Source organism: Phaenicophaeus curvirostris, chromosome 8, assembly GCF_032191515.1.
Source record: "Phaenicophaeus curvirostris isolate KB17595 chromosome 8, BPBGC_Pcur_1.0, whole genome shotgun sequence".
Lineage (NCBI taxonomy): Eukaryota > Metazoa > Chordata > Aves > Cuculiformes > Cuculidae > Phaenicophaeus > Phaenicophaeus curvirostris.
In genome coordinates, this window is record NC_091399.1 from 230031 (window position 1) to 511463 (window position 281433).

Consider the following 281433-nt stretch of genomic DNA (forward strand, 5'->3'; position numbering starts at 1 on the left):
TCCCCCACTCAGGCGATGCTTCAGCTGCTTTTCATGAGAAATTAATTTCCAGGTGCTCTTGGAAGGCAGCTGGGAAGAAATTTCTCCTGCATCATCCTTTCGGGGCTAATTGCTGGCGATGTGACGTCAGCCCGATGGATTTCTCTCTTGAATGGCTGCGGGAGAGGTGCAGAGGGCCCGAGCTCGCTGTCCTTCTGCTTGCCAAGCTTGCCGAAGCTGGCAGCCGGTGCTATCAGAGCGAGCTCCGCTGTCTTATCCACACTGGATTTATTTCCCTCCCCCCTTTCCCAGCCGGTCTTCCCGCATGCTCCTAATCTGACAGCGCCTGGTAATTAATCTGGCTCCCCCAGCCGCTGCAATAGGATTAGAGGGAGGGGAAGTGCGTCACGACGTATGAAGAGGGGTGATGCTTTTGGTGAAAGTGGAGGGGGGAAAAATGGGAAATAGGTTGGTGTGTTCCCGGGGGGGTTGTGTCGGGAGCGATCGCGCATGTGAGGAGGTGTGGGGCGGGAGGGACGCTCCGTGCTGCTGGCAGAGCCGAGACGAGCCCGTCTCGTCTTCCCTTTCTCTCAGCATCCTCCGGTGGTCCTGGAGGTGATACAGGCACAGCAGCATCCATGGCCTGCTCTTAGCCTCAGCATTGGTTTTGTTTGGTTTTTTTTATCTCCTTTTTCTTCTGGCAGCTAAGCGAGCTGGGGATTGGAGGCGTTTGATTTGAGGGCTTACGTTAAGCATCTGGTAACTGGGATTGTATTCTCCTGTATTTTTTCAGGCTCCTTGGAAATTGAGGAATGCAATTCTGCCACCATGATGGAAGGTAGGTGATGATCTGAGCATGTCTTTTGGGATCACTAGAGTTTTAAGTGTGATGCTGGAGGAAGGAGGATGCACTGAACCTCTGTGTGTGAATCCTTTTTCTTTTTGAAAAAGTATAATGATAATAATAATAATATTCTCCTCTTCCCCTAATCCCAGTTAAACTGAAGCAGCCTGCCTGCTGCTGGCAAGCTGGTGGATGGTGATAGAATACCAAGCCCATCAGATTATTTGCAGTTCCATCCCCAGCCCTATGTAGGCAGGTCTGGGTACGCAAACGCCTGGTTCTCTGGCAGAGCTGCTGGTTCCTCCGGCTGCGAGGCAGCGATCTGGGCAGGGAGAGGGAGCCTGGGCCTGGATGGGCTGGTTGGCATTCAGGTCCTTTAAGCATTATTTTATCCTCTGCTTGGAAACCTGCTTTCTCAGCCTGATGTGATGCACAGAGGATGAATTTAAACGTTATCTGCATGCACAGAACGGGGCTGTGAAGCCGGTCAGTGATAGATGGAATTCTGAGGTTTTACAGTGCAGCTGTGTGGATGAGCATCTTTTCAGTGGGAAACAAGGATATTTGAAGTTAATTTTTTCCATGTCGTGTAACTGGTTTGAAGATGCAGGCTCTGAGGAGGAGGAGGGGAGAAGATGTCGGTTTGAGGTTTATTGGAATAAAAAAGGAAACGAGAAGGAAATATGGGCTCCAGGCACAAGATACTTCAGTCAGTGTTGTGAGACTGTGCATCTGAGCATGTGTGGGAAAAGCCCCATGGCATTTCTTAAAGAAATTTTAACCAATGTCGTTTGTCTCAGCTATATGTACAGCTTTTTTTTTTTTCCAATGCCTTCTGGAGTCATATGCAGGGAGAGGAAGACTTCTTAATTTTTATTTTTAACAGAATAGATACTTGGGGGCAAACAAGATCAAAATATTCTTAATTTTTTAGTGACCCTTTGGCTGAGGCAGAAGGGCCTGCCTGGGAGAGGGCTGTGCAGAGCTGCATCCAGCACTAGGCTTGTGGCGCTGCCGGCATGCTAACCAGCCGGCTGCCCGGCCTTCCATGAGATGACAGGCAGAAATTGGGCTGCCGCTTGGTGTGTTTCTTTAAATTGTGGTCTGTTACCCTGGCCAAATTAACCTAAAAACGCATTGGGCTCCATACAACTGAGATGTCTTGTATTGACTTAAAATACTTGCCTAACCTTGGAAATTCAGGTGCTGTAATGGCTATGCAAGAACACATAGGAATTCCTTTTCACCATTCTTTTGATTCCTTGGTGTTGAGCGAATGAGTCCTGTTGTCTTTTGAGATGAGAAAATGCTCTCATCATGTTCTTTAATATTGAAGATGAAGTCACAAGCCAAAGAGATTTAATTTTAGACCATGACATCAAATTCATCCCACTGTACTCACATACGTGACACACTGGGAGCCAGGCACACAGCCTGTGCGAGAACAGGTAATTTTAGAGAAGATGTCATTAGCAACATGGTTTCTCTCCAAAATGCATACATTTGTGGAGCAATCAATGTAGATAAATCAGTTGGCCTGCTGTAATTTGTGATTTGGGTTATTTGACTATTTTTAAGGCTGGTTGAGTGGAAAGTAGTGATTTTATTTATTTTAAGGATTTTTTTTTTTGTTTGCTTGTTTTCATTGAGGATTTTTCCCTTGCTTGTGAAATGCCCATGGTGTACGGTGATGTGGGAGCCTCGGCTGCCTTGGCCAAGGCAGGTGGGTGGCTGGCAGGGAAGGTCAATCAGGGCTGTGGCTGCTGGCTCCTCAGGCTCTGGTGGAGGCGGAATCAACTTTCATGAACCAGTCTTTCATTCAAAAAATAATAATTAAAGAAAATACTAGCCGTAAAAAGTTTGCTCGTTATCTGTGACTTATTAAACTGCTTACCATGTTGTTCCCCAATGAGCTAACATGTAGGGGAACCTAGGATGGAAGCGAGAAAATGAAAAGAAATAATTGCTGCTTTTGGTGAAATTTTCAAACAATTAGAAACTGGCTTTATTTGTGGAAGAGTGCAAATTTTGCGACCAATATCTTACTGAAACACTGGCACCTTTATAGATACTTTATTTTAATATAAGTGCTTTCAAATGTGCTTAGCTTAATTTGCTCTGAAACTTTTAAACCTTCCCCCAATACCTAGAATTCCTTGCAGCAAATGTATGAAAGGATTTTTATTGCTGTAATAATGATTTAAGTCGCTTGGAGTACGTCTCACCAAAATGTTGGACACAGAGTGGAGCTCGGGGAGGAGTTGGGCTGTGCCTGCATGGTGCACGGCAGCGCCCAGGGGCAGCCCTAGCAGTCTCGGGGTGCAGAGCACGGGGCCAACTGACACCACACACAAACAGTGAGATGGACCTGGCTCAGTTGATGGTTTTGGACCCTCTTCTTTGGAAAAAAAGAGAATTTGGCTCCTTGGGAATGATGAAGGATGTGCAATTGAACTAGTGTGTTCTGATATGAAATATTTTCTCTTTCTTCTGGTAGATGGGAAGGAAAGGTGCATTTTTTTCCACTACATGATTAAAAATTCACAATGATATCTAAAAATATTTCAAGAAAACAGCCCTTCTGGGGAGAAATGAATGCTTGCCATGCAGTGTTCCAACCAGCAGAAGTGGAAAGTCCTCCACCTCCATAGCAAGTGTGTGCAAGGGTTGGCACTGCTCAGCGTGTCGGGGTTGGGTTTGCTGTGCTTGGCCTTGCTCACACAGGTGGGAAGTAGGTGTTGGGAGTGGGGACCAAAATCCCCCAGCTTTGAATCTACAAACATAACCTGCAGCAAACCTGCTTTGCGTGTCAGCACTAGATCTGGGATCGAAACTGCTGCAGGAAAGGTCCCACTAGGTGTTGGAAAGGTCTCTGTGTGTGTGGCTGTAGATGTGAGAGATTTTTTGGATCTTCTCTTTGATTGCTGAATTACTCGCCAGTACTCAGAAATATACTGGGCAGGTTTTTAAGTCAAGCATCCATACACAAGTTTAGCTCCTTTTTTTTTAATCCATCTGTTGCATCTCCAGTGTACTGAAGGTATTTTGGGCAGCTTAATTAGATTTTTGAAATCGCTGCTGCAACACATCACTCAAGCCAGAAACCCTGTGATGTTCAGAAAGATTAGATGACCACGTGGCTGATGAGAGCAGCCATGGTTACATTGGAGAAGGCCATTTCTTCCTCTGGAGGAGATGGTACTTGCATTGTTTTCAGAGGCCAAACAAGCATTTGCTGAGGAGCAGGTTTCCCTGAGTGGAGATTTCTCTGTAACTCACTTCTCCAGGCCTTTTTTTGCACCTGTTTCTGTAGAGATTGGTCACTGGGAACTTCTATGGATGACTGTTTACATCCAAAATGGCAAAAACTTTCTTGCATTGTCTTTTAGCAATGGTTGTCTCCAGGCCTTATGTTTTCATCACATTGAATAGATTGCACTGGAACCAGAGACATCTACTGGCACATAAAAAAAAGCTTTTTTCTTCATTAGGCAAGAAAATCAGCTTTATGATATTTTTTAAGTGGCCTTGTTTCAGGAAATGGTGTATTTAAATGTGCTTAGTGTTGGCTGTGTGACTCGGCAAGGAAATGAGCTGGTAAGAAACATTTGGTTTTTATTTGAGAAAACCAATAGCAGGTTTGAGGCAATAAAAATAAATACAGGAAAGGATGGCAAAACCATCCCAGAAAATATGTGAGAACCGAATTAAATTAGGACCTGTATTTTCTGATATGTTGTTTGAGCAGTAGCACGTGACCGAGCTTGGGCTTGCAAAGAGGCTCAAGGCTTCGGCTTGCAGGAGCATCTCCAGCCATGTCCTCTGAGATGCAAGGGGGATTTTTTCAGACCTGCTGGAACCTGCTCCCTAACTGACAGGTCTGACATTGGTGGGGAAACTATTTTTTTCATGAATGTAAGAGAAAATTATTTGACCCTTCTGTCAAGCTCTGCACAGCACAGGGCAATGCCGTGGCTGAACCAGCAGCTCGACTCCCATTGCAGCCCAGGATGGGCGCAGGGATGGGGATGTTTCACCACTTCTCTATTCAAAGACATGCATATAGCCTTTTTGAGGAGTGTTTTGAGGGCTGATCCTGTCTATAGATGTTGCCTACACAGGATGACTGAGGTTTTGACCAGCTAAGGATGAGGCATGTGAAAATGGGGGCTTGGGAAGCGAAGAGTTTGCAACAGAAATGCCAAAGAACATTTTAGCTCTTGGCTTTGTGGGTTCAAAAACAGGGATGTGGTTAGTGTGCCTAGCCTGTAGCTGCTCAGGGGACAGTGACATGCTCCCACATTGCATCATAGTGCTTCCAGTGATATCTCGTGCACTCCAGATGAGAGCTGGGCTGAAAAAAACTGGATCTGAAGAGAATCCCTATCAATTTTGAATGAATTTGTTCAGCTGAACAAGGTGCAGTAGCAACCTCTGTTCTCTGGGGGTGAAAAAAACCCCAACTTTTTTTCAGGCATTCAGATGCTGAACTGGTGGGGTTTTTCCAGCTTTTATCCACTGGCAGCATGTTGGTCCATGCCAAAGGAGGGGAGGGACAAATGGCTCTAGCTCAAAACCAACAACCACCAAGCAAAAGGCCCCACCCAAACTCTGGGAATGTGGGAAGTTCTTTGGATTGGGGCTGGCGGTCCCTGCCAGTTAAAACCCATGCGGTGCCAGTGTGGTGGCTGAAGCGATGGTGTTGAGGATTTAAACCAAAATAAGAGTAAGGCACCAAAACCTGCTGTTTGCCACAAACCTAGGCTGATTGATGGGATGTAGTGGCTGAAGCAAATCCCAGGCAGGGTTTTTTAGGGTAGAAAGGATTCAAAATATGATAAAACTCAACAACTACATGATGCAAGTCTACAAAATGCCTCCTTGGAGTGAGCCCCAGTGTAAAGCATGCCCTTGGGCATCTTGAACTGGTGCCCAAATACAACAACTTGGGTTTCTCTGCCAAGGCAGAAACTTTCTGCATGATTCATTGGCCTTATGCAAAATTTAAAGACCCTTTAGAAAAAAAATAACAGATTAAATCAGGTGTCTATTCTTCTTGAACCTCCCTCACAGGGTCTTAAGTAGTTAAAGGTGGAAAAACATGTTTGTGTGTGGAAATACCCTTCCCTAAATGCCAGTGTTGAGGCTTCTGTAGGTCACATGAAACGTGATTTACCCAGCACTGGTGCATGGGATCTGACATACTGCTGGGATCTGAGAGGGGGCAATGTGGAGGGAGAAGTGGAAAGGAAGGGGAAGGCAGAGAGCCTCCCCAAACAGTAACTTTAAACTATTTGGATGACCCAAACTTTCTCTAGTTAGTTAGAAAGACTTTCAAAGCCACTAGAGATCCATCTGCCTTTGTAAAGATGATGGGAGTGCAATGCTGGCTGCTTCCCTCCTTGGGCTGTGAGCTAAGCTTATGTGTGGGAGTTTTCCCACTTTCTGTGCTGGTCCAGTGTGGCCATTTTTCATTTGTTTTGTTTCAAGAAGGCTGTAGGTTTGAGTTTCTACAGGATCAGTAGGAAAAAGGCAAACGCTTGCCTGACGTGGAGTAGGTTGTTCACGTGCAATGCAGTAGCACAAAATGTAGCCCGCCTTGCCTTGCCAGCTATTGAATAGCCTCAGCTCTTTGTTTTTAGTAGAAGTTCAGTCCCAAGTTGATGTTTCTGGAGGCTTTTGGGCAGTTTTTCTTTATATGTGTGAATGAAAGGTGATTAAGGCTTGCAGTGGTTACAGCTACCGGGTTTTCTGCAGTCACAGTCTCACTGAAAGGTTTATTTTAATCTTCAGTTTAGTTTGAAATGTGTTTTAATTTCATAGATGCTCAGCAGGTCACCAGGCAGCTGCTGATGCCAGCAGGGCCACCTGGGGTGTACGAGCTTTTCTAGGAGCTGGAGGCATGGGAGTTCAGGACTGTCTTTCAGAAACAGGCACAGAGCTCCTACCCTGTCCTACAAACCCCCCATCTCCTCCCCTGCACCACGCTGCAGAGGTAGGAAGGAGAAATTCTGTACCATGTCCTTATTTATACTGGATTAGTGCTGACAGCGATAATATTGTTCAAAACCAATGAGGTACCAGGACTGGGAAATCATACTTGTCAGCTTGTATTATGTGGGAGCTCTTCCTTATGCATCTCTGCCTTGGAAAAGCCCCCCTGACTTTGGCACGTCTTTCTTTGCATTTAAATTACAACCGGGTTTTTTTTTTTTGTGATGATGTTTGTTTGATTTTTGGTTTTTGTTTGGATTTTTTTTTCTTTACGGAGAGTTACTGAGAAAAAGAAACCTCTCTTGAAATCCGCCACCTACATGTTGCAGGGAATTTGAAACATCAACTGGAGATTAATGTCATCATGCGTGGGATGTGTGGAATAATCTTGTGGGTAGGTTTGGGATAGGTTAAACCAAGGAAGGAGGGAGGAGCTGGGGTGCTGTGGGTGGGTTTTCCAGCCTGACCTCCATCACCTAGCTGGAGCTGCTGGTTCAGGTTCCTGGGGGATTTCATACAGCCCCACAAATACTTTGGTTTTCTCAAGTCAAATCTATAGAAAGTCCTCAACGTAGGAAAGACAGATGTGTTGGAGTGAGTTCAGAGGAGGCCACGAAGTTGATCAGAGGGCTGGAACACCTCCCATGTAAGGATAGGCTGAAAGAGTTGGGCTTGATTAGCCTGAAGAAGAGAAGCTCTGGGGAGATCTTAAAGAAACTTCCAGTACTTTAAGGGAACCTACAGGAAAGCTGGAGAGGGGCTCCTTATCAAGGAGTGCAGTGATAGGATGAGGGGTAGCAGTTTTAAGCTGAAAGATGGGAAATTTAGATTAGATATAAGGAAGATATATTTTCCTGTGAGGGGAGTGAGGCACTGGAGCAGGTTGTCCAAAGAAGTTGTGGATGCCCCATCCCTGGAGGTGTTCGAAGCCAGGTTGGAAGAGGCTTTGAGCAACAGGATCAAGTGGAAAGTGTCACTGCCCATGAGACGGCTTTAAGATCCCTTCCAACCCAAACCATTCTATAATCCTATGATTAAAGATACACCTTGTTATCAGAGCCAGTTAATAATAAATACGTATCAGGCTTTTAAGTGCTTGCGTGCATGCATGTCAGTGGGCATTTTGTTGTTTTGTGCTTCCCTTAAAATACCACCCAGCATCGCTGCTATCACCCAGTGGGTGCAGGTGAGGTGAGCTCCCATGCTCCTCTCCTGATACAGCATCAGCTTCAACAACCTCCTGTTAGCCTGGATGAATTTTTTGATGGCTTAACCAGAAGGTTTTGTATCAACTGGAAATAAACTTGAGTATTATGAGACAGTGCTACAAATACATAGCAAAATCTTCCCTAAAGATCTGAACTCCCTCCCCATGACCACGGCCCATGGAAGTTGCCAGTGAATGGATGCAGACCCAGCCCTGCATGCCTCTTGAGGGGCTACTTTTTGATTCACTGCTGCCAGCAGCAGCCTGATTAAAAATAATCTTCTCCCACTATTTTGCTGACAGCAAGTAAATTAGTAAGTGCAATGTTGCTGAAAATGGTCCTGTAGCAACGTTGCTACTGGTGGGGTTTGCTTGGAGGTGGTGGCGTTATACGTACCTGATAATGGGATCATCTTTTTGGTCCCTCTTTGGGTACTCTTCCAAATCTCGAAGGAGGACTTAACTTTTAATAAGGTTTGTTGGAGTTTTGCAGGGGTTTGGCCTGGTTTTGGTGTTAGTGCAGAAGATGCAGGAGCTGCCTGTATAAGTTGTTAATAATAGGGTCATTTATGCTGTATAAATTATTAATAGTAAGGTCAAATGTGCTTCATGTTTACCTGTATCCTTTCACCTAGAGACCTCGAGCTCCTTCATGCCATGTGGCTCCTCTGCAGGGAGACAGATGGTAGAAGAAGCTCCATCGATTTTGTTAAATGCTGCCTGGAAATGAAGCCTGTTTTTGTGTCAGGTCTCCTGTTCATATTTTTAGTTACAGTATTGCCATGGTTAATCACTGCTTTCCAATCAAGGTATCTGTTTGACAGCAGACTGTGGGAGGAACAGGACGGTTAGAGGAAAGAAGTGTCTCATCACACTTTATTTTGGGTGTAAACCTTCATCATATGCAAATGTGAATATTGCAGGGGGTTTTTTTAGGATGACCAAATTGAGAGCAAGTGATGGTTTTCCCTGGCAGCTTGCCTGGAGCTGTACCTTGTCCCCAAGGAAGCAGTTCCTGCGTCACACAGGTGACAAACCCAACACCCCAGCCCAGGTGTCCTCTTCTCCACCTGGGAAATTGGGAATGAGAGTTCGTGGAGGGTTACACAGGTGTTGGCTTCAGCAGGGTGGCCTTGACTGATGAGTAAATGGTGGATGGAAGGCTGTAATAGGGAAGAAGTTTGGGTTTTAATAAGTCCTTTTGTTCTGCATGAACACTATCACAGCAAAATTAGTTTGTTTTTCATAGAAAAATGTCAAAATAGTTGCTGGGAGTCTGCAGTGTGTGTGGAGGCAATGAGTTTTAAGGAGATGCCTTTTAAATCAGAGCTGTGAGATGGGACCTGCTGCTGGCTATGACTCCAGCCAAGGAGCAGATGAAACAGCAAAGCCTTGCAAAGCAAAGGAGAGGTTTGCAGTGGGATTATTATTATTTTTGTTTTGGTGGTGATGCGGCAATACCAGCATGGGGGATACAATGTGCATGGGTTTTCCCTGGATGCACTGTGTGCAGGGAGCTGCCCCACCAATGGGCCCGAAGCTGTCCTGCAGATGCTTGGTGCTAGGGAAGGGACGGGGGAATCGCAATCATCTCCCATTCCTAACAAACCAAAAACCTCAAACCCCTCTAAAAATAGAAGTCTGAGTGTCATTTGGGAGGGAGAGCCTGTTCTGGACAGCTTCTTAAACAGCACAGCAACCTTTAGAAACGCATCTGGCAATTTTTGTGTGTGTGCCAGCCATGGATGAAAGCCACAACTGTATCCACATTTAATTTACTGACAGTATCGGTGGAGACATTTGTGTCCCACATCCCTCGATGCACACCCAGTCTCTGAGAGTTAATATGAAAAATCTGATCTCTGTGGAAAGTAGACAGTGAGCAATTCTTGCAGCTGCTTTACTGAGTTTGGTGAATAACTTGTGAGCAACAATTTGCATCCTTCTGATGTTAAATAGTCCTTAAAATGCTCAGCTCCATTCCAGAAGAGAAATGAATTTGATGTCCTGTGTGTTGTGGTGCATCCTGCTGATGCTGCCCTTTATTTTAAGGACAGTCTCTGGCTGCTGGCCTGCTCACCAAGCTTTGTTTTAGGGCTGGAGCATGCTCTGAGCTGGGCAGCCCCACTGCATGAGAGGAGGGCTGGGCACCGGTCGGCTGGGCACCGGTCTGCTGAGCATCTCTGCGATGAAATAGAGACTTTTGGGCTCCTGTATGCACCCAGCAGCGGTGTTGAATTTTGCACTGTGTCTTGCCATGTGGAGAGCCTGGACCAGTATAAAAATACATTTCATATAAATATTTGTATTTATATTCCATGTAATTTATGTTTCTGTGGCTGGAGGTATATTCCCACATACTGTAGTTTAAGGCTGGAGTCTTGTCCCTGTGCTGTAGACACAGGTTATTTGAACTGAATAGTGTTTGCAAAAGGGCCAGTCTAATGCCCAGACGCAGGTTTTATCTCCAGGTGTATTTAAAAAAGCCAGTGTGCGCTCCCTCACTGTAATTAGTGCATGCCAAGCAAGGATTTCAGCTTTAGGACTGTGTCATTTCCCAGCCCTTTGAACTCCCAATTCTGGCTGCCACAATGAAAACTTGGGTGTTTTGCAAAGGGAAGAAGATCCAGAGCAAAGAGAAAGGGAATAATGTGAAGGTTGTGGGAATCCAAACCCTTCTGGATACACAGGGGTGGATGTTGCTGCTAAGGGGCAGGAGCAGAGCCCAGTGCTGAGGCTGCTGCTCCAGGGCAGGCAGGACGTGTGCGTGTGTGCCAGCAGCCACAAACCCAGAGGTGGCCACTTGGCCACAGGACTTTCTCTAATTTCTTCTTCACGTCTAGTAGCTGGAATAAGATGTGTATATTTATAAAAGTATTGAATGTTAATCTTAAAACTCCTTAGGCAGAGTTCACCACAACCTGTCCAGAGACTTAATTAGCCTCATGATTGAAAACATGACTATTTCTGAATCAGCCACAGGATCTTGTATTACTTCTGTCCATTAGAATGGAGATTCCTTCGTCATCACATTTCTATTTGCAGGGCAGGTTCTTGAACTCCAATGCAGCCACTCCCCATGTGGTTTTGTTGCAGTGCTGAATAGACAAAGCTCCTGCAGGTGCCCGTCTACTGTTCCTCCAGCCTTCTGGCTGCCCTGATTACTCCCCTGTTAGCAGAGTTCCAATAAAGGGGTTACTCCAGAAGTGTTTGGGCACAAAAACTGAGCAGGACCAGTTCCAGGTGTGACGCTACCTCTCTGCTCATCTCTGGCATGTCCCTGCTTGATGTAGGGCTTGGTTTTGATACAAAATTTTTGATCTCCTTAGTGGTGACCAAGAACATCATCACTGGACCCTCCAGTGAAAGGTAATGTGTACCACCTCTCAAAATAGCATTATTTACAAGGCTCAACAGCCTTGAGCCAGGAGCAACCACTCTTGCTGCAGGAGAGAGTGATCCCAAAGCAGTAACTTGGGATGTTTTATTTCATTCAGACTTATTTGTGATCTTGTTTTAGACTCTCAAACACTGGTAGACCTTCATGTCTTCCAACTGAAATTTCCAATGAGTGAACTTCTCAGCATTTATTTTTATTAAAAACAAAAACAACAGAACCCAACCCCTTTTCTTTTCAAGTACCTGCTTTCCTGAAAGCCACAGGCAAGATGCCAACAATGTTCTGCTCTGGCAGAGAGTGATAAAAGTGGCAGTGAGGGCACCATCCCATTTTCCTCACTTTTTTATTTTCTAAGGAAAAACTGTTGTAAGCATGTAGGGGAATGTAATACATGTCTGCAGGACTCTATTAACCAGATAATTTTTATCAGTATCTTGGAAGCCAAACAGTGTAAAGTAAGGAGCTTTAACGCCTGTCAAGCTCATTATCAAAGATGCATTTTTAGCCCCCTGTGGCAAAGCTGGATGCAGTAGTTTTGTGACCGTTTGCCCCGGAAACTATTGGTTTACTGGGATAAAAGATGTAGTACATCATGTTCATGTGACAGCTGGGCAGAACTGCCTGTGCTTACAATACTGTGTGTCTTCAGAAAAGCCATACGTATTTTGTTTTAAAAATGACTTTTTATGTACTCTGAGGTAGCAAAGCAAGTAAACTCATGTATGCGACTCCTCCAGCACTTCTGAAGGTTTTTTTCAGCAAGTATTTAGAAAAATAAATTTTCTGACTGGTTAAAACGTAGACTTTGCTTGTACTGGGAAACTACTAAGTCTGGTCCTTACTCTGGGCAGCAGCTGGTTTCTGAACCCCCAATAAGTCAAATATCAATCATAATTATCATCATAAAAAATCTTCAATTCAAGGAGAACTTTCTCATTTCAAACCAAAGCTTGTGCACAGATCAAACATCCATCACACTGGGGACTTGTGCTCCTGCTGGGAAACGCTGCTGTCCCTTGGCCCTATCTCCAGTGGCCCTGTGGTGGTTCCTCCTGGGGTGGAAGGCTGTGATTTTGACTGGTGGGACTTGAGACAAAAAGTACCATACCTGGTACAGCCATGGCATCTTCCTCCCTCTTTGGGACTTTGTCTGAGTGTGGATGTGTACTGGTTGTAGTAGATTTGAAGCAAAATACTATGATCTGCTTCAGGACAGATATCTTTCCGTAAAGAAGTTCTGGGTTATTTCTTCTTGATACAAGAGGAGCTGAGCTGTGAGAAATGCTGCTTTTATTTTGTTGTTTTGTTCTGTTGAATTGGTAGAAGTATTTTCATTGTGTCTTTTTCCTGGAAGCTGTGGTCCTAAAGGACGTCTGTGTGCCGTGGAAGATGGGGCATCTTGGATGGTGGAGCCAAGTGCTTGAGCGGGATGGACCCAGCAGACACATAGGAGAGGCTTGGGGAGAGCAGTGAATCACAGTGCTTGCTCGGGACAGGGAGCTGGAGACTCTGTGTTTCAGAAAGTGTAAAATAGGGCAATTTAGCCCTGCTACGGAAAGGAAACTTTGAGAATTGAGGCGGGGGGGGGGGGTGGTGGAACCTAAAAGCCAGTCAACCTGAAATAGAGAAGAGTTTAAAACTGATTTCCTCAAGGGGATAAGAAGGGTAATTTATTGACTGAGATGACAGACATTTGGTAAAGAGACCCAGCATGCATTATTTATGTCACTTTGCAGTGAGGATGGAAGGCTAATGCCAGAAATACCCTCGACAAGGGGAGGGGAAAGTAGGGGGAGACCACAGCAGGGCAAACACAAAGGTATTTGCAATACCAGGCGCCTGGTGAGTCTCACAGCCTTTCCTGGGCCAGAGACCAGCATGAGATTGGAAAATACAAGTGCTACTGGTTAAAAAGTGAATCTTTACTAAAACTTAGTCTACTACAATAGCTGAAGTGCACTGCTTTAAATTGGGAGAGGAATCAGGTAACCGTCGAGGCAATGGTATGTTATTAATTGCTTGTTGTGGTCTTCAATGGTGATGGGTTTGTGGCTGGAGCCTGGAGTGCCGCCACGGCAGGCAGCAGGGTGCAGCAGCAGACCCTGTAGAATCGTAACATGGTTTTGGTTGGGAGAGACCTTAAAAATCATCTAATTCCAACCCCTCTGCCATGGGCAGGGACACCTTCCACTGGATTGGGCTGCTCAAAGCCTCATCCAAACAGGTCTTGAACATCACCAGGGATGGGGCATCCACCATTTCTCTGGGCAACCTGTGCCAGTGTCTCATCACCCTCACAGAAAAAAATTCTTCATAATATTTATTCTAAATCTCCCCTCTTTCAGCTTTAAACCATTACCCCTCATCCTATACCTACGCTCCCTGATGAAGAGCCCCTCCCCATCTTTCCTGTAGGTCCCCTTTAAGTACTGGAAGGCTGCTATAAGGTCTCTCCAGAGCTTCACTTCTTCAGGCTAAACAAGCTGAATTCTCTCAGCCTGTCCTCATATGGGAGGTGCTCCAGCCCTCTGATCATCTCTGTGGCCTCCTCTGGACTCACTGCGACAGATCCATGTGCCTCCTGTGCTGAGGACTCTAGAGCTGGATGCAGGGCTCCAGGTGGGGTCTCATGAGAGCAGAGTAGAGGCCCAGAATCCCCTCCCTCGACCTGCTGGTCACACTGCTTTTGATGCAGCCTGGGATATGGTTGGCTTTCTGGTCTGTGAGCACACATTGCCGGCTCATCTTCAGCTTTTGGGGATGCTGGTGGATGAAATCCTTCTCCTCAGCAATACTCTCTACCTCGTCTCATGAAGGACTCGTGTTGTAGCCCCTGCCCATGCAGGACAAGGATGCTGCAGGAGCCCCCTCGGGCTGCCGACACCATTGCTGGCTGTCTCTTGCTTGCTGATAGTCCATCTTCTCTTCTCTATAGAGTAAGGTCTGCAATTAGACTTGTAAATGAAGGTGGTTAAAATATTAATGACTGTGTCGAGGCAGTATTCAGAGGGCTCAGTTCCTCACCCTGTTATTAAGCCTGCTGAAAGGCTGGTGATGAGCTTTAATACAAAGGTTGGTTTAGGTAAGGCATTTTGAATATTATGTAGATGTATACTAATTTAATTACATATAGGGTGGGCACAACCAGAAATAACATATACTGAAGCAGTGCAGTTATTGAGACTTGAGTGTTCTGCCACTGAGGTTGTGGCAGCTGGGAATCTCTGGTTTTGCCATGGACAAAATATACCCATTTTCATGTAAAATTACATGGACACAGCAGCTGGATCTGAGTTGTAGGTGCAGGTGACTGCTGTGACAAACCAGAGGAAATTTCTGAGCTGACTTGCAGAAAGCATTTGAGATGCTGCTGTTTGGGTTATTTATATGGGGCTTGATGTGGTTGTGCCCGTAGTTCTTAAAGTTAAATTTACCATTTGACTTTTTCATCTGGATATGACTTGGAGAATTCAGTAGATTTTTATTGCTTTTGGTTTTGTTTTGCTGAGCAAAGGAGGGAAAGATTATTATTTTCTAGTAAAGCAAGCCAAACCAAACACAAAGTCCTTTGGCTATAAAACAACAGCAGGTTTCCACATCTTTGGATCCAGCAAAGTTATTCAGTAAGAGCACATGTAGGTTTGTGTGCAGTGGGGAAAGAGGATTGCTCCAATCTGCTCCAAGCTATGTGCAAAAAAAAAAAAAAAGAAATTAACACGACCAAAATAAAAAAACCATGAACCTAATAGTGATTCTTTCTTATTTCCCCTTATTTCTCCCCCCTCTTCTGTCCCCTCCCCACAGGTCCTTTGCTCTTGAGTCTCTGGCACAGCAATAGATAATGCTTATCTTCCTGCACAGACTAAGTTGAACTAATTTCAGTAATTTTTTTTTTCTTTAGTCAACATAAAAGAGCGTTTAAGACAAAGATGTTCTGACTGATGTCTGCTGTTTGAGGGGTGTGTTACTTTTATGAGGCACGTCATCCCAAGTAGCTCTTCTGCTAGGACCTTCCTCAATATCTGGGGGTCCGAAAGCAGTTGCTCTCACTGCCTGGGGACAGAGTGCAAACAAGTGGGTTTGGGACAACACAATTATTTTTCTTTCTAGAGGTGTTAGGTCTTCAGTATAGAAGATAAGATATTGGTAGCTTTTGAGAATAAAGTTCAGAAAGCTTTATGGGGCTTAAATATTAATTGTTATTTATCAGATCCCAATCATTAAGTATACTGGGGAAAAAAAAACGATAAAAGTGTTTGAAATGAGATCCCCAGCACACAGCGGTTAGTATAGCCTTGGCTTGTGGCTGCTCTGTGCTTTTGAGTATGAGCATTCAAAGCTGGGGACTTGATGAGGACTAATGACAGCATGTGAAGCTGTCGTACCTTGGAGAGGCTGGTAGCTTTCTCCACGTTTGGCCTTTGTGGGCAAGGCTGGTTTTGTGGCCGTTGATATGGTTATGGGTATTCCCACTGCTGTGTGGGTATCAGCGCACAAACAACTCTGGGCTGTTGCGCATGAGGCTCTTTGAGGAAAACCTGCTGAAGGAGGCAGTAGGGATGTCAAACGTTCATCCACAAACATTTTAATCTCATGTCCCCTTCAGAAGAAGGATATCCCACCGATCCTTGAGCAGAACGTGCGGGGGAAGTATTTGGTGTTGCCTTTGCTCATGCAGGTATTGGCCTAGCAGGACAGGGCTCTTATTGGTGCTGTTGTGCCTCTTCAAGGAGCATCAACTAAATCACGGCTGAGTGTAATGGATGGCCTTTTGCACTTAGAGACCAGGGACAGCCTGCCTCTGTTTTAGCCATGTAATAACTATGCAGAATGAAATCAGCTGTTGAACTTTAAAACAGCAGCGAGGAGCGCAGTGGCTACCAGTGCGAAGGCAGACTTTGTGCCTGCCCTTCCTCTCTGGTGCTACCAAACTTGCAATAAAGCTTCAGCTTTGTTCAACTCGATGAACAGTTTTAGGGTGCGATTAAAACAGACATGTGCTGCCTCCTCCATGGTGCTGGGCAGTCTGAAAAGATGGGTCTTTTCTTGTATTTTGGATGTGACACCAGGAAGAAGGTTCCGGGGATGCAGGTAGGGACTTCTGTAATTCTTAATGAAACATACTTGAGTGCATTAATGTTCCTCCTGTGAGTAAGGTAGGAAGTCCCAGGGGTGAATGGATGGAGAGGGCTTGAATGGCTATAGCTACAGGGATTTAAATTCTTCCCTTCTGGTGCTGCTGTTAGCTGCATACTGCATCACACCCGTCTTTATCACTCTGGCACTTTCAGTGGCCTGGGACCTCATCCTCAGTTTTCTGACACATCTGGTAGCACTGTAGCAGAGAGATATCTGTGGCTCAAGGCTACGGCACTGCTGGGCAGAGTTAATATGGGTCAAAGGAGATGTGTTTCTGCATACCATGTATGATCCATGCGTGCCACTGGGCTTTAGGAAATCCTTTCTTCTGGAGATGTGCAATGGGACTGGTCTGGAGGAGCAAGGAACAGCTGAGTGTCTTTCCTGCATGTTCCGTGAGGTGCTGGGTATGGAGTGGGGACAGCTGAAGGAATGGGCTGTGTCTTCAGGTGATGCAAAGAGTTTTGCACTGGTCTTACCCAGCTCTGCCATTGCTGGGCCATGCAGATCACCAGGTGTTCCTGCTGTAAAACAGTCTGGATCCAGCGTTTGTTGACTGGGAAAAGTGGGATTAGACCTGCATTAGGTGCTCCTTTAAAGAGCAGTGATTTCAGCTCTTCCATGCTCTGCAACCCACTCCTTGATGTCCCACATGTGCTTCATTTTCTTCTTTCATGCCTATCTTTCTTCCGCCTCACTGCCTCTTCTCCTCATTCTCTCCTGAATTACAATCACCTTTTCTCTTCCAGCAGTAAATTTGTCTTGTCCTGTGAAGTTCCCCATAGCCCATAGTATTTCCATGTATCATTCCCTCTGTGGACAAGGTCTATTTTTTTTATAAGAATGATTCATATCAGGACTGGTTTTATGGTGCTTCAGCTGCTAAAACTGAATGAAATGAGGCTTGAGGACCAGACCAGTGCCCTTTTGTTCATCACCCCCAGCTCTGTCCCTGCACCATCAGACAGGGTATTTTTAACAGCTCTCTGGGGTGGGGGTGACCAGATAAAGGGAGGCATGAGCTCCTCTGAGCTGCAGTCACCTGAAAGCTGAGCTCTCCTGGATAATCACCACATTTTCCTCCACTGAACGGTGGACCTCCCTGGTGTCACTGTCAGGGGTCAGGCAGGCAATGCCTGGCCCTTGTGAGGGCAGTGGGGTTCAGCAAGGGACCTGCTCCCACTGGCTCTTGACAACAGCCTTCAAAGGAGACTTTCATTTTTGTTCTGCCTTTCCTAAATATCCCTTTTTCCCTTCAATCATTGCCACTTCCAGCAGATGGTGGGTCTATTATATAACTGAGCAGAAGGCTTCATTAATACAAAATTTAGCCAAATTGGGCACTTCTTCAGATTAAGACTAAACAACGTCTCATTTCTGGGGTTTTTCAGCCCTCATGCTTTGAGTTTGGAGGATGAAGTTATTCTAGAGGGTGTGATCAATGGAAATCTTCCTCAGATATTAATAACTTGCTTGAGCCCTGAAAAAAATTACAGGAAAGCTGCGAGGCAAGATGTAGTAAAACCAAGCTGTCCGTGCAGAGTTGCAGGAGGAGCCTCTGGGGTTCAGCATCACTCTCAGCTGCTTGTGTTGCCCTTATCGGGAGGGTCACGTAGACCCTGTACACTGGGAGTCTGCGGGGTCCCTTAGAGATTCCTTCACCCCTGACGATGTAATTATTGCTTTGGGCAGAGGAGGGAAGTGCACTGCGTGTGATTTTTCAGGAACCTTTGTTTCCTCTTTCATGGGGGGTAATTTCCAACCTAAAAGCTCCATAAGCAATAACAAGTAAAACTTCTGGAGCCTCTCCTAGCCCTACCATGGCTGTCTTGGTGCTACACCAAGCTATAGGCTACCAAAAGCCTGAAAGCATCTCACGTATATTTTGATAATATAATTTAAATCCATTGATTTTGGAGTGCTGCGGAAAGCTACAATTTGCTTGTTGCATGCTTCAGTCAATGCCTAGGAAAACAGAAAATAATTCCAATTCAAGGGCATATTCAAAACAGGAGGCAGACCTGAGAAACCTAGTTTTCCCAAAAAGCATCAATAAAATGAACTGTGCTGGGGCACGCAGCTCCTGGGGCTAATGCTCCCACGTTCCTCAGGTGTCCAGAGCCAATCTCAGTGGAGCTACAGGAGATTTGTCTCTTTCAGCATATCACTCGATGTAGAAGCCTGAGGTTTCTTCACTGAATCCTAGATGGTATTTTTGTAAGAAAGCAGGTTTCAGCATATGTATAGCTGTGTGTTTCTGGCACAGCGCACCTTGTATGAGCTGTGTCCCCGCTCATTGCATCAGCGTGAGCCAGTGCATTTTCCTCTCTGCAGGACTGCTGCACCCTTGCAGCTATGTCCGATCCATGGCACATCATGTTTGGGTAACTTCCAGACCAAGGCAAAACTCCAAGCAGCTTCAAAAGGAAGAGGGCAGAAATAGCTGTTCTAGCCTCAAGATCCATGGTTTATACTGTCTCCTTTAGCCAACAGAACCTCTAAATTATGCTGTGACCTTAAGTAATTGCTGTCATGCCACTGGCAGTGATGTGTTCAGCAGCATCTGATGAGAGAGAAGCTTCCAGCCCTGGTTGGGTCTCAGCAGTGGGGCTGAGTGCCCATCGCTGGCAGAAAGTCATCTGCAGGAAAAACAAGTGAAGCCAAGCAAAACATGGTGCTTTAAAATGCTCCAAAATCCCTTCCTTGGTGTCCTTGCTGCAAGTGGTTATTAAAAAGCCCTTTTCTGAATATCTCTTATGCTGGAAAAGAGGGAGAAAATTGGATAAACTTGCTTTCCTCCATCTGTTTTTAAAAGCAGTGTGGTGGCCACTGACCCAGTGGGCTCTGTGTCTGCTGGTGCTTCACGTCCAGCTCTGACATTGTTGGTACCAGGTATGGTTTTCAGCCCTGTGCAGATCAAGAATCAATGCAGAAGATGACCAGCTTCATGGCTCAAAATTATTTTTTTTAAACACTGAAGAGGGGTTTCCCTACTGTGCGTGGATATCCACATACAGCACGGAAAAGGAGCATGTAATTAAGATGGTAAACTTAGAAATATTAACTGTAAAATATGCAGTCACACATGCTGAGACCAAGTTAATAAGTGTTAAGTGAGCAAATAAAAGACATCAGCAAATGTACTCACTACCTGCAAAGTCCTGCTGGCAGTTTCTTGTGTTTGGTTTTTTCTTTTTTAACCTTATTTATGAATTACAGCTGACAAGGTAATAAGGGACCTTTTGGAGGTTTCATTTGAAGTGTATTAATATTGTATTCATATTTATATTCCTTCTACCTACAGGACTGAAAAAACGTACAAGGAAGGCCTTTGGTATACGCAAGAAAGAAAAGGATACTGATTCCACGTAAGTCAATGAGACATAAACCACTTTAATGACACTGTGGAGAAAATGATGCCACTGTGCCAGGACAGGAAGGAAGTTGGTACATCACAGGCATTTGTCATCTTGGATCAGGTTTTGTACTAACAAGTACAATTAAGCTGTTTCCCCTCATACATTCAGTGGCCAGCACATAAGATATTTCCTCAGTGGAGCTCCAGAGATAATAAAGCCAGTTCTCCACGTATTTGCAATTTACAGTGGCAGTTAGCGGTGATCAGAAGAAAATTACTCCTCTGAGAGTTTCAGCAGATTAATCTCTGCCCAAACTACTTATTTGCCCATCTGCTGAGATCTTTTTAGATGCAAATTCAGTTTAAACAGATGCTCATTCAGGTAGCAAGGCCAGCTGTAGAGTGAAGGGCTATGTTGTTGGGGCATCTCTAGTGAAGGTGCACAAGGCTTGCGGAGAGGATGCTCATTTGGCTTGGCTGTGGGAGATGGTTTTTCTTCTTGGGAAAATATCCGGCAGGGTTGTTCTCCCCACATTTGGTGCAGGATGCTGTGCGTGGGTGCAGAGCTGCTGGTAGGGTGCTGAGCCCACCCTGGGGAGGGCTCTTGGCCACCGCTGAGGTAGATTTGGGGGTAGATGTCCCAAAGCGAAGTGGCAAATGAGCCTGTGGAGCCCATGTGCTGGTAGCATGAAGTAGGGGAAAGGCAGCAGGTATCCCTGCTCCCACATCTGCAGCATTGCCCTGGCCTTTCCAGAACTGCTTCATGTCTGGAACAGCCAAAGCTGTTTTTATTTTCTTAATTTATTTTTCTGAACTATTTTATACCTAAGCAGTGGTTGGTGAGGTTTCCTGTGTGAAGGGACACTCATTGCAGCTCTGGCCGTGTTCCCATGGCCACAGTGAGCCTGGTTGCACGTGCACCTGTGAGGCTTTGCCTGTTGCAAATGGGGATGCAAAAATATGCAAGGACCTGAAGCACGTCCTAAAAGAGGGCTGTGCAGCACTGAGCACTGAGTTCTGCTGGCAGAAGGGGGGCCACCACAGGGACTGTCCATCCACCTGCCATCCACCAGCCAGGCAGGCTGTAGGACAGCCAGGAGCTCCAGCCTTTATGGCTTCGTTTATAGTTTATCGGAAGGTTGGACTCGATGATCCAATGGGTCTTTTCCAACCTGGTGATTCTATGATTCTGTGATTCTAAATGGGCTGCTTTGCATCTTCCTCTTCTGCTCACAGAAAATAAATGGAGCCAGGTCTAGGTCCTGCCTTCAGACAGTGCCACGATTTCCACGCTCACAGCCTCCTCTTCGTAGAGGCTGGGGAAGCTGGTGGCACACAGAGATAATGAGTTCTGGGGTGTTCATGATGGTAATGAGCTCAGAGAAAGGTCACTGTGGGGGAGGTGCTGCAATTAGCAAGCAGCAGCGATTAGTACGTTGCGGGGTCGCATCACGGTCATCACCCTGAAGAGCTTTGAGCGCTCTCCAAATCCCCCGTTGGCAGCCAACGCATGGTGGAAGCAGCAAGAGGTGGTGAGTTCAAACAGCCCCTCTGGTCACCCCTTGCCATGGCTGGGCCACTGCAGCCCCAGGGCACAGTGGCGGCCACCACATTGCTGCTGCCTGGCTCCTGGGACAATGCGGGATGCGCTGGAGCTGCAGCGCGGTGGTGAAGGACCTGCCAGCTCTTCCCTCCACTGACTGGGCTTGGGGAGATGAGCACGAGGTGGCATTTCATGCGCATAGGGGAAATGCAGAAGAAGGGATCTTTGCTACTTCCAAAAATATTCAGAAACGCTTGTGCAAAGAGATTAAATACAAGATGAGAGAGAAGGGAGGCAGACGCAAACAAATTGGAGAAGTTCAATGGAAGGCATTATTCTCTGTTAACCCAGAGCCGGGTGGTGGGATGTGGCTCCCTGCAGGGTTTTGATGATGCCCTGAGTCAGACATTAATTTGTGACAAATCTCTGGCAACACATAAAACTTGGGAGCATGTGGGAGGTGGAAGAGCAGCCCGTCTGGTTTTCATAAACATATTTGTCTTTTCATCGTTAGACAGCTTTTAAATATGACTGCTGAGCCTGCCACGCCATTTGCTGTCACCGAGGTCCAAATCCCATAAGCAGTTGGGGATTAGGGTCCCTAAGGAATCTCATCAATTCTCAAAACCACTCAAAAGAGAAGTGACTGTGCTTCTGGTAGAAGAAAAATAGCTGTATATGTGATATTTATTGTTTTCTGGAAGAGGATGCACATCCAGGGTAGGGCTGTGGCCATGGCATGGGTGCAAGGAAGGGCCAGCCCAGCTCCTCAGCCAGGGATGTGTGATCATTGGCAGAAACGTTTTGCATACTAATAAATCTATACTATAAAATGTCATCTGATAATGCAAGAGCAAAGGCACGAGACCCTCATGTGGGTTTCCCAAGGAACTTGTGACGGGTAATTTGGATTTGCTGACAATTTCATAATTAAACCTGTTGCTGCTGTGGATTCATTAAGAAAACCATTTCCACAGTTAATTAGGCAGTGGTGCAGTCAGATATTTGGGACCTAACACTTCTGTTTTTCTCTTTGCAGAGGCTCACCAGACAGGGATGGCATCGTAAGTATTGCACAGACCCTGGTCCTGCTTCCCTCTCCTGCCACAGCCACTTAAATGCCAATTCCTCCATCAGCCACCATCAGCATTTTGTGAACAGTCTCTTCCTTTCTGTTTAATATAGAAAATGAATTTCAGTAAGAAGTTATCTCTTTAAAATAATGACATATTCCAGGTTCTCTATGAAATTTGCAATACAGAAGCACCCGACGAGTGCTATGGGCAGATGGACCAAGTGTCCTGCTAAACCCCAGCTCTGCATCCTCATTTCTTTTCCCACTAATTGGCTTGAGTCAGATTTGCTGTACAATGAGTTAAGGGAAAATAGCTGGAACAGCTGTTTCCGATACCTATTTTTATTTTCTATATTAAACTGAAAATAAGGAGTTATTTGTTTTTGAATTATTGCTGCTTTTGTTTATGACATTAGATAGAAATGTCCTGGCTAGATCTGGGTAGTAGATTGACCACATCTCCTTTAGCCATTTGATATCAATTTTGCAAATAAGTATGTTGGGTTTAGACTGGGACTGTGCTGATTGTTATTTCTTGAGGAAATTCAGATGTTAGAAGCTCCCCTTAAAATAAAAATGAGACATACTCAGGAAGGAGAGCGATGCTGGATTGCCTTTTACAAAGCCATAGAAAAATTGGGGTGCCAAATTGCTCATTTAGCGAGATCAATTTTTTTCGTACCTGATCCAAGATCCTTGGCTTTGGGCTCACCCTGCATTTGTAAGCCACTTGTTAAGAAATTGTGATTTAAAAAAAGTCTGCAGCTCAGGTAGTGCTTTAGCCACGGCTCTATTCAGCAGTGATAAATAAACGAAATGCAAGGAACAGCCCAGAGCCGTTCCCTCCACTGGCAGAACTGCTATGGGCAGCCTTTTCTAGCCAGTCATGTGTGCAGGGACCTGGGGCTGAGCTTCATGCCCTCTCATTCAGGCTCATATTCTTGATTTTCTGGGTGGCTTGCTCTTTAAGCTTGGTTGCAGGGCAAGACAGGGTCTTGAGTGCTCCAGCAAGCTGAAGGATGCAGCAATACAATTTTTGGGTGGTAAAATGAAGCCATTGAATGTAGTGGAGGGGAATTGGAGGATGGAGACATTTAGTATAATTCTTCCTTCTACTCTTCTTTCTATTCTTACTGTAACATTTGCAGCAGGAGGTGAAACAGCAAACCACTGGCTGCTGAATAGAGCCCTATTACCTGCCCCAGTAAAAGCCATGCTTACTCCTGATGGAGCTACAGCTAAGCCCCTTCTTTTCTTATAAAACCATGTAGTGCGTTCACTAATTCCTTGTAACTTATTTTTATGTGTTTAAGAAAAAATAATTAAAAAACACCCGATACTTTAACCCTTTTTCTGCCAAACCCCAATCCGTTCCAGCCTCCCAGCCCTCATCCCAATGAGCCACCTTGCAATAGCAAACCTGAGAGTGTGCGTGCAGGAGGAAAACAAAATTCGGTAAGAAAAACAGAGCTCGATATACAGCTACGAAAGGGTTGTTAAAAACAGTGAGTAATTTTTGTTTTGAAATCTAGAATATAGGAAAAAAACATGTAGGCTCAGTCAGGTGAACAAATGGAACAAGTAAGTCCCATGTAACTGCATCCAGAGTCTGGTTTTTCACACTTGTACTTCTAATGAGGTTTCTCTGTTCTTGGGCAGCATCGTGAGGACCATTGGGTGAAACACAGGGGAGAGGGTGCTGGTGGCCTGATCCAGCGCCCATGCTACTGCCACCCTTAAGTAGTGCATTAGGCCCTCAACTGGGGTCTAAGGTGCTACCTCCAGCAGCTAAAGAGACCTGGGTTATCTAATTTAGGTGCCCAAAATCGAGACCATCACCTAACTTCAGTACCCAATTGGCCTTGCAGTGGTCGATTGGAGCTTTGGGTATTTTTCAGATGCCTGGAGCAGACCAGCAAAGGGTTCTACAGGGAATATAGGGCTAAAGGTTCCTTCCAAACCAGAATGCCCTTGGCCCTAAGCAGCAATAACCTGTGTGTATGTTGTCAGTGTGTTGTGATGTGCACTAACACCACATCCCGGCTGGGTTAGCCCGGACACCTCTCACTGCTGCAACCTGGCTTCACCGCATTGTGAAGCGGTGACACCTATCTTGCTCTGCAGGTGATTCAGCTGCTGAATAACACAAACCGAATCCTTCTTTTAGCGTGCTCTGGGGAAGATGTTTATCTCCTGATAAGCAGCGGTGCTACCTGTGCTCAGTGGGCATCAGGAACACCTGCTGCTGCCAGCTGTGTGGGCTGGAACAGCCCAGTGTGTGGAGAAACAGCCGTTTCACTTCTCTTCCTTAACAAATGTTATACGTTCAGCTAATGAACGTGCAATGGAAGATCTTCCAGAAATAGGAAATGCTGTTGTGTATCACTGATGTGCAGCTGCAGAGCAGCTCTCTGTAGCGCCTGCACGGGCAGCTGCAGCAATACCCAGTGGCATCCCAGCTGTGACAAAAAACATGTATAAGGTAGGCTGTATTCTTGTTTCCGTAATTAAAAAGTTGTAAATTTTGTTTTCCAATGTGTTGCAGAAGAAAGCGAATGGGGCCCCGAATGGATTTTATGCGGAGATCGACTGGGATAGATATGTAAGTGTCCCAAAGAATCCACCCTCCACCCAGCATCCCTGCAGCTCCCATCAGGTTGATCTGGGCTGTGCTGCCGTGTTGCCATTTTGGCATTCTAGGTGGCTAGTTTGGGAAATATCTAGGTCTTAGTTGTGTTCAGATACGTATTTAGCATCTATATATTGATTTAAATAGCATAAAACTGCCCAGAAGCTGGGTGCCTTTAGTGCCTGACACCCTGCAGGTGATTGGAGCACTGCCTGGAGAAAACCCAGGGCTTCAACAAAGCATTGCAAAAAATTTTCAGAAAGAAGGGCCATTGCAGAATTCTGCCTGAGAAATTTGATCTGCAAGGCTGGGTGCTCAGCCCCTGCTGTTTGCTCTGTGCAGCCCCTGGGGCTGCCAGTGGGCTTAGGCTGCGCAGAACTTTGCAGGACATCACTTTCTGCAGGTGAAACGAGCTGCTCCATCTTTCCAGAAATAGAATTAACATTCCTAATTGTTTGGGGTTTTGTTTGTTTGTTTTTTGTGCCCTGTCCAGAATTCACCTGAGCTTGATGAGGAAGGATACAGCATCCGACCCGAGGAACCAGGCTATATCCTTTATTGCTGGCTTCGTCTCTCAGCTTACAAACTGTAAGATGAGCTGGGGTTCATGGGCAGGCCACTGACTCTTTTTATTTATTAATTATTATTATTTATTTTCTGCCTTTTTATTTTCCTTTTGAGCTGTCACTCCACAGCTAAAATTGGCTCTCAGAGAGCATTGCCTCAGGCAATAGATCAGAAGGTAATTTTAATTACCTTTGCTTCACTGCTATGAAGTGAGGAGGTGGCGCAAGCAGCATGGGGCGCACTGCAGTGGGGTGCCCCATGGAGATCCCCATGTCCCACCCCATGTGCAATGGGTGCAGCTGTGGTGCTGTGTGCTCGTGTTTTGTCACAGTGGATGCCGCCTTAAGGCAGAAATGATCTGCACAGCAAAAAAAGCAAAATGAGCAGAAATCAATTTGCAGCTCCTGTAGGATGTCCTGCTAAGGGGCAAGGAGGTGTTGATAACCAGAGCCCATGTTCCTGCCAAATTTGGTAAGCTGGCAGCAGGTTTTAAGCTTCCTTCCCACAGCTGGAGAAGGGTCATTGGAAAAGCAGACTTTCTTCCTCAGCCACTGCTGAAAAATGCTGGTTCTCTGCAGATGATGAGCCAGTGCAGTCACGGTGGGGAGAAAAACCAGACACTGATGGAAATCATTGCTGAGCTAAGCCAGGACTGGCTTTATTGATGTGAGCACCACTTCCCACATGCTCTGCTGGCCCCGGGCTAACACAATAGTGACAGGCATGGCGAAAGGTTTTGCCCCTGCACACTACTCCTTCTCTTGAGCATTTAGGATAAGCATTTTGGAAACACGGAATTCGCATTCTTTAGAGAGTCTTGAGTCTTTGAATGGCAGGGCTTTGACCTTGCAGCAAAAGGAAACTTTCTTTAACTGTGCTCTACCTACCAAAGGAAAGCATTTCTACTCCTCTAGTGAATCTGAAGAGGAAGAGGAGGCGCGCAAGAAGTTCAACATTAAGATCAAGCCTTTGCAGGCTAAAGATATCCTGAAGAGCGCAGCAACGGTTGATGAGCTGAAGGCATCGATAGGCAACATTGCACTTTCTCCATCCCCTGTGGTGAGTTCTCGATGTTTCTATCTCTTTCCCAGGCTGTGAAAGCAGGCGGTGCTCTGTGGGTCTCTTCCTTAGGTGCCAATGGTTAAGTTTACATTTGTGCCCCTATTTATAGGATCTTGTCTATCTGGAGCAAATAAAACTCTGCAGGCAGAGTTCAGATGTGTTGCAGTGATGTTTCCAGTTCAAAATCTCTTTAAAATTCCCTCTCCTGCTCATAAAACATCTCAACTGAGAGCAGAATATATCGTTACCTTATTTTTCCCCTTTCCCTTTATTTTCAATGTGCTAATCACTCAGGATGTATATCAGATGGGTCTCATCATGATTCCCAGGACAGGGAAAGCATTTGTGTGATCCTCCACATTGCTGCTATGGGATGATAGGGAGACAATTCTTACCCTGAGGTGAACACAGGATTCCTAGAACGGAAGGTCTTGTCTCTTTAGCCTCTCCTGGTATAAATATCATCACCCTCTGGTTTTCCTTGTCAAGATTTCTGTTATCTTATCCCAATCTGTTCAGCTGTGAAAAGTCTTTCAGTGTGGGCAATAGTGTCTTTTCAGATGAATCTTTCTATGGTTTATAAGTACCTTGTATCTGAAGTGTGAAAGAATCTCAGACGTTAGGGTAAGAGGAAATAAAATTAGTGCATTTTATTTCTTCTTTCCAAACCAACGTAATGTTGTCATTTTTAATAAAAAGTTCTGGGGCAAGTCACTGTCCTTGGAAATGCCGAGTTCTTCTGTCGTGGCCTTGCTTCCCCCCAGTGCTTGGTCCCATTTAGCAATGTGCAGTTCTGGATGCTTTTTGTGTTGTGATCAAGGAGTTTCTGCCTGTTCGCATTCAGGACTTAGAAATTGCTGTCGGCTGCTTTGGGAAGCACAAAATAAAAGATTAAAAAAAAAAAAAGAGGGGAAAAAGCCCCCTCAAAATGAAAACCAACAGCATAAACCCCCCTCACCTATGTTTAGTAAAAAAAAGAGAAGGGTGAATTTTGGAGACTGGCAATTATTTGCCAAATTAGGTGGATAATTTTGATCGAGAGATACAAAACCCCAGAATTTCTTACTGCAAAACCAAGCTGATTCTGGGTTTGCAAAGTGATCGTCCCAGTAGTTTGGTGCACACAGTTTTATATGCACTTGTGTGTGTTTGTCTGTAGAGATATATATGTATGAGACAACATTATTTTGGAGAAGAGAGGAAATAGTGCAACATTTTAAAATGGGATAAGGAAAACACTAAGAATTTATTTAAGGGGCTAAGTCTATCTGGTGCATTCTACTTCTCTCATGGCTTTTGTTTCTACCTCCCTTGCTTGGGGGGTAGCTGGTGGCTCTGGCACAGTCGCGGCAGAGGTGGGGAGTAGCTGCTCATTAATTCTGTACCGCAACCTGCGGTGTAGGGATTACAGAGAATCTAGCCAAAAAATATAAAGCAACGTTGTCACTGGCAATAAATAAAGATCTATTAAGAAATTATTGAACGGTTACTCTCTGCTTCTAGCAGTCTGAGGTTCCTTGGTTATTTTCATTCTTACTAATGAAATACTTGAGTGGTTTGACGCTGGTATATGAGGGCTAGGCTGATACAGTCAGCAGTTCTTGCAAACCTCGCCTTTTCCAGGAAAAGAAAACTCCACCAAATGCGCATTTTGCTAGATGTGATCCTGTGTCTCCTCTTCGCCATGGTGTTTTTCTTGCTGAGGTGACGGGGAGTTCTGTCATCTGTTAGGAAGGGTTTAGCCCCTGGTGAGCACGCCTGCGTGTGTTAGCATGGTGCAGGGTGGAGCCTACCCTTTGGGCTCTGGGCTGAGACGCTCTATGCTTTGCTTCAGGGGAATCCTCGTCCCCCACCGGCAGAGCACAGTCTGGGCTGGAGCAGGTGCCTCCCTGTAAAACAGCGCGGACATGCCCAACTCAGCCCCAAGGGCTCAGGGAAAAGCCCTGTGCCAGGCTGCACAGAAGGAATCATGCTGCTCCTCTATGTCAGAATCCAAAATCTGGTGTACGGAGCCAAAGGGCGCAGATGGGGAGGTGAGCGGTGCCGCCACAGAGCGGCTGGGCACTCCCCAGCACAACGGATCCTGGCAAGCAGCACGGGCCCGGCGGCCTTGGAAAGCACCAGGGCCCTGGGCAGGAGCTGGCTGAAGAAGTTTTGCATCCACAGAAGTTCTGTGCTTTGCTGTCTGGGTCCCTGCCTTTGTCCTGTGCTCATCTCCTGTCTGAAACTAGCTGAAAACCCCTGCTCCAGGCCCCCATCCCTCCTGTGCACTGGCCTCTCCTGGAAGAGAGCAGTGGGACGGGAGGTGCTGTGTCCAAAGGCACTGACTGACCCATCCCTTTGGATGATAGTGCCTTAACTTGAAGACAAGAAGATAACTAACTTCTTGGGGAGCAGTGAGCAGGTTGCACCATGCCACATACTGTACCAGCAATAGCTCAGTGTCTTCAGACCTCCCTGCTCCTTCCTACCAGCAGCACCTGCCCTCTTTGCACCATGGCAAACTCGGCCCCAGGAGTGGGGGCTTTGTACCACTCTGAATAGTCACTGGGCAAAGCTGATAAGACATAGCCTTAAATTTAAATGCTTAAGGGTAAAATAGTGGGTTTAACTGTCCTCTTATACAGACCCTTCCAAGAAATGAAACAGGTTGGGAAATGGCTTCATCTGTAGCTAGTGGGGTTCACTAACAATGAAGCATATGAGTCCCTTCCATAAGGTGGCTTAGATGCAAGTTTTTGTTTCTCTGGGCTTTACCAGTCTAATCTGCTGTCTGAATGAATGACAGCCTGGCTGGATGTGCATACTCTGCTTTGCTCTATGTTTAACAGTTATACACCTGATGCTTCTGTTCCTAAAAGAAATCTTCTATTTCTCTGTTTTCCCTTGATAGAAAATATCTTATATTCTCTTTTTTTTTTTTTTTTATTTTTCTGCATCCTTTTAGAGGAAAAGTCCGGTAAGAAATACAGTTTCTTATCTCTCATTTTTTTTTAACACAGTCTTGTGTTCTCCTGTTTGCACAGTCCCTGTTTTGCATGTCTCTACAGCTGAAATGTAAAATGCACATAACAAATCCTATCATTTTGGAAGGAATGATGTTTACTTTTCTTCTCCCTTGATTTAATTTAGAGTATTTAAAATAGAGCTAGGTCATTTGTTTGCTTTGAATAATACTGGTAAATTACTCGTGTAATAGTGGTAAAAGGGCTGGGTTTTTTTGACAAGCTGTACAAGGGCAGTCTTATCTGGGCATGTGTTGTGACACATCGAAAGGTATGTGAATGGAAAAAAAAAACCCAACCCGATCAGGGGTCTGTGACCTCTGCTGCTACGGTACCACTGTATGTGATAGTGACTGCTTCCCCCAGGGGTCTGGGCTTCCAACTGATCGGAAATCCAAATGGGAAAAAAAATCACCCATCCCATGGGGTGTGGGTTCCCTCTGGGGTCTCTCCAGGCACTGCTGTCCCCCTGCCTTGTGCACTGCGTTTGGGGTGACCACCAGCCCATGGGAGCAAGGACTCCCTCTACACTGGGTGGCCTGCGAAGCCACAACTGCAGGGTGTGATGGGCACTGGGGGACTCGGGGTGCTGACCTGTTGCTCTCTGACCAGGTGTCTCTTCTCTCTTCCTCCTTGCTGACCACAGCGGCGCAGCCCGGTAAGCGAGCTCCCATGCCTGCTGCTTCTGCCCTGCCGCTCTGGGAATGAGGGTGCTGGCGGGGTCAGAGTCTGTCCTGGGATTATGTGGCAAGCACAGAGTGGGGGGAGTGGGGTGCTGGTACCATTAGCCACACCATTGCAAGACCCCAGGTGGTGGTGGAACCTTGTCCCCTCTGCCAATGCAAAGGGGTCCCCAATGATGGGCATCCTTCACAGCTTGACCTTGATCCTTGCAAAGCACCTGCAGTCCCTGCTCATGGTGTTGGGGTGCCCCTGCTGCTTGTTCCCCACCAGTGGGACTCCTGCTCCCCTCTCCATTGCGCAGCCCCAGCTTCTGCTATCTGAGGGGGTTTTGGCTTTTGCTGTGCATGGGCGTGTGTGTTGCGTGGCAAAAGCGAGAATTTAGATTGCATTTTTTGGCTTAGATCAGTTTGGAGTCATCACATGTGAGGATTTTGGATTTATGCCATTTCTCATGGGGTGAGGATGTTGGTGACCCCTATAAGCCACTGGCAGTCCGGATGGCTGTGAAGGCATCACTGCCAGGTGGTGGCTTTATTTGGCTCAAAATCCACTCGGTAGGGTTTTCTGCTCCCTGGAAGCAAATGGGATTTCAGAATACACACATGTATCTGGGTATATTTCAGCTGCATACAGTAAATGTTACCTTAGGCAATTCCCGATATCATCTGGGCTGTTTTCCTCTTGTTGTATCCCTCCACGGGTAACAATTGCAATGCAGCCCCGTGTTCCTGTGCATTCAACTTACCTCCTGTGTTTCTAATTCCAGGGGACAATTAAAAGGAATTTATCCAGTAAGTATGTTCTGCAGCCCTCAAGAACAGTAGTTATGGCAGTGTGGTGGTGGTATTTTGGAGAGAGAGGTGGGGAAAGGGAAGAGGTTAGGTTTGCTTTAAAAGTGTTCCTGGCAGAAATGATGGCACCCAAATATCTTCCTTAAAGAAGGCCATATGGGACATCTCTGGGTTACCCTATAGAAACAGTGCAGCTCCCTAGTCTACAGAAATAAAATCTGAATTAGTAAAACAAGGCTTTTACTGCCAGCATGCTCATAGCAGGTGTGGGGCAGGCCATGTGCTGTGCTGGTGGCACACTTGGGATGAGCCCTCCTGCAAACCTGGGGTCTGGGTGGGCTGGGGTGATGCTTTGGGGAATGGCTCTAACCCCGCACTCTGTCCTGTGCCACAGGTGAGGAGATTGCGCGACCCCGGCGTTCCACGCCGACACCAGACCCTGCCAGGTCAGTACAGGCTCTATCAGCACAATTATCCAACACAGCTACGTTCAGACACATAAGTTTAAACATTTTGATGGGCAATTACACATCTACATCATTGCTCAGTGGCAAGTATCTGTTCTCACCTGCAGATTTTGATTTTTTTTCATGTATACCTGGATAGATCAAACCCAGAATAACACAGCAAATTCAATGTGTATTTACTGCCATACCAGTGTTGCCTACCCATCTCCTAGCTGAGCTGCCCCAATTTGGCTCATCAAAAACACCACTGCAGAAACATCACTTGTATAAGTTTTTAGGCTTGCGAGAGAGCCAAATGTTTGTGTTTGATGTTTCAATAAGCTGAGCAAATGCTCCGTGCTGCAGGATGCAGGAGGCACAGGGAGCTTTGGGTCCACAGGCTCATTGCTCGGATGTTGTGTGTGTAAATGAGGAATGAGGGAGGGTGAAGCTGCCTCAAGCCTCATGGATAGGAAGAGCTGGCAAGCGTGTGCTATGGGCATATGTATTGATTTAGGAAAGCAAACAGACTAGCTGATATGGACTGAAGCCAAATCTCACTAGGAGCAAGCTCTGTGCACCTGCAGAGCTGGACTCAAGGTGCCGTGGACCTGAGCATGGTCCGTACCTTGATGAATTTTTTCCTTTTCCATGCGGTCTGGAGTAGCTCTAACTAATCCTGAAGCAATCCCCAGTGCCTCAGTGACTGCTTGGATATCTAAGGGTTTGCATCGTGGTGCTATGGCTGGTGCCACTATTCTCCTTTTTACCTTCCTGAGCCCTGTGTTTTGCAAGGTGCCTGTTAGGTCAGAATATAAACACTCCCAGAAAATACACATCTTTGCACTTAGACACCAGGTTTGAATACAAATCTGAACCTCATGGTTCCCTTGTTTTTTCTCATCCCACAGCAAGAAAGTGGGAGAGGACCCTGCCGCACTGGCACCGCTCTTCGGGCCCCCGCTGGAGTCGGCGTTTGAGGAGCAGAAGTTGGACGGTGGGTTTTGGGACATGGGTGGCATCTCCTGGCAGTGGCCACTGGCTGTGCCGTGCCACAGGGATGGTTTGTGGCCCCTGGCTCTGACAGCAAGCAGGGTAGCCCTGGCGATCAGCCCCACAGCCTGCCTCGTAAAACAGAATTAAAGCAGAACCAGAAAGGCGGGTAGTGGCATTGCATGCAGTGTGGGGCTTAGGCTTATACAGATTATAAGGAAACAGAGCAAGTATTTAAGTCAATTAGTTAATTATGTGGTCTTGAGACAGAGCCTGAAAGAGAGCAGCTACAAATATTAAAAATACTAACTTTCAAATGAAAGCCTGGTTTTGCCCGTTTGGCAGGCTCTGATGTGTCTCAGTGTGGCGTGTGTTTAACAGCGGTGGCCGATCTCTTCTGACACTGCGGTAGCATTCCAGCATCACACTAATTCAATTGCAGGAAGATCTGACTGGAGCTGTCTGTCAGTGCTTTCCAGCTCCCTGCGCCTGTGAAGATGTCATCTTAGTAATGGCATTTTTTCCCAGAAGCAGCGTTCCGCTGGACGGGAGTACAGGGACAGTTTACTTTCCCCCAAGCCTTTTTGTTTAAAAGCTTTCCCAGCACACAGCCCTCTTGCAAGGCTTGTTCTCCCCAAAGAAAAACCCCATTCACCCGCCGGAGCATTTTGTTCCCAGAGAGGTCTCCTCCCAGAGGCAGCCAGCTCTGCTCAGCTGTCACGAAATGGCTGCTGCCACTTGTAGCTTCGTTATGCCTTGGAATTAATGACTCTGGTTAATTCTTTTAATCAAAAATACGTTTGCATGTGGTTCTTGACACATGAGCTAACAAAAACAGTGCAAAGAGTTTAAATGGGGTATAGAAAATGTTTTTCCCCCCCTACATTTTGTGTGTATATAATTGGATCTTTTCATTTTAATACCTGTTTTTTTCTTAGTATCCTAGAATTCCAGACTATTTCTGCAATTCATGCAATGTTTCAGTTAATGTAATAGGCTTCCAAATATGTAAACGGCATTGTTTTGTTTGTCAAACAGTATGAGTGTCAAACTAATTGCATGACCTGTTTAGAAATCAGGCAAGCTTGTAATTATCTAACATTACAGAAAAATTCCTGTCTTTTAATTAATGGGAGGTTTCTGTCACTGTTTAGTATCCTCTCTTTACAAGCCTCAGATGAAAGCATCTCATCTGTGTGTTTTGGTGTTTGTAAGGAAATAGTTTTATCAATGCCCTTGCATGTGCATTTATTTATTTTTATTTTTCAGCTACTCTGGATCAGCCTGAGATATGGGGATCAGTCCAACCTGTCAACGCAAGCGTAGAGTCCCCAAAGCTACCAAGACCTTTTCCAACTGGAAGTAAGTGACCTTGCAGGTTATCAACTGAAAATAAATGAATATATGCAAAAATCAAATCAAATCTTTCACTTTTCCTCTTCCAGACTCCTGTACTGTGCAAATCTGTGACACTTTAATCCCATAGCAAGTTGGGAGGGGTTCTTACCCTGGCTTGACTCAAGCTGCAGCGCATCAGGGTGGAGGAAAGACAAGGGGTTGATAAGAGATGGGTTGAATAGTACCCAGGGTGGGAGAGATGATGCCCGTCCTCCATGGGGAAACGTGCTTCTGCCAGCGTGTGCTCAATTTGCAAGGTGAAACATCTCTGGTCAGGGCAAATGACCTGCATGGAGCCAGCATTTAAACCTGCCCTGCCCTCAGAAGGAGGAGGACCTGATTGTTCATGTTAATGTTGCAATAATTTGGCTCGCAAGGTCGTAAGCACTGGTTTCTCCAGGCTAACACAGAAAGGGCAACTAGACCCAAATCCCCAGTTTTCCTTGCAGCTTTCCCCGTGGTGCCTAGGGCAGCCAGGGAACCGCTGCTTTTCCTCCTCCTTAGCTGCAGAGTTATTCTTTCCTTATTCCCTCCCTTCTTTTCCCCCTCACTAGCCATTAGCACAACTTATTTCATGCCAAACCCGGCCCTGGTGGTATCAGGTGGCCAGTGCTGAGGTCAAGGCAATCTCCAGCCATGTCACTGGCTTGGAAGGGGATTGTGACACTTATGATAGTAGTGGCTGCTGAATGAATGGTACTAAGGCACATCCAGATCAGCCACAGGGCCTCCTGGGCTGGTCGTCCGGGAGGTTTGGACTCCAACGCTATTTATACCTGCTTTGCAAAAATGCCCCTGTAAAGCAGCTTGGGCTTAATTAGCCACGGCATTCCTCTTCCCGGATCCATGTGGCATGGGCATGTGCAAAATGTGGAGGCAGATATATACCTCAGAAGCTACAGGTTTTAATTAAAATGTTAATTCAGGTTTTAAGAAAAGAGTACAATCTTAGACTTAAAAATTAAAAACAACCCAAAACATTAAAACCCAACAAAAAAGGCCACTGATGGCTGCTTGTCGCTCATCAAAACACTGCAAAACCCAAGGCTGCAGGGGTGCTCTTGCTCACCCAGCAATCATCCCAGTGGTGCTGCAGCTTTCTGCTTTGCACCTCACGCTGCTGGGTCCCCCTTTCCCAGCAAACACTGTGTATTTCCTAATGCACTATAACTGAGGTTTTTTCCCCCTCTGTTCTGTTTTGCAGCACCTCCACCACTCCCACCGAAGAACATCCCGGCCACGCCGCCACGCACTGGCTCTCCTCTGACAGTGGGAATAGGTAAAAGCTGCCCCACCACACCTCGTTCCGCGTGTCATTGTACAGACTGACCAAGAGCCCGGGGAGCTGTGCTGGGGGGTCGGGTCCCTGTGACTGTGTTTCAGACACGGATTTGTCCCCCGTGTACCCTCTTTCCCTTGTATTTATGGTGCTTCAGTGGATGCTGCAGTCAAGGTGATGCTTTAGAAGTGGTGTAAAGATGTTTCTGACTCCTGAACCAATGTTGCCCTGGTGAAATTAATGCTCTCTCCTCCCCCTGCCTTGGGTATTGGTCACTTTTAGAAATGAAATGCAACTCTAGCCTTAAAGTCCTCCTTAAAATCAGGAATAACTAGAGAGCCGTTCCTGCCTGGAGTGGCACTGCACAGTCTGTGTTTATGAATGAACTGTGGCACCTGCCTGTGCCAGGGGGGCTGCTCCTGCCTTTTCTGCCCTCTGGAATTCCTGGGAAGGTGGGAAAATCCTCTGTGGTTAGGTAGCTGGGGATGGTGAGGGGACAATATAATGCAGATGGCGAGGGGGGAGGAGAAGCGAATAGTACCTAAAGTAAAGGATTGAAAGACATTAAGGACATAAGGTGCTTATAAGCATATAATTCATGGTGCTGACTAAGTGCTCTCTGCTGGAGCTGCAGGTTTTGAGGGAGCGTGGGCAGTCCCTGGCTGCATGGGCACATGCATACAGAGCACTGTGGCGTGCTATCAGAATTGCCATAAAAGAATCCCCTGCGCGGAGCTTACTGTTCTACTCATCAATACTTCATTCATGCTCTCATATCTTGATCTTTCTATGTATTGAAGCAGCCAGGTGGATGGAGTGTCCACCTGCATGTGTAGATTCACCCACATGAGCAACTGCCATGCCCAGCCAGCTGTGATGGTTTCTTTGCTGGGGTCTGGCTTGCTGCACGCTGCAGCCTGTGCATCAAGTAAAGCAACAGGCAGTGGTCTATTTTATTCTGGTTTAGCAAACTATATTTTATTCCCTAAATGTAGACCACAGATGCCTCCCCCCGAAACAGGAATAATGGTGAAACCAGGACCTCTGAGGGCACGTTAGTTTTAGCAGTATGTGTGTGGCAGTAGCAAGAGCCATGGGCTCCTGTGCTACGCTGGTGCTGTGGCCACACGCTGCCCTCATCTTTGCTTTGTCCTTGCTCTGTGCAAAAACGAGTTACCAAGTCCTGGGTAGCCTGCCCAGCAGTAGAGAGCTGCCCGCTCCCCAAGCTCCAGCCCTTGGGGAAGAGAAATGCAAGAAAACGGAGTAGGAGAGGAAGGATTGAGGATCTCCTTTCTCTGGATGTGTAACGCTTTGTTGATGAATCCCCCCTCTGTGTTGGTTATGAAGTCAGATTTGAACGCTGATTTACAGTAGCTTAATTAGTGAGTAGAGCCCTAAAGTATGTTTTGCTGCTGCTGCTTAAAACTGAAGTACATACACCCCATCCACTTTCCTGTACTGCATGCCTAGTGCTGATGGCTGACAGTGTCAAGCCAGCATGTTTATATACATATATATACATATATGTATATGTTACTATAAGTGTATATACAGTGGTGCGTGCAAGAGAGCTTTAGGTTACTGGGTTGAGTGTGTAAGTTTAATATCTGCTGATAATTCAGAATGATGATAAAGACATAATGATGACATTTAAAGAATACATAATGAAGGCTGGGACCTCGCTGTAAATACGGACCATTGTGTAGGAAGCAACGGAGAAAGAGTGCTTGTCTTGTGATGCATGCTACCTGTTATGTAGTGTGTGTCTTCCACTCCAGTGTGGTTCGTTATACATTGCACATGAATTATATCCCCTGGCAGCTTATAAGAAAAAATCCTTTTAAAGCATCTCCTCTAGAAAGTAGCTGACGTAGAGCCCTGTAGAGAATAGCGTGACTATGGCTCTCTCAGTTAATGCTAAGTGTAAAATAAACTGCTTTGACCACAGGAGGGGACCAGACAGCAGCAGAGCTCAAAAGGGACAAACTTCCGTCCATCAATGACTTGGACAGCATTTTTGGCCCTGTGCTATCCCCCAAGTCTGCTGCTGTTAACACAGAAGACAAGTGGGTCAATTTTTCTGATCAATCCCCGGAAAACACGACTCCGGAGTTGACACCCCAGGAAAAAGCGGGGTCCCCGCCAGTGGCAGTGGGCAGCCCAGCCAACGCTCCAGTGGCTGAGCCCTCCCGCCCGCTCCCTTCACCGCTTCGCCTGGAAGATGTTCCCAAGAAGGTTTCTGAGCAGCCCTACCTTAAGGATGATAACTTGGAACCCGCCTCTCCCAAAGATTTTGGGCTGGGCCAAAGAGCGACTCCGCCACCCCCTCCACCGCCCACCTACCGGACGGTGGTCTCCTCACCTGGACCAGGTGCCAGCAGCGGCACGGGAAGCACCAGTGGTATGTCCTATGGTGTTGGGTGTGCTTCGGTGTGGCCATGACCGCATCTGCCATCCCTTCCCACCTGGTTGTGCCTATGCCCAGCACCTGTGCTTCCACCTGGCCGTCTCGTGTTTCCACATTTGGCGTCTGCCGTCAGCCTCCTGTGTTTTCTCCCCTGCTCCTTGCTGCATGTCTGATGGTTGGATGGGTCTGACAGCCTTTCCCCAAAGCTCCTGCGAGCTACCCTTCCCACCTCTGCTGCATAAATAAACCCCTGATGCAAAATTTGGCATAGGATTGCCATTGCTGCACCTCTGTCCTCAGGAGGCTTCAAAGTGAATGTAGATGGAAACATTTCAGGCTAGTAATCTGAGCAAGCTTCAGAACTAGGGGGGTTTAAATCTGTGGCAGATGGGTCGCCATACACCATCACTCCAGGGTTGCTGAGATCAGATAATTGGCAGCTCAGAGGTTGCATGGGTCTGAAAGGCACTTGGTCCCTCTCTGCTGTCCCTCTGGAGAAATCAATTTCCAGGGTAAACCTCTCAGGAGGGCAGAACCCGATAGGTTTGTCTGGCGTGTGCTGTCTACCTGACTTTATCTGCTTAATTATAAATGTCTGAGTGTCCGTTAAGGCAAATGAGCTCATTGGAGATCAGCTGACACAGGATCTCCCATAGTGCTTGAGAAGGTGCAACCTAATATGTTATTTGAAGATGACTCCAGGGCACTTATTGTATCAGCACAGCCAGGTTGCACAAATCCCTGTCCCCACCAGCCCCTGTGCTGCTGTCCTGTGTACATGAAAAAATATTTTTGAGAGCATTACCCCCACAGAGCCTCACAGGCACCTTTGCCCTTGCAGGTAGTGGTGGGAGTTGATGGATGTGCCCAGTCATGTGAGCTTGAAAGCTGTGCCATCTGCTTTGGTGGGGGGTGCTACTTCTGGGTGTGGGGGGGGGGTTGCTGGGGTGTCCCCTTGAGTGTGGCTGTTGCCGCAAGTGTGGCTTTGCTTTGGTGGTGGTGGCTTTTTCTGTGCCAGTTTGGTAAGGCAGAGCTGCACGGGGGGTGGTGGGGATCTGCACAGGGGCTGCAATGTCCTTATCCTGCTAGTACTGGTTGGAGCCATGAGTTTCTGAGGGAGATTGGCAGCAGGAAACAGCGAACTTCTTCCTATACTGCTCTCCACCCTGATGCCAACAGAGCAACTGCCTTGCCTGAGCAGAGAGATGCAGGATGGGGACGCGCTGGTGGCTCTGTGTGTGAGGATGGCTGAAGAAACCCCACTCCCATGAACCAGGCGTGGATGGACTTCTGTGGCAGTGCTGCTTGCTTGGGAAGATCTGTATCTCTTCCCCAGAAGTTATCTTCTGTCTCCCTTCTGCTGAACTACTTGCTGACACCTCAGCCTTACCCAGCCCAGTGCAGGACAGTGACCTGGAAAAATGCAGAACCTTGAAATACACCCACTAAAATCATGCAGATCTTCAGAATGCTGCATTCCACAGCAGCCGATCTGGGTGCATGGTGTGCATCCTCCACCCTTCCCACTCCTGCCCTGCTCTTTCTGCTGTTCTGAGGCCCCTTTCGCTGCATCCTGCCCTGGGGATGTCTGGCTTTGGGATGCTGTAGGGCAGAGCCATCCCAGGACACCCTCCTGCCATCAGATCCTGCAGGACTCTGGCTTTGGGGTGTCACTGAGGCAGGGATGGGGGTTTGGTGTCCCACCCTGTCGGTTTCCCAGGGACCTTAATTACTGGAAGAATAAACCTCACTGGATGAAGTCTGATGTCTGATGGGGCTTTGGCTAGGTGGTGGCTCCTGACCCTGGGAGAAATGTGCCCTCAAAGTCTCCATCTTGTGATGCTCATTCAGTGCTGCTGGGTTACTTTCCCTGAATAATTCCTGTTTTGACAGGCTTTTATTGCGATAAGGAAGGAAAAAAAGGAATTCTGGTTCCCAAATTAGGCTTCTAAAAAAAATTGTTTGAATTTAGCAGTTGCACAAATAAATGGCCAGGATTTACTTTCTTCAAACTAGCCCATCTCTCATCTCAGCTTTCTGTCTCATTTTTATAGATGTAGCTTTGATATTTCCTTCATCTGAGCTATCACCCAAAAAAATTAGTAAACTGGTTCTCTTGTAAGCAGGAAAAAATAAAGTTAAACTTATCTAATTGCCACTGTGAGCAAAATGCACTACTCTGCGGGTTGTAATGTGCTGCTGTGCTCCAGGGAGGCTGGTGGCAATTGCCAACTTGATCAGCTGTCCTGCAATGGGGTCTGCTTCCCCCTCCTGGCTTCTGCCACCCCTCTCGTCTTGGTGCAGTCTCCGTCCACTCTGTACAGCACCAGTTATTGCTGAACCTACCTGGAAGGAATTTCTGTATACAGGGAAAACCAGTCCTATTGGGTATCCTCTTAAGCACCTGTTAAAACTAATTTGCATCTTTGATTGCAAAAAGTCTCCCTTCGTGGCAAGGCAGCAGCCACTGGGGATCACATAAACCCCAAGGACAGCACCCTTTTGTTCTCTGAAACTCTCCCAGAGGGCTGGGAAATGCTTTGTGATCCCAGCAAATCAAATAACCTCCTTCTTCCTCCTCTTTGCTTGGACAAAGCTTTGCCCCACTCACCAAGACCCCTCATTCCCATGGTGGAGGATCAACCATGCTCAGCCCAGGAGCTTGTGGAGCCCTGGGAGATGTGGCATCAGCGTCAACTGCTGCAGGGGTTAAGCATCATTTTTCTGGAAAGCTGTAAGACTCCTCCAATGGTCATTTTGCCTGGTGCTCCTGGCTGATGGGGCCACATAGCCGGCACAGGTGGGAAGCCCCTGCAAGAAATGCATTGGCATCAGCAATCCAAAAAAACGCTTGTCTCCTGTGCAAAGCTGCTGCTGAGGAGCAATGGCCAAGGGGAGCTTGTGCAGGGTGTGTGCGTGCCCATGCTGCTGGAGCCTTTGCTTCATGTATGGAGGAGATGGGCACTGGTAGCAGTAGTAGCCAGCCTGTGGCGCGCTCACGTCTCCTATTTGTTACAGGTTCCTCGTCCCCGGCTCGTCCTGGCACGCCGCTGGCCGCTTGCAGCACTCCCCCACCACCGCCACCCCGGCCTCCCTCCCGGCCCAAGCTGCCCCCTGGCAAACCTGCCGTCGCTGATGTGGTACGTTCCCAGCCGCGAGTGGGACGTGGCAAGCACCGGGGGTTGATGGGTCTGTGTTTTCAGTCTGGTGAGACAGATTAACAGAGCGGAGTAAGTCATTAGGAGTGAGCGTACCGCTGGCTGCTGCCTGGACTGGTTAGGGTTTTCTACGCTTTATTTGTTGAGATGAATTATACCTGGGAAATAGCTGCGCGTACCTCCTGTTCTGCCTGCTGGTAATGTCAGCCATGGGAGAGCAGTGGTCTGCAGTCATGGTAAAGGCAGAAAACAGGTACAAAAAGGGAGGGTGCCCATAGGAAGAGTCTGACCATCCCAGGAAGGCTGGGGGAGAGGTGGCCAGCAATCCTCAGTGGGGCTCCCTACCGCTGTACCACACCAGCTGGGCTGCTGGCCTCACCCCACCACCCCAGGCTGCTTCAGGTAAATCACAGAGAATTTTTTGATTGATATTATTCCTGAAGGATCCCTAAGGACCCAATGAACTGCTCTTAAGTGAGCTGGCACATAGTGGTCACTGGTCCCTTCCTAATGCCTTGTGCATTAAATCTATCCTGCAGCCACTGGAGCTCCCATCCTCAGTGTGTATCGAGGCTTCAAATGCCCAGATCCACAAGATGGTGGGAATCATCTGCAATTTTTCTAGGTCCAGACTAAGATGCTAATGGCACTAAAAGAACTCGAGTTGTTCAGTTTTGTGATAATGCAGCGGGGCGGCCCTGGGACAACAGCAGAGCTGCTGGCCTGAAAGTACAGAGGGTTACAACTTCAGGCAAAAGCTTCTGTTTGTTTGATGCAAATGTCACTGTGGATATTTTCTTTAACCTTCTGCTGTTTTATGTTTTTCTACAGTCCAGGCCTTTTAGCCCTCCTATTCACTCATCCAGTCCTCCTCCGATAGCACCTTTAGCCCGTGCTGAAAGTACTTCTTCCATATCTTCTACCAATTCCCTGAGTGCAGCCACCACTCCCACTGTTGGTAAACACATACAGCACTGCTGTTCTTTCACCTTTCTTATCTCTGAATATCCTTAAAAGATTCCTGAAACCTTTTCATCTGCTAGATCATTCTTTGGGCTTACATTCATTAATTTTCATCAGGTTTTTAAATGCAGAAAGGGATTTGAGGTTTGTGTGGTGGATCATGATTGTGATGCTGCTAGGGAAGTTTTCTTTTTGTGTGAAAAATGAATGTTCGGTGAAGTTAGAGGTTATCACCAAGTGAAATATAACATAAAACATGCTTGTGGTCTCTAAATTGGGGCAAAATAAACTTTTTTTGCAGGGGATGCCTGTAACCTGGAGATGAGGGGGGCTGGAAGTCAGACCTTGAGATCCAGGAGACAACCAGTATTAAATCTCCTTGAATGTCTTAAATTCTCATTTCCCCTTAAAGAGTCAGGGGGAAATGGGATCTTGGAAAAAGGCTCTTCAAACCCTTAGCTTGACATGTCCTAGACCAGTACAACGTGCTGCAGTTTTCTTTTGGATGAACATCCTGAAAAACATGTTTTTTGCTAAACCTCCCAGGTGTTCACAGGGCAAGACAAAGTCTGGCAGGCAGCTCCCAGGCTCTGGGCACTGGGCATCCCTCCTCCCTGTCCTCCATCCCCTCCGTCCTGGCTGCCAGCACTCCCTCCTCAGCCATCCCTGCCATTCTACCTGGCTGCCAGTCCCCCTGCCCCTTGTTTCCTGCAGCTCCATCTTCTACTAGGAACATTTTCCTCCTTCCTTTTTTTTCCATGGTTTTTTTTTTGTGATGAGCACGCCTGGTTTGCCTAAGTAGGGAAGGAGCTTTACAGGCTGACATAGGCTGGCAGATGGGCTCTGTGGAGGGAGTGAAACCACGATGCTCTGGAAAATCAAACCTGGCTGGTGTTTGTGTGTGCTCAGCCACGGTCCTGGCTGCAGTGTCTCCCACTGCCTGCCACCTCATGAGGCTGTGGGGATCTGCAGCATCACCACCTCGACACTGTCTCTGGTGGCTGGAAGATGGTGTGGTGGTCTTAGCCACACAGCAGGTGATGTCCCCAGGGTGCTGGTGGCCACGTGTCCACCCAAGCCCTCCCTGTAGGTTTGCAGGAGTCTCTGACCTGCGTCTCCATCCTGTTGTTTGCTTCACTCTCAAGGTGTTGTAGATGCTTGTGCCTGTTTCGCTCGCTGTTGGTCACCGTCGCAACATGCTGCTGGAAAAAAAAGTCTCTCAAGGAAGGGGCCAGCCAACCCTGACCATCCCCAGTGTGTTGGCTGGTGGTGTTGTCTGTGCCCACTGTCCTGCATCTGTGGCAGTGAGCTGATATCAGTGTGTCCCTGGGGCACCTGGGGTAATGGGGGGAAACACAATTTTGGCAGAGGGAAGCTTCCAGACTGAAAACAGGGACGGTTGTGGGGGCTTCTGGAGGCCAGCAGGAGCTGGTGGGAGGCTGTGTGCTGGTCCTGTCGGCTGAGCAGGGGATGGCTTCCTTAGGCTCTTGTTTTAAAATTTACTTTTTTTCTTTCAAACACATATTTTTTGTGAACAAATATTGCTGTTGATGTTTTAAATGACCTACTCACCCCCAGCAGTCAGGGCTCCATGCGGCTGCGTGGGGGATGAGAAGCTGTGCTCACGCGCCCCAGTGCCTCCCACCCCCTCCACAAGTGCTTTCCCTGAAAGAGAGGCAAAATCAGGGCTCTTTTGTCACCCCTTGGCAAGGGGGAACACTGAGTGCAGCAGCCAGGAGCAACACCCCCAGACTGCAGGCTTTGCACTTCCACTACTACAAAAACCAAACAGTGGACGCTGCATTGCCAGGATTTGGCTGGGGAAAAGGCATGGCAGTGCAGAGCCGGCATGCCTCAGGCAGGGACACACAGGCATCGGGACCTGCTCTGGAAAAGCCCAAGCATCTCCCTGTTGTCCTCACAACGTGGCTGAAGTGACGATGGACACTGGCACTGGGGGATCGCTGGCAGTCGCCTTGCTGCGCCGGGCTGCAAACTGATAGGTAGGATGGAGGACTTCCAGCTTCTGGGTTTGTCATGCAGAAAGAGGAAAAGATAAGGAACGGTGTGTAGCACAGAGAGGGGTCAGAGCAGGGACTGGCAGGTCTGTGGATCCCATGGGAGCAACATGTGGCTGGGATACCCCAGCCTGGCCAGGGCTGCCCACAAGCCTCAACTTGATTCTGGGTCCGTCTCCACTGCACTCTCTGTCTCTTGTTTCCTGCGGCAAAGTCCAGTGGAGTTTGTCCAAGAGCATGTGGCAGAGTTATTTCATTTATTTGTCCCCCGTGCTGTTCTGGTTTGCTTTCATTGTGGTTGCATGTGCAGTCTGAATAATTAATTGTAAAGAAAGAAGCTGTTATTTCTGTGTCAGTGCTCCCTCCATTATTTCTCTCGTTAAAATCCTCCTCTGTCTTTTTGCGTTGATGCAGCGCGTTGCTTGATTTCATTTGGGATTTGTATTTTCTTTTTTGTTTTTTTCTTATTTTTTGGCTTTGCATTTCTTCTGTTTATGTTATCAGAAGATAATGCTTATATTGAAAAATTGCTTACATTTGGAAGGTGCTATGAAATGCCTGTGAAATGCCTGCAGGTACTGTACTAGCAGGGCATTTTTGAGACATCTGGCTTTTGAGCCGGCAGCTGTGGGTGCCCCTGTGCCCCAGCACCCATCGCTCACAGCACCTTGCATGACAGTTTCTCAGTGATATAAAGGACCGTGAGCTGAAAGGCTGTTACCTCCTGAGTTAAAAAGGGTTAATATAATTTTTTCCCCCAATCCTTGTCTATTTCAGCAGTACCTGGTGCCTAATGTGGCTTTTGAGGTGGTGTGAGTGCAGGGACCTGGTGGTTCTAATGGAAAAGTAAAAATTCCAGCTAGGGGTTTTCTGCTTTGTGGGTGTGTGTCTGTTCGCTTGAAACTCTCGTGTCCTAAAATACAATGGAAGATACCTGTGTTTCAATGTCACTTATTTTGCACACCGGCGTGGCATGCGGTTGCAGCATCCCACCGGAGAAATGCTCACTGCTGCTGTTGTACGTGGCAGAGACATCGTGGGAGGCAAAGAAGATAAGGTGTTTGCCAAAATCAGGGTAGTTAGAATATGCTAACAGGGTGCATGAGCGAGAAGCCTCTTTACTCTAGGCAAAAAAGAAAATGCTTCAAAATCCTTACCAAACGAGCAAAATTACTCTTCCATCTGGGCTTCCATAGCTTTGCTTTCTGCTTTCTGTTTCCTAAGCCAAAACCAGAGTCTAAAAGCTCCCTGCTTTCCTTGCACGTGAACAGCTTGCAGCACTTCGTCCCCTACCCGTAGCGAGGTAAATGACCTGCTCTGTGACTCACACTGTGTCCTTCTCTCTCCCTCTCCTTAACCTTTCCCATCCCGCTTCAACTCCTGGCCATACAGAGAATGAACAGCCTTCCCTCGTTTGGTTTGACAGAGGAAAGTTTTATTTGACTTTCGAAGGTAAGTAGTGCATAGCATACCCGGTAACCACTTGCTCCCCTTGCTCTTGCTCTCTGACTCCCAGGGTTTCCTTCAAAGGCTCCAGTCCGGCTTTCCATGCGAAATGCTATGGCTACTTAGATGACATCGCAAGTTTGACCAGAATAATTTTGATTTGATTTGTGCTATTTATCCCAATGATCTGTTTTCTTGTTTGTTTATCAAAAAAACCCAACAAAACAAACCAAAACTCAAAACAATATTCTTGTACCGGGACTGCGGTGAAAACCAGAGAGCGAAACCACTTGCACTGCCGAGGAACTTGACTCTGTCAACCAGGGCTTCTTTCTACTCTCCTTCGCGAGCTGCTAGTTACCCTGAGCAGGCTGTGGCACAATGTGGTTAATTAAAACCCAAAAGGTGACAGATTCACTGCCAAGCCGGGCCTCCTCCCTGCCTCCCATCAGATTTTTCCATGGTGAGGGGTAGGGAGCATGACAGTACTGCTAGCAAGCGTAGCCAAAATGCCACCAGGTTGTGCTGCCGGGCAGCTGGTCAGAGATGGTGTGGATTTTGGGGTCCCTTGTTGATGAGAGGCGCATTGGGAGGATGTAGGGGCTAGACAGATTGTTGTGGGGCAGCTGGCAGCTTCTCTGAGCAGCATCACATCTCAGAGGGGGAAGAGGCAGGAGTGCCTGGGCAGCCAGCTCTGCTCCAAGAGCTCCAAGGCTTTGATGGAAGACTCATCTCACAGATAACATTCCTACACTTCTCTGTGGAAAAAAAAAAACCCAGTAAATTCATGAATAGGTGATATAAAACCCAAAGGAAGCACTTTGAAGCTGTTGTGGTGCTTGCAGGCAGTGCTGAGCTGTGGCTGGATGGGGACGCTGCCAGCATGAGGCTGCCATGGGTCCCATGGGTCTCACTTTCTGTGAAGCAGGCAACCCATGAAGTGTGCCCGCACCAGCAGACTGCCAAGTGGTCTGGGTGTGATGCCACAGCAACAGCAGAAGGCAGGGATGGTGGTGGTGGTGACCAGGGGAGCTGGTTTCTTCTTTCCTTCCTTCTTGCCTTTTAATCGCTCACAGCCGCAAGGCCCTAAAGTCCCTGCTCTGATGGCAACTCCCAGATAACACCTAGGAAGGGGCCAGGGAGGAAGTTCTTCCTCCCAGTTCTCATTGCAGTTTTGCTGTTTTCTGCAAAACAACCTTCCTGGGTTTCTCTTCCTAGCTGCCACCTGCCCATCTAGAGCTTCAGAAAGAGCTGAGTACAGTAGGGACAGGGGCTGATGAGGGCTGTGCTGGCTGATCGCTGCATCAAAGCTGCTGTCTTTGAGCATTATCCCTCAGTACATGTATCCTGGTACTGCAGATCCCTACTGACCCCCCTACTCTGTGATTCCTCCTCCTCCTCACTCAGTCTAGCACCAGCACTGTGAGCACCTCTAGCATTTGGGGGCTTTCCTGTGGTTCTGTATATTATGGTTTTGAATGGTACATTAGAATTCTCCTAGTTCGTTATGGCAGTGTGAATGGTCCAAAGTATGAGGTGGATTTGTCCCCTGCTCCCTGGCTGAGCCCTTCAACAGTGTGGGTCACACTGGCTGGCACAGCAGCAGAGTTCCGGGCGTGGGGCACTGGCTCCAGGCTCAGCTCACATCTGGGAAAGAGCTATCTCACTTCCACACACTGCATTGCCTGATCTACCCCTAAATCTCTGGGTCCAATTTTAAAAAAAGCTAAACTTCAGTGCTCATCTCTAGGGACGGGACAGGAGATCTGTTGAGTTTGGCATCTGTAACTTGGGGCATGAAATGCCAGGAAAGAAATCATCTTTGTCACCAGATTCAGAGTATTCTTTGCTAAGATCTGTGTATTCCCAGAAGATGGGGTAGTTTGTTTGTGCATGAACAGATGTGGGGCAGCCTCGGTGATGCTCTCCTGGATACATGGGCAGAGCTGTGTACAGGGATCACTGATACTTAGTGGTTGTTACTCCACAGTCTGTTTTCCATCTTTGTGTAGGGAAGAATAAGGCAAATGAACCTGGTGCACTGCCTATGGCTGGATCCAAAGCTCCATAAAGTGGATTTCTTCTTTCTCCAGTATTATCAGTTCATTTTACCAAAATGAAGTTTCTAAAAATGACTTCTGAGACAGTCACTGAAAAGCCAGATTTTTGGAGGAGGCATGCCACATTATGGGCTATAACTAGACTTGTCTCTCAAGTTTCTAGAAAATAATTTCTGTGCTTAAAATAGAGAGAGTACACTCCTCTTTTTACATTAAAGTTTTTATTTAAAAAGCTATTCAGTCTCTGAAGCAATTAAGAGAAGAACATATAGGTTGATGGAGGAAGAGTGGAGGGAACTGAGAGCCCTGAATGTCAGTTACAGCCCACATGATTTTATTCAGTCAGGTTAGAAATGTGGAGGATGTTTTGCCACTGTTGCTGTTCAGATTAAGCCTGATTTTCAAGGCCAGTTGAGCATGGTAATAGAGATGCATGAGATGAGCCAGTGTATCCTTTTACATACTACTTTTCATTTTGGAGAATGAAGAAGTTTCATATATGTACAGAGAAACAGTGGAAAAAATGAGAGATTGAAAATCAGGGAAAAGGCATGTTGGTATGAGAGGATGTTCTGATGTTCTGTTGTGAGGTCTGGACTAAATCTGGCTGCAGCTGGAGCGTATATGTTTGGGAATACTTTTCCCTCTCCTGAAGAATAATGATTATATTGCTAAGGATCATAGGCTTTGCTGCTGCTGGACCACTGCTACGGACTTTCCTCTTGCCTTGCTTGCCAAAATAAGCTTGATGTTCCTCTACTGGGGGAAACCCTCAGTTTTCACTCCTTAATGGCCAGTCTGCATTCATATTTTTGCATCTCATCTATGCTTCTGCAGAGGTGTGATGAGAACATCCCACTCGTCTGCGTTTGGCTGGATTTGACATGCTGGGAGGTTATTGCTCTGGGTTTGTGGGGGTGAGGATACACTCTCTGCCCTCTCTGATAACCCAGCAATGGCCACTATGCAAGGGATTTAATAAGAATACATCCCCTGTTCTGCAGTGCTGCCCTGTGATTCTGCATGGCTGCGATACTCTGTGTGATCGATGGCTTTGGGGAGCTGCCCGTGCCTTCATAGGTGGTTGGCACTCACATGAAGTGTCTGCTCTCTAAAGGGAGGCCTGCCAAGCCCCTGTTTGCATAGCTGGGGGCGGTGTCCTCAGAAAAGGAAGACTTGGGGAGTTGCACTGGGGTCGTTAGGATAATAAATGTGTGTGTGGCAGTGGGTCTGTCGTGTGTGGGCAAGATGCTCAGTCTGCCCATCCTGTGTGCTGGGGCAGCTGGTCGCGCTGCACTTACTGAGCATTGTTATTTCGGGCTGCGGCTGAAATCACTTATTCCCCCGAGCCTTTTAAGATGTGTGACCAAGAGGGAGACGTGTGGTTCATTAAATTTTTACACCCTTTTAGGCTACATTAGACATTTGAAGGGAAAATCCCAGCACCAGAGAGGCTCATCTGTGCCTTAAGGAGAGAGCGACTTTGGTTTTATAGATTAATGTGCTGCCTGCACAGACGCATTTGTAAGGCGTGAGGAATCCTTCTTATCTGCAAATGCCACAATTTTTTTTCACAATTATTACAACAGAACTCAAAGTGTAATTTAAGTGACAGAAGTGCTTTCCCTAGGAGATGCTATGAATCCTGGTTTCTTGCACCCAAACCCTATCACTTACTTGCACAAAATTTGCAACAGCGAGTTAGGACCTTACTTTAGATCCACAAAAATCTGTGGCAGATTGTTTAAATGCAAGGCAAAAAGCAACAGGCAACAGGATAGTGGTGGAAAGTGGCAGATAAAAAAGGGAGTGAATTATTTTTTATGGTAGTCCAAGCAGAAAAGCAGGAGTTCACCAGGAACACGCTGTATTTTGCTCAGTTACTTTGCTTTGCCTTCCTGCAGAGGTGCTGTCCTTCCCCAGGCCAGCATTTAATCATGTATGGCTTTGGCTGAAGCTGGCACACAAAAATGCTTGCAAAACCCTGGGCTGAATTAACAGCCCATTTCACTTGCCTGATTTAGACCCTGTAAATAAAGGTAACAGAGTAAGGGAATGTTGGGGTGCCTGTGTCAGCTGCCCCGCTGGAGACCTTTGATATTACTTTTTAGCTGGTTTGGGGTAAAATAATCTTCGTGCTTAACCTGGTGTACAGTCTATGGTATTAAAAAAAAAGGTTCTAAAACAGTGCAATGCACAAGAAGATATAAGGCTGAGCTGGTGGTGCCAGGGTAGGATTGGTGATGTCTTGAGGACTTTTTTTGGGTTCCTGGGAGATCAGTGCCTTGTATGTCAGGTGGGTGACCAAACAGTAACCCCAGGCTGATCTTTTGACACTTTCCCCAGGGGTGAGGCAAAAGCTTTGCCATGCCAACAGCCCCCACTTGCTCTCCTCTCAGTGGTGGGCACAGGGAGTGGGACTTCACCTCCCTCACAGGATTTCCAGCACACCCAAGGCTTCTGGCGTTCACTTGCAATGATGCTTTCACCCTCAAATGTTTTTCAGAGACAGACATCCTTGGCCAGCAAAGGGAAACCTTTGTCTGATTATGCCGGGCTGAATTACTTTAGAGCCTCGCTACCGTCTATGGACACACAGCATGACGAAAGCAAACTTTTCCCCTTTATTTTATCATCCAACTAAGCTGCAGATGGATTGATCTAGCTTTTGCACCCACAGTCCCACGTTCTCGTCTGTAGTTCCAGATTGCTGATGATTTGCAGATTTGTGGCGTTATATTGCACGCTGTGTGGGGTGAGCAGCCAGGCAGGGGGCTTGCCAGGCATTCCAAGGGGGTGTGCCAGGGATTGCAGGGGTCCCCGCAGGTTGGGCTCTTCACAGACAGGAGTTCTGGCAGCGTTTGGGGGAGGCTTCCAATATCCCGCTTCCCTGCAGGCAGGCTGAGCACTCCAGCCAAGAGAGAGTGAATGTCTGCAGCCCCTCTTTCCTCGGGGACAGAAACCTACAGCAAAACTGTCATGCAAAGCCTGCCGTGTGGCAGCCCCTCTGGAACGTGCTGGGGGAATGCTGCTGCCCTGCATGCTGCTCATGGCTGGGGCTTCTTCATTATTTTCTTTGCTTGCTTTTTGGTGGGGGGATAGATATTTTAAAGATGTTTTGAAAGCCTCATCCAAAGCCTGGGGGAATTTTTCTTAATGCTTGTCCATAAAGCTAGGCTGGGTCTCTCAGTGAGCCTCCCCTTGCCCCCGGGTGGGGAGCAGTGCATTTCTTTCTGCACGTAAGAAGCAGAGGATTTCACTCTGTTGCAGGCTCGTCACGAGGACCGAGTCCCCTCACCATGGGGGCACAGGACACCCTGCCAGTTGCTGCTGCCTTCACGGAAACTGTCAATGCATACTTCAAAGGCGCAGACCCAAACAAGTAGGTGCTGACTGATGGGGTCTGGGTGTTGATACTGGGGTCCTGGAGTCGGGACGTGGGGTGCTATGGAGGCTGTGGTGAGCATCTCAAGGGATGGAAGGGAGGTGTTCTGGGCTCAGCATGAAGGTGCTAGGATGTCAGTGCACTGCACCAGGCAGGGTCCAGGATGCTCCTGGAGTGTCCTTATATGCATCGGTCCCCATCTCTAGCAGGCTGCCAGTCTTTGCTGCTGTTTCAGCTGGCTCTGGTTTAGGACCACAAGGGGCTCTTTACCCTGGTGTGGTGGGTGGGAAGTAGGGTGTTGTCACCACACCATCCCTGGCATGAATTCTCCCCTCCTGCTGCATTTTGAGCCCCCTGTTTCCTCCCCTTCGGTCTGTGTCTGGTGCTGCAGGTGTATCGTGAAGATCACAGGGGAGATGGTACTGTCGTTTCCAGCGGGCATCACCCGACACTTTGCCAACAACCCTGCTCCAGCAGTGCTCACCTTCCGTGTGCTGAACTACAACAGGCTGGAGCACGTCCTGCCAAACCCCCAGCTCCTCTGCTGGTAAGTCCCCGCCTCACCAGCATCCCAAAGGAAGGCAGGTTTCTGGAAAAGTAAGGTTCTTTGCAAAAATGCATACCTTGAAGTGTCTTTCTTAGAAGCCCGCCCTGATTTTAGGAAAGAAACTGGCAAGACCCTGAATATTTGTGGGAGTACTTCCTCTGAGAGCAGCCCCTTGGCCAGGCAGAATAGCATTGGCAGAGACGAGCAAGTGCTTCGATGGGGTTTGCTCATTTTCTGCCTCACTCTGCTCATTAGACCTCCTGCTTGCAAAATGAAATAACCTACAGGTTGCATCCTCTGTGCCTGCCCAGAGGTATCTGAGGACAAGCCAGAGATGTGTGGGAGGGAGGCAGTATTTCTCTAAACATGGGACTAAATTCAGTCCCAGCTGGCGGCTGGCACTGCTGTCCTGCATGCTTTCTTCTGCCAAGGCAGCTTAAGCAAAGAGTTAATTCTCCCCCTGTGCAGTGACAACACACAGAGTGACACCAACACGAAGGAGTTCTGGGTCAACATGCCAAATCTGATGACTCACCTAAAGAAGGTATCGGAACAGAAACCGCAAGCCACCTATTACAATGTGGATATGCTCAAATACCAGGTAGGGTTTTTTTGTAAGATAAAACTGTGCCAAAAATGTGTGCCTAATTTATAAATGTAAAGGACAGTATTTCCCTAGTGCAGAGTGGAGACAACGTGAGGTGGGGCCATGCTATCCCACTAGTCCTTTCTGTATGTCACTAGATTGTCTGATTTTGAGCCCAGCACAAACTTGCTATGAGAATACAAGGTATTGTCTCATCTGAAACCAAATGCGTGTCTGTAAAATGGGATTTCTCCCTCCACCCCTATGGAAACTAAATGTTTTTTCTGTCATTTTGGAAGGTATCTGCCCAGGGTATTCAGTCTACTCCATTAAACCTTGCAGTGAGCTGGCGGTGTGACCCTGCAAGCACTGACCTCCGCATTGACTACAAATACAATACAGAGGCAATGACCACACCAGTAGCTCTAAACAACGTCCAGTTCCTTGTCCCTGTTGATGGAGGAGTAACCAAACTTCAAGCTGTGCTTCCTCCTGCTGTCTGGTAGGAACTGCTCACTCAACGAAGAGCTCATTTGCTGTCTTGGCTGTGTCCCTGCCTAAAACAGCCAACCTGCCTACTGGCTGCAGGAGCAGGATCACCCTGGGGAAGTGGCTGCAAGTGGGAGCTGGGAGCGCAATGGGGACCCAAACCTGTCCTCCTCTTCTAGGAGGAAGTGTGCAACCCCACTCTGATTTTTTTCCTTGCCATTCCTGCAAGAGAGCAGTCAGAGCTGAATGCATGTGTGCAGGCAGTGGAATAACAACCCCTATTTTGTGTTTTGGATACATTTATCCCATGCTCAGAGGGATGCACAACTGTTGCTGCCACAGGCACAGTCACGCACATTTGCAGCAGGGAAGCAGAGCCTGGCCTGGCCCTGCTCTCTCTTGCCTGTTGTTCACCTGCAATGCAAGAGTGGCTTATTCCTGCCACTTATTTGGGTCAAAACAAAAGCCAAGGTTCCAGAATTGCAGCTCTGGAGAGCAGCACCAGAGCTGCTTCCTCAGCCCACACTGCCTTCAGCAAAATTCAGATGTCTCCTTTATAGCTTCTTGTTTCCTACAGAAATGCTCTTCTTCATCTGTTTTTAGGAATGCTGAACAGCAAAGGATATTGTGGAAGATACCCGATATCTCCCAGAAGTCAGAAAATGGAGGTAATCCTGCAAATATGCATGTTGTTAACTCCGAATACTTAAATCAGACACTGACCCGATTTTCATGTCTGCACACGAGTCAGGACACGCAGGTTCCTGCTGGCACTTGCTGGGGGAGGATGCTATTTAAAGCTAGAAGCAAAGAGCTTTGAAAAGCAGGACTATGTACCACTGGTACTGTTTTGCCAACCACTTTGGTGTCATGGGAGGTCATTAACACACTAGGTTTGGATGCAATTGTTTGCCAAGTCCTTTGCTCCATTGACCCTCTCTGCATTTGAAGGCTTTCACTCTCATGCCCGATGTTGCATCCCTGTTGGGGAGAGCACAGCCTGCTGTGGGTTGTTTTCCATGTGTCGCCCATGCAGCTCAGCTGCTTCATATTCCTGGAGTGTCTTAAAAGCAAAAATCTTCTAGGAGGATGAGAGGGTTTGCCTCTGCCCCCCTACCCCGGGGATGCTGCTGGCTTGGATACAACAGTGGGAGTGAGATTCACTTGCAATGCTTGGAGCTTCTCATTGCTTTTACCTGGAGATCTGACCCTAGGATGTGTGGCGTGTTTCTCCTGGCTTGTAAGGGTCTTGTATGGGACTTTTAAATCGCAGGTGTGGGGTCACTGCTGGCCCGATTTCAGCTCTCAGAGGGGCCGAGCACCCCAGCACCCCTGGCCGTGCAATTCACCAGCGAGGGGAGCACGCTGTCCAGCTGCGACATCGAGCTTGTTGGCGCTGGCTACCGCTTCTCGCTCATCAAGAAGAGGTTTGCAGCAGGTAGGTAGCTCATCGGTAGCTCCTCTTTGGGATGGCAGTGTTCCTGGCAGTCCCCTCCAGCTGGGCTGGCATGCAGAGGACTTCCCTTGCTGTATATTTGTTGACTGTTCAAGCCCAGAGGTCTCACCACCACACGGTGTGATGGGGCTGACTGGCAGCAGACAGACAAAAGCTCCCTTGCATGAAATAAGTCCTAATTTTTTGAGAGCCTTGATTTTCATGGGCTCTGTTCTGCTCGCGGGTCCTGCATGAAAAGCAACATCTGGAGATCTCCAGGAAGAGCTTTTTGCTGCAGACCAATACAAGTCTTTGTCCTAATGCCTCATTGCTGCAGAGAAAAGCAAGTATTTTTCCTGTGCTACTCGTGCGTGGCAGCAGAGCAGCCGAGGGTGAGGGGGCTGGTTTAGGTGGGCGGCCATCCCCTGAGAACCAGGGCTGCTTCCTCCCTGCAGCTGACTTCTGATCCCATTTCTAGGTAAATACTTGGCTGATAACTGATGGAAGCTTATGCAAGTTTAAGAAAAATAACACAGGAAATACCCAAGGACTGCTGTGCGTGGAATGAGTTTTAATTACAGTTTAAGGAAAATGAACTAAATCCTGCACTCGGGACATTTCTGTTGGAAGTGTCAACAACTTTCAGCATTTTTTTCCTTGGAAAACACCATCTTGACCAGTCCTACAGTATTTACTTCTAGATGTAACATTGTTAATGGTTTTAAAATGTAATTATTGTATTTGTAAATTGTACTCATTCCAGTAAGGCTGTATTTTGGCAGTTAGACACTTGAGTTTTAGCATTTTACCATTCATGAAATGGATGTAATTTAAACTGTGGTATATAAATTTAATAGTAGTACTGTTGAATGGCACAATGCTTACAGAGGTAGATTACATTTTGTGAATATATACGATTTAAATACAGTACTGATAGCTGAAATGAAGGGGGTGCCTCACAGAGACGGAAGTAGAACTGACATGATGATTTACTTTTTATTCAGTCCTTAGTCTCATGGTGATGAATAAAAAGCTCTATCTTCAGGTTTAACTGGTTTAACTCCAGAAAAATGTTTCTGTTAATGTAGAGGTTCCTAATACAGTCTCTCAGAGAAAGAAAAAAAAAAAAAAGCAGAAAAAAAATGCCACTTCTACAAAGACAATTTACATCATTTTCCATTGCAAGAAACCTCCATGAACATGCCCTTGCTCTCTTACAGCTGTGGATTAACCATCAGGACTACCAGCAGCACATGCACAGGCGATGAGCACTTCTCTTCGCCCCATGCCCTTATATTTTGCAGAATTGCAGATAAGGAAATAAGCAGGCAAAGAGGCTGGGTAGCAACTCTCAGCTTACAGCACTGTTCAGCAAAGTTATTGATATTTTTAGGGACACATTTTCCAAGCAGTCTCTGGGTTTTTGATTGCATTTCTACATTCCTTTGATTGCTTTTCCCTTTTTTACCCTCCGTTTCTGAAAGCCCCACGGGTATAGAAAATGCTTTAAAGACTTGCAGCGCCCACCCTGCCATGCCTTTCCATTTTACCACTTAAGCAGGAAAGCGTATATATGCAAACATTGAAGAATGAACACAGCCCAAGGCTGACCCTTGGTGGGACACCCACCAGGGCCAGGGGAGCAGAACAAACATATGGGTGGCTACTGAAAGCCCATGGGCAGGAGCTGGCCGTGCTGGTCTTGGGAGCAGCTATCTTGTGGGGATGGAGAAAACACATAGAAGTGCTAAACTGGCAGCTGCAGGGGAAAGAAATGTCCTTCTGTGTGTTCCCTGATCCGACGCAGGCGCAGCTTCTCGCTGTGCATCGCCTGTGCAGTATTCGGTTTCTAGCTGATGCTAGTCTCAGCCTACTGCTGGCAACATGCTGACAGCATGCGTGGTACCAGTGGTACAGCATCTGCCAAGATGGAGTGTTTGTTTTAGCAGAACAATTTAGCAATATAGGGAAAAAGGAATGGATCTTTTTAAAATGAAATGCAGCTGATTTTCAGATGCACACAGCATAGGAGCACCCACTGAATGAGGTGCTGGGGCTCTAGAAGTGTGTGACATGACAAATAGTGCTAATTTTACAGTCACAAATGTTGCCAGGATTAGGCTTGTGCATGTGTTGAAAAACTTAGACTGTGCATGTTGGGAAGTGCTTGCTCACAAAGCAGTTTGAAGTGATGTAAGAAAACAGAAATTCATGGTCATCTTAAAAGAAAATAAGAAAATATCGAGATATTTCAATTCTGAGATGACTCCCAGACTGAGATATGTATGACGGTGGCTGGGTTGTGTGCATGCTCTCAAGAGGTATCAACATAGAAGATAAAGCACAATTCAGTTATGCAACTTCATACATCGTGGCAGTTTTTGAAAGTACACTTGCCAGTACTCCTGGATGGAGTGTTCAACTCCATTAATAATTTTCCCCCTGAAATGGAAATATGTATAAACTATGTAACCTACCCCTTTCTGGCATAGGAATATAGAGCAAAATCTAAGAATCAGTTTTTGCATAATTGGTTCATGCTGTGTACAATTGTTATAAACTCATGCTTCCAAAAGAAATCCATGTCTTAGTCCTAAAAAGAATTTTATAATGTAAATATTACCAGAACATAGATATTTTACTTTATATTTCATTTGAAAGACAAGGTGTTTACATTAGCATTGGGTTTTTAAATGCTTTTTAAACAAAAACAAAACCCAAAACCCAAAGCTCCCAAGCTCGTCCCATGTGTGCTGTCCCACAGAGCTGAGGTCACGTTTTCCGAGTACATGTCGGTGCAAGGATGCAGTTCTTGTGGCCTGGGAAGAGAGGTGAGAAAGTCCTGTACCCTTTCTGGGGCAAACTGGCTGGCAGACTTGAGTTAGGTGTGCTGGCACGCGTGCAGCCGCATGGGGACACAATCCCCCTCCAGCCACTAGCAGGTGACACAAAACAGTTGTTCCCAAACTGTGACCCTGGGACCAAAACCAGCATCCTGCTTTTCCAAGTTTTTCCATAGTGTTTTAGTTCACAAGGCATTTGCTCAGGAACGTTGAACTGCGTGTCTCTGCATTCCCTCCCAGCATGACCTTTGCAAGAAGACGATGCGCCACATTGGTGGTTTAATTTTCCTGCCCTGATGGTGTCTGAGCATAGAGGCAAAGCAGCAGAGTGTGCCAGGGAGGCTTATTTTGTTGGGTATTTGTCTTCCCATGTACTGTATGAGTGTGGTACTCCAGCATTACCCCGTGTGGGGAGGGGGAGCAGGCCAGTTGAGAATCTAAGTCTGAAGTGCAGAAGACTTGTTTTCTTTCCACCTGGCTTTGGGAACTTGTCAGCAGAAAAAAGATTGAGCAGCAGCTTGGGATGTATCAGACTTAAATTTAGAGCACCAAAAAGGGGCAAACGCAGGGCTGTTCATCCTTAATTTCAGTGTCTGTAGTAACAGCACGTGGCCCTGGCTCTGGAGAGGACACAGGGTTTGTGCTGTCCTGTTGCATTCAGGGCACTCAAGCTCTGAAGGCTTCACCTCCACTTTTAGGCAGGAAAATATGTTTATCTTCAGTGAATCATCTGTTCGGTACTCCCTGCCCACTAGCACAGAGCAGCTATATCAGCAGGGAGTTGGAAAGACAGCATTGATTTGGTTGCCTGTAAGTCACCTGCATTTCCAAAGCTCGGCATCGGTGCTCTGTCTCCGAGCATGTGGGCCAGAAGTTCTTTTGCCAAGTCGAGCTGAGGCTTAAAAGAGAGCTCAGCCCTCCAGCTCTGCTCAGCACTCACACCCTTAGCTCAGCAGCCCTCAGAAATAAGTGTCTGAGTGGAAAAAAAGTTGAATAAAGGAGGTGTTCAAATAATAAATAGGTGTGATGCGTGCACAGAAAGGCTTTAGCTTGGTGACTTCTGAGAATTTATCCCTTTAGACTGTGTCCTCAGCCACCTATTCCTGAGGGATTTTCCTCTAGGGTCCCCAGTTAGCCGCCAGCGACCCATGCCTGCAGTGTCAAGGTGCCCACCAACAGAGCAGGAGTGGTTTTCCCCATGGAAACATGAAGACTTGGGTCTTTAGAAGCTAGGAAAGAGGATGTGGGTGGTATTGCAACTTTACTTCTGTTTGTTGTAAATATTCATGATTCTCAGCCAGCTTACGGTGCTCCTCACAGGAGGCATTTCAGACCAATTTTCTACTTTAACAATATTTATTGATAATAATGAAATTGCTCAAATCAAATACTGCTGGATAATAAGAATTCAATTTGGTATTTGCATTTGTTCTTAAATATCATTTCCCTGTTATAAAGCTGCTACTTTTTTTTTTCTGTAAGGCCACTGTCCATTAAACTCCTATTCCTGCCCAGCTGGTGTAAGTTCTCAGTGCATATGCGTGGCTTTACTTGAAAAAGCTTTGTCACACGAGTGCAATATTGTACCAAGGAAGTTACACAACTGAATGCTTTTCCTGACACAGGCTGGACTTAAAGATATTATTGCTGTTATTTGGTATTTTGGTTAATTAGTCTTATCTTCAGTATGCCCCTTTAGGCCCCCATTATAAGGGCTATATTTTAAACATAGGTAAAAAAAAAATAAAAAATCTGTACTTATAAGGTTAAAAAGAGATCCCATTTTGACCAGACAGTGAGGGGATGGGGAGGCAGGCACCCAGCCAGGCTGCAGGTCCCAAGCACACCCTTACTGCCAGATGCTGTCTGGGTGCCACATGCAGCAGTGCCTGGGGCTTAGGCTATCTGGCAAACATCAGAAAAATATGATGCTTTATCATTTTGAAGCCATGTACATCTGCAGGTGAGACCCATCTGCTCCCTCCTTTTAACATGATCATGGAGACCTGGGGTAGTTATTCAGTGCCCAGTTGTAAAAATTATTCAGCGTGGGTGATTATTTTCCCACTGAGGTCCCTGCTGAGACCTTATCTTGCTGCCCATGCCACCACAAGGCACACTTGTATTCATTTACCTAGTTCTGGGTCACTCAGAGCAGCTGGCAGTGGCACCCTGTTGAACTGCAGCTGCAGAGATTCCTGCAGGATGAGAATCACATAAAGTCACTACTTCACATTCTTGGAGAAAAGCATTTTTAAATGGCTGGAATGCAATGAAAAGGTGTCATATTTTTAAATTACCTAAGAAAGAGTCAAATGTCTTTTACTAAAAACGTTCGGACTGCTCCTTCAGCTTCTCATCTCCTTCAACGGCAGTGCTGTTTCTGTGCCCACTGGTACATGGTGCAGTTCTGCGATACAGAGGAATCCTGCTCTGGTCTGTTATCCAAACACCCAACTTCTACTTGAGAAAGCCAGTTCCATACACTGAACTGGAGCGGTTTTTTCCCCTATCCTTTGGTTGGTTTTATGTGATGATGTCTTGGTTAAAAAAATGAATTTTGAAGCTTACCTTGATCAAAATATGTAATTTTGTACTCAGAATCCTTCTTTACTTCTTTTTCTCACACTTTCTCCAAAAAAGTAATTCTTGTGGAGCCAGGGATTTTTTTTTGCACCATCAATTTTTTTTATTTTCTATTTCATTGCAAAGCTAGAAAAACATCTGCAGAAATACTCCCCAACTCCTGTGCGACCTCCCCTATCATTTTAGGAAGGACTGCAGATAACACTGCTGACAATTGCACCTGAAAAATCAGAACAGTTAATGTGGCGATGCTATTCCAAGGTTTGCACACAAGCAGGACTTCACTACAGGCCAAGCAGTATGAGATAAAACATGCCAGGTTTTAGCGAGGCATTCTGAATATCTTACTCTTCTGTTAGAAATCTCTCTTTTTGGATAAAGGGTAAATTGCTGCAGACGTGCCATCCCGCTGCTGGGTTTGTAATCCACAAAAGAGAGGCTTTCCACTCCAAAACTCTCTTAGGTTGATGAAATCACATGGTTATTTTGATGGCATAAAACTTACAGAGACATTAGCTGTGGTCTGAGAGAGGAATCAAGTCTGGTTGTGGTTTGAAACTCCGGTCCTGCGGCCGTGAGCTGGTGGGTGGAGGGCACGGGGTGCAGGAGAACCTCGCCATAGCACCTCTGAACCCAGAGGAAACCTCAGAAGTGAATTGGATTTCCCAAGGTATCTCCCTGTATCATTTTATTAACTCCCTCATGTATAAAATGTTTATAAATATTTGTGGATTAAGATACACAGGTCTATTTTTAAGATTTAAGTTAAGTTAATTAATGGCTGGCCTTTTTTGCCTAAACGTGCAATGAGATATATTATACCTTTAGTCTACGATGGCCTAAGTACTGCTTAGTCTGTGATGAAAACTTTGCTGCTCACCTACTGTTCTCAGAGAAAAAGACATACAGGTTTGTTGCACACGGACTATAGCAGCAAAGCTTTGTATTTGACCACTGGTAATATGAATGTGTTGTATTGACTTGTTGAAGATAATCATGAAACAACATATTTTAAATGTTACTTGCCTTATAGATTAGAATATGACTATGTGGATATCATTTTTGTAAATAATGTTTTTTATAAATGTCTTTCCTCCATTCTCCCCTTCACCCATTTCACAGAATCTTGAATATGCAATTATTTACAATTATTTACCATGCATAAAGTTGCAACAAATAAATCCCCATGTCAGAACAAAGTTTATTAATTCTATACATAAGAACTACATTAAATACCCGATTGAGTTGCAATTTAAATGTGAATTTTTTTTTCCTTGAAAATAAACAAAACCCGTAAAACACTGCTTTTTCTGGGTGAGTTTTGCTTGCATGGGCAGGAGCATCCGGAGGAGCTGGGCAAAGGGGCTACAGCTGCTATGTTCCTGGCGCAAAATATCATTGCTGTGTACAGCTTTGCAGCCTGGGGATATGCGGAGGCCACGGAGGTAACAGGGAGTTGTGGGGACAAATGGGCATCTGTGGAGGCCATGGGGGCTTGTGGGGACACATAGGGACCATGACGGCCCGCGGGAGCCTGTAGGGACCTGTGAGAGCATGTAGGGGACTTGAGGAGAACTGCAGAAGCCATGGGGACACCTGGGTTCTTTAGTGGCATGTGGGGACCTGTGGGACCTGTTTGGGGACTGTGGGGACCTGTAGGGGCTGCAGGGATGTGCAAGGACCTGTGAAAGCTGTGGGGCCCTGTTAAGGCTGGGGGGGACATGTGGGTGCTGTGGGGACCTGTGGGGCCAGAGGGGCAGGCAGAGACTTACAGAGCCTGTGGAGGCTGTGGAGGATCTGTGGGGGTTGTGGGGACATGCAGGGACCTGTGGGGACATGCAGGGACCCACAGAGCTTGTGGAAACTGGGGGGGATCTGTGGGGGCTGTGGGGACATGCAGGAACCCACAGAGCTTTTGGAAACTGTGGGGGACCTGTGGGGGCTGTGGGGACACGCAGGGACCCACAGAGCTTGTGGAAACTGTGGGGGATCTGTGGGGGTTCTGGGGACACGCAGGGACCTGTGGGGGCTGTGGGGACACACAGGGACCCACAGAGCTTGTGGAAACTGTGGGGGATCTGTGGGGGTTGTGGGGACACACAAGGACCCACAGAGCTTGCGGATGCTGGGGGTGATCTGTGGGTGCTACAGGGGCACCCAGGGACCCACAAAGACTGTGGAGTCTATGGGGACATGTGGTGGCTGTGGGGACATAGAATCATAGAATCACTAGGTTGGAAAAGACCCGCAGGATCATCAAGTCCAACCATTCCTATCAATCACTAACCCATGCCCCTCAGCACTTCATCCATCCGTCTTTTAATCACCTCCAGGGAAGGTCATTCAACCACCTCCCTGGGCAGCCTGTTTCAGTGCCCAATGACCCTTTTGGTTAAAAACTTTTTCCTGATGTTAAGCCTGAACCTCCCCTGGTGAAACTTGAGGCCATTCCCTCTCACCCTTTCCCCTGTCGCTTGAGAAGAGACCAGCTCCCTCCTCTCCACACCCTCCTTTCAGGTAGTTGCAGAGAGCAATGAGGTCTCCCCTCAGCCTCCTCTTCTCCAGGATAAACACCCCCAGCTCTCTCAGCCGCTCCTCATAAGGCCTGTTCCCCAGCTCCTTCACCAGCTTCGCCATGCAGGGGCCTGTAGGGGCTGTGGGGACATGCAGGGATTTGTGGGGGTTCCCGTGGGGGCTATCGGGACACGTGCGGACCCACAGAGCCTGAGGAGGCTGTGGGGACCTGTGAGGTCTGTGGGGACATCCAGGGACCCGTGGAGGCTCTCGGGACCCGCGAAACACGGAACTCGGGGGGGTCACACACAGGCGGGCGGGAGGCACCGCCCCGGCCCGGATGGCGGCCGCCCGCCCCCCGCCCGCCCCTCGCCCTTCCGGAGATGCCGGGCGCGGGTGAGGGGCTCGGGCTGTCTTCAGCGCGGTGGGTTTTGCAGAAAAGAGGGGTTTAATCTCCCCGTTTTCCCCCCCATCCAGGCCCCCCCGAGCGTTTCCCGGTGGCGGCGGTGGATGCCATCCTGGAGGAGGTGCTGGGGAGCTACGCGAGGGAGCAGCGCTACGAGCCCGCCCGGTGCGGGGAGGCGGCCAGGGCCATGGCAGAGGTACCGCCGGGCCCCGGGCACCTCGGCAGCGCGCGAAGGAGGGGCCGTCAGGGCAAGGACGCCCAAATGAAAGCACAGAATCGGAGAATGGTTTGAGTTGGAAGGGACCTTAAGGACGCCTCCCACCAGACCAGGCTGCGCGAAGTCTCAACCAACCTGGCCTCAAACACTTCAGGGACGGGGGCATCCTCCACTTCCCTCGGCAGCCTGGGCCAGCGCCTCACCACCCTCATTGTGAAGAATTTCCTCCTTATGTCTAGTCTAAATTTTCCCCTCTCCAGTTTAAAGCCGTTCCGCCTCACCCTATCACTACACGCTATTGTAAATAGACCCTCACCAGCTTTTTTGTAGCCCCTTCAAGTACTGGAAGGTAGTTATAAGGTCTCCTCAGAGCTTTCTCTGCTCCAGGCTGAACAACCCCCACTCTCTCAGCCTGTCCTCACAGCGAGTATGCTCCAGCCTTCTGATCATCTTTGTAGCCCTCTTCTAGACCTGTTCCAAGAGCTCCATATCCTTTATATGGATATGGAGGATTCCAGAACTGGACACAACACTCCAGATGAGGTCTCACAAGAGAGGACTAGAGGGGCAGAGTCACCTCCCTTGACCTGCTGGCCACGCTTTTGATGCAGCCGAGGTTATGGTTGGCCTTCTGGGCTGCGAGCACACGTTGGCAGCTCATGTCGAGCTTCTCATGGACCAGCACCCCCAAGTCCTTCTCTGCAGAGCAGCTCTCAATCACATCGTCCCCCATCCTGTATTGAAATTGGGGATTGCCCCGACCCAGGGGCTTTGTAGCCGTGTGGCATAAAACAAATGCCACACGAGGCCATCAAAATACACTAAGGGTTGGTCTGAGATGGTTGCAGGCTGGTCTAAGTTATGATGTTTGCTCAGACAGCAGTGACTCTTAACCAAGCAAAACATTCAAAACTCCGTGTCGTAGTTGACCTGTCCAGAAATGCCATTAATAAGCTTTAAGTATGTATCAGACTTTTCTGAAATAGGCGAATTAGCTTTTTGGCTGAATTCTGCACAGTGACATGTGTGCAAGCTCCTTGTTGGTTAAACACACTCTTGCTGCTGAGAAAATAGTGTCCTGACCCTTTAATCTTTCAGCTGATTTGGCCCAGAAGAGCTCACCAACGTTAAAAAAGCAGGCTGGGGCGTTTCCAGTAGACATTTCAAATGCTGCAGTTTAAAGATTGTCATCGGGGTTGTTGCAAGGGCTCAGTAATGCAATGCTTGCACTTTTCTGTCCCAGAAAACCCAAATGCTGAGGATCACCTGTAAAGAGCGCTCACGGCTTGTCTCCAAACGTGTTTTTCTCTTACAGGTTATTAAAGATCGTGTAAAAGACCTTACGATACCAAGGTACAAGATTGTTGTGGTGACACATATTGGGCAGCTGAATGAGCAAAGCATGCAAATCGGAAGCAGGTGCCTGTGGGATCCTGCGATTGACGCATTTTCATCACACATGGTCAAGAACACTTCACTCTTTGCTCTTGCAAATGTCTATGGTGTCTATTTTGAATAAGAAGGCGGGCAAGTTTAACAGCAGGAGAAATGAATGTTCAGCCTAACTCTCTCTATTGTTGAAAATGGTTGTGAAGGATCAAGGCAACTTTCACCTGTTCTGAAATGTGGTTACCGTAAGCCTTTTGGGGGTGAATGTCGTAACTATTTCCCAGTGGGAAGTGATTCTCTGTTAAATGCTGTCTTGCACCTGATTCTAGCTGCTTTCAGAAACACATATTTCTGTAATACTTTTCTCTCCCTGAATTTGCCCTCACTGTGTGATCCCCAATTAGAAACCACAGAGGGATTTTTGAAAGTAGACCAAAAGCATTTTAAAAACTGTCCCAGTTAAATAGCATTTGCAGGCCCCATGGCCCCAGCTTCGTACACACACTGTGTTGCAGATGCTGTGTCCTGTCAGGCCACAGTAACTCAGTGCTGCAGGTGACCCTGCCCAAGGAATGGGGGGATCCTTTCAAACCAGAGGTGCCCTGGGTGAGCTCTGCAGTGGAGAGTGCGAGGGTTGGGAGCTCTGCTCACTAGGGCCTGGCCTGGCTTCCCCTGAGCCCTGAGTGCAGAAAAAGTGGCTGAGAGGACATGCTTGGTTCTGCCTGGGAAAGACTAGCTGAGTCCTGTAGTGTTTGAAATCAAGTGAAACATGTCTTCAAATGGTATCATACTTAGAGTACATCGAGCTAATGTGTTTGGGCACTTTTATCGAAAGTGCTTGAATCCATAAAAAATGAATTGAGGTTCTCAGATGACACCTGCCTATACGTAAGAGTGGGAGTACTCTGCACTCAGCAGCGTATTTCGAGTCTCCCTGGGTGCAAATTACCTGTCAATAGGTAGGACCTCGGACAGACATGACTGGAAGCAGCTGGAATAGGAAGTAAACCATGGCTGCTGTCTGACCATGGGTCTCACCTCCTGCAGCTGTTCCTGGGCTGGGGTAGGCTCTGACTCACACAGGTCTTTCAGCATGACACAGTGCGCAGAGCTATCTGCACTGCCTGGGTTTTATTCTCATTCTGATGACAGACTTTTTGTTACCCATATTTCACAGCTGAAACCTGCTGTTGGATTTTCATAAGTAAAAGAACAAGCATATAAGAAACTGCTTATTTTATTACATGTTATCTGCAAAGCTGAAACTAGAACACTAGTTAGTTAGATGGAAAGGAATATTTGTATTCATGACTAGAAGTTTAAACTACTGTAAACACTGTGTGGAATCCAAACAAACCAACCTGAACTGTCATTGCAGCTGTTCACTGGTTTGTGCTACTCCCTAGTAGCCTTTACTCCCTAGTGCACTCCCAAAAATAAAGCTACGGATAAAGAATACAACTGAAATAATTGTTGTTTATGTCATTATTATCTTAATACATGAAAGTTGTGCTATTGAACCTTGTCAGCATCTGCTGTGTTTTAGCAGAGGGAACTGATATCTCTCTCATTGCAGCCGATGCTGCAGCAGGATGTGGTGAGCAGTTTGGCTGCTTCGCGCTTTTTTAGCACAGACATTTTCCTGGTGTTTTGTAAGTCTTGCCCTGCCTCAGGCTTGATGTTGTGGATTTCTTTGCTGTCAGTCTCCGGCCTCTGGTCTGTGTACATCAAGTAGTCAGCAAAACTGTTGTTCTCTTCTGAGAAAGGCAGGATGTTTTCACTGTCTGTCACGTAAAAATTAGAAGCTAAAAATTAGAAGTCATAGAATCACGAGTAGTTTAGAATATTTATCTATACTAAAAAGACAGCCCAGCCTACAGCCCAGGAGCTGAGAGTATTTTTCGCCTGATGTGAACAACCAAGAGGTACCAGATCATGGACTTCTCTCCAGTGCTGTGTTAAAATAGATACATGAGGTAGACGTTCTGTGATTAACATGTTAAAATCAATAATTTCTGGATTTATATTGGAGAGCGTACTGTGTAGGAATAGTTGCCTTATCAGTCTTGCAGTAGTATTTTTGCTTCAAAGGGTAAAACCATGATTTGATGTGTCAGTGACACTTGACCAGCACATTAACCTAGAACTGCTTGTGGGGTTCCTGATATGCAGATATTATGGTGAGGCGTCAGATACCCTACAATTTCAACCTGGATGTTCCCACTTACGTAATGTTTGCAATTCATGTGCATTTTAAATACTAAAGCACAGTTGGCACTGCTTGCGGAGTTCATAAAGGCATAGTAGTTATCTCACTTAGTTTAGCAGTGTTGGTTTTTCTCCAGTAACAGACTCTCAGGTAGGGTGCTGCAGGTGGCGTTACTTTTTATGTTTGTTTAAGCTGCTGCTACAATAGAATTTTCAACAAACAGATGTTACTGCATGGAAAATGTAGAAAGTTTCTCTTCCTGTCATCTGCCTAATTTATTTTCTTTTTTCTAGCTCTTTTAACCAGTCAGAGTACAAATTTGTAGTGGTGCATGTAATGTCTAAGTTTTCTGACTGTCTAAAAACGTGCTAATAATTAATATATACAACACAGTGTGAAGATATTCAAATAATCTGCTATTTAAAATACTATAATTATAATAGTCTCAGAGTTGTTAATGAAGTTTCTGTTTCTCAGTGGGGAAGGAGAGGTGTGCTAGTGAAGAAACGTGCATTGGCTACAGCAAGGCTTGTCTCTGACATTTAAAATGTCATGGCGTAGAGATTTTCAGTGATCACCTTGGACTTGACTTGTGGTCCTCCAGGTGGGAAAATCTTGATCTAAATGTACCAAAACAGCACACTAAGCTAAACCAAGCAAGCTGCAAGGAAACAGAACCCATGAAGTTGCACCTCTCTTCACTTGCTGTCTGAAGCAAAGCCCATGCGGTTCATGCTTGACATCCTCCAATTAATGGAGGTGGCTGAAGCTGAAGGTACAGCCTGCAGGTGACGTGGTTCTTCAAAATCACCTCAGAGGGAAGCGCACCTTGCAGGGGGTGGTAAGCCTGTAATGCATTAATTGGTACTTACCAAACAGGTAGTGATAATCAGTCAAATGCCTTTTCCACCGAGACCCACCACAGGTGAAGACGATGGCTCGGACAAAGTCTCTCCCACAGAGCCTCACAGTGTTCCCTTCACACTTTCCCTCATGTGCTACAATCAGGAGAGTGAGTAAGGCCAGCACCAGCACCGTGCCCCTCATTCTGTGGATGCTGTTGCTTCGATACTGGGCTGAAGGGAACTGCGAGGCTGAGGTGGGGAGTTCTGCTGAAATCATCTCATTTATACTGATGGCCCGTCCGCTCCACTGAGTATGGGCTCACCCTAAGGATGACTTAATGTTTGCTAAAAACAAGTTAATTGCTTGTTTCCGGTAGTGTTTTAAGTGCTTTGGGATTTGTGCTGGGATTTTGGTCAGGTACTAAGGACTTTGTAAGACTGTAACTGCTTTATTATAGGAACACATGTGGCATAACATGTTTATAGGGTACAGGTTTAGATCAACACTGTTTAAGTGTATATTCTGCAGAAGTGAAAGGGTGTTTATTACCTAATTTGTAGATAATGGAGTTTGTGCATTTCCCACATGGCGGTGCTACTACAGCCTGTTGCCCAGTTGTGTCTGTTACTGCAGTTTAAATAACCTCAGGTCTTTTTCTGTTGGTGATCCCAAACTGAAAGGGAGGTAGCACCTTCCAGTGATGTCCACAGTTGTGTACCCCTTTATTACTCCTTCACCGTTCTCTTGCCAAGCATCCCTTGTTGGGCTGGTAACTGTGATGTTTCAGAGCAATCTGCTGGTGCTGGGCAGTCACTCACAAGAAAACCAGGTACTGAGGGTTTTTTGTGTCAAATGTAGGCATCCAAGCCTGCAAATGCCCTGCTATGATACCTAGTATGCTAAGTGATAGGATGCAGTCTTGTGTCATGGATCAGGTGCAGTGCGTGGGAAAGGCACACAGAGCCTTTGGGTACAGTGAATTCACTGTAACAAACTGTACGGAGCAGTGTAGTCGTTTGACAGGTTGCATTCAGAGGTGTTTGCCTCACAGATACCTGCATGCAGTGAAGTAGCTCCAGTGCAGTGTGTGGCACGTGTCTCTGCAGTGAGGCCTGTGGATATGGCCCTTGTCCAAAAAGGCATAGGAGTGAGAGGGAGAGGCTCCATACAAAGCACAGAGTAGCTGCAGATTGGCCTCCTGGCTGCCCTTTTCTTGTTGGCAATTCTGAAAGACAGAAGTGGGTTTCCTGAAGCAGTGTGGAGCAGTGTTGCTGTGCTTTGGGGCCAGAGGCCAGTAGATCAGTGATGTTGACTGAAGTTGCTGTAATCTTCTATAAAAAACCAAAAAGCAATAAAATGCCTTGAGGAGAAAATTTGTCAATTACAAGGTTAGAAATGCCATGTTTAAGAACAAAATATATGTGGAACAGTGGAGATCTTCAGCACTTCCTAGCACCGCAAGTGTTTTCCAGCACCATAACGTTACAGTTAATTAGTTTACACTATGTGCAGGGTGAATTACAATGTGTTATAGCTGTGACAGAAAGCTCGTTTTTTACCAGTAGCATCTCAGTAGGTAAACAGTCCTGAGCACCGATGGAAAATATATAGTGTATTCTGCTCAGATTTGTAATAATGGTCAACACATGATTCACCCTAATGAGTTTCTTTCTTTGAAGTGCACAAAGATTAATTTTATGTCCAGGGTTAGCTTGGATGTTCACTGTCAAATGTGCAGAACACAGAAGGAAGTGAATGTTAATGCATCACAAATGATCTTTAGCTTTGGTGATGTGTTTAAATGTTGGACATTTATTGTCAGGCTAATGACAGAGTCTGAATGTTCTGTACCTATAAAATACACATCTCGCTACATAATGCTTTCAGGAGCAGGCAGCTATTGCCTCTGTCAGCTGGCAGGCAGGGCACCTCGCTGCTGGGCTTCTGTATTGACTGGCTTTTGTGACGGGGCAGCCCTGCTGCACTGGTCAGGAAGTAGGGCTGTAGCCTAGATCTTGCTCTTCATTATGCATCTGTAGAGATGCTCCGTGTTTTCCATGAATAGTCGATCTCTGAAAATCCCCTCAGATGCCATGGTCCAGCTGGTGGCTACCTGGGTGCTTTTTTTCTGTTTCTTCTCATCTGCCCTCCAAAAAGACAGCCCAGACAGCCAAACACTGCCTGCTTCCAGCTAGCAATGGAGGCTTGCACGTGTTCCCAGCAGCTTTTGTCTCTCCAGCTGCTGGGGGTGGGCTAGGGGAGGTGGGGAGGTCTCAAAAAACAGACCTGGCTTCCCAAGCTGTGGAAGTCAGTCCTTGCTCCAGGACCACACCATTACCTCGTGTGAGCGCTTTGCAGAAAAGTGTCAGTGTGCAACAGGGGCTACTTAAACTGTGATTTTACACTATCCTAATTTGTCAGGTTTGAAAAAGTTGGTCTCTCCTTCTGCCTGGTGTTGGATGATCTGCAACTCGCAGGAGCACCTGATGCACAAAGCTCAACCTTCACCCTCGGTGGTGGTTTATGGGATGACAGACAAGATGGATCTGATGAAAAGTCCATTCATTTCCTGTACATTTTCATAGGGAAGAGACAGGCTACATCTGGGATAGGGATTTAGGCTGTGCTTTTGTTCCTGAAGGGGTGGCTGTTACAGGAGGTGATTTGGGCAGTTTTGCTTTTTGAGTAGCCCAAGGAGAAAAGCCTTGAAGGAAATAAAATAAACAAAAAAACCCAAAACAACAAAAAAACAAGGAGAAAAGCTCTTGGAGGGGAAAAAAACAAGGAGAAAAAACCCAAGGAGAAAAGACTACAGAGGCCTTCCAATTACCACATCTGTATTACAGGGAAGGCCATTTGTGTAGTAATACAGTAGACTCTTCATCTAGTGAGGGGGACTTCCAGGGTAAGCTTCAGAGCATTTGAAGGAGGTTACTAACCAGTATGAAGTCACAGAGACATCGTAATGTTTGAAAACCTACATATTGTTTGTGTTAGTACCACAATAAGTCTTCTTTGCTGTCCACCAACTACAAAATGGCATCACTTAGCTACTGTTAAACAGCTACAGCAAGACTGATTATATCCTGTAAGGTACCAACCTGTAAAACAACAGGGGGAAAAAAAGAGCTGTATGAGAGTGTAATTGCAGTAAAAGCCATGCAGTGACACAAAATTTCTACACGTGAATTGGGAACTGACTTGTTTGTGTAGTGAGCACCCACAAAGCAGGCTAGGGTGGTTTCTATTGTCTTGTCTCATTCTTTGTTACAGTTCTGTTAAAACTATGCATACCCCTAACAGTGTTTTTCCTTGAAAATAGCGCTTCTAGGCCGGCCTCTTTGGATTGCATTTGTGGCATCATACTTAGAAGCATACAAATATGTATCTTGTTTCTAAAGGAAATTACTTTTCAGGATGATACCCCTTCCTAATGAGTCATACCTTATTACTGCTGTGAGCAGCCAGGTTCTGCAGCTCAAACACGCCAACTTCTCCTTTACTGTCTCCTACCAGAAGGCAGTCGGTGTTGTTGGCAAAGAGCACAGAGGTAAATTCTGCTCCTGGGCTGGCGAAGCAAGAGACCACGGGGTGGAAGCTGCAACCCAACAGAGGCAATTGTTAATGATGACATAGGTGTAAAGCCTAACAGTAATGCAGGCCTGATAAGTGTTGCATGTTTCATGTTTTATGGTCTACATTAACTCAAAAAACTAAAAAGTGAGGGAGCGTTCTGTTTGGTCTCTACCAGAACAAAAATTCCAGCTGCTATTAACTAAGAGATCCTGGTTACCTAAAATCTGTCCTATTGCCTAAAGGGGTGTGTGTAATAATTTTATTATACGAATAACTTGCTTTTTGCTACACAGTAATTGGTAGGCCACCTCTTCCACTTTGGGCTTTGTGCTGTCGTTAATACTGAATAGTGCAGACCAGGTAATGGCACAGATCACCTAAGCTGCATGCAAGGTGTTCGCCTACGTTACAGTAGTGGGAAAACATGAAAGGTGTCTGAACTCCTGACCATCTTATCTTTATAAAACGTCCCAAGTAACTCACTTTTGTCATTTTTCTTTTATCTACGGCTGTGGTAGAATCTATGGTTTCTGCAGCAAAAAAAGCAGATTTATCCTTTATCAATTCCATGAGGCATCTAGCTTCTTCTCTTTTAATCACAATTCTCTCGTAACTCCCAGCTTTTTACAAAATTACTATTTCAAAATGCAATACTCCCAGTAACTAAGCAAGCAAATGGCATGGAGCTGTCATGTTCTGATAACAATACTGATTAGGCATTAATGTGTAGCCTTTTGGCCATTAAGTTTCAGAATCTTCTTTGGGAAAAGTAATTACTTACATGCTGACACTAAGATCCCAAATTTCTACTCTGTTTTCATTTGCTGCTGCAAATATGGAGACTGATTTTGGAGACCACATAATATCATGAACAGAAGCAGTGGTGGAACTGAAAGTTAAAATGGGCATCTGTGAATCCTGCTGCCATAAAATAATGCTCCAGTCTGCAGAGCAGCTTAGGAACATGTCGGTGCTGAATGGATTCCAAGTGACTTTGTACACGGGGCCCTTGGTGTTTGAGAAGAAACAAAAAGAGAACTTCATGTTATTCTAGAGCTACAGCCTCACAGGATGGTTTTTAATAGTGACCTTTCATGTAAATCCTTAACTGTTCTCTGACTGTAATGCCAAAACCAGCATCGTTCTATGTGTATCCATAGGAAATTAGAATGCAGCAGGTGTGGTAAGACAGGAGAGGTCTTAGGAACAGAAAACATTCAGCTGACCCTGTCCCTTCACCAGTTGTTAGGAGAAGCGGATGCTGAAAGGAAGCTTCTTGGATGAAGCAAAGACTTTAAAAGCACCACTTTTTTATATTTTTTTTTTTAAAAAAAAGTTCTGCCATCTTTCTCTCAGAGGTAAGACTATGTAACAGTGGTTTCCAAGACAACAAGATTACTGACAGTTTTCTTAAAATAAAGCTAGAACTAAGCTTTAAAACAATTTTTAGTTCAAGTTTCAATAAATTATTTGTAAAAATATCCTGTAGTATAGAAAGTAATCCTGCAAGACTGTCATGCTTTATGCTAAGGGAATTCAGTCCTAATAGAAGAAGTTTAGTTTTCTTTTGTTGCTGATGCTTTGTTTAGTAAATATAAACAAAGAAACTATTACATTTGTGAGATTAATTGAAGCTTTTGTTGTCATTACTTTTTCTATGTATCACTTACCTTATGGCCCCTGTATGTCTGTAGAAACTGTTCGTCACACGAACAGGAACACTTGTGGATATAACCCTCTTCTGTTCCAGTAAGATAAACATTAGTATCCTGAAAGAAAGGTAAAAGCAACCTAAGCTGGATTAACCTCTTTATCAGTCATCCAAAAATATACAAAGGACTGGATGAGTTGGGCAGTGACAATGCCCTGAAGAACTAAAGTGGAGTTGCAGGACATTGTGTGCTGGGCTGCTGGCATATCTGCTAGAGGTGTATGTACAATAGATGCAGCGGTGCCAGAGTGTGACATTTGCTATGTGTGTTCTCCATCTCTGCAGCACAAAGACTGTGATTTTTGACTCCTGAAAATCTCTGCAATCCATATTGGCAAATACATGAATTCTTCAAATGCTCTGAGGACAAAACTTTCAGATGGATAAACAGAAGCACAGCCGCCTAAGTTCTAGACTCAGGAGATGTTGAACTGATTTGACCAGCACACAGAAGAAAGTAACCCTAGGATTTGGCCCAATGCAAATGTGATTAACACAGCTGCAATGATACAGTCATTCACATACAGAGATTACTTGCTTGGTTTACCGTGTCATCAATTTTGGGTAAAATTGTTATTAGCTAAGAAGCAATTTTTTTCAGAACTAAATACACTGCAAATACACTGCATATTAAAGTAGCTCCAGTTGAGGATGTCACTATGGCTGCACAGGTCTCCTCGATAATATTTCAGTCAGGATGGACTTCCTGAGCCTACCTTTGGATGGAAGTCAAAGCACATTCCAGCTGCCTGTTGAGATATTGGAGCTTCTCTTTTCTTTCCTTTCTCACCTGATATTTTTTTCTTCTCACTTGCTGTTCGCTTTATTTTCATCAAATCTGTGCAAATAGCAAGAAGTTTTGTCAAAAAGGTTTGTGACAGTGCTATGAATAACTCATGCCTCCTTGGAACATTCAGCAGCTCTTAAATGTTTTGTGTATGATAACTGGTTTAAAGAATGCTACCTGAAATAAAATGAAGCAATTGCAATTTCAGGTATTATCCCTCTGTATAAATGTTTCAGGGGAAAACACTTACTAGTGCAGTCCAGTCTTTTTTGTATAAGCCACTCAGTTACACGGCTGTCTGCTGAGATGCAGATTAATCTCTCTTTCTTGCCATCTCCTGTTGCACTTCTGTCTTGTTCCACCCACCTCAGTTGCCATACAGGACCTGTGTGTTTATTTGAAGATGCACTGGGACAAAACCCACAAATGATAAATCATAGATGGACAAAGGTGAGACAATACATTTGAAAAATAATTAACCTTCCACTTTGTCATAAGACTTGATGTTCATTACAGAAATGTTGTTAAGCTCTTCTTGTTTTAAAAAAAAAAAAAAAAATCTAAATGTCTGCTCTTTTCTCCAGGCAAGTTCTTCTTTTATCAGACACATTTTATATTTAGTTTCAGGGCACTGTTCAATGTGCTGACACATCTTTCATTGACACCTGATCATGAAATCAGTCCACACCTTATAGGAGAATTCCCTAGACCTGGGGAGCTGCCCACAGGGTAAATGTCTCCTGATCACCCCTTCCCTCTTGTTTTCTTCATCATTCCTGCTTATCGCTCGCTTGTTCTGGTATTTTCTCAATTTTTGATGTGGAATCAGTGAGAGACCAGCAAAAGCTACCACTTGTCTCCCACAAGGATTTACTGTCTGGGACAGGATTATCCTAGTTAGTACATGGAGTATAAAATTATATACGGTGGTAACTTGCTGCATTTTCTTAAGAAGTCAGAGCATAGTAGTAATTTGTTTGACCTTTCCAACGCAGGGAGCTTGCTTTGTATACACAGCAACAGTGCAGAGAGTTTTGTATCTCAAACAAGGACCAGTGGTATTACAGTAATGTAAGCATTTATGAGCAGAAATAAGAATAGGGAGTGATGGCAGTGCAGAGGGACAATGGCATTCTCTGAGGGTTTGGCGGTATCTGTGTAAATAGGTGGATGGGAAAAGTTCAGCTCACTTTCGCCCTTCAGGACATTTATGCATTACCATACATTTTTGCTCCAGAAAATTCTAGCATTTGAGAGTACTGAGGCATTTCCATATTTCCAAATATTTCCAAATATTGGCATTTCCAGTCTAAAGTGGAAGATGCTGACAAAAGTTGGAAATGAAAAAAACGCAACATCCCTGAGCACTCGCAAGCCTTACTTATCAAGAATGCTACTATTCCCTCAGCTTTTCAGGTGTGGATATTCTTTTATTTGTTATTTGCTAAGATGTGAGGTGAGAGGAGATGGGAAAACAGAGCCTTACCTGTTCTCCAAAAGTGGGGTGTCATTACAGCTCCTTACATCATAGATTGCAACAGAACCATCGTACAAACCAACTGCTAAAAGATTTGGGCTTGCCATAGAGAAATCCAAAGCAGTAACACCATGCTTACACTGGAAAATACGCTCTGGCCACTGAACAGTAGGAAAATACAAGAATATTTTAAGTCAGTTTCTTAATTTACCTCCATCTTCTCAATACTGGATATAAGACTGATAGGGTTTGCTGGAAAACTCAAGTGCAATGATCATAGCAACTGCTTCTAGACAGAAATTAGGTACTGTATCCTAAATGATTCAGTTTATTTCTTGCTGAACTGATAAAACTATGAAAAAATAAAGACTGTGCAGAGATATGACACTGTAAAATAAGGTAGATGCGCCTGCTGCAAACCAAATACCTAAAAAGCAAGTTCCCTAAGATTCAACTATGTGAGTACAGAAAGAAGGTTTTGTTTGTTTGATTTGTTTGGTTATTTTTAAACAAACCTGACACTTCAGGAAATTTCTCCAATCGTTTTCTATCTTGTAATATGAAGATAAGTACCTTTCCAAATACAGAAGCTTAGATAAACTGCAATCTAACGTGCTTCAGGGATCTGAAAACCACCATTTTCGCATAGTTTCTCTGTGTAAGAGAAAACTGATTCAGCTCTGTTATAAGATTAAACCCTTCAAATTACTGCACTGAGCTCTTGAAATCTGAGAGAGTAGAGTGCTTGCTTGCCAAGACCTGTATTCCAGGTCTTATTTTTTAATGTCAGGGACTTGAGGACTAAGGTGACATCAGAAAATCACAAGGGTATTTGATTCTTATTGAGGTGATAAATATCCAAGACTTGACTCTGCATGATTTAAATTAGTCTAATACACAATTTTGGCCAAGTGAAGTTTGTAGAACAAATCAAATTAAAACTGTGTAATGTGATGGCAATCAGATGTTTTTTATCATGTCACTTTGTAACTGAGATTTCCAACATTTTTTTTAAAAGTCTAATTTAAAAAGGATCACTTTTCAGATGGATATGTAAATGTGACATCTGTGAAAGCCACTGTCTTTTTGACAGTACTATAAGAAGCTACATTAGATAATTATATTATATACTTTTTATTTTCCTTCAACCTAACAGAATTTCATGGTACAACAGAAAATAGATTGGAAAGGATAATCCTTAAATTTAAAATACAGTTGTTTTCTGTAATGAGAGTTTGGAAGTGTTGAACAAATGGTCAAAAATAATTTCTACCCACAGTGATAATGACACAGATTTACAAGCTTGGGTAGGTTGCTCTAGGGATTGGAAATGGGATACAGAGATCTGCATTGCTAAGTTGCCCAGCATAGGCAGGTGCTACCTGAGAGCTGTAACCATCTGTTAGCTGTTCGGTGGCCTGCGTGCAATGAGTTTAGTTCCCGTGAACAGACGTCCCTGTTAGCAAACCACCAGTGCAGGCAGCACCTCTGCTGGATGTGTCAGCTGAGAGTGTGCACAGGCACAAAATCTGAACTTCTTCCTGCAGGCACTTTGTTTGGATCAAGATCTAAGCACGTTGCCAGGTACTGCAGTCAGAATAAATTTCCCAGATATAGTTTGGGCTAGTAAATTCAACCTTATTGGCTAGGTCTTGCTTTTTGAAATGGGAAGAGGGAAATTAATAAAGCAGAAATAATACAGCAGAAAAGTGCATTGAAGAAAAAGAAAGAAAACAAACTGAGTGCTTGTTACCATGGGGTTCTTCAGTGACCAACAGCAAGCCAAGCCTTTCTTCTGTTCTTTAAAATCAAAAGCTCTGTAACCCACAGCTAAAAGATCCTAGAAACACAGATTAACAGATATATCTCAGTTTAATGTAAAGGTAAGTTGGGTATTTTTAAAAGGCGATTTTCTTTTAACAGTGACTCTCAGTACAAAGTCTGTAAAAATAATGCTTTTGTTCCCCAGGGCTCAGTGCTGGGTCCAGCCCTGTTCAATGTCTTTATCAAGGACCTGGATGAAGGCATTGAGTGCACCCTTAGCAAGTTTGCAGATGACACTAAGCTGGGTGGAAGTGTCGATCTGCTGGAGGGTAGGGAGGCTCTGCAAAGGGATCTGAACAGGCTGGACCACTGGGCAGAGTCCAATGGGATGAGGTTTAACAAGGCCAAGTGCCGGGTCCTGCACTTGGGGCACAACAACCCTGTGCAGTGCTACAGACTAGGAGAAGTCTGTCTAGAAAGCTGCCTGGAGGAGAGGGACCTGGGGGTGTTGGTTGACAGTGACTGAACATGAGCCAGCAATGTGCCCAGGTGGCCAAGAAGGCCAATGGCATCTTGGCTTGGATCAGAAACGGTGTGACCAGCAGGTCCAGGGAGGTTATTCTCCCTCTGTACTCGGCACTGGTGAGACCGCTCCTTGAATCCTGTGTTCAGTTCTGGGCCCCTCACCACAAGAAGGATGTTGAGGCTCTGGAACGAGTCCAGAAACAAGCAACAAAGCTGGTGAAGGGGCTGGAGAACAGGCCTTATGAGGAACGGCTAAGAGAGCTGGGGTTGTTTAGCCTGGAGAAGAGGAGGCTGAGGGGAGACCTCATTGCTCTCTATAACTACCTGAAAGGAGGTTGTAGAGAGGAGGGTGCTGGCCTCTTCTCCCAAGTGACAGGGGACAGGACAAGAGGGAATGGCCTCAGGCTCCGCCAGGGGAGGTTTAGGCTGGACATTAGGAAAATATTTTTCACAGAAAGGGTCATTGGGCACTGGCACAGGCTGCCCAGGGAGGTGGTTGATTCACCTTCCCTGGAGGTGTTTAAGGCATGGGTGGATGAGGTGCTAAGGGGCATGGTTTAGTGTTTGATGGGAACGGTTGGACTCGATGATCTGGTGGGTCTTTTCCAACCTGGTTATTCTATGATTCTATGATTCTATGATACGGAAGCAGAATGACACACAAGAACAGAATTTCTAGAATAGTGGAAACTGGTTCAACTAAAAGTGCCTTCATAGTCACTGTCAATTGTGTTTGCAGTCTACCCACCCTGGCCATCATAAAAATATGTCTCCTTCCAGAGATGAATATGCGCTGTTCTATAACCTTATTTTAATGTGCAGTATTTAATAATAATTCTACTTTTCTCTCTCTCAGTGTTGGCTGCAAAAGGGAGCTTCAGTGACCACCTCAAACTCATAGGTTTTAGCTCTCTACAGTGGAGTCCAGTGAATTCTCTTCATTCCCTTCCATAAGTAGAAGTAAAAAACAGCAGCAAGTCTTTAAGTCTTCGACTCCATTAGTTTTTTTTTCTATGTGTAAGTAGCTTGTGAAACTAACACTTTTAAAGCAGGTATTTGTTTGCCCTACAATGCTAACACTACAATGTGCCAAACTTCGTAATATCTGGGGATCTGGTGTACAAACAGTATTAAATGGTCTTTATTTTCTCTCTCTTTTTCCCTGGGGCAATCTTACTGGTTTTGTTTCTCATCCTCACCTGCTTTTTACCTTCCTTCCATTCATTATTTTTGTTGTGGCCATAAGAGAGCTCTGTTGGAAAAACTGAGCTTTACATTAATCTGAAAGTGGAGATGTCTTAGTCATCCTCACCACCACTGAAACTGAATTAAATAAACTTGGGCCAGCTGCTTGGAAATCTGTGCCTGTTATTATGCGTCTTATCCTTAAGAGTTTGATCAATGCAGCTTTCTTGGGAGATTGCTGTTAGAAACAAAAATGTGGTATCTAAACTACCACAAATAAACTCCATCAATAGTCATAAAGTGTAGTAATAGGGGTTTAAATTTTGACTTTCATTTCTATAACAGACCAAGTCTGCTATCTTAATGTTGTTGTTCAGGTGAGCATCCATGGCAAACCGGACCAATTAAATTAAATTCTCGACCAGTTAAAGCCATTGGGATACATTTGTAAGAAAAGCCTAGCGCAGCTGTCCAGACTGCAGACTAATGTAGCAATATTGTTAAAAGAGAAGCCAAAATGCAGAGAGAGGGATGCAAAGACAACGTACCTGACTATAGGGATGAATGCATCTCTCTGAGATCCCTCCCAACAAAGTACATCAAAACTAGGAGTTTATTTACACCAATTGCTTATACTATTTTGTAAACAGCTTAGAAGAAGCAATGTGTTAACTCACTGGGTTGACTTTGTTCCAAGTCATACTGCTTACACTGTGACCATGTGTTAAATCACACATATATGACCATAGCTGCTCCAGTCTGAGAGGTACAGTTTCTTCTAGGGTTTTCTTTAGATCTGACAGTACTGATGGCTCAATGATTGCTTCCTTCTGCTCTTCCTTATCCTCCTTTTCCTTGTCCTGCTCTTCCTGATTAGCTTCTTTCGTGGCTGCTACCTTATCACTCGTGTCTGATGTAACATCAGGATCTAAAATGCACAAAAACAGTAGCATGTGAGTAGTATCATTTCACTTCTCCAACTCTAGTCATTCACATGAGAAATAAAAAATTGCCCTTTCAACAAATATTTTGCAGCAAAAAGAATGAAGATTTGAGGAATTAAGACATCCTAACTTCTAAAACTGTGGCTAAAACATTGAATAGCCAGATCAGGCTATAGTGTGCCAGTTGTGCTCCGGGTGTCTAACGAATTAATTTAGCTACCCAGCAACAAGTTAGGAATTTGTGTCCACCTCTAACAGGAATGTTTCTAATCTCTCATATTTAAAAGTTTGTTTAAACAGGAGTTTTTTTCATGGTAGATGCCAAATTTTGCAAAGCCACACTCAGGCATTGATGCTGTAACACTGTAGCAAAATTGCCTGATGCTGTAATAAGTTGCTCATTACTTGGGAATATTAAGTGTAGAGCATATTTTTAGACTGTGTTTTTTTGTTTACTCACCCTCTTGTTTTATGTAATGTACAAATCATAAATGCATCTCAGATCACTGTGAACAACATAAGAACACAGTAACTGCTGTATTGTCAGAACAAAAGTTCTCCTGGCCAGTACCCTGCTCCAGCTGGAGCGGCTTCCTGAAGAGTGAGAATGTAACAGGCTCATTGCCTGGGAAACTGAAACTCTCTCTGACATGAAGAGTTACAGTACCATAAAAGCAGTGTGAGTCTCCCTTTTGTTTTTTTTAATCTCTGTGTTAACTTGGAACACCCATAAAAGGTAAAATATTATTGAGTACTTGGGTCCTGGTATTGCCTGTAACAGTCTGCAGTGAATGTACCTCATTAGACACTGAACTTCTGTTTACCACCAGTCTATTTACAAAATGATAATTAAAAAAAAATGTAAAAGGCATTCCAATGCAAAAAAATGGTGGGAGAAGTAGCTGAATTAGTCTGTATCTTAAATGTCAGGAAACAAGTTTGACTGATATTTTGAGTAAGTATCAGTTTATTGTGATGAAGGGAGATGAGCCAGCTCAGAACTCATTTATTCAATTCTTCCACCAAGTCTTGTAAGGATGTCTGTTAGAGGGAGTGGTGTAACACTGCAAAGTTCATGTTGATATCTCATAAACTCTCCTTTCCTTTGTCTATTTCTTAAATGGCTTGTCTTCTGCAAAGAGCTTTGATGAGGGATGTAACTCCCTCATCGACTTTCGCCAACATGCAAAGCCTTGTGCTGAAAACAGGGTAGCCAAGAACAAACGAACCTATAAGGACAGGAAGCTGCCGATAAGCTGCAAGTTTGGGTTGAAAAATGTTCTCCATTAGAATCCTCTCCATAAAAAATAAGTTCTGCTGAAAGTTCATGGATGTTAATATAGCCTCTGAATGGCATTCCTCCACTTTGTGGATTCTGGCTAGAGCAGCACCTTCCAAAATCATTACAGAGGTTGTGCTACCTGGCGACAGATAATATGGGAAAAAACAGTTTTAACATGGTAATACATTGCACATAAAAGCAAAGGGATAAGAAGTCTCCCCCACTTGCAAAAAGCATAGCATAACCTAACATCATAAAACCCCCCCAACCCTTCTGCAATTATTTTTTCGTGTTGATCAAATAGTCTGTATGATGAGATACTTCTGGAATTTTTCACAAGTGGTGTCCTGCTTCTACTGCCCCAAGTAAGTTGGTGCCAGCAGGCTTTGTCACTGACTCTTTATTTCAGATCATTTACGACAGCACTGGACAAAGAAGGTCTCAGTGCAGACCTGTCCAAGATTCTTTAACAAACTCTCTTTCAAGTGCCAGACAGCCAGACAAAGCATTTTCTTTGTGTAGTTTTCACCACACAGCATATTGATATGCAGGGTTTAGAAGGATGAAAACACAGCAGAAATGTTACCTGGAAAGTCATTACCTCTGTCAGAAGACACAGACATAGTCTGATTGTGCTCTTTAGTTGCGTGAGATGTGCTGCTTTTCCCAGTTGTGGCTCTGCTACTTTCTGCTTTTGACGCAGGTTTTGTCTCCAGTATGTTAAATGAATCGCACAGGTCCCAGGAAGTGACTAACATCCCTAGAAATGAATTATACAAGTATTATACAAGTCTCTTGTTTCAGTACATTGTTATACAATGTATAGCTGAGCGAAGATTTATTTCTTGTCTGTCTTCTCAGCTGTTTGGCAGAGGGGCTTTGAACCACCTGAGGGTCAGACAAGGCTGCAACAACAGCTGTATTGTCACTGCAGTGTCTGTTTCAGGGTCTTCTGGGTGCGTGGTCCCCATTCAGCGGAAGCATCTCCCAGTCAAACAACGCTCTGTGACCTTGCCTTTGTGTGCCCAACTTTTCAAACATGGGTTGGAATGAGCCCCGCAGATGCTCAAGGCACACAGAAAAGGGGAAGACACATTTTCAAGTCAGATTAATATCTATATTGCTTCTCCTTTTGATTTTTTTTTTTTCACTTGTTTTACATATACTAACGAACACAAAGGAAGAATGTTTGGAAAAGCCCCATAGTTTTCTTTGGCTTCCTACACATAAAAAAAAGGTCCATAGTGAAGCAAAGGTCAGCACATGCGTCTAAAACCTAATTCCTCTATAGTGTTTTTAGAGCACTGAGGTTGAACATTTTGTAAAATTGCATCTACCTGGTGATGCTGCCAAGATTTTCTGTTTTCCCGGAGATTTTAAATCTCATAACGTAAGTTCTGTTCTTTGCATTATGGCAAATAATATAGAAACTAGCATCACCGAAAAGTTAAGAGAAAAAAGGGAACTGTGTCCTTTCATATTTTAAGACCACAGCTGAGCACTAGATGAAGTTCTGCCTCCTAAGCAGCACTCTCTGCTTGCAAAGTGCTGAGGCAGGCAGGACACAGCAGCTCACAGCTAGTATAATGACTATTTTATTGCAATGGTATAATAATAAGGGCATCAGTACCAATTATCAGTTTTTAGGAGGGGCAAAAAAGGCCACCACAAATCACACTAGCCTGTGTGAACATAAAGCTCTGAAAATGAAAGTTGAAGACACGTCTTCTCCTGTTTAGAGATGGAAGACAGAAAAGTCCCTTTCCTCAGTACCCTGTCTTTGTGCAGAGAGTCTTCTGAGGTATCACGACCTAGCAGTATGTTAGTTTCTCCAAATAATATTAAATTAGTAAACTAAATGTCATAATAAACCCAAGTGCCAAGGGTACAATGAAGTAAATTAAAGCCCTTTCTTATTAAACATGCTTTCCTATATGGTACTCAGAAAGTCTACCTTTATCTTCCATGATGACTTCGTCACATTGCACTTCCTTGTTCTTTGTGGCTCCGTTAATGGTTTGCATAGTTTTTTCTACAAAGCGATCGTTGCCAGGTCTGTTTTTGCAAATTTCAACATAAATCCTATTCCGTTCCCTTGGAAAAAGGAAAAAAAGCCAAACAAGTGTGCCTTGACTTTCTGAAAAACATCTGCATTCAACTTCCCAGTGTATTTAACCACAAGGTGAACAGGAGGGGATATTGCATGTCATAAATTTACTGCTTGAGGGTTTTTTTTGATTGCTAGATTTTCTTTCACTCTACATATCACTTTTCAGCAGCTATTTCTGACCTTGTGATGCTGCTCTAAAATGGGAATAGCCTGTAGAGGTAGGCATCAGCAAAAATCCCTACTTCAATGACCTTTGCGCTTCTGTGGAATTTAGAAGAGTTCAGTAGTATGTAGCTCTCAACACTTGGGAGTGAATGTTTGTGCATCTAAGAGACAAAACTGGAACTAGTACATTTCTATTTGATCCAGCCCTGAGGTTCTATAGGAATGGTCAGTGGGAATTGCGTAACTTTTTCCATTTCTTTGGTTTCAGTATTCTAACAGCAGATGCAGATTATACCCAGCCCCAGTCCACCGACAGGTTGTTGGGATCAGGAAGAGTCACTGTCTGTTCCTATACAGTTGGCAATATGTGCTACATAACTAGCCAAGTCTGATTCATAGGATGCTCTTCCTCTTCCTTCTTCCCCAAAATCACACCCGTGTGATTTGCAGGCAGTGGGGGTTGAAGTCCTGCCATAAACTTTGCGTGTATACTAGCAGAAGAAAACCCTCTCTTATCTAAGTTGTTTGACACCCAGCTGCAGCACACTGCATCTCAGGCTTCGTGGCATCATGGAGAGAACTTTGCTGCACTCTGTCCCAGTCCATTCTCAGGAGTAAGACAAAGAACTACATGTTCTGGGTTAACTCCCTGCTAAAATTCACAGTAGTCCAGGGAGGACATACTGGATGCAACCAAGGGGAGACACAATTTTTAACAGGCAAGGTTGCATGTGGTAGGGTGAAGTTTCTCCTAGATAGAAGCACTGTGAAGAGCTTCCCATGAAGCCCAAGACTGCCTAGTTATTTTGTATCTTTGCTATTAAGAAATTATTAGCCCTAAAGCTACACTCAAGAATCAGTGCAGAGGTTCGCAGTTTCTTACTGTTTCCCTTAAAATTAATTTGTGTAATTAATGTATACTATGTTTCTCCATCTTCTCTTCCCCCATCCCTTGTGTGTTCTCGCCACCACTCCCTGCTTCTGCTTCTCTGTCATAGTTTATCAGTGAAAGAGGGTAGGAACTGGATCAAAAAGATGGATTTGTAAGGAATTTAGGCTGTCTTGTCAAAAGAGAGACCCTCCAGCCCATCATGGTTTAAACAAAGGTGAAATGGCAAATTGCAGTTGTCAGAACACTGAACCTAAGTGTGAACAGCCTGTTTGGGACTTTGTGATCAACAGAAATTGGGTGTGCTGAGCACACTACATACATGTACACAACAACCGATATACATACTGAACTCTGCCAGCATCTTCTGATTCTACAGACACCACAACAGATGGCATGTCCAACATCCATATAGTTTCTGTCTCTGTGAGATAAATATCCACTCTCCTATCTAAGTCTTCTTGTGTCAGATCTTCATTTATCTCCTCTTGCCTCACCTGCACATCTGAAAAATTACACAAGGTTAACAAAAAAGATCTTTTCTGCTCTAAATTTAAAAGAAGATAGATTAATTCTATAAGTATTCTAATGATCAGGATCCAAGACTTGGGCGGCACTGAGTTCCTTCAAAGCACTGGGCATCTCACATCCACTGACTGCAGTGCCTCACAGATCATAGTGCTCCAAAGAACAGTTTGAATCTATAATTATACAGTGTATGTTTGTTACCAGATAAGCTAACAGCTGGGTCTTGTTGAGAACCAGGTTCCACGATTTCATCTTGTGTGGACTCAGTCATTGATACGTTTGATATAGAAGTGCTCCTGCTGCCACACGTCCTTCAGGAAGAAAGAAATAAGCAGATATAGTATGTGAGAGTCAAGATGTCAGTTAGCAAAGCACAACAAAACCAGCAGCGTTGTTATCAGGATAAACCACAGAAGCCTGAGGTAGCACATACAGGGATGTTTGTGTTGTAGAAGTCATAGAAGGCTTAAGAAAGGAAATAATGAAATGGTTTGAGAAAGACTTAAAAAGGAAGAATCCCGCTGACAGCATATCCTGAGGCATTAAATAGCAGATGGAAAAGAAGCTGTTGAGCTCTCAGATTCATTCTTAGCGTTTAATAACATGAAGTGTCGGCTACCTACTGTGCAATAAGATAGTGCTGTTCTCAACCAGAATTTAGATCACTTGGTGTTTTGCATGTACTGAAATGTCTTTGAAATGCACAAGAAACTCATTTGAAGGGATTAGCTTGTTAAAAAAAATAGTTAATGTTCATTGAGGGGATCGCTCTGATAACTAGAAGCAAAACTCAAACGTTGGGTACAGCTGGGAGGTTTGTCAGCAGATTATCTCTTCCTCAAAAGCTAAATGTAAGCAATTATAAGTATACAAAAGGCATTTGAAAAGACGATTTTAAAGATTTGTATTTAAAAATGAAGTTAAATATTTTTTTCCTTCTAATGAAGAGCTCGTCTCCGAGAAGGATGTATTCATTTTTCAGAAGATACCTCGTGTTGTTAAGTCTTCTTTTTTTTTTTCCCCTTCTGTGTATATTTGCTCCTGCTTAACATCCCTACCTCTAGGATTATCCCTTACAATAGCCACTCTAGGAAACATGACAAAAAGATAGTTGTCAAAGAGCAATCTCTTTCTCTGATAAATCACAATGGCATTAACTTTGCCAAAGAAAACAGTCAGAAATGTTTTTCTTTATTTAACTGATATTTCCTTCCAGTGCAGACTTTACTCATCTTTTAGTCCCTTTGACTAAATAAATAGCATTTCCTCTCCATACAATTTGAATGTGTACACACTGCTTGAGAGATGTGCTTCATTATTTATCATTTTAAACACAAATAGTTATTTACCTTCTTTGGCATGACTTAATTGAATTTATCAGCCTGAGGATAAAACAGCTGCAGTCCATTGACTTTGTTTATTCCCTCTGTACCGAAGGGTTGTAAATGAAATCTAGTCAGTTGTGAAACACGTAATTTAGCAGTTTTAACTCAGAAGTTTTTGCATAAGGACATTTTTTAAATGGATGTACGTAATCACAGAGGGAACTTGCTTAATTTAGTTTAAAAGAGAGGATTCTTGTTATGTAAACAACATTATGATATTTGAACTGGAAGAGTCAGGTTTGTAAAAGGGTTGTCTGTACTTAATAATATTCATTGAAAGAGATAAAATACTTTAAAATAAATTTGTAACTCTTCAGTGAAACCAGACCTTTTTTTCAAAGCATTTTCCCATACCCAGAGCGGAGCAGATATTGATATATTTCAGTTTCTAAAAAATACAAGCTTGGGAAAGGCAGAGAGCATCTACAGGAGCTAACGGGAGTTTATTAACTCGCTGCAAATGCCCCTTCTCAGCTGTACAGCCTTGCTTAGACAACCAGGACACAACTTCCTTTATCTTTAAGACAGTGTTCTCTCACATATCTGTGTATAGGCTCCATCACAACTCTGCGTACTGGTCTAACCAATACAAATGCTGCAGTCTGGATGTCTGCATCCCTGAACCGTGAAGTATGCATCACCATCTCTAAAAATGGTCCTTTCTAGTATGTTACAGATAAAAAATGAATGCGTTTTTGGAAGCAGAATTGAATACAATTAGAACTGCACAAAAGCATGTGCTGCAGTCTGTTCTCACCTGTATGTATTAGAATTGCAGCATTTCTGACATACAAGTACTGGCAAATTCCATTTATTCTACTTGTTATTATTCATCAGATTTTATATGATGACTATGGCTGGCATGTTTCTGTATTTTGACAACAGAGTGTAAGTATTAGCCCTGCACATTCCAGCTCCCAATCTCTCTGAGGAGCAGCTGTGTGGTCCTTACAGGGCAGGTCCCCTGCAGGATGGGATTCAAGTGACAGCATGGCAACTTACCTTGAGAACGAACCTGAACTTGTGCTCACTCCTGCTGTCTGATGCATTGAAAAAGAAAGAAAGACAGGTCCTGTGGTGCCACAGCAAGCACTTGATGATAAGAATTTGCCCTGCCCAGGTACAGCATCCTTTGGATGTGAATGGAAGAGTGGATGGGGTGTCACATCCTTTCCTTCGTCATCAAAAACCTGAAGAAATATTTAAATAATGATAATAGTCTCGCTGTGTTCCCAAAACAAGCAACACTGATGACATGTGCAACATTTTCTTTTGTCTGGAACAAAAGGAAGGCCCTGATCCAGGCAGGAACCCGACAGAACAGGTAGGTAACACCTCTCTGCAAATGATGCCTAATAGAAGGTCCGACACAAAAAAAACTGAGAATATGCCTGTAACAAAATATCATCTACGATCACCAAAAGTTCCCTTCTGAGCTGACACAGAGCTGCATCTGATGCTGCCAATGTTCAAAGCAATTCCACGGATCTCCGTCTGTTTTTCTTTCACATCTACTGACAAAATATGGGCTCTTTTGAGCACTGTCTGGATCTTCAGGATCTCTTCACCATCAGCCTCAGTCAATAAGGTGGAAAGTTTCTGTTGCGGATTTCTTCAGTTTCACAAGAAACTGGATGTGAACTTGCTGTTCATCCTTGCACCCTGACATTTTCCAACCAAGGATAAAAAACTTCTCTATTTGAACATGTGTCCACTCGTATTGAGTGAAGCAATGGAGCTGAGCCTTGTCTCACTGTGACGAGTTAGAATGTGTTCTATACTCACCTCTCTTTCTCTCCTCTCCCACTTTGGGTTCCTCAGCTATAGGGTTAGTGTCAGTGTTTTTGCAGCAGAGCTTGTGTATTGGGACAGGGGTGAGAGGTTTGCATTCCTGCTTTCTCGTTAAGGTTCAGCCTTGAGAAGGCTATTGCCTTCTCCTGGAACTTTTTTTGGAGCTCTTATTATAGATATGGCTGCAAAATATCTGAGAAAACTCTGTCTCATGATCAGAGCCACTTCTCCTTCTCGGTCAAACCTCTTGTCATTTCTCGCTTGTGTATTCTGTAATGACTACCAGGAATGGTTTATTGACTGGGACTATCCATGTCACATTAACGACACAGCAAAAGCAACGAGGTAAACGGTTGTGCATCTTTTTTCATTTACTGCTCACAATGTTTTATTGTTAGAAGGTATTCGGTAGGGTCTTTGAAAAGGACCCGCATGTTATGTTATGAGGATTTTCTTTAGGCAAAGGCACAGGTGCTACAGTTGCAAGCAAGTTGTTCTCAGATTAGGAGAATTGTTACTCTGAGTTATTTTTTTTTTTATCCTTGCAAGTTGCTTATGGACACGAATCATCTTCATTTCAGAATGGATTAAGCTTTTGCACGATTTTCTTCCTCCACTGCTCTTTAACTTCAAACATACCATTTTTTCCTCCTCCCTCTCCTGCTTTTTTCTGACAACTTTTAACATCTGCAATAACTCACATTTAAAACTTTTCAGTAATAGTGTAAGTGGCTCCTCACCCGTATCTCATACTGGTTCCCCAGGAGTGATCCTGTGGCCAGAGCTTTGCCATCAGAAGTTGTGGATCGCCTCCTGCCACTCGTTTCTTTGTTTGCAAAGATGCCACTTGTGATGCTCGCTTGTCTTTGGCTGCCAGAACTTGCTCCAGGTCCTTGCCCTACCCTGAAATCAGCCATAGAAGTCATTTCAACCTGTGAAGTATAACCAACCAAATATGATCACCGAATAACTTGTCCCTTAACTTTCACAAATAGTTAAAAGGATTTAAACCATTTAGTGCGATAATCATGAAATGATGCAACTCCTCCAGAAAGTCCCCGATTAGTGCCCAGGAAGGCGATTGGAGGGGCGAGGTGGACAGAAGGAGGGGGCAACACCTCCTGTAAAAAAAATTCCTGCGCTACACATTACTGCTGTTTGGTTTCCTGGGGGTGAGTGTACACACAGGGAATGGGGGTGGCAATAAAGGGGATGGAAGTGGCACTAAAGGGGTGGAGGTGGCAATAATGAGGATGGTGGTGGCACTAAAGGGAATGAAGGTGGCAATAAACGGGATGGAAGTGGCAATAAAGGGGACAGAGGTGGCAATAAAGGAGACGGAGGTGGCAATAAAGGGGATAGAGGTGGCAATAAAGGAGCAGAGGTGTCAATAATGAGGATAGTGATGGCATTAAAAGGGATGGAGGTGGCACTAAGGGGATGGAGGTGGCACTAAAAGGGATGGAGGTGGCACTAAGGGAGATGGAGGTGGCACTAAAGGGAATGGAGGTGGCACCAAAAGGGATGGAGGTGGCACTAAGGGGGATGGAGGTGGCAATAAAGGGGATGGAGGTGGCACTAAGGGGATGGAGGTGGCACTAAAGGGGATGGAGGTGGCATTAAGGGGATGGAGGTGGCACTAAAAGGGATGGAGGTGGCACAAAGGGGATGGAGGTGGCACAAAGGGGATGGAGGTGGCACCGAAAGGGATGGAGGTGGCACTAAGGGGGATGGAGGTGGCACTAAGGGGATGGAGGTGGCACCAAAAGGGATGGAGGTGGCACCAAAAGGGATGGAGGTGGCACTAAGGGGGATGGAGGTGGCACTAAAAGGGATGGAGGTGGCACTAATGGGATGGAGGTGGCACTAAAAGGGATGGAGGTGGCACTAAGGGGATGGAGGTGGCATTAAGGGGATGGAGGTGGCATTAAGGGGATGGAGGTGGCACTAAAGGGGGCCGGAGGGGGCATCAGGGGCCTCACTCACAGCGAGGGCCGCCGCCCGCCGCCGGGGCCCTGCATGGCGTCTCGCGGTAACCACGGCAGCGCGCGCCAAGGCGCGGCGCGCGGATTGGCCGGCAGGGCCGGCGCCGCCGATTGGCCGGGACGCGGCGCGCGGGACGCGCTCCCCCCCGCCCCCCGGGCCCCGCGCGCGCGCGCCCCGCGCTGCTCCGGGGCCGGGCCCCCGCCCCGCCCGCGGCCCCCGCTCCTCCCCCGCCGCCGGGGCCGCCGCAGCTCCGCTCCCCCTTTGTCACCGAAGCACAAAGGCGCTCGGCGGGAGCCGCGGCGCTCGGCCCGGCGGCGGGGCCGGGGCAGGTCCGGGCGCTCGCGGGGGGCCGGCGGCAGCGGAGGTGCGTGCGCGGCGAACGCGTTTCTTTGGGGAAACGGGAGGGCTGCGGGACGCCGGGCGGGGACGCGCCTGGCCCCCCGTTTCTCCCTCCTTTAGCAGGACCGGCCCGGCGCTGCCGGCATCGCCCCCCTGGGGGAGCTCGCTGGGACGGCGCCTGTGCGGCCCTCCGCGTGAGTACGGCTGCGCCGCCCGGGGCCAGGCGGCAGCGAGCGGCACCGGCGCGCGGTTAGCGGAGCCGGTTCCTGCCCGGGAACGGCGGGGCCGGGGCGGTGCGGGGAGCGGCGGGGGCGGGGCCAGCAGCCTTTGTGCCCCGAGTGACGGGCGGGGCGGGGCCAAGGGGCTGATTGACAGGTGGGGCGGGGCCGGCGTCGCGCTGAACCCGCGCTGGGGGCGGGGCCAAAGTACTGAGTGATGAGCGGGGGCGTGGCCAAGGCCTTGAGTGACATGAGGGGCGGGGCATCAGCCCCTCGCAAACGGAGCTAAGGGGGAGTATAAAGACCTGATTGACGGGAGGGGGCGTGGCCTTTGCAACTCGTGGGCGGGGCCAAGTCCCATGAGTGACGTGAGGGGGGCGGGGCCTGCAGCCCCTTGCAACCCAGCTAGTGGGGGGTGGGCGTGGCCTGCGCCCTGAGTGACGGGTGGGGGCGTGGCCAGCGCGCGGCCGTGCGCGGTGACGTAGCGCGCTGGCCCCGCCCCGCGCCGCCGCTCCCGCCGCCGCTCCGCCCGTGACCGCCGGCTCCGCTGCCTCCGCCGCGGCGGCGATGATGATGTGACTCCCCCGGGCCCTGCCCCCCCCCCCCGCTCCCCAACCCCTTTTCCCCGCCGCCCGCGCAGCGAACATGGCGGAGGTGAGAGCGCTGCGGCGGGGCGGGGGCCGACCCGGGAACTTGTTGCGCGGGGCCGGGCGGGGCGTCCCGCGAGTGAAGTTGTGGGGCCGGGGAGGCCGCGCCGGGCCCCGGGGCGCCGCTCGAAGCCCGGACCCGGCCCGGGAGGCACCGGGAGCCGAGCGCCGGGACCCGGCGCTCGGCTCCCGGTGCCTCCCGGGCCTTGGGGGGGGCGCGGGGCCGGGTCTGAGCCGCCCTACGGGCCGGAGAGCCCTGGGGCCGCTCGGTTCGCCGGGGAGCGCGATGGGACTCGGCCGCTGCCTGCGTCCCGCCGGGGCTCGCATCGCAGCCCCGTTGAGGATAAAATACCTATTTATTCTCTTTAAATATCTCTTGTCATCAAGACAAAGGAGAATTGTCTTGATAGAGAGGGGGGCAGCCCTGCCGGTCTCCTGGGAGGGACACCTCGGGAAAAAGGTCTCTCAGGGCAGTTGCAGGAAGCGGGATGAAAGCTTATTGAGCGCTTTTCTTCGATGGGAGGCGGCGCAGGAGATGTGTGCGGTTGTTGAGGTGTAGATTTGTCCATCCCCGTAGGATCTGGGCGATTAGCTCTCTTGATTCTTAGGAAGCAAGTTAGGACCGATGAATAGAGAAATATTACATTAAGTTTTCTACAAGTTAGCCTAAGATTCCTGTCTTAAGGTAATTTGCTGCTTGAACAGTGTTGACAAATGAATTGGAAATGCTTATTTGAAAGGTACGCTATTAAAAAAAAATTTCTTCTGTGGGACAGGCGTTTCTTCCAGCCAGACTGTGTGAGTTGAAAATATCAGGACTAGGATATTTAACAGATGAAGTTTCTTCCTCCTTGAAATTCCTGAATATGTGTGGATTTTTACTTAAATTTATTTTGTTATTGTTCCCTCCCAGATGAAGCATTCTTCCTGTTATTGGTGTGAAATATGCTAATCTAGTATTAGAAATTAAAAGAATCTGCCTTTCTGTGTTTTTCTGTGTCTTGAGGGGCAGAGAACGGCAGATCTGATCCCTGAGTAATTTATGGGTCAAAAAAACATGGCTGTTAAACTTCTGTTGCCTGTAAAGTTGGAGAGACATTGGGGCGCATGCACATCTAGGCATCACAGTGTTCAGGGTCTCTGTCTCAAGTTTCACCAAGTGCTTGTAAGTTTTGTTAATTAAACACAGCGTTATTGTGAAATATTCGTGCTGGCTCTCTTCTGGTGGGAGCTGGAATTCGCCATGTTGCTAAAGAGCCACGGGCTGAATTACTTCCTATTCTGTATTGTCACGTACTTACACTGACGTTAGAGCAGCGATAGCCCTCAGAGCTGCAGGGGACTCGTGCTGCAGAGAGCAATAAAAAGTAAGTGGCGTATGGAGGACAAGCAGGATTTAGTTTTCACTTTATAGATTTTGTTTTAATGGGTAAGGCTTTTATTACATGTTGGTCTTGATATTTTGCTAATAAAGAAAGAGGGCTGTTGGTTCCGCCCCCCCCAGCATTTTGCTTTATTGAAGAAAAGCTATGATGAATTCTTTGTCCTATTTTGGCTTCTTTGTTTCAGGTTAAGGGACAGGAGCAGCATAAAGGGGCTATGAAAGCTTTGATCCACCTGTGGGATGAGTTCAGTAGCACAGTGGTGGCAGCAGCAGTGTAGGCTTAGCTGACGTTTATCCACAGCCGTTGAATTGTGCAGACAGCTTGCGTGGCTGCGCTGCGTTCTGGCTTAGAAAACAATCAGGATTTTAAAAAAATAATATTTTCTTTTAGTCATTTAAGCCAAGAGCAATGTACTAAACATAGTTCCTAGCAGAGTTTATGAAATACATAGGGAATAGGATGCGAAGTCTCCTTAGCATGGCATCACCACTGAAGCTGGGCTATCAACATCTACCTAGAAGAACTGAAGATGATTGCCGCTGCGTGGTGATGTGCTAGGCATGCTGGAGAGGGCTGTGTTAGGAAAGCAGTGCTCTGCATAATGCTGTGTTGAGACAAGCGAGGGAAGACTGATCCTTCAGACAGCCCTCGGGCTTGCCTGTGTGGACAAAGGGCCCAAGACATGAGTGGAAAGCCAAGCTGCTGTCATGCCTCTAGCCCTCTTCCCATCCCTCCTCAGCTGGAAATCTTCTCATGACTTCTGGAGGAATGCGCAGGAGCTCATCCTTCAGTCAAGAAAGATCCTAAAGTGTTGTGTTCTAGAGAATCAGCCAGGCCTTAATGCTAGAGATATAAATGCCAGTAAATTAACAATATAAATATGAAACTCTTTGAATTTGCCAGGAAGGTGCTTCAGACAGGAGCGCTGAGTCTGGTTAGTAAGTAAATGAGTCCTGAAAGTGAAACTGAATGAACAGAAAATGCTGTTTCACTTTTGTTGGTGCTTACCAGTTTGAATATAGAACAGACAAAAAAAAATATAATTTGAATATATATTAAACTTGTTCTAGGTTTGGGATTAGTAACCTGCGTTAGAGTTTCATTTTACTGTGAAGCATGCTTATGTGATTGGTTTGAGTCCAATATTCCAACACGTTAGAAGGTTATTCTGTTCAGAAATCAGAAAGAAAATATCTCGTATCTTCAGATGAGCTCAAGCGTTGTGAATGTTGCCATTTCATACGTTAAGCTGATTATTTTGTCTTTGTGGGGGAGTGAATGTGGTGCATGCGCATTTTTTTCCCAAATAAGAGTATTTTGATATCTCTTGAGAAGAAAAGATTTTTGACTGAAAAGCTTGATTAGTAGTTGAAAGGGAATGGTTTTTGTTTATTCAGCCATTCTAAGGTTTGAATACAATGTAAGTGAGAATGAGATCTTCTGATTCTGAAAACTTAAAAGAGCTGGGGTCAGGCTTGTGTTGAAAAGAGAGGCAGTTAAATACCTATGGTGACTTCCAGAAGTGCTGAGTTCCTGCTGTTGCTTATTTTGTCCATGATAGGATGCACCACTCAGGTTGCAACACACATTTGCCAGGGTGCTAAACAGACAAAACTAATGGAAAAATGATGTGGAGCTGTGTTGATTTGTGGTTGTTTTTTGTTTGTTTGGGTTTTTTGTTTGTTTTTTTTAGTAACTTGCTGATTTGCTGAAGAATAGTAGGAGGACTGATACGTGGTGTTTTGATGGGCATAGCTTGGTTTAAATTTCAAGCTGATTTTCATTATGGGTTATGGAGGGGGGTGGACAATAGCTGAGGTGGTTTAACAGCTCCTGGCTGCCAGAAAGAGGAGATCCCTCTCCTGCTTTTGTGTCAGTGCTCCCTGAACTACTTCTGTGGGTAGATTCAGCTCACTAGCTTAGAAAGAAGTAAAAGGTTTCCTGCAAAGTGACCCGTTGTATCAGTTAATGGAAAGATCCAACAGGCACTGGAACTGGTGTGAGGGATAACATGGGGCAGCAGAACCAGTCATGGGGATAATGTATTCCTCCTTCCAAAATTGTCAAACACTGAGACTGACTCTGCTTCACCTCAGACACTATCCTTGTCTGGCACAGCTCTGTCTGGTTACCGTTCCTGGGAAGTACAGTCCTGTTTCTCCCAGCTCTCGGACAGGTAGTTGACCATCTTCTTGCCAGCTCCTGGTGTTTCTTGCCCTTCAGCAGGGTCCTTCAGCTTTCTGACCTGCTGGAATAAGAACTTCAGTTTTTCCTTCTTCGGAGTGAATTTCTGTGGGGTTAAAAAATTTGAATTGGCTTCCTAAGGTGTCAGTCAAGTGTGGGAAGAGGCAGGAGCATGCATGTCTTGGAGAGGAGCAAAACTGCTTCTGGTATCTCTGGATGGTTAAACTGACTCAGCCTGATTTCTTTGAACGCACTTTAATGTTGCTTGGATTTCTGGGATTTTAGTTGCTTTTAACCAGAAAATCAGTTTATTGATATTGTGCAGCACTGCTTTTATAAGTCATCTTTAAATTCATAGCATCTGGTAAAAGTTTTTTTTCTGAGTGTTCTGCTTCTTTTCAGTTGAAGAGTTTTGAACTTTGTGAATTTAACTGAATTCTAGATTTCATATGCAGCTTCAAACAACTTCAGGACAATATAAATAAATTTAAGAAATAAATGATCTACTAACTGCTTCTAATAACCTTTTTTTTTTTTTGCATTCCTAGTCTTTGTATTTTTATTAAGCTACACTATTACTTTAAAACAATATGCATAAATATGTAATGGCCTCCCTTGTAGAAGCAGTAGTAAAGGTAACACAGTCACTAATGTGTTTGCAGATTGAGATGTTTTAATCGTCACGGCAGACAGAGCTTGTGAGTAATGCCTGCATGGAAAATTAGGTCAAAATAGATTAAATCAAGGTTTCCTGATGACTGATCTAAATCATGATTAAAATTGGTGATTCACATCAGTCCATCCTGTTGAGCACAATTTTTTCTTCTCATTTGATCTTGGCTTTAACTGTCTTTTTGTTTGTTGGTTTGTTTCATTTTGGAGCAGTTTTTGTAGAGTACTTCAGACAGGGGTCTGTGAACCAAATGTAGATCAGGGAATTTGGTTTTCTCGCTTCCTTGGTGGGAATATAAACTCCAAAGTGGTTGTAGCCACTGCCTATATTCCCTCAGTTTTTCTGACAAGGTATTGAAAGGAAAACAATAGCATTTAGCATTCTGCATTTCTAATCTCGGACAAGAGGGCTGGTTTGTTGTTTGGGTTTAGGTTTTTTGTCAGTCATAATAGAAGAGTTCTGTGGACTTTTTTGTGTCTGGTAGAATATTGGTGTTTGCAGGCTTAGTGCTTGGGACTTAAAGTTCATTCTAATACAGCAGGGGGATTTTAGACAGACATCGGAATTGTTCTGAAGCTCAGTTTCATTTTGAGTTTTTATTGTGGCCGGAAGCCCTAGTCTGTGTTAATATTTCACTACTAATCCATTTGTGTCACAAGTTGTGCATAAGAACATTTTCTTGTGGTACTTGGCTTAGGACTGTATCTGCTTTCATCTGAAATCCTATGGTAGGATATGATCGTTCCATAGGACTTCCGATTTTTCTTATCAAGAAATTTCAGACTATTACAAGAAATTGAGGCTGATGTTCATTTCTATTACAAAGTATAACAACAAATAGGAACTGTCCAGTTGAAAATGCATGCTTCAGATAAGACAGAGGTGGCATTGTGATTAACTGTTGCGGTCATGCTCCAGTGTTCAGTCACTCTAGTTCAGAAGTCTAAGGGGTGATCAGAAGCTGCTCTGACAGTTTTGGGTCCTTGTCATCTGTCTGTCCTGCTGTGTCCTTCCCATGGACTTCAAGGTACTGTTTTCTCTAGCCAGAGGCTGCTCCCTCTATAGCAAGCGTGGCAGAAGGGGAAGGATGGCATTGTCACTCCTTGGAAACCTTTAAGTTTGTACAGATTTGCTTTGGGTGCACCTTGGCTCTGTTGCCCCTGCTGTGTCACGAGAACCTCTGACGGAGGTTTAGAGCAGATAGCAGGCTGGAGAAAGCTAAATCCCCCCCCAAGGAGAGTTGTCACCTGCCATCCTTCAGTGTTTTACATTTACCCTGAATTGATCACTGCTTTTTTTTTTTTTTTGGAAAAGTAGTAGCTGCTACTTTTGTTAGAGGTGCAGTTGAGATACCTTTCTGTTTAAGAATTTTTACCAATATTTACATTATGGAAGATGTCCCCAAGTGATACTGTGACTTCAATGACAGAACTGACTTAAAAAGGCTACTTAAAGGCTGCAGTTTGCTTCCCCTCAGGTGTGCTGCTGCAGATTGAGAAAGCCATGTTGCAAACCAAATGTCTAAAAGATCCATGTTAACAGTATCCCCTGTGAAATACTGTGTATCTGCTTCTCCTTTCCAGTCTTTTCTTGGTGAAAAGATATAGGTAAGTTGATACTGGGCAGATTCAGCTGCTTTAAAAGCCACATCAGGCACTCTGAAACCCATCAGGCAGTTTCCCTAGAAAAGCTCAGGCCAAATTTTTTTAGTTCTTCTTTTTAATGAGATAGTAATAAACAGAACCAAACCTTGCACAATATTTTTCTCAGAAGAAGCAGGAGGGGAGAGGGCAGTAGGCAAGTAAGTAGTTTTTCAGGGCTACCTACAGAATCTCAAACCTCAAGATTATGAGATAATATGAGGTGGAAGGGGCCTCAGGCGATCTCTGGTCCAACCTTCTGCTCACAGCAGAGTCTAATCTGAGGTCTGACCAGCTTGCTCAGGGCTTTGTCCAGTCTGGTCTTGAAAACCTCCAAGGAAAGGTTCTGGGCAGCCTGTTCTAATGCTTCACTGTCCTCACAGTGGGGGAAAAGTTGTCTTTTTTAACTCATAAGTGGAATCAAGACTAGGAAGGGAATGGCCAAGTCAGGGGGCCTTTGCTTAGATGTACACATTTATGATCTATGAGTTGCAACATTGCAATCTGAAATACAAGAATTTTCTCGTTTAGCAAGCAAACTAAAAAAAAAGTGAAAATCTATGTATATAAAGGCTCCATTCTGTGTGCACAAGGGCTTGGATGTCACTGTAGTTTTAACTGTAGAGATGTTCACGTGTGAACCATTAATGAGGGGCTGCAGTAATTTTTTTCCCTTGCTTCAATATGTTGCTTTTTTTTTTCCCCGAGGTACAAACGAGGCAAACAGTTCTCTGACACATTGGTTACTGTGATATACAACACAGGGAGAGAGGGGTAGGCTGGAACTGTAAGCCTTCCACTGAAATACCTGTTTATGAAAAGGAACGCGTGCCCTCTTGAGTAAGGGATGTTCTTCGCCATTTTAAACAGTCCTTTTCTCCTGGCCATCATTTAGCTTAGCCAACTGGAGAGTTTATTACATGGCTGCAACAGTTACTTCTGAAGATTTCAGTAGTTCTGGCATAAGTCTTAAAATATTTTTTTGAGTTGATGATCTCCTTTTCTCAGTTTAATCTACAGGGTTAGTGTTGAAGTCTTGTGCATTCGAAACTTCATTTTTCATGCAGTCTTCCAGTATTATTCATATAACTGTATATCTGCATTTTGGGAATAAATGTGTGTTGTTATGAACAGAATGCATGTTGTTATACTACTTGTAAAGCCATAGTTTGCTTTTAATTAGTCTGCTTAGTGAAATGTAGCTTTAGTGATACTGAAGCCAGATACATGTATGCTTGTGAGGTAATTACACCTACCCTCTACCCACTGCTGTGCTTCATTCTTTGTGCTGTTCTATAATAGGTGACATTGCTACATTTTAAGGTTTGTTTGGCAATTAAAGTTTTCTGTGTGCTAGATGATGTTAAAGCAAGCCACTGTGGCCCAGAAATTAACTGTTATTTTTCTGTAACAGAGTTCAAGAGATGTGAGCATCTACTTGATGAATTTGTCAGGCTTATTGCTATCAATGTAGACACAGTTAAAGTTTGGTATTTGACTGTTTTAGGCTGTAAGAGCTATTAAAGATAACTGAGTAAATTTGAGTAGGATGTCTACTTGTCACTGTCTTGTAGAGACTGCAGATACTGCTGATCTTAAGATCTTTCATTATTAATTGATTGTGTTAAGCAGCATGAAAGATGCTAGCCATTACAACGGTAATTTTGTAAATGGAAGTGAAACTGTGTAGTGTCCTGTCAGTTCTGTTCAGGAGTTTTGTAGGAGAAATGTAAGAAGAGAAAAGTCAGTGCATTACTTACACCAAAATGTGAAAGCTGCGAATCGCATTGCAGTCCAAGCAGCTATGAAACATTGGAGTAAGACATGAAAATCTCCTACCAGACTGGAGAAATGGGCATTGCCTGGAAGCATACCTCTGCTTCTGAAGCGCAGTGGTTTCAAAAACAAGCTGTTGAAAATGGATATTTCCAGAAGACTGTTGACATTAAATAAACCTCTCATGATGCCAATTCAGTTTTACTGTTTAACTTCTATCATAAATTACAGTAATACAGACATCCTGAATTCCAGTGAGTTTTTGTTGTCAGAGTAACACTGTAGGTCTAAGTGTTTTTCTGTGTCTGATATGTGTCTACCAGGTTCATCACTTGACAGTCTAAAGGTGTCTGAAACACAGACTGACCAACTGCAGTTCGTTTATTCCTATATTCCTACTCTGGAGAATGTACTGTATATGGTCTTTTGGCTTGGTTATTGAAAATGCCTACTCTGCATGTATCTCCCAAGACTCCTAAAAATGCTTATGAAGTAAAAACAGTGGCAGATTCTTTTAGTGCCACCCAAGCCTGATGTGTTGTTGCTCAGTGTCTTTTCTTTTTCTCTGTACCATTAAGTTTGTTTTCTTCCTATCTCAGAAGTTTTATTTCCTTCTAGTTAGACATCTGACACATTAACAAATGTGCTCAACAGTGTCTCCATACGGGAGGATTCTCTTTGTCACTTCAGATCTCCATAGTTGCCCATGAGTTAGGAGTTCGTGAGTGATTTTTCATTCTTTTGAACCCACAACATTCACTGCTACCTTTCCTGACAGAGCTGCATATAGAACAGTTTGTGTGTGTCAGCCCGTATATTGTCAGTGTCCCATAGTTTTTCTGTACTGGATCGTGGTTACCATTATCTCTTTATAAGTAGCAGCATTTTGTTCCCCTGAGTGCACTTGAGGCAAAAAAGTGCTTTGCACCTCCCTGTGAATTGCTGCTGCAAAAAATGAAAAGCCACTGCAGAACAGGGTGTCCCTTTCCAGAGGAATTGCCGCTTTATTGACATACCATAGCCTAGGACTTAAGATTTGAATATACCAATGTAGCCATATGATCTTTAACTACTGCCAGAAAATTTTCTTAAGCAAATGCCCTCAAAGCTATCTGTTCCACTCTAGCCAGTCAGGATCACTTGGAGGCAAGGAAATAGTACTGAATAATTGAAAATTGCACTAATTGTCTTGAAATAACTCTAATCGTAGGATGCTCTTCCACCTCATGTGTAATGCTCACAGATTGTCACGGGAAGGGTTACTCCTCATATTCTGCCACACACCCTCTCCATGGCTTGTGCTCTAGATTGTTTGCAGCATGTCTGGCAGTTGAAGGGGCACAAGGTGAAGCGCTCTGGTTCACCAATAGGATGGAAAACTAGTGTTAGTTTTCTTTGAGATTTGTGCACCGAACCAGCACCTGCTGCAGCTTCCCAGTTGCTGGATCTGGCGCAAGTGGCAGAAGCACATGGAGCAGTGGGAAGAGGTCAGACCCCTACTTTGGGCAGCAACTGGCCATTAATATAGATGAGTTGCAATGTGACACTGCATCTAGCTAGAAATAGAAGGCAGAAAATGATTGACAGTGCATCACTGAGACTAGAAACGCAAGAAATGCAGAGATGGTAATCCACAAACTGGGACAGTCTAGGTAGATACAATAGTCAAAGTTTCAAAGAAAGGAACGTAGACAGGAGGCTGTTCTAGAAGTTGCCTATGAAGTCTGTAGCAAAGGATGAACTAGAACTTCTCAAGGAATGTATCCATTCTGTGGGGTGGCCTGAAATGGACTTGATGTTTCTGGAGGTGATTGGTTTTTTTGCAGATATTCTGATTTGGGATTTGTATCTTTTTAATTCTGTAGACCAGGATGGAGTTTTTTGGAGTTTTTTAGAAGTCACGGTGGTCATTTAAGGCCAGGTTTGATGGGGCTTTGTACAGCCTGGTCTACTGGAAGGTGTCCTTGTTCATGGCAGGGTGAGTGGAGCTGGATGATCTTTAAGGTCCCTTCCAACCCAAACCATTCATTTCATGATTCTGAACTCTCAAGGTATTGCAGTATTTTAGCAGTGCTTTTGGAGCTGTGGAGGAGGTGATTTTTTCAGCAGTGTTTCAAGCCTGTAGGGAAGGCCGTTTACTTGCTTGAACTGTCACTCCTTCTCCAGACTAGTTCAGATCACTGGAAGCTGGGCTTTGTTTCTTAAATTGTGCTTGACTTTTATGAGATCTATTTATGCCTCACTACATGTCCACACTCAAGAGGAAAATGCTTCGTTGTGGCAGGCTCCATTGCATTATCTGTTGGAGTGTTTAGCTACGCAGTTGTTGAAGTTGGAAGGGACATCTGGAGATAATCAAGACCAACCCATTGCTCAAAGCAGGGTGATACAGAGTGGTTTGCAAGGACTTCTTGCCAGTCTGATTTTGTATACCTCCAGTGCAGACACCACAGCCTCTCTGGGCAGTGTGTTCACATCATCACTCTTAAAGTGAACAAAGATTTCCCTTATGTTTAAATGTATTTCAGTTTGTGCCCATTGACTCTTGTGACTGGATGCCATTGAGAAGAGACTGGCTTAGTCATCTGTGTGCCTTTACATCAGATACTTGTCTACATGGATCAGATCCAGATGAGTGGCAGTGCTCTTATCTGCTGCATCCAGCACTCCACCCGATGTCATGTCAGGCAGCCTGTTCCATTTTTCAGGTCCCTGGTGAAGATGTTGGATACCTTCAATTCTTGGGCTCTGCCTCCAGCTGGATTTTGCCACTTGTCACAATCCTTTGAGTTTTCCATTCCAGCCAGTTTTCCATTCACATTCGTGTTTGTTCAGGTTTGCTTCATCAGTTTGTCTGAGGGTGTTAAGGGAAATGGCATGGAAAGCCTTGCTTAAGTGAAGACAAGCAGCATCCGCTGCATTCCCTTCATCCATCATGCCAGTCCTCTCATCGAGGAAGGCTCTTGGGCTGGTCAGGCATAATTTCCCTTTTGTAAATCCATACTGACTATTATCATCACCATCTTGTTCTTCATGTTTGCTCCATCACCTGCCTGGGGGTAGGGGGTCAGGTGGACAGGTGGCCCAGCCAGTAGTTGTCTGGATCCTTGTCCTTGAAGAGGGGAATGATACCTTTTCCATCCTGAAAACTTCTAGTGGGATTGAAACAACAGACTCCAAGATTTGTAGATTGTATATAAATCGAATAAAAATCTATGCATGTGCACGTGTACATAAAACCATGCAAAGTGTGTATGAATTCAAAGGATGCTTCAGGGCAGAGGTTAGAGCAGACCTTGTTCTGCTTGTTGATGATTTCAACACAGGAAACTTGCTCTTCTGAATTGAGGCGGGGAGTTGATTGTTCCCCTTTGCCCAAGGCTCATCTACCAGGAGGTGGCCTGCAGGGGTGTCTGGCTGTTGGCAAATCCTTAGCAGGGGATGAAAGCAAAGCTGTGCTTTTGGGTTAAATTCTCCCTGCCATGAGAGCAGAGCTGTTGCTGTTAAACCAGGCTCCATTTTGTTTGCTTGAACTTGTGCTATTCTTAAGTCACAGTAAAGTGAACGATGCCTTTCCCTCAGAACCCCTTTCTGTCTGATGGCGCTGTAGGAAAAGCAGAGTCTCAGCTTTGTTTGCTTTCCCATAAGTGCGCTTGTCTTTTGAGTCACAGTTATTTTTCTGGACACAAGTATAATTGTACCATGAGCCTCTTCTTACTGACCACCCTGTTTTCTTCAGTTTTAGAGGCCTAGCTCCCTAATGCTCCTGTTACCCTCGTTTATATGCTTGGTTTTCTTCATTCTTTTCTTTCTGGCTTGAGGCCTTTCCTCAGAGCTTTCCTTCTGGGGTGAAGCAGCTCAATCAGCAAGGAAGGGCTGCACCTTCCCCATGTGCAGGCCAGCCAGAAATCCCCTGTGGATTACCACTGCAAAGTCGTGGTAACTAGCCCTACTGGTCTATGAATGCATAAACCATTTGCCAGCTGAGACACACCCCACCCCCCCCCCAAATACCTCTGTTACATCAGAAAATAACCAGGGAGGCATTATATAGCCTTAACAATAGTCTTAGTGATGGGTTAGAGAGAAACTGGCCGTGTGTAAGTGCAGGTAGTATCTTGCAAAGAGGGGGGTTTGTTAGCAGGAGGGTTTACTTGTGTGAAGGCTTTCCAGTTAATAGTGCATTTTAATGGTTGGGCAGAAAGAACGGTTTTAAGATGGCATTTGCAGAATTTCTTGTTTACCGAGTAACATGTTTTATCCCTCAGATTTTCTTCAGGGCTTTCTAGGACATTAAATCCAGCTCTCTGCTCCTACGAGGGCAGTCAGTTCTGGGATGATCTTCAGTCATAAGTCATGGCAATACTTTTTCCCTTATGTTTACCAGCCCTGGCTCTGTTTTCCTCTTTCTATCCAGGAGCCACTCGGTATTCAGGTCACTTGGATTTAGAGAGAGCAGTCGATGTTGTAATGATGAGTCAGTATTTGAGTGTTATGGATAACTGGGTGTGAAGTATTCTGATAGTCCTGCAAAGTGCACCGATACTGCTGTACTAGGTCAGTGCTTTATTAAAGAGAACCCTAGATTCCAGGGGCCTTTGCATGAGGATGAGGTCTCCGTAGCTTGCTTCCTGGTCTCGGATGAGGCTGGACATATTTGAGGGGACCCCATAGACTGGCAGAGGCTGCCGTGTAATGAGGCTGGAAAAGCTGCCCTCTCCCTTATAATATGGAGCACAGCGTCCCTGCACTGCCCTGGTGAATCGCTCCCTGTTCCTGGTTTGTGTTTGCTAGATTGTTGCAGTTAATACCAGCAGTTTATGTTTCTCATATGCCCTCTTTGGGTCATAAAGGCTCCTCTTTGTTAGGGATGGCTATCATCTGTATTTGCAATGCTCGTTTCTTTTCTGCTTGTTATGAAAGAATTACTAAGGCTTAGTCTTGATTTTAAAACGTTCTAAGGTACATCTGAATGTTGTCTATCTTTCTCTTATTTTCACCTTGCACTGCACATGCAGCGTTGTCTCTCCATTCTCAGCACTGTCTGCCAGAAGGAAACCATTTGAATTGGTTTGATTTCACACCTATGATTGCTATGAGGAATATGCTAAGACTTTGTTAATTCACACTAGTATTTGTGTACTACCTGTTATGAATTAGCTAGGTTTACAAGCTTATGAGGCAAATAAAACACACTAAATAGAGGTCTGCCATTGCTTGCTGATTTTGACACTCCACTTTTGCTCAGCGTATGTTAGTAATACTCCACACTGGAATTTGGTATGGTAATCTTTGCAGAGAACTGTTAAACTGTAGTCATCAGTGAAACTCCCCATGTCCTTGTACAACATTTTGCAAAAGTGGCTTTCCTGCTTAACACACTTCATGTGAGTTTCAGTCCGCTTGGTTGTGCAGATAACATGTCTTGTGCCTTTTTGGTGTAGTACAGCTTTTTAGAGCTAATTCTGCCTAAAAAGAGATATTTATTACAAGTCAGCAGAGATATTGTACGTAAACTGAAAACATATTTGAATGTTGATAAGTATGGGAAAACAGACTGCAGGGGCTCCACCTGAAGACAGTTTATATATTCTATATTTGCTTTAGGCTGTACAATGTTAGGAGAGAAAATCTTCTTGTCTATCATATTTCTATCCACCCTTCAGGCAAATACTGAACATGTGTTTTTACATCTGTACACTGCTTTCTGCTTGAGACAGGCAAATATATTTTGAGTTTTCGTTTGCACATTGTAGACTCTCGTAAAAAGTCGGACAGGTAAGTGAGTATTGGTCAGTGATTCCTAAGAAGACATATTTCTTCTAACTTTTAAGAGCTGCTAATATAAAAGAACTTTAAAATTACACAGATTTTTTTTTTTAATTTTGTTTTTTTTACTTTGCTGCATACATGGGCTGGGTGTTTTGGGTGGAAGTGGCTTGTGCAAGTGACTGCTTTGCCTTATGAGATGAAGGAAAATGCTTTAGAAAATCTTGGAATAATAGTACAAGTTTTTACTTGAATTTAAATTTACCTGTTTCTAACTGGTGTCTAGATGCAAGTATCTATCATGAATGTGCACATCGAAGTTTTCTAAATTATTTCTTGGCTAAATGCAGGCAGTTTTCCTGAAGACCGCATTGTATATTGTATGTTGTATATTATATAAGGTAGCAGGGAAAAGGGTACTGCAACTCTCTGGCAGTAAAAAGTCAGTCTTCCTGACTTGGAAAAAACCCATTTCATCAGGTCTGTTCCTGAAAACAGCTGAAATGTGGAAAAGGGGATTTAGTACATGGAATTAGAACAGAGCTGGATCTGTTAAAAACTAACCTATCACTACTGTCAGTTTTCAGTTTTGTATCACCATAAAGGAAGGATTGGAAATTATCAGAGAGATGGAGAGAAGGTAGCATTGCCCCCACCTGGCAATAGTGCTGGTTTATGCAAGACTAACCTGCTGGTGGAACTGTAATGCTATTTTCAGAATAAATTGTTTTGCTTTATTTTATACATTCATCAACTCAATTATTGCATCACAAAATGGGCATTTCTTCCAATTATTCCTGCTGAAATAGTGCAGCAATATTGATACATAAAGGAGGAAATGCATTCTATTTCTCTTACATTACCCCAGCATGTTCGTGGTTCTTTACTTGTAAATATATTACTTGCAGTGGCTTGCTTTGTGTCAGATGAATTACAGAATTGAGTTTGTACAGATTCAACATAAAAAGAATAATTTCCTGTGTTTTCTTTTTTAGCCTTCTATTGAGTCTTCAAGTCCAGGTAAATATTTTTAATATTTCCTAAATATTGTGAGGGAAGAGGGCACTCTACAAAAACTGGTTTTGCTGGTCTCTTCCGGTTGGTAATCTAAGGACATCATTGATGGATAGGCTGGTGGCAGTACTGGTTTAAATAGTCACTGCTTTCTTCCAATTTGAGTTTCCAAATACACTGGGGAAATAAAATTTGCAAAAGCTGCATGAACACATGTTGGGGAACGCTCACGTCATGAAGAGCACAATGGGAGTGAGTGCTGGGTGTGGAGGGGACAGCTTTACCCAGCAGTACAACTTCCGTCGCTCCAGGCATGGCAACCCACTGGTGTTAGTGTTAAATAGAGTCAAAAGTTAAGGCACTGTACGCTCTCAATTAATAGATATGCTGTTGATGTATGTTTTTGTGCGTAATAGTATCAAGACCAAAAGCAACAGGAAAAGCAGTAATTGTTTTTTAACTCATTGAATTACTAAAAATGAGGGGGTTTGTGACTTCTGCTTTTAAGGCTGGTTATTTTCTGATATCCCAGTATCCCAGAGCTACTGGCTATCTCACAGTCAGCCTAAGAGTAAGTTATGAATATCTGGGGTTTTGTTCACTTTGGTACCACTGTACTTAGTGTTACTTATTTCCAAGATTTTTGGCATCCTACTAGTGGAAAAGCTTTCCAATCCTTACTGCCCTTGTCTCTTGAGCTCTTATTCCCTTCAGAGAAACAGCCAATTGCTTTACCACTTCCAACTACAAAGTGTACTTAACCCTTACAGTCAACCAGCTTCCTCTTGTGCCCTTAGCGTGGGTACGATCTTCAGGCTTTGGAAAATGAAATTTAAATTGTCCATGGAGACAAGTGGAAAAATGTTACTGGGGTTAGGATTAGGAATCAAGTATTGCTGAATTACATAAAAATGCTGCATCTGCCAAACCATTCATCCATTCATTTATTTTTCATTGTCATAAAATGCAACCAGACTTCTTTACAAAGAACTGTGAAAAAACTTCCTGGGGAAAAATAACTAAGGATTCTGCATCATAAGTAAAATCTGCATACCCACGAAGCTTACTTTTAAGTTTAAATTTTTGAAAAGTCATTAGACTGTCTTTCTAATTGTAAGCAAGAAAGCTTGCAAATTATCAAGGAAGCAACTGCCCTCAGTATTTCTGCTCCCAGCAGAACTCTTGATTCAGACAGGTTTATTATTATTTAGGAATTAAGTCTCCAAAACCTGAACATTTTACAAACATTTAACTAGGAGCCCAATGTCCAGATACAGAGCACTTGAGAGCTGACTGGTTAAACAGTGTCTCTTGGTTCTTTTTTTCCATGATCTCCTACCACCAAAAGGACAACTTTCACTGTCCGCCGAATGATGAGGTTGGCTTTCCCTAAGATAAATTATTGAGGGATTTTGAAGATCTTTTAATTTCTCTGTACAATTTGAATATTAAAATGTCACCAAAATAAAAAAAATAAAGTCTGTGAGGCCATGATCTAACTAAAAACATTCTTTAAAATGTTTTCTATCAGGAGGTTCAGCAACATCTGATGACCATGAATTTGATCCATCAGCTGATATGCTGGTGCATGACTTTGATGATGAACGGACATTAGAAGAGGAGGAAATGATGGAAGGAGAAACAAACTTCAGTTCTGAAATAGAGGATCTTAACAGGGTAGGTAGCCTTAAGCAGTTATAAAACATAACCACAGCCCACAGTTTCACACAAAACATACAGGTTATTTCCCTTATATTTGAAATTTTTAAAAGAACACCTCTAAAACACTAATAGACAAATAATTTAGTTGGGGGAAAGGGGCTGAGCTAAATTTGCAGTTCGCAAAAGTTGCGGAAAGGAAACTGGTACATAAATAGTTAATAATGTATCACACTGTGCTTTTTAGTTTCTTTTTGCGTATATGTGCTGGTAGAGGATTTGCATTTTAAAGCTAATGTAAGTTTAAGTACGCTCTGGCAAAACTTGCACATTCCAGTGTTATTATTTTCTAAAGCACTTGGTTAGTGCAAATAAATATTGATTTTTAAAAAAAAAATTCCAGAATTTTACATTTCTTTTGCATTTTTATACAAACATTTGAGCTCTTCTTTTAAATGGAGGTGCAGGTGAAATGATTGGCTAGAAGCAAAGAGTTGTCAGCAGAGCTGGGGTCAGAACTCAATTATTGTTAGTAGTGATAAATAAACCTTAAAATGTATGTCGTCTGAAATAATTGCATATAAGCTTTGTTTGGCATTTTGAGGTTATGCTGTCACTTATGTATTGTCTTAAATTACTTCTCAGACAGGAATAATATTCTTAAACTACAAACTAGGTCTATTATAAATGCAAAGTAATTTAAAGACTGACTGTGGCCTCATGAAAAGGCATCCAGAACAGGTGATTCTCAAATGCATATTTGATGTACAAATCCTACTTAGTGTAAGTGATTATGCCAATATGACTTTAAATTAATTTAATGCATTTAAACTCCATTTTGGGTGTAAATGATAATTTCTTTCTCGTAATTTCAAGTTTGATATTAAATGCTAAACATGAAGATAAATAAATAGTTTGTGAATCTAAATATGCTTCATCTAGATTAAATGAGAAATGGAGCTTCACATGTATGTCATCTGTTTTTTCAGTTGAAAATATCTTTTTTCTCCTCATATTTTCTGTGGAGTCAACATCTGGTTGTGTAGTTTTGTCACCCCATTACAGTGCTTTGCTTATAACTGTATTTCAGCCATCAATTTATTCCCTCACGTCTTGTTTGTCAGGGCTGCAGTTTTATAATTTTGACATGTTCCAGCTATTTTTATGGTCAGGACGGTGAGCAACCTCAGATTCCTATCGCTCCCTGGGTGAGTCTACGCAGGATGCTTTTACAGGCTGTCAGAGAATCTTTTGGTATGTTTGTACATGTGTTGCAGGCAGGGCTTTTGCAGAGTTCCAGGTGCTTCCATGCAAGCAGGGTCTTGATAGTGACTTGTGGTTTCTTCTAGTTGTGGGGTAGCAGGTTGCACATCAGGGTTTACTTTTATCTCTTTTTTTCATTCATGGATGATAAACAATCTAAATCTCAAAGCTAACGTCAAGACGAGTACTTCCCTGTCTTTTTCTTTACCCCAACATTTACATGTACTATCTCCGATTTCCCCCAGACTGTGAGTGTGGCTGGTTTATGAGTTCAGCTCCTTTGGAGACAAGGTGGCAGTCAGGTTATGCAAAAGAGTTTTTGAACCTTGATAATTTAATTCCTGACTGTCATAAAAAGTGCTCCTTCCTCTGAGGGTGAGGAACTTTCCTACTTGTTGGTTGAAGCTAGTGGACCTGTAATGTGTCAGTACTTGAGGTTGAACAGCATCCTGCATTTGTCTGTGCAAGCACATGTGTGCATTTATGTTGAAGTGGCAGTAGCATTTGTGTGTCTAGAGACCCAAAGTCACCCTCTGCTGCTCTAGGATAGGGAAAAAATACTATTCCCTGAGAACAAAGCAGTACTTGAAGGGAACAGAAATACTGAATTTGGTGGGTCTCAGTGATATTTCATGAAAGCTAAGAGTGTTTCCTGCCCAGGAAAGCTGTCTGCGAAGTGGTGCAACAGGCTGTCCTTGATCGTTTCCAGACATGTACTCAGTAATGCTATTTTCCTTCATAAGAGCATTTATACCAGTTCTGGCCAAGGCCTGGCTAACCAGTATTCCTTCTTCAGCAGCCCAAGAGACAGTGCTCATGGAGGTGTGCCTGGGATGAGGCACGTCTCTTGATGTTCTGGGCATACCCTGACACTGTGGTTTTCCAAAGCAGAGGAATCTTGGCAGCATCATTTTGGTAGTAGCAAACTCCATTCATAGTCTGTCATGGAAATAATAAATAACCAGTCCCCAGCAAGATGTAGAACTTAGCTTCCCACTACTCTTAGCTAAGGTGACTGTACAGAGCATGGGCTGGAGGGAGTGTGACATGGAGGGTTTGGCGGGTGTGAGGCCTGGTTCTTCAGCTTTGTGCTTCAGCTTTGTCTGTGGGCACAGCACTGCTGGGTGGTGTGCACTGGCTTCCTGGGTGCCTCTAGGAAGTGGTGAGCATTGCCAGGATTCTGTGTGGTGCCTCCTTGCATTCCTTACAGGTTTCTAAGCCTTCTTCTCCCTCCCTTTTTCCATTTGTTGTTCCATATAATTGCTTTTTTTCTCCTTTTGGTTCTCCCTTTTCCAGGGAGGGCTTTTGAGTTCTGTTAGGGTTACGCACCAGCATCCTCTTGTCTCTAAGTGAGAGAACTATACGTGGAAGCATGCAGTGTTTCTCCCAAATACTCTTCCAGCTTCTAGCAGAGTGCAATTAAGTCACATATGAAAAAGATGTTGTCTTTTTGTCTGCAATGCCTGTCAGTCTTATTTTTCCTCCTCCCATGGATTTGTCCGTTTTGATTTTTAACCTCTCTAAACTTAGTGTCCATGAGGCTTAGGGCAGTGTTGCACAGTTCATTTAGTGTGAGAAGCAGGTTTGGTTTTTCAGACCTATTTTGTGTTCATTTCAGTGGTTGCCCCTGAGCTCTTCAATTAGAGGAGTGTACAGTCATTTATATTTACCTTCTTTATGCTGCTTACGGTACAGTTTTCTGTTAAATCACTTCCCCTCACTTTACCTCTACTCTGGACGCATGAGTTATAATCCATTCCTTGTTATTAAACGTCTTCTACCTAAGAAATTTCTCTGTCTTTGATAATTCTTACCTTTCCTGTCTTTTCAAAATCCTGAAATATGATAATACAGAAATAATTATTCGTATTTTAGCCTGGAGAGTTGCTGGCCCTTGGGGCTTTCGGAATTGTAATGGTACACTATTGGAAGTTAAGAGGCTCTGCCTAAGGAAAATGTTGTAAATACCGTATCACTTTCCTAGATAACACTGGATAGTGTGCCTTTTACATAGTTCACACATACCTGAAATTGTAGTAAAAATTATTTTTAATTCTCAGTCTGTACATACAAATGGGATAGTGGGGAGGAGCGCTAAGTAAAGTGTGTATTACTTTCCAAAATGTGCTGGAGAACACGTGTTTGGCATTATGAATAGGATTGTTCTGTTAGCTGTACTGTCAGGTTTTAATGAAGATCACGGTCCTGTCATATTGTCTGTGTCAGTAAAACATTGGTTCCGCACTTCTAAGAGTTCTTGCCATGACATGATATGACATACAGCAGAGATGTACACTGCAGACTAAGAAGAAATATTCAGAGGGGGCAGACATCTCTAAGTAGTCAACAAAGCGTTTGCTCTTGTGAGAGAGATGTTTTTAAAACGCTCTCTGAAAGTTTCTGCTCCAAAAAATCTCATCAGGGTTGCCATATACTGCCCTGGGGGCTGGATACTGAGGTATTAATAGCACTAAAGTAAGTGATTTGCAGACCTGGCAATTCATTTTTATTAATAAAGTGAATGCAATTGATAGCAGCTTGGGAGCCACTGAATTTGAGAACCGACTGTATCATTTAAGTGACTCTTCAGAGTGGACTAGCATTCCAAATATAAGGACTTTTAAATGTGCACATATTTTAGCAGATTTGTCTCCAACTGTGGATGGTTTTCTGAGACAGATGGCTTAAAATGTGTATGGTTCTGTAAAGGTTGCTAGTATCTTTACCTGGATATCAGGTGAACCTGAATGTAAGGTGATACTTTGACCCTGTCCAACCTCTCATTTTTGTTTTGCCTGGAAGGGGGAGAGGCACAGAGACACACAGAGGTCTGTTTTGTCAAAGCCAGGATTGTAGAATTGTGTGGAATTGTCCCTGTAGCACAACTCCCCAAATGAAGATTAAGCTCCACATTCAAGACAGGTACTGTGTGTTCTGGCCCTTGTTCTGCCGAATTCTTGGAGACAAGAAAATCAAAAATCAATGCCTTGCACTAGGGCAAGTTTCCGCCTGCAAAACTGTCAGTATGTTAGCTGTTTGGGTGAAGCAATTGCTGCTGACACACATTTTATCTTTTTTTCCATGAATATGTACAAAGTACTGTAATTTGTTCAGGTAGTGTTTGGGTGTTAAGGGTAATACCAACCAGAACTGTTCCAATGAGGATTGTGTTCGCTCTGTGAACTGGGGGGGGGTATGATGTAACCATGGCAGCGCTCGTGTTTCCCTTTAAGAAATCATTGGTACATGAGGTCTGCTGTAAATTAACGAAGGATTGGGAAATAGAAGACTACACATTTTTCTTAGGGGCCAAAACTACTAATTTTGACTGTCCATTCATTTTGGAGTGGCCATTCTTTGCATACATGATCATCATCTGTCTGGTTTTGCTGTGTTACAGTTAAAGTGTACACCTTTAGGCTGCAGAATGGATGTGGGATGTGAAATAGTTTTGTTAATACCTCAAACTTTGTTTGGATGTTTATCAGGAAAGTGATATGCCAATCCAGGAGCTGCTTAGCCGTTATGGCTATGATGGTACCATTCCTCTCCAAGAAGATGAAGATGATGAAGATGATGAAGAGGAAGAGGAGGAGGGAGATGATGATGATGATGTTGATAACGATGACAACAGTGGCTGTAGCGGTGAGAACAAAGTAAGTTTGCACTACTTGAAAACTCATTTCATACTGCTGCTCTGTGCTAGACAGCCACTCAAGATGTCAAATCATTGCAGAAGTAATTAATAATATAGTTGATTTCAGATGCTTTGTGTACTAATCTCTAATGTTTACTTTTAATTGCCCATCTGTGTTTCTTTTCATTGCTCTTATTTTTGTCTGTATCATTCCAAACTGTTGTTGAGGCAAATTAGAGTACATGTGTACATATAACATCATGTCAGAAGGGATTATAATTGTCTTTCGGAATAGTCTGACTTCCAAACTAATGTTTTAAATGCCTGAAGGCACCTTTGTTGTCCTGGTTTCAACTGGAATAGAATTAATTTTCTTTCTCTAGTAGCTGGGGTAGTGCTGTGTTTTGTATTGGGGAATGAAAATAGTGTTGGTAATGCACTGATGTTTTTAGTGGTTACTGAGCAGTTACAGACTTTTCAGCTTCTCATACTGGGCTGGGGGGTGCACAGAGAACTGGGAGAGAGGGCACAGCCAGGAGACCTGACCCAAACTGGCCAGAGGGAAATTCCACACCATATGGCATCAAGCTCAGTGTATAAACTGCAGGATTTGGCTGGGGGGCTGCAGTTGCTCAGGGACAGGATCTGTCAGCAGGTGGTGAGCAATTGTGTTGTGCATCACTCGGTTTGTATGTTCTGTTATCATTGTTACCTCTCTCTTCTGCAGTTCTATTAAACTATCTCAACCCACAACTTTCACTTTTTTTTCCATTCTCCCCTCCTTCCCTCTGTGAGAGGCAGGGATTGAGTAAGCGGCTGCATGGGGCTTAGTTGCTGCCTGGGGTTAAACCACTACATTTATAGGTATGGCTGATCACTTGTTCCAAGATGAAAAGCTGATCTATTGAAACTCAACAGTGAAGTTTGGGATTGAATTAAATGTGTCTCTGAGCACTGGAGATTGCTGCAGGTTTCCTAGCTTTAGCATTTTAAATTGTATTTTCTCAGCCTGGCAGTCTTGGTAGTACTTAAATTATTAACTGAGTCTGATGCTTCAAATATCTTTGCAAAATGTATAGTTTTGAACTTAGCTTTTTTAAAATCCTGCTCTGTGTGCTCTTAAAGTAAATGTCCTGATTTTAGAGTCTTTTCTACTTGTGTATGTCATACGTATTTGTAACAATCCTGTCCTGTCATGGGAACAGCTCTAAGTTCTCCACTACTGGTGCCATTCAGAGTTGTATCCTGAATTCCATTAAAATATGAAACCATTTGAATGTTCAGTAACAAAAAAGCTTAGGCATTAATGGAGGTCATGTTACTTAATCTGGCTTTAGAAAGGATGCATCTTGTTCTTTGATATCTTACCCATTTTAGAATCTCTGGAATGTGACACAGGGATGAGGAGTGATATATCTGATACAGAAAATCTTGGGATTTACAAACTCCTTTGACAGATGCTGTAAAAGTTTGCTATTTGTATGAGTTGAATAGTTCAAAAAGAAATAAAAGTACATAGTTCTGTTATGTCAGAAAAGGTTCAAGAAGCTGGAGAGGGGGAGAAACTTTAATAACATGAAATACGCAGAATTAAAATAAGCCACAGAAGTGTTTTATTTTGTTGTACTTGGTGGTGTTCCCAAAGTCTTGCTTTCTTCTTGAGTCCTTGTTTCTTGATTGCTTCCTGACACAGCTTCCATCTCCTGTGTTCTCACGACCTCCTCTGTAGTCTTCAGTTCTGTTACCCGGTGATTTAAGATACTGTCTATCTTTTTTCTTAAATGGATGAAATCTCAGTGTTTGTCACTGCTGTCAGCAGCAAGAGGAGCCATCATTGTCCCTCTGTTGGGCACGAACACTTCCTAGCACGCTGTGGAAGCAAGTGCATTCCTGCCCATTGGCAGTGGTGGTTCCCAGTCCAGCACCGTAAACGCAGCCCGTGGGTTAACCTGATTGCAGGCTCCGTGCTGTGGCTGAATTGGATGAACACGTTCTCATATTCCACATGTTTCAATAGGGTGGGAGCAAGGGTGGTGGGGAGGACTGGGCACAAAGAGAGGTGGGTAACCTGCTATGATTGTTTGCCTTGGGTCACAAGAATGAGAGCTCTGAAATGCTTGCATGCTCTTAGCAGAGAGGCAGTAAAATACATCTGCGGGGGTGGAATGATTTTATAAATCATTCAGGCTTTCTCTGGAAGCTTTCCGCAGCTTATTTAGCTATACTGCACTTAGCTATTCTCTATTTTTAATCTGCTTTAAGCTGCACATGTGATAATACTCTGGCTGCTGGTAAAGGTACAAACATGTGCTGTGCCTAATGCTGCTGTGTTAGAACTAGCAAGTGTAAGTGCTTGCAACGTAGTCATAGAGCACATAAAGCATAGTGACAACATGCATTGAAATAGAAGGTACTAATACTTTTTTTACCTTTATCATTTTAATTTTTTTTAATTGTAATAATTCCAATGGTTGTTGTGGTTTATTGTCTAATGTACAAGCTTGTTTGAATTTTTGCTCTTTTGATGACTTACTGTATGTACTCGAGTCTCCTGATAATGCTGTTCCTGTGGGCTTGAAGCACATTACTGCTGTCGTGTTGATTGAGAAAAGTATAACGAGTAAATAATTTCTCCTCTTTTTATTCATAAGAAAAGGGTTTAAAGACCAAATTAAAATTTAAAGTTAAATGAAATCAAGTGAAAACTGCAAGGATTTCCTTGACTGATTTAAAGAACTGGATGTGATATTTAATTGTGGTTCATATTTCTGAATAGTATGTTGGAGTCTGACTGTTAAATTGATCTGCTTAAAATCCTGGTCAGTAAATATTATGTTGTGCTTACACATTTGTTGTAGCTTAGTCTGGACAGGCCAGAATCTATACAGTCCCTTCAAATCAGATTAAAGGTGTTTGGGTTTGATATATCAACAGTTTTGGAAAAAAATATTGCCAAAATAGTGTTTGTGACATACAAGGGATGGCTGTTCTCCTGTTTGCTTTTTTATATTTAAGGAGGAGACCATAAAAGATTCATCAGGTCAGGAAGATGAGACACAGTCATCTAATGACGACCCAGCACCATCTGTTGCTTCTCAAGATCCACAGGAGATAATTCGCCCTCGTCGATGTAAATATTTTGACACAAGTATGTACAGTTTAGTGCTAAGCACAGTAATCTCAGTATGATTGACCTTTGGTTAAGAGCAGCTCTAGTTAACTTAGTATTCTGTTTCTGAAATTGCCTGTTGATACCTATAAACATTTGTTTGCTCTCTCTCGTCACACTGTTCTTTGTTATCTTTATGCTCAAGATAATAGGCAATTAAAAGTCCTATTTTTAGCTGAATGCTAAATCTCCTCTGCAGATAGGAGACGCTGTATAAGGATGCTCAGTATATGCTCTCCTTAAAAGAAAGAATTAAATTTGTGGAAAAATTTAAATTGCTTTGGTTTTGAAAAAGCAGGTAAATCCTGCCATGACGCTGCTTCCGAGTGTTGTGACAGTCCAGTGTGGGATCCCACAAACTGGTTTGTGCATCTGTGCTCTTCAGAAAAATGTTCTTGTGCACAGAACAGGTTGCGGTAAATGACTGGTTAGTGTGATATTCCTTTACCATTGTAATTCCTTCTGCCAGTTCACAGTAAGGACACTGATAAAAATATTTGCAAGTAAGAAATGGACTGTTCCAACTCCATAATTGCTGCACAGTGTGCAATTGTTGTAACAAGGACTGGTGACAGCAGGTTACGTGCTCATTCAAAGATGAGTCCAACTGAAGAAAAAAGTAAAAGCTGAAATGTACTAGAAATAGAACCTCAAATTTCTTCAAGATCATTAATACAGAAGAGAAAAGCAATGAAATCTGAAAAGGGCCAATAGATTGTTAAACCTAGGATAACAAGGGGAGAGGTAATGATGGAGAGAATTTCTTCAAGAGTTCTGTATTTGATGCTGTTGTCAGCATTGTGGACTGATTATTTTCTCTTGTTTTGTTTAAAAGTCAGTTTTGTATCCATCTGAGGCTGTTGAGCAAGTGTTACATTACTTCTGTGGCAATCTTAATGGGATCTGAACTTTTTAGTATTGAGCTGTCAGCAAGGCCCTTTGGTCAACAGATATTTTACCTTTCTGTGATGGGTGTGACTATCATTGATGTTTGAATTCCTACTCTTCTATGTTTCAACAAAGCTAAGTTTCCTTACGGTACCTTATACGTGATAGTTATTAGCCATGACATTGTAGAAATGCAGCTTTCTAATCTGTAGTTCATTTTAATCAAAGAATGCCAAGGAACCTCCGCGTGCAGAGGATTGCAAATATCTTAAATGAATTCTACTTTTTCAACATAGCGTTAGCGTAATTCGTGTGTATTGCACTAGGTTTGGACTTATTTTCAATGTTCAGCTGCATATAGAACATAATTTAATGTACAAGTAATTTTAGTGCTGATATTATCACGTTATACATAAACCAGATATCGCAGTTCTTTTCAGTCCATTGTGGAAGACAGCTAGCCTGTATCCTAAAGAGCTTAAAATGTTTATCAGTCCTTATCTGAAATAGTCTATTTTAAATGCTGGTGTGCATCTCTGAGCAGTACAGCCAAGCCTGCTAAATCTCAGTAAGACTGAGAAAAGCACACGTGAAGGTGTCTCACAGATTATATTCAGTGTCAGCTGCTGGATGGGGAGAACAGCAGCAGTAACAAGCTAGGAGCAACTTGAAAATTGTGTTGGAACCCACATGTGGATGCCCAATGTCCACATAAAAATACTTTCTGCAAGTGACTGTTGTAAATTTGGATGTGGATCAAATGAACTGCTTCAAAGCTGGGTGAGGGAAAGCAAATTTTAATTAGGTAGTAGTAGAATTGATGGATATATTCATGTGTGCCTTAACTTCTCAGAGCCTGTTGTGTCTCATAATCCATTCTAAATGTGAACATTGAGTGGGTGGTTTTTTAAAGTTGTCAATACTGAAGCATTTATTATTGTCACTAAAACTGCCATTTGCCCTTGTGTGGTATTTGATAAGATGGCAGTGAGGTAGAGCAGGGTCGCATGGGGCTGGAGGTTGATGGGCTGAGAGGCTGGACCCTGTGGCTCCATCGTTCTTGCTGTGATGTCCCATGGCCTCTCACTCTGTCCGCTCTGCTGGAGGCTGCTCTTGCCGTACAAGGGCCCTGTCACAGCTCATCCTTTGTAAATGTTTGAACACTTCCTTGTAGATAGTGAAATAGAAGAGGAATCTGAAGAAGATGAAGATTATATTCCCTCAGAAGACTGGAAAAAGGTAAATACTAAAGACTGTTTAAAAAGCTTGAATTTCATGAGCAATGAATAGACCTGTTACCTAGTAGCTCCGAACTGTTTATATCATCAAATCCTTTCCAGTTTTTCCCTGTAAATGTAATTTTAATAGTAAGGAGTCTTAAATAAAAAAAAAAATTCCATTTCCAAATAGTACCTGTTAACTGCATTTTTACATTTTTAACAATGGAAGTTTTAAGGGGTAAAAAAGACATGGTCATTCTCTTTGCTAACAAAAAACATCACAGCTGTGGTTGCCTAACTTCTTCTTTCTGTTATTTCAAAACAGGAAATCATGGTGGGCTCTATGTTTCAAGCTGAAATTCCAGCTGGCATATGCAAGTACAAAGAGAATGAAAAAGGTGAGACTTTACACTGTTCCCATTATTGCTATATTTGAGATTATTTTCTGATGGGGAGAAATAAAAGATTTGATTGATGTCAAGTGTCTCACTTAATAGAAGGGCTCCTTCAAGTGAAAAAGTGAACCATCTCTCAAACTGTAGTCCATCCTGTACTTCATTATCAGAATTTGAGTCTTGGAAGGGAAGAAGAAAGGTTATATTGCTGGCCTACTGCCCATAGAACCTTATATTCTAATTTGGTCCTATACATGAGCTTTCTGTGTAGCTTATGTTATACCTAGTATATTTAATTTATGTGAAAGGAAATAGATAATAAAGAAGTTATACTGCTGGAATTGGATTAACATGTTAAAAGAGGCAAAAATGGTACCAGCAGCTTTGATTTTCACATTCTAGAACTCGTCACACAATATTAATGAACTTCCTGTTCTACTTTTGCTTTTTTGTCCAGGAACTTTTACCTCCCTCAGAACCAGAGCCTTTGGCTCTATACTGTCAATGCAATCGAGTCAGGAAAGGTAGACACAGTTTAATCCCAGCTGTGAGTTTAAAAGAAGCAAATTTTCCTGCTTTTTCAGCTGATTACTAAGAATTTGTTTACATTGCAGGTTAGTCTGAGACTGTGGCTTTTGTATATAAGTTAGTTTTTAAACTAACCAGCATAAAACTGGGTGCCTTTCTAGAACCTGAGTATATGCTCAAGTAGTAGCAGTTGTCTTGCTTCAAACTCTAGGCTGCGGTAACTACACTGTAGCCTGATCTCACTAGAAACTGTCTCAAAAGAGATATAGAGCAGGCTCACGCTGAAGCTGGCACATTCTGTCAGCTCTGGAGAGCTGGGAGATAGAGGAGAATGTAGTTTGAAACTCTGAGGAATCAGGAGCTTCCATTCAAAGCAGAAAATGACAAATCAGAAAAGATCTGCTTTTTAGCTGTGAAGAAGTTGCTCTTTGCACACTTTCGTGCTTCTGTCTGAAAATAGAGCTTGAACTCTGTATTTGCCTGAGATGTAGTAATTTTTGCTTTACAGGTCAGTCACTTGCTTTACCTGGTATTTACTCAGCTCTAAATGGCTTCTGGCCTCCAATAATAAAAAAGATATAGCTGCATTGTGCATTGCAGTAGCCTGTGTAAACCAGTGTTTCATAGTCCTGCACGCTGCTGTCTGCACAACCTAGAACCTACGTCATGGGCAAAACCCATTGAGGGGGGAAAGTTAAATTTTCACTAGTGATGCTAGGACTATTTTAGTTTTATATTCCAGTGGGGTTTTATATCTTCTGCCACTTCTTTTCTTTCTGCTGTGTTTTGGATTTAATCTTTGACAGGAGTATTGCCTGGAGTATTAGTGAAGCTTGAATAGTTGAAAAATAAATGTCTGAGACTGTATTTAGTACTTTCATGTACGTACACCATCATCTTAGTTGTTCTCTAATGAAGGGGAAATTCTAACTGTAAAATTCCCAGACACTAAGAAGGCTGGTCCTTTCTCATCCAGACTCACAAGCAAGAGCATGGAAATGCTCTCAAGAATAACCACGTTGTTCAGAATGTGTTCTGACTTGCTGTCGTGAGGAAAGAACAGCCATGTAATCTGTGCTAAGCAAATTACAGTGGGCTTGCTCTCTGAGAAGGATGACTGGAGATGAGATTAGCCACTATTAAACAATCTCGTGTTATAAAAAGTCTACACCATTAAAATATATGTTTTCAGAAGGCTCTGAAAACTGAAAGGTGCTGAAGCTGCACTGACACATATGGAATGCTGTCATTCTTAAATATTGCAGTGTGCTTGGCTCACATCATTAAGGATGGCTTAGAACTGATTATCTGTTGAAGAGAATTGTTGCTTCTACTGGAGTTTGTATCCCGAGGTACCTAGTATCCTTGTTCTTAAATGAGAAACCAAGCATCAGATTATGACTAGCCTTAGTGGAAAAAAGCTCCTAAAAAATTGTTGGAAGCTGTTTCCAAAGAATACTTTGCTTGTGAAATGAGGCTGTCTCTCTTTACAGAGCACTTAATTTTCCTTATCAGTTTTGGCTTTTTATTTGTAGTCTACTTTCATGTTAAAAAACACTTTTTTACAAGCAGAGATGCCCCTAGCTGCTGCTCTGACCTTCCCACTTCCACAGAATGCTACTGTCTCCCCTGCCTGTGCTGACCATTCTTTCACAAGTGTTCCCTCCTGTATTCTCTTGTTGAAAAAGAGTCAAAGGTGCTTGCCAAGCTAGGAATCATTGTTGAAGTTATTTTCTGTGTGTTTTTTGTAAGGCTATCTTTCATTTGAGGACTGAGGCACAAGAAAGCCCTGGATACTTTCCTGATTCTATTTTTTAATAACCTGAATTTTACTTCGTTTTGCTGTATTGGTATTTCAATCCTTTAAAGCTTGTCGGTTCTTCAAAATAAAAATGAGAGATAATTCAGAGGAGAAGCAGTGGACCTTTTCACTGGCTTTTGCCAGCAATGGTGGTTGAGACTTTTATATTTAGTGTTCCAGATACCTGGTAGTGTTCTTAGCGCCATTTTTGGTGATGCACGGTTTGGTATTATGTGACTGATCTTAATTGTTGTGCAAGAAAACATATATATTGAGTTTCTGAAATACTTTCCCATGTCTGTGGCTGCCATCAACAAAACTGCGGGAAAAAGCGTGCTGGGTGGGTCACTCAGAGTCTGTGTTGGGTGATGCTGCTGCCTCCTGATGTAAGTGGCTTCAGGAGGACAGGGAAAGGGGAGTTTCATAAATGGGTCCTAGAATCTAGAGCACAGATTATGGCAGAGATTTGAAGACAACATAAGTTACGGCATCCCAGTCACTTGGATCACTGCACTCATGAGAACATCCTTTGCCTGGCCTTATGTGTGTTCAGGGCTTGTGTTGGTGCTCCAGTGATCTTCCAAGATTTCATAATAACTTGCTTTATAAAAGAGAATAAACTTCTGTAGTGCTGTTTTAGCTTATTTTTCTTTTTCCTGTGGATAATTCAGTGTATGAAAATGTTGACCAGCTGCTGTGGAATCCCGACTTCTTACCTGAAGATAAAGTGATTGAGTTCCTAAATGAAGCATCAAGGCGTACGGGTGATGAGAAAGGCCTAGATGCAATTCCTGAGGGATCACATATTAAAGACAATGAGCAGGTATATAACGATAATTAGGACTTCTAGTTTAATATTACAGAATGAATTATCCCTTTATTTTATTTTACTCTCAAGGATTAAATTATGTTTGAAACAGCTTTATTATTCCTTGTGGACCTTGTTGAAATGGAAATGTGATCATTTTTTTACCTTTTAACAAATATTGAATTGTTAACGTAGGTTTAAACTTGCTTTATGCATCAGTGGATTATTTGGTATAAAAATAATTGTGTATGAATGAGTTTTGTTCTTTGAGTTACAGATTTTTTAAAGCTGCATGAATGCATACATACAAAAACCCCATCAATTTTACAAATGTATGCAGTGGACGAAAATGTTGAAATACTTTACCTGGATATGTACTTGCTTAGGTAATTTGAGATTTGTAAATTTAAACAGAAGAAATATGTCTTTGTGATCTCTTAAATTATATTACATTCATCCAAAGACTTAATTTTTAATCTTTTCTTCTTCAGTGATTTACCACGTATGCTTCTGTGGCACAACATAAACTGAGTGTTATCTATAATATTAAATGTACGACTTTTCATCTTTCTAGGCATTGTATGAACTAGTTAAGTGCAATTTTGATACTGAAGAATCATTACGGAGGCTGAGATTTAATGTGAAAGCAGCCAGAGGTGAGCATACACTGAAAGCTAAGTTTGTTGTTGAACTCTCATTTTATTTGTTATGCAGGTTTTGGGTTTTGCTGTCAACAGACTGAGCTTGACTGCAAATAAGCCTTAGTTATCAGTGCCTATTTAAATGCAGCCTTCAGTGAGTCTCTTGTTCTCTGAGAAAATGGAATTATCAGATGTAGTATAAAGAGGTACATGCTCAAAGAAGGTGTGTTAATTAATTTCCAGTTAATAGCACTTGATATTTATATCTATGACTTTAATTATAATTTAAAATTTAAGATCACTTCTAGCAATGGAGTTGTGTGTTTCTTGGATAATTTTTTCCTTGTTCTTGTAAACCTTCTCAGTCATCAAAGTTAATAGAACGAATGTGAAATGTGAAATTAAATAATTCATAATTTTAAGTAAAGGAAAATTAATATCTAACCCTTTTATTTTAAAAAGTATAACACTAGAAAGACCCTGGTTTTAAAGAAGCTTTTGGAGCCTTAAGCATTTCCTGTTTTGCTCTTGCTGACAGTAAAGACGACCTCATTCCATATCCTTTTTCCTCTGCTTCTTCCAAATACCAGCAACCAGTCCATAGCCTAAACTTCGTGCTGTGTCCTGGCTGGAAGGATAGCGGCTTCCTTTGTTTCTAGGGGAAAACAGTAGGTCTTAAGCCCTTCTTCCTCTTCCTGCTGCCTAGTAATTTTCCCCATGTGGCAGGGCTGGAGTTAGGGACTGTTTATAACAATCGCTACTGACTGGCTACTTAAGGCTGCCAAATTCCCACCTACTCACTAGAAGGGAGGATTTTCATTTTTATACTAGTCAGTGAAGTTTCTGGAGGCAGTTCTCATTTAGTCAACAGATGGTGAAAGAAACTTGAATACCGTATATGTTTTCTGTCACTTTGGTTTTCTTTTTTTGACCGTGTGCTTTTTTGTTAAGTGTTTTCTTTATTGCATTTTGTTGCTATAGAAGAATTATCTGTTTGGACGGAAGAAGAATGTAGAAATTTTGAACAAGGGTTGAAAGTCTATGGCAAGGATTTTCATGTGATTCAGGCAAATAAGGTAAACACTGATTTTAATTGTAGTTCTCACATTTTTAAAAAAGTAATGTAATTGTAAATAAATTCTTATCCTCAGCTTCCTTCACAAATGACTATATTTACTCCTTATAATTTTTACTATGTATATGTCCAAATTGGTGTCTCAAAATCCACAATCCTCAGTAACTCTGGCCATGAAAATAAAGTTCAGAAGAGGGCAAAACACCTGCTGTGCTTACATACAGGGACCATATGCATTCCTGCAGTCTTAGTGTGGCCTTGAATAGACTGGTGAAGCAGACTGGAATATTCCTCCTGAAGCTGTTCCTTGTAGCACCTCACGATATCTTCGGTATTCTTAGAAACACTGTCGGACTTTGCATTTTACTTTCTGGGCCACTGAAATTTTGTGTCAATAGTTTCCGCTATTTCCTGTGTTTTATAAAGAAGCATTGATTTTGAATTTCACATCTTTTGATTTGAATGGTAGCTTTCTTTGCCAAAAATGTATTTAAATTAATCAAAACTTGCATTGCATGTATTTCCTAGGTACGAACAAGATCAGTCGGTGAGTGTGTAGCATTTTATTACATGTGGAAGAAATCAGAGCGTTACGATTTCTTTGCGCAGCAGACACGATTTGGAAAGAAGAAATACAATCTTCATCCTGGCGTAACGTAAGACGTGCATTATTTTTACGTGTTTACATGTTGAATCTAAATCCTTCTTTTATATTGCTGTAATCTGAAATGGTACGACAGCTTATGGATTCCATAGTCCCAGTCTGCAGCAGGAAAACAGCCAAGGTGTAAGAAAGGCTTACTAGTTCCTGTAATGTAATTTCTAAAATATATTTATTTGGAATAAGGCCAACGATTTACATTGAACCCCTATTTCATCTATTTTGTTTTCTGTTTAAATGTTTCACAAATGTAACATTTCTGCAACTATGTGAAATTTTTAAAATACTTGTTTTACTTGAAATATGCATTTTATAGGAAGGCATTAGTCACAGGTTTTAGGTGGGATTTGTGCTACACACTGTAGTATATTTTTGACAAGTATTGTTTGGCAAGAATTCTGGTCAACACAGTACCTGATACTAGGGCTTTTTTAGCCGTGTGTAGCTCCTTTCCCCATCATGTCTGCTAGACAAAGAGGGGAATGTCTGTACATAGCTGTGTGGTGACCTCCCTCAAATCTGAGCAAGTGAGCCAACATATTCTTCTGCCCTTCATTCCAGGGCTGTGATTTTAGTATCCCACTCTTTCCGCTGACTTTCTCCAAGTCTTTTGACTATTATTTTTAATTCTCATTTGTTTCTGGCTTCTCTGTTCATCCTTCTTTTTAATATTATTGTTTCTTTAAACATCTTAGAACTGTGTGGTGGACTGTTGAAGCGAACTTGCATTGTGACGTTAAGAGTTACCATCTGTGGCTTTGTAAAGCAGAGCGTTACAGGAAGGCACTCGGAGCTGCTGGGATTTCTTTACCACTTGTCAGGGACTGTCTGTCTCCCTCTCTTCTTTCGTCTGGGTTTTCAGTTTTTTTCCCATTCTTGCCCAAATTAGTCAATGTCTGGTTGTTAATCACTTAAAACATCCTCTGATTCTTTTGCAGTTGACTGCATGTGGTGATCAGAAGAAGTGTCATGAATGATTGTACTTGTCTATGCTTGACTGCTTTTGCAGATAGATATGGGAACTTAGGGTGCAGTATCAGTTCCAGAATAATTAGGTGTGAGGTTATGTTGTTACTGAAGTTATTCCAGACTAATACCATACATACAAGGGCTTTACCAACAGTTCATAAGAGAGTTACTATTAGTGACTTAAATTGTAGGTCTGTAATAGATTTCAGATATGGAAATGTCTTAAACTGAAGTTTTTCATCGGCTTTTAACTTTACCCCTTTTGCAGCTGTATGTGCACAAAACTAAGTTACTTTAATGGTACGTTATCACTGCCGCAGCAAATTGCAAGAGCTTAGTGTGAACCTGCCTGAGAGCATCACCTTGAAAACCTCGTCCCCAACATCACAGCATCCTGCTTGCACGTGATCCTGTGGGACTTAGCATAAGCACAGGCTGAATTTATATACACTGGCTGTAGCAGTCAGTCAGCAAATATGTAGTTGCTGTAGACAAACCATACCTGGGCCAATCAACACAGGAGATCTTCAAGTTGTTGACTTTGCTAGAGAAGTCTGCATTTCAAAAAACACACAGTGTGAATGGGCTGCACTTGTGGTACATGCAGGGAGTATTTTTGTGCAACTCACACCAATCCTTTACACAGCAAGGGCAATGCTGAATTTGCCGTTTCTGTTCTGTAGGGATTATATGGACCGTCTCCTGGATGAAAGCGAAAGTGCTGCTTCCAGCAGAGCTCCGTCCCCTCCTCCAACAACTTCCAACAGCAGCACCAGCCAGTCGGAAAGGGAAGACAGCACAACCAGCAACAGTAATCAGAATGGTAAGTGTGTGCCCTGTCCCTCCTAAACAGGGTTGCCAAATCGTCGCAGATGACAAGCCAAATGAGAAGTCCAGCTTGCTCTCCAAAACCAAGTCTATTTTAGTATTAAATGTTTTTCCGAGGTGTCAGCAGCTACATGTTTGCATTTAGCCAGTGTTCACATATGGATAGATCTTCACTAGGATCTTCCTTTTGTATGTAGACAATCCGTTATTGTCTTCTGTTCTGTATTGTCTTCTGTCTGTGCAGGGGTGTAGTGGTAACTGTGGGGAGCCCCATGCAGGATACTTAAAACAACAGAGATGGGAACTGGCTATCATGTAGCTCACTAGTGCTTTTCCAGTGCTTGTCTCAGGAACACTGTTAGCTCTTCTTAACAGACCTGGGGCACTGAAGGGCGGTTAAGAATGGGAGAAGAGCGCAGAGCATGATCACTTGCGAAGGAATCAGAACTCAAAAGCATGGGAGAGCTGTTCCAAAGGAGCTGAAGTGAAAGCAGTATCAAGAGGAGGGAGCAGTTTGGGGGCTGAAACAGATTGTGAAAGTCAAGCAGAAGCTACAGAAACTGCCCAGGTGAGGCCAATCTGCCTGCACCATGTCCATTTATGGGATTCCAGGCCATTTTCTTGCCTGCTTTTGCTTACAGGGGCTTCCATACACTGTCATGATACGTCTGTCGGGTATGTGTATGCAGATAAATCGCTCAGTCACCACACAGTGAGGATAGGGAGAGCAGGATTTAGTTCAATGGGCTAGTTAGACTTCTGCTTTGTTGACCTGTCAGGGATTGTTCTGTTACTGCTTACACTTGTGTTCCCTTTCTTGCGGTGTGTCTGTAACGCAGGAGTGTCTGCTAATGGGCCAGGTGAGGTGTCAAATAAAGATGAAGCAAAAACCGAAGGACTGCATGTAAATGGACCTAACAGTGGCAAGAAAACACCTCACACGGATCTGGATACAAATGGGTATGAAACTGAAAACCTTTCCATTGACCCAAAACTTGCTCATTCAGCTTCAAGAAATGAAAGTGATTTTGAAGAAAAAAATGAAAGACCTTTAAAAAGAAGAAGAATTAACAGCAATGGAAAAGAGAGTCCAGGTTCTTCAGAGTTCTTCCAAGAAGCAAACTCACATGGAAAGGTTGAAGAACTAGAAACTTTGGATGACTGAATACTGGGAGCTGATTTTATTCCTTGGAGTAAATTTTGGGTGTCTAAAATTTTCAGGGTTGATGGGTTACCTTACAAAATCCAATTCCGTAAAGCAATCTGCTGAGACTTTTTTCTAATACCTTCTAGTTGGCTCTTAAGACCTGATTATTTCTTGTTTTCAGTGCTGCAAAGCAGTAGGAGAATATTCCATTTCTCAGAGTTGGCAACTCTAGTCCTGGGAAATCAAAGGCCCTAAAAAATGTGAGAAACAAATCACTGAGTTTCTGCAAAAACAATCCCAGCCTAATACATTAAAGAAATTTCTGTGTATAATTATAAAATACACCAGTTAAGCATTGTACAAGTGAACAAAGCATCCTATTTGAAGCGGGGGGCTGGTTCAAATGTTGTAGGAAGGTAAAATGAATTAAAGAATGCCAAGACACGCATCAGAGCAGGCGCAGAGACTTTCAGCCATGCTAGGAAGAGGGAAACGTCATCCCATTGTTAAGGAACCCTTATGAATCCTGAAAGTTATGAGCACAACTATTTTTATATATAGAAGTTTTTAAAGGTAAATAAATAAACCAGGTCAGGTTTGTATATGTAAAATTGTTGACATCAATGATGTCTTTCCATATTCTTTATCTGGACTAAAGAAATACATTCTGTATTTTTCCAGATTTCTTTGTAGCCTTTGAAAGATTTTTACAGTACTTACGGCTTGATTGAACTGTCCTTTCTTAAAACAAAAGCTTGTATAATTTTCTTAACTTGTACAGTTGGTAAACTTTTATGAGAGAATTGATATCCTGAGTCTAACGTCAGCTTCGTTTTATTTTGCTGAAGTCTTTTCTAAAAAAAATCCAGCAAAAAAACCCCAAACCAAACCGATTGACTTAAAAAATGCTTATTAGTCTTGTATATTTTGTTTTCTTCTCAGAAAACAGTGAAAAATTAACATCAAGAATGGTTACAAGCCTTTTGATTTTGAAAACGTTATTTTTCATAGTTCTGCTTTATGGCAAAGTGTGACTGTAATAATTTGTTGAGTGTGATCTTTGAGTTGCACAAATTTTCTTGCTTTCATTATATTTTTTCTCCTTTTATTTTGAGCTCAGATAAATTTCATGTCAGCCAAATGCTTAAGTTTACTAAACCTTGTTTGCAGGTGTTAGTTTATCCATCGCTTTATTTGCAGTCTGTCTGTTGTCTTCTACATTTCATGGAGCACAGAAAGGGCAGGAAATGGGTCCAGGGATTCTGACTGTACGGGTTAGAAATGGATGTGCAGCTGGGAGCCTCATCTTGAATTTCTGAGAACTCATGGACCTCACATGGATGAGTATTTCATCGGGAGCAGAAACATCACACACACACAGGCAGTACAGCGTTTACACGTAGAGACATTCAGTATATGGAGAGTTGAGGGTGTAAGAAGTGGGAGTGGGTATGGATAACTTTTAGGATTAAACTGCAAGAAACAACAGTTCTTTATAAAAGCACGTGAAGGGAGTGATGCTCACTGGCCCAGCAGAACAGTCTGAAAGTGGTTGAAGTAGCTTTTACAGCCATGAAATAGAAAGGGTTTTCATACTAATGATTGGGTTTAAATTTTTTTTTTAAGCCACAGCTACACACCTACTGTATTAAAAATAGGAACAATTGTTCATTTGTATAATTTGCAACTTTATCTCCTCCTCCTGTGGCTTACAGGTGTTGTTAGTTTTTAGTTGGTTAATTTTACTTACAGTTTCTGAGTCTTCATGATTCCAGTTTTAAATGTACGGTCCTATGGTTTGAAACTAATATATCAACCTATAAAACCCAACTGCTAAGTGGTTTGTTTGTTTTGTTTGCTTCTCAACTACCGTGTACTTGGACATTGTGGTCATTAATGAGCGAAATTCGTTGGATCCGGCTTGTCTCTGTCACCACAATGAGTTCCTGGAGTGTATTAACCTGCTGTTCCCAGGGATGTTGTGGATGATCCGATCTGGCTGGTTCAGCTGTTGTGCAGAAGCTGACATCTCCCTAGAACTACCAATCCACGTGGAGAGTCACACCAGGAAGGTTCATTAGGGTATTGCCTGCATTAATCAGTTAATTAAGTGATAATTGCTTTAGTAAGGGGTTGCTGTGAACTTTACAGTCAGTTTTACTAACAAAACCCACAGTATCCCAGCCTTAGATCAGGGCTTGAGATTGTTTCAGACCGAGGGTAGCGCAGTGCTTCAAAGTGTCTTTGCAACTAGAACCCTGTTTTCCATTTTATTTTTATGCATTTTTGTTTGCAAGTTGGAAATACTTCCAAAAAAGTGATAGGAAAGTTTATAAGTGAATTGTCTCAGGCTTGTGTGTGAAATACAGCACTGTGTATATTTTCAGGAATGTTGCTTTGGTTTTTATCTTAACCTTTTTATGGCGATACGTAGAAGAGACCTGACATTCCATAATCAATAAGTATGTAACGCTCAGCTAGACTTTATGAATACTTAATTATAATTTACACTTTGTTTATGCTGGTGTTTTATACAATACTTCGTCCGTGTTCTTCAAAATGCAGCCACTGTAACTTGATAAGTCATTGCACTACTAAAGCTATTTAAAATTCTAGAACTACAGAAATTTTGATTTAATTTAAGAAGCCTTTGGTGCAGTTTGGAGCCCGGAAGGGGTTGATCATGTACCCAAAGATGGTTTTTTGCGTCACAAAGATCACAAGTCACATGTGGCACACGGGTTCAGTTTCAAGCACTGTTGTGATGGGTTCAGCTGGAACTGGTGTCCTGGGTTCATGTCGTGCTTCAGGACTGCACTTGAACAGAAAATCCAGTTCAACAGCAGAGATCCTTCCTGGGCTTTCTAAAGGGTTAACCGTGAGATTAAAGAAACCAACCACACACACACATTTACAAATTAGTTTTCTATGGTTTTCCACATACAGTAATTTTGCACTGTTAGTAATTCCCTTCTCTTACTCCCCACTCCTTGTCTGCAATTCTGAAAAAGCTTATTAAAATATTTTTTTAAACATACTGTGTGCATAAAAAATTCCTGAGTTTCTTTGAAAACAGCTGGCAGAGCATCTCTGCTTACAGAGAACAGATGCCCCATTGCCTGGCAGCAGTGGGATGCCGACTCCATTACTGCTGGGGAAGCACTGCAGAAACACCCCTCCTTTTCTGATTAAACTGGGACCTGTTTCATTCCCCTAAGCCCAACTGGCTCTCGCCTCCTCCTTCCCTAATGCTTTCTCAGGGCGGTTGCAGAGCAGAGGGAGAAGAGGTTGGTGCTGCCACAGAGGCAGCCAGGCCCAGGAACGGCAGCAGCAGCTGCCCTGGGTCACAACCTAGTGGTGAGTTTTTATTTCCAAGTCCCAGCACTGCCCTCACCTGCAGGCGGGCAGCCCCAGGGCCCCCTGGCAGAAGGCGCAGCAGGGCCTGGGGACAGAGCAGCCTTGCAGGCAGAGCACCAACAGTGTTCTGGGAAGAGCACCAAGCACCTCCCAGCGCCCCTTTCCCCCGACACTGCACCTCAAGGCCACCTAAGAGCTGGGTAAGGGGAAAAGACTGATATAGCAAAGCACGAGGGTGAGGTGTTGGGCTCAGTGAGCTACGAGGAGGGTTTTTTCCCCCTCCATTAAGATCTTTTCCTCAAAGAATATTTAAAACCCAAGCAACATCCCTCACGCCAGGTGGGGATTCTGGGGAGCCTGGCCACAGCCCTGGTTTATTTGGCCCCGGCCTCTCCATCAGCACCAGCCTTTCTCCTCTGGGTGCTCCAGGGCCAGCTCCTGGCGAAAGGAAGAGCCAGCAGACAGGAGGAGGGAAGGTCATTGGTTTATTTGACGCCCGTACAAAAATACATAGGCACATAAAATCCTTTTTTTCAATCATCACTGACGGACATATCAAGCCTGCCGTACATTCAAATAAAAAGGTCATCCTTTTCATCACTAAAATGATTATTTTGTAAATAGATTCTATATAGAAAACATTTTAGTTGATCAATAGCATAGAAAATACTGTTGGACCTCTATTTGCTTTCCCAGTGCATACAATACCATCTAGACTCTGGCACTGAAGTGTGCCCCGTTACAAAAAAAATAAGCTTTAAAAATACTTTACCCTTTGGACAACAAATCTAACCAGTAGATTCTAAAATGAACAACAGTCAGCTTTTGACAGAACTGGCATCCTGACCTCGAACACCTCTGTGACATGATGAGCAAGCAGCGACCTGGGAGAGCTCTGGGAGCAGGTGATGCCGGGTCGTGATGCTGGCTTTGGAGGGACCAGAGGAGCCCAGTTGTGGGGAGCGCAGGGGCCAGGAGCTCCCCAAGAGCAGACGGGCAAACATCTCTGGGGCTTCTGTACAGCAGGGGGCATTTGTCATCCTTCCCTACAACCAGAATCGCTCTGCAGCCAATTGATGGCAAAGCTGAGGTTTTACTGAAATTTAGGAAGTGATGAAAATGATCAGGGAATTTTTTCTCCAGTCGTGGCAGGGGGAGCCCCACTGAAGGGCAGCTCCTCGATCCAGGATGCACCGACTCAGCCCAGCAACCACACCAGCCTCCTGCCCCCATCCCGCTGCCCCCAAAAGGGAAGGGAAGGAGGGCCCTGGCTCCAGTACGGAGCCGAGGACTTCAGGGACGCAGGGGCCAGCAGACCCATGCAACATCTCCACCAGCACATCAGGCTTCCGCAGCACTGTCACAGAAAGGCTGGTGACACGTAAAGACATCGGGGGTCAGCACTCCAATAAATGCAGCTTTGCCAAATGCCAGATGGCTTTTTTCTTAGCAAAGACCTTCCAGAAACAATTTATATTGTCTATAGAAGTTAGATCCCTGGTTACCAAAGGGATGTACACAAAAAATCCTCATAAATATATAGTTTTACCAAAATTTTCTTCTAACCAATATTACAAACAATTCTTTTAAAACCAAAAGACAACCCAAGGAGAGACCTAGAAAGAAGTGCTGTGTAAGACAACCTTTAAAAAAAATCAGTTAACGCTGCCTCACTTATTAAAAATCCTGTTCTTTAAATGGGTCACAAACTGAAGATAACTTACTACATCAAAAAACAAACTGTGGGACAGGGCTTGCTGAAGCTGAAGCTCTGGTGCTGCCACACACGCTCAGTGCCGTGGAGATGAGCAGCAGCAGCTGCAGAGCCCCCTGCATCCCACCAGCAGAGAGGTTCCCACTGCCTTGCCAAAATGCCACCGTGCCTTTTCCAGGCCCGTGCACGGTGTTGGTGGGTGGGAAGGGGATTGCAGGGGCAGGAGCATCAGCCCACACTTTGCAGCTGATTTTCTGAACTGAAGGAGGAGGCTCTGGGTGCCAGCTGGGACAATGGCAGCTCTCCTGTAAACCCTGTTCCTACTCCCCATTGGATCCAAAGGGCCCTGAGAGGGTCCCTGCACCAGGGCCAGCCCCAGCATGGCCAGCAGCTTTCCCAAATCCAAGGGATTCTGACGCTGGGGTAGTTTCAGGGAGACTGCTGGCCCTGCCGAGCTCACTGCCGGTGGTAAAACCTTCACGTTGGGGACATCCCTGAGCATTGTAAAAGAAAGAGACCTGGGGCAGGAAGGAAAGGGGTGAATGTTTGCAGGGCGCTCAGAAACTAAGGAGGGTAAACCCAGCTTTAGAAGTGGGTTAAGAGAACAAAACCAACCAAAAATTGAGAGAGCACCGCACATTCAACAAAGGGGCTTTGGCCCAAACCAGGCACATCCTGCAGAAGCAGCTCTGCTGGGAGGACACCAGTGCTCACCGGGGAGAGGAGGGGTCGCACCTGTCCCTTTGAGCCGGGTCTGTGCTGGGTCTCACGGCCTCACCTTCCTGCAGCAGCAGGTGCTCGGGGAGGCGCAGGACAGAGCCAGCCCCGGCATCCGACCCTGGCTGCGCTCAGTGCCCGGGGCTGACTGCACCGAAGGGAAAGGCAGCCAAGGATGCTCAGGGCGCAGCCCTCGGCACTAGCACAGTCCTCCGTGATCCCAACGCGTACGCTGCTTGTGCCAGTCTCTACTGCCAAATCTCAGCACGATTAGAAACCCACTAATTCCTCACAATCAGACTTAATCAGACACATTCTTCACTATGCAGTCAGTCATCTTCCCCATCTTCCCAATAATTGGTAAAGGCAGCAATCTAAGTTGTGCAAATTAAGAGCATCACCGTAACTCCTTGGCAGGCACCCGAATTCCATCCCACATTCTGCCCATGATCAGGTGAACAGAAATAGGTTGCTTCCAATAAAAGCACTTTCCTGGTCACACAGAGCTTTTTCCTTTAATATCCATCTTGATGCCAGCTTCAGATTGTTTGTTCATTTGCTCCTCCGTAAAAGTGATGTAGGAATACACCAGGCTTCCAGCAATACTGCAAAACAGGGTCGGGGAGGACAATGAGACACCCCAGCTCAGAGCCGCTGCAGCTACACGGCTGGTTTCACTCCTGCTCTGCACAGCACCAACCTGCTGCCAGCACGTGCAGGAGACGCTGCCCTTCACACGGGCACATTTATCAGTTCTACAGAACTGCCCCGGGCAGCCGCAAACACACTGGCTGCCAAAGAAAAGTCAAAATCATGGGTATGCAAACGTTCAAGGATGCGCTGCAAGCATCCATTTGCAAGAAAATTCTGTATTCCTCCTAAGATCAGATATTTTGCTTTATTTTTATCAAATGCTCACTAGCCTGAGCCCCAAACCTAGCGCTGGAGCCACCCCACCACTGACAGAATCCTGCTGAAGGACAGGGGGAGAACAAGGCCACTGCTTACAATAGAAAAATACTCTCAAGACCAGAAAGGAGACTTTTCCAAACACTGTGCTAAAATATGAAGGGAAATATACCAAAAAAATACTTCTTTTGCTACCTTATACAATTTGGATATGCTACTCTGAGAACAACTTAAATATGCTGCTAAAATATGCTTGTGCATTCTGGCTTTAAAACAACCGGCGTCTGCCTGGGGCTCCCCACAACCCGAGCTGTAAGCAGGCTCCATGCTGTGAGCCAGCGCCGTGCTGGCTCCTCTGCTGCAGCACCAACCCCAGCACAGAGGGGTTTGGCATTGGAGAAGCATTCAGCTAGTCAAACCATCTCAGTTTCACGGCAATTTTGACTTGTAAATCAAAAATAAGAACTGCAAAGGCCCAGTGTTCTTACCTGATATTTAGACCAATGAAGTTTGTCCATGTAAAAATATAGTCTCCTCCAAAAAACATCCCAATATAGGTTATTAAAATATTCTGCAAAGGAACAAGATTTTAGCAAGAGGTTTCTCTATAGCCCAAGACAAGCACATGCTCTTTGCGTTTAGGCAATATGGAGAAAGGAAACCCCAGATGCAGTCAGTGTGGAACAGACACATGGCAGCAACACTGGACTTAAAGGGGCATGTGTGTCAGAGCTGCTGAGAAATGCTCCCGAACGGAGGCTACAGTTGCTGAGGCTGTGATGCTCTCCCTTATCTCGAGACCAGCACTAAAGCGAGAATAATGCCCAGGAGTGCCAAGTATTTTTGCAGTAGGCTCATTGGGCTGAGGTGATCTAGAGGATCATGGCTGCTTCTCGGCTTTTTGTATGTTATTAGCCCTGGGGAAGCTAGAAGCATGGACCACAGCCGGTGCCACGCAGAGCTGCTTGCTGCAACTGCTGTGCACACCCACAGTCTCTTTCTACTCCATTCAGCAGCAAAGAAATAATAAACCATAAACTAATCCCACTGGCACTGTCCTCCTCTCCATGCCATGCCCAGCAGAAGCTCCAAAGCCTCAGCCCAGCCCTTCCTATGCTGCTGCGGAGCTGGGGGACCATGCTGTGCTGAAGCAGCATGAAGCAGAATGCAGGGAGGCTGTGGATGGAAAAGCCCCAAGGCTGTTCACACCTTCTGCTGGAATCACTCCTGCAGGCAGCAGCACCCACTGCAGGTCCCAGGAGGTGTGAGGTGACTCAGGCCACACAGAGCTGGAGTGCCAGGCACGTCCCAGCCCTTGTGCCAATAGCTAAAGCCTCTGCCTAATACCAGCCCCGAGCCGTGATAATTGCAACCCAAAAGCAATGATAACTTTCTCCCGATGGCAGAGAAACCACCTACCTTAATGCAGCCAACTATTGTAGTTGTAAGAGCAGAATTATACTGAGTGCAAAGAACCGTGGAGTACATCAAAATAAACCTGCAGGAGGAAAAGCTGATGTCAGGTTCCAGCACATGCTTCAGGCATTGCCATTCATCTCTGCATCTTTCCCCTTCTTCTGCACAGCACTATCTATACCGCTATTTTTTTTGCTAAACCTGAACTGAAGCATGGTGGGAAATAATTTCCATCTGCCACGGCTCTCAGAAATGGTGTTCCCACCAGAGCTAAAGATTTCTTATTATTTTCTACACCCGAATGGCTCATGCTAACAAAATGCACGAGGTCTGGAATAGTGACTCCTCCGCTGCACCCCATGTTTCCACGGATGCACCCCAGCCCTGCGAAGCGGGCAGCACCCACCGCAGCAGCATACGGCCTTACCCCATTACACACGACAGTGTAAACTGCATGATGAAGAGCACGTCTGCCCAGCCGTGGTACTCCATCGCCTGCAAGAAACACACCTCAGTCCTTAGAGGAGGAAATGCACTAATTCACAGCAATACAAGAAACAAATCCCTGACACTGGCTTTCATGTCACAGCAGGAAAAAACAAACCCAAACAGAGACCAGTGCAACATGCCGGGGCTGTGGGACAGCTGGTTGTCCACATCAGCATCATCTCTTGCCCACAGCATCGCCCAGCACACCCCTCAGGGAATAAGCCGTGGTGAACACCACCCCTACCAGCAGGAGGGGCCGGGAAAGGCATTTCCCAGACAGCTACTGTCCAGAACTGCCCTCCTTGTGATTTCTCCATAGTGAACCATAACACCTAGACAGCATATCCCAGGGGAATTCAACCTCTGGAGATGGCGCTGACACAACAGATAACGGAAGCCTGGATTTCATGGTAGGGCCTGTTTTGTCAGGGTTTTGTTTGTTTATTTTGAAGTTACACTCCATGCAGCTGAACACATTTTTGCCAGCTGCAAGTCTGGGGAGGGCTCTGAGACCAAAGCTCCAGCAGCAGGAGCTGATTTGCAATGGGAACAGGGAAGGAAGCCAGAGGGGGGTGCTGCCAGCCAGGCTGGGGACACAGCTCAGAAGGAACCTGATGCAGCTCAACAAGAAGTGCAGAGTCCTGCCCCTGGGGAGAAACAAACCCCTGCACCAAGACATGTTGGAGCCACCCAGCTGGGAAGCAGCTCCACACAGCAGCCCCGAGGGCTGGAGGACACCAGGCTGACCGCAGGCCAACAACACACTCCTGCTGCGAGGAAGGGGAACGGTGTCCTGGCAGCCCCGGACAAAGCGCTGGCAGCAGGTCAAGGGAGTGGAGCTTTCCTCTCTGCTCAGCACTGCTGAGGCCACCCCTCAGCGCTGGGCTGCCCAGTACAAAAGAGACATGGGCATACCGGGGAGATCCCAACAAGGGCCACCAAGATGCTGAAAGGACTGGAGCATCTCTCCCATGAGAGGCTGGGAGGGTTGGGGCTGCTCAGCCTGGAGGAGAGCAGGCTCAGGGAATTCTCATCCATGTGTATGAACACCTGCAGGGACGGTGTCAACAGGATGGAGCCAGGCTCTTCCAGGGGTGCCCAGTGTCATGACCAGAGGCCACAGACACACATGGATACACAGGAGGGTCCCTCTGGACATCAGCAAACACTTGTACAGTGCAAAGGTGACTGAGTGCTGGCATAGGCTGCCAGGGAGGTGGTGGAGGCTCCATCCATGGAAACACCCAGAACCCAAGGGGAGATGGCCCTGGGCCACCTGCTGGTGGGGGGTTTGACCAGATGAGCTCCAGAGGTCCTGGCCAACCCTGATCAGCCTGCTATGTGGTGAGGACAGAATACGGTGATGGTCCCCCTCACCTTCCCTCCTACAGCAGAGAGAAGGGCTGCCAGGAGCACAGGAATCCTCCAGGCAGTTGGGATGATCCCTTCCAACAGGGACATGAAATGCCAGCCAGGGTGGTACCTTTCTGGGCTGCAGCACCTCCCATTACTTAAAGGCAGCCTACAGGGAAGGTGGGGAGGGGCTCTTTATCAAGGAGTGCAGGGATAGAATAAGGGGTAATGGCTTTAAGCCGAAAGAGAAGAGATTTACATTAGATATTAGAAGAAATTATTCACTCTGAGGGTGAGGGTGGTGAGGCGTTGGAACAGGTTGCCCAGAGAAGCTGTGCATGCCTCCATCCCTGGAGGTGTTCAAGGCCAGGCTGGATGAGGCTTTGAGCAACCTGATCCAAGGGAAGGTGTCCCTGCCCGTAGCAGGGTTGCTGGAACTGGCTAGTCTTTAAGGTCCCTTTCAACCTAAACCATTCCATGATTTATGATTTGGTTATTCCTGCAGGCGATTCTATCCCTTCACCTCCAGCAATTATTTGCTTACCACCATCAACACACCCATTTCTGCCTCTCGCAAAGCATGGCATGACAAGACATTGTTACCTTTGATGCTTGTTAATGAACTACAAGATATAACACATCCACGTGCACGAGTGCAGCGGGAAGGTTTCCTATGCAGACCCCTCCCTCCCCAGTGTTGCCCCCCATGACGCAGCCCCCATCCCATCTCTGCCCCAGGAGCCATCCCCGCGTCAGACACGTTCAGCTGCACACCCTTCACAAGAGGGTTTTTCATCAGGCTGTAAACGTGGAGTTTCCTGGCAGCAGCCCCAACAGAGCGCATCTTTGTCTGCCTCCGGCTGCCAGGAGCCTGGCCAGGGAAAAAGAAGTTTATTCAGGGGGAAAAAAAAAAACAAACCCAAACAGGCAATTTCACCACAGGCTGAACAGAGGCTGCACAGTGCAGCAAAGAGCAATATTTTGCTCCCCATCCACCAGCCCCTGCTAATAAATGAGCACTTTATCCCCAAACTTATCCCACTGAGTCACCCTTTCTGAAGGGCAGGGTCTGAGCTACCTTCACCGGATCTCCTCGCTAATTATCTTAGTTCATTATCTTAGCAACTGCTCACCAGGGCTCATCATCAGGGTATTAAGCTCCTAATGAGAGGAAAGCCACCATCCCTCCCTGCCTCAGCGTGGCGGGGATGGGACAGGGCCATTGGTAGGGGCCACTGGCCCCCACGGCACCCACTCAGCAGGGTCTGGGTGGGAAACACCTGTCCCTGGTGCCTTCCCTGTCCCTGGAGAGGGATGCTCTGTCATGCAGGCATGAAAAGCGGGTGCGCTCTTGCTCAGGAAAGCTGACTGAGTACAGCGACACATCACTGAGTGTGATAATAATAACGCTACTACAATACAGGTTTCAAATACACAGAACTGAGTGTAAACCAGGTTGCACCCTGCTAGGGCGGCACGGGCGAATCGACCTCCAGAAAATTCAATGTAACAACCATCCCAGTGAGAGGGAAGGACTGAAAGAGTCTGGAGCAGCTCATTTCTTCTAAAAATACTCCATTTCTTTGTTCTAAATAATATGTGGTTTCACTTACTGCTCTCACATTTCCCGATCCCTCAAGCATTACAGAAATTCCTGAACGGAGATACTCCATGGATTTGAAGTCCAACGTAAGGCCTACACTTAGTCTACCTACGCAGCTTCCCTCTCGCCTCAAACCATTCTTTGCCCCAGCCTCCTCCCTCGGATGCTATGCACAACTTGCAAACTGGGAATAATGAACTACTCTGCAGTTTCACATTTTGAGTATTTCCCATTTTACATAAGAAGGTGAAGTTACAGCAACGTGCATTCTAACAAACAGTAAAGTGCTCTTCTATGCAAGCCATTTTGCCCATAAGGTATTTCGCTCAAAGATTTCACTTTTGGGGGCATGAATCCTACCTTCTGTGCATCTCCGGTGAAGTAGGCAATGGTCAAGGTGGGAAGGATCATAAACAGTGCATTGTAATATAGCAGACCATATTTTCCCAGCTCCTAGAAATAAGAAACATCTGTGTATTTAAGTTGGTTCCAAAAGGGAATGTAAAACCTTATTCACATTGCTACTGAAAAAGTGACTCTTGTGAGCTAAATCCACATGGAATTCTCAGGGACAGAGGAGTTGGAGCATTTATTTATATATGTAGACACAGACACACATGTGTGCACACATATATATATATGCACATACATTTAAAAAACACAGAATTGGAATCACAGAATCATTTAGGCTGGAAAAAACTTTCATTGAGTCCAACTGTAGGAGACTTGGGCAACAAGCTTGCAAGGAGCTTTATGGTCAGCATTAATCAAAATGCCGTTTCTTTGCTGTCGCAAGGGATTGCGGTCGTAACCGGCACAGCGGCACAGCTCTGGCTGCTGCTGTTTGGCAATACTGGCACTGAGAGCAGCACCGTGGTATTGCCAAAGCTGCTGGACAGGAGATTTTGGGAGAGGGATGGAGTGGCATCAGCTGAGCCTCCCTACTTTGTTCCTCAGATACAAGCTGCTGCCAAACCAAACGCAATGTTGCAATGCCCAGAATGAAGCCAAAGGTCAGCCTACCTTTGAATCCAGCTTCTGTTTCACATAGGCACCGTTTGCAGCTGTTAAGGCATCGTTAATAAGGATAAAAATATATCCTTCCAGATCAAATGCCAAGTCAGCACTGGAAAAGGAAAAAAGCATAAGTTACAGTTTGAAGCTGTGCAGAGTGTAATGCTTGCAAGATTCCTTCCACCTTCTGCTTAGCCATTAAGTTGCCAGAAAAAGTTACTCATGGGAAGAGGGACGGGGATTTGGGTCAGTAATACATTGTTTCCTACTTAATGTCTAAGGGTAAAAAAAAAAGTCAGCATTTACTCTCTTTCTTCTGCGGGCACACTATGGTCCTTGCTGCCCTTAAGCTTTGCGGGGTGTCCCACACAGGCACCTTTCCGTAAGAGAGGAGAGGGGACAGCAAACTGGGAGCTCACCTGGCAGCTACGAATGCACCGATGATCATGGCAAATACCGTCATCTGAATACTCCAAGAAAACTTCTTCCTGAAAAGAGGCACGGGAGGACACTGCATCACCCACAGTTAAATTTTCATTGAAGAAGTGCTTTGGAGAAAAGCGGGGAGAAGCCTTTCCTCCACCAGAACATACTGGTGGGGGCTAGAAAACCCCAAGCACACAAACCCATGCAAAAGCAGCAAGTGAAAGCAAGACATTTTTATACAATTTTCCCTAATTTAAAGCAAAATAATAACTTAGCATTGTTAAGATACAAGTTTATACGGAATCCTACAACTCTGCCTATTGCAGAGAAGTGTTTAGCTGGGTGCTTGGCACCACATGAGGACCAGCACAGCATATTGGTGCCTGCCCTGGGCGGGGGCTGCTGGCACCCGGCACGAGCAGTTTGGGGTCTGTACATGCGCCCAGATGGTGGAGAGCTGTCAGCAGGAGCATCTGGGCACAATACCTCCCACCTCCAGAACTGCACCACACAGCCAGGCTGCTGCAAGCAGAGACAGAGCACATCTATTTTCCCCCACCAGGCAGCTACACGTGGCACCGCATCTGGCCCAGCTCCCTCCAGGCACGAAGGAGGCTCAAGGAAAAGGGCTGTGCCAATCCAGGCAAGTCACTGGCACAAGTAACACATTGCCGCTCACTATATCCACTTCCTCCGCCCCCTCTTGTTCCCAAAACCCTCCTTAGAGCCAAAACCCCTGAGCACACGGATCTCCAACACACAAAAGCTCACTGACACACTGCACAGCATTCCAACACCTTCAGACTTTTGTAACTCTATCCCGTTATCTGTCACTGAAAGCCCTCGAGGGAAGGGGCTGGAAAGACTCACTTGAGCAGGAATCCTTCAGCAAACATTGTAAACAGGATAGAAAACCTTCGCAGGACAGTGAACATCGGCAGGCTACAAGAAGAAGGTTTAGCAGGGTGAAAGGGCTTCCCTCAACTCGGCGCTGCTTAAATGCAGCCCCGCAGCCACCCGCTGAGCAATGGTCTCCAGAGAACAGAGCACTGAGCCTGCCAGTTTCCCTATGGAAACTCCATTACTCCCACACACAGAGTGACATTGTTCACGTTGCACCTCGTCAGGGTGGGCGACCCCACAGATAACCCCAGACACTCACCCACAGTGGGAGAGGGTCAGATCCCCATTCCTCCCTGCCCACAGGCTGGGGAAAGTGTTCAGAAACATGCGTTTAGCTTGCTGGCGCGTGGGCAGAGGAGGAACCGTATTGCCCCAAGCGGCTTCTGCTCAGATCACCCCACCCCTGCAAAGCCCTGGGGCCCAGCAGCAGTTCCCCACCAAGACCAGACCCCTGCAAGGACCCCGCTGGATACCCCCCCAGTAGAAAAAAAGCCGCTCATACTTCAGTTTCTTTGTGCTGAACAGTCCTGTGATCTGGTTCCCGAAATACAGAAGAGGTAGAGGAAACGTCTAGAAAATTTTAAGAGGGGTAACACACAGTATGAGTGACCAGCAAATGCCAAGGAGCTCCCCAGCAGCACCCTCATTTTATAAATTTATATAGAATTATTTCCACCCGCGATGGAAATGTTCACACAGGCACATGTCCCAGCTGCTCCATGGCCGCAGGCTCCCGCGTGGCTCATCGCTCCTGGGGCAACAAGCCCAGGAATCTCGCTGCCAAAAAAATCTGGCGGCAGCCCCCAGGGGTGAGGGGCTGTGGGAGAGACTACAACCCAGACTTTGGGTGGAAGAGGGGTGCCTGAGGAGGGGGCTTACCCGCCGGGGAACATGCCTGTCGAGGTCAGGGAATTTGACCACCCGCAGCGCCTTGCCTGCCCAGAGCACGGCCACCGTCGCCAGCATCTGCAAGACAGCAGGGGTCAGCCCCACAGCCCCCCGGCTCAGGGGCCAGGGGGAAATAGGCAGGGACCCCACTCACCTGGCCCAGCCCCACACACAGCGAGGAGGGGAACCTGCAGGCAGAGAGCAGACATCAGTGGGGGCACCCACACATCACGGGGAGCAGCAGCCACACACCCTGCTCAGTGCATGGAGAGGGGTGCAGCAGCAGCCCCAAAACCTGCAGAGCCCACAGCCATGGGGTCACTGCCCAGCCATGCAGGGGGACCCACGGGAAGAGGGGGAGAAGGGAGTGGGGAATACGCCTGGGGAAAAGGAGGGGGGGATACACATGGAAGGAAAAAGGGGGGGATACTCATGAAAGGTAAAAGGGTGGGATACACATGAAAGGAAAAAGGGGCGATATGCATGTAAGAGGGGGAGATGCATGGAAGGAGAGATGGGGGAGATGCATGGAAGGAGAGAGGGGGGGAGATGCATGGAAGGAAAGAGGGGGGGAGATGCATGGAAGGAAAGAGGGGGGGAGATGCATGGAAGGAGAGAGGGGGGGAGATGCATGGAAGGAGAGAGGGGGGGAGATGCATGGAAGGAGAGAGGGGGGGAGATGCATGGAAGGAGAGAGGGGGGAGATGCATGGAAGGAGAGAGGGGGGGAGATGCATGGAAGGAGAGAGGGGGGGAGATGCATGGAAGGAAAGAGCGGGGAGATGCATGGAAGGAGAGAGGGGGGAGATGCATGGAGGAAAAGGAAGGCGCGGGGATATGTATGGGGGGAAAGAAGGGGAAGAGATGCATGGAGGGAAAGGATGGGGGGGATATGTATGGGGGTGTCAGCCTCACAGCACGGGGGTACTAAGGGGTGTAAAGGGCCCCCAGACGAGGGAGGGGTGTGCATGGGGGTGCCTGGCCCCAAGGCCGGGGGTGGCCGCCGCTCCCGAGGGGCCCGCGGGGTGCCGGCCGGCGGAGGGGCGCCGCGGCGGGCCGTACCCGTAGGTGGTGAGGACGCTCTTGTTGACGACGACGATGAGGAAGGAGCTGAGCCCGTAGAAGGCCGCCGCCAGCAGCTTGAGGCAGAGCGTAAGGCCCGGCGCCGCCATGCCCCGCTCCGCATCGCCGGGCGCGGGGGCTCCGGCGGGGGCTCCGGCGGGAGCGCCCCCCTCGGGCCCGGCCACGGGGCGTCTGCGCGACGAGGGGGGCGACGACATGGCGGGGCGGGGACAGCGGGGGGCGGGGCTAACGGTGAGGGGCGGGGGCTCGCGAGGGGCGGGAGTCACCGGTGAGGGGCGGGGCCAGTGGTGAGGGGCGGGGCCAATAGCGAGGGGAGAGGCCAGCGTGGGGGCGGGGGCAGCCGGGGGCGGGGCCTCGCGAGGCGGAGGGGCCATCGGGAGGCGGGGCTAACAGGGGCTGGGGCCGCGTGTGAGGGGCGGGGCCTGGAGGGGCTGGCGAGATGGGCGGGACCACGCGAAAGGGGCGGAGTCAATTGGAGGGGCGGGGACGTGGTAACGGGGATGGGGCGGGGCCACAAGGGAGGGGCGGGGCCACAGTAAAGGGCGGGGCAAGTGAGAGAGACGGGGTCGGGGCATCACGTAGAGTCGTAGGATCACAGAACAGGTTGGGTTGGAAGGAGCCTTAAAGATCATCTAATTCCAACCCCCCTGGGCAGGGACACCTCCCACTAGCCCTGGGTGCTCAAGGCCTCATCCAACCTGGCCTCGAACAGGGGCTTCCTGGAGCAACCTGTGCCAGGGCCTCACCACCCTCATGGGGAAGAAATTCTTATGTCTAGTCTAAATCTGCCCCTCTCCAGTTTATACCCATTGCGCCTCGTCTTACCACTACAAGCCTTTGTGAAGAGATTTATCGCACAAGGTTCTGGCACAGGGGCAAAGCTCTGCGCAGGCCTGTGCTGTGAGGGGGCTCTCCCTGGGGGACCCCACAGGGTCTTGGCATGGGGGCATGTGGCATTGTACAGAGGGCGGCACTGGGGCACAGCACCGCCTGGCTGTCATTGCAGGGACAAGGTGGGACATATCCTTGTCTTGGAGGTGTCACAGGGGGGGTTCTCTCCCTCCTCACAGCAGAAGCAGGGGAGGGGGGCACAGGCTAGGGGGTGCAGCTGTCGCTGCTGTCACTGACGCGTCTGGGCGCTGGGGCCCAGCACCCTGCAGGCTATTGCCCTTGTGTGACCCTGCACGTAGGATTTTGGCACCAGGCCTTTCCCTTTCAGAGATTAAATCTTCCTCCTCTGGGCTATGTTCTACCAAGTGGAAAATTTCTAAAATATGTCAGCTTGAAAAAAACCCACCACCCTATAGGTTACATCAGAAAACCCAGTGTTGTTTAGGATTTCGCTGGAAGACGAGCACTAACACACACACCTAACGTAGTCACTGCTGTGGTATCTGCTTTCCACCGCCCACACGTCCCGTTGGCAGCTGAGGACTCAGCTCACACTGAGGGTCTGTGGCTGTGCCAGTGTGGTGGCAGCTACAGGGGTGCCTGCGGCGAGGGGCTGCAGCCCCTTGTGACGGGTGCATGGGGACAGCAAATGGCTGGAGGGACAAAGCCAGCACAGGCAACCATGGGGATGGTGAACTGGGGGATAGAGATGGAGGGTGGGCATGGTGTCTTGCAGACTGGATGCAGGTGGGGTTGAGATGAGCCTCAGCTTGGCAGTCCCAGCCACAGCACTTTAGTGTCATTCCAGATGGGAAGAGGTAAGGCAGCTGTGGGATGTTTGTTGCCCTTGGCCACCACAGTGTTTGCAGAAGAAAGGGCCCCTTTCTGAGAGCTTTATCCCCAATTCTCTCCCTGCCACATCCAGACCTGCCTGGGCACAGCCAACCCTTGCAGCCTCCAGCATGAAACAGGGCATTGCAGCCTCATGGGCATGAGCTGCTGCTTGCCCTGGCACGCTCCTTCTTGCCCCAGCACACTCCCACTTGCCCCAGTGCACTTCCATTTGCCCTGACACACTCATGCTTGCCCTGGTGCCTTCCTGCTCACCCTGGTGCAGTCCCACTCATCCTGGTGCAGTCCCACTCACCCCAGCACGCTCATTCTCACTCTCTTCTCTCATAAGGGGAAAGCAAACTCTTTGTCCAAACTTTCCTTTCTTCTTCCTGGCTGATTTGTGTCCCCGTTGCTGCCCCACTCCCAGTGAAGGGACACAGGAGGGGCCGTTCCCCTGTACGGCTCACACTGGCCAGCAGGAAGGACAGACCGACTTTAAAGACCATGAGCAACTTTCCCATGTCAAGAATGTCCTTTTAGCCTGGCCAAAACCCACAATCAAAAAGCTTTCTCATTGGCATCACCTTCCTTGTTCCTGCACTAAGTCCTGTTCATCCTTATCAAGCCGAAGCGCGGGCTTGGACCTAGAAATATTTACTCCTCCAACAGCAGAGAGGAACCTAACCCTGCCCGGACTCTGGTGCCAGTGGGATTGACGCAAAAGGCCCCAGTTCCCAGGCCTGCCCTCCTGCTGGCACATCCATCATCCCCCAGCAGCACCGGTGACCTGTGGTGATGGACAGGGTGCTGCAGACCTGCTCGCATGCAGGGAACCCCTGTGAACCGTGCTGGTGGGGGTGCAGCTCCCCATCCCCTTCGCAGCAGCACAAATGCCACCACAGAAGCTTCAAGGTGAAATATTTGGACCCTCTGGGTGAATGGGTTTGGTGAGCAGCAGAAGGTGCGACTGTGGCAATGCAGGCATGGTGAGAAGGGGACATGCCTGGTACCTGCTCCAGAATGGCATGCCCGGGTTGGCCCCTGTGTCCCCAGTGCCAAACACAGCTCTGAGTACGACAAAAGTGCTTCGCCTTTGGCAGCAAATCCCATTCTGGCCCAACCTTTCCTTCCTGCTAAACTAAGCCTCTGACTCATTGCAGTAATTTTAGTGTGCCTGGCCAGCAGTGAGCCCACCAAAGATAACAAATGTTAAATTAATCCACTTAAATCTTAATCTCATTTGGCAACCAGCTCAGTCAGAGATTTCTGCTCCGTGCCAAGTTGATGGTGAATCGTGGACAGCACACCCTGGGGAGACAGGAAAGGGGCTTCAGAGCCTGGTGTTCCCAGGGGATGGGGGCAGAAGGAAGGTCGGTATGGCATGGAGGAGGTTACAGGATCCAGGAGCACCCAGTGCTGGTGGCAATGGAGATCGGGGGCTGGCACAGGGCAGGTCTTGGCAGCCAGCAAAGAAGTGTCTGCTAGATGCAATCGCCTGCATAGGGGCAGCTGTGCAGCTTGGGAAAGTCATGCTAGAGTGGAGGTGGGAGTGAGGCACCATGGTCCTCATGCTGCCCCACATATCTTTTTGGCCATTTCAGTTCAGGGCCAGTGGGGCCACTCAAAAGCATGAGGGCTGCCAGGGGAAGCAGGGTGCAAGCACTCAATGTGACCGAGGCACGTTGGGGATAGGGAAAAAATGCTTGTGGGTAAGGGAGTATCTGACCCCAGCCCTGGGCTGGACACAGCGAGCATGCCACAGGGACAATTGGCCAGGTGGGTGTTTGGTTGGAAAAAGGGTGTGGAGCATCCTGGGTCCCAAGGGGAACCTTCCTTCTGTAAGGAAGATGTAAGCAAACCACAAAGAGCCCCAAATGGAGCAAGAGGCACGATGGGGTTTGGAAAGACCAGGCAGTGTATCCTGCCTGTGAGGAAGTCTGAAGCAACTGGGTTTTGTCAGCACAGGAAAGAGGAAGCCATGGGAAAGACAAAGCCAGAACACTCATGCTCATCCCCTCCTGCCCAAAGACTGGCTGCATCAGGGCACTGAACCGCATCTCACTGTGGCTACGTGGGAAGAGATGAGAAGACAAGAGTTTAGCTGGCACCAGAAAAGACTGATGGTAGAGGTGAACAAACCAAACCAAATAGGGAAATATGGGAAGCAGCAGCACAGAGGGCTGTAACACAGCCAGGAAGGCTTTGAGGCTGGCTGGGCACTGGGGAGCAGCCACAATGCACCATGGTTGGAAACACACTGACCTCCATCCATATGCACTGTGCCAGCTCCAGATCTGCTGTGCCAGCTCCAGATGGACATCCCCGTGTTGTTGCCCAGGCTCCAGATGAGCTATCTGAGCTCAGATGGCTTTGCCCTTGGTGCTGTCCCTGCTCCAGATGTGTGTACACACAGTGCTACCCCAGATCCAGATGCCAGGGTCTGGCTCCAGATGAGCATGCTTGCAGTGCTGCCCCACCCGAAATGTGAAGGCCCATGGTGCTGCCCCAGCCCCAGATGCAGATGTGCAGCTTTGCAGTGGATCCCAGCCAGTGTTTCTTGCTAAGCCGCAGCTATGTCACACAGGCAGATGCCCCCCAGACCCAGTAACCCTATGGAGGTGGCTGGGATTGCTCTGGGATCCTCGCTGTGGTTCGCTTCCCTCCACACCAGGATCCCCAAGCCACAGCAAACTCATTCGCAAGGTGAGACTCCTTGAAAGTCTTTTTTGATGCACTAAGACAGATACTTCTGTTACATAATACATTAAAAACACTCATAATGCACTGAAACTGAAATTGTCATCAAAACCCTCCCTATCTTGCCCAGGGGGAGAGTGTATAACCATCCATACAGATGCATTACATACATTACTATAACTACATGTTATAGTTCCAGCATGCAGCGAGGCTTCCCCTTCCCCAGGCTGATGCTCTTATTTCTACCCACATTTTACTTTCAGAAAAAAACCCATGGATCAGTAAAAACCCAGAGAAGCCAGGGCTTGCTGGCAGAGGAAGGGTCTGTCTTGCCCCAGGGCAGGTAGAAATTATGTTCCCTAACGTTTTCTTGGGAGGGCAGAGGCAGATGAGCGGTGCGGTATTTCCTGTGGTTGCAGCGTCTAATGAGGTTAACACTGTTATTGAGGTTAACTCTTCAACAGACATGAAAAAGGAAGCCACGGCCTCTGCAGTGGGGAGGTTTGGGAGCTGTGGTGGAATGGAGAGCAGCAAAGTAGCCCTGGAGCCTTGGCCCCTTCTGCTCCCAGCCCCAGGGGTCTGCAGCCCGTAGCATTCCCACAGGAGCTGGGTACTGGCACAAGCAGAAGGGCTGACAATTGTTGCCAGGGAAAAGCACCTCAGTCCTGAAGGAGTTTTTTGTGGTAGGCTTCTGGGGCCAGTAGAAAAATGCTCTTTTGCTGACAGAGCTCAGCCCACCTCCCCAGGACCCCTCTGCTGGGTTTCTGTTGCCTTAGATGCAGTGATATGATCACAAAAATCCATTTGGGATGGACCTGAGTTTGTTGGGGTGACTCCAAATTCCGTAACAACTTAAAGACTAAAAGACACCCCCCTGCCCCAAGGCTGTTCCTTTAAAGGATGCTGGGTTTTCCCATGGACTGACTCAGACTGGAAACTCTCAGTTTTTCTCGATGCTGCTATCTAGGTCAGGCTTGCTGACAGTTGCTGATGCTTCTCACTGCGCTCGGCAGCCTTGGCCGCAGCAGCAGGCAGAGGGGCCCGGCAGCACATGACCTGAGGACTTACAAGGTAAGGACCCCCTTGCTCTGCCCAGCTTCCTGCCCTCTACCCCCTGGATTTAAAGCCAAAAAAATCCCAGCTTATATTTCTCTGCTGCTGCTTATGTGCATTAGCCACTTTTAACACATGTTGCCGGGAAAGATTTCACATGGTTTGGGCTTGCACAACGGGGACATTTTTTTCCCTTCTTCTTCATTTGCTTCACGTTTCTTTAGCGTAATGTAAAAGGAATCATTTTAATAGAGATGAGATCAAAGACCAGTATGTCTTGACAAGACAAACAGTCTTGTTCCTCTTTGCTTTGGAGTTTGCATATGCCTGTAAACCGGAATAAAAATGTGAATGTGAGTGATTCCTAGAGAAGACAGAGCAGAAATCTTCTCCTAGACCTGGCAGTCAGACAGATGTATTGTATTTCTGCTCTTTTCATAGACCATGGGGTTGGGGTTTTTTCCCCATATGTTCTGACATGTTGAAGGTTTGCAGGCAACTGGGATGCATTGAAGTTCACTTAGTGGGTCAGGTAATAGAAAGGCACTTGAAATTTTACTCACTATGAATCTTTGAACAGTCCTTAAAATAAATGAGGTCAACTCACGCAGTGGGAGAAATAGAAAAGCATTATCTGTAGCTGGTAGCTTGGTTTGGGTTGAACAACGTCATTTTAAGCTTTTACAGTGGTCTCGGGAGAAAACTTGCTATTTCTAATGTCAGATTTTGTATAGGGTTATTTTAATTTTTGTTGGCTTAAAAAGAAAACCATGGAGCCTCGGGTCTTTGCTCAGTTTTCAGCATCGCACATGTGAATGGGAGTCTAAGGCTATGGTAAGAGTCTCCTCAGCACCTACCTCCCAATGGCAGCAGAAGCAGCAGCCCAGATGCCCTGCAGATGGGATCAGGGTGCTGGGGGCTTGTTGGGAATCTGGCATCACCCCCAGTCTTCAGGGATCCTTAGGTGTGCTGTGCTCCCTGTTAGAAAAGAGCAATTCCCAACCAGAAGCTGTGTTCTCTTGCACCCTGCCGGTCTGCATCCTGGCTGTTGCAAAGCCATGTTGGACCCTGGATCCTATATCCTGTATCCCGTATGTGTGACCCCAGACCTGTACCCATACCCCAACCCCTACAGGGCTGGTGAGGTGCTGGGCTTTCCCTCTGGAGGCAGGATTTGACCTGGAAGGGAGTGAAACCAAAGATGCTGGGAAGGAAAGCCAAGTCAGCAGGGAAAAAAACAGGCAAGGCTCGTGATGCAGACCCATGCACAGCTCCTTGGAGAGCAAGGAGAAGCCCTTGCCTGGGATTTTGGGACTGTCTCAGGGGGGAGCATGGCCAGGAAGAGCTATGTCTCAGCTTGGTCCACCTGCCACAGCAAGGAATTGGGAAAGATGTTATGGAAACAGAGGAGGTTTCCATCCCACAAAACTCCATCCAGTTGGGTCTAAGCATCTCCAGGGATGGAGATTCCAGAGCAATCCCTCAGGGCAAGTGGCCCCATGCTCGATTACCCTTAGAGAGCTTTTTCTTATGTTTAACTGGAATTTCCTAGATTTCAGTGCGAGCCTATTGCCCCCACCCCCCACCCCGTCATGTGACTGAGTAGCACTGAGAGGGGTCTGACTCCTTCATCTCTACTTCCCCATCAGACTCCCCTGGGTCCTTTCCAGGCTGGACAGCCCTAACTCTCCCAGCCCTTCCTCACATCTCAGGTGCTCAAGACTCTCAAACATCTTTGCACCCTTTGCTCTACTCACTCCAGTCCATCCACATCTCTCCTGTCCTGGGAAGCCCAACTCAGGACCCAGCACTCTGGATGTGCCTCAGCAGGGCTGAGCAGAGGGGCAGAATGAAGACGAGCAGCATCCCTTGCACTCCCTACACCCACCATGCCTCTTCAAGGAAGGCTCTCAGAGTGCTCAGGCATGATCTCAGTTTTGTAAATCCACACTGCCTGCTCCCATCACCTCCTGGTCCTTCTGTGTGTGTTGGGAAACAGGTTCCGGTAGAGTTTGCTCCATCACCAGCCTAGGAGTGGAGGTGAGGCTGTCCAGCCTGTGGGTTACCAGAAACTACATGCACATACATGTCCTATAAGTATAAGGAAAGGCTAGAGAAATTTCACAGATGTGAAAACTAAGAGAAATGTCTCAGGAGGAAGAAGGTCTGGAAAAGCGCTCCACCAGGGCTGGACACCAGGTTTTACTGATGGTGTGCCTGTTACCTGAAATGCTGAGTTCTGTGTGTCTACAGGCCTGTGTCCCTGTGCTCCCACTGCTGGCACGACTTGGTCTGACCCCAAATTCCCGAGGAAAGCCTCACTGTGCATCCCCATTGCCAGCCTCAGGGTGATCCCTGAGCATCCTGCTGTGAGGGCAGACCCAGCTGTGTCAGACAGCAGTGTGCCTGGCGGAACAACTCACACCTTTCCTCCCCACAGACTATGCCACGTGTGGGCAGCGACCACAGCCCAGGCCATGGTGGGATCCGGAGAGGCTTTGGCACTCCATGTCCTGATCTGCTGCCTGTGTGGAGGTAAGCAAGCAGCTGCACAGCACAGCTCGGCATGGCTTGGTATAGCCACTATAGCATCACCCTTATAGACTGCTGGAGCAAACACCCTGGCTCCACTGAGGAATCAGAGCTGGAGGAGGAAAATTATAATGCTACAGCTATGGATTTTGGGGGGAGAGCTTTGTTAGCATTGAGGGGGACTCCCATGCCCTGTGGCATCCTCTTCTTTCTGCTTGCATCCTTGGGCTTCACTGACTGCAGATCCTGCCTCCGCACACGGGAAGCCAGAACGCAGCTGCGCCCTTTCCAGGAAGACTAGATCAAGCCTGATACCGGTTGTAAGCTGAGTTTGCTGGGGCTGTGCAAAACGCTAATCTGATAGCGCAGGGCGGCGTGTGCCTCTGTGTGGGGGCTGCCCCCTAATCTCAGGGGATCAGAGCTCTCAAGACTACAGGTTATTTCCTTGCAGTCATTTGAGCATTAGAGCAAAAACTAAAATTGGTGAAACTAGCTGTTTCCGATCTGAAGGGATGAGTCACAGGGTGCAAGGCCGCTGCTGAAGGCAGGAGGGGTTTACCTCTGTCCTGCGGGGGAGCGAGAGGGCTGGGGGGCAGCCCCCCTACTAGGGGGTCCTGCCAAGCTGTACCCACATGCCAGCAAAGCAGCTACCCATGCAGAGCGGTGCAACCTGTGGGCATCATCTCCTCCTGTGGAACATGCACCTAGAGCTGCCCTGACCCAACAGGTGTTGGCGCAGGTGTTGCAAACATCAAGTGCTGGGGACACGTCTGGATAGAGCCTGCTCCGGTGGTGCAGATGGGCTCCAACATCTCCATCAACTGCCTCTCCACCCTCGGCTGCCCCTGGACCAAGTTCTTTGTGCTCCTCAACTACAGCAAAGTTGAGGGTCCCCTGCACCCCCTCAACAGCAGCACTATCCAGCTCCAGCTGCGTGATTTCCGGATGCCCTTAGGGACGGTCACCTGCTTCGCCTGCTGCCCCAACAGTGAAAGAAGCTGCCTAGTGTGTGGCACTGACATCTGGGCTGGCTGTGAGTACCCTCCATGGCTGTGGGGTCTTAATGATTTTTGTTAAGCTGCCAGCACCAAGGAGATTGGGGTTGGGGGGTTGCTTTGCACTGCTGAGCAGGTATCTGTGTGCTCTGCTTGACCTTGCCTCCGCAGACCCTCCGGACCCTCCCAGCAACCTGACCTGCTCCATCCGTGAGCACTCGGAGCGCCTGGCGTGCATGTGGGACACAGGGCAGCCAACCCACCTGCCCACTCACTACACCCTCCACCTACGCAGGTAAGGCCCCGCAGGTTGGGGGCTTCGGGGAGGGCATCGTGCTGAGCCGTCTGGGGCCAGGAGGCAGTGAGGAAATCGCAAAGCCTGCACGTGGCCTGCGGTTGGGGCACGGCGGCCACAAACCCAGGTGACATCAGGGCTGCTCTGCTGCTGGCAGCTGGGAGCGGGCGCTGTGCCCTAGTTACACTTCCTAAGGTTCACGTCTGCCTTGTGTCCTGCTTGCAAACTGCACAGTAAAGTGAGGGTTTCATTCTGTGGGACGGACCTTACACACTCGGTGCTCTTAGTGGCCCAGTAAACATAGCATCACGTTGCAACGCATTACACCCGTGCGTTTTTTTTCAGAAGCATTGTCTCTCTCTAAGCTAAAGGGCATGCAGAGGGTGCAGCTGGCAGTGTGCACCTAATGTTGCCCGAACCCCCCAAACTGAAACTCCATCAGAGTGCAAAAGCTCAAACCTGAAGCAGGCACGCTGGCTGCTGCACAATGTGCCACAGCCCTTCCCACCCAGCCCAGGACACTTTCAGCCACACCTGGCACTGAAGCCCCTGTGAGACAAGACTGGCAGGCCTTCCAAGTTACTTTGACTCAGTTATGGAAGTAAACACGTTAAATCCCATAATACACAGGCTTTGTGAAGAGAAGTGATTAACTGCCTGCCTAAATTTGCTTGGCTTCAAACTTTGAACTGTGCAGCCAGAAAGAACTGAAAAAGTTCCCTTCCCACAGTGAAAATGCAAATGCCCTACAGAAATGTCAGGGACTGAAGGCAATTACTTTCTAGTTTGCTTTTAAGAGTGACGAAGTCCAGGTCTGGACATGACTGTGTCCCAGTCATGAGCCATGACCCCGTGAGAGCCATGGTTATTTTCCAGCAGGTGTGTGATGCTGGGGTGGGCTCTGACTGGGGCTGCCTTCTGCTTCCCAGCGTGAAGACGGCAGCAGGGGAGGATTCTGAGAATGCTGAGGAGGAGAAGGTCTTCCCTGCGGGCTCACCGGTGCCACTGAGTGAGCTGAGTGGTGGAAGCCACTACTCAGCATGGGTGCAGGCCAGCAACGCGCTGGGTGCTGCTCACTCAGCCCCTCGGCACCTCAACCTGCAGGAGCTCGGTATGTACATCTACCCATCCGTCTGTGAGCTGCACTGTGTGCTGAGGCTGTGCATTGCTGTATGCGCTGCCCTGAGATATCACTTTAGAGACAGGAATGAGCAGTGTGTCACCAGGGTTTGAAGCAGACCCTGTGGCATGCCAGCCCTCCGACCCTCGCTTTCCTGGTTCTCCCCACAGTGGTGCCTGCTCTGCCGCTGGTTGTTGGTGCTAAGACAACGGAGACATTGCCTCCCATCACCACCATCCACTGGAGGAGGCAGACACAGCAGAAGAACGTGCACTGCGAGGAGCGACATAAAGCCACAGGTTCCCTGGAATGGCATGTGAGACAGCCTGGAACCACCCAAAGCCTTCCCCGATGCAGACCTGTGAGAGGAGGGTTCCTGTGTGAGCTGTCTCTTGTTAGGAGACAGGCCAGACCTGGTCCTGCTGGAGACCCCTAAGCACCTACGAGCAACGGGAGCAAGTGGGATCATTCAAAACCTAACCCTCTGCTTCAGCACAAGTTCGGGAGGCACACGCACCCATCCATGGGCAGCCTCCCACTGTTGGGGGGGCAGGACACCCCTCTGAGACTGCAGACAGGCTTTTGGGCAGGGTTATCACTTCTTTTTAAGAAAAAGGGTAAAACTCAGAATATTTCCGAACATTATCTAGCTCTGCAGCGACAAGGCTAAGCAGCCTCCAGGAATGCTTAGCCCACACATGCTTCGTTGGTCAGCCCTGCACACCCACAGGCACAAAAACCCTTGGGGCAGCTCCATGTGGGTCCCTTTTGGAAACCTCCCCAGGGTTGAGGCTGGATCCCAGTGCTCACTGGAGCCCTCAGAAGTGCCAGAAGCCCAGCACATTAGCAGGTGAGGGGCTGTTGCTGCTCCCTCCCATGTGTTAGCTGACGGGACTGTGTATGCACCACGTCTACTTCTCACAATAGCACCAGCCTCAACAACACACACTGGAGCATGTTGGGAGGGGCAATGGGGGTCCCTGTGGCAGGGATTAGCCACCCCCACGCACTTGAGGAGGACTGTGACTGTCCCTGTCAGAGTAGATAAGGAAGGCAGCAACAGCCGCATGAAGGGCTGGCAGTGGTGGGTGGCTCACCCGGTCCCGCTCTCCCTTAGCACCCTGCTTCCCTTCCAGGTCGAGGTGTGGGATGGTGCGGAACAGCACAGGCCCCGCTCGCAGCATGACCTGCAGAGTAACACCCAGTACGTGTTTCAGGTCAGGTGCCGACTCAGCCCTGACGACAGCCCCTGGAGTGCCTGGAGCACCCCTTTTCTCTACACCACCCCTGAGGCAGGTAAGCTCACTCTCAGCATCGCACTCACTGCATTTTCCCAAGCAGCTCATCAGCTCCTTGAGATGCTCTGTGGGGACCTGGATTGAGCTCCACATGCTGGGCGACTCAAGTCAGCCAGCAACATGTGTGTGCATGGTGCGCAGTTGGCACGGGAGCCTGCACGGCCCTGCAATGCTGAAAACCACCACTGGCAGACACTGGGCTTGATGCTGGGGCCCAGGAGCCACTACTAACATCCCCCAGCCACATGCGAGAGCTGAGCACTGCCACCAGCTAGCGGCTCCTCTCCTGCCCTCTGAGTGCTCCCAGCCCTGTGGAACATTTCAGGTGGTAACCTCCTGGGGCTGCTGTGGCATGGTGGGAGCCATCAAGAAAACAGAGGGACGTTGTGGGTATGTGGGAAAAAAGAATGGAGTGTGCTTATCCATCTTTGATAGCTGGCTTGCTTAGTCCCCACCAGCAGAGAGCACCACCCGCCCTAGATGGAAAAGCTGCATCAGCCAAGGTGTCCCACCAGCCCCAAATACCTGTTGTCTCAGATCATCTTCCCCGTTTGCATTGTGGTTACTAACACTGGGATGAGCTTAAGCACAGCTGGCTCGGTTATCTCAAATGGCAGTGGGCTGAGGTGACTGAGAAGTGATGCTCTTGCCTACATCCTGGTTGTGGAGAGGAAGCCAGGGGCGCAGTTGCCCCAAAAAGCAGTGTTCGCTGTTATTTGCAGTCTGGGCTGTTTCCTCTCTGCGGCGCTGACTGCATGGGAATCAGTCCACTGCCCTGTGTAGGGCTACCAGCAAAGCAAAGCTTTATGCAAAGGTGGCATGTGGGTGGGAGCCCCATGCGTGGGTTAGAGCCTCTTGTGTGGGTGGGAGCCCCATCTGGTTGCCCAGTGGGAGCTTAACGCTACCTCCTGCGCTTCCTCCCACAGCCCCCACCATGGCACCTGATGTCTGGCGGCACCTGGGCCCAGCGTTCCCGAATGGCAGCCACGAGGTGACGATCTTGATCAAGGTAAAGTCTTTATTTGATGGCTCCAAGTGAGATGTTCACATGCTCTGCTCCTCCCTGAAGAGGCAGCAGAAGGCAATGCCCTTCCTGAGGAGCACCTTGACTGAAGAGATGGGGGAAAGATGAGACCCCAGTGTGTCCTTGGGGTGAATCTTTCCATCCTTGCAAAATCCATCCACGTGTCACCCAGCCAAGAGGACATTTGTCCTGCGCTCGGGCTGTTTGGCGTCAGGCCCTGCACCCATCCCCACTGTCTGTCTTGCCGTTCGCAGCCCTTATCACCCCAGGATGCTCGTGGGAGGATCCTGGGCTACACCGTGACTACCAAGAGCCCCAAGGGAGCCCTGCTCCTCTGCAACACCTCCAGCACATCGTGCAGTGTCCTGGTGCCCCCAGAAGCCCACACCCTCCAAGTCACCGCTCACAACTCCAAGGGGGCTTCCAGCCCTGCCAACATTACCCTCAGCCAGGCCGCCAGCAGCTGGGAAGGTAGGATCTCACACACACCAAAAGCAGCCTGAACGGAGATCAGATTTTTATCAGATTTGCAGGGCTAAAATGCTAGATTGTGCTAAAACAAGAGAAGAGCACTGGCAGAGCTCTGCCCACTCTGCCGAGGGGACACAACATCCTTCAGACAAGACCAGCCTCCCCTAGAGATGAAGATGCTCCACAGCCACAGATCACAGCCCTTCAACTTTGAAGGCTGAAGCAACAAGTTTAAAAATAAGTTTGTTCTGCCTGCATTGGCTTGGTGCAGGAGTGCTCCACTGTTCTGCACTCCCAAAAATAGCTACTGCTGGCTGTGCCAGGGAGATGGCCGCAGCTGTGAGCTGGGTCCTTACAAAAAGAAAGGGAGGAAAAAATCCATTCCAGGCCTCCTCAGGTTCCCTGTGCCGCAGGTTGTGGCTTTCCCCACGACCACACTTTCCTATTTTTAAAAAATGTCTGTTTTAGTGAGTAATGGGAGGGGAAAGTCCCATTCAAACTGAGGAGAAATACATGACTAAAAAGAAACTAAAGAGAAATAAGGTGGAAAAAAAAAAGAGAAAGCTCTAATCTCTCAAACTTACCAGAATCATGTCCCTTTCTTGTAAGAAATGTCAGGTAAAGCATTTCAGATGAGACACGACAAATCTGAGGATGTGCTTTTGTGATGCATGTACATGAACATATATAAATATAGGCATATTTTTTTATATATATCCCACCACATTCTAGAATTTCTTGTTGCCTCTTCAGTCCTTAAACACTTTCAGAAAAGCCACATTTTGCCTGGCCTTAGCTGCCCCTAACAAGTCTCCTCTTTTTTGAGGATGAGGTTGGGTGACAGCCCTCTTGCCGTCTCTCTCTCCCCAGAGTTCCCAGCACCAGTGGCTGTGGAGGTCAAGCCTGAGAACCAGAGCAGGGTCTCTGTGACCTGGCAGCTCCCTCCACAAAGTGGGAGATCCCCGCTCTGGTTCATAGTGGAATGGGCTTTCACTGCCCCGTACAGCCAGAAGGAGCAGTATTTTTGGAAGAAAGTCCCATTCCAGGAAACACACACTTACATCCAAGGTAAGATATTGTAGGTATCCTTTGGCTATTTGGTGCAGTTCATCAGGACATAAGGCAAAAATATAGTAGAATGGCAGAATTTCATTTGAAATTGAGCCCCTGGCCACTTGTTTTTGGAGAGTGGGGCTGTTAAGAGCCTTGAGGGAGCGAGGAGTGAAGCAATAGGAGACATGATGGCAGTCAGTGGGATTTGGTCCCCCCGGTGAAGGGAGAGGGAAAAAAGAGGTGATGAGTGAGCTGGCAGGCAGGGAAGCCACACTAGACCCACGGAGGCCTGTCCAAGCACAGGAGATGTACATGTCTGTTTAAAAGATGCAGACAGAGAAGGCACAACACATGACACACCAAGGCTGTTGCATTATCACATTTGCTCCCCGACCCTGAGTGCCCAGACAGACAAGCCCACAGGTCCTTTCCGACACAGCATGAACATCCCTGGGCCAGTCCCACTCCATTCTTCTTTCCCACAGTAATTCTGGTATTTATTGGCATTTTGGGTACTTTTTAGTCAGCTGCCTGAGCTTTTGCTCTTCCATGTGTGTTTGTGGCAACAGCTCATGCAACAGCTTGAGCAAGCCTAAGGCTTGCATAGCAGCTTACAAACACATTTTAAAGGCAAATGTTGCTTCTTTCCAGAAGAGGCAGTATCTGGAGGTCACATCAATGTATCTGTGTATGCAGTTTATCCTGATGGAGCCAGCAAACCAAGCTCTGGTCAAGGTAAGCCCATCTGGGTGGACTAATTGTTGCTTGCTGCAATGAGGCTGCAGAGCTCAGCTTATTGCTTCATTTTTTATATTCCTACAATCAGCCAGCGGTGTAGAATTCCTTAGTTTTAGAAACAAAATGTAAGCCCCTCCCAATGACCAGAGGAAAACAGGACTTTAGATGGAAAACTTTTGGCTGCAGGACATGAAAACTGAGATTTTTATCAACGCATCTGTATGAAAGCTTTCTCTAGCTGATCTTTTCCTGTTCACAAATCCCCAATGCAAGCAAGACCCACATTTTACTCCACAAGATACACCAATGGGATCATTCTCCCTTTTTGTGGGAGAAAATGGGATTGCTGCTTTCCACATTTGACAATAAAATGTTACAGAAAAAAAACCCCCACAAGAACACCCCACTCCCCCCAGCTTTTACAGACACTAACTGGCCAAGCTGCAGCCTGCCCTTTCTCACCTGCAGTAGGAAACACAAAGGCTTCAGTTCTAGAAATTGTTTTAAGATAAGAACATGGGCTAATTTACAAAGGAAGGCAAGGACTCTCATCATCTCTAGCACTGTGTGGTGGCTCTGGTTGTCCTCAAGAGCTGGTTATCCATCAAGCCATGTCGTGCTACTGCTAGTCCTTAGCCAGCTGGACCAGGATAAGCCATGCAAAGCACAACATCTGAGTACTGAAGATACCCACAGCACCACCATAGCTGTGCACGGGCACCACAGCACAGGCAAAACCTCTGCTTGCACAGAGGATGCACATAGTGCCCAGTGGTAACTGTGCAAGTCTACAAAGATGAGGGAAGACTGCAGTGAAGCCGGCAACCAGACCAAAACTAGACCTCCAGAGCACCTCCACTACAGCTCACAGCCCATGCTGAGCTTAAATATCCTCCCGGGCAGAAGATGTGGGTGGAGGTCCCAGGTGAGGCTGGCCAGGGCCATTAAGACCTGTTAGTGCCCTCCGTGCTCTGATGGAGCCGGTTGAGGGTAAAACTTAAGGATATCGTCAGTTCACTCTCCTGTGCTGTAAAGCAATTTTAGATGGGCTATTTTAAGGTGCTCAGATACTTTCCCTATGACAAATCAGCTCTGTATTCCTGGTTGGCACCTCTCAAGGTTTTATTCAATTTTCTCCCAAGAAATGGAAACAAATATTCCTGACCAGTTCATCCCAGGCTGTTCATGTCTGTTAGCCTTGCCTTTAGGTGTTATTCTCATGGACACACTGACAGCCTTCTGCTCTGGGCAGGTCAAGGTTTGGGCACCTCCAGGTCTGGTGACAAGAATTTCTGAGGTCCTGATCATCAAGTGGTCGTTAAACCTCGGTAGTAAGTCTCAGGTCTGTGTGGAAGGAGGAAGAACTGGATGTCAAAAGGAGGACACTCTAACCTTTTCACTAGCAAACAGCTTAAAAATGTGTTAGGTGCTTAAAAATAGAGACTTCATCCCTAGTGGCTGCATAGGCTCCTTATTAACAAAGCTTGGGAGTTGTTGTCAGGAAGTACCAACATGAGGCAGCAGTGAAGCTCATGTCTGTGACAAGATTTGCTTCCAAAGCAGCAGTAGAGCCCACAGTTGCCACCTGCAGTAAAGTTCTCCAGCTTGATCCCACAGGTTGAACCTCATTCTTCATCTTCCTTATTCAGATTGAGTCTGTCCATCATCAGTGAGGCATTACTGTAATCGTCTTTTTTGTTTTTTTTTTTAATTTATACCAATTCAGTGTGCCAGTGACACAAAACTGCAGTGCCCCTTGAAGCTGCTTAATTCCTAGGTTGATGGATAATGTACTCCATCACTTGCCTTCCGCAATCCCATTCATTTCAGAGATGGTTTGCAGTGCCTGTAGTGCACTCCAGCTGAGTGGGCCTGTGCTGCAAACACACTCTACTTAAGGAACAGAAATACCTGAACTCCAGGAGCTCTGCTATGAGATGCATATGCTTCAAATGAACAAAAATCAGAGAAGTATCTTTTCTGTGATATTTTTTCCCTTTTATGTTGCCAGCTGCTTTAGGGGCATTTCCCTTCCTTCAAACATGACACAAACCCACAACCATATCATCAGCAATGCTCACCACCCTTGAAAGACAGAGCAAAATCACAGGGAGCAGGGCTGGCAAGGTTGACTACCCAATCTCAAGGGAAGACCGGCTGTCATTGCTTCCATTCCTCACAGATGTTTGCTGAAACTGCTTTTGCATCTCCGGAAAAAGTCAGCCTACATTGATGCTCCTCAACCTGGCTGCTAGAGCAGTTGTCCTCTTTCTTTTTCTTGCAGGTTGGCCCTGACCCCAGCAGATCCCTCCAGCTGAGGTCTGACTGCAGGGCACGGTAGTTCCTTCTGTCTCCAGCCAGCTGTGCTGCTCACACCTGGCCTGGGGTGATTGCCCTGGTCCCCACACAGGGAGGTGATGCTAGGGAGATGCCATGTGTGGCTTGTCCTGGCAATGTAGCTGTTGTTCTGGTCCAGGCTGTAGAATCAGTCTGAACCTCAGCCCAGCAGTGGGGTCATCCTTGGCCTGGAACCTCACCCCTTTTCTGTAGCAGCAACAGCACCATGTATTTGTTAAGGAGAAGAGATCCCAAGAGAATTGCTGAATTTCTCTGGGAAGAAAACTTGCTGATTATTTTAGTAAAAATACGCTTTTTCCTATAGCAGACTCTTTACCTGCAGATCCTCCTTTACCACACAAACAGGTATTATCAGAAAATTCAGTCCCATGGGGTTCAGACTCTTTAAGAAATGAAAAAATGAAAAATTATATACAGTTCCTCAGGAAGACTAAATTCCTCTTTCAGGTACTGAGGGTAGTGATGTGTGCAGAAGATGTTTTATGTTTTGTAACTGGTGTTACATGTTTATCAACATCTTGTTTAATTGGATCTCTGAGAAAGAGGAGATTGTGCAGAGTTCAGCCAGAGCTGGAGTCACTAATTACTGTAGGGGCCTTTATTTTTCCCATTATACCATTATTTATTTTTCTAAATAATATTAACAAAATGAAAATAAGCCATATCTTCTGTGTCACCCACTGTCCTTTAAATGAAGTAATGGACATTTTTTTCCTCTCTCTAAGTACCTGCAGAGGACCAGCTCCTGGAGAGTGTCTACAGTGAGATCTCCCATGGTAAGAAGATAGTAGCTCTGACTTGGCAAGCCTTGACCAGAAGTGGAAGTTTTACCCCAGACAGCACCTGCAGCTTCTGGTGATGGGGAAGTGAAAGCTCCCTTACACTTTGGAGAGGTCAGGGACAGAAAATCAACTTTTCATTTGATGGGGACGTGAGCTGCATGGCAGGAAAGGCAGGATTTCTCTCACAGCTCAACAGCACCAGCGTGTTGCATGCCTTAAGTCTTGCTTTCTCATGGAATTTATAGTAAAATGTACATTAGAGTGAACATGGGATAGGAATCACAGGAAAATATAACATAATGTTAATGTATAACATAACAGCAGCAGACTTTCAATCTTGCTGCTAGAACCAGAGACTCATTTAAGCATTTCCCATCCCTTTTTCTGATTTTGGTTACGTTTCTGGTTTGCACTTTGTCTGATAAAGGTTATGTTATGATCTATTGCAGCACTTAAACCAAAAGCAAAAGTAATGTAAGCTGAAGGACTCACTTCAGCATTTCTGGAAGGTAAGGCTGCATGGGAAAGGATTAAACACAGTGACCACACTCCAAATTACTTGACTGATCCTCCCCCATACACGTACCCAGGTGCCGCAGTGCCCAGGATGCTCTGGTCACAGCACGACTCTGATGGGGCAGCAGTTTTGGTTTTGCTTTCGTTATGTCTTTGTTTCCTCAAGTGGGGAGTAAAAGGGCAAGTGAAATGCTGCAGGCTGTTCAAGCAAAGATCTGCCCTTTGCATCAATAAATGTTGTGGCAGATGGGGTATGGAAGCAGAGCCACCCAACCGACCAATTTTCCTCTCCGTTCTTTTTCAGATGATGATGTTGGAGTTTTCCTGGGACTGGGCATCAGCATGGTCATATTGTCAGTTGGCTTTGCAATTCTGATGTTTAAAAAATCAGCCAGAAAAAGGTATTACTTTCCCCTCCACAGTTTTCCCCTTATTTCCAACTCATATTTTTCTTCCAGATTATTTTAAAACCAGTCCTTTTCACTACAGCCTGCTCTTACGGAGGGCAACTTCACCCGTTAATCAGATTGCTACGTGAAAAGACATTTGTGTGCTCTACAGTAAGGCAGAGACCAACAAAAAGAGTAAAATTCACTCCTCTGTAAAGGCCAGCCTGGTTATATGTGATATATTATTACACAAGCATAAGGGATGGGAGAAAAAGAGAGGAAAAGCAGAACTTCCGTATGTAAGTGTTATCCTAGGACTTGTTACTCCCAGTTTTGGCTGAGAAGGAGAGGCTGAAGCCTGTCTCACCTGCATCCCAAGGGACAGGCAGAGACTGGGGAGGGCAACAGTAGTAAAACTCAATGGGGAGAGTCTTCATACTAGTTTTTAACACCAACTGCTGTTCACTAGGCATCCCTAGAATTCAGTGCTCACCTACCCCAGTTTGCCATTTGACTGGAATAGGGATGGATAGGAGGCCAGCCACTGCTGCCTCTGACATAAACCCACGGGAACAAGTGACCTCTGGCACAGAGCAATTGGCTGGATCTTCCCGACTAAACAAGAAATCCTTGACCTGGGGCTCAAGGATGTTGAGGGGCTGCCTCTTTCGGTTCCTGAACTCAGCCTAAGTCTTCTACTCTCGATGTAATTGTGGAACAGGGGCATTTCAGCAACAACAGAAATGCAGTTTCCCAGAAACGCAGCAAACAACATCAGCCAAGCTCAGCAAAATTAGAATCTCTTTCAAATTATTTTCATTTCTGCAACAGATTTGGCTGCAGGAAAGTCAACTTTCATTAATGCTGTGGATTTGATTTCATCAGTTCAGGGCGCACGTGCCTCCTCTCATTCATGCACAGAGCTTGGTTCTCCTGTTATCCCCAGTTTGGCAACATTTTCACATACATACAAGTTTTACGTAAGGGATTCACCTAAAGTATTTTAGCTTCAAGACTTTTACCACCATGAATCAAACCTGGAAAAATCAGGTTGAAAGATGGAGAGCTAGGGTTCAGATGGAGAAACTCACCCCAATGGGGCAAACCTGGGGTTTCCAAGCCATCCATGAAGGATGGATGCACTGTGTGTTTCCCTCCTGATGGGGAATAACTTTATCCTGCATGAAAAACAAGTGAATTAACATCTTGGTTTTTTTTTTTTTATTTTTTGGTAAAGAATTAAGGCCACCGTTGTGTCGGTTTTGCCAAAATGGCTGCTTGAAGACATTCCCCACATGGAAAACAGCAACGTAGTAAAGTCACTCCAGGTAATGGAACCATTATCTCCCAGCTTTTCTTTAAATCTTGCCTCAGTATAGACTTCATTCAGTGGTGAGTTGACTCAAGCTGCCCTTGAAGTGCGTGCCAAAGCACAGAGACAGGCACAGCTGCTCTGTGTTTTCCCTCATCCACCTCGCTGTGGTCTCTTTTGGAGGTAGGATTTGGTGTGAGAGGTCAGAAGGAAGACAAAATTAAGGCATCAAGTCATTTCCTTAGTTCTTCCTTGGGATGCTTTGCTGATACCTCTCCTGTTGGCAAAATTTGCCTATCTGTTACTACTTTTTTTTTTTTTCCAGGAAAAGAGCTTTTTCACAAGTAACAGTCTCCATGAGCTGTTCTTGGACACCAGTGACCCCGCAGTTACAGAAATCGAGGAGGTGCCAGTGCATGAGGAGCACAAGAACACGGCCACTAGAAGGAAGCCCAGCAGAGAGGTCCCCAAGGATAGAGAGCACCTAGGGAGCACAGCTCCTACCAGCAGCAAGGCCCCCGAGCAGATCAGTGACTACAAACCTCAGATTTCCGATGGGAACCCGCTGGGGTATGTGGCTGCCAATATTTACCAAACACAGCCCTCCCCAGACCTCCCAGAACTGGAGACGAACATCTTCTTCAGAGACTACACAAGCCCCATTCCCCATCTGTGGGATGGGGAGGGAGAGGGGCACAGTGTCTGTCTGCTGGATAAGATCAACCTCGTCTTAAACAACAGCCGGAGTGGGCAAAGCCAAGTGTTTGGCTCAGCCCAGGGGGGACACGGATCCCTCCTGGAGAACCAGTGGGGACACACGCTGGCCAGTGATGTTCAAGAGCAAACACTGGTTTCTGATGAGCTGGTCTCCTGCCTGAGAGCCATGAATGGGGAGCCGGTGGAGTTAAAGCCCTGCTTTACACAAAGCATCAGAAGATTGTTTTGAAATAAATTGTAGTTGTGATGAAAAAAAACCATAAATCAGGGACCATGGCATGAACCGGAACAAAACCCCTGATTTGAAATTCACTCTCTTAACCGATCACAAATACTTACAGTTGCCTGGAATGCTTTGAACATTAAATCACAGTTTTAAATTTACCTCATATTGCCACAAGCATAAGAAACAGAAGATTTGGATTTCCATAAGAACCAAAATACAGAGAAGGTGCTGTTTGCAAGATGCAATATGCTTCGATTATTACTCAAAATTATTCTCTTGTTAAATATTTGGAGCATTTCATCCCTGAAGCTGATTGCAGTTAAGATGGATAAAATGATACCTTGGACATGAATTGTGTAAAATATCTTGGGATATATTGCCTAATGAAGAGGCACTACACCAAGGAGAATCTATATGTTGTACAGCAGACATGGATACCAAGAACATGAAATCTTTTCTGCATGACAGAATAACCCAATTTCATTTTCTTTCCAGTCCAATAATAAAAACTGCATCAGGTAAGAACAAATCTCTCTGAAGTGGTCATTGGGCAGATTCTTCATTTTGAGTGAGGGATTTATCATCTCACAGTGGCTTGTCACTGCCTCTGCCTCGCCATGCTGTGTGAAACAGTGTGGTGCAGCAAAATGGCTTTTATTTGGCACCTGACAGAGAATTTGGATCTTCTGACATCCAGAAAATAAACTACAGGAGCCTTCTTCCCGAGATTGTGGAATCATTTACAAGTTTGCCCAGGACTTCAGAAGTAGGTTTGCAAAATGCTCCTAAAGCAACCAGAAATTCCCTGGAAATGTGAAAGGTTGTATCGTGTATCTATTTCCTGATCAGGCACACCTTTTAAAGGAAACACTCCAAATGCTTTCACAAGAATACAAGCATAAGGGAACTCGCAATACTCTGTAAAATGCCTGAGCACTCCATGTTCTTCACAACGCTTTCTCTACTGCTCCTCTTCTCCCATGTTTTATGTCACAGCAGAGGCTGGTTTTGGTTTGGAGCTGCAGCCATCAGAGGTGACACTGTGTGTGACAGCGGTGGGGATGGATGCGGGGGCCAGAGCCACATGCCCGTGCACACCCGTGCACGCCTGTGCACTTCCATGCACCTCCATGCACACTCAAGCACTCCGGTACATGTCCATGCATACCTATGCACCTCCATGGGCACCACTGCACACCCATGCATGCTCACGCGTGCCTGTGGCTGTATGAGAGCACTGCAGAGCTCTCCACTGAGCAGGAAGGGAGGGCAGGAGGTCCCTGCCCTTCCTCTCTTAGGTAGCTGGGGACCAGCTCTTTCTTGAGCCTCCTCAGGCCAGCAAAGCTGTATTCCTCCCGCTCATATACCTGCTCGTTTGGGACTGTCTGCAGCAGCACAGGGATACTCTGCATGTAAAACCCTGGCTGGGACAGCCCAGAGCATCCTGCTGCAGGCAGTCTCTTACCAGTGTTGCATCCAGCTGGAAGAGAAAAGAGCGCACAGCTCCCATAATTGCTAACACGAGGGACCAGGGGCTTAAATATACTCTGCTGGCAGCTTGGCATGCTCACAAGAATCTCATCATACTTGCATATAGCTTTGAGTCTCCTTGTACAACAAGAACCACAAGGAGCCTCTTCACTACATACCTATGTGTGGAATTTCTGCTCATTGAGTAGCCTATGCAGTTTGTAGGGTGCTGGCAGACTGAGCTGTCCGTGCATAGCACAGGGGATGTTTGCAGGGAACGCGTCTTGTAAGAATGACATGAACAAAAGCACATTGAAAGGCAAAAGGATTGTCTGACTGTGCACCACCAAACCACAATCTGTGAAATAGAAAGAGCACGACTCGACAAACATTTGCAAGACTGAAAAGTTACAAAGCTGATGTAAGTGCCAACCAATTATTACAAAACCACTTTTTGCAGTAGAACTGCTGAATCTGGAGATTATAATATTTCTTTCAATTTTTTGCTGGACACTCTATGCATTTCTCTAGCAGCTGTTGCAAAAATGTATTGATTTTGTTGTTTACTCGTGGATACCTTCAAACCAACGTTGCTATGTGCTGTGCTTGTTTACTTCTAACACCCCAAGAGATCTGTTGCTTACAGAGTAGTGGTTACCTGGCAAGGTGGGGTAGCATTATTCTTTAGAAGCAACAAACCATTTCCAAGCTAGAAATGTGACTTCTGCTTGTAAGCAAGTCTAAAATTAGTGATTGCTGCCTTTGCAGGAAGGAAATTGTAAAAGAACAGCCACATACTATCCGCAGCCCAAATGTGAGATGGGGAAGGTATTTTTTAAAAAGTCCACATCCTGAGACTTGCGCTGCCTGTATCGCCTGAGCTACCAAACCCCAGGGGTGAAAATGCTTATTTTATCAGAAAACAAGGCAGGTCTTACATTTCAGGTCCCTGCTGGTTTGATTGCTAGCCCTACTAACTCATTCCAGGGTGGATACCTGCAAATATAGTCATGGAGAGGGGAGCACAGCTCCTCTTCTGTTCAGCAGCTCTCAGCACACAGCAGTGTAGGAATGAAACACTGCCCTGCTCCCACTGTGCACGTGTGCTCCATCAGTGGCAAAGCTCCCACTGATTTCTTGAGGGCTGAGGGAAATATTCTCCTTTATAGGGGTGCATGGATGCATCTGGTAAGCATGGACTCGTTACTAGGAGAATGAAAGGAGAAGGGCAGAGAAAATAATTATTTTCTTATAGAACTATTCTATTCTAATATACAATAGAGTTCCCCTCTCCCTCCCTTCTAACCCGTTTGGACAATGCTTGTATCTACTAGTGGTTTAAAAGACGTGAAAGGCCTGGTCTGGGATAGATATCAGTGATGCAGATATCCATCTCAGACAATGGGCAGTGAATGCATCAGTGAGGACATCGACCAGTCCATGAAGAAAGCAGGAATTTTGATAATAATCCAATACCCTGACATCATGTCCTCGGTTTCAGATTTTTACTTGTCAGACATGGTTTTCACTCTGCAGTTTATCTTTGTCTGCTTTACCCTCAGAAACCCCTTGTATCATGCCTGTGCCTTTCCAACAAGTGCATTGTTTAGGGATGTAAACCAGCATCAGGAGTGATGGGTCTCAAACTATAGCAAGCAACCCTTCAATATATGGATGGCTCAGTGTTTTGAATCAAATCATGATGTCACTCTCAGTACATTTATTTTAACATAGAATCGTAGAATAGTCAGGGTTGGAAGGGACCTCAAAGATCATCTAGTTCCAAACCCCCTGCCATGGGCAGGGACATCCCACTAGATCGGGCTGCCCAAGGCCCCATCCAACCCGGCCTTGAACACCTCCAGGTATGGAGCAGCCACAGCTTCCCTTCGTAACCTGTGCTAGTGTCTCACCACTCTCATGGTGAAGAAATTCTTCCTAAAGCCTAGTCTAAATCTGCCCTTCTCCAGTTTATACCCATTCCCCCTCATCCTGTCACCACAAGCCTTTATGAATAGTCCCTCCCCAGGTTTCTTGTAGGCTCCTTTCAGGTACTGGAAAGTCACTATAAGAACTCCTCGGAGTCTTCTCTTCTCCAGGCTGAACAAGCCCAACTCTCTCAGCCTGTCCTCACAGGGAAGGTGCTCCAGCCCTCTGATCATCTTTGTAGCCTCCTCTAGACCCATTCCAACAGCTCCATGTCCTTCTTACATTGGGGATTCCAGAACCGGACACAGTACTCGAGGTGAGGTGTCACAAGGGAGGAATAAAGGGGCAGAATCACTTCCCTCGCCCTGCTGGCCATGCTGCTTTTGATGCAGCCCAGGATACAGTTGGCCTTATGGGCTGCGAGCACACACTGCCAACTCACGTAGAGCTTCTCATCAACCAGCACCCCGAGTCCTTCTCTGCAAGGCATCTCTCAATCATGTCACCCCCCATTGGGTACTAAAAATGGGGATTGGCCCAACCCGGGTGCAGGACTTTGCACTTGGCCTTGTTGAACCTCATGAGGTTCTCGCAGGCCCACTTCTCCAGCTTGTCCAGATCCCTCTAGCTGACATCCCATCCTTCCAGTGTGGCAACTACACCACTCAGCTTGGTGTCATCTGCAAACTTGCCGATGGTGCACTCAATATCACTGTCAATATCATTGATGAAGATACTAAACAGCACTGGTCCCAGTACGGACCCCTGGGGGACACCACTTGTCAGGCTTCACTCTCTCAGGCTTCACTCCCTCACTGGAATATTACATGTTCTCTAATTCTCAATATTAGTATTCTCTAAACCTTTTTCCAAGTTTGGTTATATTGATGGCAGCTGTATCTTGTGCCAGCAATTTCCACAGGTTATTTATCAGTTTGGCAATGAGCTTGATAGGCTTTGATTCACCTTCATTGCAACCTGGGTTTATATACCTCAGAGGCACATAAAGGAAGTATATGCTGAGTAATGTCTCTACCCACAGACAGAATGCACCAAAAAGCATTGATCTCTTATGTAAGTCTCACTCAACCCGCGCAAGATCCTGAACTCATCTGTATGTTATCCCATGCACATGAAATCTATATGTAATCTCTTTATTATTTTTGATTTGTGCCAAATGAATAAACCAAAGCCACCGTCAAAGCTGTTGGGGAGGGAGGACTTTGCACAAGGCAGGGTTGTTTTGGTGTGCAGAAGTGTTTACTCTTTGTCCCTCAATGTGAAGGAGTGGTGACACCATGTCCCTCAAAGCTTAGTGTCCCTGTCCAACAGACCAAGACAGCCAAAGGCCCGCAGAGACATTTCTCACCAACCTGAGGAAGAGCTCCACGACAAGAGTAATGGAGCATTGCCCACCCATCTGAGAGTAATGTAATTAAATATGAAAGCAGAACAGCTCTTGACCCACAGATATAAAAACAGGGAAGGAGAGAACAAATTAAAAGGCAATAAGAAATTGGATGTAGTCCTTTCAAGGCTTCAGCCATCACAGCAAAGAGCAGAGCTATCCACTGCCTCTTCTTATCTCCATCAGCACAGGGTGTATCAGGTGTGAGTCTGACCTTGCTCGGGCACAACCCCTCAGCTCAGCCAGAAGAGTTACCAACAGCCTGGTGCACATCAGCCAGGGACACTCTACCTTTGGGACTTGTTTACCACCTTTCCTCAAAAGGTACACTTGAAAATTAATTAAATGTAATGCACAATAAAGAAATAATAGATGAACTTCACACATAATAAATTATGCATTAATTATGCATCAATTATGCATCAAAAGTGACAATTTTGTATCATTTATACTCCTACTCTGCCGTCATTACCATGCTTTCTGCAGAAGGACATAGCATGTGTTCTGGTTTAGTGTCTGAAGCACAGGAGAGCTGGGGGTCAGTCTCAGCTCAGTTACCAGGTGGCTACGTGACCTTCATCGAGTCACTTTGCCTCTATTTCTTATCCACAGTCTGGATAGTAATAGTTACTACTGCTGGTAAATCTTCAGGATCCAAAGTCCAAAAGCACCTTATAGCATTCAGCAACAGGAACAGTACAAAAATATAGAGATGATAGAAATCTGAGTAATCTTACGGTGCTTATTTTTATTCTGCATATGCTATTGCTGCAGTAGTCCAGGCTGAAAGGTTTGTAAGCATTTGGTTGTCAGTAAATTGTTGAAGAGTTTTAGTGGCAGATGAAAGTGCTGCAGAGGCTAATATTGGATTGAAAACTTGAACGCTTCACAAAGCTGAATAACATTAGACCTCTGGGGATTTCTGAATGTGAAGACAAAAGATCGAAGACAAAATATCAGACCAGATTGTGACCAACACTTGTGAGCAAAGCTACAAATAAATGGCTGGATCAGCAAAAGCCTTCTGAAAACATGGCAACAGAAAAATGACAGCAGATGAAACAGCCACACAATGGAAGCAGAAATATTCATTAATAATTATGCTATTTGATAAAGCCTCTCACATTCCTCAGCCTTCAGGAGGACTAATTCTTTAAGAGGGAAGTTGAGGAGTTATTCACAGGGTAGAACGGCTTGGCACAATAGCAGACTGAAACCAAACTTGCATTTCATAAAAAAGGATGTGAGAAGTGAGGCTGTGGTTTATGCCTGGACCGACTTCACTGAATGTCAGCATCACTGCATGTCAAATCCCATGAAAAAAAAAGCAGTGGGAGCAGGGTTCAGATAAATGACCAAAGAAAGCATTAACACGATAAATAGAAACAAATTATAGAAGCGATCTATTAGAGGAGATTTCAGAACTGCTGCTTACCACAGAAATCAAGATTTTCCTTATCAGAGAGGAATTACTCTTGCCACAAGAATATTAGAAGAACCCACAAATCTTCACCTCTTAAAGGATGCAGGGTGACACTGTCTTGCACATCGCCTATATGATTTCCTAGAACGGCATTGTTGGAGCCGCAAGCTTGGTTCCTGGAAGCAGAGCTGCATGTGCTTGGGCCATGGGCTGATATTCAGCAGCCTGAGCTATTGTGCCACCTCATCCACCTCTAGTGGTCCCACCTCTTCCACTACACTGACCTGAGTCATGGTCCTGTACAGTAAATGGAATCAAAGAACTAGTCATAAATTCCAAATAATACCATCTGTGATTTGGCTTTGTTTATTCCTATATTCAACACTGAATTAATGTTGCCTTCTTTGAGGTTCAAGTGTTAATGATGGCTTTCATGTAGGTGCTGCATGCTGGGCTGGTGACCACTGAGGGCTGGTGTGCAGTGTTGGTATGGCTGGCTCTGGCTGCTCCAGAAGTTCCTGTCCTCAGTCATCCATGGTAGCCTTGCTATTGAGAAGGCTCTTCCCTGATGCCTTGTTTATCAGCTGTTGAAATCAGCAGCTGAAGCTCAGCACTGAAGAACCAGTGTTTCTCATCCACGGGGAGAGTGGCCAATGATGGAGAGTTGGCAGCAATGCAAAAAAAAAAAACAGAGACAAAATCACAGAATCCCTAGGTTGGAAAAGACCTTTGAGAACATCAAGCCCAACTGTACCTGTCCTACTACTAAATCATATCCCTAAGCACTTCATCTACCTGTCTTTTAAATACCTTCAGGGATGATGACTCAACCACCTCCTTGGGCAGCCTGTTCCAGTGTCCGATAACCCTATCAGTGAAGAAGCTTTTCTTAATGTCCAATCTGAACCTTCCTTGGTACAACTTGAGGACACCCCCTTTTGTCCTATCACTTGAGCAAAGAGACCAACACCCATCTCTCCACAACCTCCTTTCAGGTAGTTGTAGACAGTGATAAGGTCTCCCCTCAGCCTCCTCTTCTCCAGGCTCAACAACCCCAGTTCCCTCAGCCGCTCCTCATAAGGCTTGTTCTCCAGCCCCTTCACCAGCTTCTTTACTCTTCACTGGACATGCTCCAGGACCTCAATGTCTTCCTTGTAGTGAGGGTCTCAAAACAACGCAGGATTCAAGGTGCGGCCTCACCAGTGCTGAGTCTAGGGGCATAATCACTTGCCCGGTCCTGCTGACCACGCTGTTTCTGATACAGGCCAGGATGCCGTTGGCCTTCTTGGCTACCTGGGCACACTGCTGGCTCCTGTTCAGTCGCTCTCAGCCAACACCCCAAGGTCCTGCTCTGCCAGGCAGCTCTCCAGCCACTCCTCCGCAAAGCTGTAGCATGGGGTTGTGTCCCAAGTGCAGGACCTGACACTTGGCCTTGTTGAACCTCATCCCATTGGCCTCAGCCCATCGATCCAGCCTGTTCAGATCCCTCTGCAGAGACTCCTTCCCCTCAAGCAGATCAACACTTTTCCTCAGCTTAGTGCCATCCATGAACCTACTAAGGGTGCAGTCAATCCCTTCATATCTAGGTCATTGATAAAGATGTTGGACAGAACTGGACCCAGCACCAAGCCCTGGAGAATGTCACTTGTGACCAGCCTCCAACTGGATTTAAATCCATTTACTATCACCCTTCGGTCCCAGCCATCCAGCCTGTCTTTTACCCAGGAGAGGGTGTCCCTGTCCAGGCCAGTGCAAGCCATTTTTTCAAGCAGAATATAAAATACAAAATTAGAGCTGCAACAAAATGCAACTGCATTTTTGACAGTAAGATCAATGCAGTGCTCATGGCACAGCCAGAGACCTCTCGTTTAGTGCAATGCTGCTGCACAGCTTTGCCTTTCTGGTCCCTGGTACAATCAGATCAAGAAACTGCACTGTCTTCTGGAACCTCATCACCAAAACCAGTGAGAAACCAACAGATGTTCAGAGAAACTGAAGAAAGAAAAAGAGCAGGCTGGAAGGAGCGACCCTTCTACAGGGTAAGAAACACTAATATGAAAGAAGCCTATGAATCTCTGATGTCTTCCAGCAGGCAGAAAAAAAATGTTGGTTTTTTTTTAGTAATTGTTTCTATTTGCTGATAGGCTTGAGGCACTGGAGCAGGTTGCCCAGAGAAGTCACGGATGCCCCATCCCTGGGGGGTGATGCTTTGAGTGACCTGATCCAGTGGAAGGTGTCCTCACCCGTGACAGAGGGTTGGAACTGGATGATCACCCAATCCATTCTATGATATGATACCTTATTATATGATATTATGATTGACATGATATATGATATCATAGATACCAGTACCTGAAAGGGATCTACAAGAAAGCTAGGGAGGGACTATTCACAAAGGCTCGTTGTGATAGGACTGGGGGCAATGGGTATAAACTGGAGAGGAGCAGATTTAGACTAGACATAAGGAAGAAATTCTTCACCATGAAGGTGGTGAGGCACTGGCACAGGTTGCCCAGGGAAGCTGTGGCTGCCCCATCCCTGGGGGTGTTCAAGGCCAGGTTGGATGGGGCTTTGGGCAGCCTGATCTAGTGGGATGTCCCTGCCCAGGGGAGGGGGGTTGGAACTGGGTGATTTCTAAGGTCCCTTCCAACCCAAGCTATTCTACGATTCTGTGATGAACAAATCAGGAGACAAAAAAATTATGGCGTATATTTGAAGGAGTGGAGGTACAAACAGCATCACAACAGCCCTTCCTCAGCTGGACTAGGCCATGTGGTAAAATCAAGAGCTCCTGAGAACCTTATAGAAGAAATATATTAAATAAGCAAACACCATTCTCTCCTGGCTGACCACCGATGACAACCACAGCAGGCATTTCGGATGTACTCACGTTCTCTTGCGTGGGTTTTTAAGTCCCCAGTAATTAACTCCCAGTGCTCGGTCACTCTTATTCCTTCAACCTTGATTACTTGCCACTATTCCCTCACAATTCTTCTCTCTCAAGGCTATTTCCAAACCTACAAACTGACAAAAGCAGAGAGTGTAAGGGCTGCACCTGCTGATTTCACTTTTGAGTTGAATTCTGTTTTCTTCAATGTTTTTAACATTAGTACTTGTCCGTTTTCTGACTGGCCTCCAGCCTTCCTTGATCATCAGCTTCAACTTTCTCTGATTTTCATTAAAATAGTTGGAAAAGAGGCAGCTTTGCACCATTTAGAACTCCTTACAGTTTTACATAGCATCTTTTTTTCTTACAAAGCCAATGGACACAATGACTGAATAAGCTACTCCCAGTTTTCTCCTTTGTTTTCCCTTGCTTTAGAAGTCTCCTTTTAGATGCATTTTTGATCCCAAACAGACTATTTCACCTTCCACTTCCAGAAGCTAAGCACAAATTTCCAGGATCACATACACTCCAATTTCATTACATCACTTACATTCACTTTTTTACTGTCTATAAGGAAAGTTTATATTCTTTACTCACTCCTTTTCCTTATTCTAACATTCATCGTGTCATGAGGGTGGACTGAAGCAGAAAGCATCTTGACCTCAACACCCTGAGTGCCTCCATCAATGAAGATTCTTTTTAGCTTTCTGTCACTGGAAGCTTTGCAGAAATAAGGTCAGGTAACAGCAGGCACCTGCACCTCATGTCCCACAGGTGAGAGAAGCACTCTCTGCCTCACTCGTGGTAACCACTGTCATCTGCTCTTGGCAGCAAAGGAGACAGTTTGGAATTGTCCTCCTGCAAGCAAGCTCCGGCTTGGTAGCTGGTACTCCTTGATGTGCACGCTCAGCAAGCATTTACAGCCCCGCTTTGGCACATGCTCCGTTTTTCACACAGGTTTCATGCTAGTGAAAGCCAGGCTGCTGGAATAGCAAGGCTGCTGCTGCTGCTGGGTCACAGCCTGAGGTGTATGGGATTAGGCTTTAACCACTGACAGCCTCTTTCTTCGCCCTCCTCTGCTGCAGCTCTCTCTGCTTCACTACCAGTGCTCCTGAGGACCTGGCCACGGTCACCACCAGATATCACACCTTCTTCTGTCAAATGCTGCTGGTGCTTTCCTGAGCTTCATTTTCAGAATCGCAGACATCCCCTCTTCTCAGAGAACTGATGACTCCATGCTTTCCTTGACATCATCCCTTGCCTGGTGGAGCAGAGAGGTTGGCACAGCGTCCTCTAAGCAGCTCTGTTTGCAGCAGACCTCGGGCTTGTGCTCTTCTGTTGTGGTCAAGCACAGGCAGAGGTTTTGGTGAGACATCTGACTGCAGGGAACACACTGTTTTCTTTATGATTCGTAAGTACCACTTGCTTTCTTCTGGAGGTTTTTGGTCGACACAAGTCAATGAAGAAAGAATCGCACGAAAACGCAGAGAAGAAAAAATTGATAAGAAGGCAACTACATTTTATGAAAGGTAACGGATAGGTGGTTTTCAGCGTGGTTTCCTGTCACCAGGACACGAAACTCCAATAATTTGGGCTACATGATGGGCATCTTCCCTTAAATGTATCATTGGTGATTAAAACACCATTCGGGTTTCACTAATGCCAGCTGGGCACATCATGTAACGACTATTGCTGTATTTTTCCAATGAGGAGAAGTAAATATGTGCAGCAAGGGGTAGTGATGAACAAGGCCTCAATAAGAAATGCAAGATAAGATTCCATATGAACTGCTAACTGCATCCTGGTTTAAACTTATATGAATCCTGGTTTTGCAGAGCGTAGATCAAGCCAGTGCTGAGGAGCAGTGCTGTTAAAAGTGAAAATGTAGAGTGAACTAAAAGAAGACAGAGGGGAAATAAGATCTTTACTTAAAAAGAAACTGTTGATATTTGGAGTTTCGCAGGGTACAGACTTGCACAGTTTGTACAGGATACTTTAATGAATTTCATCACCTCTAGAAAGAAGTACAAATGTTATGTTGGGCTTTGAAAGAGAGATAAAATCGACTGCAGGCCCAAATACAAAATTCTGGACTCTCAGATGCTGCAAACTATCATGCTTCTTCGTCATTCATTTGAACACCTGCCCCCAAAGTGCCCTTGCTGCAATTCTCAAGCTAATAAAAGTTAATCACATCAGGGAGATTCTATCAGGAAAACACAGTTTACGCTATCAATATCCGGAAAAGAGAAGCAACAACAGTTACAAGAGACTTTTTCATTAAAAGCTCTTTTAAATATGGCAGTTGTTTGTGGGATAGTTGGAAAAAAAATGAGAGAAATCAAGAATCGCCTTAAGGAGAAGTTAAGAATCGCGGTGGATGCATCTCAGGACAAGCCCCTCTCCCCTAACAAGAGAGGCTCGGCTTTGTTCTGATTGGACTGCTCGTTTTTTCCAGTTTAAGAGGCATCACACAGGCGGTGGGAGTTACACTTGGAGTTTCGCAAACCTTTTCTGGTAATCTCCTCCTTTTCTCACGCCCGGGCTTTCTGCCCTTGAGATTTCCTGCGCATCCCCGGCCGCGGGGCAGCCGGTGAGTGTCCCGGGGGGAGAGGGGTTGGGGGGGGACGTGCGTGGGAGCCCCGGGATGCTGCCTGCTTCGGGATGCTACCTGTCCCCGGATGCTACCTGTCCCGGGATGCTGCCTGTCCCGGGATGCTGCCTGTCCCGGGATGCTACCTCTCCCGGGATGCTGCCTGCTTCGGGATGCTACCTGTCCTGCGCTGCTGCCTGTCCCGGGATGCTGCCTGTCCCGGGATGCTGCCTGTCCCGGGATGTTGCCTGTCCCGGGATGCTCGCTGTGCCCTGGGACGGAGCTCCCTAAGGGAGTACAGTGCTGAAGGGACATCCTCTAGAAATAATGCCATCCCTTTCCTTCACATGGCGAGTTCTTATTAAATACCTCTTTCTTGGTAACTGTGGCACCAAGGCTGTGTTTCCCCAGCCCGAGAGCGTGGGCTGTCACTGTCCTCTCAGGGGATCCAGGGCAGTGGGAGCGGCACTTACGAACCTGCTGATGACGGGAAGTTTCCCCAAAAATGCAGCTGATGTTATTAGGTCTATGTAAGTGACAGCACAGTTTGGCCACAAATAGCATTTTTTTCTGGGTGAAATGTTCCTTTTCCCACTGGTGTCCGGTCAGTTGTTCCTGCAGGTTTAGCGTAAGACCCTTAGAATAGACCTCGCTTTATTGTGGAGCTTTTTCAGGGAGGTGTGGGGACAAGGGCACAAAAAGCTGGTTACAAGAAAACTACAGAGCTTTTGTACTTTATATGTGATTTCGCATAAGAAGTTGAGTTGCCTGCTGCCAACAGCCAGTGCCGTTGTGGTGAGTCTATAGGTGAACACAGTGTATGGTCTGCAGCCCTTGTGTGTTCAATCAAGATTTCATAAAGATGCGTATGCACAAACATCCCTGATCTCATACTCTGTGAACACCTTATGTACTTCCTTTACCTTGTACTTATCATGACAATGTCCTTTATACTTTGCTAACCTATGCACAGCAACACCATTTTCCCTCATTGATGTAGAACCTGGAGGGTTTTTTCCTTCTTAATGTTTTCTTTCCACGTACCTTGGCTCTAAGCTGAAGATTATTTCTCACTCTTCTCTCATAGTTTTCTCCAATAACAGTTTTTATGCTTTGCTGCACTCACATGATGCTGCAGAAACCGTCTGACACTTACCTAAGTAAACCACTGATCAAAATTATTTGAAGTGAGTCTATTTTTGTCCATTGACTCAAGTATCTCGAGTACAGTTTTGCTGTCAGAAAGCAAACTGTCTGAAGGATGTTTACACAGTCACTGGGCAATTTCAGTTTATTGGAAGGCAGAGCACTTACTTGAAGAACTTTGGTGCTGTGATTGCTCATTCTTGCAAGTTACTAATCACCTACGGAAGTCTCTGTGTAAAGCTGAGGCACCACAGCGAGACTTAGCATTTCAGTCTGAAGAGCATCTGGATTTAAATTAAACAAGGTGTTAGTATGCATTTTGGCACATCTTATGTATTTCACTTTCACTTCAGGTACCAGTTCACTTAAAAAAACATGGAAAGGATCTCATCTCATTGTGATAAAACAACCTGAAATAACTTTTTTGTTTGCTTTTATGTTAATAAAACATAAAATATCCATCCAAGATGGCATGAAAAGCAGTCAGGATTTGGTTTTACTTTATAGTAAATGGTTTCCGATAGAGCATGGAGTTATGAAAATAGCTGCTGAAAATAGCTGTGACGGATCAGGAGTTATATCATAGAAAGTGCTTGTTGCTCCTGAAGTATCCAATATGCTTGCACTGCTCCTGTAGTTCTTCAGGGGAAGGATAAAAAAGGAAATGGTTTTATAGCTTTTAATGCTGGTTGCAAAATGCATGGGAAAATACTGAGCTTAAATCAGGCTTACCTTGAATTATATGTGTAAAATGTTTGTATTTATAATTTACAGTGCTGGAGAGTGAGTTTTGTGTATTAACTATGGACATGGCATATTTCAACAGAATTTGTGAGCAGTCCTGTGGAGTTTGAAACATTTCATCAGCTGGTTTATTTGATTGTATTGTTCACGGTGTGCTTACTGCATGTGTCTGCGGCTCTGCCCATCAGGGTAGGGTAAAGGAGTCATAGTTAAATTGTGTATCAGGTTGTTCCTTTTGGAAACTAGTTCAAAGGAATGGTAAAATTGCTAGTTCCCAAGGTGTAATCTGAAATTTTCTGTTCAAATCTCAGGTCTGGCAAACTCAAGGCTGTGTTAGTCATCTGGGATGAGACCAATTCACTTGGATTTGGGGTCATCTCTACGACGGCTGAGCACAGACCTGCTGAAGAGCACACCAGGCTTCTCATGAGGCACCTAAATGGGGCTGCTCCATCCAAAAGAAAGTGCAGGATTTGGGGAGAACTTCGTGCTGGAGCATGGCATGCAAACCGTATCATGGGGAGAAACGGCTTGAGGGGTACGGATGGACTGTTCTTGTCTTTCACAGTAAAAGTTTTGGTTCTATACTTGCACCAAAATTTTAAAATATTCATAACTCTGTCATTTCCCTATTTCTTGTGCCTGTCTCTAGGTAAAACCATCTAAAAATCAGCTGCTGCTTTCCACAGGGTCTTGGGAGTCACAATTTAGTGGTGTTAGTAGAGAATGTTAATTAGGAAGGTCTCATGAAATAAGCGTTCTGGATTTTCTGAAGTTGTAAAATAGTAAAATGCAAATATCTGCACATTATTTTCCCATTCTTTAGGAACTGGTAAAAAGTATTTATTTCTCTATAGGGAGCAAAATGCGATTTGCATGGATTGTACCAGTAGCAATTTCATTGTTGATGCACTTCAAAGCAGGTAAAGTGTTTTTTTTTTTTTCCCTACATAGCAGTTACCACTTAAAAGAAGCACTCAGGCTAATTAGGATTTTTTTCTAGCTTCTGCATGGCATGCTAGTAAACATCTTTGTTACTGGAGAGGCAAAATTTGATGCTTGATTAGGTTTATGCTGTAATTTCCTTAAGAACTCCCTGAGATACCACTGCTGTTGAGTATCCTCCTGCTCTCCATGGCACTGCAGCTTGTCCTGGATGGTCGGGGCTGTCTGTGGGCAGCAGTGCCTGCTCTGACAGTGTTCAACACGCTGGGAGGGACTGTGGGCAGAGGTGCAGCTTTGTCAGATTCAGATATAGAATCATATATAGAATCATAGAATCACTAGGTTGGAAAGGACCCACTGGATCATCAAGTCCGACCATTCCTATTAATCACTAAACCATGTCCCTCAGCACCTCATCCACTCGTATATGCTCAGATATTGGCAGCTTGGGCATATGGTTATGCGTAATTGGAGCTGCAAGCCTGTTTTGTTTGTGTATTCAAGGTAGTGTACAGCAAAATATTTGCTAATAAGTGGTGCAGGGAGGTGATTTGGTTTAGTTCAAGGTAGAGTTGTTGGTTACATGAGAAAACATCTCTATGGTTAGCTTCTGCAGAGAATGTCACAACTCACAAGAAGGGAGAAGCGGTGCTGCAGCATTTTCCCTTCTCTTCTGCTGCTGCTGCACTTGTTTGCTCAGAGCAGAAGTAACCCAGAGCCTGCCAGCAAGTGCGTGCTCTCTTGTGCTGAGCACAGGATCACCTGTCCCTCTTTGAAAAGACATCAACGTGCAAGGGGAGGACTTTGCAAGTCAGAGAAATTCTTGCTTGTCTCTTCAGTAGAGATTTGCCTGACACTGTTTTACTGAAACACAAATATTTCCTTAAACGATGACAAGACTTCTGATAGATGTTGCCTGGAGTTGTGCTTTTTAACATGATGCCTGGTAGCCAGCCCTTGCTTTCTGACCCCAGGTAACCAGATGAGTGACAACTGGGCACAGTAATATCCCCTGACTTGCCATGCAGAGGCAGGAATTCTTGCGTCTGTTCCTCAAGCACAGCATGTTGTCCACGATCGGTGATGTATTTGTGCTAAAGGTGTGTTTTCCCACTCTGTTGCAGAAGCTTGCAGTAAAGAGAACACGACTGCTAGCAAACTTCCTCGTGGCACTGCAGAAATATGTGACAAAGGGAAAATGACTGCTAACACTAGATCTAATGTCCAACCTGGAACCAATGTCACCCTCTCCTGCCAGCTGAAGCCCCCGCGATACTCTGAGCAGTGCAGGATAGCTATTTTCTTTAACAGCTCTGAACTAAATACCAGTTACAGCAGTTCAGTAAGCACTGAGTTTCAAGTCCTTACGTATGGCAAACACGTGTTTACATGCAAAATAGTTTGTGAATACAAGAAAAAACTCATTTGTGGCATCGATATAGAATCTGGAAGTAAGAAGAATTTAATTATTCCTTGTTGTTAAACATTTCCTGTGGTATCGCTGGGACATGTATTAGAAACTAGCTGTGGGTGTCCTTTTCCAGTAAAGGTGATGTCTTTTAGTGTCTCTTTGTATTTAATATATTCCTGGATGGGACTGTGCAACTCCATTACTGATAAATGGAGATGCTAAATGAAACTGCCGGCACAGAGCACATATCATAAATATCATACTCCCTCCTGTCCTACCCCTGACACTCATCAGTCTCTCTAGGACACAGGGTATTTGTAAGAAGAACAGCTGATTCCTTCAAGCAAAGCTTCTGGTGCTCAGTCCAGAAAGCTGTTAAGCATTTGTATTCATTTGGCACCCTTGTTAAGTACCTGCTTAAGTGTCAGAGGCCTCAACAGGCTACAGAGGTCACAGATTCAGCTGGTTTTATATATAAAAATTATTAGCCTGTGTATTTTGTCAATAAATTCTTTTTAAAAATCCCAAACCCATCAAAACTTCAAACCTAGCATTACTTAAAATGTCTCCTACCAACCCCTTTAAGGAAGAAACCAATAAGAAAATCTATTTCAGATCCTCCAGATGAGCCAAGAAATGTGTCGTGTATCCAGTATGGGACAGATGGGCATCCCACCTGCACCTGGGATAAAGGAAGGCTCACGTATATCAACACTATATATGTAATACAGTAAGTAATGCAGGGACGTAGGTCCTTTAATACCCGTAATTGTATCTTAGAAGGGATTTTAACTTATCAAAGCACAGGGGAAAGGGGAGAGCTAGTTTATGAGTAAGTTTGTCCAAGGCTGCCATGATCACAGAAACCAACTAGAGCTGTTAAAACCCCTTTTCTGTTCACATCTGTGCGTGCTGCACAGCAGTGAGTTTGCTCCATCTGGGTTCAGTGGGTAAAGAGGGTTTGCCAAGGCAGGGGTCCCTTTTGGGAATGGAAGGTTAACAGGGGAAGCTGTTGGCGGGAGCATCGCGGAATCAAACACAGAGAACAATATGATCAGTGAGTGTTCCCTTTTAGTTTTTGCCAAACTAACCTGATCGCCTTCTATGACAACGTGACTCGGCTGCTGGATGAGGGAAAGGCTGTGGATGTGGTCTTCCTGGACTTCAGTAAAGCCTTTGACAGAGTTTCTCACAGCATTCTGCTTCGGAAACTGTCAGCCTCTGGCCTGGACAGGTGCACACTCTCCTGGGTGGAAAACTGGTTGGCTGGCTGGGCCCAGAGAGTGGTGGGAAATGGTGTGAAATCCAGCTGGAGGCCAGTGACAAGTGGGGTTCCCCAGGGCTCAGGGCTGGGTCCAACCCTGTTCAATGTCTTTATCAATGACCTGGATGAAGGCATCGAGTGCACCCTTAGCAAGTTTGCAGATGACACTAAGCTGGGTGGAAGTGTTGATCTGCTGGAGGGTAGGGAGGCTCTGCAAAGGGATCTGAACAGGCTGGACCGCTGGGCAGAGTCCAATGGGATGAGGTTTAACAAGGCCAAATGCCGGGTCCTGCACTTGGGGCACAACAACCCTGTGCAGTGCTACAGACTAGGAGAAGTCTGTCTAGAAAGCTGCCTGGAGGAGAAGGACCTGGGGGTGTTGGTTGACAGTGACTGAACATGAGCCAGCAGTGGCCCAGGTGGCCAAGAAGGCCAATGGCATCTTGGCTTGGATCAGAAATGGCGTGACCAGCAGGTCCAGAGAGGTTATTCTCCCTCTGTACTCGGCACTGGTGAGACCGCTCCTTGAATCCTGTGTTCAGTTCTGGGCCCCTCACCACAAGAAGGATGTTGAGGCTCTGGAGCGAGTCCAGAGAAGAGCAACAAAGCTGGTGAAGGGGCTGGAGAACAAGTCTTATGAGGAGCAAGTGAGAGAGCTGGGGTTGTTTAGCCTGGAGAAGAGAAGGCTGAGGGGAGACCTCATTGCTCTCTACAACTACCTGAAAGGAGGTTGTAGAGAGGAGGGTGCTGGCCTCTTCTCCCAAGTGACAGGGGACAGGACGAGAGGGAATGGCCTCAAGCTCCGCCAGGGGAGGTTTAGGCTGGACATTAGGAAAAAATTTTTCACAGAAAGGGTCATTGGGCACTGGAACAGGCTGCCCAGGGAGGGGGTTGATTCACCTTCCCTGGAGGTGTTTAAGGCACGGGTGGACGAGGTGCTGAGGGACATGGTTTAGTGTTTGATAGGAATGGTTGGACTCGATGATCCGGTGGGTCTTTTCCAACCTGGTTATTCTATGATTCTATGAAATAATGGTTACATCAGCGCTGGTGTCAATAAGCATTTTTGCCCTCTTAATTTCACCAGTTTTGGCTATCATTGTGATTTGACATTCTGGCTTTGCCTTATGTGTGTCTAAACTAAGATATATTTGCGGTTGTCCGGTAGAACCAAAACCTCTATCGCTGCGATTATCAGCTCCTGTCACTGGTACACAAGATCTAAAAGGTATTAATTGCACAATGCGGCTTCCTGCAGGTATGAATACAGGAGGTGTTAATGTCAAAACCATAATTTGGATAACTCCAGTAAAGTCTGCATCGATTATTTTGGGTTGAACAAATACGCCCTTACAAGTAGCTGATGATCTCCCAACTAACAAAGCACTAAATCCTTGTCGCAAAGGACCTTTTACATTGGAATCAATTCGATATACCTTAATCTCTAGTAAAGTGACATCTACTGTGGTTTCCAAGTCCACTCCGGCACTCTCTGTTGTGGTGGAGGGAATACAGGTGATGCCGTTTGATTGGGTTGCAGATTCAGGACGGGCGTTGTCACTGTCACTTGTGTTGGCTCTGCTTGCATCTGCGCAGGCTAAGCCCTCTCTATTTTTGTCCCAGCGTGAGGGGCTGTTGCACTCAGTTTCGAGTTTCCCTGCCTTAACCTCCTGCAATCATTAGTATTATGATTGTTCCTTTTTTTTTTTTTTGTTATGTTTTGCTAGGTATTTTAAAATTTTTCCTTCTGAAGCCTTTCATTCCAAAGATCCCCAGGTAAATCTACATGTTTGCCGGCTTAGTGGACATTTGAGATTGAAAGGTCCCAGAGATGTATTTCTAAGATTAATCAAAAGCAATCTGTAAGTCTTACAAACATTTGAAGTACTTCAAAAACACGCACACACACACACACACACACGACCACTCATTTCAAAGCTAGCTGAATATATTCATACAATGTTGGTTATCACTATTGGATCCACAATTTTTCCATGCTATGGATATTTAAACTACACAAGGTATCGGGAACATACAACACTTAAAATATGTACATGCATTATCTAATAAGGCTTATATTGATTGTCTAACAAATATTTCACTTATGGTAATATATTGTTCTTTGCTCTGTGAGTGCCGTACTTTGCAAGTTCATGATTTTTATAGTTTCTGCATTCATAGAATCACGGACTGGTTAGTTGAGCTAAAAAGTCCAATTAACAGTGCTCTAAGTCTGCTTCCTAAGGGGCCCTTAATTGCTGTAAGGATGAGCTGAACTGCAGTATGACGTGTTTCTGTTCTTAGAAGGTAGTTAAACTCTCTGATTCTTGCAGCCCTTTGGTCCCAAAGGACTGTCTTGTTGGCGCTGTAAATCGCTGGGGTGGGGGCGGAACCCCTCGGCTGGGCGGCTCGGCTCCGGAGCAGTTAGTACATTCTTCTTTTGCAGCTTTTGGAATCTCCTTTATCGCTTTGTCACTAATTAGTTCCCAGCACGGGCCGCCGTCCCGCACACAGATCACAGGCAAAGCTTTCAATATTTCAACATCCCCACGCCACTGCGCCTCTCTCCTGGCTTGTGCCCATCAGTCTGAGGGACAGGGGGGAGATGGATCGGGCTCCTTGTCTGTGTCTATCAGACCCGGATTGAAGGGATTGTCAGCCCCCCCCGTCGGGGGGTGCACAGGCAAGCGCAGCCAGTTTAGGGGGGTTGGGGGTTAGTGCAGTTGTTGACGATCCTGCACTTGGCTCGGAATTATCACTCTGCTTTTTAGAGCTGACATGCGCCTTTAATGCTTCAAAAACTTTCTGCCAGGGACCAAGCAACTTAGTAGCTGTTTTATCTGACCAAGTCACTTTATTCCATAGTCAAACCCCTATGTCTTTCCAAATAGTTTGGTGAAACGCTAAACTGACATCAGGAATAAATACCCTATCTCTGCTCCATTTCAATAGTTCAATTAGACAATTCTTGTCATATTAATCCCTCTCTTGGAGAGGATATGTTGGAGGAGTTTCTCCACTGCCTCCTCATCTTTAGAGAGTGTGGACCCCATTCCTCCCCGAACGCCACGTACACTTGCCTGTAGCGGATCCTTGGAGTTTTCTAACTTCTTTACAAGGACGCGTCCTTTCGTCTGCTTCAATCTTCAGTACTGGGGCAGTGTCGGAATATTTTTGGCCGGTCTTTCTACCCTCTACTGCGTCTCCAGCCGCTTTGGACAGCTTCGGCAGGTAATCCGAGGGTCCCTGTTCGGGCACCTCTTGTTGGCGGGGGAACATCACGGAATCAAACACAGAGATCAATATGATCAGCGAGTGTTCCCTTTATTACTGCCTGCATGAAGCTTTTATAGAAAAGGCAGTAGTACACGTGACCGGTATGTAAATCTTTTCTTTAGCATTGATTAATATCACGTGTCCACGCGAATACACTGATTGTTTGATTGGTTATTATCCTCAGCAAGAGTAGTTGCTAGCTGAACAGCTCTGCACGTATGCCACGTATACACAGGCCCAAAGTCCCTCTTTGTAGCATCAGGGAGTTGTTTATCTCATTCTTGTACTCCCTTATTTCTCACAGGTATTGCTCTTCAGTTGTCCTTGGTTTGTAACTTTTAGTCTATCGACTCATAGGCCAGATTGTTCACATGCCCGTTGTCGATGAAAAAGTCCTTCAATATTCCAACAGGAAGCAGTTAAAATGGCTATTCAGCACGGCGGCTCTTCCATGGTGGATCACCTCTATTTACTGAGTTTGTGGTTACCACCAGAAAATCAGAGCTGCTCAATGTCTCGGAATTTAGCTAAGGAGACAGGGAGGGAACTTTCTTGGAAATGTGTTATTTTTGCTTCCTGTTTTAGACCCAATCTGTATTTTTGCTCGCTCTGTTTTTGCTGAACCTCCCCTCAAAAAGATTGTTGTGACTTCTGCAGGAAACAGGGGGAAGGTGCAAAGGCTCCCTAGAGTCCATCAAGGACTCTAGGATTTTGGGAATCACCATGCATAGAGGGAACCTTATTAAAAACCTCTATTCAAGCAAGCATCTGGGGAGAATGAACTGATTTTGCCCTTTCAAGCTGCTGAGTAGGCTGACTAGTCCCTGTTTGTTTCTGCAGTGCTGAGTGTTGACAGTCTCCTTGTCCCATGGGGCTCACTCTTTCTTTACCTTCTTCTTTACCTGCTCCTGTTGGCCAAAGTAGCAGCAACTTTCTTAGTAGCTTGTAGAAACCTGTTGCTCCTCTTTAAGCAGAAGGAGAATGTACAGGTTATGTGCAGAATAGCTGGGAAATGTGAATAACAAGCCCTGCAAGTGCTGTGACGGTACACAGAGATATACCAGTGCTTGCTAGTAAATTATTAAGTATATTGCAAAATAAGGTGGTCAGGCTGAAGCCAGCCTGCAGTGAAGCTGCCAACAGGGACCTCGAGGGACCCAGAGCAGAACAAATGTACAGGGAGGTAACCAGTGCCCTGATGCACCCAGGGTTTAGCTTTCTTGGTGTACAGGAGGGCATTAACCAAGCGTTTTCCTTCTGTTCCAGGCTATCAAATGGGACTGATCTCTCATGCTTTTCAGAAGAAAGCCAGAATAAGAAGTCTGGCTCACTGGCCCTGAGCAAATTGAATTTTGATTCTACTTACACTGTTGTGGTTGCTGCCTTCAATGAGCTAGGAAGTGCTTTTTCACAGCCGATCGTGTTCATGTTAATAGACATAGGTAAATGCATTATTTACTGCCTTTTAGTTAGTTCCAGCCCTTTAGAAAGCTGTGAAAACACTGAGCACTTTCTTGTTTAAACCTCTGAGCAAAAGCATCCATGCAGCCTAAACGAGTAATTCTATTTTCCATATAACTCCCCGTTTTGAGCTGTGCTGCTTGTCTGAGTTCTGTTTTCTTCTTTCTGTTTTTTGCTTCTAGTGAAACCACATCCTCCCAACTTTTTAGTGGAATTTGAAAATTCTTCTGCGACCAACTGCACCTTTTTTCGGCTCACTGAAGCACAAGCACAGCACTGCAGACTGAGGTACCGCCCGCTTGCCAGGCACACCTGGAGCATGGTAATTCTCTTCTGAAGAGTAAATGAAGTTATGATCCTCGGAGGTTGCTTTAATTATTCTTTCACTATTCCTTACAAGAATCAGTTTGGCCAAATTTGCCTCTCTCTGCTCTCTAATATCATATTTAAGAAAATCAATTGCCTGGGGATCAAAAATATCAGCGGTGTAAAACAGAATGAAGGTAAAATGTAGATCCTATAAAAATTAGTGTGCTTGAATAGTTCCCCATATCTCAAGGGTCCATATGATGTACCGAATTCATCGTAGCTCATGGCTACAGGCATGTAATTTTCAAATATTTGTGCTTTCCCTGATGTTGATTTGAAATCCTTGCTTTTAAACAGTAAAATAAACGTACTGCTTGAAGTTGAGGAAAGCACATGAACAGAAAATTTGCTATCTTCACATAATTAAATGAGGGCTTTTTCTGGTGAAAAACTGGAAGCCTGATGATTCATTGCATCATTCTTTTAATTATTAAAGTTGCCTCTGATCAGAGGGTTCCCCATTGTTTTTAAAAGCATGTTTTGCTGGCAAGACTTCCTTTGAACATTAGTAATTCAGCCTGTCACTGCTTTCAACCTTTATTTCCTTGTGAATTTAAGGTTTTATGTCCTCTATCTTCATCAAAGGTTGCAAGCATAAATAGTAAGAAATGTACTCTTTATGATCTGGAGCCTCACACAGCCTACGAGTTTCAGGTCAGCTGCAAAATTCATCCTGAGCGAGGACTGTGGAGTGACTGGCAGGTGTACCAAAACTGGACTCCAGAAGCAGGTAACACAATACCTCATCTGCTGCACCAAGGCTGTGTAGAACATTTGCATACAAGTGGAATCTTCCGCTAGTGAAGTGAAAATGCTGCTGGGTTTTTGCTGGTTGGTTTGCAGAGTCCCTGTGGATCCAGATGTGGAACCAGCAAGGAAGTGACTTCTGTAAGAGAACTGCTTTTTTAATGAACAAAATAATGAAGCTGTTCGTATTTCATGCAAAACAGGAATTTCACTGAGAAGGTTTGAAGGCATCTTCATCTAACATCGTTGAAGGTTGGGGGAATTTTCTCCACATTGCCTGGAGCCGTAGTGGCTTGTCACGTTGTGACACATCTGGAAAAGCCAGAGGCAGCTTTGCAGCTTAGCTAGGGGAAAATAGATATGCATTGGTTCATATCTAAGTGTTTAACCTCATACTCAGGTCAGGACAGCTGCCCTGTCACCCTCTGGTGCTGATGAACCACAGTTTGGGTGATGTGCTTTGAGACCTTGAGCTCACCCAACAATTTGCCCAGAAGTTGGGTGAATTGGACAAGAAATTGCCTGGGCTCTCTCAGTTCTGCTGATGCTAGCAGGTTCTAACAAATCAGTTTAATTTTGCCAAGTCATTTTTTCTTAAGTAGAGGAGTTATCTCACTCAGAGACTCTCCAGGTGACCCCTCCGTGGAGCTGCTGAAGACCTGGGTGGCTTCAGCAGAGCAGAGCCTGGTCAGGCATTTGGGAGAGATCCTATCATGAACTCAGTGAGCAAAGGGTGTTTCTGCTCCAGAGGAAGGCACAGCAGGCTGAAAGGACATGCAGCAGTCTGAGGGCAATTCTACCAGTTTCTGCCAGCTCTAATACTGGCTGCCTGGGGCTGGCTGTGGGCTCACACCCCTGCCTGCCTTCGCACTGAGCTGCACGATCTCACATGCTGCAAGACTTTCAGTTCTTACGAGAAAAGAAATCTTTGACAAAGATGTCTCGGCTGCTCTGGCATCCCCGCCTTTCAATTTCTACTTGGATTTCATAGCTATTTTTTTTGTGAATTACTCTAAGCTCTTCAGGCTTGTGCCATTATTACTCATGCTATTAACACCCACTAACAGCATCAGTTTCTGTAAGAAGCATTGATTGATGCAAGAGGTGTGAACTTTTCCTTCCCTCCCCCGCCTTCCTCTCAACAGTTTTCTCAACCTTCTCAATACACCCTGGTTTGCTACGGCATTTGTGGTCATCGCTCCTCTACACAGCCAGTGCTGTAAAACGAGAAACATCTTTTCAGCTAATCAAGGAGCTGAAAGTCTTCTATCCTCAGACTAGATAACAGCAAGAGGAGGTTGCAGATGAGAAGCTCTGAGAACATCATAGTTGCCTTTCTTGGAAGGAGCTGAAGTTCTATAGAGTCTGACCTTTTGCAAACCCAGGAGTTTATCTTTTTAATGTGCTGTGGTTTTGCCTGTTTCTCTGACCTGCCACAAGGCTTGCTTCGTGCAAGCACCATTCATAAGTGAGCTTTTCTCCCCCCTCCAGCTAATTTCTGTGGCATACATGTGAAATGACCCTTACAATTTGCACTGGAGTCAAATAGACGCAATCCATTTTTTTTTTATATTATGTTTGAGCTTGCCCCTTCCTCCCTCCCAGTATGTGTGCACTCTGCTTTGATTTCTTCTGATGCTCCTGCTTCTTGTTTCTAGTCCAGTCACTTTTTTCAATTAATAGAGGACAAGAAGCTCTTAACATTGCTGGTGCTGAGCATATTTCTTTCTTTGAATTTAGCAAATAGCAGGCAGACCCATTGTAGCTGTGGCTGTGCAACAGCTGCCTGCTGCTTAGGTTATCAACAATTATTATTTGAATTTGATGGTTTATTTTTGTCAGAGACCTCTGGGAACCAAGCTTTGATGCCTTTCGTCACACTGGCATTCTTTATGTGTCTCTGATGCTGAACTGCTGGAGCGCATTGTTCACCAGTTTCTGCAGCCAGAAGTTTGCCTTGGTGTCATTTCAGAAGGTTTATTCAAAACATCAAGGGTTTCCAGTCACTCTATGACTATAAGGAGAATTGTGGAAAGAACAGAGGTTTTCAGCTCCTCTGAAAAAGATAGGTCCTACCAGCTGGCTGTTAAAGTCATTCATTGCCTAGAGCCAGACAGTGAAACCTGACAGGTCCTACAGACCCTGGTACTTGAAGCTGTCTGTTGGCTTAGGATTGATGTAGCCAAGCCCTAGGACCTTAACTAGCCTCAACTTTTATGCAAAGATGAGAACGAATACTGTCATTTTGATGTGCAAGCTTCCTTGAGAGCCATTCCAGCTACCAAGTGCAGGATAAAGGCACCAAAGAGAGCAAAACCCTCTCTCGGTTTATGGCATATTCTCTTCATAAGCACTATCATCAGCGCAGCTGAACTCCAGCTCTGGATTATTACATACTGCATTGTTTCAGAAACGCTTTAAATCTTAAATTTTCATTGTTTCAGGATTTCTACCCCCTTCACCTATTCAGTGTTTTGGTTTTTGCTTCAAAACACAACCATTAATTCTGCTCACCCTTTTCCTTCCACACCAGTGCCGACCGGGCTCCTGGACGTCTGGTACCGACAACAAGATGTAGACTCCCAAAGACAAAACATCTCACTTTTTTGGAAGGTAAGTGAAACCTCAGCAGATAACAGGGAGCTCCGGTTTATGTATCTGCAGGAAAGAACTGAACCCAAGAAGAGTTTACGGTTTTTACCAGTACCCAGTGGCAGGGACATAGACCTGCTCTGCCACACAAGGCTTGCCTCCCCTGGGAGATTCAGCATCTCTCTTCCACATACAACTTCCCTTTTACAGTTCCCCTGACTTTATGTTGTGCTGGAACACATTCCCAGCACATCACATCAACAAAGAGAAGTGGAGGTATCCTAGCTCAGTTACCACCTTCCAGAGATACACCTCCCTTTCCACAAGGCAACCTGTGTCCCTGATGATGGATCTAAAGGGACAAATAACAACCTTACAGACTTTCTAATTTGTTTTCTAATTAATATCACCCTCTCCCCATTCCCTGCCTCGTTGTTTGCCATACATGGTCATACCGTGCCCTATGTGCTCCATACGCACACATCTTGTTGTCTGCTTTTGGAAATGAGCCTCCTTCAGAGACGTTTCTGCTCTGTTTTTCTTACATGAAGAACAGAGTGATGCAGAATGGGGTAGGCAGAAGAGGCAACATACTGTAATAGATGCTTAAGGTGACCAAACTCCAAAAAATGTAAGAGCTGCATGTAGTTTGGGCAACTGAAAGGGTCCCATGGGTACCAGATGGGTGGTCGGTCAAGGCTCTTGTAGAGAAGCACAGAGAGAAATTGTTTTTCTCCATAGGTGTAAAGCAGGTGATGGGCAAACCACATGCAAAGGGGCTTGTTAATAATAAAGCTGAGATGTGAAACTGGGCAAACTCAGAGCTGAAAGAAATTGTCTGTTTGGGTCTGCTGAGCAGTGCCTCCTGGGAGCTGGGGACTGAGACCCTTGAGGGAAATAGCAAAAAGAATACAGATTAAAACTCAGCTGTGGGGTAAAAATCCCACATTTCCAAGTATTACCATCCAGCTCAGGAGAAAAGGCTTACACCAGGTCAGCTACACCAACACTCCCAGTGAAACCAAGCCCTGTTACTGGTGCCCGGTGCTGAGTTTCTCCAATATTACCAGCCCAATACTTAAATACTTGAATACTTAAAGGTCCAAGAGGAGTTTCTGGATTGTGGGGTGTTTTGCTGTAGAGGGTTTATTTCAAAGCCAGTAAGGTTTTGGTTTGGTTTGGTTTTTTTTAAGTTTAAATTACCTCTGCCTTTCAGTTTGCAAACCCTAGATAACTTTCCAGTTACTGGTATATCTTCTCCCTACACCAACAAGCACCATGAGTTAAGTGAAAGCAGAAACTCTCATGTGATATTGTGACCCCAGCTATTGTAGCTTTATGATATTTAACTTATAGGACCTTTGTCTTGCAATAGCAAGCTGGCAACACTTTCTGTATTGAAGACTTCCTGCACCATCGTTTGTAAAGTGGGTGCAATACGTTGCTTTTATAGTTTTCATGACAGCTACATAGCAAAAGGCTCAGACTCAGAAGGATGGGCTAGCATTGTATGTCTTCATAGTTTCACCCTAATACCAAATAAAGGCTCACTGATTTAATTTCAGCCTGCGTTTGTCCTGAGCCACTGCCAAAGCGATTATAACACTGCAAATATTTTCCTATTTCTAAAAGATCACCCCCCCCCCTTCATTTTTCTGTTGTGGTATGACAAAAACCAGCCAAACAAACCAAACTCACTGTATAGGGACTGTAGGAAACTGTGAAACTGCTGGTACAACTGCAGACACCAGCTTGGAAAAAAACAGCATGAGGTGTTACACGGTACAACCCAGACTGACTTCTCAGAGTTGTGTATTCTCAGTGGTTTAGTTTAAATAGCTCTTTATCAAAGATTTAAGTAAAAATCTGGATTATACCCAAATCAAAGCATTTTTATGAATGCAGTTAATGCTCTTTTTACCCCTTGTATAGCTTGAATTCAGACTCGAGGAAGGAGGAGGATGTGTTTTTCACTGTCACTGGCTATATTCCTGCCTGGAAAACCAGCAGCTCACAGCAAAAGAGCTCCACTGAACAGGAATTCAACAGGAAAAATAAATAAGAAATTAAAAGAAATATATGTAACCTTAAGAGAGACTCTTGGGTAAATGCATGCTCTCAGCTCTTCCATCAGGGAATTAGCTCATTCCACATGGCTAGATGCCATGGGTTCCCAAGAAAAGAGCTGGGATAAGGCTTGGGAATAGAGTGCATGGGTCACAGGGCCAGGGAGCACCAAACTCATAGAGAAAAATCAGAATAGGCTGTTAGGTGTTACAGCTGTTACACAAATGTGCAGAACTGGCGGAGGGGGGAAGAAACTCTGCAGCCAGGACACTGGCTTTCTTTGGAAAAACCATGATATTTCTACCAATTAAAGTTCCTGTTCACTTATCGGTAGTATTCCCAGGCTGGTGCTGACGGGGGAACTGTGCTACATTTGAAACACGCTGGCTGTGCTTCAGGCGAACAGATCGTAAACTAATTTATTTTGTTAAAAAAGTATTACAGAGGAAAGCAGTTTCAACAAGGGACCAAGCAATCTCTACGACACTGCTTGTTCCTCCAGCCTTTAGGGGAGAACAGAGGAAAACTGGATAATTGGTTACCAAAGAACGTTAGCTGGTATGTGCTATTGTCCAGCAAGTAACACCGTTGCTATAAATAACCCTTTTACTATTAGAACATAAAAGGGAGAGAAGAAATTGCCTTCAAGGGATTGTTCTTCCCTTAAATGGGGCATTTTGAAGGTCTAGGTTAGGGAGATGCTGCCAGGCAGGAGGGCTGGTAACCAGGCTGCCCACCTTCGCCAGGGTGGGGAAGGGGCCACGGCTGCTGTTCCATCAGGAATCCCAGCCTGAGCGGGCAAACCGCAGTCCCACCTGAGACTGCAGGCTTGCTCCAGCTAGGGAGGGCTCTTAGGTGTAGCGCAAAAGACCCCTTTTATGGTTGTAGGTTGGTTTAAAAAGCTGGTCAAATATTTGTTAGACAATTGGCCAACACCACCTTCCTCCACGAGCCGGACTGAAGCCCCCTCAGGCAGCCTGCCCAGCTCGGCACAGTCAGCTTTCTCCAGTCTTTGCTTATCAGAAGGAGACAAGAGTAACACACGCACTTTCCTCACAGGCTTTGAGCAATTCAGAGGCGAGAGGAAGAATCCTGCAGTACACAGTGACCTTTGAAGCCCTGGACCAGCAGGGCTGCCCAGGAGGAGAAGAACATCTTACCACCCAAACCAGCTATACCAAAGTCATGCCAAGCATGGGCTACAAGATAACGGTAACTGCTGAGAACTCAAGGGGCAGGTCACCCGCAGCTTCCATCATCACCAACCTGGGCACCCAGGGTAAGGGCTTCTGCTGGTTCTGGAACCCTGGGAATCATAGAATCACCAGGTTGGAAAAGACCCACCGCATTATCAAGCCTAACCATTCCTATCAAACACTAAACCATGCCCCTCGGCGCCTCATCCACCCATCGCTTAAACACCTCCAGGGAAGGTGACTCAACCACCTCCCTGGGCAGCCTCTGCCAGTGCCCAATTTTTGTCTAATGTCCAGCCTAAGCCTCCCCTGGTGGAGCTGGAAATAACACCAATGCTCTGCTTTGGTCTGCTCTGCTGCACACTGTGGATGTGCTGAGATCCCACCAGCTTTTGCTCATCAAGATCCATCTCAATGAATCTTCAGAGCCTGCAGCTCCAGTTTTCAGTGTGGTCAGGGGTGTGGTTTCACAACACATTAAGTTGCCCGGCATCAGTACTGCTGTAATTTCACCTCCACCCCTTCTGCCGACACAGGCATAAGCCACACTGACACAACAGAAAACATGCAAAGAAAAAACCCTTTTTTTGTTAAAGAGAGTTGGCAGGGCTGAAGAGAAGGTGGTGGTGAAGGGAAATCACACAAGTCTTATCTCCTGTGAAATTTCACTCTGTTGTACCTGTGCAACAAAATTAAAGAGCATTCCTTGAAGCCACCCAGCCCCACATTTCACAACAGAGCCTCTTGGTATCAGATGGTTTGTTCAAAGAGGCAGTTCTCTATTTGCTCGTGACCTGATGTAAGGTCATTAAAATGTTTACAGAGCCACTGCTAATTATTTCACCTTTCCCCAGTGCTGTGTCGAACACCAGCAGGATGCTCTCCTGCTTCGGAGGCAGATGCACAGCTCCTCAGCTTGCAGACTGCATCAGTCATGAGTGCTCTTCGTTAGTCACAGACAGGACCGATGCAAAAACATCATCCGTATTTGTTAGAAAAAATGTTGAGAAAGATGCTGGTTGTTTTATAGATTGGTTGAAAATTTGGTGACTCTCAACCTTTTCTCCAGAAAAAAAAGTAACTTGGCCCTCGCTGTGAAAGGTCCTGTGATGATGGTGCCTTAGTGGCTCTGCCACAGGAGCAAGATGTTGGTATGGGACGTGACGGCATTTCCTCAGGGCTTGAGGGAGGCATGAATGAGCAAAGTTCTGTATATCTGAACTGCTGCATCATGAGACAAATATGTGCCTCTATCAGCATAGAGATTGCCCATATAGAAGTATCTGTTCTTTCAAAGGCTGTTTATTTTTATACATCGCATGGCACTAGACTGGATGAGACACAGTAGCGTAGAATCAGAGAAAGGTTTGAGTTGGAAGGGACCTTAAAACCCATCCAGTTCCAGCCCCCCTGCCATGGGCAGGGACGCCTCCCACTGGACCAGGTTGCTCAAAGCCTTATCCAAGTCTGTCCTGAACCCTGCACGGGATGGGGCAGCCACGACTTCTCTGGGCAACCTGTGTTGGTACCTCACCACCCTCACAAGAAAAGAATTCTTCTTAATATCTAATCTAAATCTCCTCTCTTTCAGCTTAAAACCACTACCCCCTGTTCTATCACTGCACTACCTGACAAAAAGCACTGCCCCCGTCTTTCATGAGATTCATCTCTTCTCTAGGTTGCACAAGCCCAACCAAATTTACCGAGTCTGCTTGAAGTTAAGGCAAGTTTGTGCTCATGGTTTGGTTGTTCTTTCTCCTCCATAAGATCTACCTTCTCCCCAGCAAGTCTCTGCTGTAGCCATGGGAAATAGCAGCATCTTTATCAGCTGGAATGCGCCTGTCCGATCAACTGCATCCATCAGTGGGTATGTAGTGGAGTGGGCGGACACACAGGAGGGCACACGCCTGGAGACCCAGCCAGCCTGGGTGAAGCTTCCAGCATCCAGCCTGTCCACAGTGATATCAGGTAACTACCACCTCGAGGTAGGATGTTGCCAAGGTACCATTCTCTTTTAAAAGCTTTTTAAGGAACAAGTCAGATTCTAATATTTACTGATTCAGCATAGGAAATGATGGTATTTAAAGCTTTCTGTACAGGAGGAAAAAAATGAAACAGGCCCTGAGGTCAGTTCCACAGTCACTCTCAGCTGAGATTTATATACGATAAGATGCTTCAGAAAATAAACAGTCCCTCCAAATGAAAAAATCCAGCTAGGGGTACAAGAGATTAAAGGGTTAAAAGAAGACTCTCTCCTTCCTACTAATTGTTTCCCTTACCTGGAGCACAAAATGTGGTCCCAGGTTTCCTTTGGAGGGTGTAGGTCTGCCAGCAGATGTTGCTTCATGAAGAAACAGACAATTTCACTCCTCCAAGTGCTAACATCACTTGCTTAATGCACAGTAAGGTTCTGCCAAGCTGAAAACGAGACCACAAAGAAGCATTTCTTTCCTTCCTTATGGAAGATGGGATAATAAATCAGAAGATTTGTTTCATATTTAAACAGCTGTACCTGTAAATACATTAACTCTCCACTTTTAATTTCTTTATTTAGAGCACATAAAAGATAACGTGTGCTATCAGATCAGCGTGTTTGCACTCTATGGGGGCAGAGCAGGACAAGTGACATCAGTAAGAGGACACTCAAGAGCAGAAGGTAAACCATGATAATATGATAATACTCTTGCAGATATTTTTAAGCCAGCTTAAGTTCAGCTTTAATAGTCGATCTTCTGTTTTGCAGCACCATCAGCTGGGCCCCAGATGTATACAACACCACAGGCAAACGGCATCTTTGTTTCATGGGAAGCAATCCCTGCCCACCAGCAAAGGGGCTGCATCACCGGGTACCACATATACCTACACAAAAAGGACAGGGAGGATGCCTCAGATGTCTGCTGTAGGTATCTCTTGCCAAAAACTAACCTGATCACCTTCTATGACAAAGTGACTCGGCTGCTGGATGAGGGAAAGGCTGTGGACGTGTCTTCCTGGACTTCAGCAAAGCCTTTGACACAGTTTCTCACAGCATTCTGCTTCGGAAACTGTCAGCCTCTGGCCTGGACAGGCGCACACTCTCCTGGGTGGAAAACTGGTTGGCTGGCCGGGCCCAGAGAGTGGTGGGAAATGGAGTTTACTCCATCTGGAGGCCAGTGACAAGTGGGGTTCCCCAGGGCTCAGTGCTGGGTCCAGCCCTGTTCAATGTCTTTATCAATGACCTGGATGAAAGCATCGAGTGCACCCTTAGCAAGTTTGCGGACGACACTAAGCTGGCTGGAAGTGTCGATCTGCTGGAGGGTAGGGAGGCTCTGCAAAGGGATCTGAACAGGCTGGACCGCTGGGCAGAGTCCAATAGGATGAGGTTTAACAAGGCCAAATGCCGGGTCCTGCACTTGGGGCACAACAACCCTGTGCAGTGCTACAGACTAGGAGAGGCCTGGCTTGAGAGTTGCCTGGAGGAGAGGGACCTGGGGGTGTTGGTTGACAGTGACTGAACATGAGCCAGCAGTGTGCCCAGGTGGCCAAGAAGGCCAATGGCATCTTGGCTTGGATCAGAAACGGCGTGACCAGCAGGTCCAGGGAGGTTATTCTCCCTCTGTACTCAGCACTGGTGGGACCGCTCCTCAAATCCTGTGTTCAGTTGTGGGCCCCTCACCACAAGAAGGATGTTGAGGCTCTGGAGCGAGTCCAGAGAAGAGCAATGAAGCTGGTGAAGGGGCTGGAGAACAGTCCTTATGAGGAGCAAGTGAGAGAGCTGGGGTTGTTTAGCCTTGAGAAGGGGAGGCTGAGGGGAGACCTCATTGCTCTCTACAACTACCTGAAAGGAGGTTGTAGAGAGGAGGGAGCTGGCCTCTTCTCCCAAGTGACAGGGGACAGGACAAGGGGCAATGGCCTCAAGCTCCGCCAGGGGAGGTTTTGGCTGAACATTAGGAAAAAATTTTTCACAGAAAGGGTCATTCATTGGGCACTGGAATAGGCTGCCCAGGGAGGTGGTTGATTCACCTTCCCTGGAGGTGTTTAAGGCACGGGTGGACGAGGTGCTGAGGTGCATGGTTTAGTGTTTGATGGGAATGGTTGGACTCGATGATCTGGTGGGTCTCTTCCAACCTGGTGATTCTATGATTCTGTCTGGTGAAGGTCAATATGATGTGTGTATTCTGTGGGTGGGGGATAAAGGACAGGAGAGGGAGATGCCTGCAGAAATATCTGTGCAGTCTGGGGGTCAGGCAGCTGCTCTGCGATGAGGGTTAGCACTGAGATTCAGTCAGCTCCCTCTGCAGCAGCCGCCCATCACCAGGGCTACACAGTCAGGGCTTCCAGCTTTGAGTCAAATCATTCTAAATGTTATTTTGAATACAGAACTATCAGATTTCTCCTTGATTGTTCTTCTTACCTGCTTCCCCCCTCTCTCATTTTCAGAAGCCATGACCACAGCAGGTCCTTGTAATTATTGGCAGGGTAAAATAACAAACTTTCTAAAAGCCCCACCCACTAAATGCATACTCGCCCATGACACACTCAGACATGCTCAGCAGGTAACACCCACCACATTCCTGCACCCTTTTCCTACCCAAACCCTCTCTCGCCCCGTCTGCCTAATTCCCAGCTTCCGCCCAGAAGACAGGATTTTTTTAAACTTTATGCAGAAGTTGCACGAGTTTTAAATGGATGTCTTACAGTTCCATCATGCAAACCTCACTTAGATTGAAACATCAACTTACCAAGCAGCAATAGTCAGAGGACAGGACACAGTCTTGGGTGTTCCAGAATGGTACAGGTCATTCCTACAGCAGAAGGTCTCCTAGAGCCCTTCCAGTGATTCAGTAACATGGGAAAGGAAATTATTTAGATTAACAGATACTTCTCCATGCTTCAGGTTCTGCAAACGCAGTTCATTGGAGTTAAACTCGGTAGAATATTGTGCTAGGTGCTTCATTAGCTTCTCCCTCTCTTCCTTTCAGTCATTTCCAACGTGACCGCCCCACGCTCGCTGTACATCACCGACCTGCAGCGCGGGGAGCGCTATGCCCTGTGGATGACCGCATCGACAGCCGCTGGAGAAGGGCCCCGCGGCAACAGCGAGCTCGTCTACTTGGAAAGTAGGAGTCTCTGACAGGGTGGGGGGCCAGGAGAGCTCCTAGGCCTTAGATTCCTGTTTTCCACAGACGGGCTATACTTTCCCCACTGCTCCTTAACTATTAAGGAGTTCTCATTTTGGTTAGTTTTAAAACTTAGCCTCTCTTTGTCTTCAAGCTCCTATTTTTGTGCCAGGATACAAGCCACACCATTTAATAACAGTTGAAGGCTAGTGGGCTGGTTTATTGTGAAGGAAAGTTTCAGTCCCTTCAACTTGCTGGCCCAGTTATCTGTAGGCTTCAAGCTCTGTTCCGGGGATCCATGTGGAAGTCCTGCTGCCTGCCATCTCTCCTACGAGCCGGTGGCTGTCTCAGGGCCTGTGACCTCAGAGCTTTCTTGAGGAGCACAGCATCATGTGTGTGGTCCCTGTTCCCATGCCTCTCTGGGGATACAAGAGCAGGAATTTCCCCCAGAGCCTTCTGACCACTGCTAACGGCAGCAATCGGGGTTTCCATCCTACAAGATGGATTGTTTTAACCAAATTTGTTGTGACACCCAATCCTGACAAATTATCAGTAAACCCTGAGAAGGGAGTTGATAAAATTTGTGCTTCAGTGTTGCCAGGGAGTTTGGTTTGCTGCGCTTCCCCTCAACAACATGCCACAACAACTTTAATCTCCTGAGTTGCATGTGTTAGGAAATTCATCTCCACAGTGCAGGAGCAGGGATCTTCTGGAGGCAGGTTTCTCCCATGGGCTGTGGGAGAAATCCAGGGAGGTGAGCAGGAGAGGAAATTAAAGTAATCCAGACAAGTTAAAAGTTTTCCTGATACAAAAACCTGGGTTTGCAAAAAGTGCAGGCAGAGTAAAGTCATGGCGTTCAACAAGAAACTGTTCAGTCACTGACAGTTAGTTGAAGATGCACTGAATTTTGTCAAATCTTAAGTTCTTCTTAACACCTCCCCTGTCTTCTCTCAGCATTTGGCTCAGTACTGGAGAAGAGATCAGCAATTGTGTATTTCAGGTCCTGGACTCTGTATCTCAGGAGACCTCAGCAGATGTTTTCATGTTACAAAGTAATGTTGGCCCCAACAGTACATCCAGGTTGCTAATTTTAAACCAGAAAATGTTGCTTTATGAGCGCAAACATGAGTCAGACCATGATTGTTGTCCAGCTTGAAACAGCAAATTTAGACTTGTTATTTCTTTAAATAAAGAGGAATTATAGGTGTTCCATATTTCAGGTGCTGGGGACTGGATGACAGCCGTGCTTACCTGCAGCTTCTTCATCTTCTCAGCCTGCATTTGTTCTGTGCCTCCAGTAAGAAAAGCGTGAGTGGATCCATCTGTTACGTTCCAATAAAACATGGGACAGTTTTAAATAAAAAACCGAACTGCTGTCAGAAGGGATGGTCATGTCCTTTCGGGACACCTGGGCGAACAACGACGATTGTTCTGAATAAAGGTCTCCGAGAATACAGATTAGAATAACACCCTCTGAGCTTAAAATATAGCCTTTTTAAAATATATTTATATATATGTATATACATATAATTTATATCCTAGAGGTTAAGGTCTGCTTCCACCAAAACAAAACTGAAGGAGTGCAATCCTTGGTAATTAACCTGGGAGCAGAGTTAAACCTTGAGGTTAAAAACTGGTTTTCCTTTAGAGCAACCCGCACATGTCCCCAGGCAGGTTTTCCAGGGCTGGGGCTCCTGGCAGCATCCAGCAAGCTCTGCCCAGAGGGCTGTTGTTTGTCCTTGCAGACACACAGCTGGCAGGGCTGGCAGGAGGATGATGCTGGGCAGCACCTCCCTCTGGGCAGAGCTGCCCGGCCAGTCAACACCAACCTGTCAACACCAACCCGTCCCCCAGGCTCTCTGCAGATCCCTGCTGAGGCAGATCCACCGTTCCACCCAGCCCTTTAGTGATCCCACATACAAAGGGCACAGCCCAGCCCGGTGCTGCGGGTAGCGGCATTCATGCTTTTAATGGCACTTATTCCTTCTGCAGATTACACTCGTTCCTCTCCGTGCTTGTGCCACAGTGGCAGAGCAAAGCCATCCCAGACCCAGCTAATGCTACGTGGGCCAAGAACTACACATCTATGAAGGTAAAATGGACTTTTTTTTACTTCTACTCCCACCACCTCCAGAAGGAAAAGCGATCAGAGCCACACCAGTCAGTAATCCCCAAACACAGCAAATCCAGCGCTCTCCAACAGCAGATAAGCTCTGTTCTCATCTCATGGCAGACTAGCACATAGCAGGCAAACTAAATGCAAGAACAAATGTACAGATCTATCTTTTTTAGCCATATTAGCTGCTGTGTGGAGGGATGCTTGCATTGCAGGGTTGGGAGGTCACAGCTACCCTTCACATCATTAATTCCTGCTGCACGGCATCTGCCCCTTCACAGGCTGAGCTGAACTCGCCCTTCAGCCTCTTCCCATACAGTGCCAGCAGTCTGGAAGAGCCCGAAACAATACAAGTAGAAGAAGCTCTTGTGAAGCCTGATCCCACAGCCTTCCAGGCCAAGCTCCTCTCTGGCAGCGCTGGCAGCAGGGGGAATAGCAAATGGCTGCTGGAGAGCAGCTCAGGGCAGGAGGAGCCGGAGTACAAGCTGCTGCCCAGCACAGCAGATGCGGAGCTTTATCAGCAGCAGCCGCCTCCCGAGCTTTACAAGAGGATTGTGGTGGAGGAGACTGAGCACAGGCAGACCGTTTCTGAATACATTGCCAACCCCATCACGGACACAGCTGCTGTGTACCCACCCCTGGCTACAGGCACTACTGAAGACTACTCCGAACTCGAGCGCACTCCGCTCTCCATCTTCCCAACAACTTTTTTGACACCCGTGCTTTCCTATGAAGGGAGTCTTACTTTGGATACTGTGAAAATGTGCAGCTCCTCCCCAAGGTAGGCAGGCAGGCTGATGTAAGCCTGACCCAATTTTTTTGCACTTTACTGAAATATCTCAGCGTGTTTTGGTACAGCCAATCCAGTAACTTGCACTGACACCTTGAAGTGATAAAAGCCCAACTCACAAACCATTCCAGCACTGCAAGTCACACTTCATCACTGAGTGCAGCAACTCCTTACCCACCCAGCACCCTCAAGTGGAATTAAAGACAAATCAGGAACAGCAGAGCTGTAGGACTCAGCTTCAGGAGAGGTTAATTAATTACTCAGATACCTTCACTCAACCTGGGCTGCCCCTGTTCCACCACCTGATCAAAAATGGCTCATCTTGGCTTGGTCCGGCCCAGGAATCAGAGCTGTGCGCTTTCATTTCAACCGTCCCTGGCCCAGAGAGCAAATTCTGGCAGGGCCAGAGCCCAGCATCCCAGCCTCAGCAGGACCACAGCTCCAGCCCTTGCTCCTCCAGCTGGGCACTGCAGGGCAGCAATGCAGCACGGGAACATCTGTATCCACTGGTACTGAATTTAATGCCCAACACATTCCTTGTGGCAGCTCCAGCTCTGGATGAAGCTACCTTGTCCCCAGCGACACCAGTGCTACAGCCCATGTGGGTACTGAAGGACACAGACACAGCAGGGCTGGTGGCTCAGCCAGGGCCAGCCGGCCTCCGCAGCTCAGTTCTGGAAAGGAGAAATCTTCACCAGAAATAAAAGCAAGTAACCCTTGCATGCAGTAAGTCAAATGGAATGGTGAGAATTTAAATCATTTATTCTGAAGAATTACTCTAATTACAAGCTTGAAGTATGTGTTACACATGTAATGACTCAGTTTACTAATGTGTGTGGAGATACATGTATATAAATACAATGTTGGAAACCTTGAATTTGTTTCCTGTTGTCTCTTTCCATCAAGCTCAAGCGCTGCACTGCAGCTACACAAAGAATAAAGCGTTTTTAGAAATAAAGCTGAAGCGTTGCTGCTAGAGATGAGGTAGCTCAGACCTGAACTTACCTGGAGTATCCTCCTCCTGTCCAGGATCCTATGACACCACCATCTCAAAGCACTCGCACGGACAGCCCTTACCCAGCTCAGGGAGGGGGATGGCTCTCCATAGCCCTGCAAACCTCTTTCCATAGCAGCAGCAGATGGACCAGCATCACAAGGCTGGTAACTCACGGTCACAGCTCTGTGTTGGGGAGATCTCCATGGGCATTTCCCACAGCTTTTATTCCAATGTGTCTGGTTTACCCTCTACAGGAGGCTCACACACTCCTGCGTTGCAGGACAAGCCTGGCAGCTGGTCACTTGGCACACACTGCGCTCTGAGCTGGTGCCAGACGGGCTGGGATGTTCACATCCCCTGGTTTGCCAAGGTCCGTACCTCCTCCGGCTCTGTGAGCGCCTCTGCAATACGCAGGGGTACACAAAAATAGCCCATGCACGTTACTTTTCAGCTTTTTTTAGGAATGTGAAATTCAAACCCTGGCACTGGCTCTCCACGTTCAGCTTTCAGTGACATCCCTCTGCACTTCCCACAATGCCCAGAGCGCTTCGTTTTGACGAGCACGATTCCAAGTACCCCCACTATTCTCAAACCTTAGCTTTCCAGTCTTCTGGAAGTTGAAAACAAATAACCCCATCAGCAATGATTTAGCTGTTGTTAGTCCACAGCCACACACATTCTCAGGAAGCAGACGCGTCCTGGTAAAGGCAGCGCAGCTCAGCTGCCCAAGCAGCCCACAGGATCCAGGACACTTCTCACTGCCACCTCCCATCAGCCACCCACAAACCCCCAACAACCCAGGCGAGATGTGTTCTGTAGCTGGAGCCTGCAGTCAAAGCTGGGGGTGCAACAGTGTGTTGGCTCCGAAAAGCCATTCCTTGGGATAAGGAACCGAGGGAGACTTGGAGACTGCTGCTACCTAAGAAATTGCTTTCCCAAAGCAGAGCGGGAGGCACTGCAGGGAAACGTGCAGGAGGAGCAACGCTCCAGGCAACATCTCTGCTTGCTGCAGCGTGTCCATCCCACGCTGTGCACTCGAGGGCTCCTCTGCAGCACAGAGGCCGCTCTCCGAGATGAACATTGCTGCCACGGTGCCAGCACGGCCCCTTTGCGCTGGGTGCACACCGCAGCCATCCCACCACCCTGGCACAGGGACCCACGGCACCTGTGCCCATCCCTCAGCTCACCTGTGCGGGACACTGCCCATGACCTCTCCCACACAGGCCATGGGGTCCTTCTCACACCATGGCTGCAGCAAAGCTTATTCTTCCCGCAAGGCAGCTCAGCAGTCACTGAAGGATGAGGACACTTACCCTCACCGCTCAGCCGCTGGGCACGAGCTCACCAGTCACAGCAGGAACTGGGCACTGAGGAAAAATGATGCCCAGATGTGCCAGTGAACACACAACACAGCCTCTCACCCGAAAGCTGCGCGTATCCATCAAGACACTGCACACAGCCTGCCTCACCACGCTACCAAGTGACATTTGCTCCCACCCACTTTCAACAGGGCTGTTAAAGCCAGCAGTTTTGATCCGCAGGCTCCCAATAAAATCATGTGCAAGGAGGCTTCACAGCAGCTCTCTGATGCAACCCTGCTCAAGTAGTTACCAGAAATTTAGTTTTCAGTTGTATTTAGGATAGTATTTCAAGACTGGGACTTGTTTGCATCCTCACTGCCACTTCCAAACAAGCTCAGGACCTCCACCCTCAAGGTCACAGCTCAGACATGGATTTGCTGACGGGACAGCAGGGAAAGATGCAGTTCCACATGAAAACAGCTTCAACAGCAGTTCGTTGCTGCACAAAAAAGCGCATCATAGTACCAATGGTCATCTTGCTCCATTCTGCTTCCCTCCTGCCCCGCTCTGCTGCCCACCAAGTGCCACACACCACCACGGAGCCATAGAGCACTTTCTTAGGAAAAAGGACAGAAGCAAATTTTTTCCTTGTCCTCCATGCCACAACAGAAATCCTGCAGTTGGTCAAGTACAAATCCCAAACAGGACTGGGCATGTGCCAACTCAAACTCAAAAACTGAACAACTGCACTAAACCAAATCCTGCACCCGATTCACCTTCACTCTGCCCAGTAAGGAATGCACAAAGAAAATAACACTCCCTCACGTCTTGGTGTTATGATGACCTTTGTGGCAAAGCCTCACGGGTGAAGGCAAAACAGCTCAAGCAGACTTATCGGTGACTATGGGAAAGCTCACACCCTCAAGCACTGAAAGAACACAACTGCGGCAGCCTGGGCTCACCTCAAGCTGCCCACAAGCACACGCCTGACGCAGCTGCCCTCCTCTCCCGCACTGCGCCTGGCAAGACAATGGGTTTGCTCCCTTCCAGCGACAGTCGCTGTACAGCTACCCAGTCAGTCACACAGTGACAGCTGCCAGCTCACCAAGTCCTCATGTTTATTTTCTTATTTTGAAGTTGCCATCACTGCTGAAACATGGAAAAAACACTAGAAGCTCCTACTTGCCTCTCTCTCTCATGGAAGCGACAGCACACGGCAACTTGTTTGTCAGAAGCACCTGACCAGGGGCAATTCCGCACCCTCCAACCTGAGCCAAAGCCCCTGTGGCCCTGCCAGCTTTGGCCCTGGGGAGAAGCCACTGGGCTCTGGCCACATTCCAGTGAATCAGGGCAGACCCTGCTGCGCTTCACTGCTACGAACAAACCCAGTGCTGCTTTCTCAGTGACAGTTAAGTCTTCCTCTTGCACTGCTGTCAAGTATTTCACGTGCAAAAACAACATACATAACGGAGACAAGAGCTACACTCAGTCCAGCCTCTGGCAAGACAGGGAAGCTGTTCCCACCCCTGCACAAGGCCGCTCACACTGTCAGCTATACAGAAAGCACACAATTGTTGATTTGCAAAGTACCAGCTCTGTGATTGCTCTTTCTGAGCCTGCCAGCTGGCTCCAAGGTTTAGTCTCCAGCCTGGGGCACAGCCATGTGCCACCTCCAGACTGGCTTGGTGTGCCTCAGAGGCAAACACTTCATGCAGATATCCAAGACACAGCTCCATTTTCATCCTCTCCATGCACAATCTGGCAACCACCCCACAAGAGGAATCTGGCTGGGCACTACAGATAAACCACTACCTCAGATCAGCTGCGTATGACCAAATTAGACACCTAATAACAAGGAAAAGTTTTTCAAAAAGGCAACCCCCTCTACACTATTTTGTCAGTCATCTAGTTCTGCATATTGACCTTCAACATATGGACAACCGAACACTAGAGCACATTTTGTCCTTGCTCTTCAAGCCTCTAGATAAACTCCCATGCAGAGCTTGCAATGACCAGACTTTCCTAACTCCTCCCTGGAAGTTTCCCAGTAAGGGCAAACAAACCATTTTCCCCACAGCTGGGTTACATCCCCCCAGCAAGAACATTACTTTTGGCCTTTCCAGAGTGCAACAGGGGCCACGTGGATCACTCCCTTGGGCACACAGTGCTTGCTCCAACACGGACCCAGCCTGGCTACGAGGCTGTTACCTGGTGAAGACATACCAGAACAGGAGCACACAATGGAAATATGGTCTTTGTAATGACTCTAGAAAAGAAGCAGGTTAGCAAATGCTGCAAGTGTCAGCTTTAGGCATATGTCCTGTGTTTATTAAAACAAGAGGCGTGGCTATGCAAACCAATCTCCATGGGCAGAGAGCCATTACAGGTCAGAGCAGTCTCAACTCCTTCAACTGCAAACACCACGTATTCGTGCTGACTTCTGATGTTCCAGAAGAATTTATGTTGGCTAACACTTGCATTTATTAAACAGTCTTGTTTCCTCCCAGCATCAGTGGCATTCAGACTGTAAGATGAACTTTCATGCTCAAACCTTGCCATCATGACATTCAAAAGCCAATTTGCACCACATGCTTCTCTGTTTCTCTCAACTTTTTCAAATTGCTCAGATGTTAAAAGGTCTAGTCCTCTGGATTTGGCATAACAGCAAAAGTAGCAAGCAAGAGGACAGAAAAATGTTACTAAAAAGCAAGCTCATTAATTGTAAATAAGCTACTTAGAGGGAGATGTTTTCCCAAGGCAAAGTCCATTGCTGGCAATAGAAACACCTGGGCACCATCACCACAAATTGGACCTCTTGGGGCAGAACCTAGATAAGACACTATCTAAGTGGTTTTATCTCCATCTGTTTTCATGACATTTTTAAAAGAGCATGAAAATAAACCTTTATTTCAGTTAACACCCACCAATATTAAAGATTAATGTTCACAGTTTTAGTTCTTGACACAAATGGACTGAAAGAGGCAAATTTACATCTATCAGAACAGCAGATGGATTGATTTTAAGTACAAGCTGTCTTGAAAATTGTACATGACATGTCATTTGGGACACTGCTCTATGCTCTAAAGCAGGAGAAGGGAAAGCTTCTGGCAAAGTCTGGCTAGCAGGGCCCCAAATGACTGACAGGCTGACCCAGAAGTCATCTGGGAAAAAAGGTGAGTGGCAACTTTAACAGCAAACACACCGTTTGGGTCAGGGGAGCAGGTTTACATTACAGAGAAAGCTTTTCTGCAAGTGTATTTCTGCATATCAAGGTATTCAATTAATTGTATTATCTGAAGTGTCCCTAATCCTGGAACTGCAACACATTCTACCAAACCACAAAGAGAGAGGGAAGAGGAACAACTCTGTGCCAGACCTCCAACAGCTGCCACACTGAGCACCTCTGCAGGATTTGCTCAGCATCAGGAGAAAGGAACCAAGAGATTTCACCATCCACTGTTTGAAAACTTGCCTCCTTCTCACAGCCCGGTACTTCAAACTATAGGCGAGTGCACTAGAAAGTCTAGTCCAATGATATTAACAGTGGTTTACAAACAAAAACTTTTGTAGAAAACAGTTAAGATAAAGCAAGCCAACTCAACCCCACAGTTAAGGAATTTGATTTCATATTCAAAGATCTCCAATACTTTTTGACTGTCCTGTACAGCTTTTAAAAAAATAGGGCGTTACCTTTTGTTTTCTATCTACCTAGTTAAGAAACTACAAATATGTTATAAGCTGTCCAAAGTGTAAAACATTAAATAAAATGAGAAACCTGTTTCTAGTCTCCTAACAAATGCTGCAGATAAAAACCCTAAGAAACCCTCTTTATTAGCCATTCTCTCATCTCCTTTTGTGTACTGAAGTGGTAATGTTCCTGTTCACAGGGATAAAATTAAACCCACGGCAAATTTCTATGGGGGTAGAAAGGGTTCCTTACAACAGCACTCTGAAAAACATTCATTTGTCAGCTAGCAATCGGATCTCCAACACCGCACAAACCCAGAACAAAACTCTGATGGAGAGCTGCAGCACTGGGGTTTGGTTGTATCACACAGACACTGCAACATCCCCTAAGCCACAACTCCCTCCTGCTGCTGTCAGAGCATTGCTGTGAATAAATCAGGCAGTGATGTCCTTGTGTCAGACTGCAGCTCAATTCCACCTCCCAACCACAGTCCAGATAGACTGTGCAGAGCACCAGCTACCGCCTTCCCCACCTCCCAGCTCCGACAACAGGAAAGGTTACTCCCATCTGCAGAGCAAGCTCATAAAAAAACCCTAAGTAAATTAAAAACTTTTTTTGCCAATAAAGCATCTTGTTCTGTTGAAGGGAGGAGGAGGGAATAAAGGGTAAAAAGAGGGGACTGAGAAGTGTAATATATTAGTTTTAAAAAACTGTTTAGACCAATTATCCACACCGTTGCTGGATCGATACACAGGTATTTAACTGTAAACCAATGTGCTTTGAATCTTTTTCAAGTATCTGGTATCCATTTTGTATAACAAATTGTGTAAACAAACTACCAAACGTAGATGAAAAATGACTGTTTTTCCAAGTCTGAAATTAAGAATTAAAACTAAAGTCCTCCAGGAGCTGGTATCCCACACAGCACACTAACAGTCTGCCAAATTAAAACTTCACATATTCCAGAAGACCGTGGGCTGATAAAAGTCTGCTAAACAGGAATTAAGAAAACAGAAATAGTGTGCAATAATTAAAACCCAGTTTGTAGTTTGGGAAAAACGTCTAAAATTCTGAATAAAAAAAAAAAACACAAATGAAGTGAAAGCTTTTAACTGGTACACACTGTTCACACCTATATTTCAAGTTTGGAAACGCATATTTTCAAGCAGCAATACAAAAAAGTATCCATGAAGAATGCATAATCTCTGAAAAAATTATGAAAACATCCCTGCTACCATTACATTTCTAAATACAAAACTGACTACCATATTGTTGCTTCTGTGTAGCGAGAGAAGTTCATTTTCAAAACAGATAAAATTCAGTCTTTAGGTGTGAATGGTATGAATGACAGTCTCTTTTTTTTTTTTTTTTTAAGATTTCTTAGTTGTTTAGGATCCTTAAGCATGCAAGCCTCAGAGAGGAAGGCCCGACGAGGGCAGGGTTGGCTTATGACATCCAGTTTAGGACAGAGCTGGGAAAGCCTCTGGATCATCTACATCAGGAGCAGAAGCACTTGACTGAAAGAGAAACATCACAAAGTTATTACCTTCAGTAGCATCAAGCCCTACAGTTTCTAATTCCTGATGCATTATCAGGTCCTTCCATCTGCCAGTCAAACGCAGCTCGCTACACAGCTGAGAGCTGAGCAGCACGATGTGCCTGCATCCCCCAGCTGCAGACAGACATGGCTGCTGTGCCATGGGGACAGGGTTATGCCTCTGTCCCTCTGCAGACAGACTGGGGAGCCCTTGCATGGGCCAAGGGTAGGGGCAGGCAGGAAGACTCCCCGCACTCCCAACAAACCCAGGGGGGAAAATCTTTTTTAGAAACTACATCAACCTGAACCCTATTCAATAGGGAAACACCAGGTTTCAGAGAGGTACAGTGAGCTATCTAGTACCAGATAAATTAGTAGAAGAGCAACTTTCCCCCCCCAGTAAGCCACATTTTATTCCAAGGACTAGAGCATCTCCTATATCGCTTCTTGAATCAAAGCTATCTGAAGAGGTATTATAAGCAAACGGACTGTACCTGGACAATTATTGCACAAGGTTACTGGTACATCTCATTTTCCACCCTTAAAGGGATCCCTGTGTGTGGACTTAAGGCTTTTCTACTAGCACTTAATTCTCACAGAGTGAAAGGACTGAAGTGTTACAGAAAAGACCTGCCTGCAGCACAAATTTAGTTTCAAGTTTTAATTTCTCCCCAGTAACAAACTTGCTGTTGGGAAAAAATTTTTGTGCCAACTTAGCCTCAGAAATTTGTACATTAACCAAGAATCTCCTTGGTGCTTCCAAGAGTTTTTAAAAGGCTCTGTACCACACCTAAAAATCCCTGCTGTGATGAAATGTAGAAATTACGTATTTTTGAATACTCTTCAATTTGTCCACAGGGATTAGGAAGAGAAGAGTAGGATACACTTAAACCATATCAATAAAAGTTTTATCAACACCTATGGGCAAGACTAACACCTTGCAGAAGCTATCAGTCCACAAGCTAGTGTTAAAAAGTAATGGCAGGGTCTGAAGCCACAGCTGCCTCTTAAATGAAACTGCAGGAGGGGAGTTACAGTTCCTGCAACAGGAGAGCCTCGGCCACAGGTAACAAACACCAGTAGAGATCACTAACCTGGTTAGGTGTGTGGATCACATCGAACTCCTTAACCAACTGGAAGAAACAAAGTCAACATAAAATAAACTGCAGAAAAGTTTTAACTTCTTTACAACAGCATTCTTGAAGCAGGACATATTAATGAAACAACTCGATTACTTTAATTTTTCTTATATTGATATTTTCCAACTAAGAAACTTAAAACTTAAGCAATTCAGTGTGAAAGAGAGTAAGTCAGTGCCCTGCAAGAGACAAAAATGAGCAAGTCTGTCAATGTAAAGGAAACCATGCCTCACAGACTGAACTCATTTTCTTGTAACAGTTTCATTAAATAAATTTCAGCCAAACAGGGGATCCGTATTAAATCAAATCTTTACTGTAGATACATTATTTCAATTTTACATGTTCTTTCCCCAACTCCTATACAGTACTTAGTCCTGAGTCATTTTCTCAGGCCTCCAGTACTAGAGGAAAAAAATGACTGCAGACTAGACAGAAAAACAAGTGTCCTATTTCCACAAGAAAATTCTGAATTCCTCAAATTCAGGATGTAACATGCAGCCATAAAAGCAGTCTTTCACCCCCACCACATTACAATGTAGATACACCATCCTGACTGTGTCTGAAAATAACTACTTGAATACTTGCAGTTCTGCTGTGGCACAAACAGGAGCATCTCACAGCACTAAGATTTGCCCATACCTAAGCATCAGGATTTTGGGTTTCCATACATCGTTCAAAGATGGACTTCTTTTTAATCCAGCTTACTCCCCACCTCCTCTTGTATTTAATAACGACACTGCTAAAACATTCATCCTTTCGTCTTAACAGTAACCTAGTTTAAAGTAAGCTTGTAAGGACCAGCACTTCACTTGCTTTTAAAATGTGATGTTAGTTTTCAGAGCAACTCCCCAAAAATAAGACACCTAAAACTAGCTGTAAGAAAGTCCTAGTAACAAGTGAAACTCAACTCCTTTTAGATCAAAACTGGAGCCACTCACCTTGTCAGTTCTGCCTCCACGGCTGGCCCTGCCACCACGCCCTCGTCCTCCTCGTCCCCCTCTGCCACCACGTCCGGGGCGGCCAAGGTCTCCAAAGTTTATCTCCAGCTGGGATGTAATATCATTTGCTGGCTTGCGGAAGTGATGATCCATTACAGAGTCCTCAGCATGAGCCTAAATGGAATGTTTTTCTCCATGAATAAGAAAAACCAAAGAAACTTTTTTCCTTTGCAGTTGTGCTCTTCCCATCTGCATTCACCTCCAAATACACTCCCAACCAATTACCTCAACTGATTCAACTTAAAAGACAGTGCAGGAATTGTTACGAATCAAGTTACACCACTTGTGCAGACAACAAAACCACACCAAGATAATCAAACAAGCGCTTTTCGCATTTCCAAGATAATTCAGGGAAGCTTTGGAGTTCCTTTCAAGGAACATGTTTAGGCTTATCTGAGACCAAACTATCACCAATACAGAAGCCCATTTTCTAGCATTTCTCTTCTCAGGATACATAAGTGAGATGAAATCTTCAGGTTCTATCAATTAATTTCATTCTTTTTAAATACTTACTTGTAACCCATCCTTATTTTGCACAATGAGTACTCTACACTTTCGCATTTGCTTAACCCTGTATAAATATTTAAAACAAGGGAGATGGTAAGAATCCCTTAGTGGTTTGTATTAGCCACAACAAACAAACCAGGCATAATCAGTTCAAACACAAGTTAAAACAAACAAAAAAAAAAAAGAAAAAAGAGAACCAGTCTTATCAATTACACTGAAAACCAGGACAGTCCCCACCTTTCAGAGGACAGAACACTCCCTTATAGTTGGTTTGCTCCCAGTGAGAAACCTGAGCCTTGAAGGGCAAGGCATGCACAGAACAGTTATGTCAAACATCATGTGAAGATTTTAAATTATTACACACCAAACAAAAAATGAAGTGTTTTTAAATTAATTATTTTCGTATTCTATACCAATAGTTTTTCCACGTGGTCAGTCAGGCTTTGGCATCTACAAAACACAAAATGCAAAACTGACCACACTGAGACAGAACAAGGGGTTATCTAGTCAGGTACTCGACCATTTACAAGGCCCAGCCGCTACATTTTGGAAACATGACAACACACAATGTCTTCTTTCCCTATAAGCCCCTAACTTCAGCACAGCAATTCTCATTTGCTTGTTTTCTGCCATATGCAAGCATAAGCCTTCTAACTACATACGACTTCTCTTGTAGCATAATTACACAACAGACTTTCAACAGCAACATATTGTGCAATTCAGACTCATACCCTTTAATTACCATTTGTGGATCCTTCATAAGGCACCCAGTGGATATAGAGAGGTCTGCAGCCAAAAGGCCGAAAGCTGCTTTCAAGGATTCCTTGAGTCAGTCGCGAGCAGTGTGATGTACAGAACCATACAGTCTTCTCCCCCACCAATCTCATTACCCCTCTCCATGCCTGGCTGTATGTTTGGACTCCACAATGCTCTGCAGTGGAGAGCGCTGCAATTTCATTAGGCACGATAAGAAACACCCCACCATGCAGCTGTATTCCAAACATTGCATTGTGATTTACTCCACAGAACAACTGGTCCCCATTCCATTCCTGACTTTAAAGGTTTGAACTGTACACCCTTCACTCAGAGATCTCTTTTTCCAAACTTGGGAAGCTAGCCTAAGTGTTATTTTTCAGAGAGAAGTCCATCCACACCTCAGCCTGACACAGCACTACTCAAATGCAAGTACACAGAAGGTTCGTAAACCAGCACACAAACCCTTTTGTTATGGTTGATTCCTTTCTTGCTACTTAATATTTTATCTGCAGCTTTGATCACTGCAGATTACTAAGATGATGTTTTCAACTTATTTGCCATCGCATGACATTCTCTTTCCAAGAGGCAATATCAGTGGCTTTGCATTGTAATTCTGTGCACCTCCTTCCCCACTCTGTTAGTGCTTAAAAAAGAAACTCTACAATCTACCAAAACCATTGCATTTTCACAACTTAACTTTGGTCGAACCACTAAACCCAAACAGCAAATTCTGTATGTAACCCAATGAATTCTGTATCCAAAATAATAAAAACTAATTTAAAACATCAATAACAGATGTGGCATATTCTCCTTGCGCTTTTCTATCACTTGGGTGATGAAAGAGACACAGAAACATCATATAAATTGCTTATTCTGCATTATCTTTGGAAGCATTTCATTAACCTGTATTGGCAACCCTCAGTCGTGCTCTGATCCAATAACCAATAGCTTGTGGAAGGCACTTAACGCGTCTTGGGGATGGCTGTCAAAAATTAAGAACAAGCTACTGACAAAGAGGGGCAAAGCCGACAGCAAGATATGGAAAAACAGCAGCAACAGCAAAAAATTAAATACTCATAGACAGACGCATTTATGACAAGTTTTGCATTCGGCTCTATTAGAAGCAAGGATAGCAATTATGATGGGTCCCTACACGGTGTACAGTTAGACAACAGGCATGGACAGAAGAGCTCCATGATGTATCTGTTTGCATCCTCTATTTTTGTGACTTCTCAATATCCAGATCTTCATTTCTGAAGAGGCTCATATCAAAACACAGGTATTACCAGTTAGATATAAAGGATCAGTACCTCATTTGACTCCAGCAGACTCCCCTGCATTTCTGTCATCGCCTTTGTCTGATGAAAGTTTCGTGTCCATGCCAAAATGACAAAAGGAACAAAGGGAGAAAACAAAAGGAAGAAATGAGACTCAACTACATACAGAAGCAACAGGTAGCAAAGTCACATGAACTTGCCAGGTAAAGATGTCACCAAGCACATGAAACAGCAAAAAGGATGAGATCGACAGCAGCGCGAACATCCAAAAAGACTAGAGGATGGACTACACCACAGGTGTGGGACAAGAGAATCTTAGATTGACACCAGAAAAGTTTAAACACAAGCTGCTGGGAACTCCAGTCAAGACCATACGCGTGGGCTGAACTGTAATACCTCAATGCATCAGGCGCACTGCCTACAGAAGTAGACAGATAAGGACATGCGATGTTGAAAATTACTGTTAACAAGAAAAGGTCTCTGCACAGCCTTGATTCAAGAGTCACTCCTCCAAATTTTCAGAAGATGAACTGTTATCTTACAAAACATATTTCTCAGTCTCCCGCTGTAACATCCCCTAGGGAAGCGATTAGATTAGCAAGGAAGTCCGAAGGCACAGGGAAGAGACAACACAGAAGACATGGAGAAGGAACTGATCAACTAGCAGACAGGTCTTTCCAGGAGACAAGTAACCAACTTTCTGCACAAATGTTAAGATCTCTCTACAATGTAACTCCTCCCCATGTTCTGTTAAACTGCACCAGCAGAACTTTAAACTCAAGCAATCAAACCAGGCTGTTGAGACGGAAAAAGAGAGGATCTCTATGTAACAGCATAACCCAGTCTCCTGGAAACAATCTCATTAGACTCGCATTGCCAATACACTTGGATTTTGTATTAAACCAAGAAGAATCCAAGACAGAATTAAGAGTTCGTTTTATATGAAGTATTGCTTTCCAGTAATTGCACAGCAGATGTAAGAAAAGACCTCGGATAGTGTCATCACTTAACCCCCAGTGAAAAGCGCAAGGAGGAAGACAGCTCTTTCATAAGACTAAGGCAGATGATCAGCACTAGAGCCTCATATTCCCTTTTCCCAGTAGTTCTCAAGCTACAGGAACGAGGGTGCTTATCTCAACACTTTAATCCAGATTTCTGAGAAGACCTACTGGAGCATATTATGATTTATCTGCCAAAAGAGTAAAGAAGATTTGGGGCTGAAACCCAGAACCTACCTATAAACCAAGTCACTTCCACACATCAACTCCTTTCTTATTGTCAGTAAGAATCACAGAAACCCTTTATCAGCCTTAATTTCCTAAGTATGTCCAAGAAGACAAACAGTAAAAGAAGAGCAGGCGATTGGTAGGTTTTGATCATAACTTCTAAATGTTCCACCTTCTAAACCTGTTCAAAGGAGCTGCAGCAAAGGCTTTCCCAATGCATGGATTTTACACCCATTTGGCTACAATACTTAGCAAAGAAATCCCATGCTGCTTCCCAAGGGATCAGTGAACAATTAATTAATGAAACAGGGAGATATGTGCAGGACATAAAAGAAAACCAGGCTAGGAAGCATCTAGTTTTAAAGGCAGTTTTGTTACTATCTCAATTCTGTGCCTATACAGCAAGAAGCTGTTAACTCATTATGCCACAGTGCTAAAAACATACTCATTTTTTGTAGAGAAGTTAACAGAATACACTCCTCCAACAGAACAATCTACTAATTATATCAATTCTTCCATGAAAGTAATATGATTATTCTCATTAGTTTCGTTTAAGATTTTTCTAAGATAACTACTGAAGTGTTTTTTCAAATGGAAAACAGAGCCCAGACCTTTCTAACTTCTAAATTACTCAAAAGTAATCATCTTTATGTACCATCACACACAGTGATATGTTTAAAAAGACTGCAACTGACTAAATGTCAAATCTGCTTTGGGGAGAGTAGGGGTGGGGGTGGGAGGATTTGAAGGACTAAAGTTTAGCATATCCTGGTAAAGTACACAAGTATTTATGTTTAAACACTCTCTTAATATACAGCAACATTAAGCCTAACTCCATTTCCCTTTTCTACACAAGTCAGAAAGCAGCATTTAACGAACACTTCAAACACTGACCCGTTTAGGTAAACAAAAAGATAGGCAAATCATTTAAAGAGCAGAACTACCTTATACAGCAAGAAAACAAAACGGCATGATGGAGTCAAAACTCACTGAGTTCAATGAGATTAGTAATGAAGTTTTCATTTGAAAGTACTGAGCAGCACCTCCCCATCCGTATTATGTCTCCAGCATACAAGAAAACATTGACAAAGTGTGAAAAAGCATAAACACTTCATAAACACTTCATCAGAAGACCAAACAGCACATTACATACTATCCAGTTACTTCAAAGGGAGTCAGAACCATCTGGTATACAAAGTTGCAGGCCACCCATTTACAGTGGCCTACTTAAGATATTATAGAGTGTTAAAAACAAAGATAACTGCAGCTCTGCATCAGAAAACAGTTCTCGGCACTTCCCTCCCTTCTGAACTAAAAGATTATGTTTCTCCTCATCACTCCTACTACCTTAGAACAGAATAACTAAAATCTTCCGATGACTGAATAGAGTATGCTTGAGAAACTACAACTTTAAAATAATTCTATAGCAACTACATTGAATGTCACTGAACCATACAAATGTATTTCCCCTGGCTTCTCAAAAGTATCAAGGACACTTGTCTAAATCACTATAAACCAAGAAGCTACTTACGTCACAAACTTCAGACCTACAGTTCAGGTATGAAGGTGTCTGAGGCATGGCCAGTATTTTTTTTACATCTTGCATCATTGTTTAGCAAGCGCTATAAATACACATACTGTGTGGCACTAACAGAGTTGCTAACTAACACAAGCTTTCTTTAAAAAGAAAAAAGCAAATAAATAAATTTGATACTGACAAACCTTTTCTAACATGCTTGCGAAGACACAGTCGGGACCAGATGTGCAGCACTCTAGTATTATCCCTAGATTATAACACAGTATGCACCAACCTAAGGGTACAGATCAAGTGCTAAGACTAACCACAGTGAGAGTGGCTCCTTATGCTCCCACTAAACCTGCTACACTAGGAGAGATGTTGTTCCCACTGTAGAAACTCCTGAGATGCCAACCTGTAGCCAAAGAACAACGCTTCCACTGCAAGAAGTACAGATCCACAGAAAAACCTGCACAATCTGGATACAGGCAAACACTGAAAATCACTTTACCTCCTCGCTCTTTGACTTGTGAAGAACGAATCCTTTTTTCCATTGCCCATCAGCACCCTCATTTGGTTTACGGATGTTGAACTCAACTTTTGCACGATCCTTACTTTGAATAGCTTTCCACTCATCCAGGGTCATTTCCTTAGGACCTTCCTCCTTAACCTCTTCAACCTCATTCTCCCTGTAGCAAATCCACAAATATTATGGTCATGACTTTGAACTCACATTTTAAATTCAACAAATGCAAAATCAGTTGTTAATCAGCACCAGGTTATAAAAGTTTGTCAGATGCTTAGCAGTTAAGAGGTGTTTGAAAACCCCTTGTTTCCACCACTCAGCAAGCACACGTGAAATCTCATCTGTAGCCAGAGCACCAACAGCCAGACACCTTTAAGCAACTCAATGGTGAGCACAGCAAAGCAAAATGTTAAAATTAAGACTGATCCAGCCTGTCCTCCACATTAATGACAATTTTCTTCACAAATCTGAAGGCCTAACTTCTGCAGTGGACACATTTGGATCTTTTTCTTCCCTTTTCAAGATACCTCTCTTTCAAAGGTCCAAGTTAAGGCAGTAAGACAGCGCTTGTTCTTACCACAATTTTCAAGTTGCTTATGTTTTAAAAAAAACAGAATTCAATCAACTTTGGATAATCTGCTTCCTTCATTGAACCAAAGACAGGAATGGGGCATCCACAACTTCTCTGGATAACCTATTCCAGTGCCTCACCACCCTCACAGTAAAAAATGTCTTCCTGATACCTAGTCTAAATCTCCTCTCTTTCAGCTTAAAACCATAACCCCCTGTTCTGTTCCTGCACTCCCTGATAAATGGTTCCTCCCCAGATTTCCTGCAGGTCCCCACTTTAAGTACTGGAAGGCTGCTGTAAGGTCTCCCTAGAGTCTTCTCTTCTCCAAGTTAAACAAGTCCAATTCTCTCAGCCTGTCCATATGGGAGGTGCTCCAGCCCTCTGATCATCCTTGCAGCCTCCTCCAGATTCACTCCAGTAGATCCACGTCCCTCCTGTGCTGACGACTCCAGAATTGAAGACTAACTTTTTTAAAGACTGGCTAGCTTGCAGTTTCTAACCAACGCACAAGCTGTAATTCCTTTAAAAGTCATATACTACTTGCATATACAGGAGTCCTTAAGCTTAGAGAGGTAACAGCATTTAGTCTTTTTGTAGTTAAACTAGTGCCACTTCTTATTCTCTATGCAGCAATTATACCCCTTTTACCACTAACCTGATCTCCTTCCATGACAACGTTACCCATGTACTGGATGAGGCAAAGACCATGGAGGTAGTTGTTCATCTGAACTTTAGTGAAGCCTTTGACACCACTTCTCACAGCACTTCACTTAGGGAACTGGCTGCCAAAGGCATACTCTCAGGGTAAAAAACTGGCTGAACAGCCAGGTTTAAAGGGTGGTAGCAAATGGATTTAAATCCAGTTGGAGGCTGGTCACAAGTGACATTCTCAAGGACTTGGTGCTGGGTCCAGTTCTGTCCAACATCTTTATCAATGACCTAGATATGAAGGGATTGACTGCACCCTTAGTAGGTTCATGGATGACACTAAGCTGAAGAAAAGTGTTGATCTCCTTGAGGGGAAGGAGTCTCTGCAGAGGGATCTGAACAGGCTGGATCGATGGGCTGAGGCCAATGGGATGAACTTCAACAAGGCCAAGTGTCAGGTCCTGCACTTGGGACACAACCCCATGCTACAGCCTTGCGGAGGAGTGGCTGGAGAGCTGCCTGGCAGAGCAGGACCTCGGGGTGTTGGCTGAGGGCTGGCTGAACGTGAACCAGCAGTGTGCCCAGGTAGCCAAGAAGGCCAACGGCATCCTGGCCTGTATCAGAAACAGCGTGGTCAGCAGGACTGGGGAAGTGATTATGCCCCTAGACTCAGCACTGGTGAGGCCACACCTTGAATCCTGTGTTGTTCCGAGACCCTCACTACAAGGAAGACATTGAGGTCCTGGAGCATGTCCAGTGGAGAGTAAAGAAGCTGGTGAAGGGGCTGGAGAACAAGCCTTATGAGGAGCGGCTGAGGGAACTGGGGTTGTTTAGCCTGGAGAAGAGGAAGCTGAGGGAGACCTTATCACTGTCTACAACTATAAAGGAGGCTGTAAGCGAGGCAAGTGTTGGTCTTTTCTCCCAAGTAGCAAGACAAGACAGAATGTCCTCAAGCTGCACCAGGGGAGGTTTAGATTAGATATCAGGAGAAATTTCTTCACTGAAAGGGTTATCAGGCACTGGAACAGGCTGCCCAGGGGGTTGGTTGAGGCATATAACCCCTAGTGATATTTAAAAGATCGGTGGATGTGGTGCTCAGGTACATGGTTTAGTAGTGTACAAGTACAGTTGGACTTAGGTATCAAAGGTGTTTTCCAACCAAACAATCTATGATTCTATACCGCTCATATTGCTTCTCCAGTTACTCTGTAATTCACCTGCCCAGTCACTGGTTTCTTCTGCAAATTTTCAAGTGAAATTAGAAGCAATCACATTACAAATTCGAAATATGACAGCATACACAGTGGCTGGAGAATAAAAGAGATACAACCTTTCTTCTACTGGCTAGTCACATAGCTCAACAGCTGCTTTGAAACGCTGTTTGAAAAACATTGCCTTATAGTCGCAGAAGGTTTTGTCCTATTTTTTTTGGTGGTTCCACCCAGCTATAAACTTTTGAATTCGGTACTTAGAAGCTGCAATCCCAAGATCCTAAGCTTATTAGAACTGATTATTAATAACTAAATCTGAAAGTGACCTAAGAGACTGCATAACACCAATGAAGTGTCAGAAGGCAGTAACTTGTAGACATGCAGCTACTAAAGAGGCAGTTTTTCAGCAGCATTGCGAATAATTTCATACCTACCAAATAAAATATAACCTGAGTTTGGCAACAGTAGGAGTAAATATCAGAGGTTACATGCCAAGCAATACTACCTTTGAAGCAATCAAAGAACATCAAGAGGGGTGGTACTCACTTATTTTCAGAATCAGCAGGCGGATGTTCCTCTCCCTCTGGCGTTTCCTCAGTTACAGCTGACTGATCCAATTCGCTGTAATTACAGAATGTTTGGAGTGTTGTTTTTAAAAGTTCGTTCCTATTTAAAGCTGCATAAGATTAATGACTAACTTCTATAGCAGATTTACACAATCCACTCTTCTTCAAAACAAACTCTCTCATTAATGATTGGTGCTCCCTACCTTGGGATTCTATGCCTTCCACCCTCCCAAGGGTTCTCCCCAACACTTACTAGCTCCCATTCTGAAAGCCTTCCACTCTATCTTGAGACACAAAATGGATTTGGGTTTTAAAAACACTGTTTTCAAAGTAATAATTGTAAAAATGCATGCTTAACCTGATCAAAATCAATCTTTTAGTAAAAGAATTGTTCAAAAGCTCCACAAGACGCACCCTCTCCATTCCCCCAAATTCTGCTTTTAACAGTGAAGCAATATTTTACATTATAAGAAATTGCTTACGTTCTAAATTCTGCAAAGGCTACTTTAATGGCATAGACAAAATTATCAAAATCAAAGGCAAAAGAAGGCAGCTAAATCTTTACATTTTGCAATCCATAAGAGATAGGATTTAAGATTCTGCTAATAGACTTCCAAGCAATTACAGGTTACTAACGTTAGCTCATCTTTGACGGTTCCCCAGTTGTGTGATCCACTGCCACCACGCTTGTCCTCATGCTTCAGGCCGCTGAAATGTGAATGTGAAACAGAACTAACAAAACTGAGTTAAGATTATAGTGTCCAGATACAAGAAGTCAAAAGCAAATATTAAAATGTGTATTTATTGTAAAGAATAGCAATTGCCTCCCGCCCCCCCCCCCACGATAGAATAAGTTAAAGACTTACGATCTATCGCTGCCACTATGCCTGTCAAATTCACGTTTGCCACGGGAGTCAAACCCATCTCCTCTGCCCATTCCACGTCCACGCCCACGTCCTCTTCCAAGTCCACCACGTCCACGCATAGGTCGGTCAAGAATGGGTCTAGCATGGAACAGCCATACTCGAGTATTTCATGTCCAAATATTTACAGCATAGTTTTTAAGGTTTTCTTTTTCTCTTCTGAGAATTTTGCTTACCTTTCCTTTGATAATTGCTGTTTGTAACTGTGCCAAGGCTACACTTTCATTATCAAACTACTGCACTGAAAAAACCCTCATATATAATGCCCACATTTTAGAATTGTGGAAATAATTGCTCAGAAGGATTGCCGTTCATTTGCATCTTCTGGCACTAAAACCAACAACTTGGTCTTTGCATTGTTTATCTAACTAGATGATACTACAACTTCAGTTTAACTCATGTACTTTCAACTTACTTCTAAAAGGATTATAACTTTGGCTACTACAACTTCGATATTTGAACATTACTTCCAGAACACTTGCATTCTGGATCCCTCATGATACTCCAGATGCTTTAAAACTTGCCTAGACATAAGAAGGCTTCACCACTTCCAGATCAGAAGTCACTGCAGCCAAGGTGTAAACACCTACATGGACAAGCTTTTATTGGCTTGACGTCAGCTGTATGGATTTAAGCAACAGCCATAAAGGCAAACAAATTTCATCCTGCAGGCAACAGCTACACTTGAGTTCTCCTCCTGATCTATCTGCTATAGGTTTACACAGATATGGTGGATATCCTAATGATAAACTGTATTTTCAGTTCAACCAATGGAACTGACCATGTTATAACAGATCACTCCCAGTCTAAAATTTGAGTCAACTTTGTAGACAAAATAAAGGAAAAGGAGAGAAATGTGTTGTAGTCTGCAAGACATGCTCTTCTTGCAACTGAAAAATGTAATTGAATCAATTTTTATTCCAGCAATTTTTATTCAATTGCCTTTTAAAATAAAAAATAGTAGCAGAAGGCAGGACAGCCCCTTCCTATCAAAGCTAGGAAAGTTCTTCGTTATGCAAGACAAAATTCTTACTTGTCAACAGAAAATTCTCCTCCTTCACCCTTCTCATCGGCAGGTTTATCAAAGCGGCGCTCACGAGGAGGTCGTCTCTCCGGTCTCCTGTCAATAGGCTTGCCTTCACCCTGCTGTTGTTGCTGCTGTTGCTGCTGCTGATCAGGCCTCCTGCCAATACGTCTTATCCCTGAAAGATCAGGCAAAACACATCGGTGGAATGTGGAGTTGCTTCGGAACAGATACTGACTCTAACACTATAAAAGAGTATTGAAGGTAAACCAAAATCTACTTTTTTTTATTTTAGCCTTGTGACTAGATAATCTGAGAAACTTTACCTTTATAGAAAAAGTCACTGTATACCATTCAGCAATTCTAATCCACATTTTTGCACAGCATTTCAATCAAATTGTATTTTGTACAAGTGTGCACTCTTACAATATTGTAGGACATAAAACCTGCCAGAGCACACAATACATTAGAAATCCCTGTAAAATTATATGGTCAACTTTCAAAGAAGGACCAAGGTAAGCAAGGTGGTTTTTGGTTTTTCCTCTCCAAAAGCTGCTTTTAATCTTGATGCACACCAAAACAAAGTCAGCATCATCACGCTGGCCCATGTGACAGCCACCCTGCTTCTCTCTCCTGTGCTCTCCTTGGCAGGATTCCTGACCATGAGCAGGCAGCCCTAGGCTAGGGGACTGGGTACATTCATCCACATTGACCCTCGCAGGCCAAACCAAACTCCCTAACTAAAGCTCACCTGGATGTGCACTTAAAACAGCTCAAGAATACCCTGTGCTCCTGAACTGACAGGCCTTCTTCCCTCTCTCCTCTCTCTCTATGCCTTCGCCTTCTGAAAGTTTTTTCAAATAATCACTCCAGTGGGCACTGCCTTCTTCACTGAGGCATCCTAAGGACCTTAAATACAGGGGGTTTTCCACTCATCTGAAAGGCCCATTTACTCTCCTTTAGAAAGATCCGGACAAACACATTACTCCTTTGTTACACCACTTTCTTGCAAAAATGCTTACACAGAAACCACCAAGCCAAACACGGAGGCTGGTTTAAGAATTGTGAACCATCTTTTAAATTAAGAGCTACCAATTTTTAAATTGTTTTAAGAAGCCCTTGACTAACAAGCAATGTCATATTTGGGTGGGGCTAAAGAAGTTAGAGTTGTTAATGATATCCAAGCCAACACACCCAAATGAACAACATCTTCCTTACCTTACAAGCTGTACTTATCATGAAGTTTGCATGACATACATCGCTTGCTTGGCAATACTCACTCCCTGAGGAAACACAGGGGTTAAACTTGCTACCACTTAAATGGAAAAGGACTCTCAAACTAAGGACATCATTTCTTTTCAAGAGGTAAAGCTCAGCAAGGAAAGCTACTGAGCCAGTGTCACACAGGAGGTATGCTGCAGAACTGGAATGAATAATCCAGGTCTTTCAAATTTCGAGTTCAACACCCCGTGCTGAGAAAAACCTGGTTCCTGGGGAAGGTGAACCAAAAATACAAGTTATTTCTCTTAGTACCACAAAGCTTTGAACTGGTAATTCACCAGCCAAACTATCTTCACCTTTAGAATACTGCAATACTTTTTAACTGCAATACACCCACACAGGATACAAGCCCCATCAATACCATGGCATCCAACACCTTTATAGTGTCAGAACTACGGTCCCACCCCAAAACCAGATGTTTTCCAACTGGAAGGTGACTTTGTTTACTACAGTGCTCCATATGCACTGCTGCAAAAGCAGGCCCGACTTTCTCTGTTTCAATCCCACAGTAAGCCACAAAATACTATTTTCATAATCAAGTAGTGCTTGTTCTTGAAACTGAATGTGAAAAGTGGGAGGGAGGTAAACATGAAATGCCAGCCCTACCAAAACCCTCCACCTCCTCTCGTGATGGCCAGAGACACTGCCCATGCTTCAGGTTCACATCACATGGGTAACGCCATGATTCTGTAGCTGACTAGTATTTCCAGAGGACAGTGGCTTAGCAAATTGCTATTCGGGACAAATTAGGGCATTCCTCACCACGAAAAAAAACTCAGTGAGGGTATGGTAACACAGTCCCTAACTTCTGCTGCTCACGAGGTGTTTCCAATAACATGCAGGAGGCCTACTTTCTAAAATAACCATTACATTAAAACGTCTTTCTTAAAAAGCATAAAAAGTGGTCGAGAATCATTTTGCAACATGCACTGCAGCAAGTGCTGAAGTATTGAGATGCTTTTACCTAGCACTGTCCTCTTCTGAAAAGTCTGCTTCGAGTTAAGTTGCAGGTAACGAGTTATTGGCTCACCCACTCACCTGCTGTCACCACGCTTGGATGCGTTTCGAGGATTCCAATTTAATCAGAGCTCTGCCCAATTTGAGATGCGCCGAAGCGTGGGCCCAGTGCAACTGCTTGCTACAGGACAAGGTGTGCACAACATCTACCCTTCTTCAGAGAGCGCCGTCCTACTAATTACATATCCGTTTTATACTATTTACACTTCGATTTTCTTTTCCCTACAAAGTTTCCCGAGTGGTATTTCTTAGGCGTTTACATAAACACGGCTGGCGACTCATAGGACCAGTTATTAAATACAAACACAGCTCCTAGCAGCGCCGTTCCCTGCGAAGCAGCCCGAGCGGATGGCGAGGAGCGCAGCCCCCGCGCCGAAGGCAAATTAAGCCGGGCACGGGTCGCTGGGCCGGCCGGTTCCCGGCTCCGCGCGGCCACGAGCGCTCCGGGCCCCGCCAGGCGCTGCCCCACGTGGGAGCGGGGCCGCCGCAGCCCCGGCTCGGCCCCGCCCGGCCCCCCCCGCGCCGCGCTTTCCCGCCGCCTCCTTTGTGCGCGGGGCCCGGCTCCCCCGCCCCCGGCTCACCCTCCTTCCGCAGCGGCGCGCCGGGCTGCCCGCTGCCCTCCTCCCGGCGGTCGCTCCCGGCGGAGGCGGCGAAGGGCGGCAGCGGGTTCTTGCGCTCCTTCTGGGACTCCCTGCGCAGCTGCTTGGCCGCGCTGCCGGGGCCGCCGCCCGCGCCCGCCTGGCCCGGGCCGCCGCCGCCCGCCCCGCCCGAGGAGCTGTTCTGGGCGCCCGCCGGGCCGCCGCGGGCCCCGCCGCCCCCTTGGCCCCCGCCGCCGCCGCCGCTCTCTTTCCTCCGGGTCTCGGCCGCCCGCAGAACCTCGAAGGGGTCGGACTCGTCATCAAAGAGCTGGTCGAAGCGGTTGGTGACGACGCAGCCGAAGCCCTCCTGCAGGTGTCCGGGCATGATGGGCCCCCGTCGGCGGGATCCTGCTCCGATGCTGCCGGGGCCCCCCGCGCCCTGCTGCCTGCCGCACAAGATGGCCGGCCGCGAGGAGAGCCCGCTTCTCTTCCGGCGCCGGGCACATCCGGGCACCTCACCCCGCGCGGGGCACCACGGGAGCCGCAGGCGGCCCTCGCCCGACGCAGAGCGACGCCGCGCGACGAACTACAGCTCCCGGCGTGCGCCGCGCGCCGCTCCGCGCGGGGAGGGGAGGAAAGGGGCGGGGCTTCTCTCCGGCGCCATCGCCGCCGCGTGGGCCGCGCTCGGCCGCGGCCGGGGGGCTGCTGGTGCCTGAGCGGTCACAGCCAGGGGTGTGGGGCTCCTGTAAGGGTTAAAGACGGCAGGCTGGCTGCAACAGGCACTGGGGTTAACTAGCTGTGAAGGCACTTCCAGAGCCCACTGGGTGACAGCCTGCTCTGCCCCGAACACGCTGCCACTTGCAGGGGTGGGTGAAGCTGCTGGGTGCCGCGCTCTGTCCTTGGCCTATAGAAACAGGTCCAAAAGGCGCTGAAGAATCATAGAATCACTAGCTTGGAAAAGACCCACTGGATCATCGAGCCCAACCGTTCCCATCAATCGCTAAACCATGGCCCTCAGCGCCTCATCCACCCGTCCCTTGAACACCTCCAGGGAAGATAACTCAACCATCTCCCTGGGCAGCCTCTGCCAGTGCCCAACGACCCTTTCTGTGAGATACTTTTTCCTGATGTCAAGCCTGAACCTCCCCTGGCAGAGCTTGAGGCCATTCCCTCTCGTCCTGTCCCCTGTCACTTGGGAGAAGAGCCCAGCTCCCTCCTCTCCACAACCTCCTTTCAGGTAGTTGTAGAGAGCAATGAGGTCTCCCCTCAGCCTCCTCCAGGCTAAACAACCCCAGCTCTCTCAGCTGCTCCTTGTAAGACTTGTTGTCCAGCCCCTTCACCAGCTTTGTTGCTCTTCTCTGGACTCGCTCCAGAGCCTCAGAGAAGGCTGCTCAGAGAAGCAGCCTTCTGGTTTTATGTTGAGGGTGAGAAAGGTGATAGTGCCACGGTGTATGGTTTGAAAGCAAAACCATTCTTAGGTGGCAGTGGAGACCATTGTGCTCAGAGTACTCTGTGTAAGGAAGCTGGGCAAGTGTAAACATGGGCCAGTCCTGCCAAGAGATGGAGGTAACACAGGGACATGTTCCGCTGCTGAGGATACAGAGCAGTTTTCATTTGAAACCTGCGAATCTGATGCTTCTCGCTAAGCATTTAATTGCTTTTTAAAGCATGACGCTAGGATAAATGAGTGTCATTGAAGGCAACTTCAGTAACAGCAATTTAAGACTATACTGCTATAGTGTACTACAGTATATAGTTTACTACAGCTGCTATAACCAATTGAAATAACTGTTTCAAAACCTTGCAGATTTACCTTGATCTTAGATGTATAATAAAATGTTCTTCATCCATTAACATTTATACTCATCTAATTAGCAGATATACACAATTAGAAGACAATATCAAGCAAATAAATATGGTGGTAAGTGGTAAATATTTGCAGTATTATGTAGTCTTTATAGCTCTGTTTATAGCCAGTTGGAATTACGTCAAGAGATTAAAACACATTTAACTGGCACAGATCCGGCACATCCTTCTAGAACACTCTTTCCCATGTTCACAGTTTATATTTTTAAATAAGTAATCAATAACTTTTGGTGCCTATTAGTATAACTAAGTTTATCCTAAGCATAGATAGTACTCAACAGTATTTGCCTTGTGTGCTCCGAGAAGTGAGACAACTTTTAATAATCGCTTTAGAAAGGCGTTTCATTGCATTTGCTCCGATCTTGAATGTGAATTGTTCATAGGAGGCTCCACAAACCAACTGGTTTGGAAAAAGAAGTCCACAGTTATGTTTCTTCTAGATGAGCTGAAAATTATTCTGGTTTCATTTATCGTTCTTCACCAGCTTTCCCTGCAGAACCAGGGCCACCTCTGTTCTGCATTTGGGAGGTCTTCGAGAAAGCCCCTCCTGCAGTACCACTGCTGGGTCCAAGAGGGGTGGAAGCACTGCAGTGCTCACATGAGCACCTTACTCTGTTCTCTGTATATTGTTAAGTCACCATAAATTCTGTCCTAAGGACTCAAGATATTTTCTTCAAGCAAGCCCTTTGTTTTTGTGATGGATCAAATGTCATTAAGGAACACATAATTAAAGCTCTTTGTATTTACACGGTGGGTGTTTTCAGGAAACCCATTTCAGCCTCCTGTCCTGTCACAGGCACTGAGGCTGCATTGCATCACATACCTTTTAGGAATAAAATACATGTGTTTCTCATGTGAAACTCTGATGTACTATGTGCCTGATGGCACAGATGGCTTCTTGTTTATAAGAGGGCATTTCTTCACAGAAATGGACTTCTCAATTGCCTGTCCACAGGCCTTGGGATTTTTCATTCAAAGAGAACCTGGAAAATCTCTTTTTTGTTGCTTCTGCAACCCTGTGCTATACTGTAAACTGACTTATATTCCATTTTCTAAAATTTTCCAAGTGCTGACATGGCAGTAGGTTTTGAGTCACACCTTGAATTAAACACACAGTGGACAGATTCAAAATATTTTAATATAAACTGGGACACTGATCATCATGTGGACATAATCCCCAACAACTGGATTTATTCATTCTATGTAGGAAGAGATGGGAGTTGCAGGGCAGATGGTAAGAAACTCTGGCTTTTCTCGGAACCATCACGAAGAGGAAAAAACAATCAAGTCAAACCAATGGCTAGAAGACGTGTTTCGGCCAAGCTTCTTAAGGAAGCGATGCTCATGCGAAGCTCTCAACCTCAGCCAAACCCCAGCCACCTTTGAATTTGTTGGCTGGCACTGAGGAGATTTAACAGAGCAACAACAACTAGAAAGGCCTTATATTCTTGTAAGTCCTGTGAAAGCAGGCAGCTGGGTGCAAGGCACAGACCTGCTAATGCATTTCCAGAAGGCAGAGAAGGTATCTGCAGAAGGAAAGCATAGTGTTGGGAGGAGAAACGCTCCTCCAGACTCTGCAAGGTATCAATGAAAGCTGTGGGACCACCTGGAACTCCCTTGGTGTAGGGAGCCAGGCTTTTCAGCTCTGTCTTGTATTGTGACCACATTTGTCACCAGAGCCACAGGTAGGAAGGGCCAGGGAAAAATAATGCTGAGCAAAGAAAATGTTTTTCATAGTTTATTTTGGGCTGAGATGCTGCAGACAAGTGAGGCTGCTTTCTGCTCTCCAGTGTGGCTGGCAGGGGCAGCATCCCGGCCAGCATGCAGGGCAGCTCAGGAGAACCACAGCCGGCCACAGCCGAGCCTTCCCGTGCGCCGCGACAGGGAGAAACGGCTTCAGCAGCTTTTGCTGACAAAGCTGTCCAATGTGCTGGCACAGCACGTGCTCCGGCTCCTGGCGAGCACGGCTCCTGCACTGGGGCATCGCACCTCCCCACGTCTCGGCCCGCACTGGATAAGGACAGAGATCGCGCCGCAGCCGGCTGAGGGAAGGACAGGTGGCAAGGAGTTTGCTGCTTTCTGAATGTTGGCAAAATTTCCTGCCACAGAAACATTTGTGCACGCACCATTGCCTGGGAGTTAAATAGCCACGGCCTATTAACTTGGCACTTCTGCTTCTAATCAAAGATGTAGCTTCTATATTATGGCTTCCAAATCACTGAAACCCCACGCGTTGGTCTCAGGACAGCCATCTTGTTAATGCTGCTTGCTGATGCAGTCATTAGGCATTAGCAGGCAGCAAGGGGGTGATTGAAACACACAGAGAAGACTTCCAGGAGCTGGCATCCAAGACTAGGCAGGCTGATGGAGTTCTCCTGCATAGCAGAGACTTACGTTGTCATTTAACACTGGAGTAAACCCAATGTTTCCACCACCCAAAGAAGTGGAATGCCAGTGCTATTATTTACAGCAGGGACACGCAACGCTCCTTGGCCGAAGCCGGCCCATGGATGCCCTACCTAACAAGCTGCTCTGGCACTGCTTACCAAAAGAGGCATGGGGTGCTTTCTGACACGAGATACACTCTCAGGCTATTTTCAAGCTTTGCCAACAGCTGTCGGCTGCCTGTTTATTACGCAATGATAGGAAATGCAACAAGTTCAGGGCAGGGGGAGAAGTATTCGTTTGGGTCTTTGCTCCTTTCTCAAGCCATGTTTTTTGCTAAGTCTTAACTTAAGAAGCTTTATAAACTGGTTTTGCCGGTTTTCTCCAGATGCATGAGTTACTTTGCTGTCAGAATGTACAATATATGGACAAGGAGGAGGTTGCTTGGGGTTTTTTTTTAGACAGATCTATTCCTAGGCCATACAAAATACTGTGATTTCTTGCACAGAAAACATTATGTTTGCTTCTGAATGAAGACAAGTCTGGCCACTACTTCTGACCAGCAAGAAGAACTTCAGGTATCACATAATTGTTGTATGCCACAAGGAAACTTAGCAACTTCCCATTCAGTTTGCTTTGGCAATTTTTTTCATTGGATTTAAATTTGCTGCATAAGGATACGGACCATTTGAACCAATGTACTCTACAGACATCACATGGCTTTAGCAGCGGCTGCTCAGAGTCCAGAGGGACAGATGACCTATTCCTGGTAGTTTTTATAAGCAAATCATGTCAGTGCTGGGGAGTCTGAAGGAGCAGACAGTCAGTGAAAGATAGCAAACATACCATCTAAAACTGTAAATTTTGCAATTGCTTTGCATTGAATGGCAGTACTAATATAATAATAATAATAATAATAATATTTTGCGTTCCTTAATATTACGGTATTACTAACATAATAATAATAACGTACTGATGATAATAAAGTAGCTGAGCAGTACCTGATGCTTGCTGGTGCTTGCTCATCCCAGTGCATACAACAGGTAGCAAGAGCACAGAGCACTTGTCAGGGTGAGCTGTTTGCATCAGTGCGTATGTGGCACAGGGATCTTTTATGGGAGGAAATCCTAGAATTAAGCTGTGCTGGGCAGAAAGACAGCGGGAATTACCAGCAGAAGTCAGGCAGAGCTCAGGAGACAATACACAATCTCTACCACTCAGCTCTATCCTCACACATATCCTGCCCCTTTTGGCACAGCACTGGATTTGTTTTTTTCATAGCTGAAAATCCAGCATTTTCATTATGAAAAGGGCTGTAAACATGTGAATAACAGCGGTGCTTCTACATTTGCTACGTGCATTCAAAAATAAAAAAGCCCAGTACTGCTCTGTGCATTAAAATGTGCGATAGACAAGTGAAGCAAATCACGCAGAGATAGAACTTTGCTTACAAATTAAGCCAGGCTAATTGAGCTCTGCCTTAACTTTCTTCCTGAATCCTAAACAACCTGCCAAGCAAGTGTTCTTCCTTAACAGCAGTCATGGTGCGAGGTATTTTTAGCCTAGAAGACCAGCACTGGAACCTCACAAAGCAGAAGGTCAAGCACACCAAACACTGCTTTTATCACCTCTGTGGCTTATTTCTGAGAGCTCTCCTCTACCCACCCCTTCCCTGGGGCTTCAGAGGCGCTGGTGCTGTGGAAGACTGGTGCCAGGAGGGGCTGGAGTGTGCAGGAACCACCTCCACCACCACGATCAAAGAGCTCCCTTGGCACCAACCCTAGAGGAGAGAGGCTTTACTGCCTCCCTAATCTGAAAAGATGGAGAAGGAAAAGAGGAGAAAAAAAATATTTGCCCATCCTTAAAGGCTCAGCAGAGCCCAGGGATGTCAGGGTCTGGGTGCTGTGGGACCGAGGAGACTCTCTGTGCCCCAGTACCTGCCACAGCCACGAGTTACGGCAGTTAGCAATGCTGTGCCAAAAAGCTCAGCCGCACATGCAGCAGGTGCCCTAATCGGCCCAGGCCCCAGCAGGCACCGAGCCCTCCTGCCCGGGCATCCCCCTGCTTGCCGCAGCCCTTGCCAAGCTGCTCCAGCTGCTACTGCCTGCACCCATGGCAGATCCTCTCAGGGGTTTTACTGGGGGAAATTAGAGGGAGAAAAAATATGTTGCCTTAGTGAAGTGGCCAATGGCTCTGTGCAGCAGCGCTGGGAAGGCTGGGACATACCAAAGCGAAACCTGCTGGGCCAGACAGTAACTGTCTGGGCAGAAAACTGCTCCTCCCTGCAAGCTAAAGCTACCTCCTGCTTCCATGGGCAGATTCCCATCTTGGCTGCAGCTGACACGTCCGCTCTCTGCCTGCTGCTGCCTCCCACATGCAGCCGTTGCTGCTGCTGTGCTGGCACACCACCCACGGGCTGCACCGGCAGCTGGATCAGGGCCCCGATCTCACTGTGTAAAAGCAAAGATGCTGGATGTTTTCCCCCATATCGTTTGTTGTTTTTTTTCAAGCTGGCTGGGTCCCCACGCAGCCCTGTAGTTGGCAGGAAAGGGAATATGTTAAACCACAGTTGCAGCCGAGCGCGGGGCAGCCTGTGGTTGCACATTCCTGTGCTTTCAGCAGCAGGCCCAGAGTCAGGAGTCCCATTTACTCTGTGCTTTCTCTACTGCCTTTGACAGGGCAGCTCAGCCTCCTGCACTGGGCTCGCTGCTGATCCTGACCCGCAGCCACACACGGTGCTGCCGGGGGCTCAGGTGCCTGTGGGGTAACATCACCCCTGAGAAGCATTTGGGAACACCAGTGGTGCCTGGGACTCCCACACACGTGGAAGGCACACAGGAGCCCAGATACCTGGAATACCCTGCCCTGGGTCGCAAGGGCTGGGCTGGACCCACACTGGGCGCTCTAGCACTGCATTGCTCCTGTTAACGTCCCCTGGAAATGAACCAAAGCAGCCTGCAACCCACGTTGTTTCAGACAAAAAACATTGGTGTGGCTTCCCATGCCAGAAAGTGAAGCCTGGGGCTGTGTCCTGCTGTGCCTGAAGCCCTGCCTGCGTCTTGCCTAGCAGCATGGGCAGTGGGGCTGGGCTCGGGACTATGGGTTCAAGCATCCTGAAATCACAGGCTTGGCCAGAGTCCAAGCCCAGAGCCACACCGTGCAAATGGGATGTGTCTTTGCAGCAAGCTGACTTGCCACCCCGTACCCAGAACAGGCGGATGGCAAAAATCTGGAGTGGCACTGTCTGTAGGGCACTGAAAACCCGAGGGCTACAACTGCTAATGCACTCAGTGCTGGCACTGCCCCCGAGGCTGCCCTGGGGAGCTTCATCTGGTTCCAGTCCCACTAGGGAAGCAGTTATGGGGATGCAGCCACGTACATCAGCGCCATCTCCAAGCCCCACCGGCTGCCTGGGCAGCATCAAGCCCAACACCATGCCGAAAACCAGCCCATCCTGTTTGCATGTCTGGATCAGTCAAACGGGTGTGGAAGTGGCTGTGGGAGAGCTGGGCCGAGCTGCTGAGCCGGCAGCTTCAGAGGGGCACGGTGGGGCGAGCTGTGAAGCAGGAGCAGGAGAGACTGCTCTGAATCACCCCACAGCCATCTCTACCCAGCGCTGGGGCTGCGGAGCAGCAGTGCTTGCCCCCAGCATCCTCAGTTTGCCCACTCTCCTGGCTCCCCAACCAATGGTTTAGCCTCTGCCTCCCCTCCGCCGGCTGCAGGCTGGCTAGAGCCGCTCCACGGAGCCCAGATTTCAGCTGTTGCACAAATAAAAAGGGCCCTTTATTTCTGTGGGATTACAATGTAGGGCAGGAAACAAGCATATAGTTATTTTGAGGCAGGGCTAAGGTGGGGCTGAGTAAGGGAAGACACCGCTTCCCACCTGGCAGCTGCAGGAGAGCAAGGAGGAGGAGCGAGTTCTACGCTCCCTGCTGCACCTGCAGACCCGCAGCCCCAAAGCACCGCAGCGTGGCTCCCAGCTGATCCGTCCTGAAGCACAGGATGGTCCTTCCCAGGGCACAGAGGGTCTCCAGGCACATCCACTGCCTCCAGCACATAAGCAGAAGTGCTTCTGGGCTGACTCAAAAATGCAGCAAACCAGGAAAGGGAAATTTCTACCATATCAGGGTATGATTACAAAAAATGGCACTTTGCTGCATCTTTAGCTATAGTGATATCTCATTGGCACACTCCTGGTTACTCCAAGAGTGCTGCCAACCTCAGCCCCCAAGAAGTCACCAGTTTAATGGGTTAGCAAAGACTTGCTACCCTAAATCCAGCTCTCCTACACATCTGTCCTACAGCTCTCTAGCAATTTCCAACAGAGATCAGTGTAAACAAACCCAGAACCTTTGTCCTGCTGCCCCACGTGCACATCTGCTCGGTGGTCAGACTCTGCTAACTGCAGCGCTTCCCCAGCCTTCCCCCACGAGGCATTTGTCCCAGACACAACCCAGCCCTTGTGCTTGGTTTTTCTTACTTGGTCCTGAAGCTGCATTTAGAATAAAACCGACGTGGGCTGGGTCTGGACTATCCCTGATGCCTGAGCCAAGTGCTCCCTGCCAGCAGCCCAGCCCGGGCACCCTGTGCAGGCAACACGTGGCCATGGCTGTTTGCACACAGGGCAGGGCCCCCAGCTCTCCTCGCCCTGCCTGCTTTTCCCTGCTTGTTTTGATTCCAGGAGGAACGGAACCCTGCAGGGCCCCTGGGGAGTGAAGAGATGTCCCTAGGGGTGTGTGGCACACAGGGTGATGCTGTCGCTGGCTCCCTAGCATGGCTCTTATTTACTCTGCTTTATTTGATTTAAACAAGCCCTGCTTGTGGTGCCATGAGGCCAAGGGAAAGTCTTTGCCGAGAAGCACCGTGCTGGTCCCAAGCAGGCTGCAGTGCTCTGCACCCCAAATCCTCCTCCCAGTACTGCCCTTGCACAGAGCTGGCCCCCACCCTGCAGCAACGCGAGCCTGGGGACCACTGCTGCTCTGTGCAGAGAGAGGTCCCTGTGCCGTCACCATCCCCTGTGCGTGGCCCGAAACAGGCAGAGGGCCCTGAACCCCTGACACATCTCCCAGCAGCAGCCTGTGAGCTGGGTGTCCAGCTCCTGCAGTTTCCCAGACAGCTCAGTGCTGTGCAGCTGCTGCGAAGCAAGGAGAGAGGTTGCACCCAAGGGTGGCTTTGCAGCAAGGCGTGTGGCAGCACAGGCTCTGGACTGAGGCTCTTGGTCTGTTCAGTCTGTCTCAGCCATGCAGGTCGATCCTGAGAAGGCGGCATTGCTCTGCTTCTTGTGTTTCTAGGCATTTCCCTAATTTTTTTGCTTACGCAGAGCCAGGTTTCAAGGTCATCCTGCCCTCCCACCTGTAGGAGGATAAAGGGGAGAGTGATTCAGTGCCTTCCTCCGGGAGATGGCTGGGAAGACACCTTGTGATTGCTGGTTCAGAGGCCTGCAGTCCTTAATCAAAACAAGCACCAGAAATGCCTGGGGGTGCTATTCAGCACCAGTTTTATCTTTTCCTCGAGAGGCAGAAATACCCCTGTAAGGAAATACAATCCCCTGTAGGAGGCATGGAGAAGCAGAGCCAACCCTCTCCTGGATCATCCCTCAGCCAGCAGTGGTCGGATCCCGTGCCGTGTTGCAGGCAGGAGGCTGGGCTGTGGCATCGCTCACAGCATCGGTTCAAACCCCAGATCAGCGGTGAGCCCTCGCACCAGGCGCTGCGGGGCAGGGCACCAACACAGGGATTCAAGCAGCCGTAATTCACCCCTGTGGCAGCCTCTGATGGCTGCTGGCTCCTCTTGCCAGGGGTGAAACCTCTGCAAAGGTGTCAGGGTGGCTGGGAACCAGTAAGGGGAATTTTCTGGGGGCTGGGGGCTTGGGGCAAACTGCAGGCATGGACTTGTGGGCAGATGGGGATGTGCAGGAACAGCAGCTCTGATGCAGCAAATCTTGCATGTTTACAAGTGTGTGGAAGGCATCACCTCCTCCTCCAGCGTGATGTCAGGCCTGAGCGATTAGTCTGAGCCATTAATTCTAATGCTGGTCGTCACTCATGAGGTACGTACTCCCAGAAGGTGAGCAGGGCACACACACCGAGTCTCTGGGTGCTGGCAGCGAGCCCCTGATGACATCGGCTTCAATCAATGGGCAAGTCCCAGGCGCTCTTGGACCACACACGCTTGATTGTACCTGCTGCGGCAGCAGGCTCACCCAGGCAAGGAAATACAAGAAAAGCAAGATCAAACACACCGAAAGCAGGTCACAGAATTGCCTCTGCTGCAGCAGGGCAAGAAAACTACTCATTAGGGTGATTACAGGCAGAGGAACTACCCCGGGTTGCTGCTAATGAGCAGTGTGGGCTGCCTGTCCTGCGCAGGTCCCTGCAGCCCAAACAAGCCCTGGGGCTGTTGTTGCATGTCCAGTGTTGGATCCCAGTGGTAGCTCAGGAGGTTTTCCCACTGCTTCAGCTCTTTCCAGTCCTCTGCCCTGCAAAGGCTCTCACCACCCAACCTGCACCAGGGGCCCTGAATCCCTGCAGCTGCAGCTTGCCCTGGGCAGGCTCCCTGTGCATCCTCAGGGCACAGAATGGAGCTCGGGCGCTTCCTTAGCCTATCAGAGCTGCTGCCAGTGTGAGCCCATAGTTGATGTACAGTCAGGCAGATTGCAAAGAGCATCACCTCCAATGGATGCTGCAGAGGGGATCAAAGGGGTCGGACCTCAGCCAAGGCTGCTGTCGAGGCTGTCAGAGAAGCACATGGGAGGCTGCTCACAGGCAGAGGAATGAGGGTCTGGTTCTCCATCACACACAATCATTAGACCATCAGCCCCAAAAATGACTAAGGGGGATGTGCCATTGCTCCGAATGTGTTTTTGAAAGATCCTGAGCACCCTCAGCTCCTGCCTGGGCAGGGCAACTTTTGGCTGGCTCCTGGCATCCCACCTGGCTCCTGCAAAGTCCACCAGTGGATGTGAAGTGGCACGACCTGGCACCTTAAACAAGAGATGCCTGAGTTATAGCCTGGTAGTAAGACCTCCAATGCCCTCCCCACCCCCTGCAGTGGTTTTAACCTGGTTTGCTTCGCTGTTTGCATTGCATCACTTTCTCAACGTCCTGGTGTTAGCATCCCTTTTGTGGTGGTGGTCTCGTCTGTGGTGGAGAGAGGTCCCATTCATGGCTGATGTCCTGCTTGCAGCTGAGGTCTTGTTGATGGTAGAGATCCCGTTCACACTGGGAGTGAGTGGCAGTGCAAGGCTGCCCACTCTGATAATGGAGCATCGCTCCCCAGCATAGCAGCACACATGACACCCCACTGTGTCACAGCTCCCATAACCACAATCACTAAAGACAGAGTCTGGAGGACTGCAGGAAGAATCAGACCAAGACGCTACTTTCTTGGCTGAAAAGACATGATAAAAATGGACCAAAAATAGTGGCAGTTTGTGCAGCCTGCAGCAAGGGGTCAGACTTTGGCGACAAAGAGCTGCCGAGTCACCCTACTTGCTCTAGCCACCACCCAGTGTGGCAGGCACCTGGCTGGACCAAGCACATCCCTGTCCCCACTGCACCCACCTGGCAGCCTGAGCAGCCCCTCACTGCCAGCCCCCACCTGTGGAAAAAAAAAGAGGGGAAAAAAAGGATTTGCGTTTGCTGTGGACGTGCTGCACACACCAACTGCTGCCTGTGAATCGCTCTGAGCACGTCTGATGAAAGAACTGAAGAACAAAGTGTTATTAACATATTGCCTGCAACGCGGGCGGCTCCTTGGGGAACGGCACCTGCTCCATGCCAGGAGCAGCTGCCAGCCCTGCGAGGCCCTCCTCTGCTGCCTTGCCAAGCTCTCCTCTCCTTAAGGCAGAGATCCCTCCTACCAAAGCAACACAGTCCCGCCACCCCTTACCTAAGAAATCCCTTTTTATTCAATCTTCGGAGGAGCCCTTTGGTTCACAGCTCACTCTCTCCCAGCAGTATAGACCCAAGCCCCCTCCTCCTGTCCTGAGCAGCCTTCCAAAGCATTCTCATCAATCCCAGGATGCCATCCCGTGGCTGCTCTGCATTTACAGCTCCCTCTGTGTCCTGAGACCCATCTGGGAGACAGGAAGGGCCAGACCCAAAATGGGAAAATGGGAACCTACATCCCATGCCATCACCCTGCAGTCATCCTCCTGCAGAGACACAGCATTTCATCTGTTCAGCTTTCCTCCAAGTGATGCCTGACCACCACTCAGGATCTGATGATGATGCTGCCCCTGTAAAGGCCCTGGCCCAAAACCGAATGAAAAATGGTGAAAACTCAGTATTTACACAACTCCCAGCCCATCTGCAAAGGAGGAGGGTGCTGCACAGAGCAAACAGTCACACCACTGATAGAAATCACTTGAACTGAAAGCACTAATCCAACCAGGGTAATCGTTGCACAAGTAACTGCAAATCAACCAGAGAAAACTACCTCCCACTTGAAGACTGCTCCTGAGCAGAAAAAGAGGCAAAAATCCTCAAATTAATTAAAAAGCACTGGCAGCTCCTATAATACATGAAAATAAAACCAGCATGGCTTGTTGCTGCTGGTCTGCATTGGTCTTTGTAAGCATCCCTGGCTCTCGCAGTGACTGCAGAACGGGACTAATCTACAAGACTGCTTCAGGACAAAGGAATCTTCCAGCACCAGGGACCTGCAGCAGCAATATTTTATTTCTTTAGAAGTGTATACGCTTTTCAAAAAGCTTACACCATTCATTATGAAATCATGCATATTAAAAAAATGTATATTTTCTTTAAAAAATATTACCTTTGTTACAAGTTTATGCTAAAGGATTGGCCTGAAAGGTGCTGCTCCAAGCTCTCTGTCCCATCCTGTCCCTGGGAAGAACTGCCTGGCAGCAGCACTGGCATTCCTGGCCAGCGGGCACTAGGCTGTGGCACTGCAGGATGGCTGCATGCACCATTCCTTGGGACTGGGTTTGGGCCTCAGCCCCATAGTAGGGCTGCCCAGTGGTGCCCCCACTGCTCCCAAAACACCCACTGGGCTGAGAACAGGCCATCAGCATTCCAGATACCGCAGCAGGCACAGAGGAGGGTGTGCTGGTGGGAAATAAAGGAATGCTGGGTGTCCTTACATCCCAATTTACCTAGTTCTGCAACGCTTGCAAATTAAAAATTGGTTAATGAGCGTGAAATCCACTGTCGGTTTGCAGCTGCCCCATTTGTGAGCGCCCTGTAATGCCTCAGCACTGACCAGGAAAGGACCCTCCAAGCAAGCACCTGCTGCTCTCCAAGTGCTCGTTGTTCTCATGAGCTTGGAAATTATGTGCCCCTTCCCTGGGCAGGGCCCATGGGGACAAGCCTTCACACCCCCAGCACCTTGGCAGGAATCATAGAATCACCCGGTTGGAAGAGACCCCCTGGATTATTGAGTCCAACCATTCCTATCAAACACTAAACCAAGCCCCTCTCACCTTGTCCACCCGTCCCTTAAATACCTCCACGGAAAGTGACTCAACCACCTCCCTGGGCAGCCTCTGCCAGTGCCCAATGACCATTTCCATGAAAAATTCCTAGTGTCCAGCCTAAACCTCCCCTGGCAGAGCTTGAGGCCATTCCCTCTCATCCTGTCCCCTGTCACTTGGGAGAAAAGCCCAGCTCCCTCCTCTCCACAACCTCCTTTCAGGTAGTTGTAGAGAGCAATGAGGTCTCCCCTCAGCCTCCTCTTCTCCAGGCTAAACAACCCCAGCTCTCTCAGCTGCTCCTCATAAGGCCTGTTCTCCAGCCCCTTCACCAGTTTTGTTGCTCTTCTCTGGAGACACTCCAGAGCCTCAACATCCTTCTTGTGGTGAGGGGCCCAGAACTGAACACAGGATTCGAGGAGCGGTCTCACCAGTGCTGAGTACAGAGGGAGAATAACCTCCCTGGACCTGCTGGTCACGCCGTTTCTGATACAAGCCAAGATGCCATTGGCCTTCTTGGCCACCTGGGAAGCAAGGAGAAGTCCTCATCCCTGACTGGGGGTGAGGAAGCGGCACCACACGTCTCCGCTGACACGGCTGTGACCAGGGAAGCCAAGAGCCCCCAGCTCTGCTCCTGCCCTGCAGGACATCGCTGCTCCATGAGTCCAGCCAGGAAACACCTCCTGGCAGATGCCCTGGAGCACACGTTAACGTGTTTTTCTGCTTGTTTCATCCCTTCTAATTCCTCTGAAAGAGCTTCTGGGCTGGAGGCCCGCGAGGCCCTGGGGTAGAACCAGGAACTCGCGTCCCCCTGGGGCTGCGGCCGCTCCCTGTGCCCGGGAACAGGTTTGGTGGGGAGATGCCATCGGGATGGGATGTCCTCATCTCCGGCCTACCTTGCTCCCACTGCTTCTTCAGTCGACGCCTCCATCCTTCCCGCCTCAGGAAGGTTTCTCACCCTCTTTCCCCCGGTTTTGCAGCCCACGTCCCCCTGCGGGTAGCCCGTGGGTGCCAGGGGCAGCGGATCCCACGGCTCGCACCAGGCTGCCCGGTGCCCAGCGCGGAGCCCCAGAGCCTCGGGCTCTCTCGCTCCTACTAGACGATCCCCGCCAAGGCCGCCAGGGGGAGCCCGAGAGGCGCCCGTCTCCACCCGTGCCCCCATCCGCCTCCGCCTCCCGCTCCGCAGGCATCCACCTGCCCTGAAACCCACCCGCACCCGCCTCCATTGATATCCATGTCCACCTGTGCCCACCCGCATCCACCTGTGTCCGCAGATCATCGAGTCCAACCATTCCTATCTAACACTAAACCTCCACCCGTGCCTTAAACACCTCCAGGGAAGGTGACTCAACCCCCTCCCTGGGCAGCCTGTTCCAGTGCCCAGTGACCCTTTCTGTGAAGAATTTTTTCTTAGTGTCCAGCCTAAACCTCCCCTGGTGGAGCCTGAGGCCATTCCCTCTTGTCCTGTCCCCTGTCACTTGGGAGAAGAGGCCAACACCCTCCTCTCTACAACCTCCTTTCAGACAGTTATAGAGAGCAATGAGGTCTCACCTCAGCCTCCTCTTCTCCAGGCTAAACAACCCCAGCTCTCTCAGCCGTTCCTCATAAGGCCTGTTCTCCAGCCCCTTCACCAGTTTTGTTGCTCTTCTCTGGAGACACTCCAGAGCCTCAATATCCTTCTTGTGGTGAGGGGCCAAGAACTGAACACAGGATTCGAGGAGCGGTCTCACCAGTGCTGAGTACAGAGGGAGAATAACCTCCCTGGACCTGCTGGTCACGCCGTTTCTGATACAAGCCAAGATGCCATTGGCCTTCTTGGCCACCTGGGCCACTGCTGGCTCATGTTCAGTTGGCTGTCAACCAACACCCCCAGGTCCTTCTCCTCCAGGCAGCTTTCTTGCCAACAGCACTGCATAGGGTTGCTCTACCCACGTCCACCTGCACCCGTGCCTGCCTCCACCCCCATCCGTGTCCACCTACATCCACTTCCACTCCTGTCTGCATCCATCCATCCATGTCCACCCAAGTCTATGTCCTCCTGTGCCCACACCCACGCAGAGCCCAGGAGGCTGTTTGGAGGCAGCCCCTCGCTGCTTCACAGACGTTGTTTTCCCAAACATGTCCTGGTTTTTAGGATGCCCATAGCCACGTGGCCTCTGCCCGCACATGCTGCAGCAAGAGCTGGGAGTAGGGCTCTGGGGCTAAAAAAATCCCCCAGCCCCATGCGTGCAGCTCGTGCTGCAGGCTCGGCAGCAGCACCACAGCCTCCTGGCCATGAGCTGCCCCATGGCCAGGCCCAGCCCTGCATGCAGCTCCGGCCTCGCCTGCTCGCTGTGTGACTGCCGGACTGTGCCGTGGCTCGGCACAGGGTTTGCTGCAGCTCTGCTGGGGTCACAGGGTAGGGTGATCCAGATCTCTGCTGCTGCTGGAGGATCTGGGAGGCGGACGTGATGCAAATCAGCTAATTGGCAGCCATGGACACCTTTAATCATCCACACAGGGTTTTTTGCAAGTGCGTGGCACAACCAGTGAGAGAAAGGCTCTTCTGCCCTGCGTGGCACCACTGTGGCACGGGGGGCTGTGCCCCATGGTTGGCAAAGGTTTTCTCTGCTGACATGGGTCAAAATTGCCCTTAAAAACGTCACCAATGTCCTTAAAAACAAGATACCCCTGTTTCTGACCATCATGCCCACTTTAAAATCTGTTTTCAAGTCAATGTCATGGTTTCATTTATATCTACTGCAATAGTCGTTACTGCACTGCCCACCAAACACAGTGCTTCACCTCAAGGTCCCTCCACCTTTTATTTCATTCAGTGCTTTATATGAGTCAAAATTAAATGGAATAACTGCAAACTCGTAGCTTGTCCCCACATGACCTACCTGCTATTCACAGAAACAGCAGGAAAGGCAGCTGTAACCACAAGGGTGAACAGAACACGTTCACTGCTTCCGCATGTGTGACTGCGCCCAGCAGCAGGGCTCGGTTTCAGCACAGGGAGGGAGCAGCCGTTCTTGGGGCTCCTGACCCTAGAGGCAAGGGGAAAACAAAGCTGGAAACATCCTGGTGGGAGACAGGACCTGGGGAGATGGTGTCTGCCAGGGTGGATCCTGCCACAATTTCACACAAAGACAATTTCCCTGCAAAGAAAGCGTGCGGGGCAGGACAGTGTTTACTCATGCAAATGCCACTCGTAGGCTGTTTTACGATTCCATGCAGATTTTAAAGAGGGCAAAGTTTGGTTTTGCCTTTTACTGCAGGTTTATCTGGGGAGCGGCACTGCAGGCGGCGGCGGGATGTCCCAGCTCCCGGACTTTGCCCGGCGCTGCCTGGGCTTCAGCTCTGGGCCAGGCAGGAAGGCTCATGCAAGGCCAAATGCTGGTTCCCTGGCCCTGGCTCTGGCACCAGTGTGGATTATGGGTGCATCCATGAAGGTGGGCAAGCCCAGGGTGGCGGAGAAGGGATGTGGGATGCATACAGGGCCAGGGCTGGCAGTGGGCAAGCGTGGGCTGAGCGAAACTTGTGCCAGGAGCAGCAGAAGCCCTCTCTGGTGTGTTTCAGGGAGCAGCATCAGTTTCTGCTGCCCTGAGCTAACAGGTCCTGGGAGCTGCTCGAGCCTCAGCACTCACAGCCAGGAGCGGGACAGAGGCTTGCTGAAGCAATGCCAAGGAAGGAGAATACATTCAAGCACCTACCCAGGGTGAAGCGCTTCCAGGGCTCCTGCTTGCATTCCCCATTTGCAGGATCCTGGGGGAATGACCCTTCTCCCAAAACTGCAGGGCCTCTGCAATAAAAATCCAGGTCCAGGTGAGCAACCTGGGATGGTGCCACAGATGGGTCATCAAGAGCCGGTGGCAGCACAAGCTTTTGGCTGCAGGTGAAAACATCTACTGATAGGGAACAGGTCACATGTTTTGTGCAGAGCCAGCTGGTTCCAGCAGCCCACTCAGCGCAGCAGCCCGCTGCAAAACCACAGTGTGCCATGGCCAGTGGGACCTGAATCCCTTTCAGCGATGCTTCAGCACCACAGATGACAGCAGGAATGTGCTGAGTGCTGGCAAACGGGAGTCAGATGAACACATCCCAGATCTCTGGACCCCTGTGCCCCTAGATCCCTGCACCTCTGCCTTTGGAAGAAATAATCCCAGGTCAGGAGCTTGCAGTCAGCCCTGCTGTGCAAAGAGCACCAGACTGCACAGTCCTGAATGTGGGGTCCTGCACCTCAACTCTTCCTCTTTCATGCATATGGATGGGGTTGCAGGGTAAAAGCCAATATTTGAACCCCAGACACTTTGCTGCTGTTCTTCCTCATGTTTTCCACCTCTGCTGATGACAGACGGGGATGCAATGTTCTGCCTTTGGTGCAGGGACCGCAGTGCTGTATGGAACACCTTGTACCAGGGGAGCCAGCTTAGTTCAGTACAAAATCACCAGCACCCCCTTCTTCCTGAGCCAGCACCCGCTCTTCTGGGGCTGAGACTTGGTGATTTGGGGGACAGTTGGCCCCCACTACATACATCTGCATGATTCAAACCCATAGCCACAGGGAAGGCACATGGCTCTTGCTTGAACCAGGCTTCTCACTGTATCCACCAGGAAAAGCAAACGCCTCTTCCAGGATAGTCCTGTCCCTGCTCTGCTCTGCCACTGAGCCGGGCTGTCAGCTAGACTCCCATGACCCAGGTGGTCAGGACAGCCACAGGCACGGTGCTGGGCTCCGGAGCCAAACCAAGCCGAGGCCACACTTCCTGGCTGCCTTGCACACTCCCAGGCACTGGCCAAAGTCAAAACCTGAACGCCAGCATGCATTCCTTCAGCTGAACCCCACTTTGATTTCCATCAGGGATGGAACTCCTCCAAAGGGAACAGGGGGAAGTCGACTTTTTATCTCATATGTCCAGGTTGGCATCAGAGCCCCTGTGCCTACATCGGGAGGTGTGCCTGCCTGCCCTTCCCCAGACTCTGATTGCTGGGTTTGCTTTTTCGGTGGGGTTAGCACCTTGCGGGCATGCTGCCAGGGCACGGGCTGCTGCAGCACATTTCCCAGAGCCCTTATCCTGGCCGTGGCAGGGCTCAGCCCTGCGTCAGGTGTAGGCTTTGTCTGTGGCCTCATCCTGTGTCCCCAGCTTCTGTCCCCGCTTTACTGCTGGGGCTCTTCAGGGCCATGGTGTTCTGTGCCCAAGCAAGGAGCATGTACTGACGGCACACAGGGAAGCCAGGTCGCACAGACTCGGGGCAAGCCCTGGCTCCTGCTCTGCTCCGCAAGGAGGCAAAGCTGAGCACGCCGAGGTTAACCGAGCCTTGGAAGGTGGGGGCTCTGTTCCTGCAGGGGCAGCACAGCCAGGGGTGCTACTGCCTGGGAAGGTGAATGCGGCTGCTGCTGCCTGCGCCGGCTGAGGCCAGCCAGGGCACTGGGGTCGGAACACCGGACTGGGTGCTGCTGGGAAAATGCAGTGACTGTTGGACCAGAGGCCGCCCCACGGAATGTGCAAGCTGGCGTTTGCTTTGCAAAGGCAATTGCTGCCCTTGTTATCCAGCAGATTTAAAGGGGAGTGGAAACACTCACCCAGAATGCACAGCCTCGCTATGAGAGCATGGCTGTGGGAGCACGGCTGGGGTGTCGGTCTGCACAGCAGCGCACAGAGCATGTTTCTGCAGCACCGAACAAAGGGCCAGGCTACAGGATGGCCGGGGGATTCGATGGAGCTGGCAAAAGGTCCCGCCTGTGATGGCGGCAAGCCTGTCCAAGAGAGAGGATGGAGACATAGCTGAAAATGGGAATGAGGCCACACAAGCACAGGGATAGCATGGAGGCAAGAGTAAAGGGAGCTGAAAGGCCTCCAGCACTGCACTGTGGGGCTCGTGGGGCAGACACTGCGCGGTGTGCAGGACCACCCAGCAGGCAGCCCTCCACACCACCCGCAGAAGGAGCTCAGCCGGCTGCCGGCCCCTTCTGCAGGGACAGGGCTTAGTCATCTCTCACTGACACTATTTGATGTTTGGTCTTGTTCCCAAAAATTTAAAAAAACTTAGTGTTTTTATGTGGAGGAAATATGTCTCTTGCTGGTTAAGCACGTCCTCCTGTGACAGCAGCTCTCACCCAACCACAGGCAGGACTTGATTAGGCACCTTCTAAACCCCTGCATGTTAATTCAATGCTCTCCAAGCAGCTGAAGCCCATGGCCTCAGATAATATTTGGGGCCAGCATGGGCAAAAGAGCCAAAGCCCCCCATCTGCAGCTTGATGTGGCTCCTGGGCCTCCTGTCTCTGAATGCAGAGGGGATTGCAGGAATCAGTCTGGTGAATTATGAAAGTCAGGATTAAAGGGCAGGAGGATAGCAAAATGCCCCAGACGCTCTTTGGCAGGCAATGAAAGGAAAGTTTAGTGGCAGCTGCCAGCCAGGAGCCATTGGAGGGACAACTGCACGTCTGACTCCATCCTGGGCTCCCCAGGACAGTTGCTGTGGCCCATCCCAGCACTGCCACTTTCTCCCTCCTCGCTGCAAAGCAGGAGGGATCCACACACCTCCTGGGCCTCCTTGCTGCTTCTCTGGGCAAAGAGAGGGAAGAAAAATTGCTCCCAGCTGGGAAACCTGCAGGGAAAATGCAAGTTTTAGAGCATTGCCTGCCATCATCAGCGGCAGGTCAGGGAGCTGCTGCCACCAAGGAGAGAGAAAAGAGGCTTCAGCTGCTTTTCATTTGCCTTCGAGACAGATTTAGCTCTGCAGCCAGCCACAGATGGGGTTGCGGGGCCAGACCGCCTGCGAGATACAATCTGAGATTTTCCAGTGAAGCCAGAGATTTTAGTTGCTAATAGAGATACAGCAAATTAACCGAACTTAATTCAGAGGGTCACCACACAATGCTTCCACCTGTTTTGCTGTGGTCCTGCCATCTGCCACCCCTCCACCTGATGCAAAAGAGGCTTTTTTTCCTGACGCCATGGGCTTCGTTAAGTCATGTCATGTCTCATCAGGGCTGCAGTGGCAGGACAATGGGCAGTGAGAGCTGAGCCGAGCGAACATATGCAAACTTTTGGAAGCTTTCCTTGACAAAGCAAATGCAACCGAGGGGCTACTTAAATTGCTGCCTATGTTCTGCTGCGGGAAATGGTTTCACGTCTAGCTCTTGTTTTCCAAATGGCTAATTAAGTGACTCTGCAAGCAGTGTATGGAACGCCACGGCACACTGCACCACGCTTCAGCAAACACTGCCTTAGAAAACGGCTGCTGCTGTTTATGAGCGAAGGAATATGCCCACGCAAGCAAACCTTTAAAGCACACACTGCCAAAAGCTCTGGGTGGGACCACCTAGGGTCCTGTCTGCAGCACAGGCAGAGCAGCCCTGGTCCATTGGAGCTGGTGGAACTGCGCCAGCTTTGCAGCTCGGGTTGGGCAAGCGTTTTGGCACTCACTACAGGAGGAAGGCAGCTTCTAGGTGCAACAGCTGAGCAAGCGTGATCTTTGACACAGCTCCTATTAGAAGAAATCCTCCCCGGAGGTCTTCCAGTCTGAAACGGGCCATATGGCAGCCAAAGTAAGTTCCTGGAGAAACCCCAAGCTGGCCTCGGGGCCTGGGGGAGCAGGTCTCCTCTGTCTGGCTCAAACACCAACAGTTTAGCTAAGTCAGCATCAGCTGCAGAGCAGTCTTACAGCTCTGGCCAACAAGAAGCTTTGTGGCGGGTGAGAAGAGTCCCATGCAGCTCCCCCCATCAGGGATACGGGCAGGGGGAAGAACTTGCAGGGTCGTTTGCAACATAACTGCCCCCCGCAACACACCAGCATGGCCAGGATGTAGCTTCCGATTATTACAGCCTTCAGACTGCACTCAGAAAAGGTATTTCTTGCAAGTATTGGCACAAGCTGTAATGCCAGTGACTCATTGGGAAATTATAATGTGGCCTAGCAGAAGACAAACTGGAGAGAGAGAACAAATCACTCCTTACAGCAGAAGGATGCATGCTGAGCTGCAGCTGTCAGAAACACCAGCTGTGTGCTGGAGCTGTTGTTTGCCTTTCCTTACCGCTCACGTCAGGAAAGGTGCTCATCACTGCCCTGTTGCCGCTGCCCACCCAGCCTGAGGCACAGGCGCCATCCTGCACAGCAGCTGGGCTGCACACTCTGCATGTGCTGGCTCCCAGGTAAAAGGGCAATGGGGGTCATCAGCGGCAGCTGGGACCTCACACTGTGCCAAACACAGCAGCAGCTGCGGCGCTGATCCGAGCAGCGTGCACACACCGTGCCAGCCTCAGCCAGTGGGCAAGCTGGAGGCTGGAGCTGCTGAAGCTGCCTCTGGAGTTTGGGGTTTCTCCACAGCTGCTTTACCTTTCCCAGCCAGGAAGTGAAACTATGCTTTAGACTACACACAGAGCACTTATTTTAAGACTGGTGCCTTCCTTGCCTCCCCTGGGTCCAACACCATTGTCCTGAATAGCACAAGAGGCAGTGCAGTGTCCTCTAAGGCAACTCTCAGGGCGACCCCTAACCTGGGCAGGAGCCTAGTAGAAAGGGCTTACCCTGCTTCTGACCTCCCCCATTCAGGACAAAGAGGAGCCCATTCAAAACCAACAAAAGAAATCACAGTACATGCACAGATTAAAAGCCACATCCCAGGAGACGAGACACTGCAGATGTGGAAGCGTGAACCTGTGTGAAAGAAACCATAAGATCCTGTCAGGACGGTGGCACGCGACAGGCAGAGGCTCTCCAGGGCTGTGGGTAAAATCCCATTGTGCAGCTCAGGACCAGCACTGCGTGCAGCCCACGGGGCCCTCCCGCCTCCCCTGTTGACTCTTGGCATAAAGGCAACTCTGTCAGCGCTGTCACAAACTGCAAAATGCCCCTCGTAGTGTTAGGGTGAGGGATTGCTGTATCATATTTCTGGTGAAAACCACACATCAAAATATTGTTTGCTTTCACCACTGCTGGTGCCACAGACTGTACGCGATATTTCACAATATTGTGTGCTGAGGTTTTAAGGAGCCGGTGAGGTTATTTCCCGAGCATGCTGGTGCTCACTCAGAGGGGAACAGAGAGACTGCAATCTTTGTGGTTGCAGGGAGACAGGCAACTTCATCCTAATTGAGAATTTAAAGGGAAACCTGTTGTCTTGGGAGGCTGAACACGTGACAGGGCTGGATTGCTCTGTCAGAGGCCCAATATGGAGCATGTTCAACTTCGCAGGCTGAGCTCTGCCCCACACTACCAGCTGCAAAGCCAGAGTTGCACGGCCTCTGTGGGGAGGAGGCACCTGGCCATACCTCACACAGGACCTGGCAGCTCTCCCACAGCTCTCTTAGAGGGTCTGGTCCCCACTGCCAGATCTCAACTCTGGCCACTGCCATCAACCAGCAACGCCTGTGGCTGACGAAGGCGGAGGGAATGGCCAGCAGCCAAGCACCCACCTTGCAGCAGCAGCACACAAGCTCTGTGTCCCTGCGGCACAGAGCCAGCAGCCTCGGGCCTGGCCCAGACCAAGGAAATAAAGCAAAGGCGAGACATTTGAAATGATCACAGAATCGCAGAACAGTTGGGGTCGTGAGGGCCCTCTGGAACTCACCCTGTCCAGCCCCCTGCAGAGTCAGAGTAACCTCCAGCCGGCTGCACAGGAACATGTCCAGGCGGGTTGGAATATCTCTGGAGAAGGAGACTCCACAACCTCCCTGGGCAGCCTGTTCCAGTGTTCCATCACCCACACAGGGGAGAAGTTTTCCCTCAATCTTTCTGTGATCCGATTTGTGCCCACTGCCCCTTGTCCTGTCACTGGGCACCGCTGAGCCTGGCCCCATCCTCCTGAACTCCACCCTTTGGATATCAATCAACATTGATGAGATCCTCTCCCAGCCTTCTCTTGCTCTCTACAACTACCTGAAAGGAGGTTGTGGAGAGGAGGGTGCTGGCCTCTTCTTCCAAGTGACAGGACAGAGAGAATGGCCTCAAAATCCACCAGGGGAGGTTTAGGCTGAACATTAGGAAAAAAAAAATTCATGGAAAGGGTCATTGGGCACTGGAACAGGCTGCCCAGGGAGGTGCTTGAGTCACCTTCCCTGGAGGTGTTTAAGGCACGGGTGGACGAGGTGCTGAGGGGCAGGGTTTAGTGACTGATAGGAATGGTTGGACTCGATGATCCAGTGGGCCATTTCCAACCTGGTGATTCTATAATATGATTCTCTTCTCCGGGCTGGACAGACCCATGTCTCTCAGCTTCTCCTCCTAAGAGCGATGCTCCCTTCATCATCCCTGTGGCCTCCACTGGACTCTCCAGCGAGCGGCTCCTTCTCTTTCCAGAGGTGGGGAGCCCAGAACCGGACACAGGACTGTAGATGGGGTTTCCCTAGGGTGGAGCAGATGGGAGAAGAAGCTCCCTCGACCTGCTGCTCACGGTCTTCTCCACGCACCCCAGATCACCCCGAGCCTTCTTGGTCACGAGGGCATCACCGCTGGCCACGGTGGGCTCGGTGTCCCCCAAGGCACCCGAGCTCTTCGCCTCAGCCCAGCTCCCGCCCTCCGCCGCTGCTCCCGCCCCCGCTCCAGCTTTTCGCGGCTCCCCGACAGCGAATCCGTGCGGCGGCGCACGCCCCGCCCCCCCCGCCCCCCCAGCCAATCGGCAGCCGCCCCCCTCCCGCGGCCAATCAGCGGCCGCCTCCCCGCCGGCCCCGCCCCACCCCCTCCCTCAGCCAATCAGCGGCCGCCGCCGCTCCGGTTGCTGCGGCTCGGGCGCGGGGGGGGCCGCGCTCGTTCCCGCGGCCCAATGGGAGCGCGCGATGCAAATGCGGGCGGCGCGGGTTGGCGGGCGCCGCCCCGATAACGCCCGCGGGGCGCCTTTGTGCCGCAGAGGCGGCGGCGGCGCCCGGGGCCGCGCGATGACTCTGGAGGAGCTGCCCGGGGAGCGCGGCGCCGCCGGCAGGTACGGCCCGGGAGCGGGGCGGGGGGCGGCCGGGGCCGGGGGCGGCTCCCGGTGACGGCGGGCGCCCGCGCTTGTCCCCGCGGCAGGATGGAGCGGGCGGGGGACGCGCTGGAGGAGGTGCTGAGCAAGGCGCTGAGCCAGCGGAGCCTCACCCTCGGCGTCTACGAGGCCGCCAAGCTGCTCAACATGTGAGTGTGTGTGTCCCGGTGTCCCCGTGCCCCCCCCCCGATGTCACCGTACCCCGACCCGGTGCCTTCCCCCACACCGGTCCTCCCGGTGTGTCCCCGTCCTCCTGCCCCCAGATGTTCCCCCCCTCCGGTGTCCCCTTCCCGGTGTCTCCATCCCCCCCCCCAAACGTCCCCGTCCTACCCCCCACCCCCCGTTGTCCGCTCCCCGGTGTCTCCGTGTCCCCCTCCAGTGCCCTCCCCCGCAGTGTCCCCGTCCTCCCGCCCTCCTCGGTGTGTCGTGTCCCCCCCCCACCCCCGGTGTCCCCTCCCCGGTGCCGTCCCCCCCGGTGTCTCCCTCCTTCCCTCCAACCCCACAGTGTTCTCCCCTCTCCCCGGTGGCCCCCGGTGACCGCGGCCGCCCCCGCAGGGACCCTGATAACGTGGTGCTGTGCCTGCTGGCGGCCGACGAGGAGGAGGCGGGGGACGCGGCGCTGCAGATCCACTTCACGCTGATCCAGGCTTTCTGCTGCGAGAACGACATCAACATCCTGCGGGTCAGCAACCCGGCGCGGCTGGCGGAGCTGCTGCTGCCCGCCACGGGCCCCGAGCCGCCCGCCGACCTGCACTGCGTCCTCGTCACGGTGAGACCCGCGCTCCCGCGCAGCCTGGACTCGTCCCTCCAGGGAGCCCGACGCCGTCCTGCGGGCCTGGAATCGGTCGCGATTCCAGAGCATTGCTGGGCAGAACAAGAACTGAGTGCAGATGTGGCCCTGGCATCTGCAAGGGACATAAGGAAACTTTGATTTTCCTTTTTTTTTTTTTTTGCGTTTTCCTACTCCAGGGCTGCAAAACTCCTCGCGTGCTTCTAGGGCTGATTGCTTTGTTTGCCTTAGTGGCAATTTAAGATGATTCATGCTTCTGGGTTTTCTGCTGTGCTATTTATTTTTTTTTTACTGAGGGGGGGTTGTTTTTGCTTTGCTGTTACAGCTCTCCCCTCTCTCTTTTTCCAGAACCCCCATGCCTCGCAGTGGAAGGATCCAGCGCTGAGTCAGCTGATGTGCTTCTGCCGGGAGAGTCGCTACATGGATCAGTGGGTGCCGGTGATTAACCTCCCGGAGCGGTGACCGTGCCGGGCTGACAGCGAACTGAACCCAATTGCACTGAAGTTTTGCAATACTTTAGCAGTTGCTCAGGAAGTAACTCCCTGCCCTGGCACGAGGATTATGGGGAGGGAGGAGGAGGTAAAAAAAAAAGAAAACAACAAAACCAAAAAAAAAAAAAAAGCTGATGTCAAAGGGGGGAGGCTGAAGTTGAACTACGTTGTGTGGGACTGAAGAAAAGTGACGTGGAAGAGACTGGGATGAGCGTGGAAGCGAAAGGAAGAGCGATGCCTGCGTTGCTGGAGGAAAGAGTCCTGCCTGACGTGCAGGGCTGCCACACGGCTGAGTTATTCATGGAAAACGCCCAACACCCTTCACGGTTTTGTTAAAGTGCAACTTACAGTTTCTGGTTTAAATACCTTAAAGAGCAAAAAGGTTAATCGAAACATTTTACGATTTTAGTGTATTTTTGGGACGTTAATTCTCAAGTTTTTATGCTAAGCTATATAATAAGTTATTTTATGATATTGATGAAAAAATTATTTATACTCAGAGGTTTGAGAACCAGAATGCCCTTAAGCAGTTGGTCTGCAACCACACATCTTTAAACAGTTGGCTGCTAAAGGCAGCTGTGTTAATATAATTGTTTGTAATTGGATAGTGTTTTGGTTTAGGGGGTTTTTAGGTTTGAGTTTGTTTTGTTTTTTTTTTTTTTTTGAAATAAAGTTTTAAAGTCTAACCCTTTGTCCTGCGTTTTATTTTCTTCCCCTGTTCCCTAGTCTTTGGGCACAAGGGCTCATTTGGCAGCTGCTTCCTTGTCAGGGCCCCAGGCAAGACCCTGGTGTGCTCGTCCTGTGGCTTTAGTTCCAGCCCCTCCCACACCATTACCTGGAACAGCAGCTGCTGTGCTGCAGGAACTGCTGGAAATGTTAGCTCTTTTTCTACTTCCCAGCAGAGATTTAAAAAAGAAAAAAAAAAACAAAAGAGGAAGCGTTATTTTTGAGGTTTCAAGACTGCTGGAGTGTTTGGGCCTTCTTGGAAGTTGGAGAAACCTGATTCCTGGTAGGAAGAAAATTTGACCCAGTATTTCCTTTCCTGAGAAGTTGTCAGTCTGAACGTTGCAGCAAAGGCAGCTGCTGCCCTCCTGGGTTTTCTCCCGCAGCCCCCCCGACACTGCTCCTGCCCCTGTGGGGCGCCCAGGGTTTCCTCGTGTAATTGCACGCAAGTGCTGGCACATAAAAAGCTCTGCTCGATGTGGCAGAAATCTCTCTTCCAGGCCACACGAGAGCAGGAAAACGGCCTCCCTCACACCCACGCCCCTGGCTGCGGGCAAGAACCCAGTGCTGCCCACACAGCCGCTGCCGCAGGGATGCCAGTGACCTACATCGGGGCTGCTCGAATTGCACGTGTGTGCTGCACCCGGCTCGAACGCCACCCAGCTTGCCAGACCCTGCAGCCCTCATGCACACCCTAGCAGTGGCGTCAAGGTCATTTTGGCCCTGGCTCCTGCAGGATCAACGTCCCACTGCCTCTGGTGGGTACCAGCCCAGCCAGGTGCTGCTGCTGGACCAGTTCTCCTGCTCCCTGGACGCGTGGGACGGCACGAGACTGGCTGTACAGTGCTGCAGGGCCACGTCACTCACCCCCTGGCAGCCTCGCTGTGTGTCCAGCGTGTAGCTCAGGACCGGACAGACGCTGTCCTTGGCGCCCAGGGACATGGTGGGATGCAGGTGGCTCCTCTGTAGACACCCATGCAGGAGTTTCACTCGCTGCCATCACAGCATGTGCCCGAGGTCCAGCAGCAGCCGCCGCTGAGGAGGTTGGGTCAGGCTCAGACAAGGTAGCTGCAAAATAGGAATTTTCTAAACACTAGTTTCATTACTATGGCCACATACTAGGCTTTTCAAAAGTAAATGCACTCCCAGGAGATGATCTGCTGGCTGTTGCCTCCATTTGCACATATTTAAAAGCCTCACTGCTGTGTGCGACTTTAGCAGCACAAATGTCAGATGTGGAGGGAAAAATTCAACCATGTCTGACCATAAACCCATGCAAGTACAACAAGGGGATCTTTTACCCTCCTTTGCTGTCATGCAGCAGGCACTCTGTAGCTCTTTCCTCAGTGTTACAAAGAGTAGGTAGATCAATCATGTCTCTGGAATGAAAATTAATTGGGGATATTTGCTATTTCACCAAGCTCAACCTCAATCTTAACACCACCCCCCCCCAATCACCTTATTTCTCCTGGTGTCTTCCCCAGCCCCTGTCCCCAGACTGCAAATGCCCCCCCGGTTCCCACGGGTGGCCCAGCACCACAGGCCTCAGCGTGCACTCAAACGCTCTTTTTTGCCCCAAACCAGCCAGCTCCGCAGCAGGGGAGAAAGGGGGACAATGTCCTGCCTGGCTGCGCGCTGAGCCCTCTTGAAAACACCCAGGCGAGAGGGGCCCTGAGCCTCTGAGCAGCTGCAGCCACAGACGGGTTCAGAACGGGGCAAAGACAGAGTTCAGCCCAGTCACCGAGAAGAGACGCTGGGAGAGGCGGGAAGGACAGATGACATGTACCGGGAAGGATGTAAACGCTGATAATGAGCCAAAAGGAGGAGCTGGGCATGGTGACGGGATGTCTTTGGACTCCAGAGTGGGGCCCTGGAGAGCTGGACTAGAACTGTTGCTCTGCCCTCTGCCCAGCACTAGTTTGGGGCTTATTTTATTTAATTTTGGGCTAATATTGTGCTGCAGCCAACATCGGGGTCCTGCTCCCACTCCCTGTCCCCAGGCTGCTGTGTGTGGAGCCAGGGGCATTTAGACCCCATCCCATAAAATCTGCTAATATTGGCAGTTCCTGAAAGAAATCCCCCTTCTCTCCATATAGACATGTACATATTTATATGAATACATGTACAAATAAAAGCTTTGGCTTGGGAAGAGTTTCCTTTTCTGGCTTGGAACAAGCTGACTCAAAACCAAAGAGCATCAAAACGTTTTGACACATTGGAGCAAAATCTGCTGGTTTTTGGCAAGGCAGAGCACTGGGCTGGGCTGCCAGCTCCCCAGGAACGGGCTCTGCCTCCCACCAGGAGACGGTCCCAGGGAGGGACGCTGCTGCGTGGGGGACAGGGATGACGGCCCAAATCCCTGCAAGCTGAGCTAAAGCAGATGAGGGATCAGCATCGCCTGGGGACAAAGGATGTGGGAAGTAATAAAAGAAAACAAACCCAAAATCTCCCCCAACAGAACGAAGGGCCTTTCATAAACCCAAACTTACTTTTTTTTTTTTTTAAATAAGGAACACACAGCTTCTGTCACTGCAGTTCTTGCCCCTGACATAGTCTGCATCCAAGTAAACCCATCCCCATGCCCAGCCCAGAACAGCAAATGGATCTCATGAGATCTCCTTTTCGCCCCTTTTAGCGCCCCCGCACCCCCAGTTTTACAGGAACAGGTCCTGCCTAAGACAAGATTTAAACACAGGCACCAAGCACACTTGAGGGCCTTGGCCAGCGCACCCTGGCCATGCCACATGGGGGCTGCAGAAGTCCAGTCCTGCTGTCACCAAACCCTATGGGGACAGTCTGGTACATCAGGGGGATCCTTGGGAGATTAGGAACGATCAGGAGCAGAAGGTACTGGTCACACCTGCACCAGGCCATCCCCATCCCATTCCCATGGAGAAAATATCCAGCAATGCACCAGCGAGTCCAATCTTTGCAGCTCACCAGCTCCACGTGGCCAAGCAAAATGAACAATGATAAGGTGGGAGCACAGAAAAATCAGAAACATTTTAGCAAGAGGCTATTTTAGTAAGAGTATGGTCTCCAAGCTGCCAATCAGCCATTCTTCCTTTAATGCAACACAGCATCAAGGAGTCAAATTAGAAAATACAGAGAAAAAACACAATTAACAAGCTGGTTGCTTAATTTATGGGGGGAAAAAAAAGAATACCCATATACCCATATATAGTTGATATAAAAGAACGCCATGCCGTCTCCATGAGTTTCTTCCAGAAAATGCGGATGCAGATGGTCTCATTTCTCCTTTTTTTCATTCTACTAGGGCAACCTGTATTTCCCCTGAATTTTACAATTCCTGTTTTTACACAGGAGTATTTATACTAGAAGTGCAAAGTGCAAATGTAATTTCTTGAGCTTTCACATGCTCCTAAACATTGCACTTAGAAAATAAAGAGTTTACCAAAAATCTACATGCTAAACACTGCCAGAAGCAGGCAGTAGTGCAGTGCCGAGCTAGCTGACAATCTCAAGTCTTCTCCCTAAAACTGAGAAAGTACCCCTAAAAAACCTGGCCTGGATTTTAGCTCCTCTGCCTCTTATCACTAATGCAACTATGGGCACTTACAATCAACCCTTTTGCTCTTTGGATGTGTGAGCAAGTGTGAAATAGATGCTGGCATAAATCTTGCCTCAGTGCTGGAAGGATGTCAAAATTGCATGGAAAGAGTTGAAAAATGCACTTAGCTCAGCCACGGGGCTGGGACCAAGCCACAGCCGCAGCTACAGCCACAGCTGCGGTGTGCTCGACGTCGGCTGGACAAACGCTGGAGGTTCATAGGAGAGGAGTGATGGAGAGAGCCCAAGGAAGGTGCCAGAAGCTCTTTTATTAGAAAGTACAGTTAGGCGCCACTATGGAACACAGTGTGATGGGTGGCAGCTCTGGCCAGATCCCCAAGTGGTCCCCGATGCTGGCTTGATTAAAGGGCAGACAACAGAGCAAAGAATCCAGGCACAAACAGCATCTGTGCAGCTGCACAGGTGAAGTTTCTTGAGGAGGAAAGGAGCTCTAATAAAATAAAAATGCAGATTACTATGGGGGCAACAGACTGATGGGAGAATCCAGCAACAGCGCAAGGTTATTTACCCTCCCCACACCCCACCTGCACGCTTCCAAGCACGGTGGGAGTCCTCTCAGCAGTTAAGTCTTCCATACCCAAACTAAGTGAATTAACTATTTCTAACAAGATGTGTTCTAAATTGATAGACACATACAGAGTAAAAACAAAAAATAGCATGGATCTACATTATTATTTTGTAAATTGTCACTAGAAAAATACTCTAATTATAAAAATTATTTGCATGTAAGCACATAATAAGTAATACAATTTTCTGTCAGTCTTATGTAGACACTTGAACTGTTTGTTAAAGAAGCTTGTTAAACAAATATATAATTTCTCAATATAGATCAATATTGTGTACATAATTTAATATAGAAATGACAAATATGCAATGTAAGACAGTAAATTACAAGTGGATAATAAATCCTGTAAATGTCCTTACAGAAATGCAGTTATGGCAGATCGCAACTTCAGACTCTGAACCACCAGCTACAGAGAAAGACATTTGTAGCCAGCTGAAGTCAGTATTATTTTTCAATCCCTTCAAAGTTTTCTGTAAATGTGCAATGTTTGTATAAATACACTAGTCATTTTTTTAAATCTGTATATATACACACAGGCACACAGAGAAAGACTTTTTTATTACGTGTATATATAAAATCACTTACTTGACAGAAAGGCCCTCCCATTATATCTGCATAACCATAATCTGGATATAATTTGGCAATTTTCCCCTTTAAAAATGACTTTAAAAGAGAGTCAAATTCTGACTCCTTGTACAAAATTCAGCTGGGACTTTGAGTGACGGACTCATGCCTCCGGCTCAGCACAAAGCTCAGGCAGTGTGAGCTTGCAGCCTTTGATTTCTCTGACAGGGTTTTTAAAAAAATACTAACACAGATTTTTAATTAGAGAAGAAAACGCACAGAAGCCGAATCAAAGCTGAAAATTCTGCTTTTTCAACTCCTCTTAAAAAGCAGGAAAATAAACCCACAGATCTCTGATTCCTGACACTTGGGGTTTTACACTTAAAAACCTCTGTCAAGAGAAGCCAACCTGCAGGTATGGCTCACTGGAGTTCACCAGCAGTTGCTACAATCGTTTCTCAAGGTAGCTTTTGCTAAATAATGCACTTTAAAATGTGACTGTGCACAGACACAGGCACATACGCTGCCCACACAGGTACACTCCCCGACCCCTCCCACCATGTTAAAAAAAAATGTAAACCCAAGGATGTTTAATCAGGTTTCTACACCTTTGCTCCTTCTCTGTCTGCAAAGCTCAGGCAACTTTGGTCTTGTTTATGTAACTTGAAAAGTGCAACCGGGACCCACTCCTGCAGAGGACAAGACCCCCAGCTTGCCTTGCCGGTCCCACTGCAGGGACGCTGGCACGGTACTTGCCGGCTTGACAGAGACCCAATTCCCTTGGACAAGAAAGAAGTTAATTCAGTTTGAAACCTTGCTTCCTAATGAAGATAGGGAACAGAAGAAACGCTTTAGAAAGCTCAAGAAATCGTTTACACACTTGGTAAAAGAACAGCTGCTCTTACACGGTGAATAGCTGGTACCTTACAGAGTATTTGCCTACACGTCTGCCTGTGGCTGGCTTTGCCCAGGAGGGCTGTGGAGGAGCTGTTGGTCTCCTATAATAAAATGCAGGTCTTCTTGTCCTTGAAAGGGTTCTCAGAAGCGGGTATGCCCATTAGCAATGGATCTTTCTTTGCATGTTCTTCACAGTAGAGCATTAGGTCTGCTGACGCTTTTGACACCTGCAGAAGACAGGGAAAAAAAACCTAAACATAAAATGGTATTTCTCCATAATTGGCAGCATGATCAGGCATGCTGAGAGCTGCTGACAAGTATGAAGTCCCTGTGTGGGATGGGACAGGTGCTTGGAGATCAACACGTTTTCTGGGACCCTGTCTCCTGCAAAAGACTCAACAACAGGCTCACTCTGGCTTCATCTGCAGAGGGGAGGAAAGGATGGACTCTGGGGCTCTTCGAGGTACTCGGGGTCAGTTTGTGACAACAGGCAACTGTACCACTCGACTCCTGCACAGCTTCCACAGTGACCAGAAATAAACAGAAGGAGGTTCACAATCATGCCGTAGGTTCATAACGAGGAACTTCTCATTGATAACGTTTGGGACAGTAAGTGAAACTGTTCTGAGAGGTCAAGCCATTTCAATACCGCTGTGCAGGGCCTCTCCTCACATGGCCCCAGCTCCTGACCCTTTTTGCCTGTGGGAGGGCACTGCCTCTCTGTGAGTCCACTACTCTGTCAGCCTTCTGCTGGCCTTTGAAAGGGCTGGGCAGCAATTCAAGGAGCACGGCAAAACCCCTGAAGGCAACACAGCTAGTGTTGCCAACATCCTACCCCTCCTAGCTGGAAACAAGTTTGGTTTCTTTTCTGCCTTCAGTTAAAGGAATCTGGTTTCTGCCACCTTCTCTTTCTTATAACATCCCTCCTCATTCATCTCCTTGAAGACGTAGCATTCAGCAGGCTACAAGATGGAACAAAAATCACACAATATGCAGAGAACTGTAAACTCACACCTGCCTTTTGTTTCATACGTTTGATCTGCACTTCGTATTTTACTTTGGTTCTCATACGAGTCCACAAAACACTGTGCTACCTGAAGATACTGCTGGTATACAGCCACAAGAATTATATGTATTCAGATTTGTGGGGTTGAAATGTGAATGTCACATTCTGAGATGGGGCAAAAAGCAGGAGCTGTGGGCACAAACACTCGCACGCTCCCTTACCTTACCACCTTACAGCTGGAAAGCGGGGAAAATAAATAAAAATGGAGAGGTAAAGGAAGACGTGCTCTCTCACCTTAATTCTTTCTATTGAGGCTTCTATTCTTAACTGCTGGACAGTCCTTCGGGCCTGGGCTATGTTGTTGGTTGTGCTAGCTGTTTTGCCAGACATTTTCAGTGAAGCGGTGAAGCTCTGTTTTGAAAAACAGCAGGTTAGTTTTCCAGAAGATGGCACAGCATATTAAACTGCATTTATGCAGAGAGGCAACCACAGTGTGCTGTAAAAAAGCGCTTTTTAAAAAAAAAAGTATTTTGTTCAACAGGAGCTGTCAGCTGACAAGCAGCTCAGCAAACGATGTTCTGCAACCAAAACACCCTCCAGAAACATCCATTGAGCTCTCGTGCATTTACAGCTTCGCTCTTCCCTGTGTTAATGAGCAATACAGGTTTATCGACTCGTGCTTTTCCCAAGCCAGAGGGCAGCCAGCAATGCACAGGGCACCCACCCCTACACCCGACATTTGCACACGGGCTGGATACAACACGGTCAATCTCGGTATCTGCTCCTGCAGGACGGCTCCTGCCCTGATGTATCAGTCACCCCAGGGTGGTGTCGCAAGGGAGGAGAGCTGCCATCCACCTGCCCAAGCACTGGGGATGAAGACCTCTCGCAGGCGTTAAGAGGATTTAATGGTTGATTACTGTCCCTCCACTGAGCCCACTACAGCCAGGAGGATGGGAAGAAGCACAGACTCATCAGCTGCACAGCCTGGCCTCTCTGCCTCCTTCAGTTCTTCCACAGTAGCTTTACCACATGTCAGAGGAAAAGGAAAACAAGAAGACAAAGTTCAGGGATGCACTCCCAGCAGCTGTCTGCTTCCATGTGGCCATATATGGGGGTGTGTGGAAAAAGTGAGCAGCTCTAGGACTTTCCTTCTCCAGGTAAGAATGCAAAGCATCAATCCCAACCTAGGGGAGGTGATTGGATGGTGTGTGTCCAGTGAGAAGGAAGGATGCTCTTCTCCAGGCTCGAGCACAGCTTTTGCATCTCGATCTTCTCTTGTAGCTCCCCACAGAATGCTCATAAGTAGCATGAAGGCAGCATGTGCCACCAGCTTACAGGGCAGCACAGCCCACCCTTGGGTGCCACATGCTTCCCTGTGAGCTGGACCAAGGAAGAAGTCACACTCCCAACCCCACCAAAGAGCAAGGAGTGAACTAGGATTGGATGTATGCAACCATATCTACACAAGGAGGACAGCCTGCCTGTCAGACCTGACTCAAGACCAGGTCCAAGAGGACATCACCAGTAAACAGTTAAGGGTCAGCTTTGTTGGTGCTGGCACTGCTGTCCCCTAGGAGCTCTGCAACAGGAAGTGCAGCTGCTTTAGGACAGCCCTAGCCTGAGAAACTGTAGTTTCTGTACTAATCCTTGCACACAATCTCTAGCAGGACTGTGTACAAACACTGCTATTTGTTCTCCACAGATCCAGGAGAATAATTGGCTCTATGCTGCTGTGCTTAAATCATTTATTGCATTACAAGGACTCCAGTCCAGTGTAGCTACATGTGACCTTTCCAAGTGCTGTGTACAGCATTTCCTTGTAGGCGTCAGGTTTCTCACGCCTCAGCCTGGGTAGCAGCACTGTTTCTCCAGCCAGTGCTTGTGTCTGCACAGCTTGTTGGAAACACCACTACTTTGCACTCAGTCCCTGTTTTGGCACACACTGTCATTACTAGACAGCTCAGCAGGGCCTAGACTTTCAATATTTTTCTCTCCCTTTGCAGAGACCAGCCCTGGGTTTGAAGTTCACTCCCAGTACATGTTAGGCCACTACAGCCCATGCTGGTGAAGTGCACCCAAGATAGGCATTGGGTGCCACAAAGCCCTGCTGCACACCCCCAGCTCTCCTCTGACAGCAGTGCAAGCACCCACAGTGCTTTCTGCTGGCTGGGAACCATCCACAGCCAGCAGAGAGCACCCACAACCCCAGCATCTTCTGTTAGGAGCGATGCACTGACCCACGCTCCCAAGGCACCGCGTGTGCTCATCCTTTCCTGCAGCCCTGCAATCTACCAGTGAGAAGTACTGCAAGTGCTGCATGAACTGCCATTTCATGATTTACAGCTCACAGCCAATTTGTGTTGCTCTAATCACAAAGCCTAGAGAGAGTGAAATCAGGCTGCATGTGGTAAGCAGCATTGCAGGGCAGAGCAAACGCCAGCAGCACTGGATGGCTGAGCTACAAAGACAGCAGCATGGAGATGTTGCCATAGCTGGGGAACAGCCAGCAGCAGGATGCAGGAGCACCTTCCTTGCAACAGTTTTGGGCAGAGTAATTCCCAAGCAACAGGCCATGCATGCAGGGAGGAGGGATGTTGATAACTGATATTAGATATCACAAAAAACTTATTTCCTGAAACAAGTATTAAGAACATACTCATGAATCTCTGACCTGCATAAATCCAAATGGCCATGTAACAGCCCCTGTTTAGCTCACTGGCCTCCTTTCCTAGTAACTCCCTGCATACAGAAGTGGGAGACAAGTGTGAAACACAGAACTAGTTTATATGCTGCAAATACTCCAAATGCCTGATTTCAGGGCAAATCACAGAAGGTCTTTTGTAATTTTAAACATGTGCCACTTCAGAGACCACAGCTCCAAGCAAGCACCCTGCAGCAGGCAAGGCACCAGCCATTTCAGGGCCATGCTGCATCTGAAGTGTGTGCCTTCCAGTCCTCTAAATATTTCTGTATGCAGGTACCAGGGGTAAAGCTGCAGCGAAGCTGAGGAAATCTGAGCAGAGCAGATGCCAGTGACACAAAGGCCAGGGAAGCCAGGCTGGCAGCATACGCTGCAGGCTGATTCATCCCGGCTGTGCAGGAGTACAGTTTGTAAACTGTGGTTCTTTCACCTCTGCAAGAGCTGGATCAGAAGCCTGAGTCTCGGTCTGTGGGAGCCATTCACTGTCCCAGTTCCCCACAAGCCTCTCAACATCCTAAAACACCCCCAAAGTTCCTTCCGTGCTCCAGAGAGGTCACCTATGGAGTGAGTCACATGTGATTCACTGCTTAACACCCACTGTAGGCAATTAGTGCAAAATTTAAAAAAACCTCACACAGGCACTCATCCTCACTCTGCTCCCCAGTGCTGTGTTCAGAGCAGCACAAAGGAAATGAGGAAGGACTGGCTGCAGAAAAGCAGCTCATCCTCCAGCCCTGCAAGCCTCTTCCAACCCTCATTTAATCCACATATGACATGGCAGGAGGTGACAAATTCAAACCGTGAGTCAGCACAGGGTAGCTGAGGTGCAGCTGTGACCATGCAGGCCTGGGGAGCTGAACCTGGCAGCACGGGTGCAAGCCCACGGACCCTGCTTCCAGGAACGGGCACTGGTTTTGCCAGAGCAGGGCTGCCACCTCCCAGCACCATCAGCTACTTACTTGGCAAGGCTGTGGGTATGGAGTTTTGGGAGTGCTACTTGCTCTAGGCAGGTGTGAAGTCTTTGCATGCTTTAGCTGCAAGGAGGAGAGAGGCACAGTTGTTTGAAATACCCTCTGTATCAACATCATGACACAAACTGTCAGTTACTAATCCAGATCCGCCATATGACAGTCGAGTTATTGCTAATCACAGAGCTGTCACATCCCACAGCAAGCAGCCAGTGTATCTGTCCCAAATCACTGATACTTGTAGCACCAAATATTAAAATGCACTTTGATGGCACATTCAGTGATTCAATCTGCAAATTACTTGCAAAGAAGGAATGCTGACAGACACAGCACAAACACGTTTGTCTGGAAATAGTTGTAATTCTGTTTGTAAAGGTTTAAAAGTCAGATGTTTTGCTTTATTGCTGGAAAAGGGCAAGCTACTTGGAGCATGTTTCTCATTGCAAGTGATGATGAGAGGTGCATGTTGAATGCACATTATGTTATTTGTAAGACACCAAGTGAAAACTCTCCGAAATTCACAGCAAAGGCCATGGTACATTAACCATCCCCAATGCAAGCCCTGCAGTGCTGTGACTCAGAGAAGGCCTCTTCCAGTTCAGGTCACTTGTGGCCAACTCAACAAGCCAGGCAGGCTTACACCACACTGGGCAATGCAGGAACGCATTGTGGGCATCACCACAGGCACAGAAGCCAAATTTTGTAAACTCAGGAGAATTACCTCACATCCTGAGGAACGGGCCATGTTTTAGCTGATGTGAACTGGCAGGATCAGGACCACATTGAGGGCTTGGTGCCATGACAGCTGCAGGGGAGCCTCCATCACCCCAGTGCTGCTGCAGATCCTGCCTGCAGGGACTCTTGACATCTGCCAGCAGCTCACCAGAGGCAACAAGAGGGATGAAGCTCCTGTTGACTGTCAACGGCAGCATGAGAGCTGGGATATGCGCAAGCTCCACCAGTAAACCGGCCTTGTGATTTTGGAATGTTGTCACCAGGTGAATGGAGCCAGGAGACCAGCACATCTTGGCACACCAGGACTGCCTGAAGACCTGCAGCCTCAGATTCAACAGATAACGTGAGCAGGCTACACTCCACAGCACCATCTGCTCATTTAAAACAGCATTTAGAAGAGTCCTGTTATGTTTCTATTACTGGACTTTTGGGGCATTTAACCTGATAATTCGGTGGATTTAATTATTGCAAAGCTAACTGTTAAGCTAGAGTTCCTAGAAAGGAAGTTTGAAAGGACAGATTTTGTGGTTTTTGTTCAATGCTTCCTGCTTTTGCTGGCATGCCATGAGAAGCAGGCAGGGGGATGGCTCCTCTGCTGTCACAGCCCCCTTCCAACATACAAAAATAGTACTGAGAACAATTCTACTCCAAGCCATTAATACATTTGTGTCCAAATTTTGAGATCCCTTCCCACTGAAAGCAATTGATTGCAATGGGTAACTACCAGATCAAGGGCTTTGCTGGATCTGGGTTTCCTCACCTAACCCTGGTGCTCGCTGAGGCCAAATGGATGCAGAGTCTGACTGAGACTTCCATACAACATGTACATGAGGCTTAACTCATCTGTACACAGTAACAGGATCATTCTTCTGGGTTATGCCTCCTCTTGCCATCCCCAGCACGGCCCTCAGGGCTGCTCCCTGCTGTAACTCCCAGCTTGGCATCCAATGCGTGGTTGCAGAGTACCTCCCACCCAGGAGATAGGCAATGCCATGTCCAGGTGCCCAAAGCAACGCACGGCTCACCAAAAACATCAGTGACCTTTCCCTGTGCCCAAAGAGAGGTGCTGGCACGGAGGCTGAGGACGCTGTTTCTGGAGGAGGTTCTTCTAATGAGATCCTCCCATACCAGTGGCAGCAGAGGAAAATGACCCACTCTCTATCAGGCACCAGGTGGGAGATGTGCAAATACAAACCAGCATCCTGACTATATGAAGCTGAAATGGTAGGAGAGGAATTTAAAAGGCATTTCTCATGTTTAGGTAGTACCATTAAGAAAAGAGAGCAGATATAAGATTATTGGCTACTTTCAGGAATTCACTTTGCAAAAGATGAAGAGAGAGGCCAGAAGATCCTACATTTTGGGAGTTTCAGTTTTGATCAGAATAAAACCACAGGACCAGAGCACTGCATTCACCCCTACCTCCTCATTGCCAGCATGAGAAGGCATCTGGTCAGAACCCGCTGCAGGCCCCTGGGGCAACGGTGGCTGGCGGGTTCACCAAACAGGCACCAGCACACCAAACCCCACAGCTTTGCTGCCCTGCAGGAAGCACCCAGACAGACCCACAGAAGATGGTCCCAGTGGCAAAGCTTCCCCGTACTCGATAGGCTCATGCGTTCGTACAGAATGAGACTTCCAACCAAGAACATGGGCTGTTAGAGTCGATACATGTAGCTGCCTCATTTGATAAACTCTGCTGGTGCTTTGCAAACTGATTGCAAGTTCTTTACAATAATAATAACAAGGAGCTGTTTCACATGGACACGAAAGCATGAATCCACTACAAACTGAGCCCAAATTTCCATTCCAAACCCTGCAGTTCTCACTCACTGTATTGAAAAGTTATGGTGTGAAAAAAAACCCACAACCCAAAGCAATTTATTTTTATGAATTAATGCATGTATCTCAAGAAGCAAGAGATTTCATTGTTTGCCGATTCCTCTAATTTTAGTACTTTATTTTTATTAAAAAGACATAAGGGTTAAAAAAACAGTTACTGCAATATTAAAAGACAAACCATTCTCCTCTCAATTCACTGGGGCAAGCCCAGGCTGACTTTGCTCAGCCTTCCCTTCCCCACTGCCAAGCCACAGCCCTCAAACCCCTTTTGCCACTGGAGAGGTTTGAATTTCTCTGGAGTCCCTTCCCGTCCTACATGAATGACCTTGTTAGGAAAGTTTCAGTGCTTATTTTCCCAGCTGGTTAGCTTTGTTAATAAATTAGATGTTTAGAAAAAAACCCAAACCAAACCATAACATTTGAAAATTAAATTGCTGTGTTTCCTCATCTTCAAACAAACATCAGCAGCATTACTTAGTCCTCCTAAGATTACTGAATCTCTTCCACAGAGACGTTTACAAACAACTAGGTCATCACCCAATAATACTGTTTTCCCTCCAAGTTCCTGGCAACCTACCCTATTAACTAAGCTGCTGCAGCCATCTCGAGCCACAAGATTTCTCATAGGGTACACTCAATTTCAGACAACAGCAACAAGCTACACAAAGCTCTGCAGATCTGTATTGGGGGTGTGCACAGTTCTGCAGAACTTGGGGTTTCGTGCACTCGGAGCCCAGGGCAGGGCCTTCTAGCACAGGGTTGTCTCCCAGAATAATTACGTCACTCTCTAAAGAAAAGCCCACTCTGCCGGGGAGAGCACAGCTCCAGTTTCTGCCTTCATGCCTCATGGGCAGCCCTCAACTGAAAGCAAAGACATTCCGAGACCTGAGCTCACCCCACCACTTTTCATAGCAGTTTTCCAGTACTTAAAGGGGGCCTACAGGAAAGCTGGGGAAGGACTCTTTATCTGGGAGTGAAGGGATAGGATAAGGGGTAACTGCCTTAAGTTGAAAGAGAAGAGTTTTACGTTAGATATTAGGAAGAAATTATTCACTCTGAGGGTAGTGAGGCACTGGAACAGGTTGCCCAGAGACATCATGGATGCCTCATCCCTAAAGGTGTTCAAAGCCAGGTTGGATGAGGCTTTGAGCTACCCTGTCCCTGGCAGGGGCGTTGGATTTTGATGATCCTAAAGTCACTTCCAACCCAACCGTTCTATGATTCTGTGACTCTATGACTTTTCTCAGCAGGATTTCTTCCACCCTTCAGCACTCAAAGTCCCAACTATTCATTCTCTATCAAACAGACCAAAATCAAAGTTCCAACAAGTTTCTCAGACAAAACCACGGCTGGAGTGATGTCACACTGTCCTAGGTAGGGGTGAGGCAGGAGTCTCCTGTACCTGCTGCCATAGGGACACACTGTGCATGAACATCTCCTGTCTCTCACCAGTGCTAACGCTGAAGGAGGACTTGTCAGACCCAAGGCGAAGGATAACACAGCCTCCCCAGCCCCAGAGTAGTCGTGAGCACAGCTGCAGCTCTCGCTTGTCTCTGACTCACAACCTAAAAGGAGACAAAACAACCAGCCCCATCAACAGCCCCCTCTACTCACTGTGCACCCAAGGCAAGGCCTTTCAGCAGAAAGCACTCTGAAAACATGAACAGCTACATTTCAAAACAGATAAGGGCTGTTTTTTTCCAGCTGTGCTGGCTGGTCTAATAAAACAAGCAAGCTCTTGTGCCTGCGCTCCATGTCAGCTAGTGATGGGCTTGCAGGTTTGTCTGCCTTCTCCAGCTACACCAGCCCACAGCCCTGTGCTTCGGTTCCCCAGCTGCCAGGCCCCTGCCTCTCAAGTGAGGCAGGATGATCTTCCTTTATTTTCAGCCCCAAGCACATCGTGCAGCTTTGACTTTCCCTTTTTTAACATCAAAAGACTGCAGGAGCAGGAAGGTGCAATGAGACAGACAACTGGAAGAACAGTTTCCGCTGCAGCAGCCACTAACCCTGCCAAGACACCTCATCTTCCTGTGGGTGTCCAGCCCACACAACACCAGGGCACACACCACTGTGCAATCCTTGTCACCTCTCGTCCTTTTTCACTGCTCATCCCTACCCCTGCTCTGTTTTCAAGCTGTCAGAAGTGAAAAGAATTATTCTGGGAAAGGCACTAACAACACCAGGAGGGAGCAAGGCCGCCAGGCTTGCAGAGTCACATGCTGGACTAGGACTCTAATGAACATCACAGTCAACAAACAAACAGAGCAAACATGCCAGTAGGAAGGCTTAGCTCATCCTTTTGGGAAGATCCCTTTTTTCCATGGAAACCCGAGAATTTAGGTTTGTTCAAAAGAGGAGGATGCTCACTGGCTGCACTTTGCCAGGCAAAGGTTCAACCACAAGCATATGAAACTTCCAGGGTGCTTCATGTAGGCCATATATCAGCATATTGTTCTTTCTTATCAATAAGAACAGAAACACCTGCAAATAGGTGGAGCTGCCCTTCTTCCCTATTTTTCTTCCCTATTTTTCAAGGCCTTGCCCTATTTCTTTCCACACACTTTAGGTAAGGAGGTTGCAATGCAGCAGGCACTCAGAACAGCAGGCTTGGCAGGTATGCAGCTGGGCATTCAACTTGAGCTCCAACCAGGATAATTAAACACCAATCTATCTTTTTCACTCTTTTAGATCCAGGACTTATGAACCACCTGCCGAGTGAAATGTAATTAAATCACCACTGCTAAAGTACACTTGGGAATCGCCCAGTAGTTCTGCCCTGCAAACAGCTCCCTGTTCACTCTGGTTATGTAAAGTCAGTTTACACTGTTGCTCCAAAACCCAGCTAGCAACAGAATAAAGGTTCAAAAGAGTATCTTGTTACTATCTCTCTTGAAGTAAAATAGATTTAAATTAAAAAATTCAAAACTGTAGCTCAATAGAGTAAACTGAAAATAACAATGACAACACTGACAACTAGGGCATCAAATAGTGTACAAAATACGCATGGCTTTAACACACTGTCAGCCTGCGGTCTGCCAGGGTGACAGCCTGCAGCTGGGGGTCAGTGTGAATCTAAAGTTACAGCTAATCTGCAAATGCATGTTTCTAGGGCAGCTCTTTTTTCACAGCCATAGAAGCTGTGCTGTAGGTGATATGAGACAGCGAGGTGGAAATGCCCTCTGCACTCTGACAGAGCAGGCTTCAAATTGGGCAAAGAAACAGCAGGCAAAGGACACAAGCAGTTCCAAAACCAGAGAGGGATGCCAGCCTTCCCAGTCTCCCTCATCCCCCTGCAGCAAGCTGGCAGAGGGAATCTCTCCCTGCCAAGGGCACTGCACAGCACCCACTGCAAACAGCCCTGCTGCAGCCCCAGCCTGTGCTTGGGGCTCCACGGGCTGGGGGCTGCCCCTGCCACAACCCCATGGGATGGATAAGCATGCACCCCAAGGACTGCTGCTACTGCTCCCACACCCGGTATCGAATCACTGCCAGGAGCAATTCCAGCTCAGAACGGTTGGATACCATGGCCTGCTTGAGCCTGCTAGAGAGAAAAAAAAAAAAAAAGAAAAAGAAAAAGAAACAAAACACCACCACAGAAATTATTTTGCTTTTCTGAAAATCACAGTAAGAGAAAAAATAAACAAACACGCAGCTGAAAAGGTCAAAGACAGAACCCCTCAAGTGTTTCTTTTACTTTTCTGACACAGAAACAAACCTCTTTGTATGTCCCTCAGGGGCATCCAAGCCATGGGTTCAGCTACAAGCTAGGGCCCACAGCGATGCAGCTGTGTGCCTGGGGCTGCTCACGGCTGGGTAACCAGCACCAGAGCTTTACCAACAAGAGAGGTGCAGACTCATGCCTAGGCTTGGAACATGCAGACACACTGCACCGAGGGATAAATGCACAGCACCAAGGTGTGATCCACAGCCTGGGAACAGCAGACCCATGCGGGGACAGCTGGCAGCAAGCTGCACAGGTGCCTAGCTCCCTTGCTTCCCAAACTGCATGGGCTGTTGAGAGAGCACAGCTCCTGCACACCGACTGAACGAAGGGTGGCAAACATTTCTTTACTCTGAACCTGGACCTTTGCTAGGCCTTGTGAAGACAGATCCCTTGCAGAGCACCCTGAGCAGCAGGATGCTGGTCAAGTGCAGGGCTGCATCCAATCTGCACTTCTCACCCCTGCCCTGAGCTGGGTACCAAAGCTAACGCCGGGCATGCGTGCTGCCAAGGGAAGCACATGCATCCCAAGAACCTGCCCAGCAGGGCTGGGTGGCCTTTGGGCAGCATTTCTGCTCCAAAAGCCAACCATAACATGGTACCGAGGGAGCTTGGGTTTACAGTTCCAATGATTCCACAACAAACACTGCAGGTTTACAGGTGAAACTGCCACAGTCCTGCAACCTCCTCAGTCTTTGCTGAAACAGTTTTATCCATTTTGCATACTGCCACCACCACCAAAGACTCTGTCTGCCAAATTACACCACTAAAACATTCTGCAGCGTCCCTAATTACCAACACTGTCCTCCCTGGCACCCTTTCACCCCTGCTGCCTTCAGCTGGGTTCCTGCAAACAATTCAGCAGTAACACAGCAGCAGACGCCAAATCCAGCTGTCTCCTCTTACCTACTTATACTCTCTGGAGGCAGCAGCAACAAAAAGCCAGGAGCTTTCTTCTATCTCTGAAGTCAGCAATTTTGCTTCTGAAAATACAGAGTGGATTTGTTGGGCAGGAAGGTGGCATTGTTATGGGTGGTTTTCAGTGCTTATAAGTTTTGCTTTTGTTCTGTAAAGCAGGAGCCAAGCAAGCCTCCCCTTAACCCCGACCCTAGTTAAGCAGGACACAATGCACAGGCTGGGGAGGCTGGTAGGAGGAAGAAGGCAGCAAGAGGAAGAGGGGCTGCAAGCAGCATGGAGAGGCACCAACTGCTACAGCCAAGGTCAGTCCTCATGGGAAGCAGGGAAGAGGAGCTGCAATAGCCCCTGGAGGAGGTAGTTTAAGTAGTGGGCAATGCCAGAGCCCCTCTCTGGCTCCTGGGATGGCTGCACAACTTGCTACGTACAGCACGCATCGCAGAAAGGTGAGGGGTGTTTCAGGGTAAGGTTTCCATGGGTATTCTGGGTGCTGCGAGTGTTTCTGCACGTGCCGCTTTCCCAGGCACTTGTGTGGGAGCGTGAAGGCTGGCGGCTGGTTGGGACTTGAACACTGGTTGTTGGTTTTCTTACGGGGCAGATGTGGCTGCTCAGGAGCAGGTTTGTTATGACTTGCAGAACCTAAAACCTCTCCGAGACCAAGCCAAGAGGCCTGACGCAGGCATTAAAGGCCATAGCTGGGTGCAGAAATAAACAACTCTGTTCTGAGGGTGCATGGTAGCATAACCAGATATGGTTGTATGCAAGCGTCAAAAAGTCTCTGTCATTGTGATATTTCATGGCCTTTATTTTTTTTAATGTTTAGGTCCCCAAGGGAAGAATCTGCTGGAGGAACCTCAAAGTGCCTGGCACTATCTTCAGCCAAACCGCTCACCAACTTGTGCTAGAGCAAGCCTGGAGGGGAACCGCATTTGCTGCACAGCATTTGGAGTTCCAGTGAACGCCGACGTGTTCCTCCCCAGATGCTGCACTCCCCAGCATGCAGCAGTGCCCTTCCACAACCATCCAGCAAAGGGGATGTCAGCTCCCACAGCTGTCTGGGAGACCATGCTCTCCTCTTCCTTGCGCCAAAGCTGAGCATCTCAGTGTAGGACTCCAGCTGCTTTTGCCCTCACACATAAGGCAGTGGGGATCCCCAGGCCCCTTCCACAACACCAGCTTTTCTCCACTGCGCAGCAGGACTGGGCACAGGCTTTTTGCTGCTGGCCCAGTCCTTGCAAGGTGACCTGCAGGGAGGGTGGGAGAGGCACAGGGTTCCTGCTAGCAGCAGCAGGCAGGAGAGGCATATCCGGGGGATGACTCTGCCCACCTGAAACCCAAATTGCCCTCATATCTCTTTATCATATCCGCACCTTCAAAGTAAATACTACAAAAGTTATCCATGCTGATCTTCCAGAAACGGGGACCCACTGTCCCAGATGTAACCCTAATTAAAGAGCACTGGAATGAGGAGGGCATGTCCGATGTTCCTCCTGCTCCAACCGGTTGCTCTGCTCAGAGAAGGAACCAGTACCTCCAGCAAAACAGCTCCTTCCTAGCTGACCCACCTCTCGCGCCTGCACAGGGTGATCCCATCATTGCAAAGCTGCACCTCAGCCAGCACTTTGCTCTGGTTATGCAGTCAACCTAGTTTTTCCAGCGGTGGGTGCAGCCAAAGGGAAAGCCTGCGGCAGCTGGCAGGGCTCCTGCCACCTGAGCCCTGGCATGCGGCCGTGCTGACACCCAGTGGAAACCACGGTGAGACGCGCGGCAGAGGGCAACACCACGGCTCAAGTCTTTTCCTTCTGGTACGCTACTGAATCAGATGGAAAATAAAACCTGGTGAGCAGGAAAACATTGGAGCTCTGCCCTCATCAAGAAAACAGAATTAAGTAGTAAAATGAAATAGGGATTAGAGATGCTTCCTGGCCATTTTTGTCTTTATGATACTTATACCACATCTGACAAAGGAGAGACGGGATTGTGCAATACGCCAGAGCTTACCAGGAGGAGAAGGACTCAAAGATACTCATGTATTTTGCAGTACTGAGCACAGTACCCACGATGCAAACTTTGCAGGGAAACTGGCAACCATGACTGCCCACAACCTCCCCACTGGCTTTGAGGGTACCATAAGGTCTACAAGCAGACCCTTGCTCCCTCCTTCTCCCTTGGCACAGCTGCAGCCGAGCCCTGGACTGTTTTCTGGCTGTCAGGTGCGGTGCCTGCACCATCTACCAGCTCAGCAGCCAGGCAGAGTTCCTGCTCCCACCTCCACAGCCACTGCAAACCAAACTGTTAGCAGCAGCAGCAGCAACAGTGTTGGCTGGCTGGTTCCCAGCAGGTGAGGAGGACTTGATTCTTAAGCAAGTATCAGCACAAATATTTTATATGCACTAGAAAAACGTTGGGTTTGGTAAAAGGAAAAAATATCCTTCCCAGACAACACCGACTCCTTTGCCTATTCAAGGATCACACTATTCCATAAAAGCTGAAACATCTAGCAGCTGCACTACTTGCACACAGTGTTTTTGGTGAAAGATGTGAATACTTTCGGATGCACACCCTGCACAGCCAATGGGATCAGGGAAACTCAGGTGGCCCAGGAGAGCCAGCTACTGTTTTGCTGGGCACAGAAGCTGCTGTTTTGCACAAAGTCGCTTGGTCTTTTATGTAGTCTGCACACATATAGATCTTATACGTGACATAAGCTTGAAGCAAACAGAGACAAGGGTTTTCCACCTTGTTTTTATACCTCTGACGTGTAATGGGGGGACCGGCATGCCTCAGCTCTATTCAGTCCATTGGCCTCTTATTTGGATTACAGTATATATTGGCAGATTTCAAATCCACTTTTACAGCAGAAAAGCTACAGCAATGACAAACTCTCCTTCCGCCCACAGCTCTCAGAGGAGGTGCAGCAATTAGGGCTAGGTTAGTGATGGGAAGTCTGGGCATGTGGAGACACCTACTTTCCCCGACACAAGTGGCCCATCGAAGCACATGGATAATGAAAGCTCCTTAAAGCACGGAACACCAATTTGTGATGTTCGCTTCCTCAGAGAATTCACACTGAGAATATTCAGAGATTTTATAGTTGAGATTTTTTTTTAAATTACAAAGAATGCTGCCACTGTCTTAATTAGTCTTTCTAGAACGAAAAAAAAAATCCCAAATAATATGAAATGAAAGAAGACAGACAACTCCCAAGATCTTCAACTGGATTTAGTGTTGTGTATTTAATTGAGGATGCGTTTCTTGATAACTTCCATTTCACAAGCCACCCTAGCACTATCCTGCTGAGCAAAACTGGGCTAAAGTTTGATTTTCAAAGCCAACCTCTGTACTCGTGATTCTGACAAACCCAATTTACTTGTTGGGAAATGAGTAGTGGAAAAACCTGTTTTTATTTTCCTCCGCATTTTTTCTGACTTAACTTTTTCTATCTTTAGTACAAACAAAGCCCTGAAAACTGACTTCTAGAGAAAGGTTACTTTAAAATACTACTGCTCAGATGGTTTTCAAAGACATCAGCCTGAAGTCATTAGCAAAGACAACCTACATTTCCTAAAGAACTGCAGCACAGTTTCTGCACAGAGGGTACTTGTTTCTCCCCACAGGGCAATACCCAGCTAACTCACACCAGAAGAGACATTTGCAAAGAGACTTTTAGTTGTATCAAAATAATTTCATCTTACAGCATGTAAAGCAGGAGCGCTGCGATTAAGGCACCAGACTGGGAGTCACGAGATCCAGCGTGGCCTCAGGTTATGTGACCTTCAGCAAATTCTTTAGTCTGAAAGACAGAGAAAGCCAAGGACGCTGATGAGAGATCCTCTGTGAAGAGCTCCATAGTACTCTACTCAAAGGCAGTGAAAGGGTGCAAAGTATTTCACCAGCTTCTTGGTTACATGAATTTATCAAATGAGGTAAACATAGGAAGAACTTGCATTCCGGGACATCAAACAGCATACATGTAACACAGCAAATACAGAAGTCATGATAACTTCTACACTGCCCCATGCTAACTGATGGAGTAAATATGGAAAATCCTAATTTCTGTGGGAGAAGCAGCCCATTCAAAATAGTGTTTCTGCCTCCCTAATATTCAACACGAAAGCAGGCAGGCAGTTAAAAATGGAGGTGAATGAGTGTTAGCAACTACCACTGCTAATGTCTTAGAGAGCAGGTGCTGTCCCTGTGGCCTCTCCACAATAGAGCTGCCCAGTATTTTGTATTTGTTCCGCTCCAGAATAAACTAAACCACTGGGACTTGATACTTGTTGTGCTGCTTTACACTTTTCTATGAAAGAAAGGAACAAGCGTGTACTGGAAACTCACCTACATAAGCAGTCTCGCTACCTGTCTGCTTGCTTTGATTTTATCAGTGTAACGATCCTGAAACAGAGTAGAATAAAAATGGTAAGTCCTTCATAGTGCAAGAAAGCCAAAGTTAAGAAGGGTTAGCTCTTGCAGTTTAATTCTAGTCAAAGACCACAGTATTTTGAGACTGGTCTCACTGAAAAATTTACCTCAAACTTTTCTCACAGACAGGTCCCTTGTTTCCCCTCCCCAGGACATGGCCACAGGCAGCCAATTCCCTCTGGCCACCTCCCAGAGGTGAATGAAGTCCACAAGTTTTCACAGCCTTTTTGCACTGCCTCCTCACTGCCACTGTGGCTCCTCCTGAATGCGCTCCCACCCAGACCTAGGGTGGACACGATTTAGAGCAGCTCTTAAGAAAAGCCACTGGCTTTAAAATGACTTAAACTACTCAGGATAAACCCCTCAGCACGTTTACATTGAGCACTAGTGTAGCCAGTGTGGGGAACGTGTTATTTTGCCTCCTATAGACTGCTCAGAATATGTCAATGGAGACATACATCTCCATCAGCTGTGCCTAAACCACAGGAGAAACGAATGCAGGAGCCCATGTTCCCTACGGAGAACTTTACACACTCAGAAAGCAAAACTGGAATTTGATCAGTCCTAAAAAGTGTAAGTTCCTGCACCAGATACTGTTCACTGTTACAAAACTCAAAGCCTCAACCAACCCAGTCTTGACACTTCCAGAGATGAGGCATCCACCACTGCTCTGGGCAACCTGTTCCAGTGCCTCACCACCCTCACAGTAACAGATTTCTTCCTCATATCTAGTCTAAATCTCCCCTCTTTCACCTCAAAACCATCACCCCTTACCCTATCCCTGCAGTCCCTGATAAAGGGTCCCTCCTCAGCTTGCCTTTAAGCCCCCTTTAAGTACTGGAAGGCTGTTCTAAGGTCTCCCAACTCTGGAAGCCCAACTCTCTCAGCCTGTCTTTGTACAGGAGGTGCTCCAGCTCTCTGACCATTTCGTGGCCTCCTCTGGACTCGTTCTAACAGATCAGCGTTTTTCCAGTGCTGAGGATTCCAGAATTGAAGGTGCTAAAAAACCAGAAAGTGTCATGCCTTCTGTGACAGCTAGAGGGGGGACTTTATTTACAAATAAAGTTGTCTTTATTCTCATTGTTTTCCTTCTGCAGGAACTCTAAGGGTGGGCGCATTCAGTGCAATACAGACACAGGTGTGCAAACACACATTTAATGCTCTAGAAACAGCAGCTAATGATCTACCATTGACTGGTAATAGCTACGTTAACCTTTCCTCTAATTTATATTGCCTTTTATATACCTCTGTATCCCCGTAGAGACACCCACGGTCAAATATGGTGCAAAACACTGATTATATGCACTGGGCATTTACTAAACTGGCAAAGCAGCTGGGGTGCAGATAACTCATTATCCAGGGCACAGTAGGATCCAGAATCGCCACTGACACGTTTTGGAAGAAAAACAACTGTCGTTTGCCAACAAGTGGTGGAGATCTGGCGCAGAGCCCTGGTGCTGTTCAGTAATTGGCCAAGTAACACAGCTAGTTCTGAGATTTACAAGTCCTGGTATGCACGGAAAACCCAGAGCGATGCACAGGGGCAAAGCACACAGCCCCCAGTCTTCCTTGGGCAGCAGTTATGGGGTTGGAGGAGCTATTCCCAGGAAAAACAGGGGAAAACAGCACAGCACGTTCCCAAGGGATGGTCCTCAGTAACTGCTGACTGCTGTGGGTTAGCAGCACTGGCAGTGTCCCCTTTATAAATCACAGGCCACTTCCCATGCTGGGAACAGCACCAAAATTTTAATAGCTCCTGTTACAAATCATTGTATAGAGTAGGAAAATAAATTGCATACCCAAGGAGACCACCTCACTGCACCCAGTCCTTGTCCCAGTGCCAAGATCGTGCAGGAGGACATAAGTGCCATAAATGCAACACGTAACCCTCCTTTACACACACGTGACAGCCATGCTGTTCAAAACACAAGTTTAGATGGAAAAGCTTCTGCTTTGCTTATCTGTGCAGGTCTTCACTCCAGCCAGACACCCCCAAAATTCTCATCTATCGACTTCTGCTTCCTGCCAGAGATCAAAACACAGTCCAAACAACCAAAATGCTAAAAATCTCTAAATGTTTTAGAAAACAAAATATATGGCTCACAGGGGCAGCTTTCCACCTCAGAGTTATAAAGCCTCGCTATTCCTGCTGAATCAAGGCTCCTATCACAAACATTACAAGCATAATTTGAGGCCAATATAACACACCCCCTCTGAACCCCCCCCCCATTAAGAGCACTGAGTAGCTGGAGCGTAAGCGTTCCCAGGCCAAGCCGTTGTCTGTTAGGGATAACAGGCAAGGGCACATGGGAGAGAGATGACGAAATACTGCTGCCAAACGGGTCTGAGACCCGCCAGCCAAGGGTGGCAGCCTGAGCCTGAGTCCTCCTGCGCCGTGGGCTCTGCAGCCAGCTCCAGCCGGAGCACCCCAGCTTTGCAGGACAAATCCCTCAACAATTTTACAGTAACATAAACCAGATTCAGCTGGGAAGAAAACAGTCTGTCTCGCAAAACTGTCAGTGACACTTTCTGCTTATTTCAGCTCCAAGCACAGACCCAAAAGCTTAACTTTTTTTGGCTCGAACCTAAAGACACAGCTGAAAATGTATGTAGGGATCTGCTCAGTCTTATTCACAGGAACAGCCAACAAAACAGTGTTTTACTTGTGACAGCACCACCTTTTACATTTTCAAGGCAGGGACCCCAGAGGTTTAACACACACTCCAGATGATTGCAAAACCAGGACAGCAGAACACCTTCCATCCCGCACCTTACAAGGGCAAGAGGAAGCAGGAAAACAAGACCTTGGCTGGAAGATCACAGCTTTGCATTAATAAAAATAATGAGCTCTTTCCATTTAATCTCTCATTTCCGAGACTTGTTTCATTTCTCCCCTGCAGCACAGGCAAACCTTTTTACTGGCAAATAAGTTGGAGATTTCTTTGGAATTATTTTGATCTGGAAACAAAGGCTTCCTGGGTTTCTGCAGAACTGTGACACTACTGCAAATTCACATTTCATGTTAGTTTACGTTCACCTTGAATATTTCCTACAAGTGTGGCCTTCTAGAGAGAATTACTTCTTGCTAGTTGTGCTGGTGGTGTTTAATAACGACAGTTGAAGAGCAGGATCAACAAGGGAGAGGGAGGCACGGCAAATATATATATATATATATATATAAATAAATTAATGAACTGACCTTCCTGGCACTTTAAGATGTGTGTTTTTCTTTCTTCTAATGCTTCACTTTCAAGCTACTAAGTACCAGAGATGCTTTTACATGCTTTGTAACAAGCCACATGCATATAAGCACAATCATACATACATCTGTGCTATGTTAACCAACAGTAATTGTCTAAATGTAGTATTCTATTATAATTCTGAAAACAATCAAACAAACAATCAGATTCAAACAGTGACCCCATGCAGGCAAGGTCTGGTAAATGCACCACTGAGTCTGCCTATTTATGTTATCAGCAGTTACCAGGGACAGACATCAGCAATGTCCGCAAGTATGAAAATACATGCCATCCTGCCATCAGCAAAAGATCTGGAGAACATACAGAAAGCTGCACCACATTACTGCATTTGATCTTTCCCAAGAACTTCTTTTTTTCTAATGCAAACCATAACGAACTGCCCTGAGTCAAAATTTCTGACACTTCACCGTGATATGGCAAGCACACAAAAAATAGCATCAATGCCTTTGGAACCTGTTCATCTTTAGTTTTAAAATCAGAAAGGAAATTTTCTTCTGGGAATACTCTGGCTATAGATCAAGATCATTAACAACATGGCGAAGAACCTTTGTTTCTTTCATTAACTGGAAAGGCAGACACAGATACATCACATCTCAGAACTGCAGGTTGCACCAGTTGTGGTGCAACCTTAGTGGTTTTAAGCTGAAAGAGGGGAGATTTAGATTAGCTATCAGGAAGAAATTTGTTACTGGGAGGGTGGTGAGGCACTGGCACAAGTTGCCCAGAGAAGTCATGGATGCCCCATCTCTGGGGGTGTTCAAGACCAGGCTGGATGAGGCTTTAAAGAAACTGATCCAGTAGGAGGTGTCCCCGTGCTAGGCAGGTGGTTGGAACTGGATGATCTTTAGGGTCCCTTCCAATCCAAACCATTCTATGGTTCTGCAAGTCTCCAGGTAGCATCCCACACCTTCCCTTTTGTTCCCCTGAAACAGAAGGCTGGCACAGCCAAAAGAGGCTGCACAGGCAGCAAGTGCAGCACTGGATCCCAATGCCTTAGCATGACAGAAACTCGGAGGGAGTTTTTTTACTCTACTCAGCTTAAAGCACCAAAAAAATTTTTCTCTTCTCCACGGTTAATCCTACACCTTCCTTATGAATAACACAGCCACCTGCTCCCATATGCATTTAGTGTTTGCTTTTTAATCACCCAGTTCTTGCCCCAGCAAGGGGAATATCAGCACCAAGCTGAGGGAGCTGTCACACAAAGAGAATTATCGTTGCACAAAGATAACCATCATTTAGAAAGAAAGATCAGGCAAAATCTCCCCCATGAGTCCCAACTGTCTCTGCACAAGCAGAGGTTACGAAGTGAAGGGATGGTTCAAGGGTGCACTGCTGGCATCTGCACAGGGCTAGAAGCCCTATTCTCACCAGGGCAAAAATTGGCTTTCCTGCTTCCAAACACGTGGGAGAGCCAGTGTCAGAGCACGGTTACCTGCAGAGTGAGCAAGGGCTCCGAGCAGATGCCCTGTGTTGGAGCAGAGGCACAGTGGAGCGAACCAAGACGACTTGGGTCACACGTATGTCGAAAAATAAAGTAACCTGTCCCTGTACGGCAAGTTGTAAAGACATGGGAGAAGGATGGGGAGAAAAATAGTGTAAACAAACTTAAGAGCAAGTCTGGTTCCTGCCTGAAGCTGAGCTGACTGTCTAAACAAGAAAGAGCTGTCCCCACACTGATGGATGAGTCCCAGGTGAGCCCAGGAAGCCAACACAGGGCATCACCCTCCAGTGGGGCTCAGGACCAGCTGCATCCTGCAGCCATTACCTGCTGCCTCACCAATCATCCTCACAACACACTTATTCTTTTAACTCTGTAACTCCATCACAGGCCAAGATGCTCATACAAATACAGGAAGCCAACTATAAACACATTGCCTACTGTACCAAATATTCAAAGTAATACAACTAAAAATATACAGTCGGTGGTGTTCCCAAGCATCTCAAAGCTATGAACTGCTTCTGTGCCACTGAAGCGCTGGCAGACCTGGGGCAGACTGTCCAGTTTTAAGGACATTGTCCTCCATGCCGACACCCAGCTGGAAAGGGAACTAAACCCTTCTGCAGTAAAAAGCGCTATGTCACACTATGTCCATGGCAATGCCAGTTTTCCCCAGAGCTGCATGTGTCTCTAAAGGACAGATGCACCCCCACCACTCCTCCCACTTTCCCACTTTGACCTGCCTCTGCAAAGCCCTATGGAGAACCCTACCATAACTCAGTTATTGAGAGGACTTCTGTCACTACCACTGCTCATTCTGCTGCTTCTCATTACTCCTTACAAAATGCAGAGTGACAACTTTTTACTTCTAACGTTAATACCTTCTCTTCTACCTCCCTTCCACACTCCTCTACAGGTTATTGCAGAGAGCAGAAAAGATGGGATTTCGGAAGAGGTCACAGCACTGAATGCAGGATGAATGTGCACGTTCAGAAAAACGAGGTCTAATTGTGTAATATTGCAAAATTCAGAAAGTAGCTGTGCGATTCCAGCCGTAATTAATATGGAGCAAATCCCAAGTCATCAAACATCTGCAGCTTCAATTTCCCAAGAAACGGCAAGTCCACAACTACTTTCAAGATCTGGGGAACTTGCTTTCTGCCTCCATTAGAGATAACGAAAGTTTCACTATCAATTCCAACCTCAGCACAACATGGACATTTCAGTGCTGGAACACAAGCCCCATGAGCCCTACCTATTCCTATAGTTTTCAGAAATGCAGATGAAACTGCAACAATACAACTCCCCCACGAATAATGCTCCATAGCTTGGCCAGGGTTGCGGTGGGGTTTCCCAGGCTAAATATATGCTGCTTGGAATGTCCTTCTTCTCCATACCCATGAAGGTGGCTCCTGCGGTGATGTCTGCTCTGGCACAGGGGACAAAGTGAAAGGGCTGAGGGTGAGGATTTATTGGGGCTGTACCAAAAACTTCTGCCTCAATGTGAATTTGCTCTTGCAAGTGAGCCTAATCAAAGGACGATGCATGAGGGCTGGGAAGCTGTGCCCAGGAAGGAAGCACATTCCCATCCCACAGAGCTGCTGTGCTTAGCATCTTCCACAACAGACTTTTCGGCAACACTTAAAGGGACCGTGGAACCATCACTGTGCTATCGTCTGCATCCCAGGCATCACCTCATTGCGGAGAGCTTCTTGAGAATTTGGCTCAAATACACCAAGTCTTTTGAGGAATAGAGCCTATGAAATGAAGAACTTCCAGTATGCATTAAAAAAAAGAGACATATACCCGAACACCACAGAGACATATACCTGAAAAAAAACACACTGCCTGAAACCTCCAGCACAAGTCAGTATTTGCATTAAAGCATAATGCCAGCAAGAGATGGGAGATGCTGGTTCCTTTGGGAGCCCTCCAAAACTCTTCCAAAGAGCAGGAGAGCTTAGTTTTTAAATGAAGGTGGTCTTGTCCGCTGGACTGTTACACAAGGCAGCTTGACGACAGCATCAGATCCCATACATTGTTCCCCTTCCCAGTTTATTTGCTGCTCTAGTGCTTGATTAAAGCTACCCTAAGTGCCTGCAATACGTTCAATGCAAGTGAAAAACATGGGTTTGATAAGTCATTAGCTGTGTACTAATCCCTCAATCTCATTTAGTGCTACCACAGTAGCATAAAACGCTGCTGCTGTCCAGTACTCACTCTTCATTCACAGGATTTCAATTCACAACCAAGATAAATGCAAACAAGTAACTTGTCACTGATGCCATTCGCTCAAAGTCAATAGAAATGCTAGTGAATAGCCTGACAAATTACTGTGAATTCAATTTGATATGCCATACTAACCGAATTGTTCCTGATCATCAGAAGTAATGAGGCCCCGCTTCCTGAGCCCTCCTCTGCCTCACGGTAACCCCGCTGTCCATCCCCATCATGTTTGCTGCGACAAACCTCCCCCCAGCTCAAAGCCACTGGTTGAGGCAGGTCCCGCTGCCTTTTGTCTGGAAGTGACAAGACCACTGTGTCCCCCACACGCCCACGCCAGGGTCCGTGCCAGCAAGGAGGGAAGGAGATGGATGAGCTGAGATGGCATCTGCACAGCATGGGTCCTCCTTCCCAACAGCACCAAGCTAAAGACACAATATTACACTCCAGACAGAAAAGAAAACTCTCCCAAAAGTAAGGAATTTAAACTTGGCATAGAGTATTGAGATTTAAGAGCTGCTTAAAGTAAACTTACTGCTGCAACAGGGTGTGTAATCTTCTCAGTATCAATGTGAAACCTCCTCGAATAATGACGCTTACCACTAATTAAACTCCTTCCCACACCAATCCCACAACTCCTCGCACATGGGAAACTTCCTCCATCCGGCAGCGCCAAAGGAAGCCATCGCCTGACGTGGGAACACGGACATAGGGTGGGAACATGGACACAGCCAAAGTTTAAGTGATTTATGGGAAGGTGGGGCTGCCCCTCTGCTGTCTCCTACCCCCAGCCCCGTACATCCATCCCTGCAGTCCAGAGGGTCCGGATGGATGGAGGTGGGCAATAGGAAGGACGGGGGCTGCCACACAGACCCTGTATCCAAAGAGATAGGCCAGATTTATTCTTATTTTTACATAATTGAGCAGATTTCATCCTTTTCCACAGCCACACGCAACTTGTTGAACCACACTGAAGCAGCTGTGAGTTCTCGCCGGGACTGCTCCTTGGGACGGCTAGGAGAGGGGAAAAAAAGCCCCACAAAAAAGAATAAAAACCGAGCTAAAAAGCCAAAGACCGAGCTAAAAAGCCAAAATGAAGCTAAAAAGCCAAAATCAAGTTAAAAAGGAAAACCAAGCTAAAAAGCAAAACCAAGCTAAAAAGCCAAAATCAAGTTAAAAAGCCAAACCAGCCTAATATGTTAAAACCAGCCTGAAAAGCCAAAACCAGCCTGAGAAGCCAAAACCACCAAAAAAAGCCAAAACCAGCCTGAAAAAAGCCAAAACCAGCCTGAAAAAGCCAAAACCAAGTTAAAAAGCAAAACCGGCCTGAAAAGACAAAATCAGCCTAAAAAGACAAAATTAGCCTAAAAAGACAAAACCAAGTTAAAAAGCAAAACCGGCCTGAAAAGACAAAATCAGCCTAAAAAGACAAAATTAGCCTAAAAAGACAAAACCAAGTTAAAAAGCAAAACCAGCCTGAAAAGACAAAACCAAGTTAAAAAGCAAAAAACAGCCTAAAAAGCCAAAACCAAGTGAAAAAGCAAAACCAGCCTAAAAAGCCACGACTAGACTAAAAAGCCAAAATCAAGCTAAAAAGCCAAAACCACCCTAAACCCCCGCGAGGGCCACGCGGGCCCGGCCCGGCCCGGCCCGGGCCCCCCCTTCCCCGCTCGCACTCACCGCCGCTCCGCTCCGCTCCTCCGCCCGCACCCCGTCACCACGGGCGACAGCCCTGGCCCCGCCCACCGCCCACACTGGCCACGCCCACATCCAAACAGCACAGCCCGCTGGATGCTTTGGCCACGCCCACTTCCCAGATGACCACGCCCACCACCCACCCATAGCCCCGCCCACTCCGCGCGACCCCGCCCCGCCCCTCGGGGCGGGGCGGGGTCGCGCGGAGTGGGCGGGGCCATGGCAGGCGGTCCCAATGGTGGCTCAAGCATCCCTAGAATCATCCCGTCATAGAGTCCTTAAGGGTGGAAAAGACCTCTAAGAGCCAGCAGTGTGCCCAGGTGGCCAAGAAGGCCAATGGCATCTTGGCTTGGATCAGAAACGGCGTGACCAGCAGGTCCAGGGAGGTTATTCTCCCTCTGTACTCGGCACTGGTGAGACCGCTCCTCGAATCCTGTGTTCAGTTCTGGGCCCCTCACCACAAGAAGGATGTTGAGGCTCTGGAGCGAGTCCAGAGAAGAGCAACAAAGCTGGTGAAGGGGCTGGAGAACAGGCCTTATGAGGAGCGGCTGAGAGAGCTGGGGTTGTTTAGCCTGGAGAAGAGGAGGCTGAGGGGAGACCTCATTGCTCTCTATAACTACCTGAAAGGAGGTTGTAGAGAGGAGGGTGCTGGGCTCATCTCCCAAGTGACAGGGGACAGGACAAGAGGGAATGGCCTCAAGCTCTGCCAGGGGACGTGTAGGCTGGACATCAGGAAAGAATTTTCATGGGAAGGGTCATTGGGCACTGGCAGAGGCTGCCCAGGGAGGTGGTTGAGTCACCTTCCCTGGAGGCGTTTAAATGACAGATGGATGAGGTGCTGAGGGTCATGGTTCAGTGACTGATAGGAATGGTTGGACTTGATGATCCAGTGGGTCTTTTCCAACCTAGTGATTCTATGATTCTATTATTCTTCGTAACCCCTGCCCTCCAGCCCTTTCTCCAGCTCTGTTGCCCTCATCTTAACACGCAGCCCCTCAGTCTTTCTTGTAGTGAGGAGCCCAAAACTGATTCGTAGAATCACAGAATCACAGAATAGTTTGTGTTGGAGGGGACCTTAAAGATCATCCAGTTCCAACCACCCTCCCATGAGCAGGGACACCTCCCACCAGATCAGGCTGCCCAAGGCCCCATCTAACCTGTCCTTGAACACCTGCAGGGATGGGGCAGCCACAGCTTCCCCAGGGAACCTGTGCCAGGGCCTCACCATGCCCATAATAAAGAAATTCTTCCTTACGTCTAGGTGCAGCTTCACCAGCACTGAGCACAGGAGTACAATCACTTCCCTTCTCCTGCTGGTCACATCATTTTGGATGCTGTTGGCCTTCTTGGCCACCTGGGCTCACTGCTGGCTCGTGTTCAGCCCCAAGTCCTTTTCCACCGGGCAGCTTTCCAGCTATACTTGCCCAAGCCTGTAGTGTTGCACGGGGTTGTTGTGACCAAACTTGGCACAACAACCATAGTACATCAGTGTGCTTCTCCCTCTGCCCCCGCTTCCTCGTTAG

The 281433-nt window shown here is 46.7% G+C and overlaps 11 protein-coding genes across 17 annotated transcripts; 6 read left to right on the forward strand and 5 right to left on the reverse strand.

The window, feature by feature from the left end:
• The first annotated feature begins 509 nt into the window (after positions 1-509).
• On the forward strand, positions 510-57350 carry LOC138723147 (SH3-containing GRB2-like protein 3-interacting protein 1). Its single transcript, XM_069862036.1, has 24 exons — positions 510-817; positions 19868-19931; positions 22504-22528; positions 23917-23994; positions 25085-25141; positions 25662-25716; positions 26619-26794; positions 29745-29756; positions 30449-30460; positions 31253-31277; positions 31672-31723; positions 32635-32720; positions 33986-34078; positions 35319-35393; positions 40819-40940; positions 41790-41916; positions 45332-45391; positions 50716-50827; positions 51222-51377; positions 51846-51978; positions 52263-52465; positions 53056-53120; positions 53726-53890; positions 54366-57350. The coding sequence occupies exons 1-24, from the start codon at positions 808-810 to the stop codon at positions 54386-54388; spliced, it is 1986 nt and encodes a 661-aa protein (XP_069718137.1). The 5' UTR covers positions 510-807; the 3' UTR covers positions 54389-57350.
• Positions 57351-62170: 4820 nt separating this feature from the next.
• Positions 62171-65190, forward strand: LOC138723262 (dynein light chain Tctex-type 5-A-like). Its single transcript, XM_069862192.1, has 3 exons — positions 62171-62226; positions 62303-62432; positions 63769-65190. Exons 1-3 carry the CDS (start codon positions 62171-62173, stop codon positions 63970-63972), a joined length of 390 nt encoding a protein of 129 aa, XP_069718293.1. The 3' UTR covers positions 63973-65190.
• A 66-nt stretch (positions 65191-65256) lies between these two features.
• LOC138723128 (insulin-like peptide INSL5) lies at positions 65257-67881 on the reverse strand. Its single transcript, XM_069862016.1, has 2 exons — positions 66924-67881; positions 65257-65647 (listed from the first exon to the last, which is right to left on the reverse strand). Exons 1-2 carry the CDS (start codon positions 67171-67173, stop codon positions 65385-65387), a joined length of 513 nt encoding a protein of 170 aa, XP_069718117.1. The 5' UTR covers positions 67174-67881; the 3' UTR covers positions 65257-65384.
• A 2289-nt stretch (positions 67882-70170) lies between these two features.
• Positions 70171-89090, reverse strand: LOC138723120 (dynein axonemal intermediate chain 4-like). Of its 2 annotated transcripts, XM_069862011.1 has the most exons (16): positions 89003-89090; positions 87757-87919; positions 86228-86415; positions 84042-84151; positions 83661-83817; positions 82103-82242; positions 80750-80908; positions 80096-80287; positions 78600-78850; positions 76202-76288; positions 74458-74609; positions 73222-73379; positions 72901-73022; positions 72144-72242; positions 71255-71481; positions 70171-70495 (listed from the first exon to the last, which is right to left on the reverse strand). In XM_069862011.1, exons 1-16 carry the CDS (start codon positions 89035-89037, stop codon positions 70336-70338), a joined length of 2400 nt encoding a protein of 799 aa, XP_069718112.1. In that variant the 5' UTR covers positions 89038-89090; the 3' UTR covers positions 70171-70335. The 2 variants fall into 2 exon arrangements, with proteins under 2 accessions (XP_069718112.1, XP_069718111.1); XM_069862010.1 differs by lacking the exons at positions 86228-86415; positions 87757-87919; positions 89003-89090 and having other exon boundaries at positions 70172-70495; positions 80735-80908; positions 84042-84759.
• A 991-nt stretch (positions 89091-90081) lies between these two features.
• Positions 90082-128373, forward strand: LOC138723155 (mesoderm induction early response protein 1). The gene is made up of 13 exons (XM_069862042.1): positions 90082-90213; positions 104629-104653; positions 106179-106324; positions 111058-111225; positions 114222-114354; positions 116438-116502; positions 116809-116881; positions 119879-120030; positions 120590-120671; positions 121638-121732; positions 122260-122387; positions 124045-124184; positions 125029-128373. The coding sequence occupies exons 1-13, from the start codon at positions 90205-90207 to the stop codon at positions 125352-125354; spliced, it is 1542 nt and encodes a 513-aa protein (XP_069718143.1). The 5' UTR covers positions 90082-90204; the 3' UTR covers positions 125355-128373.
• A 788-nt stretch (positions 128374-129161) lies between these two features.
• Positions 129162-141404, reverse strand: LOC138723152 (solute carrier family 35 member D2-like protein). The gene is made up of 12 exons (XM_069862039.1): positions 141187-141404; positions 140280-140313; positions 140117-140203; positions 139740-139807; positions 139205-139276; positions 138328-138396; positions 137918-138020; positions 137255-137347; positions 133877-133944; positions 133453-133531; positions 132522-132604; positions 129162-131729 (listed from the first exon to the last, which is right to left on the reverse strand). Exons 1-12 carry the CDS (start codon positions 141402-141404, stop codon positions 131621-131623), a joined length of 1083 nt encoding a protein of 360 aa, XP_069718140.1. The 3' UTR covers positions 129162-131620.
• A 5161-nt stretch (positions 141405-146565) lies between these two features.
• Positions 146566-162532, forward strand: LOC138723154 (interleukin-23 receptor-like). Of its 2 annotated transcripts, XM_069862040.1 has the most exons (16): positions 146566-146700; positions 147818-147923; positions 149123-149217; positions 149942-150247; positions 150381-150504; positions 151434-151615; positions 151795-151940; positions 152842-152920; positions 153849-153931; positions 154201-154417; positions 155288-155485; positions 156122-156205; positions 159292-159342; positions 160169-160265; positions 161491-161581; positions 161891-162532. In XM_069862040.1, exons 3-16 carry the CDS (start codon positions 149160-149162, stop codon positions 162509-162511), a joined length of 2337 nt encoding a protein of 778 aa, XP_069718141.1. In that variant the 5' UTR covers positions 146566-146700; positions 147818-147923; positions 149123-149159; the 3' UTR covers positions 162512-162532. The 2 variants fall into 2 exon arrangements, with proteins under 2 accessions (XP_069718141.1, XP_069718142.1); XM_069862041.1 differs by lacking the exons at positions 146566-146700; positions 147818-147923 and having other exon boundaries at positions 148939-149217.
• Positions 162533-176708: 14176 nt separating this feature from the next.
• LOC138723188 (interleukin-12 receptor subunit beta-2-like) lies at positions 176709-199777 on the forward strand. The gene is made up of 15 exons (XM_069862106.1): positions 176709-177031; positions 178178-178504; positions 179080-179194; positions 184271-184446; positions 184648-184787; positions 185420-185564; positions 188115-188194; positions 191300-191519; positions 193204-193404; positions 193991-194092; positions 194180-194335; positions 196398-196535; positions 197756-197843; positions 198528-198627; positions 198933-199777. The coding sequence occupies exons 1-15, from the start codon at positions 176974-176976 to the stop codon at positions 199434-199436; spliced, it is 2550 nt and encodes an 849-aa protein (XP_069718207.1). The 5' UTR covers positions 176709-176973; the 3' UTR covers positions 199437-199777.
• Positions 199778-204040: 4263 nt separating this feature from the next.
• Positions 204041-223209, reverse strand: LOC138723157 (SERPINE1 mRNA-binding protein 1-like). Of its 4 annotated transcripts, none has more exons than XM_069862048.1 (10): positions 222732-223209; positions 219862-220030; positions 218772-218909; positions 218542-218613; positions 217886-217960; positions 214895-215072; positions 211675-211722; positions 209042-209215; positions 208059-208097; positions 204041-206944 (listed from the first exon to the last, which is right to left on the reverse strand). In XM_069862048.1, the coding sequence occupies exons 1-10, from the start codon at positions 223111-223113 to the stop codon at positions 206888-206890; spliced, it is 1332 nt and encodes a 443-aa protein (XP_069718149.1). In that variant the 5' UTR covers positions 223114-223209; the 3' UTR covers positions 204041-206887. The 4 variants fall into 4 exon arrangements, with proteins under 4 accessions (XP_069718149.1, XP_069718148.1, XP_069718150.1 ...); XM_069862047.1 differs by having other exon boundaries at positions 218542-218637; XM_069862049.1 differs by lacking the exon at positions 211675-211722 and having other exon boundaries at positions 218542-218637; positions 222732-223207.
• A 24016-nt stretch (positions 223210-247225) lies between these two features.
• Positions 247226-249324, forward strand: LOC138723115 (growth arrest and DNA damage-inducible protein GADD45 alpha-like). The gene is made up of 4 exons (XM_069862004.1): positions 247226-247318; positions 247405-247506; positions 247913-248126; positions 248496-249324. The coding sequence occupies exons 1-4, from the start codon at positions 247275-247277 to the stop codon at positions 248607-248609; spliced, it is 474 nt and encodes a 157-aa protein (XP_069718105.1). The 5' UTR covers positions 247226-247274; the 3' UTR covers positions 248610-249324.
• Positions 249325-253180: 3856 nt separating this feature from the next.
• Positions 253181-271264, reverse strand: LOC138723158 (guanine nucleotide-binding protein G(I)/G(S)/G(O) subunit gamma-12). Of its 2 annotated transcripts, XM_069862051.1 has the most exons (4): positions 271208-271264; positions 270565-270662; positions 256279-256395; positions 253181-255205 (listed from the first exon to the last, which is right to left on the reverse strand). In XM_069862051.1, exons 3-4 carry the CDS (start codon positions 256372-256374, stop codon positions 255080-255082), a joined length of 222 nt encoding a protein of 73 aa, XP_069718152.1. In that variant the 5' UTR covers positions 256375-256395; positions 270565-270662; positions 271208-271264; the 3' UTR covers positions 253181-255079. The 2 variants fall into 2 exon arrangements, with proteins under 2 accessions (XP_069718152.1, XP_069718153.1); XM_069862052.1 differs by lacking the exon at positions 270565-270662 and having other exon boundaries at positions 271208-271263.
• Positions 271265-281433: the final 10169 nt, after the last annotated feature.

What these genes read in the sequence shown, in the direction of transcription:
- LOC138723120 (XM_069862011.1), bottom strand. Translation starts at nt 89,037, where the DNA reads ATGCAGGGCCCCGGCGGCGGGCGGCGGCCCTCGCT. An exon ending in AGTCATCATGGAAGATAAAG is followed by an intron (nt 80,909 to 82,102) that starts GTAGACTTTCTG and finishes ATTCATTTCTAG; the next exon opens with GGATGTTAGTCACTTCCTGG. An exon ending in GGTCACTGAAGAACCCCATG is followed by an intron (nt 74,610 to 76,201) that starts GTAACAAGCACT and finishes CCTACTGTTCAG; the next exon opens with TGGCCAGAGCGTATTTTCCA.
- LOC138723115 (XM_069862004.1), top strand. Translation starts at nt 247,275, where the DNA reads ATGACTCTGGAGGAGCTGCCCGGGGAGCGCGGCGCCGCCGGCAG. An exon ending in GAGCGCGGCGCCGCCGGCAG is followed by an intron (nt 247,319 to 247,404) that starts GTACGGCCCGGG and finishes TCCCCGCGGCAG; the next exon opens with GATGGAGCGGGCGGGGGACG. An exon ending in GCCGCCAAGCTGCTCAACAT is followed by an intron (nt 247,507 to 247,912) that starts GTGAGTGTGTGT and finishes CCGCCCCCGCAG; the next exon opens with GGACCCTGATAACGTGGTGC.
- LOC138723147 (XM_069862036.1), top strand. An exon ending in AGATCGACTGGGATAGATAT is followed by an intron (nt 25,142 to 25,661) that starts GTAAGTGTCCCA and finishes TGCCCTGTCCAG; the next exon opens with AATTCACCTGAGCTTGATGA. An exon ending in GTGCTTCCTCCTGCTGTCTG is followed by an intron (nt 52,466 to 53,055) that starts GTAGGAACTGCT and finishes ATCTGTTTTTAG; the next exon opens with GAATGCTGAACAGCAAAGGA.
- LOC138723155 (XM_069862042.1), top strand. An exon ending in TATTGAGTCTTCAAGTCCAG is followed by an intron (nt 104,654 to 106,178) that starts GTAAATATTTTT and finishes GTTTTCTATCAG; the next exon opens with GAGGTTCAGCAACATCTGAT. An exon ending in ATATTAAAGACAATGAGCAG is followed by an intron (nt 120,031 to 120,589) that starts GTATATAACGAT and finishes TCATCTTTCTAG; the next exon opens with GCATTGTATGAACTAGTTAA.
- LOC138723188 (XM_069862106.1), top strand. Translation starts at nt 176,974, where the DNA reads ATGCGATTTGCATGGATTGTACCAGTAGCAATTTCATTGTTGATGCAC. An exon ending in CATCGATATAGAATCTGGAA is followed by an intron (nt 178,505 to 179,079) that starts GTAAGAAGAATT and finishes AATCTATTTCAG; the next exon opens with ATCCTCCAGATGAGCCAAGA. An exon ending in CGAGCTCGTCTACTTGGAAA is followed by an intron (nt 196,536 to 197,755) that starts GTAGGAGTCTCT and finishes TCCATATTTCAG; the next exon opens with GTGCTGGGGACTGGATGACA.
- LOC138723152 (XM_069862039.1), bottom strand. Translation starts at nt 141,404, where the DNA reads ATGTCGTCGCCCCCCTCGTCGCGCAGACGCCCCGTGGCCGGGCCCGAG. An exon ending in GCTGAAGGATTCCTGCTCAA is followed by an intron (nt 138,397 to 139,204) that starts GTGAGTCTTTCC and finishes GCCTCTTTTCAG; the next exon opens with GAAGAAGTTTTCTTGGAGTA. An exon ending in TCACCGGAGATGCACAGAAG is followed by an intron (nt 133,945 to 137,254) that starts GTAGGATTCATG and finishes TGTTTCTTGCAG; the next exon opens with GCGATGGAGTACCACGGCTG.
- LOC138723262 (XM_069862192.1), top strand. Translation starts at nt 62,171, where the DNA reads ATGGCGGCCGCCCGCCCCCCGCCCGCCCCTCGCCCTTCCGGAGATGCC. An exon ending in TCCGGAGATGCCGGGCGCGG is followed by an intron (nt 62,227 to 62,302) that starts GTGAGGGGCTCG and finishes TTTTCCCCCCCA; the next exon opens with TCCAGGCCCCCCCGAGCGTT. An exon ending in CGGCCAGGGCCATGGCAGAG is followed by an intron (nt 62,433 to 63,768) that starts GTACCGCCGGGC and finishes TTTCTCTTACAG; the next exon opens with GTTATTAAAGATCGTGTAAA.
- LOC138723128 (XM_069862016.1), bottom strand. Translation starts at nt 67,173, where the DNA reads ATGATTTCAGCAGAACTCCCCACCTCAGCCTCGCAGTTCCCTTCAGCC. An exon ending in TGATTATCACTACCTGTTTG is followed by an intron (nt 65,648 to 66,923) that starts GTAAGTACCAAT and finishes TCTAATTTTTAG; the next exon opens with CTTCTAATTTTTACGTGACA.
- LOC138723154 (XM_069862040.1), top strand. Translation starts at nt 149,160, where the DNA reads ATGGTGGGATCCGGAGAGGCTTTGGCACTCCATGTCCTGATCTGCTGC. An exon ending in TACACCCTCCACCTACGCAG is followed by an intron (nt 150,505 to 151,433) that starts GTAAGGCCCCGC and finishes TCTGCTTCCCAG; the next exon opens with CGTGAAGACGGCAGCAGGGG. An exon ending in AAAAAATCAGCCAGAAAAAG is followed by an intron (nt 160,266 to 161,490) that starts GTATTACTTTCC and finishes TTTTTGGTAAAG; the next exon opens with AATTAAGGCCACCGTTGTGT.
- LOC138723158 (XM_069862051.1), bottom strand. Translation starts at nt 256,374, where the DNA reads ATGTCTGGCAAAACAGCTAGCACAACCAACAACATAGCCCAGGCCCGA. An exon ending in CCTCAATAGAAAGAATTAAG is followed by an intron (nt 255,206 to 256,278) that starts GTGAGAGAGCAC and finishes TGTCTTCTGCAG; the next exon opens with GTGTCAAAAGCGTCAGCAGA.
- LOC138723157 (XM_069862047.1), bottom strand. Translation starts at nt 223,113, where the DNA reads ATGCCCGGACACCTGCAGGAGGGCTTCGGCTGCGTCGTCACCAACCGC. An exon ending in CCTGCTGATTCTGAAAATAA is followed by an intron (nt 215,073 to 217,885) that starts GTGAGTACCACC and finishes GATTTGCTACAG; the next exon opens with GGAGAATGAGGTTGAAGAGG. An exon ending in ACAAGTCAAAGAGCGAGGAG is followed by an intron (nt 211,723 to 214,894) that starts GTAAAGTGATTT and finishes AACTTTCATCAG; the next exon opens with ACAAAGGCGATGACAGAAAT.